Source organism: Somniosus microcephalus, chromosome 10 (genome assembly GCF_052327205.1).
Source record: "Somniosus microcephalus isolate GS21.2 chromosome 10, FLI_Smic_1.0, whole genome shotgun sequence".
NCBI classification, from domain to species: Eukaryota; Metazoa; Chordata; class Chondrichthyes; order Squaliformes; family Somniosidae; genus Somniosus; species Somniosus microcephalus.
This window is the reverse complement of record NC_140996.1, coordinates 109,315,140-109,603,497: the sequence shown is the minus strand read 5'-3', so window position 1 is coordinate 109,603,497 and position 288,358 is coordinate 109,315,140. Positions and strand designations below refer to the sequence as shown.

The 288,358-nt window shown below is 48.1% G+C and overlaps 1 protein-coding gene across 1 annotated transcript; it reads right to left on the bottom strand.

Moving 5' to 3' along the window:
• Positions 1-67,034: 67,034 nt before the first annotated feature.
• On the bottom strand, positions 67,035-253,285 carry LOC147111623 (collagenase 3-like). The gene is made up of 10 exons (XM_085998286.1): positions 253,280-253,285; positions 104,231-104,385; positions 102,488-102,633; positions 102,002-102,127; positions 80,270-80,431; positions 78,464-78,590; positions 75,445-75,572; positions 74,131-74,287; positions 73,918-74,021; positions 67,035-67,135 (listed from the first exon to the last, which is right to left on the bottom strand). The coding sequence occupies exons 1-10, from the start codon at positions 253,283-253,285 to the stop codon at positions 67,035-67,037; spliced, it is 1,212 nt and encodes a 403-aa protein (XP_085854412.1).
• Positions 253,286-288,358: the final 35,073 nt, after the last annotated feature.

Here is a 288,358-nt window from a genome sequence, read left to right as displayed (position 1 = left end):
CATCCTTCATCAGATAAGGTGACCAAAACTGCACATAATACGAAGGCCCTGTACAACTGCAGCAAGACATCCTTGTTCCTGTACTCAAAACCTCTCGCTACGAAGGCCAACATACCATTTGCCTTCTTAACCAGCTGCTGCACTTGCATGCTTACCTTCAGCGACTGGTGCACAAGGACGCCCAGGTCTCGTTGCACTTCCCCTTCTCCCAATCTATTGCCATTCCGATAATAATCTGCCTTCTTGTTTTTGACACCAATGTGGATAACCTTGCAATTATCCACGTTATATTGCATCTGCCATGCTTCTGCCCAATCACCCAACCTGTCCAAATCATACTGGAGTTTCTCGGCATCCTCCTCACAGCACACACGCCCACCCAGCTTTGTGTCATCTGCAAAGTTGGAGATATTACATCTAGTTCCCTTGTCCAGATCATTAATATATATTGTGAATAGCTGGGGTCCAAGGACCGATCCCTGCAGTACCCCACTAGTCATTGCCTGCCACTCGGAAAAAGACCCGTTTATTCCAAATCTTTGCTTTCTGTCTGCCAACCAGTTCTCTTTCCAAGTCAATACCTTGCCCCCAATCCCATGTGCCTTAACTTTACATGCTAATCTCTTATGCGGGACTTTATCAAAAGCCTTTTGAAAGTCAAAATACACCACATCCACTGATTCTCCCTTATCTATTTTACCAGTTGCATCCTCAAAAAATTCCAGTAGATTAGTCAAGCATGATTTACCTTTTGTAAATCCATGTTGACTTTGTCCGATCCGGTCACTGTTTTCCAAGTGCTCTGCTATTACATCTTTTATTATGGACTCTAGCATTTTCCCCACTATCAATGTCAGGCTTATCGGTCTGTAATTCCCCGTTTTCTCTCTACCAACTTTTTTGAACAGTGGGGTAACATTAGCTACCCGCCAATCCATGGGTACTGTTCCAGAGTCTATCGAATTTTGGAAGATGACCAGCAATGTGTCTATTATTTCTAGGGCCAATTCCTTGAGTTCCCTAGGATGTAGATTATCAGGCCCTGGGGATTTATCGGCCTTCAATCCCATCAATTTCTCTAACACCATTTCCCTACAAATACTGATTTCTATCAGTTCCTCCCTTTCATTAGACCCATGTTCCCCAACATCTCTGGGAGGTTATTTGTGTCCTCCTTTGTGAAGGCAGAACCAAACTATGTATTTAATTGGTCAGCCATTTCTTTGTTCCCCATTATAAATTCCCCTGATTCTGACAGCATGGGACCTACGCTTGACTTCACCAATCTTTTTCTCTTCACATATCTATAAAAGCTTTTACAGTCAGTTTTTATGTTCCCTGCAAGCTTACTCTCATACTCTATGTTGCTCCTCTTAATTAATCCCTTTGTCCTCCTTTGTTGAATCCTAAACTGTTCCCAATCCTCAGGTTTACTGCTTTTTCTGGCCAATTTATATGTCCTCTCCTTTGATCTTAAGCTATCTCTAGTTTCCCTTGTTAGCCACGGTTGAGTCATCTTTTTTGTTTTATTTTTATGCCAAACTGGGATGAACAAATTCTGTTGTTCATCCTTGCGATCTTTTAATATTTGCAATTGCCTATCCACCGTCAACCCATTGAGTGACATTCCCCAATCAATCCTACCCAACGCGCGCCTCATACCATCGTAGTTTCCTTTATTTAAATTCAGGACGCTAGTCTCTGAGTCAACTACTTCACTCTCCATCTTAATGAAGAATTCTATCATATTATGATCTCTCCGACCCAAGGGGCATCGCACAACAAGATTGCTAATTAATCCTTTCTCATTACATAATACCCAGTCTAAGATGCCCTGATCGCTAGTTGATTCCTTGACATATTGGTCCAGGAAACCATCCCGTACACACCAGGAATTCCTCCTCCACAGTATTGTTACTAATTTGGTTAGCCCAATCTATATGTAGATTGAAGTCACCCATGATAACTGCTGTGACCTTATTGCACGCTTCTCTAATTTCCCTTTTAATGCCATCCCCGACCTCCGCATTACTGTTTGGAGGTCTATATACCACTCCCACTAACGTTTTCTGCCTCTTGGTATTTTTCAGTTCTACCCATAAGATTCCACATCATCAGAGCTAATATCATTCCTTTCAATTGTGTTAATCCCCTCCTTAACCAGCAATGCTACCCCACCTCCTTTTCCTTTTTGCCTATCTTTCCTGAATATTGAATACCCCGGGATATTGAGTTCCCAGCCTTGGCCGCCCTGGAGCCATCGTTCCGTAATCCCAGTCATATCATATTCGTTTACCTCTATTTGCGTAGCTAATTGATCCACCTTATTACGAATGCTCCTTGCATTAAGACACAAAGCCTCCAGGCTTGTTTTTTTAATGCTCTTAGATCTTTTAGAATTATTACTTACTGTGGCCATGTTTGATTTAAACCCTTGATTTCTCTGTCTGCCACTTTTTTTTTCTCCTTCCTGTCTTTTGCTTTTATCCTTTTTTCCCTTTCCTCTGTCTCCCCACTCAGGTTCCCAACCCCCTGCCATTTTAGTTTAAACCCTCCCCCAGAGCACTAGCAAACACTCCCCCTAGGACATCGGTACCAGCCCTGCCCAGGTGCAAACCGTCCATTTTGTACTGGTCCCACCTCCCCCAGAACCGGTTCCAATGTCCCCGGAATTTGAATCCCTCCCCCTTGCACCATTCCTCTAGCCACATATTCATTTGAAATATCCTTCTATTTCTACTTTCTGTTTTCGGAGATCGGTTGTACACTATTTATGAAATGACACAAGCACGCCCCAATGCTGATGCATTGAACGGGAAAGATGAAGCGGCATTTAAGAAAATATATTTAAAGTATATTCAGACCTCACTGTGAGCAGCTTTAGGGCACATGGTCAGCCACAACTAGCAATGGACAGTCCTTTTAAGAGACGTTACTTCTGCATGGGCCTATGCTAAAACTCAGGTAGAGGCATCAACAACAGAAACGCCAGTAAGTGTAGTTGAGGGACCCCAGGCTTCTCTAGTATCAAACCCCCGTAGACAATCATTCATGTGTTACAACTGCGGCAAGATGGGACACATTGCGAAAGATTGCCGAAGTCCTAGATAAACAGGCTCAGGAGTTGGGAGGAATAACAATAATTACCCGAGATATGGTTTGTCCTGTTCACCTCATCCAGTGGATAGCAGGCTGGATGCCATGGACTCACGTATTGAAAGAATGTCATGTATGATGCAGACACTTACAGGAACCCAGATGTTGGGGAGTCCTGTGGCCCCAACTATGAGTTCAAATCCGACTCCCACTATGAGCTCATTATTTCCGCCCCCACCACTGCAACAACCCAATGGCCCACAATGGCGGGATCCGTCCCCACCGGCCTGGTCTGAAGTGGGGTTCAGATGAGATGGCCATGGTCGAAAAGTTGTTTCAGCTTTGCTGCCTGGGGGTCAACAGCAGACTATGCTAATGGACACTGGGTCATCTGTTACAATCCTGCATTTCCCAGACCCGGAACGCCAACTGGATATAGGCAAAATTAGCTTCGTCATAACAGGAGTCACCGGGGTGCAAGCATCTGTATATCCAGGGGAGGAACTTAATATTTCCCTCGAGGATTTCCCCGTAAAAATTACCGATCCATTGTACATGTGTATGACAAACAGAATGGAGATACTTGGGAATGATTCCCTAAGGGGAATGACAGCCATTATAGATAACAATTAGAATTGCTTATGGGTTGAGTCTAAACCAGGAGATATAGTTCAAATCTCAGATGCTCACTCGGTGTTCACTATAAAGAAGCCTGAGCAGATAGCACTGCCGACACATTCTCTGCCTGTTGTTAACTCCTTAGTGACTAAACATGCAGCAGCCTTTGCTAAATCTAAACACAACTGCGGGAGGATGGAAAGGGAGACGTGAATTAATGGGCCACCCCGTCGCGCATATAAACAATATCCGATTCCCCGAGAAAGTATTCCGTATTTGCGAACAGTCATTGCCTCGTTGGAAGAAGAGGGAGCACTGCGCAAAGGTTCATTTACGATCAATTCCCCTACATGGCCAGTTAGGAAGCCAGATGAATCTTGGAGGCTTACTATTGATTGCCGTGCCTTAAATAAAGCTTCCCCAGATCAAAGCCCAACTGTTAGTCAAGCCCCTTCGCTATTGACATCCATACCCCCCAAGGCCAGTGTCTTCTCCAACTTAGACATAGTGAATGGTTTTTGGAGTATTCCAGTTGCTCAGGAGGACCAGTACAAATTTGCTTTCACGTTTGAAGGGCAGGGCTACACATTTACGTGTCTACCGCAAGGGTTTCATAACTCGCCATCGATCTTTCATCAGTATATGGCACGAGCAGTTAAAGACATTTCTAAACTTCAGCCCTTCTACAGTATGTTGACGATCTACTTTTGGCTACCGAAACAATGGAAGAACACCTGGAACTCCTAGATGAGCTGATAGGACTAGTACAAAAGGCAGGGCTGAAAATAAATCCAAGAAAGGTTCAGCTGGCAAAAGATGAAGTTACCTTTCTGGGACTAAAAGTTGCAGAGACTGGCCTTAGTCGGGACCACAAGAAGATAGAGACTATTCAGCGACTCCCAGTACCAATTTCAAAGACAGCATTGCGATCCTTTTTAGGTTTGGTCGGATAACACCAAAATTTTATTCCGAACTTTGCAGACTTGGCTAAACCTTTGTATGATCTTTTAAAGGGAGATACGGAAGAGATACAACCCATATGGGGAGACCACCATACTGCTGCGGTTAGTGGTTTGAAACAAGTCACGATACAGGCAACTGCTCTCATCTCCCCGGATCACGGTCAGCCCTTTCACCTTGAAGTAGGCTCCACCCCTACCAGCCTAACTGCCGTTTTGAGTCAGAAACATAGAAACATAGAAGATAGGAGCAGGAGTATGCCATTCGGCCCCTCATGCCTGCTCTGCCATTTAATGAGATCATGGCTGATCTTCCAAATTCAGTACCCTGTCCCTGCTTTCTCCTCATATCCCTTGATCCCTTTAGCCTTAAGAAATATATCTAACTCCTTCTAGAATATATTTAATGAAATGGCCTCAGCTGCCTTGTGTGGTAGAGAATTCCACAGGTTCACCACTCTCTGGGTGAAGAAATTGCTCCTCATCTCTGTCCTAAATGGCTTAGCCCTTAACCTTAAACTGTGACCCCTGGTTCTGGACTCGCCCGCCATCGGGAACATCCTTCCTGCATCGAGTCTGTCTAGTCCTGTTAGAATATTATAAGTTTCAATGAGATCCCCTCTCATTCTTCTAAACTCCAGTGAATATAAGCCAAATCGACCCAATCTCTCCTCGTACATCATTTCTGCCATCCCAGGTATCAGTCTGGTGAATCTTCGCTGCACTCCCTCCATGGAAAGAACATCCTTCCTCAGATAAAGCGACCAAAACTGCAAACAATACTCAAGGTGTGGTATCACCAAAGCTCTGTACAACTGCAGCAAGACATCCTTGCTCCTGTACTCGAATCCTCTCGCTACAAAGCCCAACATACCATTTGCCTTCTTAACCGCCTGCTGCACCTGCGTGCTTACCTTCAGCGACTGGTGCACAAGGACACCCAGGTCTCGTTGCACTTCCCCTTCTCCAAATCTATTGCCATTCAGATAATAAGCTGCCTTCCTGTTTTTGCCACCAAAGTGGATAACCTCGCATTTATCCACGTTATATTGCATATGCCATGCATCTGCCCAATCACCCAACCTGTCCAAATCATGCTGGAGTTTCTCGGCATCCTTCTCACAGCACACACAACTTTGTGTCATCTGCAAACTTGGAGATATTACATCTAGTTCCCTCATCTAGATCATTAATATATATTGTGAATAGCTGGGGTCCTAGCACCGATCCCTGCGGTACCCCACTAGTCACTGCCTGCCACTCAGAAAAAGACCCGTTTATTCCAACTCTTTGCTTCCTGTCTGCCAACCAGTTCTCTATCCAAGTCAGTACCTTACCCCCAATCCCATGTGCTCTAACTTTACATGCTAATCTCTTATGCGGGACCTTATCGAAAGACTTCTGAAAGTCCAAATACACCACATCCACCGGTTCTCCCTTATTTATTCTAACAGTTACATCCTCAAAAAATTCCAGTAGATTAGTCAAGCATGATTTACCTTTTGTAAATCCATGTAGAATTATTCCGATCATGGCACTTTTTTCAAAGTGCTGTGCTATTACATCTTTTATAATGGACTCTAGCATTTTCCCCACTACCGATGTCAGGCTTTCAGTCTATAATTCCCCGTTTTCTCTCTACCACCTTTTTTGAATAGTGGGTTTACATTAGCTACCCTCCAACCCATGGGAACTGTTCCAGAATCTATAAAATTTTGGAAGATGACAAGCAATGCATCTAATATTTCTAGGGCCACTTCCATAAGTACACTAGGATGTAGATTATCAGGCCCAGGACATATTGGTCCAGGAAACCATTCCGTATACACTCCAGGAATTCCTCCTCCACAGTATTGTTACTAATTTGGTTAGCCCAATCTATATGTAAATTAAAGTCACCCATGATAACTGCTGTGCCCTTATTGCACGCATCTCTATTTTCCCATTTAATGCAATCCCCAACCTCAGCATTACTGTTTGGGGGTCTGTATACAACTCCCACTAATGTTTTCTGCCCCTTGGTATTTCTCAGCTATGCCCATACAGATTCCACATCATCAGGGCTAATATCCTTCCTTACTATTGTGTTAATCTCCTCATTAACCCGAAATGCTACCCCACCTCCTTTTCCTTTTTGCCTGTCTTTCCTGAATATTGAATACCCCTGGATGTTGAATTCCCAGCCTTGGTCACCCTGGAGCCATGTCTCCATAATCCTAATCACATCATATCCGTTTACATCTATTTGCGCAGCAAATTCATCCACCTTATTACAAATGCTCCTTGCATTCAGACACAAAGCCTTCAGGCTTGTTTTTATAACACTCTTAGACAGTTTAGGATTATTATTTACTGTAGCGCTGTTTGATTTAAATCCTTGATTTCTCTGACTGCCACTTCTGTTTTTTTCCCTCCTGTCTTTTGCTTCTATCCTTGCTTCCCTTTCCTCTGTCTCCCTGCACAGGTTCCCAACCCCCTGCCATTTTATTTTAAAACCTCCCCAACAGCACTAGCAAAAATCCCGCTAGGATATCGGTCCCAGTCCTGCCCAGGTGCAAACCATCCATTTTGTACTGGTCCCATCTCCCCCAGAACCGGTTCCAATGTCCCAGGAGTTTGAATCCCTCCCCCTTGCCCCATTCCTCTAGCCACGTGTTCATCTGAAATATCCTTCTATTTCTACTCCGACTAGCATGTGGCATTGTTAGCAATCCTGAGATTACTACTTTTGAGGTCCTATTTTTTAATTTACCTCCTAACTCCCTATATTCAGCTTTTAGTACCTCATCCCAGTTTTTACCTATATCGTTGGTACCTATATGCACCACAACTACTGGCTGTTCACCCTCTCCCTCCAGAATGTCCTGCAACCACTCCGTGACATCCTTGACCCTTGCACCAGAGAGGCAACATACCATCCTGGAGTCTCCTTTGTAGCTGCAGAAACACCTATCTATTCCCCTTACAATAGAATCCCCTATCACTATAGCTCTCCCGCTCTTTTTCCTCCCATCCTGTGCAGCAGAACTACCCACGGTGCCAGGAAGTTGGCTGCTGCTGCCTTCCTCCGATAAGCCATCTCCCTCAACAATATCCAAAGTGGTATATCTGTTTGAGAGGGGGATGACCACAGTGGACTCCTGCACTACCCACCTGTGCCCACTACTCTGCCTGGTGGTCACCCATTCCCTTCCTGCCTGTGCAGCCTTAACCTGCGGCGTGACCAACTCCCTAAATGTGCTATCCACGATATCCTCAGCATCATGAATGCTCCAGTATGTATCCATTCGCAGCTCCAGTGCCATAATGCAGTCTGTCAGTAGCTGCAGCTGGGTACACTTCCCGCACACATGGTCAGCAGGGACACAGGAAGTGTCCCTGATTTCCCACATCGCACAGAAGAAGCATGCCACGGGGCTGAGCTGTCCTGCCATGACTTACCCTTTAATTAATTTAAATTAAATTAAATCAAATCAATACCACTAATTACACTACAATTAAATGATATACTCAAGGGCCCTTGGTTACTAGCACTCCCCGATACACAACAGAGAGCTTAGAAACTATTACCCCAAAAATGAAGACCGTCTAAATTTTATAAACTATTAACCTTAACTGTCAAACTATAGGGTAGCATAAATACCCACCTGGCCGTACTCACCCAATCAGCTGCTTCCTCTTGCCCATGTCACTTTTTGAATCATGGCGTGGCTCTGGAACACCGCCACCGGCCTGCGAGATTGACCGGCCTTTGAGAAAAAGCCTGGGAAAGTGAGTTTAAATACTCACTACTCTCCTGCTGCTCCCGACACCGGTCTCTTCCTAAAGGGTGAAAAGTTAGGGGGAGAAAAAGGCGAAGCAAGGGAGCTCCTCTGACCACTCCTCACCTAACTCTGACTCACCCAACTCATAGCACTCTGTTGAAACCACACTCAGTGCAAAATCACACTTCAGCGCCTGTTTCATAGGCCCTGAAACAAGGGAGACTTGCGGAGCTCAGCCACAGGAATACCAGCTTAATCTAGTTCCCTACTTAACTGCCTTCAGCTGCTCTGACTTGTAGGCCTTGGAAATCCCTTTACAACCCTGCTTAAAGTTTAAAGAAACAGGCAATCAGTGAGACACTACGCCCTATCGCATATGCCTCACGTATACTACGAGGGGTGGAAAGTACATTTTCAGCGCGTGAACACCATCTGTTTGCCACATTTTGGGCAGTCAATCATTTCACCTACATTAACGGACTGCAGAAAGTCATTTTGCATTCACCACACACACCCCTTAATCTGCTGTTAAAACCAAGTGAGACCAAGGTATCCTCTCAGCAAATAAGTAAATGGACACTCGAATTGTTACAGTGTGACCTGGACATTATGCCTAAACGAATAACGCTGTTACCCCTTATGCTCGCCAATGAGGGAAGCCCACACCAGTGTCCATTACCAATGCTAGATATGGAACCAAATCCAGTAAAGGCTAACGCCATACCTGGAGCTCGAAATGGGTACGTTGATGGGTCATCATACTATGTAGACGGCCATCCTAGAACTGGATGTGCCCTTATTGACATCGACGCTCTTGATTGGTCAGAGGGATTTCAAGTTCCCGTCCACTCCTCACAACAGGCAGAACTGATTGCTGTAAATTTAGCCGTACATTACACGACTATGGATGAAACAAATATCTGGTCTGACAGCAGTTACGTTTGTAATGCAGTTATGGCTCTTTCCCTCTATAATACAAATGAGATTTGCTCATCAGATGGTAAATCTTTATTACATTCTGGTCTCCTCCGTAAGCTATGCAAAGTGCTCCAGGAATAAGTCGCCCCTTGTCACAAGGGTGAGGTAACAGCCCATCAGAAAGATTCATCCCTCCATTCCCGAGGTAACCAAATGGCCGATCGCTTTGCTAAGGAGGCGGCCGAGAATGGAAAGTTACTACCTTGGTGGGTGATGAATGATATTCAGACACCCGTAGTGGGGTTGGTGATAAGACTAAAACCTTTGATCTTTGGGCCCTACAGGATTCATATGCTCCTTATGCACAGGTAATAGCCTAGCATCAACAGGGATGCCCGCTATCAGCACCCACCCTATAGGCAGACTCCACTGTAATGCAACAAGATGTAGATAAAAACCCTCCCCTACTAATGATCAGGAATAAAGAGGGAGACCTAGTAGTTTATATTCCTCCGCAGTTAAAGGAAGAAATTCTAACTCTCTTTCATTTTCACCCAACGGCAGGACATTACTCTGTGGCCTCTACACTACAAAAGTTATTACCTGTTTGCTGGTGGCCTGGAATGGAACAGTATGTGGAACAATATGTTAATCGCTGCCTGCCATACCTACAGACAAACACCCCTTCAAGTTCAAATTGCGCTTTACTTAGGTCACAGCCCCCTCCCGAGGGACCATGGACACACTTACAAATTGACTTTATTGGTCCACTAACAAAATCCAAGGGAAACTATGAGTACGCACTTGTGATAATCGATCAGTTCACTAAATGGATAGAGGCTTTTCCCACGAGAAATAACACAGCACGCACCACAGCTCGAATTCTCCTGAGTGAGGTGTTCTGTAGCATCGAAGCTTTGACCACGCTCAATCAGCTCCGATGGATGGGTCACATTGTCCACATGCCCGATACGAGACTCCCAAAACAAGCGCTCTATTCGGAGCTCTGGCACGGCAAGAGAGCCCCAGATGGGCAGAGGAAATGCTTCAAGGATACCCTCAAAGCCTCCTTGAAAAAGTGAAACATCCCCACCAACACCTGGGAATCCCTGGCCCAAGACCGCACAACATGAAGGAGAAGCATCCGGGAAGGTGCCGAACACCTCGAGTCTCTTTGCCGGGAGTGCGGAAGCCAAGCACAGGCAGCGCAAGGAGCGCACGTCAACCCAAACACCCCACCCACCCGTCCCTTCAACCACCGTCTGCTCCACCTGTGACAGAGACTGTAGGTCCCGCATTGGACTCATCAGTCACCTGCAAACTCATTTTTAATGTGGAAGCAAGTCATCCTCGGTTCCAAGGGACTGCCAAAGAAGAAGAAGCAGGAGGTGGGGATTGCCATTACAAGTGGATAGTGATCAGGGTCCACACTTTATTGGGCAGTTTTCACAACTCTGCAAGAAATGTTACAGATAAAACACACATTGCATGTTGCACACCATCCACAATCATCAGGGATTGTGGAGAGAGGAAATGAAACTTTAAAGACAATGTTGCAGAAGTTGTGTATGGAACACCCCACGCAGTGGACTGTGTAGGGTTTCACAAGAATTTCAAAACTTTCTACAGCTCCAAAGATTATATTTTTCATTAAAGATAACCTGGGTAGAATATACCTTTAAAAATCCAGGTCTCAAAAATGGTCATCAGACCTCATGGCAGAAGAAAAGGCAGCCTGTGTGTATGTGAAAAAGGAAAATCAAAGATGCCTGTCTGACCTCGTGGCAAGAGACACAACATAGCCTGTGTGTGTGTGTGGTAGGAAAATCAAAGATGGCTGACAAAGGGTTTAAAAAAAAAAACAGCCTCTGAAGTAATGAGCTGTTCAAACTGTCAATCAAATGCGGTTTGGGAAACTGCTACAATGTTGACTCAAGAGGCTGAAGTACTTGAGACTGTCAACATGATCAAAGACCCTTGTTTACACAAACGCTCTACAATGTTGACTCAACAGATTAAGTACTTAAGACTGTCAATCAATTGCGGTTGCACTGACATAAGAACATAAGAACATAAGAAATAGGAGCGGTAGTAGGCCAATCGGCCCCTCGAGCCTGCTCCGCCATTCAATATGATCATGGCTGATCTGATCCTAACCGCCAATCCACTATCACAGAACCATCTCCTGAATCTAACAGAATTAGACACACGAAATAGGAGCAGGATCAGGCTACACGGCCCCTGGGCCCGCTCCGCTACCCACAGGGCCATGACCGATCCGAACCTAGACTCATGTCCAAATTCCTGCCCGCTCCCCGTAACCCTTAATTCCCTTTACTTCTAGGAAACTGTCTATTTCTGTTTTAAATTTATGTAATGATGTAGCTTCTACAGCTTTCTGGGGCAGCATATTCCATGGACCTACCACCCTCTGAGTGAAGTAGTTCCTCCTCATCTCAGTTTTGAAAGAGCAGCCCCTTATTCTAAGACGATGCCCCCTAGTTCTAGTTTCACCCATCATCGGGAACATCCTCCCCGCATCCACCCGATCCAACCCCTTCACAATCTTATATGTTTCAATAAGATTGCCTCTCATTCTTCTGAACTCCAATGAGTAGAGTCCCAATCTACTCAACCTCTCCTCATATGTCCATCCCCTCATCTCCGGGATTAACCGAGCGAACCTTCTTTGTACTGACTCGAGAGCAAGTATGTCCTTTCTTAAGTATGGACACCAAAACTGTACGCACTATTCCAGGTGCGGTCTCACCAATACCTTGTACAACTGAAGCAATACCTCCCTATTTTTATATTCTATCCCCCTAGCAATACTAACCTTTTGAGTTTCATGCACGAGGACCCCCAGATCCCTTTGTACTTCAGTACTTTACAGTTTCTCGCCATTAAGAGAATAACTTGCTCTACGATTTTTCCTGCCAAAGTGCATAACCTCACACTTTCCAGTATTGTATTCAACCTGCCAAATCTCTGCCCACTTAATTAGCCAGTCTATGTCCCCTTGCAGGTTTTTTATGTCCTCCTCACTCACTACTTTCCCTCCCATCTTAGTATCATCTGCAAACTTTGATATGTTACACTCGGTCCCCTCCTCCAAATCGTTAATATAGATTGTAAAGAGTTGGAGAGCCAGCACTGACCCCTGCGGAACACCACTAGTTACTGATTGCCAGTCTGAGAATGAACCATTAATCCCAACTCTCTGCCTTCTGTTAGATAGCCAATCCTCTATCCATGCCAGAATATTACCCCCAATCCTGTGATTTTTTATCTTAAGCAATAATCTTTTGTGTGGCACCTTGTCAAATGCCTTTTGGAAGTCTAAATACACTACATCCACTGCTTCCCCTTTATTCACCCTATATGTTACTTCCTCAAAGAACTCCAGCAAATTTGCCAAACATGACTTCCCCTTCATAAAACCATGCTGACTTTGTCCTATTAAATTATGATTATCCAAATGTCCTGTTACTGTCTCCTTAATAATGGACTCCAAAATTTTACCTACCACAGATGTTAGGCTAACCGGTCAAACTTTCCAGCCTTCTGTCTACTGCCCTTTTTAAATAAGGGTGTTACATTAGCAGTTTTCCAGTCTGCCGGGACCTTTGCCGAGTCCAGGGAGTTTTGGAAAATTATTACCAATGCATCCACAATCCCTACCGCCACTTCCCTCAAGACCCTAGGATGTAAGCCATCAGGTCCAGGTGATTTATCCACCTTGAGTCCCATTATTTTACCGAGTACAACTTCCTTAGTGATTTTGATCGTGTTAAGCTCCTCCCCCCCTTTAGCCCCCTGTTTGTCCAGTGTCGGGATATTCTTAGTGTCTTCTACTGTAAAGGCTGATATAAAATATTCATTCAGTGTTTTTGCCATCTCCATATTTCCCACTATTAATTTCCTGGTCTCATCCTCTAAGGGACCAACATTTACTTTAGCCACCCTTTTTCTTTTTATATAACTATAAAAACTCTTACTATCTGTTTTTATATTTTTTGCTAATTTACTTTCATAATCTATCTTCCCTTTCTTAATCAATCTGTTTGTTATTTTTGCTGTCTTTTAAAGTTTTCCCAATCCTCTATCCTCCCACTAGATTTGGATACCTTATATGCCCTTGTTTTTAGTCGAATGCTATCCTTAATTTCTTTACTTAGCCACGGATGGCTGTCTTTTCTTTTACACCCTTTTCTTTTCAGTGGATTATATTTTGTTTGGAAGTTGGAAAGTAACTCCTTAAATGTACACCACTGATCATGTATCGTCTTACCCTTTAATCCATTTTCCCAATCCACTCTACTCAATTCCACTCTCATACCTTCATAGTAACCTTTATTCAAGCTTAGCATGCTTGTTTGAGATCCAACCTTCTCACCCTCTAATTGAATTTGGAATTCAACCATGTTATGGTCACTCATTCCAAGGGGATCCTTGGACATTTTTAATTAATCATGTCTCGTTACACAGGACCAGATCTAAGTTTGCTTGCCCCCTGATCGGTTCAGTTACATACTGCTCAAGAAACCCATCCCTAATACACTCAATTAACTTATCCTCAAGTCAGCCCTGCCCAATTTGATTTGTCCAATTAATATGATAGTTAAAATCCCCCATAATTATAGATGTTCCCTTATTACAAGCCTCAACTATTTCCTCATTGATACTCCATCCAACAGAGTTGCCACTGTTCGGAGGCCTATAGACTATGCCCACTAGTGTTTTTTTCCCCTTATTATTCCTTACCTCCACCCAAACTGTTTCATTATTCTGATGTTTTGACCCAACATCATTTCTCTGTATTACAGTGATTCCTTCCTTCATTAACATAGCCACCCCACCTCCCCTTCCTTCCTGCCTGTCCTTCCTGATCGTTAAATAACCTGGTATGTTTAATTCCCAGGCATTGTCACCCTGCAGCCATGTTTCTGTAATGGCCACAAGATCATACCCATATGTAGTTATTTGTGCCACTAACTCCTCTATTTTGTTACGAATGCTACGTGCATTCAGATAGAGAACTTTCAAATATGTTTTGTGACACTTAGTTCCTGCTTTTGCCCTTTTTATTACTTTACCTTTTACTCCATACCTTCTGCCCCTTCCTGACACGCTCTGGTTTTTAATTTCCCCACTGCTACCTAAGTCTATGACCTTCTCTGTTGTCATTTTTATTATTTGCTCTCTAAGAACCTCCCCCCCCCCCACTAGTTAGTTTAAAGCCCTCTCTACAGCCCTAGTTATATGATCCGCCAGGACTCTAGTCCCAGCACTGGCCAAGTGAAGCCCATCCCAATGGAGCAGCTCCCTCCTGCCCCAGTACTGGTGCCAGTGTCCCAGGAAGCAAAACCCATTTCTCCCACACCAGCCTTTGAGCCACGCATTTAACTCCCTAATTTTATTTTTCCTAGCCAAATTCGCTCGTGGCTCAGGTAATAATCCAGAGATTATTATCCTTGTGGTTCTGCTTTTTAATTTGGCCCCTAGCTGCTCAAGCTCCCTCAGCAGAACCTCCATCCTTGTCCTATCTATGTCGTTGGTACCAACATGGACCACGACAACTGGACCCTCCCGCTCCCTCTCCAAGTTTCTCTCCAGTCCAGAGGAGATGTCCTTAACCCTGGCACCGGGCAGGCAACACAGCCTTCGGGATTCTCGCTCTCGGCTGCAAAGAACTCTATCTATCCCCCTAACGATACTATCCCCTACCACTACAACATGTCTTTTAACTCCCCCCAGTTGAATGGCCCCCCACTCCACAGTGCTGTGGCCAGGTTGCTCATCCTCCCGGCAGTCACTGTTCCCATCCTCACAGGGAGTAAGAGCCTCAAACCTGTTGGACAAGTGCAAGGGCTGCGGCTCCTCCAACACTACCTCCTGGATCCCCGTACCTGCCTCACTTCTAGTCACACCATCCTGACCCTGGCCACAGACTGCATCTGAATTAATTAATCTAATTGGTGTGAATACCTCGTGATACTAAGAGTCCAGGTAACTCTCCCCTTCCCTGATGTGTCTCAGTGTTTGAAGCTCGGACTCCAGCTCTTCAACACGGAGCCAGAATACCTCGAGCAGCCAGCACTTACTGCAAATGTGATCACCGTGAGCATCAATGGTGTCCACCAGCTCCCAAATATTGCAGCAGCAGCACATCACCTGATCTCCCATTCAATGTAATTAATTAAATTTAATAATATTATTCTTAAATACACTCTGCCCCGATTCTAGATGGTGAATATCACACCTTAGAATCTATAAACCAAAGAGATTTAAGCTTAAAAAGGGAGAAACACTTACCAACCAATCACTTACCACTGACCACAGGACAATCGGGTTTGTTTACAAACCATTTAGTGCTATTGACTAACCGTTTGTCCAGCACTTCAGATACATTTAAACTGAGCGAATACCAGTTTAAATAAATGGCTAATTCATCCAACCCCATCACAATGAATGGGGATACATTCAAAACCCATCACAATGAATGGGGATACATTCAAAACCCATCACAATGAATGGGGACATATTAATTCCCTTTTGTATAGCCCAGATCCATCCGGATTTAGGCGCGAAGATTTCGGCCCCAATGGGGTATAAAGATAGCTTCTCAGGAAGCCATTGCTCTCTCTCTGCTGCCTCGCCTCCGTGCTCTGCCTGCAAGGAAGAACAACTTGACAGCCTGCCTAAAGTAGTGGAATACCAGCAGTTACTTTTAAATAATGGGGTATCTCTACTTCTGGGTGGTGAAGAATCACAGACCGCAAGGGCACAGAGCAGGCATTCTCTGGTGAGCATAGGTTTTCTGGCCCATCACAAGGCAACCTAGATAGGTATTAGGGGTATGAATTAAGGGGGATTTTGTTAAAATAGTAATTGTAGTCAAATTTCCCTCGTTGTGTCCGTTTTCTCCTCCCCTATTAAGTATAAGAGTGTTCTACTAAGCTAAAGAGTGCTGTGGTGGAATAAAGGTACTGTATTTAAGTAAAAGAGTGTTGTACTAAGCAAAGGTGCTGTAGTAAGCAAAGTGTGCTGTATTAAAGGTGTGCCGCACTAGGTAAAAGTGCTGTATTTAAGTAGTTGAGTGTTGCACTAAGCAAAGAGTGCTGTAGTGGACACTAAGTGTGCTGTGTTAAGTAATAGTGCTGTAGTTCAGCATAGGTGTGCTGTATTGATTATTTTCAGTCTATTTCTTTTATTTCAATAAATACTGGTCTGTTTTGCACCCAACCATGAGTCTCGTTTTGTCTACATCTCTACTGAATCAGTCCGGCGGTCAGAACCAGGAAAGTGGAGCGATTCGAAACTGCACGGGGCTCTGGAGCAGCTCAGAGACTTCTGACTGGCCAGAGACAATAACCCCAGTATATATATGTACCCCCTAATAATTCCTACAAAATGGCGACCATGGCAGGACCGTCGGCAACGGTGTGTGATGTAGCAGACAGTGGTTTGAGTCTGGAGAAAGCAGCAGTTATTGGGTTTCTTTTTATCCCACTGATCTGTTTGTGGTTAGGTACCCGCAGGCTTGGGGAAGTTACCCGCAGGCTTAGGGAATCTAGAGCAGAGAGTTGGGATAGGGAAAGGGAGGTTGAAGAATACCAGGCCAAGATAGAGTGCCTGGTGGCCCAGTTTAGTGAGGGCAAAAGCCACACGAGGCACGAGTCAGAGTACCTGAAGTGCCTAGTTGCAGAGGCCAAGAGCAATGAGATGAGGTTGCGGGAGGAGAACGCCTGCCTCATACAAGAAATAAAAGAGCAGGAGGAAAAGGTTAGGGAGGTAAAGGCAGCATATAAGCTGGCCTGCGAGCAAGGGTTTGAAGAAGCAGATCATGGCCCCTATAGAGCAGAGATAGAAAGCTTGAATATGGCTTTAAAGAGGGCTAAGGGGATGATATGTCTGATGAGCCCGAAAGCAGGTCAGTCGGATTTTACCGGCAACCCAAATAAAACCATCCCACAGGCAACACCCAGGAACAGGCTGGTCAGGGAATCAGAGGTCCCACGACCGCCACCCACGGCTCCGAGCTTTCAGGAGCTCTGGCAGCAAAGGGGGGTGGAGGATGAGGTGGTAGAGGAAGCACAGCAGGCCCTGCTAGATAGGCCAGGACCAGGACCAGTGTACCCCCTCCGACAATGGAGGTACAGTCCGCCCGTTGATGACGAGGACCCAGGGGCCATCCAGAATCTGTTTGTGATGCTGTATGGCACCCACCAGCTCAGGGACATGGTTAGACACATCCCCAAGCTCACTAAAAAGGGAGACCCCTCTCTGCACTTCAGGGAGATAGAGCAGGCAGCTTGTGTAAATGACTGCGATGACGCAGAGCAAGCGAAAATGCTGCTGTTTTCCCTGGCAGGTGATCTCCTCCAGTCCCTATCTGGTGAGTGCAAAAGGGGGCAGAGGGATTATGAGGGTCTGAAGAATGAGGTATTGGAGGCCATGGGACTCAATGATGGTAGCCCGTTTGCCTGGGTAGAAAGAATGGTGCAGCTCCCAGGGGAGTCCCTGCAGGCGTTCGCAGACAAGCTGTGGCCAGTCTACCGGAGTGTGTGCCTGGGAATGCCAGGGTGGGCAGCACTGGACCCAGTCAAATTAACTCACTGGCTCTGTTGTCTTATGACAAACAGCCTACCCCAGATCCAAGCCCAGGTTGTGGCTTGGTTTGACCCCCGAAACCCCCAGATCACCGAAGAAGCGGTGATCCGCTGGCTCACAGTAGCCTTCAGGAACATGAGGGGTATCGAGGCTCCCCAACCCAAGGCAAAAGTCCATGAGGTTAAACCTGGGAGCCAGTGTAAGAGAGAGTGGCACCAGGAGGGTAACCGTCCCTCCCAGGCTAGGTTAAATTGCTATGGGTGCGGGAAAGACGGTCACTGGAGGAAAGACTTTAAGAATCCCTGGAAGGATAGCAAGGGAAAGGATCCCACAGCCCCAGCCCAAAAGGCTGGGCCAGATATCCCTCCCCTGCGATCGAGTCATTTTTACAGTCCCTACGGTCTCTTCTGACTGGCCAGGGGAGAGTAGCAGCCACCACCGGTGCTTTGACCCCAGCTGCCCCATCCCACTCCCAGCAATGACTAGAGCCAGCGCAACCTGTTGACCTGTGTCCCCGCGAAAATGCTGAGGGGAGCAGGCCCTATGTTGAGCTGGGGGTGAAGACGGGGCAGGGAAGATATTCGGTGGACACTGGAGCATCCAGCACGGTGGCCCACTCGGAAGACCTGACCAATTTGCCCTGGTCTAACAAAGTCCTATTTGGCTTAATGGAACCCACAGGGATAGAGGCAGCTGGGATTGTGCCCGAGATTAGAAATCCCCAGCCTGCAGCACATATGCACACACAGACTGCAGATGCAGGTGCAGTCATGTGTATGAGAGGAGAAGCTCCCCAGCACTTGGCCCGAGTGATTCCCTCTCTCTTGTGGGACTCCGGGGAGGAGCCTGAACCAGGTTTTAGACCTGAAGGGGAAGGCTCTCAGCCAGCGGCAGCTGGTGGCAAGGGAATGCCTGTCCCCAGCCCAGGTTTAGGAAGGGAGGGACCTGAAGGAGGAGGTCCCCAGCCAGCAGGGAGTGTGACCCGAGCTAAGGGTCTGCTCGCTGGGGCAGCCCCACCAGCGGCACTCCCTAGGAGGACTCTTCGGTTACCCCAGCCCAAGAAAGTATGGACACCCACTTTCCAGTGGAAGAGGGCGGTCTCCCAAGTCAGGGAGAAGCCAAAAGATAGAAGTCCCCAACCAGCAGCTATAAGCTGCAGGGAACTAGAAGTTGGAATCAGTCCAGCCACACCACAGGGTGCAGCCTTAGGCAGCCCAAACAGGGATTAGGCTGGCCGCCCGGAGATGGGCAGCGCTTGTACATAGCTTTGGTCTAGTAATGTGTATAGAGGGTTAAGTTAGAATGTGTTAATTTTCATTTAATATTGCCATTCGATAGTGTTAATTATTAGAATATAAGTTTTAAGCATAGTACCATCCCAGAAGTTGTATTATGTGAACCAAGGTTGCGGGACCTGATCACACTCCCCCGAGCCCGGGGACATGGCTAGATGATTTCTTTTAAAGTCTTTTTCAGAGTTCCGGAGGGTACAGAGGACCAGTGTGTCTCTCGATGCTCAAGGAAGGAGCACCCCTAGCCCACGATGGGAGGGGTCTGCAGGAGGCAAATGCCCACAGCATTTAAGCTGTTATTTGCAAATCCTGATTAAGATGGAGGATTTACAATAAACTTGTTAATTATTTCATATGTTGTATTATGTACTGGTCCCGACTCCAAAGGAAATAATGTGTGAATTTAGTTCCTAACCATAAGTTTGGACTACTTGTTTGGAGTTAACTGAACAAATTGCATATGCCTATGAATTGTTGTGTTTGCAGATTGTGAAAATTTAAATACATTTATGGCTGAAGGATAGTGCCATTTATTAAAGTGTCAGGCTATTGCATTATAAAAAAAACAGAAGGAAAAAAGAAAAGGAAGATCGTTTTTTCCATTTGTACTTTTAACAGATATGTTTTGGCTTGGTGGTAATCCCATTGAAGATGTTGTATCATGTTAAAACTGTGTCGCAAGTGGTGCAGGAGCATTGGACCCCTCCGTGTTTTGATTATTTAACTAATCTTGTTTTTCTGTCGATAGATGCCTACTGTATACAGCGATTCTCTCTGGGTAGGGGAGATGGAGGTGTCAGGGGATCAAAGATAGAACTAGATAAGTATATGGGAAGGTTGTTTGTGGGGGGTCAGAAATTATTGCTCACCTTTGGACAGGATACTACAAGCAAGTTTTAGTATCTGATTGGGGACTGTAGGGTTTTGCAAGAAATTTGAAATTCTCTACAGCTCCAAAGATTATATTTTTGATTAAAGAAAACCTGGGTAGAATATACCTTTAAAAATCCAGGGATCAAAAATAGCCATCAGACCTCGTGGCAGAAGAAAAGGCAGCCTGTGTGTATGTGAAAAAGGAAAATCAAAGATGGCTGTCCAACCTCATGGCAAGAGACACAACACAGCCTGTGTGTGTGTGTGGTAGGAAAATCAAAGATGGCTGACAAAGGATTAAAAAAAAAGCCTCTGAAGTAATGAGCTGTTCAAACTCTCAATCAAATACGGCTTGGGAAACTGCTACAATGTTGACTCAAGAGGCTGAAGTACTTAAGACTGTCAACATGAACAAAAACCCTTGTTTACACAAACGCTCTACAATGTTGACTCAACAGATTAAGTACTTAAGACTGTCAATCAATTGCGGTTGCACTGACCACAGGACAATCGGGTTTGTTTACAAACCATTTAGTGCTATTGACTATTTGTTTGTCCTGCACTTGAGATACATTTAAACTGAGCGAATACCAGTTTAAATGAATGGCTAATTCATCCAAACCCATCACAATGAATGGGGATACATTCAAAACCCATCACAATGAATGGGGACAGATCGATTCCCTTTTGTATAGCCCAGATCCATCCGGATTTAGGCGCGAAGATTTTGGCCCCAATGGGTTATAAAGATATCTTCTCAGGAAGCCATCGCTCTCTCTCTGCTGCCTCGCCTCCATGCTCTGCCTGCAAGGAAGAACAACTCAACAGCCCGCCTAAAGCAATGGAATACCAGCAGTTACTTTTAAATACTGGGGTACCTCTACTTCTGGGTGGTGAAGAATCAAAGACCGCAAGGGCACGGAGCAGGCATTCTCTGGTGAGCATAGGTTTTCTGGCCCATCACAAGGCAACCTAGATAGGTATTAGGGGTGGGAATAAAGGGGAATTTTGTTAAAATTGTAATTGTAGTCAATTTTCCCTCGTTGTGTCCGTTTTCTCCTCCCCTATTAAGTAAAAGAGTGTTCTACTAAGCAAAAGAGTGCTGTGGTGGAATAAAAGTGCTGTATTTAAGTAAAAGAGTGTTGTACTAAGCAAAGGTGCTGTAGTAAGCAAAGTGTACTGTATTAAAAGTGTGCCGCACTAGGTAAAAGTGCTGGATTTAAGTAATAGAGTGTTGCACTAAGCAAAGAGTGCTGTAGTGGACACTAAGGCCTAGAAATTCAGTTAGGGGTGCCCAACTTGCCTGGGCGCCGGAATTACCGCTGCGCGCAGAGCCACTTGCACCAACGGGAAATTCAGTTTCAGCGCCCCAAGTGGAAGCCGGCCGCTAAACAAGGGTTTCGGCGCCCCGCTTGGGGCGCTGAAACTGAATATCAGCGTGTAAAGTGCCGCAGTGCCACCCGCTGTGGCACGGCAGCCTGCAGTACTGCAGGCCTTCCTCTCATTCTTAAGGGGGAGGTGCCTGCAACAGCGCGATCCCCGCTCGCGAGTGCCGGCAAATGAGCCCGGCACCAAGGAGAAGTGCCGGGCTCTCTGGAAACAGCTGGCAATGCCGCGGGGGGGGGGGGTTGTAGGAGGCCGGGGAAGGAGGTGCGGGCAGGCGGCCGCCGAAAAAGCGGCCGGCCGCACCTCCACCTTAACTCGCCCCACTACCGGCACAGGTAGGCCCCGTGTACCGGTCGCTGTTTGCGGCCGGCGCGGGGGAGGCGGCAGCAACCAAATATGGCCAGCGGGGCGCTGCGCACACTGATGACGTCATCGGTGGCGGCGCAGCGCTAATGGCTAACGCCACCATTAGCGCCCCGCTAAATATCGCGGTAGGTTTGCACAGTGGTGCAAAAGCCCTCTTTGGGCGCAAACTGGCGGCGCAGGCCACTGAATTTCTAGGCCTAAGTGTACTGTGTTAAGTAGTAGTACTGTAGTTAGTATAGGTGTGCTGTATTGATTATTTTCAGTCTATTTCTTCTATTTCAATAAATACTGGTCTGTTTTGCACCCAACCACGAGTCTCGTTTTGTCTACATCGCTACTGAATAAGGCCGGCGGTCAGAACCAGGAAAGGGGAGTGATTCAAAACTGCACGGGGCTCTGGAGCAGCTCAGAGACTTCTGACTGGCCAGAGACAATAACCCCAGTATATATATTTATACCACCTAATAATTCCTACAACTGACATGTTGCCTTTATGTCTAATGGCAATATGCTCTACCCCACACGGGACTACGAGGGTAAGTCCATATGAGGGAATGACTGAGAGACAAATGCAAATACCAGGAGGTGTAACATTGGGAAATAAAACATCATTAAAATTACAACCATGTAGCCAAAAATGGTTACAAATCTTGATAGATCATATGGATGAGGTGAACAAGCTGGTGGCCATTAACATAGGCAAATCGTGTGAACAAATCAAGCAATATTATGATAAGAGTGTAAAACCATTTGAGTATGATGTTGGAGACCGAGTAATGTTACAAAATTTCTCTTCAAAAACACACTCATTCGAGATAAACTGGACGGGCGCTCATACCATCGTAGATAAATTAAGTCCAGCTGTGTATCTACTGAATGTCCCATATGGTCCGAAGGGAGAACCTAATCTGAAATGGTTCCATATCAATCAGATGAAAACTGTTAAGAATTAATATGTTATATTTTGCTTTACCCACAGGTTAAAGATGTCGCTATCTATGCTGATACTGATAATTGGATGTGCAGTGAGCTCTCCGGAGGTAACAAAAACTTTTGACATTACCATTAACATCTGTACACTGGATGAAGGAGGCGAATGCGCCCTACTCCCCATCTATGGAACGGAACCTCGAATTGTTGGCGGACATAAAGAATCAAAGAACTATAACGGATCATCCGAGACGTATGAGGGGGATGTTCCAGTTTGGATCAGAAATAGTACAAAAGATAATTTAACAACACCATACATAACGGGTTGTGGTACATTACAAGAAAAGGTGTATAATTGGGAAATAAAAGAAAGATATGGTGTGTGTATCAGGTGCAGGATAAGGAACAGGAAAGGCCCAAATGTGTGGAAATTCCTAAAGAAAAAGAATGGAATCTGGGAACAGGTACAAGAATCAAATCCGGGACCAGTACCTTCGGAAAGTAAGGGATATTCACAATTTTGCTGGCCTCGGTGGTGGAAGAAACATACCGGCCAGTATACTTGTATTGGGTCGAATATTATCATGGGCTTTAAAATCAGGATGATGATTGGCCTCCTATTCCTGAATATTATGTAAAGATTACCTCAGCAGGATATGAGATTCCCAGAGATGATATAGAGATCACCGCGGCAGAAAATAAACCCCTTATGATAACTTTTAAACAAGGGGGAAATTATAGGGATTTTGGGAATAAAGATAACAGCATAATGGAATTCAAAAATTGGATGTGTAAGGGACGATGGGTATGTCTATTGTGTTAAGCTCACACCCTATGAGAAAGCAAGTCATTCAGAACCACGAGAGGGTGTACCCGAGGAACAATGTCCCCAACTAACACCAGGACCTGGGAACGGTCTTTTAATTATACCCACCTATGAAGCAGTGTATCATCAAGAAATACCGGAAGTAGCCCCTGTTATCCTAAATTTAACAGAACTAATACTACCAAAGTGGTGCCCTGACAAAACAGCACAACTAACTCACAGAATGCTGCAGCAGGTTTTTAATCAGTACTGGGAAAAGGCGACCATATCTATAAGCATAGAGAAAACAGAAGGGACCTTTCATCATGAGTTTAGTACCACTAAAGAGAGCAGCCAGGGAAAGTGTAAACATAGAAACATAGAAGATAGGAGCAGGAGTAGGCCATTCGGCCCCTCGAGCCTGCTCCGCCATTCAATGTGATCATGGCTGATCATCCAAATTCAGTACCCTGTCCCTGCTTTCTCCACATACCGCTTGATCCCTTTAGCCTTAAGAAATATATCCAACTCCTTCTTGAATATATTTAATAAATTGGCCTCTGCTGCCTTCTGTGGTAGAGAATTCCACCGCTTCACCACTCTCTGGGTGAAGAAATTCCTCCTCATTTATGTCCTAAATGGCTTACCCCTTATCCTTAGACTGTGACCCCTGGTTCTGGACTCCCCGACCATCGGAAACATCCTCCTGCATCTAGTCTGTCTAGTCCTGTCAGAATTTTATAGGTTTCGATGAGATCCCCTCTCAATCTTCTAAACTCCAGTGAGTACAAGCCCAATCAACCCAATCTCTCCTCAAATGTCATTCCTGCCATCCCAGGTATCAGCCTACTGAATCTTCGCTGAACTCCTTCCATGGCAAGAACATCCTTCCTCAGATAAGGCGAACAAAACTGCACACAATACTCAAGATGTGGTCTCACCAAGGCCCAGTGCAACTGCAGCAAGACATCTTTGTTCCTGTACGCAAACCCTCTCGCCATGAAGGCCAACATACCATTTGCCTTCTTAACCGCCTGCTGCACCTGCATGCTTACCTTCAGCGAATGGTGCACAAGGAATCCCAGGTCTCGTTGCACTTCCCCTTCTCCCAATCTATTGCCATTCAGATAATAATCTGCCTTCCTGTTTTTGCCACCAAAGTGGATAACCTCGCATTTATCCACGTTATATTGCATCTGCCATGCTTCTGCCCAATCACCCAACCTGTCCAAATCATCTGGGAGTTTCTCGGCATCCTCCTCACAGCACACATGCCCACCCAGCTTTGTGTCATCTGCAAACTTGGAGATATTACATCTAGTTCCCTTGTCTAGATCATTAATATATATTGTGAATAGCTGGGGTCCAAGGACCGATACCTGCGGTGCCCCACTAGTCACTGCCTGACACTCAGAAAAAGACTCGTTTATTACAACTCTTTGCTTTCTGTCTGCCAACTAGTTCTCTATCCAAGTCAATACCTTGCCCCCAATCCCATGTGCCTTAACTTTACATGCTAATCTCTTATGCTGGACCTTAACGAAAGACTTCTGAAATTCCAAATACACCACATCCACTGGTTCTCCCTTATCTATTTTACCAGTTACATCCTCAAAAATTTCCAGTAAATTAGTCAAGCACGATTTACATTTTGTATATCCATGTTGACTTTGTCTGATCCTGTCACTATTTTTCAAGTGCTCTGCTATTACATATTTTATAATGGACTATAACATTTTCCCCACTACCGATGTTAGGCTTACCGGTCTGTAATTCCTTGTTTTCTCTCTACCATCTTTTTTGAATAATGGGATAACATTAGCTACCCTCCAATCATTGGTTCCTGTTCCAGATTCCATCGAATGTTGGAAGATGATCAGCAATGCATCTACCATTTCTAGGGCCACTTCCTTAAGTACCCTAGGATGTAGATTATCAGGCCCTGGGGATTTATCGGCCTTCAATCCTGTCAATTTCCCTAACACAATTTCGCTAAAAATACTGATTTCTTTCAGTTCCTCCCTTTCATCAGACCCTATGTTCCCCGACATCTCTGGGAGGTTATTTGTGTCCTCCTTTGTGAAGACAGAACCAAACTATGTATTTAATTGGTCAGCCATTTCTTTGTTCCCCATTATAAATTCCCCTGATTCTGACTGCAAGGGACCTATGCTTGACTTCACCAATCTTTTTCTCTTCACATATCTATAAAAGCTTTTACAGTCAGTTTTTACATTCCCTGAAAGCTTACTCTCATATTCTATTTTCCCCTTCTTAATTAATCCCTTTGTCCTCCTTTGTTGAATCCTAAACTGCTCCCAATCCTCAGGTTTACTGCTTTTTCTGGCCAATTTATATGACCTATCCTTGGATCTTATGCTATCCCTAATTTCCCTTGTTAGCCACGGTTGAGTCACCTTTTTTGTTTTATTTTTATGCCAAACTGGGATGAACAAATTCTGTAGTTCATCCATGCGGTCTTTGAGTGTTTGCCATTGCCTATCCACTGTCAACCCTTTGAGTGACATTCCCCAATCAATCCTACCCAACTCGCGCCTCCGACCATCGTAGTTTCCTTTATTTGAATTCAGGACCCTAGTCTCTGAGTCAACTACTTCATTCTCCATCCTAATGAAGATTTCTATCCTTTTATGATCACTCTGACCCAAGGGGCCTCGTACAACAAGATTGCTAATTAATCCTTTCTCATTACATAATACCCAGTCTAAGATGGCCTGATCCCTGGTTGGTTCCTAGACATATTGGTCCGGGAAACCATCCCGTAAACATTCCAGGAATTCCTCCTCCACAGTATTGTTACTAATTTGGTTAGCCCAATCTATATATAGATTAAAGTCACCCATGATGGCTGCTGTGCCCTTATTGCATGCTTCTCTAACTTCCATTTTAATGCCATCCCCAACCTTCGCATTAATGTTTGGATGTCAATATACTACTCCCACTAATATTTCCTGCCCCTTGGTATTTCTCAGTTCTACCCATATAGATTCCACATCATCAGAGCTAATATCCTTCCTTGCAATTGTGTTAGTAGACAGAAAAGCGGATTGATAAACGATGGACTCACAGGTTTCAACACAGTAACATCGGTAATTAGCTCAATGGGCTTTGCAGATTTACAAAAACAATTACAAACAGTAAGTGAAAAGTTGAAGGAAATACTTAGTAGGGAAAACAACATAGTAAGTGAGGAGCTAAGGGAGGATCAGGTAATGACCATACACCTGCGGGACATCATACATGAAATAGAGGATCATGCCATAAGAATTAATGATCTGATTAGAGAAAACAGAAATGCCTCTGATCAAGCAGCCCACAATGACGTATGCTTTATGTACGGGAATTGGCTGATTGAACAAACTAGGGAAAACCTTCAGACCATCAATCAGGGATATCCCCCCACTTGGGTTACTAATAAACACTTATCAGGGCTATCCAGTTACTACGATGATGCAGTACTATGTAAGATCAGGAGTTTGATTAGGACCCACCCTGTCAAATATGAATGCCACGAGGTAGGGAGTAAAAGATTGATGGGACTAATACTACAATTCCTAGTAAAATGAATTGAACTAGGCCCAACCCCTTATTTAGGATAGAAAATATAGGAGTAGTACAAGGGAATATTATTACCTGATTTCTCACGGCACCACAATGGTTAGTACAAATTGGAAAACTAACATGGATTGAACCAAACCTCCAGGGATGCAATACAAATGAGGATGCCTTTGTCTGTCCATACAGTTTATATGAACATTCAAAGGATACCTGTGGATATGGTTGGAATGAAGAAAGGTTAAACTGTGTAAGGGGTTTTAGATCACAGAGGTTTCTCTCCCTAGAGGCCTCTCTCTCTTGCACAGTAAAACCTTGAGTGGTTCGACCCACTCGCCCCTTAGATTCTGTACTCTGGACTTTGGGGCAGGAACTACAATGTAGAGAAAACTCTTATAGACCAAGTTTGATGAAACGAAATGAAATTTTATTGCATATGGAAAACACAAATCAAATGCAAGCAAATAAGAGAGTACATGGGAGGGAAAAACACAAACAAATCATAATGACACAATACTAACTAAGGCAAATACAGGCATATTATACTCTACAAAAATCATCATGAAATAGGGAAACACACAGAACATTGAGGGATAACAACTCATGTTAATTATACCCTTAAATATCCACCCCCTTAAACCTATCTAGATCTGATTATGGAGGGCCAGAAACATGCTCACCAATCCAACTTGGAAGTGCAAGGTTTTGAACTAGTCTGCGTTTGGTCCTTTCAGGCATCCCGTCTCCACGTGGATCGTGGAGCCCCAGCGAGCTGCGCCACACCTCTCTCCTGAGGTGGGGGTCGGGGGCAGCTGGACACCGGCTGGCCTGGATGTCGGCAGGTTCGGGGATCGTCGGCTCGACCCCGGTCAGAGGAGCCTTGGGCTGGCCCCCATTGCTTCTTCAGTTTTATTTTAGCTCTTCTCCCGAGCCGGAGCGGGTCGATGGCCTCTCGTTTCGTCAACGGGCTGGGGTTGGTCGACGATCTCCCGATGTTTTACCCCGGGGTGGGACACTGGCTCGAGCGGTCTTCTTGATGGCGGTTTGGTCTTCTTCTTCTTCCTCTCCGTCGATGGAGAGGAGTCCCACTGATCTTCTCCTGAAGCGACTCCTCTTTACCCAGCTCAAAAGCTGGACAGGCCTGCAAGCTGGAAAGCTGACGAGCGTGTCTCCTGTGTCTCCTTCTCTACCCCTACCCGTGTGTTCTCACAATTATACTTCTTTTCCAGAAGCCCTTATCTCACGCCAAATCAGGTTAGTCTTTGTTTAACTTTTGGCGGGCTTGTTGCACAACGGGGTCATTATTATATTTTAAACTGTTCTTGGATGGCCGGTAACGTCCCATCTCTGGTCTGGAATGACCTTCATTCTTTTAATGTCCTGGTGATGTCCTTAACGGGCCCTTGATGCTCTGCTCATCAATATGAAACTGTTCCCTTTTGTCTGGGTCAACATTTAGATGGCCTTTATCTAGAGGCCGATCTCGACTGGATCTGTATCCAATCTATATGTATATTTGGGTGTCTGGTTTCGTTCTCTCAGAAACGGCTTCCAGAACTTACTTTGGGCTGAATCCACAAAGCTGTCTGAGGATTTGCAGGAACCATTTTAAAGTGTCCCAATAAGCTGATCACGAGGTCTGGTGGCCATTTTGAATGCACTTTTTTTTCTGGGCTTCATTTAAAATAGTCTTTAATATCATGGCCTCTTCTGCCATTCGACCCTTTACAAAATAAAGTACAATTTTGCGAATCCTACACTCCCCCCTGATGATACTGTAACTTGCTTGAAGTATCATAATTCTGGGTGAGCCAAATTTTCTGACTTCCCATAATCTAACCATCCCCAGTATTTACCTATCTATGACCCCACGACACATGCATTTCCCATTTCAGAAAAACCTAGTGTACATTAAGCATCTATAGATGGCAATACCTTGGAGTTAAAATCTAACAACTTACTTCCAGGCGTGGAGGGGGGCCTTATACCCCTACATCACCTGGTGCATACACACTACCTTTTAATAATAACAACACGTCTAATAAACTTCAATAAGAAGAATAAAGTACACACACAAAAATTAAAATGCACATGAATACATGTCAAAAATAATAGAGGAGGGAGGGAAAATTTTAACTTTGCACACAGCAGCAAAAATCTAAATGGGTGTCTCTTCTTCTACCCGCACATAATGCTCCCTCCATTCCCCTCTATTCTCGTACTTTTGCGAATGTTTGACCTTTTTACAGTGTACAAACAGTAAATAAACTACAATGATAACCTGGCACACTACAAGAATGTGGGAGGCTATCCTAATCCAAGAAGGGACTTCTATACTAGTAAACAGGTCCCACCACGGTGGGGTCACTATATTCAATATGTTTGCCCCTATCTCTAAAGTCTTCTGCTCCAGTGTATAGAAATGTTTCTGTGAAACAACAACGGCTTTTCATATCTTGGTGAGGTGTTCAGGGAGAGGGGGAATGATATATCCAAAATGTGCAACGAATTGCTACAGATCGGTGAAATTCTCTTTAACAGTGATGTGAACAGTGGAAGGTTCAGGAATGGGGACAATTCACTCTTGGGCCACTTGAACTTCTGCCCTGGGCTTGAAACAGAAGCTGCTGTCACTAACCGGACACCAACCGTGCTGTCCATGTTGGTAGTGGGGTGCTGCAGTAGTGACACAGTATGTCCCACCTCCTATATATGCCACCTGCAGGGCCACATGGGCTTGTGCCATTGCCTCCATGGTGCAATTCATAGGCTTCGCACCAGCAGTTCTGAACCCGCACTGTGGTTTTGAATGGGCACTCAAGTGCTGGGGACACAGGATGATGTGTGCTCCCCGGCTCCGGCACCCCAAGAGGTCGGCACCCATCATTGCATGCTCCCATCGAATGACGTAAGGTGGGACCCCTGTGTAGCGAATGTGCGCACCCCCCTGAATGACTCCAATGTTCTCCACACTGTATACCAGGGCAGGTTTAGCTGTCTTTCCCATCACCAGCATTCTTACCACTATACCCATAATGGTGTGATTAGACCGTCCACAGTCCAGTGGGACTGGGTAGGCCTCTGAAGCTAGCCTGAGCTGGCACGGACTCAATGCATTCTCCAAAGGGTGGAGGGCTACGAGGTGCTTATTGCTGATCCAGGAGGGGACTAAACCTTGTTTCAAATCCTCCAGGTTACTGCGGCCTTCACCCAGTAAGCACGCCCCGTATAGCACACAAGCTTCGTTCTGCGCAGCCTGATCGGGCATGTTCCGATCCTCCCTGATGAGAGCATTTACCGTTTTGGCGTGTTTCTCCAGCTCAGCTATTATCTCTTTTAAGTGTAGTGTCATGGCCTGGTCCTCATGTAACTCAGAACCCACTACCTTATTCTCGTCAGTCAGTATCTTTCTTAACTGTGTTTTCAAACCATTGATTTGGGTTTGCAGCTCCACATCATCCAGTGTGCTGATGATGGAAGTTCCTGTATTAAAAGCTGTGAAAATATCATTTACTGCACCCCTTCTTTGCCTCCCTATCCTGTCCAAGACCTCATGTGGTGTGGTGTACAATTCAGCTCTGTCGGCATCGGCAAAGTCGAATACGTAAAACTGTTTAAACATGTTTGTTAACAGGACCTGGTATAATTGCTCCATTTCCCTGGGGCACCACTCTGGCAACCGCACCTCGGTGAGGTTTAAAATCACCGAAGCCACCGTGTAGTGCACCCCTTGGTACAGCACCTGACCTGTGGGTACCAATACCAATCCGTTCCCAGGTCCCTTTGTTGTGGTGGGGCACCCTTCCTTGAGGGCTTTAGCTACCGGAATTGTGGGCAGTGGCTTGCGGGGTTGGGTGATGAGCTCAGTGGCATTTACTGGGATCTGAGTGTATGGGACTCCACACGCCCGTGTGCTGATGTCCCACCTCATTCCTTGTCCAGCATCCTGCCACTGTCTTTGGAAAAAGATGGAGACGCCTGTGGGGCAAGCGCGTTCTGAACCCCACATACAGATGTAGATCCCCTCATCTGGTTCCCACCATTTGTCCCAACAGGCACTCAACCCCCCATGAGTTCCCGTAATAGTCCGACGGGTGTTGTTACCCAGTCTTTCCCACTCAATTGTGGAGTTCTTCATGGTGCTGCTCAAATTGCGCAGCCAACACCAGCGATTCAAAGGTGCCTGTCCATGGCAAACAAGGCAAATCTTCTTCCCGGCGGTGATGCTGATCCTGGGTGCGATGACCCTCACCCTGGGGCACATCAGAGACGTTTCTCTGTATGCAAACCCTGTCTGGCTGGAGTATTCAGTAGAGTCCGACCCCAGCCAGCCTGGCCATCTCCCTTCATGGAAGTATACGGCAGTCTCTTCAGCGTCCCGTGGGCCGGTTCCATCAGTCACAACGGGGCCTCTGCTGCCAGAGCACCCATAAATGGTGGAGTCCTTAGTGCGGCCCTGATAGGCCCAGCTCCATCCGATCATCATGAACGCGACGAGGATCCCTCTCATCTTTCTCCTGGTTCCTGCAACAAATTAAACAATGCCGCCAGGCTCCCGAGAGATTCTGGCTTCGGTGAAGGCATGATCGGGTCTTTCGACCTCGATGCAAAACAACACACATACTGAGCAGATTCCAAAACTACTTAACACTAATCACTTTAATATTTACACAACTTAAACTTAAAACTTAAACTTATGTACAGCGCCGCCTGTCCCCGGGCGGCTTGCCTAATCCCTGATTGGACTGCAGCTCGCCGCTCCCTGCGGTGGGGCTGCAGTGACCTGTGGCTTGGGTTCCCCGCAGCCTTTTGCTGTCGAATGGGGACTGCGTTTTGTCAGTGATTTCTCAAGTCGGCGGTTACTGAGAACGGGGTAATCGGGCCAAGGTTGTACCGGCTGAGGCGTTCGTGTCGACCTGCGAAGAGATACTTTCAGCGTGGCTCCCTTAGCGAACGGACCTTCGGGTGGGACTTTAGCTCTCACAGCCCGTGGCTCTTCCACGACTGTGGGCTTCGGCTCCCTTCCCTCAGGCTCTGCCCCTTTGGGATTTGGGTCGGCTCCCTTGGCGAGTGGACCTTCGGGTGGGACATTAGCTCTCACAGCCCGTGGCTCTTCCACGACTGTGGGCTTCGGCTCCCTCCCCTCAGGCTTCGCCCCTTTGGGATTTGCGTCTGTGGCATACGACTCCTCCTCACCTGTCCCTACAGGTGGAGAATCTCCGCCCCCAATTTCTACCTCCCCCACGCTTGAGTCGAGGGCGAGACCGCCGTCCTCCGACTCCACCTCCTCCAGAATCGTGTCGAGGGCGGGGCCTTGCTGTTCGGGCTCCTCCTCGTCTGAGTCCCAGGCCATAGGGGAAGCCTCCCCCCAGGTGGGCGGGACAGCTTCTCCTTCCAAGCAGGCTACAACGCCAGCTTGTGTGGTCTGTGGCTCATCGCACGCCTCAGGCTGAGGATCTTCACCCTCAGACCTTGCTTCAGTTGCTGGCTCTTTTGCACCTGGCTTAAACAGTTTGCACTGGTCATGAACCATTTTACAAACCCTTAGCTGGTCCTCTAAACTGCCAGCCCTCGCCATTAACCTAGCGTTCTCCTCCCTTAAAGCCTGCTCAAATAACTTAGCCTCCGCAACGTGGCACCGCAGGTATTCCTCCATTTTACAGGAGGTCTCTTCCTGTACATGTCTTTCTAGTGGACACAGGTCGACAGGCTCTAGTCATGTGGGCACAGCGGTCGGGCTTTCGGGAGCGACAAGACCAGTGGTGACAGCTATCTCCCCCTGCAAAATCATCAGAGACCGCATTGTCTCTATGATTGATCCAATCGCAGCGTGATCCATAACTGCACCAGCTCCTTGTGCTGGGGCAGGAACTACGGCTTGGGTTTGGGCTGGTGCTGGGGCGGCGGTCTGGGCTTGGGCTTGGGCTGCGGGAAATTTTCCCTTATTATCCTTCCACGGATTTCTACAGTCCTTGCGCCAATGTCCATCCTTCCCACACCCGTAGCAATTGAGCTTGGCTTGGGCAGGGCGGTTCCACTCCTGACGCCACTCCTTCTTGCTTGGGGCTGTGGGTTATGCCTCATGCACCTTTCCCTTCTTGGGAGGTGTTTCCTGACCTCTACAATTCTTATACACAACGTTGAGCTGGCGGAGCACCGTCTCCTCCGTGACACCGGGACCTTGGGGATCAAACCAAGATCTGGCTAGGGCCGTATCTGCGGCAAGCTGTTGGTAACCAAGCAACGGAGCCAATGAACCCGCTGTTCGTCATTCATTTCAACCCGGTCAGGCATGCCCGGACAGCTGCGTCGATACACTGGCCAAAGCCTTTCTGCAAAAACCCGTGGGGGTTCTCCAGATAGTTGCACGGCCCCTTCCACATGGTTGAACGGACTACCGTCATCCACTCCCAGTACTTCTATAACTTCCTCCCTGAGATCCGCATACCCTTTCCGTCCCCTCTTACTCTCATCTGGGAGGCACTGAAGGATTGTGCAATCCAGGGAGAAAAGCAAGTTTTACCTGTTCCTGTTCATCACAGTCATTAATGGCTTCTGTTTCCTCTATCTCCCTGAAATGAATCGAGGGATCTCCCTTTACTGTGAGTCGTGTGAGGTGGCTCACCATGGACCTTAATTGCGGGGCAGCGTATGGCACCACGAGCTGGTTCTGGTGGAGTCTGTCATCGCCATTGGCGGCGTTGGGACCGAACCTCTGGTGTCGAGCGGGACACATTGGTGCCGGTCCCGGCTTCGCTACCAGTGGCTGTTCTTCCTCACATTCCACCTCGGCTACCTCCTCTTTTATCACCCCCTGTTTTTCCGGCCAAGTCTCACTATAGCTCGGCGGTGCTGAGGGCTCGGTGGCTGGTACCACAACTACTTCAGCTGGAATCGGCTGTTTTGATTCCTTTAGAAAGTCCATGTGACTGGCTTTCGGGCTGACAAGACACACCACCCCTTTTGCCTTAACCAGGGCCGTTCTTAGGTCCTCTATGGTCTTTTGGCAGAGGCCGTGGCCTGTGCTCTCAAACCCGTGCTCAAGGGCTAGCTTGTAAGCTGCCTTAACCTCCACTACTCTCTCCTCCTGCGCTCTTAGCTGTTGTGCGAGGCGGGCGTTTTGCTCCCGTATCCTCGTTTTGTTGATCTTTGCCTCAGTAACCTGGCACTCCAGGTACTCTATCCTAGTCTGATATTGACTAGCTGCCACTTGGCGTTCCTGATTCAGTGCTTGAAGCGCTGTGATGAGTTTTTCCCCACCCATGGCCTTTTCCCCTATCTCTGCTGCCTGGGTTGTGATCTTGGCTGCCTGTGCTGCAACGACCCAGTCCAAGATCTGACCTGCTTCTTGTAACACATCAGCCACACTGCCTTCTCCACTGACTTCTTATGCTCTTTGCTCTCTGTCCACCTGATGGCTGCGTCCACCGGACGCCCATCCAGTAAGAGATCGGAAATCCACTGCTTAGTGAGATTTACCTTGCCAAAGACATAATCCGCTATCCTCTCATCCATTGCATTTCGACCATTCAAACTTGGATCTATTACATTGCAATCCTGCTGCCAGAGTCCTGTCGCGGTTGCCATTTTCTCTCAGGGGTTTTAGATCGCAGAGGTTTCTCTCTCTAGAGGCCTCTCTCTCTTGCACAGTAAAACCTTGAGTGGTTCGACCCACTCGCCCCTTAGATTCTGTACTCTGGACTTTGGGGCAGGAACTACAATGTAGAGAAAACTCTTATAGACCAAGTTTGATGAAACGAAATGAAATTATATTGCATATGGAAAACACAAATCAAATGCAAGCAAATAAGAGAGTACATGGGAGGGAAAAACACAAACAAATCATAACGACACAATGCTAACTAAGGCAAATACAGGCATCTTATACTCTACAAAAGTCATCATGAAATAGCGAAACACACGGAACATCGAGGGATAACAACTCATGTTAATTATACCCTTAAATATCCACCCCCTTAAACTGATATACCTATCAATTCATTTAATGAAAAGCGACGAGTTAAGAAAGTAACTATAGGTTTTTATTGGCTAAATAACAGAGCCCACCCTCGTGGGTGATCGGATCCAACAAGGAGGAATACCAGCCAGTCGACCACCTTTATACCTGGGCAAGCAGGCGGAGCCATGGGGCGGAGTCAGCAGTGGTCAGCCCAGGTATAACAGCGTGACAAGAGGCGACATTGTGTAGTGATACAACAGTGTAAACAGTGATAACCATAGTGTAACGATATAAACAGTGATAACCATAGTGTAACGATAGTGAACGATAAAAGTGGTTTACCACATTCACTCCTTGTTTAAATTTGAGTCCAGCGGGGTGAAGTGTACTATCAGTTCGGGTATGTCAGTCTGTCCGGAGGCCTCGTAAGCCTTCCTGATCATCGCAGCAGCGGCGGCGGTGATGCAGTATCCGATGTTAATGCTGGTGTCTGCGTGGTCGGCGAAGGCTCGTGGGGTTCCGGCATGCCGTCTACCTGGGCTGGATTTGGGGGGGTGGTGGGGGGTAATGGTGGTGTCTCAGGGATGCCCGAGGGTGCGAGGTCTCGTAAGGAGACTGTGTCCTCCCGCCCGTCTGGGTATGCCACATAGGCGTACTGGGGGTTGGCGTACAGGAGGTCCACCCTCTCGACCAGGGGGTCCATTTTATGGGCCCTCACGTGCTTTCGCAGCAAGACGGGCCCCGGAGAAGTCAGCCAAGTTGGTAGCGTGGTTCCCGTAGTCGACTTCCTGGGGAAAACAAACATTCGTTCATGGGGGGTGGCGTTAATGGCAGTGCAAAGCAGTGACCGGATGGAATGCAGCGCTGCCGGGAGGACTTCCTGCCAGCGAGAGGTTGGGAGGCCCTTAGACTTTAAGGCTAAGAGAACGGCCTTCCAGACAGTCGCGTTCTCTCTTTCCACCTGGCCGTTCCCTCGGGGGGTGTAGCTGGTGGTCCTGCTTGCAGCAATACCTCTCGCTAGTAGGAACTGGCGAAGTTCCTCGCTCATGAAGGATGAGCCCCGGTCGCTATGTATATAGTTCGGGAACCCGAACAAGGCGAAGAGGTCGTTCAGGCATTTGATGACCTTGGTACTGGTCATGTCTGGGCAGGGGAAGGCAAAGGGGAAATGGGAGTACTCATCAATAATGTTGAGGAAGTACACATTACGGTCAGAGGACGGGAGGGGCCCCTTAAAATCGATGCTCAAGCGCTCGAAGGGGCGGGTGGCCTTGATCAGGCTTGCTCTGTCCGGCCTAAAGAAATGCGGTTTGCATTCGGCACAGGTTTGGCAGTTCCTGGTCATGGTCCTGACCTCCTCGATGGAGTAGGGCAGGTTGCGGGCCTTAATGAAGTGGTAAAGTCTGGTGACCCCGGGGTGGCAGAGGTCGTTGTGGAGGGTCTGCAGTCTATCAATTTGCGCGTTGGCGCATGTACTTCGTGATAGAGCATGTGGGGGTTCGTTCAGTTTACCAGGCCGGTACAAGATATCATAATCATAGGTGGAGAGTTCGATTCTCCACCTCAAGATCTTGTCGTTCTTGATTTTGCCCCTCAGCTTGTTATTAAACATAAAAGCGACCGAACGCTGGTCGGTGAGGAGGGTAAATCGTTTGCCTGCCAGGTAATGCCTCCAGCGTCGTACAGCCTCCACGATCGCCTGGGCCTCCTTCTCGACCGAAGAGTGTCGGATCTCAGGGCCCTGGAGGGTCCTTGAGAAGAAGGCCACAGGTCTCCCTTCCTGGTTAAGGGTTGCGGCTAGGGCGAAGTCAGATGCATCGCTCTCCACTTGGAAAGGGATAGACTCATCCACCGCGTGCATTGTGGCCTTAGCAATGTCTCCCTTAATGAGGGAGAAGGCTGCGCACGCTTCTGCCGTCAGGGGGAAGGAGGTGAACTTCATGAGGGGTCTGGCTTTGTCCGCATAATTGGGCACCCGTTGGGCATAGTAGGCGAAGAGCCCCAGGGTTCTCTTCAGAGCCTTTGGACAGTGGGGGAGGGGAAGCTCCATGAGGGGGCGCATTCATTCGGGGTCGGGGCCGATGACTCCGTTCTCTACTACGCAGCCGAGGATGGCAAGGCGCGAGGTGTTAAACACACATTTCTCCTTATTGTAGGTGAGGTTCAGCCGTTGGGCCGTACGGAGGAATCTCTCCAGAATAACATCATGGTCCTGCCGGTCGCGGCCGCAGATGGTGACGTTATCTAGATAGGAGAACGTGGCGTGCAGCCCGTTCTGGTCAACCATCCGGTCCATCTCCCTTTGGAAGACCGAAACCCCGTTGGTGACGCTGAAGGGAACCCTAAGGAAGTGGTAGAGGTGGCCATTCGCCTCGAAGGCGGTATACTGGCGGTCCTCAGGGCGGATAGGGAGTTGGTGGTAGGCCGACTTAAGGTCGATGGTAGAGAATACTCGGTACTGTGCAATCTGATTTACCATATCAGATATGTGGGGAAGGGGGTATGCGTCCAGCTGGGTGTACCGGTTTATGGTTTGGCTGTAGTCGATGACTAGGCGGTTTTTATCGCCGGTCTTAACGACTACGACCTGGGCACGCCAGGGGCTGTTGCTCCTCTCGATGATGCCCTCCTTCAGGAGACGCTGCACCTCAGAGCTAATAAATGCTCTGTCCCCGGCGCTGTACCGCCTGCTCTTGGTAGCGACGGGTTTACAGTCGCGGGTGAGGTTGGCGAACAGGGAGGGGGGCGGGACCCTGAGGGTGGATAGGCCGCAGGTGGTACGCAGTGGGCGGTTTAAAGGCTGCTGGTTGTCGACTGTGAGTGGGGGGAGGGGTCCACCGTATGCCAAAGTGACACTTTGAAGGTGGGATTGGAAGTCCAGCCCTAGTAGGACGGCAGCGCAGAGTTGGGGCAGGACGAGAAGTTTAAAATTTTTATACTCCGTGCCCCTAACCGACAGGGTCACAACACAGTAGCCGCTGATGTCTGTAGAATGGGACCTCGACGCCATCGAGATCCGGTTGCGCGTTGGCCGGACAGTGAGGGAGTAGTGGCTCACCGTGTCTGGATGGATGAAACTCTCCGTGCTTCCGCTGTCAAACAGGCAGGTCGTGGCGTGGCCGTTTACTTTGATGTCCATCATGGACTTGGACAGGTGATGCGGGCGAGCTTGGTCAAGTGTGACGCAGGCTAGTGTATGGCTGAGCGAGCTGCTGTAGTCTGCGGGTGAGGCGGTGGTCGGGTCTGGAGACAAGGTGGCGGTCGAGTGTGGTGAACAAAATGGCGGTGCCCACGACGTTGAATAAAATGGCGGAGAAGATGGCCGCCCCCACAACTCACATGAGGGGATACTGGCATCTGTGGACTTGATGAAAGATGGCTGCCCCCACAACTCGCATGAGGCACTGCTGGCGTCTGTGGCTTTCCCCCTGCAGGCCTTCGCGAAGTGGCCGTTCTTGTGGCAGTCGGAGCAGGTCGCGTTTCTTGCAGGGCATCGCGCCCTCGGGTGTTTCGCCTGGCCACAGAAGAAGCAGCCGGCGGCCCGATCGCGGGGCTCCGATGTCGCAGCCGGTACCGGGGGTGGCGGTCCCGATCGGTTCCGGGACGCCGACGCTGAGGTAGGTCCCAGAGGTGGTGGTGCGAGGGGTATTGCGGCCGGGGTCGGGCCCGAGTCCCAGGGTCGCGCAGCACAGTACCTGGAGTACGCCTCGAGGTCCCGATGGGCCACTTCCAGAGAGCGAGCGAGGGCTGCAGTTGTGTTCAGGTCGAGGTCCTTTGATTCGAGCAGTCTTTGCCGTGAGTAGTCGGACCGAAGGCCTTTCACGAAGGCATCGCGGATATTCCCTTCAGTATTTTCTGCAGCCGTTACAGCTTTAAAGTCACAGTCCCTGCCGAGTGCTTGTAGCGCCCGTAAAAATTCATCTACAGACTCTCCTGGCTGTTGCGAGCGAGATCTTAGGAGATGTCTGGCATACATAGAATTTACAGGGCTCCGGTACTGCTCTTTCAGCAGTTTGAGGGCGTCCTCGTATGTAGCAAGGTCCCGGATGAATGCAAATACTTTAGGGCTCACCTGGGCGGTCAGAACTCTTAGTCTGGATCCCGGAGGCATGCCGGATTCTCCCAGGTAGGATTCGAAACAGCTCAGCCAGTGTTCGAAGTCGAGGGCTGAGTTCGCTGCCTGTGGGTTTAGATCCAGGTACGGCGGTCGGAGGGCTCGCAGCCAGGCCGGCTGCTGTGGCTGTTGTAGCTGGCCGTTTGGCTGGTCGTTTGGCTGCTCCGATCCACTCATTTCAAAATTTAGCCAATAAAATTGATATACCTATCAATTCATTCAATGAAAAGCGACGAGTTAAGAAAGTAACTATAGGTTTTTATTGGCTAAATAACAGAGCCCACCCTCGTGGGTGATCGGATCCAACAAGGAGGAATACCAGCCAGTCGACCACCTTTATACCTGGGCAAGCAGGCGGAGCCATGGGGCGGAATCAGCAGTGGTCAGCCCAGGTATAACAGCGTGACAAGAGGCGACCTTGTGTAGTGATACAACAGTGTAAACAATGATAACCATAGTGTAACGATATAAACAGTGATAACCATAGTGTAACGATAGTGAACGATAAAAGTGGTTTACCACATAAACCTATCTAGATCTGATTATGGAGGGCCAGAAACATGCTCACCAATCCAACTGGGAAGTGCAAGGTTTTGAATCAGTTTGCGTTTGGTCCGTTCAGGCGTCCCGTTTGCACGTGGACCGTGGAGCCCCAGTGAGCTGCGCCACACCTCTCTCCTGAGGTGGGGGTCGGGGGCAGCTGGACACCGGCGGGCCTGGATATCGGCGGGGTCGGGGATCATTGGCTCAACGCTGGTAAGAGAAGCCTTGGGCTGGCCCCCATCGTTTCTTCAGTTTTATTTTATCTCTTCTCCCGAGCCGGAGCGGGTTGATGGCCTCTCATTTCGTCAACGGCCCGGGGTTGGTCGATGATCTCCCGATGTTTTATCCCGGGGCAGGACGCCGGCTCGAGCGGTCTTCTTGATGGCGGTTTGGTCTTCTTCTTCTTCCTCTCCGTCGATGGAGAGGAGCCCCGCTGATCTTCTCCCGAAGTGACTCCTCTTTACCCAGCTCAAAAGCTGGACAGGCCTGCAAGCTGGAAAGCTGACGAGCGTGTCTCCTGTGTCTCCTTCTCTACCCCTACCCGTGTGTTCTCACAATTATACTTCTTTTCCAGAAGCCCTTATCTCGCGCCAAATCAGGTTAGTCTTTGTTTAACTTTTGGCGGGCTTGTTGCACAATGGGGTAATTATTATATTTCAAACTGTTCTTGGATGGCCGGTAAACGCTCATCTCTGCTCTGGAATGACCTTCATTGTTTTAAATGTCCTGGTGATGTCTTTAACGGGCCCTTGATGCTCTGCTCATCAACATGAAACTGTTCCCTTTTGTCTGGGTCAACATTTAGATGGCCTTTATCTACAGGCCGATCTCGACTGGATCTGTATCCAATATATATGTATATGTGGGTGTCTGGTTTCGTTCTCTCAGAAACGGCTTCCAGAACTTACTTTGGGCTGAACCCACAAAGCTGTCTGAGGATTTGCAGGAACCATTTTAAAGCGTCTTTGGAAAGAGAACATCTAAAGATAAAGGGCACTTTGATATGCACAAAGCGAGACCTAGTGGGATCAACAAGGTCAGAAAACATGTACCAGGTGTCAGATAGCTGATTGCAGTCATGTAGGCAAAGGAATGGAAAGTGTATAAAGATACAGATATTGAACACTGAAGGCAGCGGGAACCAAGAATCAGAGTTGGAGGAGCTTCAGTCAAGAGAAAACAGCAAGAGAATAAAGAGGCCGCGCCACAGTCACTCGGAAGGAATGCCGAGGCTAAACGAACAAGACTGTGACTATCTCCTTGTTAAGTATTACTTCTTTGTACTGGATGTTAATGCTTAATAAACCTGTTTTACTTCTACACAATATACCTGTACCCAGACTGGTTTGTGTAGTCATGGGCAAATTATTATAAGACCTTTTGGAAGCTACAAAGAAGGCGGCTCACCGCCACTTTCTCAAGAGCAACTAGGGATGGGCAATAAATGCTGGCATTGCCAGCGATGGCCTGATCCCACAAACAAATTAAAAAAAGATGCCTTCTCCAGGTTGCCACATGAGCACTTGTGTGTTGGGAGTGAAGGTGAGATTTTCACGGTAGGTGCAATTGACAAAGACTTTCCCGTGAATGCAACTGAGATTGCAGATGAGACGCAAAAGGACTCAATACTGAAAAGAGTGTATGAAAGCACCTTGACTGGATGGACTGATCAGTGTATGGACACAGAGTTGAAACCATTCCATAACCGTCGTACTGAGTTGCCTTGTGAGCAAGGTTATATCAAGTGCGGAAACAGAGTTGTGGTACCTACTACTTAGAGAGAGAAAATTCTGGCCGAACTTCATACTGAACATCCAGGGATCGTCAGTATGAAATCAATTGCAAGAAGCTTTGTTTACTGGCCTGAATTGGACAGTGATTTTGAATCACTTGTCAGCAAAGTGGATTGAAGTGAAATATAGGTTCAAACAAGTCTGACATAGAAACAGGATTGTCTTTAATTTCAGAACCAAAACAAAACAGCCGGAAAATTGGTTCAGCACCAAAACGTTCTGTAAGGAGATCAGGAAGGCTCCTCAAGCCTGTTATTGAACTGGATTTGCAGTTCATTTGTAGAATTTGTAGTTCATTTAAAAGACAAAAAAGCCAGGAGTTTTTGTTATGTGGTAAATGTAATGCTGGGACAGGTGGGACCATATTTTTGTTGTATTTGAGAGGGGAATACATACATTTTTTTTAAGGGGGAAAACAATGTAATATTTTATCACATGGATTGTCACATGGTTTGCTATGAGCATGCTCAGTTTGCTCTGGCCTAATAAATCAAGCACATGGACTAGCAACTCATCAGGGGAGAAATTCATTATATCCCCGTTTGGGGTGCTAACTTTTAAAAGTTGAGAAAATCAACACCAGGCGCTAATGTTTCTAAACTTAAAAAAAAGTTGGTTTTGCACTCCAGGATGGAAGTGGAGCACTAAATCCTTTCTGGAGCGCAACTGGCAGCAGGCGGGGCGGAGACTTTAGCAGCTTGGCACACTGGGCCGTGCCGCACCTCCACGTTCAAAGACTCCTTCCCTCCCTTACAGGGAAGGCCCATCGCTGCAGGCTCTACAATTTAAAAAGTACCTACCTGGACCACAAAGGCAGCTGCGATCCTGCGCAATCAGCCCAGCGCTCAAGCAGAGTGCTGGGCTGATCGATCGCGGGCAGGAACTCACGAAAACATCTAGAACAGGAAAAGAAAGGTTTTTTTTTAACTTACCTTGGCCACCTCACCTTTAATCATTGCCCCCTGATGTGGCCGGCCACCCAACGCGTTTCTCCTGCAGTGGTCAGTGTTTTCGCCTGGCGCAGCTGCAGAGGGCGGAAGTCAATTTCGGGTCCGGGATGATGCGCAATCTCCAGGCGAACGAGATCGGGGTGCAATGGCACAGCGCCACCGTAAAACTAGACAAGTTTAACATGACTTCTCTGCTTTTCAATCCTATCCCTCGAGAAATGAACCGCAGAGCTTTGTTTGCTCTGTTTTAATGGATATGTGCACGATCATTGGCATGTGCTGAAAGCTGAGAGGGGAAACTTGGGAAGTATTGAGGACGTTTCATGATGTCTGTATTATCCAGTGGCTGAGTAATGGGAAGTCAATCAATATAGTGGCACAAATGTTTATGCTGTGCTCATGTGCCCAGTCTTACATTGCCTATTTATCATAAAATTGTCTGTGGCAATGAACTGCTGACCAAGGAGTCATGCATGTGGCATTTAAAGCTATTTGACACTTCCTTCCATCAGGCTGCACCCTCCGATCCTTCCCTCCAAATGTGCCATCAAACTCCGGGAAGGAGTTTGAACACAGCCTCGTTGTTCTTCTTATTACTCTTCCTCTAACTGCAACCACAAACCATCAAACCTCTCTGTTGTGTATGTACCTTTAAGAGAATAACTGGTCTCAGACTGCAGTACCGGCAGTGACCACCCCTGTATAAAAGGCGCTAGAGAGCCTCTGTTTGTTAGTTTTCGCTATTGACTTCCACCAGTAAAGACTTGTTTGTTTTCACTCCTGCTGGTCCGTGTCTCAATCATTCACGGACTTAACACTGGCGATGAATAAGAAACGAACTTACCTGCAACTCGGCAGCACCTCAGACGATGTTGTTGAAGGTCGGAGCCAGAAGAAAGAAAAAATAATAGAGTCCAAAGAAACTCGGGAAACGGGCGTCGACCGTCAATCATCGGTTTGAAAACTTGCAGGAGAGACTTTCCAGAGCCAGGTTGGGTTCCTCGGTCTGTGGTTTCCCAGCTAATCGGGCTGGTGGCAGGTAGTGCTCTGATCCTTCCTGGGCTGCGGCGGGCTGAAGCTCGATCGGGTGGCTTTTCAACGGGGCCGGGCAGCGAGTCAGGAAGCAAAGAGAGAGAGAGAGGGTGGAGCACACAGGGCGCGGCCGGTGCTTCGAAGCCGGGCAGCGTTCAGACCTAAGAAGAGGGAGGGAAGTGTCCCAGAGGGTCCGCTCCACGACGGGAAAATAATAAAAGGAAAAGAATCAATATTTAACGCGCAAGAAACCGTGGAAAGCAGCGCTAACAACAGCGGGGAAGAAGGCAAAGCGCGGGAGGCGCCATTTTGTTTAATCGGGGAAGAAGGCAAAGCATGGGAGGCGCCATTTTAGATTTGCAAGATGCCGAAGACTGGCTGTATCACTGCTTTTGATAATACATTAGAGGACTGGACCATGTATGTGGAAAGAGTCGAGGTATATTTCGAGGCAAACGAAATAACGGAGGGGAAAAAGGCATCGATATTGCTAAACTTAATGGGCGCTAGAACGTACGGCCTATTGCGGGACCTGATTACTCCAGCCAAACCGAAGGCGAAGAGTTTTAATGAAATTGTTGCTGTTCCACAGGAGCACTTAAACCCTGCACCGCTGTTGATAGCAGAAAGATTTAAATTCCACAGGAGAACTCAGCACAAAGATGAGAGCAATGCTGAGTATCTTACGGAACTACGCAAGCTATCAAAGCACTGCCAGTTCAGAGCAGGACTGGCAGATACCCTACGGGAAAAATTTGCCTGTGGACTCCTGAGTGAAGGAACACAGAAGAAGTTACTCTCAGAAAAAGAGCTGATGCTAGATAAGGCTTTCAGCATGACAGTATCGTATGAAACAGCAGCCAGGGGAGCTGCAGAAATTCAACAAAAACCACAGGAATACGGCACCCACGTAATGACACGGGGATTTTTCAAAATGTTATCGCTGCGGCAGAACTAACCATGACCAGAAGGACTGCTGGTCCAAAGACAAAATATGCAGTCAATGCGGGAAGATGGGACACATTGCACGAGTTTGCAGGTCTGGGAAGAAGACCAGCGACAACAAAAAGGCTACTAAGGAACCATACATGAAAGTACAAAAGATGACGGACAGTAGTTCCTGTTGTGTATGTACCTTTAAGAGAATAACTGGTCTCAGACTGCCATACCAGCAGTGACCACCCCTGTATAAAAGGCGCTAGAGAGCCTCCGTTTTGTTAGATTTGTTTATGCCTTTCACCAGTAAAGTTCTGTTTGTTTCTCTCCTGCTAGTCCGTGTCTCAATCATTCACGGACTTAACACTGGCGACGAGGTAGAAAGAACTTACCTGCAACTCAGCAGCAGCTCCGACGACGTTGAAGGTCGGAAGAAGAAGAAAAAAAAAATAGAGTCCATTGAAACTCGAGGAACGGGCGTCGACCGTCAATCATGGGGTTCAAGGCTTTGCAGGAGCGACTTTCCAGAGCCAGGCTGGGTTCCCCGGTCCGTGGTTTCCCAGCTAATCGGGCTGGTGGCAGGTAGTGCTCTGATCCTTCCTGGGCTGCAACAGGGCCAGGCAGCGAGTTGGGAAGCAAGGAGAGAGAGAGAGGGTGGAGCATACAGGGCGCGGCCGGTGTTTCGAAGCTGGGCAGCGTTCGGACTTCAGAAGAGGGAGGGAAGTGTTCCAGAGGGTCCGCTCCACGATGGGAAGATAATCAAAGAAAACAAATTAATATTTAACGTGCAGGAAACCGTGAAAAGCAGCGCTAACAACAGCGGGGAAGAAGGAAAAGCGCGGGAGGCGCCATTTTGTTAAATCGGAGAAGAAGGCAAAGCGCGGGAGGCGCCATTATAGATTTGCAAGATGCCGAAGACTGGCTGTATCACTGCTTTTGATAATACATTAGAGGACTGGACCACGTATGTGGAAAGAGTAGAGGTATATTTCGAGGCAAACGACATAGCGGAGGGGAAAAAGGCATCGGTATTGTTAAACTTAATGGGCGCTAGAACATACGGCCTATTGCGGGACGTGATTACTCCAGCCAAACCGAAGGCGAAGAGTTTTAACGAAATTGTTGCTGTTCTACAGGAGCACTTAAACCCTGCACCGCTGTTGATAGCAGAAAGATTTAAATTCCACAGGAGAACTCAGCACAAAGATGAGAGCAATGCTGAGTATCTTACGGAACTACGCAAGCTATCAAAGCACTGCCAGTTCGGAGCAGGACTGGCAGATACCCTACGGGACAAATTTGTCTGTGGACTCCTGAGTGAAGGAACACAGAAGAAGTTACTCGCAGAAAAAGAGCTGACGCTAGATAAGGCTTTCAGCATGGCAGTATCGTATGAAGCAGCAGCCAGGGGAGCTGCAGAAATTCAACAAAAGCCACAGGAATACAGCATCCACGAAATGACACGGGGATTTGCAAAATGTTATCGCTGCGGCAGAACTAACCATGACCAGAAGGACTGCAGGTCCAAAGACAAAATATGCAGACAATGCGGGAAGATTGGGCACATTGCAGGAGTTTGTAGGTCTGGGAAGAAGACCAGCGACAACAAAAAGGCTACTAAGGAACCGTACAAGAAAGTACAAAAGTTGACGGACAGTAGTTCCGAAGACCAGATGAGCGATAGTGAATCCGAGAATAGGAGATTAAGCTGTCTCAAACTTCACAATGTAATCGCAAAAGAGGATCACCGAACCATTTGGGTCACCCTCACGATAGCAGGGTCCCAAGTTAAAATGGAATTGGATACAGGATCAGCGCTAACCGTCATGAATGGACGAGACTATGAGCGGCTATTTTCACACATACCCTTGAGAGAGACATCCATCATCTTGACGACGTATACGGGGCAAAAAGTATACCCCAGAGGAAAAATAAGGGTGCCTGTCGAATACAATGGCAAGAAAATACGGAAATTGTATCTCTACATACTGCCAAATGGTGGACCACCGTTATTGGGACGGGAATGGATCAGGAAGATAAACTTAGATTGGCATTCCATTCATGCAATGACGGTGGACGGTAAAAAAGATGACAACGTCACTCCTGGACGATTGTCAACAATCTTAGCTAACGCCAAAGAGGTATTTCAACAAGAACTGGGCACGCTTAAAGGCATAACCGCCTCGTTAAAAATAGAAGAGAATGCAGTTCCCAAGTTTTTCAAAGCGAGACCGGTACCATATGCAATTCGTCCAGCCGTCGAGGCAGAGCTGGAGAATCTGGAGAAGGCGGGCGTGTTGTCTAAGGTCGACTGGAGCGAGTGGGCGACACCCATCGTTCCTGTCATGAAAAAAACATTAAGCAATAAGGCTGGAGAGCCAAGGAAGATTCGCATCTGTGGGGATTTCAAGGTGACGGTGAACCCTGTCCTTCACACAGTACAATATCCTCTTCCAAGGATAGAAGACATCTTCGCCTCACTGTCTGGAGGGAAGCGTTTTACAAAAATTGACCTAGCACAAGCATATTTGCAGATGGAGGTTGAAGAGTCCTCTAGGAAGTATCTCACGATAAACACTCACAAAGGTCTTTACCAATATCATCGATTGATATTCGGAGTAGCATCGGCTCCGGCGATATGGCAAAGAGCGATGGAACAAGTCCTGCAAGGGATTCCGGGGACTCATTGTTACTTGGACGACATCCTTGTAACAGGTGAAGATGACAGTGAACACCTTAACAACCTAGAACAGGTGCTCACTAGACTACGGGAACATGGGCTGCGAGCCAACCGCCCCAAGTGCGAATTTTTTAAGAAACAGATATCGTATTGTGGCCACGTGATTGATGAAGAGGGGCTACATAAGTCCCCTGACAAAATTGAAGCAGTTGTTAAGGCCCCAGCGCCTGAAAATGTGTCGCAACTGAGGTCATTCCTTGGGTTGGTGAATTACTATCATAAGTTTTTGCCGAATTTGTCAACAATTCTGCATCCACTGAACGCCCTGCTATGAACGGGGGTAGCATGGAAATGGAGCGATGATTGTAAACGTGCTTTTCAGAAGGGTAAGGACTTAATCACTTCGAAGGAAGTATTGGCTCACTACAACCCAGCACTGCCAATCAGGCTGGCATGTGATGCGTCTCCCTACGGCATTGGGGCGGTACTGTCACATAAATTCCTTAATGGTTTGGAGAGGCCGATAGCTTTTGCGTCACGCTCGTTAACTTCTGCCGAGCGTAGATTGACAGAGAGGCCCTCAGCCTAGTGTGGGGGGTGAAGAAGTTCAACCACTATCTGCACGGTCAAAAATTTACTCTACTAACCGATCATCAACCTCTTGTCTCCATTTTCAACCCTCAGAAGGGCGTACCGATAATGACAGCACAACGGCTGCAGAGATGGTCCCTTTTCCTAGGGGCACACCAATATGACATCGAGTACAGGGGAACTAAACAGCATGGAAATGCTGATGGATTGTCACGTCCACCGTTGCCGACGGTGGAAGAAGAAGACCTTGCAGTGGATCCAATGGAGTTATTCCACTCGACCATAGTCGAATGTCTCCCTGTGATGAATGCAAACATCGAAAAGGAAACACGGAATGACCCGACACTATCATGGGTCTATGATATAACGGTGAAGGGATGGCCAGCACATGGCAAACCACTGCTGCCAGCATTTTCGTCAAGAAGAGAACAGCTGTCAGTGTGCAGAGGAACCTTGATGTGTGGATCCAGAGTAGTAATTCCACCTAAGTTGACGGGTAGAGTGCTCAATAAGCTTCATGAGGGTCATCTGGGTGGGGTAATAATGAAGAGCTTAGCCAGAGCGTTTGTGTGGTGGCTGGGAATCGATAGAGAAATTGAAGAGATGACCAAAAGCTGTGCAGGATGCCAGAAGGTCCAAAACGCCCCACCACAAGCTCCTCTGCATCCATGGGAGTGGCCCTCATCACCATGGCAACGGGTGCACATTCATTTTGCTGGTCCCTTCATGGACTCGATGTTTTTAATTGTGGTGGATGCACATTCAAAGAGGCCAGAGGTAATAAAAATGTCCTCAACCACCACGGAAAAAACTATCGCAGTTTTACGAACCATATTCGCTAGGAATGGGCTGCCTGAACAGATTTGCTCTGACAATGGACCACAGTTTGTGTCTGAAGAGTTCCAGAGGTTCTTAACGAACAATGGTGTTAAGCATTACACATCTGCCCCATATCATCCAGCCACTAATGGATTGGCCGAGAGGTTTGTCCAAACATTCAAGAAGGCTATCAAGGCAATGTGTAATGAAGATATACCCCTACAACACAAGGTGGACAACTTCTTGTTTGCCTACCGGAATGCGACACATGCGGTTACCAACCAAACTCCAGCCATGATGTTCTTCAATCGAAGACTACGATGCCGCTTGGATTTGGTTAAGCCAAACGTCTGAAGAGATGTGGAGAACAGGCAGTTTCAGAATATGAATGAAAGGCCGACCAGGAGTTTTAAGATAGGTCAACCAGTTTTGGCCGGGACTACCGCACTGAGAAATGGCAGCCAGGAATGATTTGTACACGACAAGGACCTCTCATGTATACCATGGACGTTGGGTAGAGCATTGTAAGATGCCATGCTGACCAGATTCTAGAGTCACTGGAAAACGTCAACTCCACACCACGATCTGATACACCTCGCAATGAAATCGACGTTCCAATTGCAGCTACCGCAGAACCGGTAATATTGGAAGCAGATGAACCAAACAACGACATTGATTTTGACTCAACATTGCCAGAAGAACCTGATACTCCAAAGAGGCGTTATCCAGACAGAATCAGGAAGCCTCCTCAAAGACTGAACTTATAATTGCTTAAACTTAACCAATGTATCTAGCAACAGTAATTGTGATTGTAATTCGTTATCATTCGTGTTAAATGAATGTTATGTACTGTTTATCTAAAAGGGGAGGAATTGTTGTGTATGTACCTTTAAGAGAATAACTGGTCTCAGACTGCAATACCGGCAGTGACCACCCCTGTATAAAAGGCGCTAGAGAGCCTCTGTTTTGTTAGATTCGTTTATGCCTTTCACCAGTAAAGTTCTGTTTGTTTCTCTCCTGCTAGTCCGTGTCTCAATCATTCACGGACTTAACAGTTCCGAAGACCAGATGAGCGATAGTGAATCCGAGAACAGGAGACTACGCTGTCTCAAACTTCACAATGTAATCGCAAAAGAGGATCACCGAACCATTTGGGTCACCCTCACGATAACAGGGTCCCAAGTTAAAATGGAATTGAATACAGGATCAGCGCTAACCGTCATGATTCGACGAGACTACGAGCGGCTATTTTCACACATACCCTTGAGAGAGACATCCATCTTCTTGACGACGTATACAGGGCAAAAAGTATACCCCAGAGGAAAAATAAGGGTGCCTGTCGAATACAATGGCAAGAAAATACGGAAATTGTATCTCTACATACTGCCAAATGGTGGACCACCATTATTGGGACGGGAATGGATCAGGAAGATAAACTTAGATTGGCATTCCATTCATGCAATGACGGTGGACGGTAAAAAAAATGACGACGTCACTGCTGGACGATTGTCAACAATCTTAGCTAATGCCAAAGAGGTATTTCAACAAGAACTGGGCACGCTTAAAGGTGTAACCGCCTCGATAATAATAGAAGAGAATGCAGTTCCCAAGTTTTTCAAAGCAAGACAGGTATCATATGCAATTCGCCCAGCCGTCGAGGCAGAGCTGGAGAATCTGGAGAAGGCGGGCGTGTTGTCTAAGGTCGGCTGGGGCGAGTGGGCGACACCCATCGTTCCTGTCCTGAAGAAAACGTTAAACAATAAGTCCGGAGAGCCAGGGAAGATTCGCACCTGTGGGGACTTCAAGGTGACGGTGAACCCTGTCCTTCACACAGTACAATATCCTCTTCCAAGGATAGAAGACATCTTCGCCTCACTGTCTGGAGGGAAGCGTTTTACAAAAATTGACCTAGCACAAGCATATTTGCAGATGGAAGTTGAAGAGTCCTCTAGGTGTTTATCGTGAGATACTTCCTAGAGGAGTCACCAGTATCATCGATTGGTATTCGGAGTAGCATCGGCTCCGGCGATATGGCAAAGAGCGATGGAACAAGTCCTGCAAGGGATTCCAGGGACTCAGTGTTACTTGGACGACATCCTTGTAACAGGTGAAGATGACAGTGAACTCCTTAACAACCTAGAACAGGTGCGCACTAGACTACGGGAACATGGGCTGCGAGCCAACCGCCCCAAGTGCGAATTTTTTAAGAAACAGATATCGTATTGTGGCCACGTGAATAATGAAGAGGGGTTACATAAGTCCCCTGACAAAATTGAAGCGGTTGTTAAGGCCCCAGCGCCTGAAAATGTGTCGCAACTGAGATCATTCCTCGGATTGGTGAATTACTATCATAAGTTTTTGCCGAATTTGTCGACAATTTTGCACCCACTGAACGCCCTGCTACGAACGGGGGTAGCATGCAAATGGAGCGATGATTGTAAGCGTGCTTTTCAGAAGAGTAAGGACTTAATCTGTAGTGTATGTAACCTGTACCACCTTAAGAGGATACCTTAAGGTGATGGACTACTTTTTGATGGCTCCTGTACATTGTAGTACCGGTGGTGACCACACCGGTATATAAACCCTGTGGAGCAAAGTGTATTCCAGTTCAGCCCTGACCTCAATTACTAAAGACCTGTTTAATTATTTCTGTAGTCTGTGTCCAGTTATTCAGCATAACTACATTTGGAAACACAGACTCAACAGTGGCGATGGGTCTGATCTTACCTCGCGGCAGTTGCATCAAAGGAAGCTTCGCCTCTGAAACGGGCGTCGATCAAGGACATCCACCCTCAACATCCTGCTGGGCACTGCATAGCACGGGAGGCAATCGGGAACCCGGGTTGGTTTCTGGCCACGAAGTCAAACATCAGTGAACATCCCTTCGACGACAGCGGCGGGTAAGCCCGATCGAGCGGCACGGGGGGAAAGTCGGCCGAGTTGTCAGTAAGCGAAGGGGAGGGAAACGACGAAAAGGGCGGAGAACACAACCGCAGCCGGTGTCAGGGGCCGGACTGCAATTGGAGCAGCCAGAAAAGCGTTTATGTCCACAAGGACCGCGGGAGCGGCGGGGAACAAGAGCAGCAGCGTAGGGGAAAATAAAGGACCGCTGGGAGGCAAGAACGGCAACAGCGCAGTAATCGCCATTTTGAGTCGGCGGGGGAAGAAGACAAGCGCGGGAAAAGCCGCCAAGCGCGGGAAGCCGCCATTTTGAAAAATAAATAAATAAATAATAATCATATCCGAAGGAAAGGAAACTCAACCAGGATGCCAAAAATGGGTAACATCACTGCTTTTGATAGCGATGTGGAAGATTGGGCCACTTATGTGGAACGCGTCGAAGTTTACTGTACAACGAATGAGGTACCGGAGGATAAGAAAGCACTAACCCTATTGAACTCGATGGGTGCGAAGACGTACGGGTTATTAAGGAACCTTGTAACACCAGATAAACCGGTAGGAAAGAGTTTCGCGGATATTGTTACTATCCTGCAAGAGCATTTAAACCCCACGCCGCTGCTGATAGCGGAACGATTTAAATTCTACAAAAGAATTCAACTTAAAGAGGAAAGCAATGCTGAATTCTTAATCGAACTGCGCAATTTATCAAAGTACTGTCAGTTCGGTACAGGACTAGCAGACGCACTGAGAGATAAGTTTGTTTGTGGGCTCCTAAGGGAAGGAACCCAGAAGCGACTGCTAGAGGAAAAGGATCTTACGCTGGACAAAGCTTTCAGCATTGCAGCATCGCACGAGGCAGCAGCACGAGGCGCTGCAGAGATACAGCAAAGGCCATTGGAATTCAGCACCAATGAAATGGCATTGGGCGCAGTAAAGTGCTATCATTGCGGAAGGACAACGCATGACCAGAACCAGTGCTGGTTCAAAGATAAAGAATGCAGGCAATGTGGCAAACTTGGTCACATAGCGAGAGTATGCCGGTCAGGAAAGAAGACCAGCAGCAAAAAGTCGCCGCAGGAGAAGTACAAAAAAGTACACAAGGTGACAGAGAACAGTTTGGATGAACAGAAGATGGATTCAGACTCCAGCAGTAAGGAACTGGGTTGTCTAAAAACACATAATGTGGGTAACACAGCAGACCACCAAACTATCTGGGTCATGCTTCGGATAGCAGGAGTCCAAGTGAAGATGGAATTGGACACTGGATCGGCATTGACGGTCATGAATAAGCAAGATTACAAAAGGTTATTCTTGCACATTCCCCTGAGGGATACGGAGATTGTATTGAAAACATACACGGGGCAAATAGTATACCCCATCGGAAAGATAAAAGTAAATGTGGTCTACAATGGTAAAGAAAGTCAGGAAATGGACTTGTATGTGTTACCTGATGGAGGTCCGCCACTACTGGGACAGGAATGGATCCGGAGAATAAATGTGGACTGGCATTCCATACAAGCACTGACTGTAGATTCCTGTAAAGAGGACGACGTCAAACCTAAACGACTGTCCAAAATATTGGACGATGCTAAGGAGGTGTTCCAACAGGGACTGGGAACACTGAAAGGATTTACGGCAAACATCAAGGTTGAAGAACATGCAAACCCAAAATTTTTCAAAGCCAGACCGGTACCTTATGCGATACGACCTGCTGTGGAAGCAGAGCTGGAAGGGCTAGAAAGTTCAGGAGTACTGTTGAAGGTGGACTGGAGCGAATGGGCCACACCCATTGTTCCTGTCATGAAGCGTTCGTTGAGCAACAAGCCGGGGGAACCTGGGAAGGTTCGCATCTGTGGCGATTTCAAGATCACTGTTAATCCGGTTCTTCACACGGTGCAATATCCGCTTCCGCAGATTGAAGATATCTTCGCTTCGCTGTCTGGTGGGAAACACTTCACCAAGATAGACCTGGTGCAGGCGTACCTACAGATGGAAGTTGATGAAGCGTCACGCCAGTATCTCACGATCAACACACATAAGGGCTTATATCGGTATAATAGGCTGGTTTTTGGAGTGGCATCGGCTCCAGCGATTTGGCAAAGGGCCATGGAGCAGGTATTGCAGGGAATTCCAGGCACACAATGCTACCTGGACGACATCCTGATTAAAAGAGATGATGATAAGGATCACCTCGCGAATTTGGAGCAGGTGCTCACCAGATTGAAAGAATATGGGCTCAGAGTTAATCGCCAGAAATGTGAGTTCTTTCAAAAGCGAATCTCGTACTGCGGCCACGTCATTGACCAGGAGGGGCTCCATAAGTCACCTGACAAGATCGAAGCTGTTGTGAAAGCTCCCGCTCCAGAAAATGTATCCCAGTTGAGGTCTTTCCTTGGGTTGGTTAACTATTACAACAAGTTTCTTCCAAATTTATCCACGGTGTTACACCCGCTGAACACTCTTTTGCAAATGGGAATACCATGGAAGTGGAGCGATGATTGTAAGCGGGCTTTTCAAAAAAGCAAGGCACTGGTCACCTCTAAGGAAGTGTTGGCTCACTTTAACCCAACGCTGCCTATTCACTTAGCTTGTGATGCTTCTCCATATGGTATCGGGGCAGTGCTCTCACATAAGTTTCCAAATGGCTTGGAAAGGCCAGTCGCGTTTGCATCCAGATCATTGACCTCCGCAGAGCACAACTATGCTCAGATAGATAGGGAGGCTCTCAGCCTAGTGTGGGGAGTTAAGAAATTTAACCATTACCTGCAAGGCCAAAAGTTTACGCTGCTGACAGATCACCAGCCGTTGGTTTCCATTTTTAACCCTAAGAAGGGTGTTCCGGTTATGACGGCGCAGAGGCTTCAGAGATGGTCCCTTTTCCTAGGGGCACATCAATATGATATCGAATTCAAAGGTACAAAGCAACATGGTAATGCTGATGGGCTGTCGCGCCTGCCACTACCTACAGCGGAAGAGGCACCGGCAGTTGACCCTGTCGAGATATTTCACTCGACCATCATCGAATGCTTACCAGTCACCAATGCGGGTATTGAGAGAGAGACCCGAAACGACCCGACACTGTCTCGGGTCTATGATTTGACAGTGAAGGGATGGCCAGCACATGGCGACCCATTGTTACCAGCATTCTCAGCCAGACGAGAACAGCTGTCCGTCTGTCAAGGAACATTGATGTATGGAACAAGGGTGATTATTCCTCCTAAATTAAGGGAGAGAGTTCTGAAGGAATTGCATGAAGGTCATCTGGGGGGAGTCAAGATGAAAAGCCTTGCTAGGGCTTATGTGTGGTGGCCAGGTATCGGCAAACAAATAGAGGATCTGACTAAAAGCTGCTCAGGGTGCCAAAAAGTTCAGAATGCACCTCCAATTGCACCGCTGCATCCGTGGGAATGGCCTTCAACCCCATGGCAACGTGTGCATATCGACTTTGCAGGTCCATTCATGGATTCCATGTTTTTGATAGCAGTAGACGCACATTCTAAATGGCCAGAAGTGATTAAGATGTCGACTACTACCTCTGAAAAGACGATCGCAGTTCTAAGAACCATATTTGCAAGGAATGGGTTGCCGGAACAAATATGTTCAGACAACGGACCACAGTTCGTGTCAGAAGAATTCCAGAAATTCATGAAAAAGAATGGGGTGAAACACTATACATCTGCCCCATATCATCCGGCTACAAATGGGTTGGCCGAGAGATTTGTACAAACGTTCAAAAAGGCGATAAAGGCCATGAGCGAAGACCATATTCCACTACAACACAAGGTGGACAATTTCCTGATGGCATATCGAAATGCCACGCATGCAGTGACAAATCAAAGCCCTGCCATAATGTTCTATAACAGGAGGTTGCGGTCCCGGTTGGATTTGTTAAAACCCAATGTGCGTAGGGAAGTCGAAAACAAGCAATTCCAGCACGTAAATAACAAGGCCACTCGGAGTTTCGAAATAGGACAACCAGTGTTGGCCAGGGACTATAGGAATGATAAATGGCAATCCGGTACAATTCGTGCCCGACAAGGACCCTTGATGTACATGGTAGACGTTGGAGAGAATGTAATACGACGTCATGCTGACCAACTTGTGGAATCGAGAACAAGGGTCGACCCCATGTCTACGGCAGAGACACCAGTTGAAGAAGTTATTGAGCCTGTAGCATCTACCTCAGACTCGAACGTACATGATGATGTTCAATCCATAGGAGATCAAATGGATGAGTCACCCCAGCAACGAGAACCAGAGACCCCAGAAAGGCGTTATCCAGCCCGGATCAGGAGGCCTCCTCAGAGACTGAATCTTTGAACAGTTTTGTGTGAAAGTTGTATATATGTTATCCATGTAATGTTTAAATTGGGGTGTGCACTGTTAAGCTAAAAGAGGAGGAATTGTAGTGTATGTAACCTGTACCACCTTAAGAGGATACCTTAAGGTGATGGACTACTTTTTGATGGCTCCTGTACATTGTAGTACCGGTGGTGACCACACCGGTATATAAACCCTGTGGAGCAAAGTGTATTCCAGTCCAGCCCTGACCCTCAATTACTAAAGATCTGTTTAATTATTTCTGTAGTCTGTGTCCAGTTATTCAGCATAACTACATTTGGAAACACAGACTCAACATAATCACTTCAAGGGAAGTATTGGCTCACTACAACCCAGCACTGCCGATCAGACTGGCGTGTGATGCGTCTCCCTACGGCATTGGGGCGGTACTGTCACATAAGTTCCTTGATGGGTTAGAGAGGCCGATAGCTTTTGCGTCACGCTCGTTAACTTCTGCCGAGCGTAACTGCGCTCAGGTTGACAGAGAGGCCCTCAGCCTAGTGTGGGGGGTGAAGAAATTCAATCACTACCTGCACGGTCAAAAATTTACTCTACTAACCGATCATCAACCTCTTGTCTCCATTTTCAACCCTCAGAAGGGCGTGCCGATAATGACGGCACAACGGCTGCAGAGATGGTCCCTTTTCCTAGGGGCACACCAATATGACATCGAGTAAAAAGGAACTAAACAGCATGGAAATGCTGATGGATTGTCACGCCTACCGTTGCCGACGGTGGAAGAAGAAGACCTTGCAGTGGATCCAATGGAGTTATTCCACTCGACCATAGTCGAATGTCTCCCTGTGACGAATGCAAACATAGAAAAGGAAACACGGAATGACCCGACACTATCACGGGTCTATGATTTAACGGTGAAGGGATGGCCAGCACATGGCGAACCACTGCTGCCAGCATTCTCGCTGAGAAGAGAACAGCTGTCAGTGTGCAGAGGGACCTTGATGTGTGGATTCAGAGTAGTAATTCCACCTAAGTTGACGGATAGAGTACTCAATGAGCTTCATGAGGGTCATCTGGGTGGGGTAAAAATGAAGAACTTAGCCAGAGCGTTTGTGTGGTGGCCGGGAATCGATAGAGAAATCGAAGAGATGACCAAGAGCTGTGCAGGATGCCAGAAGGTCCAAAACACCTCACCACAAGCTCCTCTGCATCCATGGGAGTGGCCCTCATCTCCATGGCAACGGGTGCACATTGATTTTGCTGGTCCCTTCATGGACTCGATGTTTTTAATTGCGGTTGATGCACATTCAAAGTGGCCAGAGGTAATAAAAATGTCCTCAACTACCACGGAAAAAACTATCACAGTTTTGCGAACCATATTCACCAGGAATGGGCTGCCTGAACAGATTTGCTCTGACGATGGACCACAGTTTGTGTCTGAAGAGTTCCGGAGGTTCTTAAAGAACAATGGCGTTAAGCATTACACATCTGCCCCATATCATCCAGCCACTAATGGATTGGCCAAGAGGTTTGTCCAAACATTCAAGAAGGCTATCAAGGCAATGTGTAATGAAGATATACCCCTACAACACAAGGTGGACAACTTCTTGTTTGCCTACCGGAATGCGACACATGCGGTTACCAACCAAACTCCAGCCATGATGTTCTTCAATCGAAGTCTACGATGCCGCTTGGATTTGGTTAAGCCAAACGTCCGAAGAGATGTGGAGAACAGGCAGTTTCAGAATATGAATGGAAGGCCGACCAGGAGTTTTAAGATAGGTCAACCAGTTTTGGCCCGGGACTACCGCACTGAGAAATGGCAGCCAGGAATGATTTGTACATGACAAGGACCTCTCATGTATACCGTGGACATTGGGAAGAGCATTGTAAGACGCCATGCTGACCAGATTCTATAGTCACTGGAAAACGTCAACTCCACACCACGATCTGATACACCTGGTAATGAACTTGATGTTCCAATTGCAGCTACCGCAGAAACGGTAATATTGGAAGCAGATGAACCAAACAAAGACATTGATCCCGACGCAACATCGCCAGAAGAACCTGATACCCCAAAGAGGCGTTATCCAGACAGAATCAGGAAACCTCCTCAAAGACTGAACTTATAATTGCTTAAACTTAACCAATGTATCTAGCAACAGTAATTGTGATTGTAATTCGTTATCATTTAGTTGTTAAATGAATGTTATGTACTGTTTATCTAAAAGGGGAGGAATTGTTGTGTATGTACCTTTAAGAGAATAACTGGTCTCAGACTGCAGTACCGGCAGTGACCACCCCTGTATAAAAGGCGCTAGCGAGCCTCTGTTTGTTAGTTTTCGCTATTGACTTCCACCAGTAAAGACTTGTTTGTTTTCACTCCTGCTGGTCCGTGTCTCAATCATTCACGGACTTAACACTCTCCATAGATGATCACAGTCCCAGTAGAAGCAGCCGACTTTAAATCAAACTGCACTACAATAAGTTCCACCTCCCCACACATCTGCACCCAATCAGGGGCAATCTTTATCGGGAGCGTGCCCTTACTCAATAAATTTAACTGATCCCAGAAATCACATTGCGGCTAGCGACGCGATGTGTTGCGAGCGGGATTGTTCTTATGCTGAAGTTCCACCAGCAAAATGGTCCAGCGGAAAGCCTAGACACTGGTCTCTGGATTATTGCCAGCCATTGCTGGGTTGTCAGAAAGAAACGGCAGGATCATTGGTTTTAATAACAGGTTGGCAACATTGAGTAAAAGAGAATGGCCCATAATTTGCAGTCGGCGGTGAAGCTGGCCTTGAAGAAAGCTGCCCACAGAGATCTCGTAATCTCTGTGGTGAGGAGTTTGCCTTTCTTGATGGGCAATTGATTGTAGCACTCTGCAATAGGAATTCCCAGTGAAGAGCTGTAGTGACGTCAACAAGCTGTCTAAGCAGCCAATCACATTTTGAATTCTCACAGACAACAAACCAGGAAATGAAAAGCAGTTTTATCCGGGCTTTTTAAAAATGTCACAGAGAGCCAAATAAAGGTTGGGACTTTCACATTGGGATAAAGCAGAAGCTGAAATATCATGAACTAAATTTAACATTTTTTTATAGTTTAAAAACATTGTAATTTTTATCTTAATCGTGAAATTTGACACTCCAAAAATATAAAAATTAGTTTTTCAGGCAGAGAACATTTGTTTAATAGTCAATATGCTGTTAAAAGCCCAGTTACATCTATTTCAACAAGACTCAACATTTAATGGGGTATTTAACAGTGATCTTAGCGCAGCAAAGCCCAAGTTTACTTCAGTTCCACTGATTTCACGGATTGCTGGTTATGACGGGGGGGTGGGGTGGGATGGGGGGGCGATGGGTGGGAGTCCACAGCGGAGCCAGTTTTGGAGCAGTGAATGACCGACTGCAACTACAGTATTTCCCTCTTTAGATGCGCATGTGCTAAATCCTGAAGTTGCGGTCAGTTTCAGAGTCAATGATGGCAAAATGCCAATGACTTATGCTTGTTGGTAATTGGAGGACATTTTCTGGGGAGGATAAATTTTTCACAAAGGATGGGGTTTATCTGAATAGTTTGAGGGCTACAAGGCTAGCTCGAAGTGCAGCAAATGCCAGTGAGAAATGTCTAAATTGGTTAGGACAGAAGATACCATAACTCAAAGTGTATGTAGTTTCATTAGGGCTGGGGAACCATGGGGCAGCTGATGGTAGTAGTCTCAATGCAATAAATAAAGTACGAGGATAGTTTACTTGAGATGAACCAGGTGATGTAGCTTTAGTTGTAAAAGAGGATATAACTGTGATAGAGAAGGAGGATATTGTTGAGCAGGAGGGAGTTGAACTGGTTTGAGTGCAGCTAGATCATGGAGCTGGTCCAAAGTTGATAGGCCTCTGGGATAACATGTTGAGCACAACTTGGAGATTGTGATCAAATTATAAAAATAGCAGAACAACATTGGCCGGGATTTTGCTCGCCTCAGTGGGTCCAGGGCGGGCAATGTTGGTGGTGGGTCCCGACACAGCTGCTGACTCCATCCTGCTCTGTGAAATGACATTCCGTTGATGGGGCTAGTGAAGCCCACCCAGTGCATTTCTCAGCCCAATTAGTGGAAGCGGGTTTGATGATGTCATTTGGTGACGCATCATCAGTCGGTTTCCTTAAACGGACCATGCCCAACTTTATTTTGACATTTGTGCTGTCAGTGTTCTACAGCATTGAAGTGCTGCAAACACTGACAAGCACAGCACAAAGGTGCACGGCTGCAACCTGGTTTTCCCATGACTCCATCCATATACTTATGGAGGGAATCACAGCATGCAGGAAGATTCTCTTCCCTTCCCATGGGTGGAAGACTCCTCCCCAGGACACCAACACAGCCTGGCTGCACATTGCACAGGAGGTCACAAGCAAGGATATTGTCAGCAGGACCTGGGTGCAGTGGTGCAAACCTTTCAATTATCTCATTAGATCATGAAACATTAGTATAAAGCCAGACTCACGTTCATCCTGCTTTGCCACTCATCACATCACCGTCACACCAACTTACCTCACACCTCGACCCATCCCTCTCTATCTACATTATCACATCCCCATCCCACTAGCCACCCCTCACATTCAGCCTCATCCTAGTGCATTCATATCAACTAACAACACACAAGGGTAGGCACTTGGGTATTTTATCCAATGTTCATGTAAAGTTTATGGTAATGTGCTGTCAAACATTGAAACTTTTATTTTTAACACTTTGTGTTCTTGGACAGATTTGTGTGCACCTTTGTAAGTGGCTTAGTGAGTTGCAGTGAATGGTAAGACATAATGGTACTCCCCACAATGGTGGTGAGTGTGAATGGAATGGTTTGGACATTTAAGTGGTGCTTTATGTTGTTGGTGTGGGGTGGTGCCAACCTGGCGCATCATGTGGCAGCCATATGTGTGTACAGCATCAAGTGAAGTAAATCTGGCGATGGTGAGGCCATCCCTGGCCTCTCGGGCAGCAATATGAACGGGTGCTGATGCACTCTTTCCTGCACAGCATCAGGTGACTGCAGAGATTTTTGGTGTTGTTGTTGGTGCTGCTGGTGTGCCTGGCACTGCTGGTGTTGGGGCTGATCATGGTTGGATTCTGAGAACCAAGATGAGACATTATAAAGGGCACCCATGTTGATGGAATACATGGTAGGTGAAGTAGAAATGACAGAAGCATTCTGTCAATGGTGAGAGAGTTCTTCCAAAGAGCTGATACTGGATTGAGAGTAGAAAGTGGAAAGCCTGCGAATCTGTGCTGGAAATGGACTGAGAAACAGGTTGTGCTTGAGGAAAGCGAAGATCTGTCAGGTGGGAGCTTTTACTGCACATTTGAAGCTGTCAAGGAATCAGCTCGAGCAATGGCCACAGAACTCCCACCTCAGGTTGACAGCCGTGGTCCACAAACAGCATGGTTCCCGCGGCCATGAACTTAAAGCTTAACGTGAAAAGGTAAGTTAAAAAAGCCTGTTAATTATCTGTCAACAAGACAATAATGAGATTAATTGTGTCACCCGCCACTGCCTGTTGGGTCTGCTCAGCGCTGATAGACCCGATATTGGGAAAGGCACATGGCGGAGGGTCACTTTCCCACCCGACCCAGCACCGAACACACCTGCTGGCTCCCCGCAAAATTCTGGCCATTTTGTTGCTATGGACAATTTAACTATCCAAGTTAACTTGGTTACCTGACAAGTTTGGAGAGGCAAGGCTGAGTTATTTGTTGATACCATTACCCGCCCACTGGCCCCTCTCAAAAAATATTCTAAAGCTCGTCTGTGAGACGAAGTCAAGCGAGCATTCACGGGACAGGCAGAAGATCCGCCCACGACAGATACTTCCAAAAGAGCCACTGGAGAAATTTCAGAGCTATATCCTGAAATATTTACCCAACTTACAGCCATGCTTCTATTACTGGTGCCACATAAAGCCAGCGAGCAGGATTCATACTTCTAGTTTCTCTATTTTATTTGCAATATTCGTAGCATTCTTTGGTTGATTGCTTTCCCCTCCTAGTTGTGCCAGTGATTGATCTTTTTGCCTCTAAGTTGTCACTCTGTTTAACTTCTGTAACACTTCCCAAATGTTTCTCACCCACATGCTATTTAAAAATGTGAACTATTCCTCTCCAGCATTATTAATTTAAATCCTCCTCCAGTGCTATAATTACCCTGTCTGAGAGGACATCAGGACCAGGAAGTGACGAGGATGAGGGTTTTGGAAGCCGAAGTGGAGATTTATAGACAAATGAAAGAAGTCACACAACACCAGGTTATAGTCCAACAGTTTTATTTGAAATCACAAGCTTTCGGAGCGCTGCTCCTTCATCAGGTGAAGTGGAGAGATGCATAAAGACACAGCTTATATAGTCAGAGAATAATGCCAGATGATCACAGGTAATCTTTCTAACTGCCATTTATCACACATCGGCAGAGAGATAATCACAGCAATCAAAGGTGTGAATGGTGTCCAAACAGGTTAGTCAGGAAAACATTACATCAAAGAACAATGAGGTGGGGTCACAAGGGGTCAAATGTTGCAGATGCTGGGGCCTGTATGAAAAACAAAAAACAGACAAAAAAACATTTTTTTTTGCTGGAAATCACAGCAGGTCCGGCCGCATCTGTGTAGAGAGAACAAGCCAACGATGACTCGAGTCTGGATGACCCTACGTCAGGTGGGGTTACATGTAGCATGACATGAACCCAAGATCCTGGTTGAGGCCGTCCTCATGAGTGCGGAACTTGGCTATCAGTTTCTGCTCTACGATTTTGCGTTGTCGTGTGTCTCGAAGGCCGCCTTGGAGAATGCTTACCCGAAGATCGGAGGCTGAATGTCCTTGACTGCTGAAGTGTTCCCCGACTGGGAGGGAACACTCCTGCCTGGCGATTGTTGCGCGGTGTCCGTTCATCCATTGTCGCAGTGTCTGCATGGTCTCGCCAATGTACCATGCTCCGGGGCATCCTTTCCTGCAACGTATGAGGTAGACAACGTTGGCCGAGTCACATGAGTGTGTACCATGTACCTGGTGTGTGGTGTCCTCATGTGTGATGATGGTATCTGTGTTGATGATCTGGCATGTCTTGCACAGGTTGCCGTGGCAGGGTTGTGTGGTGTTGTGGTCGCTGTTCTCCTGAAAACTGGGTAATTTGCTGCGAATGATGGTCTGTTTGAGGTTAAGCGGCTGTTTGAAGGCGAGTAGTGGAGGTGTGGGGATGGCCTTAGCGAGGTGTTTGTCATCATCGATGACATGTTGAAGGCTGTGAAGAACATGGCGTAGTTTCTCCGCTCCGGGGAAGTACTGGACGACGAAGGGTACTCTGTTGGTTGTGTCCTGTGTTTGTCTTCTGAGGAGGTCTATGCGATTTTTTGCTGTGGCCCGTCGGAACTGTCGATCAACAAGTCGAGCATCATATCCCGTTCTTACGAGGGCATCTTTCAGCGTCTGTTCTGTCCATCGCGTTCCTCCTCGTCTGAGCAGATCCTGTGTATTCGCAGGGCTTGGCCATAGGGGATGGCTTCTTTAACGTGGTTAGGGTGGAAGCTGGAGAAGTGGAGCATCCTGAGGTTGTCCGTGGGCTTGCGGTAGAGTGAAGTGCTGAGGTGTCCGTCTTTGATGGAGATTCATGTGTCCAAGAATGAAACCGATTCTGAGGAGTAGTCCATGGTGAGTTTGATGGTGGGATTGAACTTGTTGATGTTATCGTGTAGTCTTTTCAGTGATTCTTCGCCGTGGGTCCATAGGAAGAAAATGTCGTCAATGTATCTGGTGTATAGCGTTGGTTGGAGGTCCTGTGCAGCAAAGTCTTGCTCGAACTTGTGCATGAAGATGTTGGCGTATTGGGGTGCGAATTTGGTCCCCATGGCTGTTCCGTGTGTTTGGGTAATGAACTGGTTGTCGAAGGTGAAGACATTGTGGTCAAGGATGAAGCGGATGAGTTGTAGGATGACGTCTGGAGATTGGCTGTTGTTGGTGTTGAGTACTGAGGCTGTCGCAGCGATGCCGTCATCATGGGGGATACTGGTGTAGAGTGCTGAAACGTCCATCGTGGTGAGGAGTGTTCCTGGTTCAACTGGTCCGTGGGTGCTGAGTTTCTGTAAGAAGTCTGTAGTGTCGCGACAGAAGCTGGGGGTTCCCTGTACAATGGGTTTCAGGATGCCCTCGATGTATCCAGAGAGGTTCTCACACAGGGTTCCGTTGCCTGCTACGATAGGACGTCCGGGTGTGTTGGCTTTGTGTATCTTTGGGAGGCAGTAGAGGTCTCCCACACGGGGAGTACGTGGAATGAGAGCGCGTAGGATGCTTTGAAGGTCTGGATCGAAGGTCTTGATCAGTCTGTTGAGTTGGCGGGTGTGTTCTTTGGTTGGATCTGCGGGTAACTGTCTGTAGTGTTCTTTGGTCGGATCTGCGGTTAACTGTCTGTAGTGTTCTTTGGTCGGATCTGCGGGTAACTGTCTGTAGTGGTGTTCCCTCCCAGTCGGGGAACACTTCAGCAGTCAAGGACATTCAGCCTCCGATCTTCAGGTAAGCATTCTCCAAGGCGGCCTCCGAGACACACGACAACGCAAAATCGTAGAGCAGAAACTGATAGCCAAGTTCCGCACTCATGAGGACGGCCTCAACCAGGATCTTGGGTTCATGTCATGCTACATGTAACCCCACCTGACGTAGGGTCATCCAGACTCGAGTCATCGTTGGCTTGTTCTCTCTACACAGATGCGGCCGGACCTGCTGTGATTTCCAGCAAAAAAACAATGTTTTTTTGTCTGTTTTTTGTTTTTCATACAGACCCCAGCATCTGCATCATTTGACCCCTTGTGACCCCACCTCATTGTTCTTTGATGTAATGTTTTCCTGACTAACCTGTTTGGACACCATTCACACTTTTGATTGCTGTGATTATCTCTCTGCCGAGGTGTGATAAATGGCAGTTAGAAAGGTTACCTGTAATCATCTGGCATTATTCTTCTGACTATATAAGCTGTGTCTTTATGCATCTCTCCACTTCACCTGACGAAGGAGCAGCGCTCCGAAAGCTTGTGATTTCAAATAAAACTGTTGGACTATAACCTGGTGTTGTGTGACTTCTTTCATTTGTCCACCCCAGTCCAACACCGGCATCTCCACAGCGAGATTTGTAGAGAAGTTGGCTATGTTATGGAAATGGAAGGAAGTTATTTTGGTACTAGAGCGGATGAGGGGTCAGAAGCTGAGCCCAGGGTACCACATCTCGTGCCTCAGTAAAAGATGGCAGCTGCGAGGTTGGTGGAATCAATTTCAGAGTCTTGGCCGTGTTAACTCAATGCCTTCAGGCTCAGCCTTTCACACATAATCATCTTTTTAATAAGTTAGATTCTTCTCCCACTGTACCTCTCTTCCTGGATCCCCAAACCCAATCCCTTCCAACAAATTCTTGCTTTTCAACCCAACAAATTCTTTCTCATCAGCCCATGTTTAGTCCAGATTAGACTCATTTATATTAGGTAATCTTTATTAAGAATAAATAATATTTAAAATAATTAAATATAGGAACATATTAACAGTAGTAGGCCATCCAGGCCTTCAAGCCTTTACCACCATTCATTGAGATCATGGCTGATCTGTATCCTAACTCCATCCACCCGCCTTTGCTCTATATCCCTTAATACCCTTGGCTAGCAAGAAACTATTGGTTTGAAATGACTAATTGAGTTAGCATCTACTGCTTTTTGTGGGAGAGAGTTCCACACTTCTACTACCCTTTGTGTGACAAGGTGTTTCCTAACTTCTCTCCTGTGGTTATAGTGGTAAAGATCACTGTTAATTCATATTTAATTTAGCGCTGATACACAGTACAATGACGACCTCAGTTTCTATTGATGTTCTTTATTTATTTTAAATAGAACATATTGGAATCATGATTTATGACATGAATGCATTGAATTTATGGATTAGTAGAAAGAAACATTTTGCTTAAAATTCCATTAATATTGTTATCTGCTTTCAATGTAAATATGTAAGCAATGGCCTGCAAACATGTACTGCACAACTAAGTACATACATAGTCCAATAAATGCTAAAAGTTATTTTTAAAGCTTAAGGCCTAGAAATTCAGTATAACCACGTTTGGGGCGCTACAGCCGGGCGGCCGCTAAAGTTTGCGCCCGACGCAACTTCGCGCCACCTTCGCCGATATTCAGTGGCATCGCCCCAAGAGGTTGCTGCTGCGCTAAAACAGGCGATGCACGACTATCATTAGGCGCTAAGCCGGTGGCCCGGGGCGATACCCCCGAGGGCGGGCGCAGCGCAGGTGCGGCGAGTTGCTGATTGACGGCAGACACTCTGGCGCCGGTGAGCTCTTAAAGGGGGAGGGTGGATTTGTTTGACTGCCACTCTCTCACGGCGTCTCTGAGCCCTTTGAATGCAATGGAGAAGGCCAACGTTTGCACCCATTGCAGCCCCCATTATATGTTTCCAAACAATGATATGGCTCTGAAGTTAAAGACAAGTGCAAAGCTGTGGCCTGAAGCCACAAGTACCTGTGCGAGTGTTGAGCCAAACCAGAAAGCTCTCTACATTTGTCTCTCTGCAAAGATCCGTCTCTCACAAAGAAGGAGTTTTGCAAAACGGCTGCCTTTTCTACTGCAGGAGGAGTGCCCTTTAATTTGCGCCCCCCGCGCCCCGCAGTGACTGGGAACCGTTCCCCTTTACCAGTCGCTAGGGGCGCCAGGTGCACAATAGGCCGGCGCCACTGAATTTCCGGTTTGGGGCGCACAAAGGGCGTTGCACGATGAAATGACGTCAGGATCTGCGCGCGCAGCTGAGCGCGCGCAAAGGCTTTGCGCCGCTGCTAAATCTTTACTGATGTTGGGGAGAGGCGCAGATCGCGCTGCGCCCGGCCGCTAGCCGCCTAGCGCCCCACATCTCCTCCTCCTAAGGCGCTAGCGGCTGGCGCAAACAACTGAATTTCTAGGCCTAAATGTTTTAACATTGCCTTATTGCAAATTATGCAATAGATTGAGCGATTAAAGCAACTGATTGATCAATTTCATGTTAAAATGCAGCAACAGTGTTGTGAAAGAGTCAATAATTAAGCTTAAGTTGAATAGCCAATTTTGCCTTATACCTAAGATAACATTTCAATCTTCCCAAGAAATATTCTTCATAAAATGGAGTACACAGCAGTGTGCTAGCAAAGCATTTACTTAGGCACAGTTCATCCACTCCGCTGGATTTAAAGTTACTATCAAAGAAGGTTGACGGCTGTATTTGTACACCAAAGGTCCACTCGTGAGGTAAAAATGCCCTGTTCATAAAAAAAAAGTTTAGTTATTATTTGCTAAAATCATGGGACCCACATTTCCTTGTGCGTTCTACCAGATTCATGTTGTAACTCCAGCAGAACATTTTGGAACCAGGCATGGTGCCAGCTTGCCGCCGATTTTGGGAGTTTCCAGTTGGCCGTCTAATGGGCAGAACCTCTGGCTGCCTCTTAAAAGATCAATGATGCCAAAAGGGAGGAGCCGGAATAAGGGGAAGGGACTGTTTGAGTTCCGGCATTCCGAGCCCTGAAGGGCTTCGTGTAAGGCTTGAAGCTGGTTTGCTGAGAGAGATGATATGCATGTCCAACAAAATGACACAGGTGAGAGCCACCTGTATTGTCAGGCCAGGGAAGCAACGTAGCCCCCCAGAAGACAAAGTAAATTGTTTTTAAAGTTCTGGATTGGCTTCCTTCCACAGGAGGGCTAAGGGAGGGTGTGCATGTAGCCTCTGGGGGTTCCTGGGAATTCATCCCCACTCCCCCCAAAGGTGGCCAGGCATCAGGTGCCCTGACAGAATGGGGCAGGTGGGCACCAGAGATGTGCCTATAGTGGCATGGATGGCAGCGTGCCCCAAGTTAAATCGATAGCTTTTCCAGGAACCCTGCAAAATTCAGCAGGGTCATTGCTGGAGAGCACCCGTGAGCACAATTACAGATTAATCCTTGTGGATTTTTGGAGTCAGATTTTCTTGAATTGAAAAGTTGGACAGATAATTTTGTGGTCCTGGGTAACTATGTTACTGTTCTTAGCATTATATATAATCAGGGTCAGAAAGATAGACTTTTTGCTCTCCAAACAGATTACTCCTTTCTGATATAGTCATGTTGAAAGAAAATTAAAGAAATTGCACAAAAATTCCTAAAAAGTATCGATGTAAGCAAGTGTCAGTCTTGGCTCAGTGGTAGCTCTCCCACCTCACAATCAAATGGTTGGGTCCAAACTCCACTCAGGGACTTGAGCTTCAGAGCATCACTGAGGGAATTCTACACTGTCACAGTTGCCATTTTACAGATGTTATGATCAACTAATTCACTTGCTCCCAAAATAGTCAGCAAATTGGGAACAATGCAAATTGGGCACGGCAGGAATGAAGTCTCACAATTTTGGGGCTTACAGTATATATGAATACAGTCTGTTAATGCAGAGCATGCATAGATGTGCAGATAATTAAAAACAAATCGGGACAATTTACTTTCATTTTTAGCTTTAGCCGAAGGAACACTGCCAGGAAGAGACAAAACAAAATCAGTGAACGATGCTGTCACCATTTTGATGGTTATTTTTTCAAAGAGTTTCTCATCAGTATAAATTTAACATTGAGTCCAGATTATGCTTCCTCGACTCAACCAGCAACAGGACAAAAAATGTGATCAATATCAATCCCATGGCAAGATCTAATTAACAGTTATAGTTATACTTTTAGACCTGAATCTCTCTTCTTCATCAAACCTGCAGACTGATAGACAGAGTCCTGCAGGTTTTATTGTCTCCACTTGTTAACCACTCTTGTATGTGTTCAAATTACAGGAAATAAAATTCTACAGTTTACTGCTAAACAAAAACATTTAGTATAATAAATTCTTTGAAGCAGAATTGTTCAGACAATGTTATAATCTCTGACAGTGATGCCATTAACGGCTTGAGCTGCGATATACATTTATTTCTCTCTTTCTTTCAGTGGGGGGTATTTTAACTTATAAAAATGGGTGGGTTGGGGGCATGGGGGTAGTTAAAATGCTAAACATCAGAATCACGATCTGAACCCGCCTCCAACCCACCAACTTCCGGTTTTAACGTAGGAAGGCCGGGGAGGTGGGGTGGGGCAACCAGTCCGCTGCCAGGAGTCGGGCCGTCTATTTAAATATTATAATGAGGCTGGAAGCATCTTCTTTAACCTCCATTTTGTGTTTAACTGCAGCTGGTTGGGTTTTGCACACTTCGTACAACTCACCAGCTACAGCAAGGCGAGGTCTGTTGGATCCAGGATGTAAGTGTCTTTACAACGACCTCTTCGATCCAGAGTCCCTGCCTAACCCATCCCCCGCCATTGGAGACCCCCTACAAGGCCTCCGATTGCCCGCACCAGGCCTCCACCCCCCACGAGGCCTCCAATCCCCTCAAAAGGCCTCCGATACCTCCACACGAGGCCTCCGCCCCAGGCTTCCGATCCCCCCAAAAGGCCTCCCACCCCCATCTCCGGCCCTCCCTATGCTGCTCCTCTCGGCCACCCCCATCCTTTTCCGGCCCCTTGATCATCTCCTGGCCCCCGACCTTCGCCCGGCTCAACCCCTCGTTCTTCTCCCAGCTCGGATCCCGACCCCTCGAGCTTCTCACGGCCCGACACCTTCATCTTGTCCCGGTGCGGCTCACCCCACCCGATCTTCTCCTGGCCCCTCGTTCTTCTCCCGGCTCGACACGTTGATCTTCGCCAAGCCCACCCCACCCGACCTTCTCCCGGGCCAATCCCCAGAGGCTTCCCATTCAAATCAGGCCCTGCTATTTACATCGGCAGGTCCTGCGGGAAACCCGTTCTCCCATGTTTCCAGACCGCCTCGGAGACCCATCCCCTCTCCCCCCAACCCACCTTCCCCATTAAAATTCAGCCCATTGTGTCTGGTGCTTTATTTGTCTTTTTCACCCTTTTTGCAGCACATCGCTACCTCCCTTGCTTGAACACTAGTAATGTCACGGGCGTGCAACTTACCCTACTGTGTCTCTGACTATCTATCTCTCTCTGCAATCTCTCTTTCTTTGCCTCTCTTCCTCTCATAGTATCTCTCTCACTGCCCTTCATGTTTTATCTGTCTGTCTGTCCATTTGTTTTTCTCTGTAAAATGAGTTTGTGAAAATAGTTTTCCAGTACAAACTTACCCAAAAAGGATTCCAATGTTTAGTTTCTTGTTTGTTTTTCCTAAAGACTTCAAAACAAACTCTGTTACAGCCTGTCTGTCCATTCACTTTGATTACTGCTCACATTTCCCACAGAAAATCACACTTGTGTATGCTGGGAGTTTCTCCACTTAAGTTGCCTCGTACTTGGAATTATCGGCACAGCAGCTTGCTAAGAATTATTGTCGGTGTCAATTCAGCTGCCATTGGTCGCTCTGGGAAGATCGTGGTCAGAGAGGCACAGGCCTCAAATGAAAAATGTTACTAGGTTTTTTTTGAACACAAGAAAATGCTCGTGTATAGGTACATTTAATCATTTGTTCGTAAATGTTGTAATTTGTATGATATTGTTATTTTACAAGCCTTATTTGAAGAAACTGTTTCTCAGTGAGAATTCAAAATGGTGGCCAAAGGGATTCTCACAAATATTTTGAGCAATCCAGTTGCTTTATCTTCTTCCTCATTTTATTGATTGAGTTTTTTGACTGTGCTTAATTTGTTTCTTCATATAACATTTTATTCATAGTTTTTCTGTCCGATCTACTTTTTTTATTTATATGTTCCCTACCAGTTCAGTTGTTAATCACTGTTTTATGCAATGTAAGTTGATAAGCTCCAGAAAAATGTATACAACTGATTCTCTGAAGTACAACACAAGAAGTGTTGTAATAATGTGATGAATAAAATGTCTGCCAGATGCAAAACTTTTAATTATTATACTAGCAAATCTCCAAGGGTGCAGCTCACAGTAAATGAAAAATACAGTTTTATCAGGACAAGGACATTATACCAGGTGAAATTTAATGTATTATTATCCTTCTGCTAAAGTATGGATGTGTTTTTCTTAAGCCTGTAAAATGTAGTTGCTGTTAAGTCAACAGTGGGTGTTTTCATTTATTCAGAGACTCCAGACATTCTGGGACAATTTTAACCTGAGCTGCCTGGTGGGAAACTGGCGGGATCAGATCGGCCGTCGGAGCGAGTTGGGTAGGATTGATTGGGGAATGGCACTCAAAGGGTTGACGGTGGATAGGCAATGGCAAACATTCAAAGACCGAATGGATGAACTACAGAAGTTGTTCATCCCAGTTTGGCATAAAAATAAAACAAAAAAGGTGACTCAACTGTGGCCAACAAGGGAAATTAGGGACAGCATAAGATCCAAGGAGAGGACATACAAATTGGCCAGAAAAAGCAATAATCCTGAGGATTTGGAGCAGTTTAGGATTCAACAAAGGAGGACAAAGGGATTAATTAAGAAAGGGAAAATAGAATATGAGAGTAAGCTTGCAGGGAACATAAAAACTGACTGTAAAAGCTTTTATAGATATGCAAAGAGGAAAAGATTGGTGAAGTCAAGCGTAGGTCCCTTGCAGTCAGAATCGGGGGAATTTATAATGGGGAGCAAAGAAATGGCAGACCAACTAAATACATATTTTGGTTCTGTCTTCACAAAGGAGGACATAAATAACCTCCCAGAAATACCACGGAACATAGGGTCTGATGAAAGGGTGGAACTGAAAGATATCAGTATTTGTAGGGAAATGGTGTTAGGAAAATTGATGGGACTGAAGACCGATAAATCCCCAGGGCCTGATAATCTACATTCCAGGGTATTAAGGAAGTGGCCCGAGAAATAGTAGATGCATTGCTGGTCATCTTCCAGAACTCAATAGACTCTGGAACAGTACCCATGGATTGGGGGGTAGCTAATGTCACCCCACTATTCAAAAAAAGGTGGTAGAGAAAAAGCGGGGAATTATAGACTGGTAAGCCTGACATCGGTAGTGGGGAAAATGCTAGAGTCCATTATAAAAGATGTAATAGCAGAGCACTTGGAAAGCAGTGACAGGATCGGACAAAGTCAACATGGATTTACAAAAGGTAAATCATGCTTGACTAATCTGGAATTTTCTGAGGATGTAACTGGTAAAATAGATAAGGGAGAACCAGTGGATGTGGTGTATTTGGACTTTCAGAAGGCTTTCGATAAGGTCCCACATAAGAGATTAGTGTGCAAAATTAAGGCACATGGGATTGGGGGCAAGGTATTGACTTGGATAGAGAACTGGTTGGTGGACAGAAAGCAAAGAGTTGGAATAAACGGGTCGTTTTCCGAGTGGCAGGCAGTGACTAGTGGCGTAACACAAGGATCGGTCCTAGGACCCCAGCTGTTCACAATATATATTAATGATCTGGACGAGGGAATTGGATGTAATATCTCAAAATTTGCAGACGACACAAAGCTGGGTGGGAGGGTATGCTGAGAGGAGGATGTCATGAAACTCCAGTATGATTTGGGCAGGTTGGGTGATTGGGCAGAAACATGGCAAATGCACTATAATGTGGATAAATGTGAGGTTATCCACTTTGGTGGCAAAAACAGGAAGGCAGATTATTATTTGAATGGCAATAGATTGGGAGAAGGGGAAGTGCAAAGAGACTTGGGTGTTCTTGTGCACCAGTCGCTGAAGGTAAGCATGCAGGTGCAGCAGGCAGTTAAGAAGGCAAATGGTATGTTGGCCTTCGTAGCAAGAGGATTCGAGTACAAGAACAAGGATGACTTGCTGCAGTTGTACAGGGCCTTGGTGAGACCGCACCTTGAGTATTGTGTGCAGTTTTGGTCAACTTACCTGAGGAAGGACGTTCTTGCCATGGAGGGAGTGCAGCGAAGATTCACCAGGCTGATACCTGGGATGGCAGGAATGACGTACGAGGAGATTGTATCAATTGGGCTTATACTCACTGGAGTTTAGAAGATTGAGAGGGGATCTCATCGAAACCTATAAAATTCTGTCAGGTCTGGACAGACTAGATGAAGGAAGGATGTTTCTGATGGCCGGGGAGTCCAGAACCAGGGGTCATAGTCTAAGGATAAGGGGTAAGCCATTTAGGACTGAAATGAGGAGGAATTTCTTCACCCAGAGAGTGGTGAACCTGTGGAATTCTCTGCCACAGAGGGCGGTGGAGGCCAGTTTATTAAATATATTCAAGAAAGTGTTGGATATATTTCTTGAGGCTAAAGGGATCAAGGGATATGGGGAGAAGGCAGGGACAGGGTACTGAATTTGGATGATCAGCCATGATCTCATTGAATGGCGGAGCAGGCTCGAAGGGCCGAATGGCCTACTCCTGCTCCTATCTTCTATGTTTCTATGTTACACCCCGCCCGATTTTACCCACCACTAAAGTCAATGGAGAGTAAAATCGGACAGGAGGTGAAAGCGGTGTGGAACTCGCTCCTATCAGTTGCCCACCTGGCGGGTGAGTTTAAAATGATTCTCTCTGTCTCTAGTATTTTGTATTTTTGAAGATTTCCTTTGTTTCTTTGTACCTTTTTGAAGTGTTACACAAAAATTTGAGTGCGACACTTGAATTGTGACAGACAGGAAATCCATGCTAAATGCAACATTTTTATATTACAAATATGTACTACATAGTCCCCAGTATTCTAAAAAATATAAATTCTTAAAGACAAGAGAGAAAATGATGTCCTCATAAGGTGATTTGATGGGGCTGATGTTGTGAGGCTCAGCTGCTGGAATGGAGCCTTGCTTTATAGGAGCACAGATCAGAGAAATGGCGCTCGGATCCTCTGATTTGTGACACTCCTGATGTTCCAGTGATAAATATTCAATCTGACCTCTTCGCACGATTTTGTGACCCATGTTCCTATAGATAGAGTTTTGCGCAACAGAACTGTCCTTATATTCTTAATGTAAAAAAATCCATTCAATTTAAAACTACTGAAATAAAAAAAATCCTTTTAAATCTCCCAGCTGCATCTTACTTACATCTTCCACACTGATTTCATTATTTTAATTTTACCACTGTTATTAAACTATAAGTTACCTTTCTCTACCAAGTGCACACTTACTTCGATATGCAACAGCTGCTTCCACGCGATTAGAAATTTCTGGAAAGTACTCGCTTATTGATCTTGGGTATCCACGGAACATTCGATTTCTACGTTGATTATAACTAAATAAGAAAATACATGGTACAGTATGTTATGATCTCCGGCGAAAAAAAAAATAGCAAAAGCATCAGAAAATGGGTCAAAGATAGAAAAAGTTATGAAAGCACTTACAGCCAGAGTTGATCTCCCACAAAGAACACTATCCTTCTACGACCTACATGCATTGCGGCATCTATTTTATTAACATTGCTTGGAAAACCAAGGTCAGAGATGGGCTTTGGGTACCCTGATCTCAGAACAGTCCTTCTGAAATGCCAGTATTGAGATCCTGCAATGTGAAGAGCAATTTATTGTAAAAATAATCGCAAAATGATTGGCCAATCCTCTCACTCAGTTTTATATTAAACAGACCTTATCATGCTGTGTATAATTGTGATACAGATGCAGATTGATTGGCCTCCAGTGATGGCACACAAACAGAGACTTCCGTTGTGCTAACAATATTTGGAATAACCCATATTATTAACAACAATGAGGAGGAGCATCCTCTAATAATTTGAAAATCATTACTGGAAGGATGATCATGATAATGTTGCAAATACTAAGGTCTAAAGAGTATTTTCTGCAACAGTCTACTCAAAGTCATTTTGTGTGCTAAAAAAATAATTATCCAAAAATTTGAATTAATCAATGTGGATAGTACAGGAAAGTGGGAATCAGTGTTTAAAAATGTGAATTATCAGGTAATTTGAACTAAAGAAGTTTGAATTAGGAAGAGTAAACTCTTGGGCCGAATCTTTCTGGAAAAATAATGGCGAGTTCAAGATGCCGTCGTCATTAATGCACAAATCAGCCAGCAATTACAGGGGGTTAAGAGACACGCTGAGAGTTGTGAATCTCCAGAACTTGCTGGTCGATTCATGCCACTCCGCCGTTTCCTTCACACAAAAGGCATCTCGATCTCAGCTTCCCCATTATTTTTAAGAACTTGCTGGATTGCACATTATTTGCCCATTAAACTCACCACAGAAAGTTAGGGCTCACAAATAACAGCATAAGTACACTTTTAACAACGTGATCATTGTTAATGCAATGCCAATCAATCTCTCCAGCCCAGAAAGAGCACAATTTAAACTGTTGAGTCTCATTTCTGCATGCAGTAAATTCTTCTTACAGATTTTTAAAATTTAAAATTTCACTAAAGTTCCAGATGCTGTGTTGTCCTTGTCACGCTGTTATCAGCTCTCACTTCCAGCAAGTTACAGCGCAAATTATATTCAATTTAATGGTGAAGGAAAAAGTCTAAATAATGGTGCATACTCCAGCAGGATTTGGCCCAGGCATTATGCTTGATTTGAAAAAAATTAGGGAAAAATTCAAATCAACTATAATTGGTGTATGACTTTTATGCATCGTAGACAATAGACTATTACTAACATACTAATCAATTTATTACTAAAAGTAAATAAATAGGCAATGTCTAACCAGTAAAAAAATAAATATTTATCCTTCGGCGTGTCCCGATTGCATAGGCAGCATCGATATTTGATGGGAGACTTGGCCAAGTGTCTTCAACTGAGATTACCTTTGAAGACCGTGCATTCTTATAGAACCTATATAACAATGAACAAAATTGCATCACTGGTTATCCTGGTGCAGAACTTGACTACATATGTGTTCATGGCTGGAAACCACATCAGCTGTCAGTGTATACTCAGAAATAACCTCAATATTCTATAATTTGTCTTTATGGGGGAAGACTTGCTATGGTCTTGCTACTTGCTACAGGCACTTGGAGAGGTTTAAGCTAATTAAGGAGAGCCAACACGGATTTGTAAAAGGCAGATCGTGTTTGACAAATTTAATTGAATTTTTTGATGAAGTAACAGGGAGGATTGATGAAGGGAATGCAATGGATGTTGTCTACATGGATTTTCGGAAGGTGTTTGACAATGTACCACACAGAAGGCTGGTTAACAAAATTGAGGCTCATGGAATAGATGGGTCAGTGGCAGCTTGGATAAGGAATTGGCTTAAGGACAGAACACAGCGAGTTGTGGTAAATGGCTGTTTTTCAGACAGCAGGATGCCAGACAGTTGTGTTCCCCAAGGGTCAGTGCTGGGGCCACTGCATTTTTTGATATATATAAATGACTTGGATATTGGAATACAGAGTAGAATTTCTAAATTTGCCAATGACACCAAACTTGGGGGTGTGGCAAACAGTGAAGATGATATCAATCGACTGCAACTGGACATAGAAAGGCTAGCAGAATGGGTAGACAAGTGGCAGATGTAATTTAATACAGAGAAGTGTGAGGTGATATATTTTGGCAGAAGGAACAGAGAGAGGCAATACACACTTAATGGCACAGTTTAAAGAGTGTGCAAGGACAGAGGGACCTGGGAGTTAATGTGCATAGGTCCCTGAAGGTGGCAGAACATACAGCGGGGGAATGGGACTGACTGGATTGCTCTACAGAGAGCCGGCACAGACTCGATGGGCCAAATGACCTCCTTCTGTGCCGTTATGACTCTATGGGGGAGAAATTCGGTATCGCCCCGTTTGGGGCGCAATTATCGGCCGGGCGCAAAGTTTAGCGGCGATGCAAACTTGGTTTCTATCGCACCTGGAGGTGATTGGAGCGCTAAATCAGGTGCTACACACCTCTCTTAAAGCATTAACGTCGAGGAGCGAGGCGCTACCTCAGAGCGCTGGCAGAGCTCATGTGATGTCAGTCAGCAATGGAACACAGACACACTGGTGCCAGCCAGTTCTTAAAGGGGAGGGTCGATCTTGCTCTCCATCCACACCCTACTCATTGCAGCCTTGAATCTCGGCCTGGAGAGACCTGTACATCAATTCTGCTGGAAAGAACAATGGAGAGGCCCAGGGAAAGAGCTCAGAGTGCAGCCCCCATTGTCTCTTCTAAATCGATGCAAGGAAGGTCAAATCAAAATGGACTAGCAAAGTGCTGCTCAGTACCGTAAACTCCTTCACACAGCATTGAATCGCTCCAGAATTCTCTCTCTCTCTCTCAGAATGCGTGGTGCAAAAATGTCGCTGACAAAAAAAGGCAGGAAGCGGTCGCCTTTAAATAGCACTCTCGCAGTCCTTTCCCGACTGCAAAACGTTCCCCTCAACCTGTCATTGCTAGCGGCAGGCAGAAAGGCTGGGGGTGCCATTCAATATCCGGTCCGGCGCGCTATCGGAGCGTTGCACGCTCGACTGACGCCACGATCTGTGGGCGCAGGAGATCATGGCGGTAGTGTTTAGCGCCGCCGCAAAATGTCTGGTCAATTTTGTGAGAGGCGCAAACATCGCCGCGCCCGGGCGCCCTCTTAGGGCGCTAATGGGAGGCGCAAAGCAACCAAATGTTTCCCCCTATAACTCTGTGGTTGCTTTGTGTAGCAAAGTTGTAAACATCTTGGCATGGAGTTTCCGCTATGTTGCGCTGTTTTTTCAGTGCAATTCGCCTGAAATCAGCCAAACCTGTGCAAAACATCAAGGAATTTCAAGCACAAATTAGGTCCAGCGCAAATCGAGTTTCTGCGATCTTTTGCATTTGTTATTTGTGAGGCTGCTACACATACATATATCCCCCGTATAAATGGCCCTGTTGCAGATAAAAGAACTGATTAAATTATTAATAGCCTCATTTAAAGAAAGCAGTCGCAGAAGAGATATTATACATAAAAAGAAAACTTCAACTGCTAGCAATCTGAACTAAAAACAGCAAATTGTTGGAATTACACAGCAGATCCATCAGCATCTGAAATGGAGAAAAAACAGTTAACATTTTGGTTTTAATCCCCTCATCAGGTGTGGACGCTGCTGGCAAATATCCAGCTATTGTATTTCTAGCAATTTGTTTTTTTATAGCAAAGATATTGCACTTTTTTTAGCTTGCTACCAGTTGCTTACGGTCTTTTCCCTTTTACACAGCCTAAAATGAAGGTCAGACATGTTATTGGCGCTCTATGGCTGATATTAGGTTCACCGGGTGGAAAGGGGGAGGTAGCAGCCTTGAAATCAGAGCACTGCAATTCCCATCCCATTCCCGCTCCGATCCTGCCCACTGCCTGGTCCTTCACAAGGGCAGCCCAAGTGCCTCCTGACTCAGGTGGTGACTCATTAAATTATTCAAATCGGGATAGAATGATGTAGATAGGTCGCCAATTGCAATTTCCATACAAATGGGTGGAGCACACTCTGTCCATTGGTACCGGGCAGTGAGCGGTCTAACTAGCGGCCCTTAAAGGGACAGCTGGCGCCCGCTCACAAACTGGACCGGGAAATATCTAACTCTTTTTGGTGGAGCCAGGAGCAGCAGGAGCTTCCACTCTCCCTCCACCCCGCCCCCACTCCCCCACAGGGTCCGACGATTGACCATCTCAGCAAGTAGGTGACAACGTTCGCTGCCGGGAGTTAAAATCGGCGCATCTGAATTATTTTTTAGTTGAATTTAAAACTAACATGAGATTTAAAAAATACATTATTTACCCATTCTTAAAAATATAAATATTTCTTCGTATTCTTAAGGCAGCATCCGTGAACAGGTTTGGGTCACAGGTTGGAGGTTCCTCTGTTGGAGGCTGAGTTGGTGCTTGTGTTGGAGGCTGAGTTGGTGCTTGTGTTGGAGGTTGAGTTGGTGCTTGTGTTGGAGGTTGAGTTGGTGCTTGTGTTGGAGGTTGAGTTGGTGCTTGTGTTGGAGGCTGAGTTGGTGCTTGTGTTGGAGGCTGAGTTGGTGCTTGTGTTGGAGGTTGAGTTGATGCTTGTGTTGGAGGCTGAGTTGGTGCTTGTGTTGGAGGCTGAGTTGGTGCTTGTGTTGGAGGCTGAGTTGGTGCTTGTGTTGGAGGCTGAGTTGGTGCTTGTGTTGGAGGCTGAGTTGGTGCTTGTGTTGGAGGCTGAGTTGGTGCTTGTGTTGGAGGCTGAGTTGTTGCATGTGTTGGAGGCTGAGTTGGTGCTTGTGTTGGAGGCTGAGTTGGTGCTTGTGTTGGAGGCTGAGTTGGTGCTTGTGTTGGAGGCTGAGTTGTTACCTGTGTTGGAGGCTGAGTTGGTGCTTGTGTTGGAGGCTTGCTTGTTGCTTGTGTTGGAGGCTGGCTTGGTGTTTGCATTGGAGGCTTGCTTGTTGCTTGTGTTGGAGGCTGGCTTGGTGTTTGCATTGGAGGCTTGCTTGGTGTCTGTGTTGGAGGCTTGCTTGGTGTCTGTGTTCGAGGCTTGCTTTTTGTTTGTGTTGGAGGCTGGCTTTTTGTTTGTGTTGGAAGCTTGCTTTTTGTTTGTGTTGGAGGCTTGCTTGCTGCTTCTGTTGGAGGCTTACTTTTTGTTTGTGTTGGAGGCTTGCTTGTTTGTTTTGGAGCCTGGCTTGGTGTTTGTTTTGGAGCCTGGCTTGGTGTTTGTTTTGGAGCCTGTTTTGCTGCATGTGCTGGAGGCTGGCTTGGTGTTTGTTTTGGAGGCTGGCTTGGTGTTTGTATTGGAGGCTTGCTTGGTGTTTGTGTTGTCGCAACTGCGGGTCCTGAATTTAAAGAGATATGATTATAATATCATGGAATTAAAGGAAAAAGTTATTACAATGTAAATACAGTTATTTGGCACACAGAAGGAAAGGCCTATTGTCACTTTAAATTCATTTTCATCCTCATGATTAATAACTATTGGGCTATAAACATTGCTGGAATATTCTACCTTTGTTCAAGTCGCTTGATTTGAACATATTTTGCAAAATTGGTGTATTTTAAAATTTAATTTCGTATCATGAAACTTGAAGAAATAATTCACAAATTAATCTGTCATACAAGTACCTCAGTACATTTTCTATGTTAAAAGTTCTATATAAATGCAAGTTCTGCTCATGTTTTGGCAGTTTATTTCAGTCCATGCAAGACACTGAGGTACTTGTAAGAGCTGGAATTTCCGTGGGGGTTCTCCAGAACTCCTGCTTAACTTCAGTGGAAAATTGGCAGAAACCCCAGAAAAACGGCATAAAGAACTGTTTCCACTGTTACACTGAAGTTTCCACCGATCATCTGCTGAGGTTATGGCAAGAGATTGAGAGAACACCTGCAGGAATTTTACCTTAAAATTGATAAAAGGGAGAAGGAAACAAACACCAAACAAGGTGGAGGAATTAGGAGCGGTGACAAAAGCTTGGTTGACAATAGTTTTGAGGCAGTTTGAAAGATGGAGAGAAAAGTAGAAATGAGGAGGGTCTTGAGGAGGGATTTCCAGAGGATAAAGCAAGGCGGGTAAAAGGCTCTGCAACCAATGGTGGGACAAAGGGAGGTTGGGATGCACAAGTTTTGGGTGTACCGTATAAAGCCTGGATTCCTCGAACATCATCATTTGGAAGAGTATACCCAGCTGTGTTCACAAATTTATAGAAGGGAAACATCAAATTGTTTTCATCCTTAGAGTGATTGAGTCCCAGAGAATGTCCAAACGCATGGGCAGCAACAAGGAACAAGTTGATTCCTAGAAAAACAATGTTAAAGTATTGTGCTCAAACCTGTTTAAACTGAAGATTATGCAAAACTTTTCATTATTTATATGCATGATACCTTAGTTCTTTTGTCAATTATCTATGTTGCTATTGAAATTGATTCTAAAATTGCAGATCAACAAATTTACAGTGATGATACTGAGACTACTGCCTCTCATCAATATGTATCAGATAGGTTACATCACACACTTGTAGTGATCCAGGTTCAAATGGATCAGAAAGTGACCACAGGAATGAAAACAAGCCGATTACCAGTTGAACATACTTTACGCTGGCAATTCAATCTGTAAATAATAAGGTAAATTTTCAGATCCTAAACTTCTGACACCGAGATCAGAGCACTTGATTCATGGCACTCTTACTTTTCCAGTTGTTACCGGCAGAGGGAGTTGACAACGCCTCCAGAGTGGTCTCAGTGATTACTGAAATGAAGGTAAATGATGTAGTGGACATTATGCTGCATGTCAGGTTTGCAGTCTGACAGTAGGTAGAGTGCATAACCTGCATGAACCTCATTAAGTGATACATCAATGCCATTTGCCTCACCTCCCACTAGAAAAAAGCAGAATAATTCTTTGCAGTATGTCTGACCATCACTTTCAAATATGTACAGCTGAGGAAAGTTTTAACTTTGACCATCTATCAGCTGTGGTTCAGTGGTAGCACTCTGGCCTTTGAATCAGAAATGTGCGGGTTCAAGCCCCAGTACTGAGGGAAAGCTGCACTGTTGGAGGTGTAGGCATAGAAATTGGGTTTTGGCTTAGCCAGGGCTTTAGCGCCGGAAATTAGTGCCGGCGCTAAGTCCCCTGCGCGCGCCAAAAATTCAGTGGCGCCGCGCCCAAACGGCTGCCGGCGCTACTGAAGGGTCTTAGCGCCTGGAAAAGGGCGCTAACTGCCGTTTCGCGCCGCAATTCCGGCACTGCGGCACCCGATGCGGTGCGGCAGGCTGGGGAAGTGCAGGCCTCCTCCTTCCGTTAAGGAGGAGCTGCCTGCACCCGGCCGCGGCCCGCGCAAATCTGCTTAAAAATGAGCCCGGCACCTCGGACAAGTGCCGGGCTTGCATCTGTTCCGGGGGGGGGGGGAGAGAAGTCCGGGGAGGGAGCTGCGGGCAGGCGGCCGGCGGGAAAGCGGCCGGCCGCCGCGGGGCCTTTAATGCGCCGGCGCTAACTGCAGTAAGGCACCTCTGACAAAACGCTGGTTGCGGCTGCCACGGGCGAGGCGGCCGCAACTCAATTTCGGAGTTCGGGCGGGTTACCACGGCAACCGGGACGCTGCGCACACTGATGACGTCATCGGTGCCGGCGCAGCGCTACCGGAGCAACGCCGATTTAGGGCCCCAGGGAATTTCACTACTGGCCATAACTCCGGCGCAAGGCCCTCTAGCGCCTCAAATGAGGCGCTAAGGCTACTGAATTTTCAGCCGATTGTCTTTTGGATGAGACATTAAATTAAGGGCCCATTTGTACTCTCAGCTGGTCGAATAAGATTCCATTAGAAGAGCAGAAGTTCACCTGACCATCATTTATGGCTCAACCAACACCACCAGAATGGATGATCTGCTCATTTAACTCAATGCTGCTTGTGGGACCTTGTTGGCAAATTTTCCTAAATTACAACAGTAACTACACCTCAAAAAATTAATTAATTGCCTGTCAGGTTTTTAGATACGCGTGACCATTGCTCCAGCTGATCAGTTGACAGCATGAAATGTAAAAGCTCCCACCTGACAGCTGATCACATTCCTCAGGCAAAAGCTGTTGTTGACTGCATTCCCAGCACAGATTTAGCTTTCTACAGGCTGCAAGTGTTTCCAACAAAGTCGCCATCCAGTCTCATCTCATTGGTAGAATCTATCACGCTTTGTCAGATTGCTTCTCTCATCTCTACTTAACCTGCCATCTATTCCATCATCATGGGTCCCCTCAGTGCGGCATCAGCAGCGGGTGGAGGTGGAGCAGCGTGGCAGAGTGACTACAAGAGGCCCCAGAGGCTCAGGTAGGCCTCAGTGCGGCATCAGCAGCGGGTGGAGGCGGAGCAGCGCGGCAGAGCAACTACAAGAGGCCCCAGAGGCTCAGGTAGGCCTCAGTGCGGCATCGGCAGCGGGTGGAGGCGGAGCAGCGCGGCAGAGCGACTACAAGAGGCCCCAGACTCTCAGGTAGGCCTCATTGCGGCATCGGCAGCGGGTGGTGGCGGAGCAGCGCGGCAGAGCGACTACAAGAGGCCCCAGAGGCTCAGGTAGGTCTCAGTGCGGCATCGGCAGCGGGTGGAGGCGGAGCAGCACGGCAGAGCGACTACAAGAGGCCCCAGAGGCTCAGGTAGGTCTCAGTGCGGCATCGGCAGCGGGTGGAGGCGGAGCAGCACGGCAGAGCGACTACAAGAGGCCCCAGAGGCTCAGGTAGGCGTACCAATCTCCAAACTCAGGCAAGGAGAGAGGTAAAAAGTATTCAAGGTGTGACGTCACCACAAAACAGGTAGGTGATTGGTTGGAGTATTTCTCTAGTTTTAAAACTTTAAGTCTGTGGTTTATAGTTTTAAGGTTGCTGTGGTGTACCAAGGCCATTCTGGTGCAAAGTGACTGTTGGTAAACCATTTAACTGGTGTAACTAGAGGGATTGATTTAATTTAAATCCAATTAATTAAAGGGGATACTAGCATCTAAAATCGGGCAGAGGGTGTCCATAACTAACAATAAAAAATTTAATTAATTACATAGAATGGAGCAGGTGATGTGTTACTGTTGCGAGATGTGGGAGCCCATGAATCCCATTGAGGCTCATGGTGATTACGTCTGTGACAAATGTCTGTTGCTACAGGAACTCCGGCTCCGTGTTGATGAGCTGGAGTCTGAGCTTCAGACACTGCGACACATCAGGGAGGGGGAGAAGTACCTGGACTCTGTGTATCAGGAGGTGGTCACATCTATGAAGTTAAGTAATTCAGATGTGGCCCATGGTCAGGGACAGGACGGTGTGACTACGAGTGAGGCAGGTACGGGGATCCAGGAGGTAGAGCTGGAGGAGCCGCAGCCCTTGCCCTTGACCAACAGGTTCGAGGTTCTTACTCCCTGTGGGGACAGGAGCAGGGACTGCAGGGAGGATGAGCAACCTGGCCACAGCACCATGGAATGGGGGGCCATTCAAGAGGTGGGAGTAAATAGAAATGCTGTAGTACTAGGGGATAGTATTATTAGGGGGATAGATAGAGTTCTCTGCAGCCGAGAGCGAGAGTCCCGAAGGCTGTGTTGCCTACCCGGTGCCAGGGTTAAGGACATCTCCTCTGGGCGAAAGAAACTTGCAGTGGGAGGGGGTGGATCCAGTTGTCCTGGTCCATGTTGGTACAAACGACGTAGATAGGACTAGGAAGCCGGTTCTGTTAAAGGAGTATGAGCAGCTAGGGGTCAAATTAAAAAACAGAACCTCAAGGGTAATAATCTGGATTATTACCTGAGCCACGAGCGAATTTGGCTAGGACAAATAAAATTAGAGAGTTAAATGCGTGGCTCAAAGACTGGTGTGGGAGAAATGGGTTTTGCTTCCTGGGACACTGGCACCAGTACTGGGGCAGGAGGGAGCTGTTCCATTGGGACTGGCTTCACTTGGCCAGTGCTGGGACTAGAGTCCTGGTGGATCATATAACTAGGGCTGTAGAGAGGGCTTTAAACTAACTAGTGGGGGGGAGGTTCCTAGAGAGCAAATAATAAAAATGACAACAGAGAAGGTCATAGACTTAGGTAGCAGTGGGGAAGTTAAAAACCAGAGCGTGTCAGGAAGGGGCAGAAGGTATGGAGTAAAAGGTAAAGTAATAAAAAGGGCAAAAGCAGGAACTAAGTGTCACAAAACATCTTTGAAAGTTCTCTGTCTGAATGCACGTAGCATTCGTAACAAAATAGACGAGTTAATGGCACAAATAACTACATATGGGTATGATCTTGTGGCCATTACAGAAACATGGCTGCAGGGTGACAATGCCTGGGAATTAAACATACCAGGTTATTTAGCGATCAGGAAGGACAGGCAGGAAGGAAGGGGAGGTGGGGTGGCTATGTTAATAAAGGAAGGAATCACTGTAATACAGAGAAATGATATTGGGTCAAAAGATCAGGATAATGAAACAGTTTGGGTGGAGGTAAGGAATAATAAGGGGAAAAAAAACACTAGTGGGCGTAGTCTATAGGCCTCCGAACAGTTGCAACTCTGTTGGACGGAGTATCAATCAGGAAATAGTTGAGGCTTGCAATATGGGAGCATCTATAATTATGGGGGATTTTAACTATCATATTAATTGGACAAATCAAATTGGGCAGGGCTGCCTTGAGGATGAGTTCATTGAGTGTATTAGGGATGGGTTTCTTGAGCAGTATGTAACTGAACCGACCAGGGGGCAAGCAACCTTAGATCTGGTCCTGTGTAACGAGACAGGATAAATTAAAAATGTCCTAGTAAAGGATCCCCTTGGAATGAGTGACCATAACATGGTTGAATTCCATATTCAATTAGAGGGTGAGAAGGTTGGATCTCAAACAAGCATGCTACGCTTGAATAAAGGAGACTATGAAGGTATGAGAGCGGAATTGAGTAGAGTGGATTGGGAAAATAGATTAAAGCGTAAGATGATACATGATCAGTGGTGTACATTTAAGGAGTTATTTTACAACTTCCAAAAAAAAAATATTCCACTGAGAAGAAAAGGGTGTAAAAGAAAAGACAGCCATCCGTGGCTAAGTAAAGAAATTAAGGATAGTATTCGACTAAAAACAAGGGCATATAAGGTAGCCAAATCTAGTGGGAGGATAGAGGATTGGGAAAATTTTAAAAGACAACAAAAAATAACAAAAAGATTGATTAAGAAAGGGAAGATAGATTATGAAAGTAAATTAGCAAAAAATATAAAAACAGATAGTAAGAGTTTTTATAGTTATATAAAAAGAAAAAGGGTGGCTAAAGTAAATGTTGGTCCCTTAGAGGATGAGACCGGGAAATTAATGGTGGGAAATATGGAGATGGCAAAAACACTGAATGAATATTTTGTATCAGTCTTTACAGTAGAAGACATTAAGAATATCCCAACACTGGACAAACAGGGGGCTATAGGGGGGGGGTAGGAGCTAAACACGATCAAAATCACTAAGGAAGTGGTACTCGGTAAAATAATGGGACTCAAGGTTGATAAATCACCTGGACCTGATGGCTTACATCCTAGGGTCTTGAGGGAAGTGGCGGTTGGGATTGTGGATGCATTGGTAATAATTTTCCAAAACTCCCTGGACTCAGCAAAGGTCCCGGCAGACTGGAAAACTGCTAATGTATTTAAAAAGGACAGTAGACAGAAGGCTGGAAACTATAGACCGGTTAGCCTAACATCTGTGGTAGGTAAAATATTGGAGTCCATTATTAAGGAGACAGTAACAGGACATTTGGATAATCATAATTTAATAGGACAAAGTCAGCATGGTTTTATGAAGGGGAAGTCATGTTTGACAAATTTGCTGGAGTTCTTTGAGGAAGTAACATATAGGGTGGATAAAGGGGAACCAGTGGACGTAGTGTATTTAGACTTCCAAAAGGCATTTGACAAGGTGACACACAAAAGATTATTGCTTAAGGTAAAAAATCACGGGATTGGGGTAATATTCTGGTATGGATAGAGGATTGGCTATCTAACAGAAGGCAGAGAGTTGGGATAAATGGTTCATTCTCGGACTGGCAATCAGTAACTAGTGATGTTCCACAGGGGTCAGTGCTGGGTCCCCAACTCTTTACAATCTATATTAACGATTTGGAGGAGGGGACCGAGTGTAACATATCAAAGTTTGCAGATGATACTAAGATGGGAGGGAAAGTAGTGAGTGAGGAGGACATAAAAAACCTGCAAGGGGACATAGACAGGCTAAATAAGTGGGCAGAGATTTGTCAGATGGAATACAATACTGGAAAGTGTGAGGTTATGCACTTTGGCAGGAAAAATCGTAGAGCAAGTTATTATCTTAATGGCAAGAAACTGGAAAGTACTGAAGTACAAAGGGATCTGGGGATCCTGGTGCACGAAACTCAAAAGGTTAGTATGCAGGTGCAGCAAGTGATTCAGAAGGCCAATGGAATGTTGGCTTTCATTGCTAGGGGGATAGAATATAAAAATAGGGAGGTATTGCTTCAGTTGTACAAGGTATTGGTGAGACTGCACCTGGAATACTGCATACAGTTTTGGTGTCCATACTTAAGAAAAGACATACTTGCTCTCGAGTCAGTACAAAGAAGGTACATTCGGTTAATCTCGGGGATGAGGGGATGGACATATGAGGAGAGGTTGAGTAGATTGGGACTCTACTCATTGGAGTTCAGAAGAATGAGAGGCGATCTTATTGAAACATATAAGGTTGTGAAGGGGTTGGATCGGGTGGATGCGGGGAGGATGTTCCCGATGATAGGTGAAACTAGAACTAGGGGGCATAGTCTTAGAATAAGGGGCTGCTCTTTCAAAACTGAGATGAGGAGGAACTACTTCACTCAGAGGGTGGTAGGTCCATGGAATATGCTGCCCCAAAATGCTGTAGATGCTACATCATTACATAAGTTTAAAACAGAAATCGACAGTTTCCTAGAAGTAAAGGGAATAAAGGGTTATGGGGAGCGGGCAGGAATTTGGACATGAGTCCAGGTTTGGATCGGTCATGGCCCTGTGGGTAGCGGAGCGGGCCCAGGGGCCGTGTAACCTGATCCTGCTCCTATTTCATGTGTCTAATTCTGTAAGATTCAGGAGATGGTTCTGTGATAGTAGATTGGCAGTTAGGATCGGATCAGCCATGATCTTATTGAATGGCGGAGCAGGCTCGAGGGGCCGATTGGCCTACTCCTGCTCCTATTTCTTATGTTCTTATGCTCTTAAACTTTCTCACCTTGGTCCTCAGAATTGGACCACAATGAGCCCCAACACCAGCAGCACCAGACACTCCAGCAGCAACACCACCAAACTTCTCCTCAACCACCTGGTGCTGCACAGTACAGAGCGCATCAGCGCCAGGGTGCAGCAGTGCCAAAGGAGGCTCAGGCTATCATGCCAGGTCGTCGCAGATATTTGCACATTGCTGGAGCAAGAACTGAAGCCCAGAGGAGCAGGTGGACACTGGCGTTATAAAACTCACTACGCACTTGGTTTGAGTATAAATCAAGGCTTTAATCAACTTGTTTCAGAACATGGAGGTCTAGTTGTATTTCACTAGTTCCTGTCTTACAAAATGTCCCTGGGAAAGCTGAGCCCACGCCCGAGTATTTATACTCCTTGGACGGTGCCACCAGCTGGCCGTCCAGTGTTATTTCATGAGTAGTTTCTTTATGATGATGAGATTTATAACAGACACACCTTACTAGTGGCTGTCAAAGTCACTAGCGCCAATTATATCAACTTTGCCACTGATGAAGCTAGTGTTACTGAGCGGGCGCTGGGCTTTGCCACTCTGGCTGACTTCCCATGGGTGCAGGGCGTCATCGACTGTACACATGTGGCCATCAGGGCACCCCATCGTAACCCAGGAGTCTTTGTCAATGTCAAGGGCTTCCACTCCCTCAACATGCAGCTGGTCTGCAACCATAGGCAGATCATCATGCATGTGTGTGCCAAATTCCCTGGCAGCTGCCATGACTCTCTCGTCCTTCACCAGTTCACCCTCCCTCAGCTCTTCGCTCCTCCAAACAGACTTTCCGGCTGGCTGCTTGGAGACAAATGCTTTAGGAACATAGAAACATAGAAGATAGGAGCAGGAGTAGGCCATTCGGTCCCTCGAGCCTGCTCCGCCATTTAATGAGATCATGGCTGATCATCCAATTTCAGTACCCTGTCCCTGCTTTCTCCCCATATCCCTTGATCCCTTTAGCCTTAAGAAATATATCTAACTCCTTCTTGAATATATTTAATGAACTGGCCTCAACTGCCTTCTGTAGTAGAGAATTCCAGAGGTTCACTACTCTCTGGGTGAAGAAATTCCTCCTCATCTCAGTCCTAAATGGCTTACCCCTTATCCGTAGACTGTGACCCCTGGTTCTGGACTCCCCCGCCATCGAGAACATCTTTCCTGCATCCAATCTGTCTAGTCCTGTTAGAATTTTATACATTTCAATGAGATCCCTGACATGAATCAGTCATTCATGAAAGAAAGACTTATGAAATAATACTGAGCGGCATGTGGTTGGTGCTGTCCAGGGAGAGTATAGATACTCGGGCATGGGCCCAGCTTGCACAGGACATTCTTAACAGGAACTTGTGAAAGTCACAACTAGACCTCCATGTTGTAAAACAGTTGATTAAAGCTTTGTTTAATGTTCAGACCAAGTGCCCAGTGGTTTTCTTACGTCAATCCCCTCTCATTCTTCTAAATTCTAGCGAATATAACCCAATCTCTCTTCATACGTCATTCCTGCCTCCCCAGGTATCAGTCTGTTGAATCTTCGCTGCACTTCCTCCATGGCAATAACATCATTCCTCAGATAAGGCCACCAAAACTGCACACAATACTCAAGGTGTGGCCCTGTACAACTGCAGCAAGACATCCTTGCTCCTGTACTCGAATCCTCTCGCTATGAAAGCCAACATACCATTTGCCTTCTTAACCGCCTGCTGCACCTGCATGCTTACCTTCAGCGACTGGTGCACAAGGACACCCAGGTCTCGTTGCACTTCCCCTTTTCACAATCTATTGCCGTTCAGATAATAATCTGCCTTCCTGTTTTTGCCTCCAAAGTGGATAACCTCGCATTTATCCACATTATAATGCATCTGCCATGCATCTGCCCAATCACCCAACCTGTCCAAATCATACTGGAGTTTCTCTGCATCCTCCTCACAGCACACACACCCATCCAGCTTTGTGCCATCTGCAAACTTGCAGATATTACATCTAGTTCCCTCGTCTAGATCATTAATATATATTGTGAATAGCTGGGGTCCTAGGGTTGAATGAGAGTGATGGAATGAGTGTAAGGAATGGATGGGTTATAACTTTAGAGAAAGACTATGGTGGATTGCGGTGGCAATGCCAAGTGACCTCATTGTGTTGTTAGTTGGTATGATTGCAGTAGGATGAGGGTAAGTGTGGAGGGTGGCTAGTAAGACGGGGATGTGAAAATGTAGATAGAGAGAGGGATGTGTGGGCCTGCAAGGTATGTTGGTGTGAGTAAGGATGAGCAGGAGTAGGGTTGGGAAGACAGAGTGATGGGGATGTGATGAGTGGCACAGCAGGATGAAGTTGAGTGTGGTTTTGCAATCACCTTTCCTGATCTAATGAGATCATTAAAACGTTTCCAGCACTGCACCCAGGTTTCCAGTCCACATCCCTGCTGTTTACCTCCTCTGCTATTTGGAGCCAGGCTCTTTCTGTCTCCTGGGGAGGTTTCTTCCGTCCATCAGAAGGGAACAGGAGCTCCCTGCGTGCTCTGACTCCCTCCACAAGCATATGGAGGGAGTCATCGGTGATCCTGGGAGCAGCCCACTGCCTCTGTGCAGTCATGTTTCCAAGTGTTTCGAACACTCAAAACCACCAGTGCAGTGACTGCTCACTCCTAGATGAACCATCAAGTCAAATGTGGCCATGGCTTCTTTAAATATCCTGGCTAAAAACACGTCACGGATGATGTAATCAGGCCCGCACCATTTAATAGGGCTGGGTAACGTGCAGGGCGGGCTTAATAGGCCTGATTAGAGCAAAGTCCATTTCTGCAGCAGGATGGAAGCAAGAATGGGGTCGTGACCCACCACGGTGACCCCCGGCACAAGAACCCGCCCAGGTAAAAAAAATTCAAGCCATTGATTGTAAAGTTTACATTACACTTAACAAGTCCTGTAACCTTTAGCTGGTGTGGCAGTTTTTGACAGTGCTGTTGTAATAGCTATGTGCCGATCATTCTTCTTGAGCAGGTAGTGAATGAGGTTATATCTACTATTAATTAGGCTCCTTTACCAATAAATGGTATTAAGAACATAAGAACATAAGAAATAGGAGCAGGAGTAGGCCAATCGGCCCCTCGAGCCTGCTCCACCATTCAATAAGATCCTGGCTGATCTGATCCTAACCGCCAATCTACTATCACAGAACCATCTCCTGAATCTAAAAGAATTAGACACAGGAAGTAGGAGCAGGATCAGGCTACACGGCCCCTGGGCCCGCTCCGCTACCCACAGGGCCATGTCCGATCCGAACCTAGACTCATGTCCAAATTCCTGCCCGCTCCCCGTAACCCTTAATTCCCTTTACTTCTAGGAAACTGTCTATTTCTGTTTTAAATTTATGTAATGATGTAGCTTCTACAGCATTTTGGGGCAGCATATTCCATGGACCTACCACCCTCTGAGTGAAGTAGTTCCTCCTCATCTCAGTTTTGAAAGAGCAGCCCCTTATTCTAAGACTATGCCCCTTAGTTCTAGTTTCACCCATCATCGGGAACATCCTCCCCGCATCCACCCGATCCAACCCCTTCACAACCTTATATGTTTCAATAAGATCGCCTCTCATTCTTCTGAACTCCAATGAGTAGAGTCCCAATCTACTGAACCTCTCCTCATATGTCCATCCCCTCATCCCCGGGATTAACCGAGTGAACCTTCTTTGTACTGACTCGAGAGCAAGTATGTCTTTTCTTAAGTATGGACACCAAAACTGTATGCAATATTCCAGGTGCGGTCTCACCAATACCTTGTACAACTGAAGCAATACCTCCCTATTTTTATATTCTATCCCCCTAGCAATGAAAGCCAACATTCCATTGGCCTTCTTAATCACTTGCTGCACCTGCATACTAACCTTTTGAGTTTCGTGCACCAGGACCCCCAGATCCCTTTGTACTTCAGTACTTTCCAGTTTCTTGCCATTAAGATAATAACTTGCTCTACGATTTTTCCTGCCAAAGTGCATAACCTCTCACTTTCCAGTATTGTATTCCATCTGCCAAATCTCTGCCCACTTATTTAGCCTGTCTATGTCCCCTTGCAGGTTTTTTATGTCCTCCTCACTCACTACTTTCCCTCCCATCTTAGTATCATCTGCAAACTTTGATATGTTACAGTCGGTCCCCTCCTCCAAATCGTTAATATAGATTGTAAAGAGTTGGGGACCCAGCACTGACCCCTGCGGAACACCACTAGTTACTGATTGCCAGTCTGAGAATGAACTATTTATCCCAACTCTCTGCCTTCTGTTGGATAGCCAATCCTCTATCCATGCCAGAATATTACCCCCAATCCCGTGATTTTTTATCTTAAGCAATAATCTTTTGTGTGTCACCTTGTCAAATGCCTTTTGGAAGTCTAAATACACTACGTCCACTGGTTCCCCTTTATCCACCCTATATGTTACTTCCTCAAAGAACTCCAGCAAATTTGTCAAACATGACTTCCCCTTCATAAAACCATGCTGACTTTGTCCTATTAAATTATGATTATCCAAATGTCCTGTTAATGTCTCCTTAATAATGGACTCCAATATTTTACCTACCACAGATGTTAGGCTAACCAGTCTATAGTTTCCAGCCTTCTGTCTACTGCCCTTTTTAAATAAGGGTGGTACATTAGCAGTTTTCCAGTCTGCCGGGACCTTTGCTGAGTCCAGGGAGTTTTGGAAAATTATTACCAATGCATCCACAATCCCTACCGCCACTTCCCTCAAGACCCTAGGATGTAAGCCATCAGGTCCAGGTGATTTATCCGCCTTGAGTCCCATTATTTTACCGAGTACCACTTCCTTAGTGATTTTGATTGTGTTTAGCTCCTCCCCCCCTATAGCCCCCTGCTTGTCCAATGTTGGGATATTCTTAGTGTCCACTAATGTAAAGACTGATACAAAATATTCATTCAGTGTTTTTGCCATCTCCATATTTCCCACCATTAATTTCCCGGTCTCATCCTCTAAGGGACCAACATTTACTTTAGCCACCCTTTTACTTTTTATATAACTATAAAAACTCTTACTATCTGTTTTTATATTTTTTGCTAATTTACTTTCATAATCTATCTTCCCTTTCTTAATCAATCTTTTTTTATTTTTTGCTGTCTTTTAAAGTTTTCCCAATCCTCTGTCCTCCCACTAGATTTGGCTACCTTATATGCCCTTGTTTTTAGTCGAATACTATCCTCAATTTCTTTACTTAGCCATGGATGGCTGTCTTTTCTTTTACACCCTTTTCTTCTCAGTGGAATATATATTTTTTGGAAGTTGTAAAATAACTCCTTAAATGTACACCACTGATCATGTATCATCTTACCCATTAATCTATTTTCCCAATCCACTCTACTCAATTCTGCTCTCATACCTTCATAGTCTCCTTTATTCAAGCTTAGCACGCTTGTTTGAGATCCAACCTTCTCATCCTCTAATTGACTATGGAATTCAACCATGTTATGGTCACTCATTCCAAGTGGATACTTTACTAGGACATTTTTAATTAATCCTGTCTCGTTACACAGGACCAGATCTAAGGTTGCTTGCCCCCTGGTTGGTTCAGTTACATACTGCTCAAGAAACCCATCCCTAATACACTCAATGAACTCATCCTCAAGGCAGCCCTGCCCAATTTGATTTGTCCAATTAATATGATAGTTAAAATCCCCCATAATTATAGATGTTCCCTTATTACAAGCCTCAACTATTTCCTGATTGATACTCCGTCCAACAAAGTTGCAACTGTTCGGAGGCCTATAGACTACGCCCACTAGTGTTTTTTTCCCTTATTATTCCTTACCTCCACCCAAACTGTTTCATTATCCTGATCTTTTGACCCAATATCATTTCTCTGTATTACAGTGATTCCTTCCTTTATTAACATAGCCACCCCACCTCCCCTTCCTTCCTGCCTGTCCTTCCTGATCATTAAATAACCTGGTATGTTTAATTCCCAGGCATTGTCAACCTGCAGCCATGTTTCTGTAATAGCCAGAAGATCATACCCATATGTAGTTATTTGTGCCATTAACTCATCTATTTTGTTATGAATGCTACGTGCATTCAGATAGAGAACTTTCAGATATGTTTTGTGACACTTAGTTGCTGCTTTTGCCCTTTTTATTACTTTACCTTTTACTCCATACCTTCTGCCCCTTCCTGACACGCTCTGGTTTTTAATTTCCCTACTGCTACCTAAGTCTATGACCTTCTCTGTTGTCATTTTTATTATTTGCTCTCTAGGAACCTCCCCCCACTAGTTCGTTTAAAGCCCTCTCTACAGCCCTAGTTATATGATCCATCAGGACTCTAGTCCCAGCACTGGCCAAGTGAAGCCCGTCCCAACGGAACAGCTCCCTCCTGCCCCAGTACTGGTGCCAGTGTCCCAGGAAGCAAAACCCATTTCTCCCACACCAGTCTTTGAGCCACGCATTTAACTCTCTAATTTTATTTGTCCTAGCCAAATTCACTCGTGGCTCAGGTAATAATCCAGAGATTATTACCCTTGAGGTTCTGTTTTTTAATTTGACACTAGCTGCTCATACTCCTTTAACAGAACCGGCTTCCTAGTCCTATCTACATCGTTTGTACCAACATGGACCATGACAGCTGGATCCACCCCCTCCCATTGCAAGTTTCTTTCCAGCCCAGAGGAGATGTCCTTAACCCTGGCACCGGGTAGGCAACACAGCCTTCGGGACTCTCGCTCTCGGCTGCAGAGAACTCTATCTATCCCCCTAATAATACTATCCCCTACCACTACAACATTTCTATTTACTCCCCCCTCTTGAATGGCCCCCTGTTCCATGGTGCTGTGGCCAGGTTGCTCATCCTCCCTGCAGTCCCTGCTCCTGTCCCCACAAGGAGTAAGAACCTCGAATCTGTTGGACAAGAGCAAGGGCTGCGGCTCCTCCAGCTCTACCTCCTGGATCCCCGTACCTGCCTCACTCGTAGTCACACCGTCCTGTCCCTGACCATGGGCTACATCTGAATTAATTAACTTCATAGGTGTGACCACCTCCTGATACACAGAGTCCAGGTACTTCTCCCCCTCCCTGATGTGTCGCAGTGTCTGAAGCTCAGACTCCAGCTCATCAACACGGAGCTGGAGTTCCTGTAGCAGCAGAAGTTTGTCACAGACTTAATCACCGTGAGCCTCAATGGGGTTCACCTCACGTTGAGGTTGCCTCACGTTCTAATCATGGATTGGCAACTTCCTGCAGTAAGGACAGTCTGGGAAAGGGGAGGAATTTGGGGCATAACTCTCATGCCCGGTATCCATTCTTTTCTGCCAAGGTAGAAAAATTCTGATGGCAGGGCTGACACTCTGTTGTGACATCACAGTGTGAGGTGGGACTGGCAGGGTGACACCAGCTCCACCACAGATGTGACATCACAGTGTGAGGTGGGGCTGGCAGGGTGGCACCAGCTCCACCACAGATGTGACATCACAGTGTGAGGTGGGACTGGCAGGGTGACACTAGCTCCACCACAGATGTGACATCACAGTGTGAGGTTGGACTGGCAGGGTGACACTAGCTCCAGCTCTGCTGTGACATCACAGTGTGAGGTGGGACTGGCAGGGTGACACTAGCTCCAGCTCTGCTGTGACATCACAGTGTGAGGTGGGACTGGCAGGGTGACATTAGCTCCAGCTCTGCTGTGACATCACAGTGTGAGGTGGGACTGGCAGGGTGACACTAGCTCCACCTCTGCTGTGTCATCACAGTGTGAGGTGGGACTGGCAGGGTGAAACTAGCTCCACCTCTGCTGTGACATCGCAGTGTGAGGTGGGACTGGCAGGGTTACAGTCCTCACCATTTCCGCCTAAACGTCAAGTTTGTCTGAATAAAGCAGGTGGTCTTTGCTGTACAACAGCCATAAGTGGGACTCACAATGCCACAAAAAAAGTGACAAATTATCAAAGGAGCACATCTGGCGTTGATTTTCATTTTCAGCTACTTCAGCCACCCCAGCCCAGAATGTGTCTAGTATAAAGTTATTACTGTAACAGTCAACATTTTTATTCCGCACACCCGGCCCGCACTCCACCACCTCATGTTCACCTACCCCCGTCCCCCAGGATTTACATCTGGGACACAGCTGGCCTCACGGCCTGCGTAAATCGCTCCAGAGGAAACTGGTGAGCTGCCTCAGGAGGCCCAAAAGATGTTGCAGCTCGCCGAACTTATTCAGATGAGGCCCGAGGCCCAAAAAAATTTAAACGAATGGTTCCAGGGATGAGGGACTTCAGTTACGTGGACAGAGTGGAGAAGCTGGGCTTGTTCTCCTAAGAGCAGAGAACGTTGAGAGGAGATTTGATAGAGATGTTCAAAATCATGAGGGGACTAGACAGAGTAGATAGAGAGAAAGTGTTCCCGTTGGCAGAAAAGTCGAGAACCATTCTATGATTCAATTTCGGACATAACTCGGGTCTCCACGTTCTGGTGCATGCTAGGAGCGCAACAACCATTTTGGGTTAAAATCAGGCCTGAACGCATTTATCCCAAATCTCAATTTCATTAATGACATGTGCAGGTACCTCAGTTCCCTACACCATGCAGACAATATACATGAAACCTAACACACGATGATGCATTTTAGCTAAGAATTAAATGTATCAAGAAAGAGCAGAGATTTTATTTAACTTTAATCTCATGAATTTAAATATCATCATCTGCACCATTATTTTTCAGTCTAAGTGGTGCGGTGAGAAAAATTGTGTAAATCCAGGAAATTGATGATTGCCATTGTCTTGTTGGGGAGGAGGGACGATGATAATCAACTTTTCACAGTTTTGGCGAGAGTATTGACAGAGCGATGCAAAAGTCCCAGGAAATTGTGGCGAGGCATGAATATTGGCCTAACTCACTTACACCATAATTTCCTGGGACTTTTGCATTGGGAAACAAACCCAACACCGCAGATGCTCAAATTACACTGGCGCAAGTCTCCTGGAAATTGAGGGCCTCTATGTTGATAAACCCAGTAAAACTGTTTTTATATGCTGCAGTACATTTAGATATTGTGTTGCCAGTTCAGATTCTTAAGGGACAAATTCAAAGTCCCAAAATTGCCTGAGCAAACTTCCAGCACAGAGTCTTGCCCAGATAGGTCAGTGCCAAATTCACCACTTTGGCCAGGAATTCAGCAGTGGTGCAATCCAAGCATGCTGAGCTCCATGCCCAGTTCTCTGATCTGTGCTCCTGCCAAGTTAGACTCTGCAGGCTCATCTGTTACACATTTTCTGTTAAATACACTGGCCTGGTAATTGTGCTGTGCAAAATCGGGGTAAATTTCCGAAATGTGCACTCCCACTGCAGAGCCTGGCCAATGGGAGCACAGATTGTGAAATCTGACCAAGTGAAACTTCAAGGGCTGCACATGTGATTTCCTGATACACACTCCTGGGTTATGGCTCTGTGCCAGGAACAGGTTATCACAATATGTTCCATTTATTGTCCAAATACTTAATATTGGCCTGGAATTTGCCCGTAGTTGCTTAAAAATTGTAGTTCTTATCATAATGGAGAAATTTGACAAAATTAAAATGAGCTTTTTAGGGCCATATCATTTGTTTAGCAGTCAATATGCTGTTAAAACTCCAGTTACACCTAACACAACAAGGTCTAACATTTAACGTGGTATTTAACAATGATATTACCGCAGAAAAGCCCAAGTGTTTGTCAGTTTCACTGATTACACTGATGGCTATGGGGGGATGGGGGGCCCACAGCGCAGCCAGTATCAGAGCAGTTAATGACTGATTGCAACTTCAGGATTCCCGTGCTAAGATGCGCATGCGCTACATCCTAAAGTTGTGGTCAGTTTCAAAGTAGCAGGAGTGGAGAATGCTGTTAATGTGCCGTTATTACCCACTGCAAATTGTGGTCCATTATGTTTGGGTCAAATTGCTCTGTGCTATTTTAAAGAAGACTGTATTTTAAACAGGCTAATGCCTGTGTTAGAAGAGAGAACATAGGAATTTGATGCAAATGTATTAAGCACTAATATGAAATAAGAACACAGTGTGGCGACACACCACCACTGGACATAATCCGCTCACGGCGGCACAGACAGTCTAAGCAGAAGCCCCCAGCCGGGGGCCCTTTCCTCCAGCAACTTGTTTCCCGCAGGGACAGGCTGCCGGGAGCACTTCCTGTCTGGGAAGTATTTAAGTGGATGCGCGGGCTTTTCTAGTTGCTGTTTGTCATGTGGTTGGAATAAAGCAGTTGTGTTTTCAATAGCTCTGGTCTCGACTCCCACGTTTGCCGCGGTATCTCAACACTGGTGACCCCGACGCTCAGGACGAATCCTAAGCTAGCATGGCGGATACAAACGCAGTCACGGTTAAATTACCAGACTTTTGGGAGAACCTCGCCGAAGCCTGGTTCGTTCAAGCTGAGTCCAGATTCCGGCTGAAAGGCATTACAGTCGACACCACGAAGTACGACTACCTCGTCGCCTCGCTCACCTACGCTACAGTCCCCAAGGTTTGGGCAGCGCTGCAGAATCCACCAACGGAGGGCAAGTACGAACATCTGAAGGCTGCGCTACTTAAAAAATTTCAAACGTCCTCTTACCAGCGCCACTGCCAACTCCTGGACCTCCCCGGCCTTGGTGACGCTTCACCATCAGACCTGCTTTCCCACATGCTGTCCCTCTCAGACAACAAAAATCCCGGCGCCCTTTTTCGCACGCTTTTCATTCGGCAGCTCCCCGCCAGCATCCGCCTGCTCATTGTGGAGTCTGACTCCACGGACCTGAATGATATAGCCAAAAAGGCCGACCGGCTGCTCTCTGCACAGGCCGCTCGCGACGTCGCGCCCGACCTCACGGCAACGACCACGCGGTCTTCCCGGGCCGCTAGGCCCGACCGCCCTACCACTCCGGGTCACTGCTACTACCACACCCATTTTGGCGCTAGGGCTCAACGCTGCACGCCACCGTGTACCTTCAAAACCCCCCCGCACCGGCCCCCGCGATGGCCGCGGGGCAGAAGGAGCCCCTACTGTACGTCACTGACGACAGAACCAACCGCCGATTTCTCTGCGACACAGGGGCCCAGCACAGCATCACCCCCGCCTCCGCCCTCGAGATCCAATGCGGCACACGGGGTATCACACTGGCTGCAGCACATATGGCACCCGCATGGTCACGCTCGACCTCGCGGGCCGCCGCTACCGCTGGGAGTTCCTCACAGCCAAGGTCCTCTGCCCACTCATCGGCGCCGACTTCCTACGCGCCCACGGCCTCCTTGTCGACATTCCGAGGCACCGCCTCGTCGACATCAACACTATGGCCCCCATCCCCGGCGCCTTTACCCCGGCCCGTTCGGCCGGCCTGACGACCTACTGCCTCGCCAGAGCCACGGACGACTACTCGGCACTCCTAGCTGAGTTTCCCGCCCTCACTAACCCGACATTTTTGGCCAAAGCCGCCAAGCACGGTGTGGAACACTATATCCCCACCACCGGCCCCCCAGTTTCTGTCCACGCCCGCAGACTCAACCCGGCCAAGCTGGAAATCGCGCGGGCCGAGTTCACCAACATGGAACAACTCGGCATCATCCGCCGCTCCAGCAGCCCTTGGGCCTCGCCCCTCCACATCGCCCCAAGCCCGGCGGAGGCTGGCGCCCTTGCGGGGACTACCGCCGCCTCAACGACGCCACCACCCCCGATCGATACCCGGTGCCACACATCCAGGACTTCTCGGCCCGACTGGCCGGACGAACCGTCTTTTCCAAAGTCGACCTGGTGCGCGGTTACCACCAAGTCCCCGTACACCCCGCGGACATCCCCAAAACGGCCGTCATCACCCCATTCGGCCTGTTCGAGTTCCTGAGGTTGCCCTTCGGCCTCAAGAATGCAGCACAGGCTTTCCAGCGCCTTATGGACTCAGTCCTCCGGGGCCTGAACTTCCTATTCGTCTATCTAGACGACATTCTCGTGGCCAGCTTCTCCAAACAGGAACACCTCGAACACCTTCGCATCCTGTTCGGGCACCTAGCCCAACACGGGCTCATCCTCAGCCCGGCGAAGTGCCAATTCGGCCTAACCGAGATCGATTTTCTCGGTCACCACATCACCCCTGCTGGGGCCGTCCCCCTGCCCAACAAGGTGCAGGCCGTCCAGCAATTCCCCCGCCCCACAACCATCAAGGGCCTCCAGGAGTTCCTCGGGATGGTGAACTTCTACAACAGGTTCATCCCCAGAGCCGCAGCCCTCATGAAGCCCCTATACGACTCCCTCCGAGGAAAATCTGGCAAGATGGACGTAGCCTGGACCACTGACACGGCAGCCGCCTTCGACGCCACCAAAAACGCGCTCGCCGACGCCACTCTGCTCGCGCACCCGAGGGCCGATGCCCGGGTCGCGCTCACCACCGACGCCTCCGACCACGCGGTCGGGGCTGTGTTCGAGCAGTGGGCCAATGGCGCGTGGCAGCCACTTGCCTTCTACAGCCGCCAACTGCGCCCCCCGGAGGTCAAATACTCCACTTTCGACCGCGAGCTTCTCGCACTCCACCTGTCGGTCCGCCATTTCAGGTTCCTCCTGGATGGCCACCCCTTCACCGCGTATGTGGACCACAAGCCACTCACATATGCGATGGCCAAGCACACCGAACCCTGGTCCGCTAGGCAGCAACGCCAGCTCGCGGCCGTCTCCGAGTTTACTACGGACATTCAGCACGTCTCCGGTAGAGACAACGTGGTCGCCGACTGCCTTTCCCGTCCCGCCGTCTGTGCGAATCACCTCGCGGTCGACTACGCACAACTAGCAGCGGCCCAGCTCACGGACCCAGACCTCCTCTCGGCGGCTACCAGCCTGCCAGGGCTACGCCTAGCCAAGGTCGCGCACGGGCCCAAAGCCACGGCAGTCACGTGCGACGTCTCACTCGGCCAACCCAGGCCGGTCGTCCCTGAGACCTGGCGCCGCCGCGTCTTCGACGCGCTCCACGGGCTCTCTCAGCCGGGTTCCCGCGCATCCGTCAAACTCCTCTCCAAGCGCTTCGTCTGGCGTGGCCTCAGCAGAGATGTTCGGACTTGGGCCACCTCCTGCCTCGCCTGCCAATGGGCTAAGGTACAGCTGCACACCAAAGCACCCCTGGGAGACTTCGAGGTACCCAGCCGCCGCTTCGACCACGTACACGTCGACATCGTCGGTCCCCTGCCGCCATCGCAAGGCCAAACTTATCTCCTCACGATGGTCGACCGCTACACACGCTGGCCTGAGGCAGTGCCGCTGACCTCCACCTCCACAGCCGACATCGCCAGGGCGTTCGTTAACACCTGGGTTGCGAGGTTCGGCGTACCGGCCGACATAACCTCCAACAGAGGCGCCCAGTTCACCTCCGAACTCTGGACGGCCACAGCACGCAACCTCGGGGTGACACTCCACCGCACCACAGCATACCACCCGCAGGCCAACGGACTTTGTGAACGCTTCCACAGGTCACTCAAGGCCTCACTCCGCGCCGGCCTGCAGGACAGTACCTGGACTGACCGCCTACCGTGGGTGCTACTCGGCCTACGCACCGCGGTCAAGGAAGACCTCCAGTCCTCGGCAGCGGAGTTAGTCTACGGACAACCGCTGCGCGTCCCAGGTGAATTCCTTCCGGAGCCTACCAAGCCTTGGTCAGCCGAACAGCAGCGGCTCGACTCTTTCTCTTCCGCTCAGCAGTTCGCCCCACTTCCGGTCAACCGACACGGCGAACTCGCACCTCACGTCCCGCCAAATTTACGGCAGGCGCGCTTCGTCTTCGTGCGACACAACGCGCACCGCGGGCCCCTGCGACCCCCGTACGACGGTCCGTACGAGGTACTACAAACCGGGGACAAGGTCTTCAAGTTGCGACTCGACGACAGGGTCGAGACAGTCTCCATCGACCGGCTCAAACCAGCACACACAGAACCAGCGGAACAGGTCCCCGTGGCCCAGCCTCCAACTAGAGGCCGTCCCCCCAGCAAGCCAGCACAGCCGGCGGCGAACCGCCCGACCCAACCAACCAGACCGGCGACCACTCAGAGCCGCTGCGGCAGAACCATTAGACCACCGTCACGACTCGTCCACTCCTCCTAAGCGGATTCTGGGGGGAGCTCTGTGGCGACACGCCACCACTGGACATAATCCGCTCACGGCGGCACAGACAGTCTAAGCAGAAGCCCCCAGCCGGGGGCCCTTTCCTCCAGCAACTTGTTTCCCGCAGGGACAGGCTGCCGGGAGCACTTCCTGTCTGGGAAGTATTTAAGTGGATGCGCGGGCTTTTCTAGTTGCTGTTTGTCATGTGGCTGGAATAAAGCAGTTGTGTTTTCAATAGCTCTGGTCTCGACTCCCACGTTTGCCGCGGTATCTCAACAACAGTGTAATTTCAAGGTTATACAAACTTAGATTTCTTTGCATTCCAGGGTGGTTCTTGCCACGGAATAATTGCAAGGTAGAGAGCAATACATGACCTTTCAATATGCTTATCCATTCATCTAAATTTTCAAATCCACGCTGGTGGCAAGCAACCTGCCCATGAATTTCAAAGATGCACTGGTGGCAACAGAGGGTGCTTTCCATCAGCAAGGACTTGAGAAATGTAGCTTATTGAGCTTTAATTAATAGTGAAAAACATTTACCATTAGATCCTGTTGTCCAAGTTTCAGCCTCATTGAAATGAGCATCACCTCCAAGGTCTGGTCCAGGAGCAAAGGCATGGGCCAGAGTTCCAGAGGGTCCATCAAATGGAAAACCATCGCCATGCGCTGGCAAGAAGTATTGAACAAATATGTCAGTAAAGAATAATTGGCAGCTAAAAATGGAAACATCGTAAACGTTTGTTTGAACATTGGAAACAAAAAAAAGATGCTGGAAATACACAGTCGACCAATTAGCAGCTGTAAAAAGACAGTGTTCGTGTTTCAGGTTAACCCTTCATCAGACTGAAGGCCTGTTTTATCTCTTAGCCTTCAGACTGATGATGGGTATGCACCTGAAGCATCACAACCTGTCTTTTCTATTTACAGATGCTGACTGGTCTGCAGTGTATTTCCAGCATTTTCTGTTTTTATTTTGGTTTGCCAGCATTTGCAGATTTTACTGATAATTTTCTTGTTTGAACATACCTCCAGCAGCAAAGGTAATTTCAATGTCTGCCGCGGATGTTGATTTTGTAAATGTCAATGGAGTAACATCACTCCAAATTTTGAAAGCCTGCTTCAAAGCATCGTCCACAACATTCTGCGGTAAGTCACCTGTATATTTATTTATTCTGTGCAGAGACAAAGTCAAACACATCACTGTTCTAAAACCATAAGAGATAATTATGCTGATCGTACGCAGTTGTGTCTGAGATCAATGTCTGTCCTTCAGAAAACACCTCACAGCACCTGCGCCAGTCACAGCTACAGAATCATATAATCATACAATCGTCGAATGGTTACAGCACAGAAGGAGGCCATTCGGCCCATCGAGCCTGTGCCAGCTCTCTGCAAGAGCACTTCAGCTAGTCCCACTCCACCGCCCTTTCCCCATAGCCCTGCAACTTTTTTTCCTTCAGGTACTTATCCAATTCCATTTTGGAAGCCGTGATTGAATCTGCCTCCACCACCCTTTCAGGCAGTGCATTCCAGATCATAACCACTCACTGCGTAAAATGGTCTTTCCTCATGTCGCCTTTGGTTCATCTGCCAATCGCCTTAAGTCTGTGTCCTCTGGTTCTCGTCCCTTCCGCCAATGGGAACAGTTTGTCTCTATCTACTCTGTCTAGGCCCCTCATGATTTTGAACACCTCTATCAAATCTCCTCTCAACCTTGTCTGCTGTAAGGAGAACAAGCCCAACTTCTCCAGTCTATCCATGTAACCGAAGTCCCTCACCCCTGGAACCATACTTAAAAATCTTTTCTGTATCCTCTCCAAGGTCTTCACATCCTTTCTAAAGTGCAGTGCCCAGAATTGGACACAATACTCCTGTTGAGGCCGAACTAGTGTTTTAAAACTGTTCAACATAACTTGCTTGCTTTTGTACTCTATGGGCTGGATTTTGATACTGGGGGCGTGTAGGAGGCGGGACTACAACTTTTGGTTTTGTAGTCCCGCCTCCATCGAGTTGTGGCCAACCCACTCGATTTTCACTTGATTGACATTGTTGAGCCTGCCCAGCGGGCTCAGCAGGCCAATTAAGGGATACCCGGCAACAGGTGATGTCACAGATTGACATTTCATCTGACAAGAGCTTTTGACAGATGAAATATCAGCGTTTGGCAACTTTTTGAAGCTGTCAAACACTGACAATCTGTAAACTAAGTAAATTCCATCCTCTCAAGCTGAGTTAGAGATCTCTCCAGAACAGAAAGCTGAATGCTGCAACTTTTGACAGCTCGCGGCCATTCTGCTTTCTGTGCCGATGAGATGAGGGTCTCCCGAGACCTGAAGGAAGGAAGGCTGTAAAAGTAAGTAAAGGTAAGTAAAACTACTTTAAACACTTTACACACACCAAACACACTTACCTCTGCACTCATGCACCCATCACTCGCCTGAACACTGGACATCTCGAACCTTCCAAGCCCTTCAGCCCCTTTCTCAACTTGCCCTGCCACCTTCAACGATTGAAGCCATCAGTTATTTTACATAATTTTCTGGGTCTTAACGAGCCTGCCCATGCCATGTGTGCAGGCACTCAGTGCCACATGTTCTACCCAGCTGCTGAAGAGTGCGCTAAGTGGAACGGACACAGAGTAAGCCTAGTGCCTAAGTGATGGATAGGCTGCGTCATTTGTGCCTCATGTACTTGCTACTGAGACCAATCCTCGCAAAATTGACCAGTGTTACTGAATGAACAGGGCATGTCACATAACAAGAACCATACCTGTAGGTGAGATCATTCTTTCCAAACTTAGGTCGATCTGGAAAGAAATTGAAGTCTTTGGGATCAACTACTCCACATCGAGGAGGATTAGCAATTTCCACTGTTCCGTTGACCAGGCTTGCAGTTATTTTCATATTATAGACATTCTGTGTTCCCTAGATGCAAGAAAAGGGTTTATATTCCAGAGTGATTATTTGCACTGCGTTTTCTGCCTCCCTCTTCACATGCTGGCCTGTTTGTACCCCGCATGCACACTCGGATAGAGGAGGAAGCCAGAAGTGGGGCCGACCTGAGCCTGAGGCCTTTGGGTCACCTTTCAAAAATCAGTGACTATACCAAAGGAGCCTTCAAGGACTTTTGTCTAGAGTGTCGCTCTGATTATCAACATGAACATTTTTGCAGCCTTCAGAGAGAGAGAGAGAGAGACTGGGGGAGAGAGAGAGACTGGGGGAGGGAGAGAGACTGGGGGAGAGAGAGAGAGACTGGGGGGGAGAGAGAGAGACTGGGGAGAGAGAGAGACTGGGGGAGAGAGGGAGAGAGAGAGACTGGGGGTGGGGGGAGAGAGAGAGAGAGATTGGGAGCAAAGAGAGAGACAGGGTGAGAGAGAGTGAGGGAGAGATGGGGAGAGAGAGAGATGGGGAAAGAGAGAAACTGGGTGGGAGAGAGAGACAAGGGAAGAAAGAGAGAGAGAGAGAGAGATGGGGTGAGAGAGAGACAGGGGAGAGAGAGAGAGACTGGGTGGGAGAGAGAGAAGGGGAAGAGAGAGAGAGAGGGAGAGATGGGGAGAGAGAGAGACGGGGAGAGAGAGAGAAGGGGAAGAGAGAGAGAGAGGGAGAGATGGGGAGAGAGAGAGACGGGGAGAGAGAGAGAGACTGGGAAGAGAGAGAGAGACTGGGTGGGAGAGAGAGGCTGGGGAAGAAAGAGAGACTCACAATAAAGAAGGTGTAAACCAGGCAGTGAATAACCTAAATAATATTTTTGATAATTTGGCAACAATGTCGAACTTGATATCTCGCAAGAGTAAACCCAAAACACAAAACCATGAAAAATGGTTTGATTCAGACTGTCATAACATGAGGAAAAAACTCAGAAAAATATCAAACCAAAAACACAGACAACCAGAAAATGAGGAACTACGCCTTGCTTATTGTCAGGCACTAACACAATATAAAAACACACTCAGAACCAAGAAAGAACAGTATATTAAGAATAAACTCAGCTCCATTGGGGAATCTATCGATTCTAATTGTTTCTGGGACAACTGGAATACATTACACAAAAAGCAACGCGACGAATTGCCCATTCAAAATGGAGACATATGGGAAAACCATTTTGAAAAATAATACCAGAAAAACACACCAAGATCTAATATGCAAAGAATTGGAAAAGCTCGAACTGGCCATAAAAGACAACCAAAACCCATTAGACCACCCAATAACTGAAAAAGAGCTATTTGAAAAATTCAAGGACCTGCGACCAAGAAAAGCTTGCGGTGCAGATGGCATCCTAAACGAGATGATTGAACACACTGATGATAAAATGAAATTGGCTATCCTAAAACTCTTCAACTTGGCTCTGAGTGTCAGTTACTTCCCTGATATCTGGAACAAAGGACTCATAACACCCATGTACAAAAGTGGAGACAAAGTTGACCCAAATAACTATCGAGGCATCTGTGTGAACAGTAACCTGGGGAAGATATTCTGTAGTATCATAAACCAAAGACTTTTAAACTTGCTTGAGGAGCACGATGTCTTGAGTAAAAGCCAAATTGGATTCTTACCAAATTATTGAACATCAGATCATATTTTCATGCTACACACCCTAATTGACAAACATGTTCACCAAAACAAAAGCAAAATTTTTGCCTGCTTTATAGATTTCCAGAGGGCCTTCGATTCTATTTGGCACGACGGTCTATTCTTGAAACGTATTGAAAGTGGGGTAGCGGGAAAAACATATGATGTAATTAAATCAATGTATACAAACAATAAATGTGCAGTTAAAATTGGAGACAAACAAACAAAATATTTCTCACAGGGGCATGGAGTGGCGCAGGGCTCGCCTATCTCACTGACACTCTTTAATATTTACATAAATGAATTGGCAAAACTACTTGAACAATCTACAGCACCTGGCCTCGCCCTATATGACTCCAAGGTTAAATTCCTCCTCTATGCAGATGACCTGGTTCTGCTCTCACAAACTGAGGAGGGTCTACAGTGGAACCTGGATCTACTGGAGTCGTTCTGTCAGACCTGGGCCCTCACAATAAACCCCCAAAAAACCAAAGTTCTCGTGTTCCAGCAAAGATCCAGACATCAGGGACCCAGAATAAACTTCACACTAGGAGCAACTAAAATCGAACAAACTACAAATTACACATACCTAGACCTAAAAATCAGTTCTACAGGAATCTTTCATTTGGCTGTGAATGAACTGAAAGAGAAAGCAAGAAGGGCTTTCTATGCCATTAAGAAGTCAATCCAAATTGAAATTTCAATTGTCATTTGGCTCAAAATTTTAAAATCAGTAATTGAACCAATTGCACACTATGGCAGTGAGGTGTGGGGTCCGCTAACACAACAAGAATTTGCAAAATGGGACAAACACCCAATTGAGATCCTGCATGCAGAATTCTGTGAAAATATTCTCCGGACTCAGAGGAAAACCACAAACAATGCATGCAGGGCAGAACTAGGCCAATATCCACTACTAATTAATATCCAAAAACGAGCCATCAAATTTTGGAAACACATATAAATGAGCAACCCCCACTGCTATCATTACGAAGCCTTGAAATGCCAAGAGATGATCATAGAGAAGAGTCCCCTCAGTCAACTAGTCCTGGGACTCAGTGAAGTAACTTCCAACACTACTAATAATAACCAGCCGCAGGACAGTGACATCCTAGCACAGAGAATTCGACCCAACACAATTATCACTAAACAAAAGGAAAAATATTTGATCTATTAGACAGAAACGACAAAAACCCAAAACAAACTCGATTGCTATTTGGCCCTAAACAGACAATACACCATGGCTGAATACCTGACCATGGTAAAAGATAGCAAACTGAGAAAAGCCTTGACAATGTACAGACTTAGTGAACATAGCCTGGCCATCGAAAAAGGCAGACACAGGCAGACCTGGCTGCCAAGAGAGGACAGGGTATGCTCTCACTGCAGTCAGGGAGTGGTGGAGACAGAAATGCACTTCCTCACAACTTGCGGAAACTATCAGGACATAAGGGAGAATTTCTACCCAAAATTCACAAAAATATGCCCTGAATTCAAAAATCTGAATGACCACTAGAAACTCCCATATCTATTGGGGGAACAGGGAAATTCTGTAACTATAGCGGCAAACTATGTTACTGCTTGCCACAAGCAGAGGGACAACCAGTGACAGATTAAATCTAAGAAAAGATTATATGCATATTATATGTGTGTATATCTATGTATACATGGGTATACTTGTCTATACACTGTATGTCTAGGTCGGGATTTATGTGGTCAAACATAAATGTATTTCTGTGCTTTGGCAACATAAGATGTATCTTGTCATGCCAATAAAGCAATTTGAATTGAATTGAATTGAATTGAATTGAAGAGACGGGGGAGAGAGAGAGAGAGGGGGAGAGAGAGAGAGACTGGGGAGAGAGAGAGAGAGAGATTGGTGGAGAGGGAGAGAGACTGGGGAGAGAGAGAGAGAGTGACTGGGGGAGGGAGACTGGGGAGAGAGAGAGAGAGATGCTGGGGGAGAGAGAGAGAGAGAGACTGGGGGAGAGAGACTGGGGAGAGAGAGAGAGCGAAGGACTGAGGAAGAGAGCGAGAGAGTCTGAGGAAGAGAGCGATAGAGTCTGAGGAAGAGAGCGAGAGAGTCTGAGGAAGAGAGCGAGAGAGTCTGAGGAAGAGAGCAAGAGAGAAACAGAGAGAGAGAGAGACTGGAGGAGAGAGAGAGACTGGAGAGAGAGCGAGAGACTGGGGGAGAGAGAGACTGGGGGAGAGAGAGGGAGACTGGGGAGAGAGAGTGGGGGGAGAGAGTGAGAGTGCGGAGAGAGAGAGAGTGTGGGAGTGAGAGAGATTGAGAGTGTGTGGGAAGGCAGAGAGAGCTGGAACACAGAGAGAGTGGGGGAGACAAAATGGGGGGAGAGCGAGAGAGGGTGGAGGGGGGAGAGAGAGAGCGAGAGAGGGACTGGGGAAGAGAGAGAGTGTGGGAGAGAGAGAGTGGAGAGAGGGAAAGTGGGGGTGAGAGAGAGAGTGGTGAGAGAGAGTGAGGAGAGAGACAGAGAGAGTGGGGGAGAGAGAGAGAGTGGGGGAGAGAGAGTGGGGAGAGAGAGAAAGTGGGGGAGAGAGATTGGGGAGAGAGAGACACAAAGGGGAGAGTGCCACAGAGAGACTTGGGAAGAGAGAGAGTGGGGAAGAGAGAGAGAGAGACAGCGGGGGGAGGGAGAGTGCAAGAGAGAGAGAGTGGGGGAGAGAGAGAGAGTGGGGAAGTGAGACTGGTGGAGAGATAGAGAGACGGGGAGAGAGAGAGAAGGGGAAGAGAGAGAGAGAGGGAGAGATGGGGAGAGAGAAAGACAGGGGAGAGAGAGAGAGAGACTGGGAAGAGAGAGAGAGACTGGATGGGAGAGAGAGTCTGGGGAAGAAAGAGAGACTCACAAAAAAGAAGGTGTAAACCAGGCAGTGAATAACCTAAATAATATTTTTGATAATTTGGCAACAATGTCGAACTTGATATCTCGCAAGAGTAAACCCAAAACACAAAACCATGAAAAATGGTTTGATTCAGACTGTCATAACATGAGGAAAAAACTCAGAAAAATATCAAACCAAAAACACAGACAACCAGAAAATGAGGAACTACGCCTTGCTTATTGTCAGGCACTAACACAATATAAAAACACACTCAGAACCAAGAAAGAACAGTATATTAAGAATAAACTCAGCTCCATTGAGGAATCTATCGATTCTAATTGTTTCTGGGACAACTGGAATACATTACACAAAAAGCAACGTGACGAATTGCCCATTCAAAATGGAGACATATGGGAAAACCATTTTGAAAAATAATACCAGAAAAACACACCAAGATCTAATATGCAAAGAATTGGAAAAGCTCGAACTGGCCATAAAAGACAACCAAAACCCATTAGACCACCCAATAACTGAAAAAGAGCTATTTGAAAAATTCAAGGACCTGCGACCAAGAAAAGCTTGCGGTGCAGATGGCATCCTAAACGAGATGATTAAACACACTGATGATAAAATGAAATTGGCTATCCTAAAACTCTTCAACTTGGCTCTGAGTGTCGTTTACTTCCCTGATATCTGAACAAAGGACTCATAACACCCATGTACAAAAGTGGAGACAAAGTTGACCCAAATAACTATCGAGGCATCTGTGTGAACAGTAACCTGGGGAAGATATTCTGTAGTATCATAAACCAAAGACTTTTAAACTTCCTTCAGGAGCCCGATGTCTTGAGTAAAAGCCAAATTGGATTCTCACCAAATTATAGAACATCAGACCATATTTTCTCGCTACAAACCCTAATTGACAAACATGTTCACCAAAACAAAAGCAACATTTTTGCCTGCTTTATAGATTTCCAGAAGGCCTTCGATTCTATTTGGCACGATGGTCTATTCTTAAAATGATTGAAAGTGGGGTAGGGGGAAAAACATATGATGTAATTAAATCAATGTATACAAACAATAAATGTGTAGTTAAAATTGGAGACAAACAAACAAAATATTTCTCACAGGGGCATGGAGTGGCGCAGGGCTCGCCTATCTCACCGACACTCTTTAATCTTTACATAAATGAATTGGCAAAACTACTTGAACAATCAACAGCACCTGGCCTCGCCCTATATGACTCCAAGGTTAAATTCCTCCTCTATGCAGAAGACCTGGTTCTGCTCTCACAAACTGAGGAGGGTCTACAGCGGAACCTGGATCTACTAGAGTCATTCTGTCAGACCTGGGCCCTGACAATAAACCCCCAAAAAACCAAAGTTCTTGTGTTCCAGCAAAGATCCAGACATCAGGGACCCAGAATAAACTTCACACTAGGAGCAACTAAAATCAAACAAACTACAAATTACACATACCTAGACCTAAAAATCAGTTCTACGGGAATCTTTCATTTGGCTGTGAATGAACTGAAAGAGAAAGCAAGAAGGGCTTTCTATGCCATTAAGAAGTCAATCCAAATTGAAATTTCAATTGTCATTTGGCTCAAAATTTTTAGATCAGTAATTGAACCAATTGTACTCTATGGCAGTGAGGTGTGGGGTCCGCTAACACAACAAGAATTCGCAAAATGTGACAAACACCCAATTGAGATCCTGCATGCAGAATTCTGTAAAAGTATTCTCCGGACTCAGAGGAAAACCACAAACAATGCATGCAGGGCAGAACTAGGCCAATATCCACTACTAATTAATATCCAAAAATGAGCCATCAAATTTTGGAAACACATAAAAATGAGCAACCCCCACTGCTATCATTACGAAGCCTTGAAATGCCAAGAGATGATCATAGAGAAGAGTCCCCTCAGTCAACTAGTCCTGGGACTCAGTGAAGTAACTTCCAACACTACTAATAATAACTAGCCGCAGGACAGTGACACCCTAGCACACAGAATTCGAACCAACACAATTATCACTAAACAAAAGGAAAAATATTTGATCTATTAGACAGAAACGTCAAAAACCCAAAACAAACTCGATTGCTATTTGGCCCTAAACAGGCAATACACCATGGCTGAATACCTGACCATGGTAAAAGATAGCAAACTGAGAAAAGCCTTGACAATGTACAGACTTAGTGAACATAGCCTGGCCATCGAAAAAGGCAGACACAGGCAGACCTGGCTGCCAAGAGAGGACAGGATATGCTCTCACTGCAGTCAGGGAGTGGTGGAGACAGAGATGCACTTCCTCACAACTTGCGGAAACTATCAGGACATAAGGGGGAATTTCTACCCAAAATTCACAAAAATATGCCCTGAATTCAAAAATCTGAATGACCACCAGAAACTCCCATATCTATTGGGGGAACAGAGAAATTCTGTAACTATAGCGGAAAACTATGTTACTGCTTGCCACAAGCAGAAGGACAACCAGTGACACATTAAATCTAAGAAAAGATTATATGCATATTATATGTGTGTATATCTATGTATACATGGGTATACTTGTCTACACACTATGTCTAGATCGGGGTTTATGTGGTCAAACGTACATGTATTTCTGTGCTTTGGCAGCATAAGATGTATCTTGTCATGCCAATAAAGCAATTCAAATTGAATTGAATTGAATTGAATTGAAGAGACGGGGGGAGAGAGAGAGAGGAGGAGAGAGAGAGAGACTGGGGAGAGAGAGAGAGAGAGAGAGAGATTGGTGGAGAGGGAGAGAGACTGGGGAGAGAGAGAGAGAGTGGCTGGGGGAGAGAGACTGGGGAGAGAGAGACAGAGATGCTGGGGTAGAGAGAGAGAGAGACTGGGGGAGAGAGACTGGGGAGAGAGAGAGAGCGAAGGACTGAGGAAGAGAGCGAGAGAGTCTGAGGAAGAGAGCGATAGATTCTGAGGAAGAGAGTGACAGCAGCTGAGAGCGAAGCCAGAAACTCTTTTTGCTGACTTGTACAAAAAGGGGAACATGAGTAATCTCAATTTTTACTCAGGTCAGCCCGCGGCTTGGTTCAAAGCAATCACCATACACTATCCCAGTGCTAAGCAAGAAAAAAACGCTAATGGGTCCAAAATGAAAATAAGGAAATCAGGGGATCCCGATAGTGAAACGACGACTGTCAACATGTACAGAAAAGGGACAATAATTGTGCAAGGCAACCTCAAAGACTTTGAAACGGCCTTCCAGACACTGAGAGGAATAGCTGAGAGGGGAAAGACCAGCCCCAGGGTAGCTACCAGGGAAAAAAAGCCACACACACTCCCCCCACCACTTACAGCTCACCAGGAGTAAATCAGCCTAACCAGGAGGAGAGCGAGCCCCACAGTTCTGACCAGGCACACACCCTGGGGCCCCACAGCCCCATGGTACAATTGACCAGCCCCAGAGCAAATACCAGGGGGAAAGCCACACACACTCCCCCTACCACTTCCAGCTCACTAGGAGTAAAGCAGCCTAGCCAGGAAATGAGTGAGCACTCCAGCTCTGACCAGGTACACACCCTGGGGTCCCACAGCCTGGTACAACTGAAGGAGAAGTTTAACCAGCTGGAGAAAGAGCTGGTTAAACTTATAGAGGAGGTCATTCAACTGAAAACCGACCAAGAAAGCAGCATTTCAGCAATGAAGCAAGAACAAAAGCAAGAGAGGGAGAGATACAGGAGAGAGCTGAATTTACTAGGGAAGCAGGTGAAAGAGCTGCAGAAAGACAGGGAGAACCACAGGGGAGTGATAGCGGCATTAACCCAGCAACCAGTGGCCAGAGATAAGACAGTACAGAGCCCGACTGAGCAGATGCACTCTCCCACTGAACAACAGCAGCAGACCCACAATACAGGGGGTGCCACACTGGCCGACCAGCACACTGAAACCCAGTCTGCCCCCACCACTTTGGAACCACAGCCGAGCTGCTCACAAGAGGAGTGCACACACCAGACACAGCCCCCCCCCAGTCCAACATGCAACCTGTGAGTCCAGGCGAAAGCCACCAGCCAGTAAGGCTGACATTGCAATACTCATAGACTCAAATGGGAAACACCTCCGGGTGCAAAAGCTATTCCCTAAACATAATGTAGCCAAGCACTAGTGCCCAAATTCAGACAAAGCCCTGGAATTGCTGACCACAACTCAATTAGGCTCCCCTCAACACATCATCATACACACCGGCACAAATGATCTAGGGGCCCAGCAGGAGAGGGTGGAAACGTCGCTTCAAACAGTGATTGAGAAGGCAAGCACCACCTTCCCAAATGCCAGAATCACTATTTCCACACTGTTGCCGAGAAAAGACTTTCACCACAGAACAATCCACAAGATAAATGCCAGCATAGCACGATACTGTGAAGTAAAACAAAATGTGCACCTGGCCCAACACCCCACCCTAGATGTGAAATGTCTTGAAAACCACGTCCATCTCTACAAGGAGCTAGTACCGGTCTTTGCTAAGGCCCTGAAGGATGTCGCTCTTGACCGGGTTCACACCCAGAATGCAAGAGGAACAGGACACCCCCCCAGCCATCAGAGACCAGCGAGGTACAGCCCAGGACCAATACAGAGACCACTACCACACCAACCAGGACCAGAGAGGATCCCCACGTACACGTCATATGAGCACAGCACCAATGCCCGACCTGCACCACTCCTGCCCCTCAGGAGAGCAGGACCACCACAGCAGCAAGAACCCCAGCCCGACAGAGTGAGATGGGCACAGGACGTAAGCAATAAAACAGGCAGAGACAATCCATTGAGAGACATAAAGCAGATGCTCAGCATAATCTGCTCCCGCCTTATGGATCAGGAAGCATAATGACTAGCCCTTTTCACTTTTTCACACCTGAAAAAAAAAAATGGGTATGACTGTTGGAAAGAGTTACAGATATGTACTGTCAGTATTTATAGACACTTGAGGTGTTCTTTTTTCCCCCATTTAATATGACAAAGACACGCTCACCTATCACAGTAAAAGACCAAGCTAAACATGAAATCCTTGTGCATCTCAACCTGGAATATCCAAGGCCTACACTCTTCTGTGCTTGGCCTAAAGTGCAGTTCCCCAGAGTTCCGAGATAAAATCAAAGATCTGAACATTATCATTTTGCAAGAGACATGGTGTAGAGGAGAAGGGCCCACTGGTTGTCCCCCTGGGTACACAGAGCTAGTGGTCCCCTCCAATAAATTACCAGGAGTAACCCAGGGCAGAGACTCTGGAGGCATACTGATTTGGTTTAAAGCAGAGCTTAGGAATTACATCGAATTTATAAATAAGGGCGAAAACCACTTATGGTTCAAGATTAAGAAAGACATGGGCCTAGAAATTCAGTATAGCCACTTTTGGGGCGGAAAAGTCGGGCGGCCGCTAAAGTTTGCGCCCGGCGCAAAGTCGAGGCCACTTCGCCGATATTCAGTAGCTTCACCCTAAGAGTTTGTGTGGTGTATGTGCCTTTAAGAGCAATTGTGGTGTATGTGCCTTTAAGAGCCCCAGGTGTGCGTAATGCCAGTAATTGCCACTTGGGCTATATAAGCCTGTGTATTGTGTATATCCTTTAGAATCCCCCCCAGACTTGCTTAGTAAATACCTATGAACCAACTCCTGTCTTCAGTGTCTTTATCTACACACGGACACTACAGTGGGAACGAGGATGGGATACGGACTTACCTGCAATTCGGCAGCACCTCAAGGACATCGATTCCTCCAGCGTCCAGAAGACTCAAGGAAGTAATAGAAACTGTGGTTTCACCAGCTGGCCAAGCTGGTGGCAGGTACTGCGCTAATCCTTCCTGGGTGTCAGGCTGGGGCTCCAGCGGCGGGCTCTACAGCTGAGACAGGCAGCGAAATCGGAGGCAAGCAATAACGGACTGGGAGGGTGCACTCGGGAGACGGCCGGCGCGGCAAGCAGGTCAGCGTTTAGACCTCCGTCGGGAACGAGTCTCCAACAGTGAATAAACGGAAACCACAGTAAAACAGCGTTGTTATCGGTAGCAGCGGCGGGAAAGCGCAGGAAGCGCCATATCGTTGCTACAGAGAAAAAAAAAGCACGGGAAGCGCCATATCTTTTTTGAAATGCCTAAGTCTGGCAATATTGATGCTTTTGATAACGAAACAGAGCCTAACTTTGGCAATATTGATGTTTTTGATAACAAGATAGAGGATTGGACCACATATGTAGAAAGAGTGGAGGTGTTTTGCACCGCAAATGGAATAGAAGATGAAAAAAAAGCTTCAGTGCTTCTGGATCTAATGGGCGCAGAAACATACAAGCTGTTACGCAACTTAATCACTCCAGCCGAACCGATGGACATGAATTTTGAGGAGATTGTTGATACCCTACACTGCCAATTCGAGGCAGGACTGGCAGATTCTCTGCAAGACAAATTCATCTGCGATCCCCTAAGTGTAGAAACACAAAAAAAGGTATCTTCTGGAAAAGATTTAACACTGGACAAGGCTTTCAGTGCAATAGGAGCGGCAAAGATACAGCAAAGGCCACAGGACTTCGGCACCCATGAAATGACACGGGGTTTCGAGAGATGTTATCGCTGCGGCAGATCCAACCATGACCAGAGGGATTGCTGGTTCAAAGAAAAAGCATGCAGGCGATGCGGAAAGATGGGACACATTCCACGTGTATGCCGACCTGAAAATAAAAAATCCACTAACGGGAAAAGAATCAATAAGGAAAAGCACAGAAAGGTACAAATGATGACGGACAGTAGCTCCAAAGACCAGGAGAGCGATAGCGACTCTGGGAACAAGAGACTAAGCTCTCTCAAATTACATAATGTAATTGCCAATGAAGATTACCAGACCATTTGGGTTACCCTCATAATAGCAGGGTCCCCAGTTAAAATGGAGCTAGATACAGGATCAGCTCTAACCGTAATAAATCGACGAGATTACGAGAGGCTATTTTCGCATATACCTCTAAAAGACACATCCATTATCTTAGAAACATATACGGGGCAGAAAGTATACCCCAAAGGAAAAATAAAGGTGCCTGTGGTATACAACGGCAAAGAAATACAAAAGTTGTATTTATACATTCTACAAGATGGTGGTCCACCGTTGTTGGGACGTGAATGGATAAGGAAGATACGTTTAGACTGGCACTCCATTCAGGCACTGACGGTGACCAGTAAGGAAAAAAACAATGATGACATCATACCGGAACGATTAAAAGACATCTTGGCCAACGCCAAAGAAGTGTTTCAAGAGAAACTAGGAACCTTGAAAGGCATCACCGCCTCAATAAAAGTGGAAGATGCAGCAATTCCAAAATTTTTTAAGGCAAGACCGGTGCCATACGCAATACGTCCGGCAGTCGAAGCAGAGCTGGAGAATTTGGAAAAGGCAGGCGTATTATCCAAAATAGATTGGAGCGAATGGGCAACACCCATCGTTCCAGTCATGAAAAAAGCATTGAAAAATAACTCTGAGGAACAGAGAAAAATTTGCATCTGTGGGGACTTTAAGGTGACTGTAAACCCGGTCCTTCACACGGTACAGTATCCTCTTCCGAGGATAGAAGATATTTTCGCCTCACTATCCGGAGGAAAACGTTTCACAAAAATTGACTTGGCACAGGCATATGTACAGATGGAGCTTGAGGAGACCTCTAAAAAGTATCTCACAATAAACACACACAAAGGCCTGTACCAGTACAATTGACTGGTTTTTGGAGTAGCATCAGCTCCAGCTATCTGGCAAAGAGCTATGGAGCAAGTCCTGCAAGGGATTCCGGGGACTCAGTGTTACCTAGACGACATCCTTATAACAGGAGAAAACGACAACGAGCACCTTGCCAATTTGGAGCAGGTGCTCACTAGGCTGAAAGAACGGGGCCTACGAGCAAATCGCCCCAAGTGCGAATTTTTCCAAAATCAGATATCATATTGTGGCCACATAAGTAATACGGAAGGGTTGCATAAGTCACCTGAAAAAATTGAAGCAGTTATAAAAGCCCCAGCACCTGAAAATGTTTCACAATTGAGGTCATTCCTGGGATTAATAAATTACTATCATAAATTTTTACCGAACTTATCAACTATTCTACACCATCTTAATGATCTTCTACACACAGACTACAGAGGTGGTCCCTTTTTCTAGGGGCACACCAATACAACATTGAATACAAAGGGTCAAAACAGCATGGGAATGCTGACGGTTTATCGCGCCTGCCGTTGCCAACGATAGAAGAGGCACCTACAGTAGACCCAGTAGAGATATTCCACTCTACCATAGTGGAATGTCTACCGGTGACAAATTCTACCATTGAAAGGGAGACCAGAAATGACCCTACTCTCTCACGGGTCTACGATTTAACAATGAAGGGATGGCCAGCACATGGCGAACCACTGTTGCCAGCATTCTCGCAAAGAAGAGAACAGCTGTCAGTGTGCCGAGGAACCTTGATGTGTGGATCCAGAGTGGTGATTCCACCCAAACTCCAGGATAAAGTGCTAAAGGAGCTTCACGAGGGGCATCTGGGTGGAGTGAAAATGAAGAACCTAGCTAGGGCATTTGTATGGTGGCCAGGTATCGATGGAGACATCGAAGACATGACCAAGAGCTGCCTAGGATGCAAGAAGGTCCAAAATGCTCCGCCACAGGCCCCTCTACATCCATGGGAGTGGCCCTCATCTCCCTGGCAAAGGGTGCACATCGACTTTGCTGGTCCAGTTATGGACTCAATGTTCTTAATCGCAGTTGATGCACACTCCAAGTGGCCGGAGGTAATAAAGATGTCCTCCACCACCACGGAAAAAACCATCACAGTATTAAGAACCATATTTGCCAGGAATGGGCTGCCGGAACAGATATGTTCTGATAATGGACCGCAATTTGTGTCCGAAGAATTCAGAAAGTTCTTAAAGAACAATGGGGTAAAGCACTACACGTCCGCCCCATACCATCCCGCCACCAATGGATTGGCTGAAAGGTTTGTCCAGACCTTTAAGAAGGCTATAAAGGCCATGGGTAATGAAGACATAAAACTTCAGCACAAGGTGGATAACTTCTTATTTGCATATAGGAATGCAACACATATGGTTACAAACCAAACTCCCGCCATGATGTTCTACAATAGAAACCTAAGATGCCGGCTGGATTTGGTCAAGCCCAACATCCGAAGGGACGTGGAGAACCGGCAGTTTCAGGGCATGAATGAAAGGCCAACTAGGGCCTTCCAGATAGGCCAACCGGTTTTGGCCCGGGACTACCGTACCGAGAAATGGCAGCCTGGAACTATCTGCACACGACTAGGACCACTGATGTATACCGTGGACATCGGAGAAAGCACAATAAGGCGCCATGCTGACCAAATCATCAAGTCATCCGAAAAGGGACAACCTACACCACCACGCTATACATCTAACGATGAAGTAGAGATACCCATATCTACCTCCGATCCGGTGATACTGGAACCCGATGAACCCGACACTGGCCTTCAAGCCGAATCAGCCTTGCCAGAAGAACCTACTACACCACCAGAAACTACTACACCCCCGAGGCGTTATCCGGACCGAGTCAGGAAGCCTCCTGAGAGACTAACTTATAATTAATTAATACAGCAATGTATATTATTTTGCATATAACATGTAATTAATAATTACTTAAAATATGATGTACTAGTTAGCTAGAAGGGGAGGAATTGTGGTGTATGTGCCTTTAAGAGCCCCAGGTGTGCGTAATGCCGGTAATTGCCACTTGGGCTATATAAGCCTGTGTATTGTGTATATCCTTTAGAATCCCCCCCAGACTTGCTTAGTAAATACCTATGAACCAACTCCTGTCTTCAGTGTCTTTATCTACACACGGACACTACAGTTTGCTCGAGCGCTAAAACTGGCGTTCCGCAACTATCTTTAGGCGCAAAGCCGGCGGTGCTGAGCTAAACCGCCGAGGCCGGGCGCAGCGCAGGTGCGGTCATTTCTTGATTGACAGCAGACACCCTGGCGCCGGCCAGCTCTTAAAGGGGGAAGGGTCGAGCTCGTCTGCTGCCACGCCCTGGACACTGCAGCCCTCCAGCTAGGCCTAAACACTGCTGCTGAACAGAAATAGCGCTGGGAAAGATGCAGAAGGCCCGTGAATGAGCACAGCGTTTCTCTGGCAATGATTTGAAGCTGCTGGTTGGGGCTTTGGAGAGGAGACGCAAAGTCCTGTTCCCAGACAGTGGGAAGAAGCCTGCGACCAGCGTCTACAGGAAAGCCTGGAAGGAGGTCACCATCAGGGTGACAGCCAACAGCGAGGTCCCCAGGAACTCTGTCCAATGCAGAAAAAAGTTCAATGACCTCACCAGGATTGTCAGGGTGAGTACCCTTTCCAGTGTCCTCCTCATCCTTGCATGTGCACCTCACATTATGGGCAAAGGGACCTGAAAGCCCTAATGGCCAGCCCTCATCCAGCAGCTATGGGACTGGCATGAACACCAATTGCACATTCTGCACTTTCCACACTGGCCAAGCTATTCGACCATGGGAGGCAGTGCACACCAGATCAGGGCTACACACTGGCCAAGCTAATCGACCATGGGAGGCAGTGCACACCAGATCAGGGCTACACACTGGCCAATCTATTCGACCATGGGAGGCAGTGCACACCAGATCAGGGCTACACACTGTACTTAGAGGCCGTCCTTTCTCTTGCAGGCCAAGCTGGCCCACAATCAGGAGAGCCGGACTGAGACCAGGGGAGGCGGTCCGCAGATCCAGCAGCTCACTGACATGGAAGAGCTCGTGGGTCGCCTCATGGGAGCCCGGGTGATTGGGCCCGTTGCCAGTGGAGATGCCGACCCTGTTCTGGGCACCAATGGTAAGGACATCACCTTTTGGACCTCTCTCGTCCCACTTGCGCATCAGATCTACATCCTTTGCCACTGTCCGACCAATGCGCTGAATGCCACCACTCATGCCTCCCTCGCTGACGCCCTCTCCTCAATCTAAAGCTACTCTTGTCCCTTCCTGCTTTCAGATGGTGAGGAGGAGGTCCCTGAAGCTGCCAGTGACAGCCCCTCGGAAGAGGAGGGGGAGGAGGAGGAAGAGGAAGAGGAAGGCGGCCCATCAGGGGAACCCTCACCCGCGCCAGGGGATGCCAATGTAGGGGACACGTCTTCCCTGGAGGAGAGCCTGGGGGAAGTGTCGGAGGGGAGTGTCGCTCCTGGGAGCAGTGGCGTGCAGCAACGCAGGGGGTGTGCGGTTGCTCAGTGGCCTTCTTCCCAGAGGGGTGTAGTTGCTGGGCCCAGTGGCATCCAGCAATGCGGGAAGGGTCGGCCAGCTCGGCGGCCTTCTCCCCAGAGGGAGAGTCCGGCCTCCAGTCCGGCGACGGTCAACTCCGAGGAGCTGCGCCTCCTCGATCAAATGTCCGTGGACTCGGAGCGCCAGCACACCGAGCTCATGGGGGTTGTGGCACGGATGCCTGAGGCCATCGAGTCCCTGGCTCATAGTGTGGCCGAGTTCGGGGCCTCACAGGCCAGGAGTTTGGAGCAATTCGGGGCAGCACAGGCCGCGAGTCGTGCCGAATTCAGGGCAGCACAGGCAGCGAGTTGGGTGGAATTCGGGGCAGCTCACGCAGCGAGTGGGCAGGTGATCAGTGGTGCTGTGCAGTCACTGGCTGGTCTGATGCGGTCACAGACCAGGGCAGCATGGGCACTCACTGCTGCCACACTCGCTGCGTCAGCCAGGCATCGCCAGGACACCCGCCGCGCTGTAGCAGCACAGCGGTCTGTCGTTCGGCACATTGCAGCGCATGCTGCAGTGCGGGCCCGGGCGAGTGCCAGTGTGTCACTTGACCAGCGGCCTCCTGCCATATGCCAGCTTGCCCCCATACCTCCAGCCGCCACTGTCACTCCCCCAGTGGAGCTGCCACGAGATGCTGGTCCGACTGATGCTGGCCAGCCACAGCTGCAGCATTCACCAGCCGGCCCCTCGAGGTCCAGACCTCGTCTAGGCCGACCCCCAAGGGCATCTGCCATGACGACATGTGCCCCTCAGGAGCCTTCCCCCAGCCTTGCAGCAGCCACTGGGCACGGTTTGAGGAGGAGCAGCAGGGCGGCCAGGGGCCGCCAAAGGCTGGACAAGGAATCGCCCTCGCGGGCCACAAAGTAGAGGGTGTGGACAAATGTTTGTTTATATTGGGATGGTTGTTTTGTTTCTGGGGATGGTTGTTTTGTTAAGGCTGAGGATGAAGGCCATTTTTGTTTAAATGTTTTGTTATTCCTCCCCAGGTTGTGGGAGTGAGTCATGTGTGTGACTGTTTTTTGGGGGGTGTTGTCTGTTTTTGGGTTTCATGTGGGAAGGGCCCTGAGTTTGTTCAATAAAGCATTTTATTTATTCATATTGTCCATGTTTGATCTTTGAAGTGTTTGTTGCCTTAAGCGGCTGAGGGCTTGCGGAGCGGCTGCATTCATGTTCTTTCATTGGCACAAGCCATTCCCTGACAGGGGGCCTAGAAGTGACGTTCAATAAGTCGCCGACGGGCGGCCCTTGGACCTTGTGCCTCCCTCCTGGCCTGGTACTCCTCCTCCTCCTCCTCCTCCTCCTCCTCATGCTCCTCCTGCTCCTCCTCCTGAGGTGGTGCTCCAGCGTGAGGTGGCAGTGCCTGATTCCTGCGGATAGCCAGGTTGTGCAGCATGCAGCAAACGACCACGAACTGGGAGACTCGCTCCGGCGAATACTGCAGAGATCCGCCGGAACGATCCAGGCAGCAGAACCGTTGCTTGAGGATGCCAATTGTTTGTTCTATGATGTTCCTAGTCGCTTGATGGCTCTCGTTGTATGCCTCTTCAGCAGGGGTCCTGGGCGCGCGGAGCGGGGTCATGAGCCAGGTACACAAAGGCTAGCCTTTGTCCCCGATAAGCCATCCTCTTGGGTGAGGCTGTGCCTGGAAGATGTCAGCCACAGTAGTCTGTCGCAGGATAAAGGCATCGTGGCTGCTGCCTGGAAAGCGGGCATTGACAGCTAGGATGCACTGCCTGTGGTCACACACCAGCTGTACATTGAGGGAATGGTAGCCCTTCCGGTTGTGGTAATCCTCGGGATGGTCCAGAGGTGCCCGCAAAGCCACATGCGTGCAGTCAATGGCGCCCTGCACAATGGGGAAGTCCGCGATTCTTGCAAATCCCACTGCACGCTGCTGCTGCCTCTCCAGGGTCATGGGGAAGGAGATGAATTGGCGTCTCCTTCTGAAAAGGGCATTGGTGACCTGGTGGATGCAGCAATGCACGGCAAACTGGGATATGTTAGCAATGTCCCCAGCAGCTGATTGGAAGGATCCGGTGGCATAGAAGTTCAGAGCCACCGTCACCTTCACTTCCACCGACAGAGACGTCCTGCAACTCAGCTGTGGACGCAGATCTCTGTGAAGCAGATGGCAGATCTCTGCAACCACCTCCCTTCTGAATCGCAGCCTCCTAACACATTGCGCGCCAGTCATGTTGAGATACGAGACCTGCTGGCGGTATTGCCTGAGTGGGTAAGGCCCACGTTGCCGACGCCTGTTGCCCCCTCTGCGTCTAGCCAGGGCTGCCCCTCTCACACAGCGTCTGCGAGCCCTTCCGACATAATCCTGAAACTCAGCATTGGCACCCCATGCAGCCCCCATAATATGCTGGCAAACAATGAGATATCAGTGAAGGCGAATTGCAAAGCTCTGGCCTGAAGCCAAAAATACCTGTCCTAGTGTTGGCCCAAAGCAGTAAGCTCCCTTCCTTGTCTTTTTTCAAAAAATCCGTTGCACAAGAGTGATTGCTGCAAAATGGCTGCCCTTTATAGTGCAGGGTAAGTGCCCTTTAATTTGCGCTCCCCGTGGCCCGCCTCGGCTGTGCACCGTTCCACTCCACAGTCGTTAGGGCCACCCGGCGCACAATGGGCCGGCGCGACTGAAGTTCCGGTTTGGGGCGCACAAAGGGCGTTGCACGAGGAAATTACGTCATAATCTGCGTGCGCAGCAGGGCGCGCGCAAAGACTTTGCACCGGCGCTAAATGTCTACTGAAGTTGGGGCGAGGCGCAGATCGCGCTGCGCCCGGGCGCTAAGCGCCTAGCGCTCAAGATCTACTCCTCCTAAGGCGCTAACGGCTGGCGCACGCAACTGAATTTCTAGGCCATAATTTCTACCATGCAAAATGTTTTCATTTGCGCAATCTACATCCCCCCTATAGAATCCCTGTACATGAAAGAGGACACCTTCTCCAACATTGAGAGGGAGATTAACCATTAACAGGCCCATGGGAACATGTTGATCTGTGGTGACCTCAACTCAAGAACTGGTGAAGAACCAGAGTTTATCAGTACTCAGGGAAATAATTGCATCTTTGGAAATAACCGGTTTGATCTCCCTTTGCATTCACACAGGTGTAACTATGACAAACAGATAAATGCAAACGGAAAGCAGCTCCTGCAGCTCTGTCGAAGTCTGGGTCTGTATATCGTCAATGGTAGGTTCATAGGACACTCCCTAGGAAAACCGACCTATTCTTCACCTCTTGGCATCAGCACCATAGGCTATATGATTACAGATCTGGACCCATCCTCTTTCAGAGCATTCACAGTCAAACCACTAACACCACTGTCAGATCACAGGCAAATTACTGCGTATCTTAAAAGGACAGAAACAACCAACACAGAAACACAGCCCAGTAAGCTGTACAACATTAAAAGACCCTACAGATGGGCCCAAAACAGTACGGAAAATACCAGAAAGCAATTAGCAGCCAATCAACTCAATCCCTCTTGGACAACTGCCTGGAAAACACATACACTCACAAAAAAGAAGGCGTAAACCAGGCAGTGAATAACCTAAATAATATTTTTGATAATTTGGCAACAATGTCGAACTTGATATCTCGCAAGAGTAAACCCAAAACACAAAACCACGAAAAATGGTTTGATTCAGACTGTCATAACATGAGGAAAAAACTCAGAAAAATATCAAACCAAGAACACAGACAACCAGAATACGAGAAACTACGCCTTGCTTATTGTCAGGCACTAACACAATATAAAAACACACTCAGAGCCAAGAAAGAACAGTATATTAAGAATAAACTGAGCTCCATTGAGGAATCTATCGATTCTAATTGTTTCTGGGACAACTGGAATACATTACACAAAAAGCAACGTGAATAATTGCCCATTCAAAATGGAGACATATGGGAAAACAATTTTGAAAAATTATACCAGAAAAGCACACTAAGCCCAGAGCAAGATCTAATATGCAAGGAATTGGAAAAACTTGAACTGGCCATAAAAGACCAACAAAACCCATTAGACAACCCAATAACTGAAAAAGAGCTACTTGAAAAATTCAAGGACCTGCGACCAAGAAAAGCTTACGGTGCAGATGGTATCCTAAACGAGATGATTAAACACACTGACGATAAAATGAAATTGGCTATCCTAAAACTCTTCAACTTGGCTCTGAGTGTCGGTTACTTCCCTGATATCTGGAACAAAGGACTCATAACGCCCATATACAAAAGTGGAGACAAATTTGACCCAAATAACTATCGAGGCATCTGTGTGAACAGAAACCTGGGGAAGATATTCTGTAGTATCATAAACCAAAGACTTATAACTTTCCTTGAGGAGCACAATGTCTTGAGTAAAAGCCAAATAGGATTCTTACCAAATTATAGAACATCAGACCATATTTTCACCCTACACACCCTAATTGACAAACATGTTCACCAAAACAAAAGCAAAATTTTTGCCTGCTTTTTAGATTTCCAGAAGGCTTTCGATTCTATTTGGCACGACGGTCTATTCTTGAAACTTATTGAAAGTGGGGTAGGGGGAAAAACAAAAGATGTAATTAAATCAATGTATACAAACAATAAATGTGCAGTTAAAATTGGAGATAAACAAAATATTTCTCACAGGGGCATGGAGTGGTGCAGGGCTCGCCTATCTCACCGACACTCTTTAATATTTACATAAGTGAATTGGCAAAACTACTTGAACAATCTACAGCACCTGGCCTTGCCCTATATGACTCCAAGGTTAAATTCCTGCTCTATGCAGATGACCTGGTTCTGCTCTCACCAACTGAGGAGGGTATACAGCGGAACCTGGATCTGCTAGAGTCATTCTGCCAGACGTGGGCCCTGACAATAAACCCAAAAAAAAACAAAGTTCTGGTGTTCCAGCAAAGATCCAGACATCAGGGACCCAGAATAAACTTCACACTGGGAGCAACTAAAATAGAACAAACTACAAATTACACATACCTAGGCCTAAAATTCAGTTCTACGGGAAACTTTCATTTGGCTGTGAATGAACTGAAAGAGAAAGCAAGAAGGGCTTTCTATGCCATTAAGAAGTCAAGCCAAATAGAAATTCCAATTGTCATTTGGCTCAACATTTTTAAATCAGTAATTGAACCAATTGCACTCAATGGCAGTGAAGTGTGGGGTCCGCTAACACAACAAGAATTCGCAAAATGGGACAAACACCCAATTGAAATCCTGCATGCAGAATTCTGTAAAAGTATCCTCCGGACACAGAGGAAAACCACAAACAATGCATGCAGGGCAGAACTAGGCCAATATCCACTACTAATTAATATCCAAAAATGAGCCATCAAATTTTGGAAACACCTAAAAATGAGCAACCCCCACTGCTATCATTACGATGCCTTGAAATGCCAAGAGATGATCATAGAGAAGAGTCCCCTCAGTCAACTAGTCCTGGGACTTAGTGAAGTAACTACCAACACTAATAATAATAACCAGCCCCAGGAAAGTGACACCCTAGCACAGAGAATTCAACCCAACACAATTATCACTAAACAAAAGGAAAAATACTTGACCTATTGGACAGAAACGACAAAAACCCAAAACAAACTCGATTGCTATTTGGCCCTAAACAGACAATACACCATGGCTGAATACCTGACCATGGTAAAGGATAGCAAACTGAGAAAAACCTTGACAATGTACAGAATTAGTGAACATAGCTTGGCCATCGAAAAAGGCAGACACAGGCAGACCCGGCTGCCAAGAGAGGACAGGATATGCTCTCACTGCAGTCAAGGAGTGGTGGAGACAGAGATGCACTTCCTCACAACTTACGGAAACTATCAGGACATGAGGGAGAATTTCGACCCAAAATTTACAAAAATATGCCCTGAATTCAAAAATTTGAATGACCTCCACAAACTCCCATATCTATTGGGGGAACAGAGATAATGTGTAACTATAGCGGCAAACTATGTTACAGCTTGCTACAAGCAGAGGGACAACCAGTGACACATTAAATCGAAGAAAAGATTATATGCATATTATATGTGCATATATCTATGTATACATGTGTATACTTGTCTATACACTGTATGTCTAGATCGGTGTTTTTGTGGTCAATCATACACGTATTTCTGTGCTTTGGCAACATAAGATGTATCTTGTCATGCCAATAAAGCAATTTGAATTGAATTGAATTGAATTGAGTCTGAGGAAGAGAGCGAGAGAGAAACTGAGTGAGAGACTGGAGGAGAGAGAGAGAGACTGGAGAGAGAGCAAGAAACTGGGGGAGGGAGAGAGAGAGACTGGGGAGAGAGGGGGAGAGAGAGTGGGGGGAGTGAGAGAGAGTGGGGAGAGAGAGAGTGGGGGAGTGAGAGTGGGGGAGTGAGAGAGATTCAGTGTGTGGGGGAAGAGAGAGTGAGTTGAGACAGAGAGAGAGTGGGGGAGACAAAAAGGGGGGAGAGGGAGAGAGGGTGGCGGGGAGAGAGAGAGAGGGACTGGGGAAGAGAGAGAGAGTGTGGGAGAGAGAGAGTGGGGAGAGAGAAAGTGGGGGGAGAGAGAGTGGGGAGAGAGAGTGAGGAGAGAGAGAGAGAGAGAGAGAGTGGGGGAGAGAGAGAGAGTGGGGAGAGAGAGAGAGAGTGGGGGAGGCAGAGTGGGGCAGAGAGAGAGAGACAAAGGGGGAGAATGAGAAAGAGAGACTGGGGAAGAGAGAGAGTGGGGAAAAGAGAGAGAGAGAGTGGGGAGAGGGGGATTGTGGGAGAGAGAGAGAGAGTGGGGGAGAGAAAGAGTGGGGGGAGAGAGAGATTGGGGGGAGAGAGAGAGAGAGTGGAGAGAGACAGAGAGAGTGGGGGGAGAGAGAGAGAGTGGGGAGAGAGAGAGTGGGGGACAAAGAGAGAGACAGTGGGGGAGGGAGAGAGAGTGGGGGAGGGAGAGAGTGGGGGTTAGAGAGAGAGTGGGGGAGAGAGATACCACAGCCTAAACTACCATCGCCACCCGAGTATCATTTTAAATGGTACAGCCCCAGGAGAACCCTTATCAGTAAGGGAAAAACCAAGGCTCCTAGGGACCAGTCAAGGACACAGATCCACTACCTGCCACCTCCAAAGGTGAGGGACTCACAGGAGAGGTAGCATTGGGCAGAGAAAGAGACAAGGGTCCCCAGCCTGCGGCATCAGGCTGCGCGGAACCCACAGGACAGGACAGGGACTTGGCAGCCACACAGAAAGTGGTAGTGTGCTGCAGCACAGGAGGGCACACTCCCCCGATTAACCGGGATTCAGGGAAACTCCCAGGTCTTTTAAGGAGGACTCTCTGAGTCCGGTGGCACAGGTCACCTTACGCCCAACCATACAAGCTGCCCAGATTCCACAAAAGGCAGTGGCCTAACAGGAATTAGCTTGGCCGTCCGGAGATGGGTGGCGGATGTATATAGCTTTCAGTTTAAGTGTTTTTTTACAGTTTGGAAGTTTGGAATTTTAGTAGTTTAATTTTGGTTTAGTATAAGTTTAAGTTGAATTTTGATAACTGTGTCAGGCCAGAGAACCTTCTCGGGACATGGTTATTTTGTTTGTGTGTCCCTACAGAAAGGAAATCGGGATGAGAAAGGTTCTGCTCTTGCTCACCCTGGTAGGGTTGAGCATCGGTGACCGAGGAGACGTGGAGAACTCCCACATCTAAGGGTGCTCGGGAGAGAGAGCACCAATCGGTACCGCAGTCGGGGACGAATGGGGTGTGGAGGAGCTCGCCATTTACCTCCATGAGGGAAGGTGGCCAGGGTGGTTGGTGTCTAACACGACTCAGTACTCCAGCCAGACCTGGTTCACGTACGGGGAGGCCTCCATCCTGTGCCCCAGGGTACAGGTCGTTGCCACAAGGGTCAGCGTCACCGAGGGGAAAAGTGTGTGTTTGACATGTAAGGGACACATTCCCTTGGATAGGTGGTGGTGGCTCAGAAAGCTGAGCAATGATATAGGGGACCGTACAGTCAACTGGAAACTATTGGGGAACAATACCCATCGGACAATTACAGGGACCTGAGGGGGATTGAGTGTGTGCTGGGACAAGTGGTGGGAACCGGATCAGGGAGTTTATGTTTGTATGTGGGGGTCAGAGAAAGTCTGCCCCACAGGCGTATCCATCATTTTCCACCGGCAATGGCAAGATGCTGGGGAGGGGATGGGGTGGGATTCCAGCATGCATGCGTGCATGGTCGCACACTCCCTAATCCCAGTCAACGCCACCGAACTCGTAACCCACCCCTGGAAGCCCCTGCCCACGACCACGACATCATGACTATAGTACAGAGGTGTCCTAACACCACCAAGGGACCAGGGAATGGTTTAGTCCTCATGCCAACCAACAAGTTGCTGTACCAGGGGATACACTATGCAGTGGTCTCAGTGATCCTGAACCTAACCGAGGTACACTTACCTGAATGGTGTCCTAAAGAGACAGAACAGTTGTACCAAGCCCTGCTGAATGAAATGTTTAAGAAATTTTATGAATTCGACTTTGTCAGTGTAGACAAAATGAAACTGTGCAGTGTACATCCTGAACATACTATGGGTGCGGGGAGACAAAGAAGGGGGACCTGGAATGATAGGCCCCTGCTTATAGTACAGTGTCCTCAGTGATAAACAGCCTAGATGATATAGAGTTACAAACTCAGATAAATGGTTTAAAGACCCAGTTAAGAAAACTCCTAACAGATGAGAACACAGTGGTGGGCTCAGAGCTACATGAGGACCAAGCTATGATGGTCCATTTAAAATAAATTATTGCTGAGCTGGAAAGACATGCCAAAACAGTAAATGCACTCATACGGGAGGACAGAAATGCTTCGGATCAAGCTGCACAGAATGAGGTGTGCGTGCTATACGGGGCATGGTTTTTGGGCGAGGGTCGCAGCAACCTGGAGCATTTAAAACAAGGTTTAGTCCCCTCCTGGATTAGCAACAAGCACCTCACAGCCCTCCACACATTTAGTAATTTGCTGAGCCCGTGTCAGCTCCGTCTAGCCTCTGAAGCCTACCCTGTCCCAGTGGATTGTGGATGTTCCAATCACACTATCATGGGGATAGTAGTGAGGATGCCAATCATGGGTGGGACAGCCCGACCCACACCGGTATACAGGGTGGAGAACATTGGGATCATTCAAGGAGGTGCACACATCCATTTTGCAGAGATCCCACCTTAAGTCATAAAGTGGGAGCACGCTATGACAGGTACAGACCTCTCTGGGTGCCGCAGCCGGGGAGCACACATAATACTGTGTCCCCAGCACTTGAATGCCTATTCGAGACCACAGTGCGGTTTTAAAGCTGCTGGCGCACAACCTGTGAACTGTACCATGGAGGTAATGGCACAAGGCCATGTTTCCCCACAGGTAGCAATCATAGGGGGTGGGACATATTGTGTCACCACAAGTGCGCCCCACTACTGGCATAGACAGCACATCTGGTGTCCGGTGAGTGACAGCAGTTTCTGTTTTAAACCCAAGGCAGAAGTTCAAGTGGCCCAGGAACGGATTGTACCCATCTCTGAACCCTCAACTGTTCACCTCACTGTCAGGGAAAACATTACAAACCTGCAAAATTACGTAACACATTTTGGCTATGAAATTCCCCCTCTACCAGAACATCTTACTGCCCTATTAAAAGCAGTGGTCATCTCACAGAAACATTTCTATACATTAGAGCAGAAGACAGTCGAGATAGGGGCCAAGATCTTGGATATTGTAGTTCCACCCTGGTGGGACATTTTTGAAAATATAGAGTTCCCTTCTTGGATTTGACTGGCTTCACATCTTTTAATAGTTTGCCAGCTTGGCATAGTTTTCTACTTGTTATGCACAAAGTGCAAGGGAAGGGACCGAATGCTCCGCTCTCAACATGAGGGAGCATGGGACAAAAATAAACTTTACATCCAGGTATAAAGCAAACCTTGACCGTTATTAAGAATAAAGTTTGATGAGTGTGTGTTTCGTTATTTTTCCTATGTGTGTATTTTATCCAAGTGGTGCAGGGGTGTTGGACCCCCTCCGTGCTTGGATGTGAATGTAATTGAATTTTTTGTACCTTGTATGTATCTGTGTAAACACTACACTTAAAGGGGAATGGGAGAGTGTTTTGTTTTTGAATTTTAGTTTAGGTAATACAGGGGAAGGTTGGCTCCTGAGGATCAGAAAACTTTGCTCACTCAGCATGATGCTACAGTAATAAAGTATCACAGGGGGGTGTGTAAGGCTTGTAAAATTACCCAGACTCCCCCAAACCAAGAAAAGGAGAGATATAATACTGTTTGAAATAATATTGGTCCAAAAGGGACCTAAAATCAAAACCCCAGGAAGATTTGGCTAGTTTAAAAGGCATGTTCAGGCCTGTGGAAAAGGCTGCAGCAAAAAGAATGGGTTGTACACTGTGGGACAGGCAGTTTGAGTATTGGAAAGGCCAGATTTTCTGAGAATGTTCTGGGCCATCCCAGTCATTCTACATAAAGACAATAAGCCCATGGAGAACAACTGTTGCCGCCAAAACCTATAGGGCCATCAAGAACATGAATAATACAATACATACCACTAGTCAACAAAAGAGACCCTGGCCCCAGCAGGAGAAAACAATCAAACAACTGTTCAAAACCACTCAGAAAGATTTCCAAAATGACTTTGCACATTGAAACTGATTTTGAAGCAATCCCGAAACCAGTTAAAGGCCAATTAAAAAATAGATGGGACCAGCCCCGACACTCAATGAGAACATAAATCTATTAAAATTAATGAGCCCGCCAAGATTAACAATGGACCGGAGGAGATTTGGTGGTCAGATAAGCCAGGCCTCAAAACCGTATAATTAAGGCCTGCTTTGACACAAAGAAAGGGCAGTTGAGTGAGAAGACAGTTCAACGGAGAGTCAGTTGAGGACACATATCAAGAAGGTTCAAGTTCAGTACAGGAGAGAGAAAGTACGGTTCAGGAAGAGGTATTACTCATTGTCATCAGCACCATACTTAGTCGGAGGATCGGAGACTTGAGGAAAGAAGAACGAAACAGAACGAAATGGAAATCATGGCAACCAAAGGCCTCAAGAAACCAACAACTAACAATATTACCACCAATTAGGTAATATTGGGCCACCGCGACCAACAAGAAACTAACCAACAAGAAGTCGAAAATTTGCAAGTTTGTTTCCACTCTACAAGCTCGCCTGACTTACCCCTGGGTAAGATTTGACACAAAAGACTCTAAGAACTATACCTAACCAAAGGAAATTAGGTACTTACCCGGTAAATCCAACTGTGCATCCAACCTCATCAACGGACAGGCGAAGACTGAAAACCCAACGCAGGTGCAGTCTTCCACCATGTCCGGGGTACGGCAGGCCCCAACCACCACAACTAAAGAGAACCCCGAAATCGCGAACCTCTACAATCTGTCAAGAAAGTCATTTGGTGAGCATTTCCTGGTCTTCTGGATTTCAACCTAGTTAGTGTAGTGGGATTGGAAGGGTAAGGTATTTTTGTCTATTATCATTCTCCCTCGCATATGCCGAAGTGTTCCCCCTTTTAGAGTATAAGATTTTTTGTATTATATATTTTCCTGTCTCAAAATAAAATCTCAATTCTTTTGACCAACTCAGGTGTCTGTTGCATTTTCATTACAACCCCCAAATAAGTCCAAAGTCTAGAACCAAGGGAGTGGGAGTGGTTCAAACCGATCAGGGAGTCAGAGGCAAAGCTGACCACACACGGCACTGCTTACAGGGAGGGGGGGAGAGAGTGGGGAGAGAGAGAGAGAGAGTGGGGGAGAGAGAGAGTGGGGGAAGAGAGAGAGAGAGTGGGGAAAGAGAGAGAGAGAGGGGAGAGAGAGAGTGGGGCAGTGAGAGAGAGTCAGAGGGGGAGAGACAGAAAGAGAAACTGGGGAAGATAGAGAGTGGGGGAGAGAGATAGAGTGGGGGAGAGAGAGAGAGTGGGGAGAGAGGGAGAGAGAGTGGGGTAGATACAGAGAGAGTGGGGGAGAGAGAGAGTGGGGGAGAGAGAGAGTGGGGGAGAGAAAGTGGGGGAGAGAGAGAGTGTGGGAGAGAGAGAGTGGGGGGGAGAGAGAGAGAGATTGATGGGAGTGAGAGGGGGAGAGGGAGAGTGGGGGTGAGAATGAGTGGGAGAGAGAGAGTGGGGGGAGTGAGAGAGAGAGAGTGGGGGAGAGAGAGAGAGTGGGGGAGAGAAAGAGACAGTGGGGAGAGAGAGAGTGGATGTGTGAGATTGAGAATGTGGTGGACAAGAAAGAGAGTGAGACAGAGAGGGAGTGGGGGAGACAGAGGTGGCAGAGAGAGAGAGGGTGCAGAGAGGGTGAGAGAGGGAGAGGAACTGGGGAAGAGAGAGAGAGAGCATGGGAGAGATAGAGAGTTGGTGAGAGAGAGTGGGGGAGAGAGAGAGTGGGGAGAGAGAGAGAGTGTTTAAACACACGGACGATAAAATGAAATTGGCTATCCTAAAACTCTTCAACTCGGTTCTGAGTGTCGGTTACTTCCCTGATATCTGGAACAAAGGACTCATAACACCCATATACAAAAGTGGAGACAAAGATGACCCAAATAACTATCGAGGCATCTGTGTAAACAGTAACCTGGGGAACGTATTCTGTAGTATCATAAACAAAAGACTTATAAACTTCCTTGAGGAGCACAATGTCTTGAGTAAAAGCCAAATTGGATTCCTACCAAACTATAGAACATCGGATCATATCTTCACCCTACACAACCTAATTGACAAACATGTTCATCAAAACAAAAGCAAAATTTTTGCCTGCTTTATAGATTTCCAGAAGGCTTTCGATTCCATCTGGCACGACGGTCTATTCTTGAAACATATTGAAAGTGGTGTGGGGGGAAAAGCATATGATGTAATTAAATCAATGTACACAAACAATAAATGTGCAGTTAAAATTGGAGACAAACAAACAAAATACTTCCCACAGGGGTGTGGTGTGACACAGGGTTCGCCCATCTCACTGACACACTTTAATATTTACATAAATGAATTGGCAAAACTACTTTAACAATCTACAGCATCCGGCCTCACCCTATATGAATCCAAGGTTAAATTCCTCCTCTATGCAGATGACCTGGTTCTGCTGTCACCAACTAGGGGGGGTCTACATCAGAACCTGGATCTGCTAGAGTCGTTCTGTCAGACCTGGGCCCTGACAATAAACCCCCAGAAAACCAAAGTTCTTGTGTTCAAGCAAAGATCCAGACATCAGGGACCCAGAATAAATTTCACACTAGGAACAAACAAAATTGAACAAACCACTAACTACACATACTTGGGCTTAAACATCAGTTCTGCAGGAAATTTTCATCTGGCTGTGAATGAACTGAAAGAGAAAGCAAGAAGGGCTTTCTATGCCATTAAAAAATCAATCCAAATAGAAATCCCAATTGGCATTTGGCTCAACATTTTTTAATCAGTAATTGAACCAATTGCACTCTATGGCAGTGAGGTGTGGGGACCGCAAACACAACAAGAATTTGCAAAATGGGACAAATATCCAATTGAGATCTTACATGCAGAATTCTGTAAAAGTATCCTCCGGACTCAGAGGAAAACCGCAAGCAATGCATGCAGAGCAGAACTAGGCCAATATCCACTTTTAATTACTATCCAAAAAATAGCCACCAAATTTTGGACAAACCTAAAAATGAGCAACCCCACTGCTATCATTACAAAGCCCTGAAATGCCAAGAGAGGATCATAAAGAAGAATACCCTCAGTCAACTAGTCCTGGGACTCAGTGGAGTAAATATTAACACTACTAACAATAACCAGCCCCAGGACAGTGACATTGTAGCACAGAGAATTCGACACAACTCAATTGTCACTAAGCAAAAGGAAATATATCTGTCATATTGGGCAGAAACAACAAAAACCCAAAACAAACTCAATTGCTACTTGGCCCTAAACAGACAATACAACATGGCTGAATACCTGACCACAATAAAAGATAGCAAATTGAGAAAAACCTTGACTATGTACAGATTTAGTGAGCATAGCCTGGCTATCGAAAAAGGCAGACGCAGACAGACCTGGCTGACAAGAGAGGACAGGATATGTTCTCACTGCAGTCAGGGAGTGGTGGAGACAGAGATGCACTTCCTCACAGCTTTTGGAAAATATCAGGGCATAAGGGGGAATTTCTACCCAAAATTCACAAAAATATGCCCTGAATTCAAAAATTTGAAGGACGACCAAAAACTCCCATACCTATTAGGGGAACAGAGTAATTGTGTAACCTTAGCGGCAAACTATGTTACAGCTTACCATAAGCAGAGGGACAACCATTAAATCTAAGAATAGAGTATATACAAATTATATGAATGTATGTTTATACACTCAGGGATATATCTGTTTATACACAGTATGGATAGATCTGTGTTTATGTGTTCAACCATAAATGTTTTTTTGATGCTTTGGCAACATAAGATGTACCTTGTCATGCCAAAAAAGCGATTTGAATTGAATTGAATTGAACTGAGAGAGAGTGGGGAGAGAGAGAGTGTGGGGGAGAGAGAGAGAGTGGGGAGAGAGAGTGGGCGAGAGAGAGAGAGTGGGGGAGAGAAAGAAAGTGGGGCAGAGAGATAGAGAGTGAGTGTGAGAGCGAGTGAGGGGAGAGAGAGTGGGGGCGAGAGAGAGAGAGAGTGAGGAGAGAGAGAGTGGGGGAGAGACAGAGAGAGTGGGGGAGAGAGAGAGTGGGGGAGAAAGAGTCAGGGAGAGAGAGAGTGTGGGAGAGAGAGAGTGGGGGGAGAGAGAGAGATTGTGGGGAGAAAGAGTGGGGGTAGAGAGAGAGTGTGGGTGAGAAAGAGTGGGGGAGAAAGAGAGTGGGGGGGAGTGAGAGAGTGGGGGAGAGAGAGAGTGACTGGGGAAGAGAGAGTAAGAGAGAGAGAGGGTGGGGGAGAGAGAGAGAGAGTGGGGAGAGAGAGAGTGGGGGAGAGAAAGAGAAAGTGGGGAGAGAGAGAGTGACTGGGGAAGAGAGAGTGAGAGAGAGAGAGGGTGGGGAGGGAGAGAGAGATAGTGGGTAGAGAGAGAGAGTGGGGGAGAGAAAGAGAGAGTGGGGAGAGAGTGAGAGTGGGTGTGTAAGAGAGATTGAGAATGTGGTGGACAAGAAAGAGTGAGACAGAGAGGGAGTGGGGGAGACAGAGGTGTGGGAGAGAGAGAGGATGCAGAGGGTGTGAGAGAGGGAGAGGAACTGGGGAAGAGAGAGCGAGAGCATGGGAGAGAGAGAGAGTGTGGGGGAGAGAGAGAGAGAGAGTGGGGGAGAGAGAGTGAGAGTGTGGGAGAGAGAGAGTGTGGGAGAGAAAGAGTGGGGAGAGAGACAGAGTGGGAGAGAGAGAGAGAGAGAGTGGGGAGAGAGAGAGTGGGGTAGAGAAATAGAGAGTGGAGGAGAGAGAGAGTGGGGGAGAAAGAGAGTGGGGGAGAGAGAGAGTGGGGTGAGAGAGAGAGATTGTGGGGAGAAAGAGTGGGGGGCTTGAGAGAGTGGGGGAGAGAGAGAGTGACTGGGGAAGAGTGAGTGAGAGAGAGGGTGGGGGAGAGAGAGAGAGAGAGAGTGGGGGAGAGAGAGAGTGTCAAAATACTTCTCACAGGGGCGTGGTGTGGCACAGGGCTCGCGCATCTCACCGACACTCTTCAATATTTACATAAATGAATTGGCAAAACTACTTGAACAATCTACAGCACCCGGCCTCACCCTATATGAATCCAAGGTTAAATTCCTGCTCTATGCAGATGACCTGGTTCTGCTCTCAGCAAATGAGGAGGGTCTACAGCAGAACCTGGATCTACTAGAGTCGTTCTGTCAGACCTGGGCCCTGACAATAAACCCCTAAAAAACCAAAGTTCTTGTGTTCCAGCAAAGATCCAGACATCAGGGACCCAGAATAAATTTCACACTAGGAACAACCAAAATTGAACAAACCACAAACTACACATACTTAGGCTTAAAAATCAGTTCTACGGGAAATTTTCATCTGGCTGTGAATAAACTGAAAGAGAAAGCAAGATGGGCTTTCTATGCCATTAAAAAATCAATCCAAATAGAAATCCCAATTGGCATTTGTCTCAAAATTTTTAAATTAGTAATTGAACCAATTGCACTCTATGGCAGTGAGGTGTGGGGACCGCTAACACAACAAGAATTTGCAAAATGGGACAAACACCCAATTGAGATCTTACATGCAGAATTCTGTTAAAGTATCCTCCGGACTCAGAGTAAAACCGCAAACAATGCATGCAGGGCAGAACTATCCCAATATCCACTATTAATTACTGTCCAAAAAAGAGCCACCAAATTTTGGAAACATCTAAAAATGAGCAACCCCCACTGCTATCATTACGAAGCCCTGAAATGCCAAGAGAGGATCATAAAGAAGAGTCCCCTCAGTCAACTAGTCCTGGGACTCAGTGAAGTGACCACTAACACTACTAATAATAACCAGCCCCAGGACAGTGACATCGTAGCACAGAAAATTCGACCCAACACAATTGTCACTGAGCAAAAGGAAAAATATCTGACATATTGGGCAGAAACAACAAAAACCCAAAACAAACTTAATTGCTACTTGGCCCTAAACAGACAATACAACATGGCTGAATACCTGATCACGGTAAAAGATAGCAAATTGAGAAAAACCTTGACTATGTACAGACTTAATGAGCATAGCCTGGCCATCGAAAAAGGCAGACACAGACAGACCTGGCTGCCAAGAGAGGACAGGATATGCTCTCACTGCAGTCAGGGAGTGGTGGAGACAGAGATGCAGTTCCGAACAGCTTGTGGAAAATATCAGGGCATAAGGGGGAATTTCTACCCAAAATTCATAAAAATATGCCCTGAATTCAAAAATTTGAATGAAGACTAAAAACTCCCATACCTATTAGGGGAACAGAGAAATTGCGTAACCTTAGCGGCAAACTATGTTACAGCTTGTCATAAGCAGAGGGACAACCATTAAATCTAGGAAAAGAGTATATGCATATTATATGAGTGTATATTTATACACACAGGGATATATCTGTTTATACACTTCATGGATAGATCTGCGTTTATGTGTTCAACCATAAATGTCTTTTTTGGTGCTTTGGCATCCTAAGATGTACCTTGTCATGCCAATAAAGAATTTGAATTGAATTGAATTGAGTGGGGGGAGGGAGAGAGAGATTGAGGAGAGAAAGCGTGGGGGGAGAGAGAGAGTGGGGGTGAGAAAGAGTGGAGGAGAGAGCGTTTGGGGGGGAGTGAGGGAGTGGGGGAGAGAGAGAGTGACTGGGGAAGAGTGAGTGAGAGAGAGGGCGCGGGAGAGAGAGAGAGAGAGTGGGGGAGATTGAGAGAGATTGTGGGGAGAAAGAGTGGGGGAGAGAGAGTGGGGTGAGAAAGAGTGGGGGAGAGAGAGAGTGGGGGGGAGTGAGCGAGTGGGGGAGAGAGAGAGATTGAGAATGTGGCGGACGAGAAAGAGAGTGAGACAGAGAGGGAGTGGGGGAGACAGGTGGGGGAGAGAGAAAGGGTGCAGAGGGGGTGAGAGAGGGAGAGGGACTGGGGAAGAGAGAGAGAGAGCATCGGAGAGAGAGTGTGTGGGGGAGAGAGAGTGGTGAGAGGGAGAATGTGTAGTGTCCGTGTGTAGATAAAGACACTGAAGACAGGAGTTGGTTCATAGGTATTTACTAAGCAAGTCTGGGGGGGGGTTCTAAAGGATATACACAATACACAGGCTTATATAGCCCAAGTGGCAATTACCGGCATTACTCACACCTGGGGCTCTTAAAGGCACATACACCACAATTCCTCCCCTTTTAGTTAACCAGTACATCATATTTATAAGTAATTATTAATTACATGTTATATGCAAAATAATATACATTGCTGTATTAATTAATTATAAGTTAGTCTCTCAGGAGGCTTCCTGACTCGGTCCGGATAACGCCTCGGGGGTGTAGTAGTTTCTGGTGGTGTAGTAGGTTCTTCTTGCAAAGCTGATTCGGCTTGAAGGCCAGTGTCGGGTTCATCGGGTTCCAGTTTCACCGGATCGGAGGTAGATATGGGTATCTCTACTTCATCGTTAGATGTATAGAGTGGTGGTGTAGGTTGTCCCTTTTCAGATGATTTGATGATTTGGTCAGCATGGCGCCTTATTATGCTTTCTCCGATGTCCACGGTATACATCAGTGGTCCTAGTCGTGTGCAGATAGTTCCAGGCTGCCATTTCTCGGTACGGTAGTCCCGGGCCAAAACCGGTTGGCCTATCTGGAAGGCCCTAGTTGGCCTTTCATTCATGCCCTGAAACTGCCGGTTCTCCACGTCCCTTCGGATGTTGGGCTTGACCAAATCCAGCCGGCATCTTAGGTTCCTAATGTAGAACATCATGGCGGGAGTTTGGTTGGTAACCATGTGTGTTGCATTCCTATATGCAAATAAGAAGTTATCCACCTTGTACTGAAGTTTTATGTCTTCATTACCCATGGCCTTGATGGCCTTCTTGAAGGTTTGGACAAACCTTTCAGCCAATCCATTGGTGGCGGGATGATATGGGGCGGACGTGTAGTGCTTTACCCCATTGTTCTTTAAGAACTTTCTGAATTCTTCGGACACAAATTGCGGTCCATTATCAGAACATATCTGTTCCGGCAGCCCATTCCTGGCAAATATGGTCCTTAATACTGTGATGGTTTTTTCTGTGGTGGTGGAGGACATCTTTATTACCTCCGGCCACTTGGAGTGTGCATCAACTGCGATTAAGAACATTGGCCTATAAATTCGGTGACGCCCCGCCAGCACGTTTGCGCCGGAAATTTAGCGCCTGCCGCCGAGCCAGTTGTGCCCGCCCCAAATTCACTTTCAGCGCCCCAAAGCGGAAGCGGGCGCTGGTACAGGGTGTGCCCGCCCCGCTTGGGGCGCTGAAAGTGAATTTCAGCGCTGCCGGTCCCGCTGCGCCACCCGATGCGGAGCGGCAGGCTGCTGTACTGCAGGCCTCCCCCTTCTCTTAAGGGGGAGGTGCCTGCAACGGCCGGAGCCCCGTTGAAAGTGCCGGCAAAAGAGCCCGGCACAACGGCGAAGTGCCGGGCTCCACGGAAACCAGCCGGCAATGCCGTGGGGGGGGGTGGAGGAGGCTGGGGAAGGAGGTGCGGGCAGGCGGCCGCCGAAAAAGCGGCCGGCCGCACCTCCGCTTTAAATAGCGCCTCTAAGGCTGCAGCACGGCCAGGTTTTCAAAACGTTGTTAGCGGCCACCAGGGAAGAGGCGGCCGCTACTGAAGATGGGGATCGGCGTGGTTTCGGGCGGTTCCGGGGCGCTGCGCACACCGATGATGTCATCGGTGCCGGCACAGCGCTACCGGCTTACGCCGATTTAAAGGCCCACCTAATTTCAGTGGCGACGCAACTTCCGGCGCAACCCACTCTTGCGCCCCTAAATGGGCGCAAACCCAAGGGAATTTCTAGGCCATTGAGTCCATAAATGGACCAGCAAAGTCGATGTGCACCCTTTGCCAGGGAGATGAGGGCCACTTCCATGGATGTAGAGGGGCCTGTGGCGGAGCATTTTGGACCTTCTGGCATCCTAGGCAGCTCATGCTTTGCTCTTGAACCAGCAGTCCCTCTGGTTATGGGTGGATCTGCCGCAGCGATAACATCTTCCGAACTCCTGTGTCATTTCATGGGTGTCGAAGTCCTGTGTCTTTTGTTGTATCTCTGCAGCTCCTTTTGCTGCTTCTTTGTATGATACAGCCATACTGAAAGCTTTGTCCAATGTTAAATCTTTTTCAGAAAGCAGTCTTTTTTGTGTTCCTTCACTTAAGAGACCGCAAATGAATTTGTCTCGAAGATAATCCGATAGTCCTGCTCCGAATTGGCAATACTTTGATAGCTTTCTTAATTCGGTTAAGGAATCAGCGTTACTTTCATTCTTGTGTTGATTTCTCTTGAAGAACTTGAATCGTTCCGCTATCAGCAGCGGTGTTGGGTTTAAATGCTCCTGCAGGGTATCCACAATTTCTTTAAAATTCTTGTCCTTTGGTTTGGCTGGAGTGATTAAGTTTCGTAACAGCCCATATGTCTTCGCGCCCATTAAGTTCAGAAGTACTGAAGCTTTTTTTTTCATCTGCTATTCCATTTGCAGTGCAATAAACCTCTACTCTTTCCACGTATGTGGTCCAATCTTCTATTTCGCCATCAAAAGCATCAATATTACCAGATTTAGGCATTTCAGAAAAGATATGGTGCTTCCCGCGTTTTTTTTTCTGTGTAGCAACGATATGGCGCTTCCCGCGCTTTCCCGCCGCTGCTACCGATAACAACGCTGTTTTACTGTGGTTTCCATTTATTCACTGTTGGAGACTCGTTCCCAACGGAGGTCTAAACGCTGACCTGCTTGCCGCGCCGGCCGTCTCCCGAGTGCACCCTCCTAGTCCGTTATTGCTTGCCTCCGATTTCGCTGCCTGTCTCAGCTGTAGAGCCCGCCGCTGGAGCCCCAGCCTGACGCCCAGGAAGGATTAGCGCAGTACCTGCCACCAGCTTGGCCAGCTGGTGAAACCACAGTTTCTCTTACTTCCTTGAGTCTTCTGGACGCTGGAGGAATCGATGTCCTTGAGGTGCTGCCGAATTGCAGGTAAGTCCGTATCCCATCCTCGTCGCCACTGTAGTGTCCGTGTGTAGATAAAGACACTGAAGACAGGAGTTGGTTCATAGGTATTTACTAAGCAAGTCTGGGGGGGGGGTTCTAAAGGATATACACAATACACAGGCTTATATAGCCCAAGTGGCAATTACCGGCATTACGCACACCTGGGGCTCTTAAAGGCACATACACCACAGAATGGGGGAGAGAGAATGGGGGAGAGAGAGTGGGGAGAGAGAGAGGCAGTGGGGGACAGAGAGTGAGAGTGGGGGAGAGAGAGAGTGTGGGAGAGAGAGAGAGTGGGGGAGAGAGCGAGAGAGAGTAGGGAGAGTGAGTGGGTGAGAGAGAGAGAGTGGGGAGAGAGAGAAAGTGGAGCAGAGAGATAGAGTGGGTGAGAGAGAGAGAGTGAGGGGGAGAGAGAGTTGGGGGAGAGAGAGAGAGAGTGGGGGGAGAGAGAGTGGGGAAGAGAGAAAGAGTGGGGGAGAGAGAGTGGGGAAGAGAGAGTGAGAGAGTGGGGAGAGAAAGAGAGAGCGACTGCGGCACAGAGAGGGAGTGACTGGAGAAGAGGGAGAGAGACTGGGAAGAGAGAGAGAGAGAGTGGGGAGTGTTTTGTTTTCTTTTTGGATTCAATAAAGACTCATTTCTGAAAGAGAATGTTGTTTAATCTAAAGTCTTGTTCAAGACTTTCTACAGCTTTTTACAGAACACACTATGCTGTGATGCATCTAGAATGAAACTGAAAGTAAAACTCCTCTGGACTGCTTGTCTCTCACATGACCTCTGCTGGTCAGGCACAAGTAATCAAAAACACAGACAAATATGCTGTAAGGCATAAATAATCAAACACAGACAAATATCATCACTATTTGCTGATATCATTACAGGGAGGACGTTGAAGGAGAGTGGGGAAGAGAGAGAAAGCGGGGAAGAGAGCGAGTGGGGAGAGATGGAGTGGGGAGAGAGAGTGTGGGAGAGAGAGAGTGAGACTGGGGGAGAGCGAGAGAGCGACTGGGGAGAGAGAGAGTGACTGGGGAGAGAGAGAGAGACTGGGGAGAGAGAGTGAGAGACTGGGGAGGGAGCGAGAGCTTGGGGAGAGAGAGACGGGGAGAAAGAGAGAGAGAGAGAAGACTGGAGGGCAGAGAGAGAGAGTGGGGGAGAGAGTGAGAGATGGGCGAGAGTGAGAGAGAGAGGGAGAGAGGGGTAGAGAGAGTGGGAGAGAATGGGCAGAGAGCGAGTGGGGAGAGAGAGAGATTGGGGGAGAGAGAGAGAGGGGGAGAGAGAGAGTGGGGGAGAGAGAGTTGGGGATAGACAGGGAGAGTGGATGAAAGAGAGAGAGAGGGGAGAGAGGAGAGTGGGGTGGAGAGAGAGAGAGTGGGGGAGAGAGAGAGAGAGTGGGAGAGAGAGTGACTGGGGAAGAAAGAGAGAGTGGGGGAAGTGAGAGAGTGGGGGAGAGAGAGTGAGAGACTGGGGAATATAGAGAAAGTGAGACTGTGGAAGGGAGAGAGAGAGGCTGAGGAAGAGAGAGAGAAAGAGAGCGTGGGGGAAGAGAGAGAGTGGGGGAGAGAACGAGGGAGAAACTGTGGAAGAGAGAGGGAGAGACTGGGGAAGAGAGAGAGTGGGGAAAAGAGAGAGAGACTGGGGAAGAGAGAGAGAGAGAGTGAGACTGGGGAGAGAGAGCGTGGGGGAGAGGGAGAATGAGTGAGCGGAAGATATAGAGAGAGGGAGAGAGGGAAAGAGAGAGTGGGGGAGAGACGGTGATACTGGGGGAGAGAGAGACTGGGGGAGAGAGAGAGACTGGGGTGAGAGAGAGACTAGGGGAGAGAGAGAGACAGAGGGGGAGAGAGGGAAAGAGTGACTGAGGAAGAGAGAGGATGGGGGAGAGCGATAGAGTGGGGGAGAGAGAGAGATTGGGAGAGAGTGAGACAATACAGCATGGCTGATTACCTGACCATGGTAAAGGATAGCAAACTGAGAAAAACCTTGACAATGTACAGACTTCGTGAACATAGCCTGGCGATCGAAAAAGGTAGACACAGGCAGACCCGACTACCAAGAAAGGACAGGATATGCTCTCACTGCAGTCAGGGAATTGAAATGTTCTTTTTTCCCCATTTAGACATGACAAACACATTTTACTATTTATCATATTCTAACCCATCACAGTAAAAGATCATTTTTAGCATGAAATCCTTATATATCTCAACCTGGAATATCCAAGGTCTACGCTCTTCTATGCTTGGCATGAAGAGTGGGACCCCAGAGTTCCTAGATGAAATTAAAGATCTAGATATTATCTTTTTACAGGAAACCTGGTGTAGAGGAGAAGGGCACACTGGCTGTCCCATTGGGTACACAGAGCTGGTGGTCCCCTCCAATAAATTGCCAGGAGTAACCCAGGGCAGAGAATCTGGAGGCATACTGATTTGGATTAAAGCAGAGCTTAGGAGTTGCATTGAATTTGTGGAAAAGGGCAATAACCACTTATGGCTCAAAATTAAGAGGGGCATCATCTCTAGCATGAAAGATGTCTTCATTTGCACACTCTATATCCCCCCGACAGAATCCCCGTACTTCAAAGAGGACACTTTCTCCAACATAGAGAGGGAGATTATCCAATTCCAGGCCAAGGGAAATGTGTTGATATGTGGGGACCTCAACTCAAGAATGGGCGAAGAAGCAGACTTCACCGATAATCATGGGAATAATTACATATTTGGGAATAACCACTTTGATCTCCCTTCCCATCCACACAGGCATAACTGCGACAAACAGACAAATGCTAACGGAAAACAACTCCTGCAGCTCTGTCGAAGCCTGGATCTGTACATTGTCAATGGTAGGTTATTGGGAGACTTCCTAGGAAGATCCACCTATTGCTCACCTCTTGGCTTCAGCACCGTAGACTGTATGATTACAGGTCTAGACCCATCCTCTTTCAGAACATTCACAGTCAAACCACAAACAACACTGTCAGACCACAGTCAAATTACTGCATATCTTGAAAGGACAGAAACAACCAACACAGAAACACAACCCAGTAAACTGTACAACATTAAAAAATCTTACATATGGGCCAAAAACAGCACGGAAAAATACCAGAAAGCAATTAGCAACCAAACAACTCAAGCTCTCTTGGACACCTTTCTGGAAAATACATACACACACAATAAAGAAGGTGTAAACCGGGCAGTGAATAACCTAAATAATATTTTTGATAATTTGGCATCGATGTCAAACTTGAAAGTTCGCAAGAACAAACCCAAAACACAAAACTACGAAAAATGGTTTGACTCCGATTGCCAGAACATGAGGAAAAAACTCAGAAAAATATCAAACCAAAAACACAGACAACCAGAAAATGAGGAATTATGCCTTACTTATTGTCAGGCACTAACACAATACAAAAACAGACTCAGAACCAAGAAAGAGCAGTATATTAAAAATACACTCATCTCCATTGAGGAATCCATTGATTCCAATTGTTTCTGGGACAACTGGAATACATTACACAAAAAACAACACGACGAATTGGCCATTCAAAATGGAGACACATGGGAAAACTATTTTGAAAAATTATACCAGAAAAACACACTAAGCCCAGAGCTATACCAAATATGCGAAAAACTGGCAAAGCTAGAATTTGCCATAAAAGATAACCAAAACCCGATAGACCCCATAATATCTGAAAAAGAGCTAATTGAAAAACTCAAGGACCTGCGACCAGGAAAAGCTTGCGGTGCAGACGGCATCCTAAGCAAGATGATTAAACACATGGACGATAAAATGAAATTGGCTATACTGAAACTCTTCAACTTGGTTCTGAGTGTCGGTTACTTCCCTGATATCTGGAACAAAGGACTCATAACGCCCATATACAAAAGTGGGGATAAAGTTGACCCAAATAACTATCGAGGCATCTGTGTAAACAGTAACCTGGGGAAGGTTTTCTGTAGTGTCATAAACAAAAGACTTATAAACTTCCTTGAGGAGCACAATGTCTTGAGTAAAAGCCAAATTGGATTCCTGCCAAACTATAGAACATCAGATCATATCTTCACCCTACACACACTAATTGAAAAACACGTTCATCAAAACAAAAGCAAAATCTATGCATGCTTTATAGATTTCCAGAAGGCTTTCGATTCCATCTGGCACGACGGTCTATTCCTGAAACTTATCGAAAGTGGGGTAGGGGGAAAAACATATGATGTAATTAAATCAAAGTTTACAAACAATAAATGTGCAGTTAAAATTGGAGACAAACAAACAAAATACTTCCCACAGGGGCGGGGGGTGACGCAGGGCTCGCCAATCTCACCGACGCTCTTTAATATTTACATAAATGAACTGGCAAAACTACTTGAACAATCTACAGCACCCGGCCTCACCCTATATGAATCCAAGGTTAAATTCCTCCTCTATGCAGACGACCTGGTTCTGCTGTCACTAACTAAGGAGGGTCTACAGCAGAACCTGGATCTGCTGGAGTCGTTCTGTCAGACCTGGGCCCTGACAATAAACCCCCAAAAAACCAAAGTCCTTGCGTTCCAGCAAAGATCCAGGCACCAGGGACCCAAAATAAATCTCACACTAGGAACAACTGAAATCGAACAAACCACTAACCACACATACTTGGGCATAAAAATCAGCTCTACGGGAAATTTCAAAATGGCTGTGAATGAACTGAAAGAGAAAGCTAGAAGGGCTTTCTATGCCATTAAAAGATCAATCCAAATAGAAATCCCTATTAGCATTTGGCTCAAAATTTTCAAATCAGTAATTGAACCAATTGCACTCTATGGCAGTGAGGTGTGGGGACCGCTAACACAACAAGAATTTGCAAAATGGGACAAACACCCAATTGAGATCCTACATGCAGAATTCTGTAAAAGTATCCTCCGGACTCAAAGGAAAACCATAAACACTGCATGCAGGGCAGAACTAGGCCAATATCCACTAATAATTACGATCCAAAAAAGAGCCACCAAATTTTGGAAACACCTAAAAATGAGCAACCCCCACTGCTATCATTACGAAGCCTTGAAATGCCAAGAGAGGACCATAAAGAAGAACACCCTCAGTCAACTAGTCCTGGGACTCAGTGAAGCAACCACTAACACTACTAACAATAACCAGCCCCAGGACAGTGACATCGTAGCACAGAGAATTCGACCCAACACAATTGTCACTAAGCAAAAGGAAAAACACCTGTCATATTGGGCAGAAACAACAAAAACCCAAAGCAAACTCAATTGCTACTTGGCCCTAAACAGACAATACAATATGGCTGATTACCTGACCATGGTAAAGGATAGCAAACTGAGAAAAACCTTGACAAGGTACAGACTTAGTGAACATTGCCTGGCGATTGAAAAAGGCAGACACAGGCAGAGCAGGCTGCCAAGAGAGGACAGGATATGCTCTCACTGCAGTCAGGGAGTGCTGGAGACAGAGATGCACTTCCTCACAGATTGTGGAAAATATCAGGGCATCAGGGAGAATTTCTACCAAAAATTCTCACAAATATGCCCTGAATTCAGAACTTTGAATGATGACCAAAAACTCCCATACCTACTAGGGGAAGAGAGAAACTGTAGCACTAGCGGCACACTATGTTACAGCTTGCCATAAACAGAGGGACAACCAGTAAACCTAAGAAAAGAGTATTTACAAATTATACGAATGTATATTTATACACTCAGGGATATATCTGTTTACACACTGTATGAATAGATCTGCGTTTATGTGTTCAACCATAAATGTATTTTGATGCTTTGGCAACATAAGACGTACCTTATCATGCCAATAAAGCGATTTAAATTGAATTGAATTGAATTGAATTAAGTGGTGGAGACACAGATGCACTTCCTCACAGCTTGTAGAAAATATCAGGGCATAAGGGAGAATTTCTACCCAAAATTCACAAAAATATGCCCGGAATTCAGAAATTTGAATGACGACCAAAAACTCCCATACCTACTAGGGGAAGAGAGAAATTGTGTAACCTTAGCGGCACACTATGTTACAGCTTGCCATAAACAGAGGGACAACCACTAAATATAAGAAAAGAGTATATACAAATTATATGAATGCATATTTATACACTCAGGGATATATCTGTTTATACACTGTATGGATAGATCTCTATTTTTTGTGTTCAACCATGAATGTTTTTCGATGCTTTGGCAACATAAGATGTACCTTGTCATGCCAATAAAGCGATTTGAATTGAATTGAGAGAGTGGGGGATAGAGAGAGGGGGGGAGAGAGAGACTGGGGACGAGAGGGAGAGAGTGGGGGGAGAGAGAGTGTGGGAGAGAGAGAGTGAGAGACTGGGAAAGATAGAGAAAGTGAGACTGGAGAAGAGAGAGAGAGAGGCTGGGGGAGAGAGAGAGAAAGAGAGAGTGAGAGTGGGGGTGAGAGAGAGATTGAGTGGGGAGAGAGAGAGATTGTGGGAGAGAGAGTGTGGGAGAGAGAGAGTGGGGAGAGAGAGAGAGCTGGAGAGAGAGAGAGAGTGGGGGGAGAGAGTGTGGGATTGGAGAGAGTGGGGGAGAGAGAGTGTGGGGGGAGAAAGAGAGACTGTGGGAGAGAGAGTGACGGGAAGAGAGAGAGAGACTGGGGGGAGAGAGAGAGTAGTGGGGGAGAGAGATAGAGAAACTCAGAGAGAGAGAGAGACTGGGGAGAGAGAGAAACTGGGGGAGAGAGAGAGACTGGGGAAGAGAGGGAGACTGGGGGAGAGAGAGGCAGACTGGGGGAGAGAGAGAGAGTGGGGAGAGAGAGTGGGATAGAGAGAGAGTGGGGGGAGAGAGAGAGTGGTGACACTGGAGAGAGAGAGTGGGGAGGGAGAGAGAGTGGGGGAGTGGGCAGGTGTGTGATAGTGAGTGGGGGAGAGAGTGAGTGGGGGAGTGAGAGAGATTGAGATTGAAGAGGATGTGAGAGAGAGTGGGGTGAGAGAGTGGGGGAGAGAGTGTGGGTGAGGGAGTAGGGGAGAGAGAGTGGGGGAGAGAGAGTGAGACTGGGGAGAGAGAGACTGGGGAGAGAGAGTGAGACTGTGGGAGAGAGAGTGACGGGGGAGAGAGAGAAAGATACTGGGGGAGAGAGAGAGTAGTGGGGGAGAGAGAGAGAGAAACTCGGAGAGAGAGAGGGAGACTGTGGAGAGAGAGACTGGGGGAGAGAGAGAGACTGGGGGAGAGAGAGACAGACTGGGGGAGAGAGAGAGAGTGGGGAGAGAGAGTGGGAGTGGGGGGAGAGAGAGAGTGGGTGAGACAGGAGAGAGAGAGTGGGGCGAGAGAGAGAGTGGGGGAGTGGGCAGGAGTGTGGGAGAGAGTGGGGGAGAGAGTGAGTGGGGGAGTGAGAGAGATTGAGAGTGAAGGGGATGCAAGAGAGTGTGGGGGAGAGGGAGTGTGGGGGAGAGAGAGAGTGGGGGAGAGAGAGAGTGAGGGGGTGAGTGAGAGTGGGGGAGAGAGAGAGTGGGAGAGAGAGAGAGAGTGGGAGAGAGATAGATTGAGGGGAGAAAGTGTGGGGGAGAGAGAGAGTAGGGGTGAGAAAGAGTTGGGAAGAGAGCGAGTGACTGGGAAGAGTGAGTGAGAGAGAGAGAGGTTGCGGGAGAGAGAGAGAGAGAGTGTGGGAGTGAGACAGTGTGGGGAGAGAGAGAGATTGTGGGAGAAAGAGTGGGGGAGAGAGAGTGGGATGAGAAAGAGTGGGGGAGAGAGAGAGTGGGGGGAGTGAGAGATTGGGGAGAGAGAGAGTGACTGGGGAAGAGAGAGTGAGAGAGAGAGGGTGCAGGAGAGAGAGAGAGAGAGTGGGGGAGAGAGAGAGAGTGGGGGAGAGAAAGAGCGAGTGTGGAGAGAGAAGGAGTGGGTGGGTGTGAGAGAGAGATTGAGAATGTGGTGGACAAGAAAGAGAGTTGGACAGAGAGGGAGTGGAGGAGAAAGGTGGGGGAGAGAGAAAGGGTGCAGAGGGAGTGAGAGAGGGAGAGCGACTGGGGAAGAGAGAGAGAGAGCATGGGAGAGAGAGTGTGTGGGGGAGAGTGGTGAGAGAGAGAGTGGGGGAGAGAGAGTGGGGGAGAGAGAGTCGGGGAGCGAGATAGTGGGGAGAGAGAGAGACAGTGGGGGAGAGAGAGTGAGAGTGGGGGAGAGAGAGAGTGTGGGAGAGAGAGAGTGGGGAGAGAGATAGAGTGGGGGATAGAGAGAGAGAGAGGGGAGAGAGAGAGTGTGGGGTAGACAGAGAGAGTGGGGGAGAGAGTGAGAGAGTGTGGGAGAGAGAGAGTGGGGAGAGAGATAGAGTGGGGGAGAGAGAGAGTGGGGGAGAGAGTGAAAGTGGGGCAGAGAGACAGAGAGTGGGTGAGAGAGAGAGAGTGAGGGGGAGAGAGAGTGGGGGGAAGAGAGAGAGAGTGGGGAGAGAGAGAGTGGGGGAGAGAGAGAGGGTGTGGGTGGAGAGAGAGAGTGGGGGGAGAGAGAGTGTGGGGAGAGAAAGATTGGGGGTGACAGAGTGGGGAAGAGAGAGTGAGAGAGTGGGGAGAGAAAGAGAGAGTGACTGTAGAAGAGAGAGGGAGTGAGTGGGGAAGAGGGAGAGAGACTGGGAAGAGAGAGAGAGAGGGGGAGGAGGTAGAGGGAGTGTGGGGAAGAGTGAGAGAGTGGGGAATTGAGTGAGTGGGGAGAGATGGAGTGGGGAGAGAGAGTGTGGGAGAGAGAGAGTGAGACTGGGGGAGAGCGAGAGAGCGACTGGGGAGAGAGAGATACTGGGGAGAGAGAGTGACTGGGGAGAGAGAGAGAGACTGGGGAGAGAGAGTGAGAGACTGGGGAGAGAGCGAGAGCTTTGGGAGAGAGAGACGGGGAGAGAGAGAGAGAGAGAAGACTGGAGGACAGAGAGAGAGAGTGGGGGAGAGAGCGAGAGATGGGCGAGAGTGAGAGAGAGGGGAGAGAGGGGGAGAGAGAGTGGGGAGAGAGTGGGGAGAGAGAGAATGGGGAGAGAGTGGGGAGAGAGAATGGGGAGAGAGTGAGTGGGGAGAGAGAGAGATTGGGGAGAGAGAGAGGGGGAGAGAGAGAGTGGGGGAGAGAGAGACGGGGAGAGAGAGCGAGAGAGTGGATGACAGATGGAGAGAGGGGAGAGAGGAGAGTGGGGTGGAGAGAGAGAGATTGGGGGAGAGAGAGAGAGAGTGGGAGAGAGAGAGAGACTGGGGAAATGAGCAACCCCCACTGCTGTCATTACGAAGCCCTGAAATGCCAAGAGAGGATCATAAAGAAGAATACACTCAGTCAACTAGTCCTGGGGCTCAGTGAAGTAAATACTAACACTACTAATAGTAACCAGCCCCAGGACAGTGACATCGTAGCACAGAAAATTCGACACAACACAATTGTCACTAAGCAAAAGGAAAAATATCTGTCATATTGGCAGAAACAACAAAAACCCAAAACAAACTCAATTGCTACTTGGCCCTAAACAGACAATACAACATGGCTGAATACCTGACCACGGTAAAAGATAGCAAATTGAGAAAAAACCTTGACTGTGTACAGACTTAGTGTGCATAGCCGGGCTATCGAAAAAGGCAGGACACAGACAGACCTGGCTGACAAGAGAGAACAGGATATGCTCTCACTGCAGTTAGAGGGTGTTGGAGACAGAGATGCACTTCCTCACAGCTTGTGGAAAATATCAGGGCATCAGGGAGAATTTCTACCCAAAATTCACAAAAGTATGCCCTGAATTCAGAAATTTGAGTGACGACCAAAAACTCCCATACCTACTAGGGGAACAGAGAAATTGTGTAACCTTAGCGGAACACTATGTTACAGCTTGCCATAAACAGAAGGACAACCATTAAATCTAAGAAAAGAGTATATACAAATTATATGAATGTATATTTATACACTCAGGGAAATATCTGTTTATACACTGTATGGATCGATCTGCGTTTATGTGTTCAACCATAAATGTTTTTCGATGCTTTGGCAACATAAGATGTACCTTGGCATGCCAATAAAGTGATTTGAATTGAATTGAATTGAATTGAGTGGGGGAAGAGAGAGAGTGGGGAGAGAGAGTGAGAGACTGGGAAATATAGAGAAAGTGAGACTGGGAAGGGAGAGAGAGAGACTGGGGAGAGAGAGAGAAAGAGAGAGAGTGGGGGTAGAGAGAGAGTGGGGGAGAGAGAGAGGGAGAGACTGCGGAAGAGAGAGGGAGAGACTGGAAAGAGAGAGAGGACTGGGGAAGAGAGAGAGAGGCTGGGGAAGAGAGAGAGAGACTGGGGAAAATAGAGAGAGACTGGGAAGAGAGAGAGAGGCTGGGGAAGAGAGAGAGAGACTGGGGAAAATAGAGAGAGACTGGGGAAGAGAGAGAGAGAGTGAGACTGGGGAGAGAGTGAGTGGGGAGAGAGAGAGAGAGTGAGGGGAAGATAGAGAGAGTGGGAGAGAGGGGAATGAGAGAGAGTGGAGGAGAGAGGGCGAGACTGGGGGAGAGAGAGACTGGGGGAGAGAGAAAGACTGGGGGGAGAGAGAGAGAGACTGTGGAAGAGAGAGTGACGGGGGAGAGAGAGAGAGAGACTGGTGGGAGAGAGAGAGTAGTCGGGGAGAGAGAGAGAAACTCAGAGAGAGAGAGAGAGACTGGGGAGAGAGAGAATCTAGGGGAGAGAGAGAGACTGGGGAAGAGAAAGAGACTGGGGAGAGAGAGACAGACTAGGGGAGAGAGGGAGAGTGGGGAGAGAGAGTGGGATAGAGAGAGAGTGCGGGGAGAGAGAGAGTGGGTGAGACAGGAGATAGAGAGTGGGGAGATAGAGAGAGTGGGGGAGTGGGCAGGAGTGTGGGAGAGAGTAGGGGAGAGAGTGAGTGGGGGAGTGAGAGAGATTGAGAGTGAAGGGATGCGAGAGAGAGTGGGGGAGAGAGTGTGGGTGTGGGAGTAGGGGAGAGAGAGTGGGGAGAGAGACATTTGGGGAGAGAGATTGGGGGTGAGAGAGAGTGGGGGGAGAGAGAGAGTGGGGGAGAGAGAGAGTGGGTGAGAGAGGAGAGGGAGAGTGGGGAGAGGAAGAGAGTGGGGTATGAGAGAGATTGAGTGTGTCGGGGATGAGAGAGGGTTTTAAGGAGAGAGAGTGTTGGGGAGAGTGAAAGTGGGGGAGAGAGAGAGAGAGGTGGAGAGAGAGAGAGATTGAGGGGAGAAGGAGTGGGGGGAGAGAGAGAGTGGGGGGAGTGAGAGAGTGGGGGAGAGAGAGAGTGATTGGGGAAGACTGAGTAAGAGAGAGAGAGGTGCGGGAGAGAGAGAGAGAGAGTGTGGGAGTGAGAGAGTGTGGGGAGAGAGAGAGAGATTGTGGGGGAGAAAGAGTGGGAGAGAGAGAGTGGGGTGAGAAAGAGTGGGGGAGAGAGAGGGTGGGGGAGAGAGAGAGAGTGGGGGAGAGAGAGAGTGGGGGGGAGAGAGAGAGTGGGGGAGAGAGAGAGAGTGGGGGAGAGAGAGAGAGTGGGGGAGAGAGAGAGTGGGGGGGCGAGAGAGAGAGTGGGGGAGAGAGAGAGAGGTGGGGGAGAGAGAGAGAGTGGGGGAGAGAAAGAGCGAGTGGGGAGAGAGAGAGAGAGGGTGTCGTGAGAGAGATTGAGAATGTGGTGGACATGAAAGAGAGTGAGACAGAGAGGCAGTGGAGGAGACAGGTGGTGGAGAGAGGAAGGGTGCAGAGGGGGTGAGAGAGGCAGAGGGACTGGGGGAAGAGAGAGGGAGAGCATGGGAGAGAGAGTGTGTGGGTGAGATAGAGTGGGGGAGTGAGAGAGTGGGGAGAGAGAGAGACAGTGGGGGAGAGAGAGTGAGAGTGGGGGGAGAGAGGGTGTGGGAGAGAGAGAGTGGGTTGTAAGATAGAGTGGGGGAGAGAGAGGGAGAGTGGGGGCGAGGGAGAGTGTGGGGGAGAGAAAGAGTGGGGGAGAGAGAGTGGGAAGAGTGAGTGAGACAGTGGGGAGAGAAAGAGAGAGTAACTGCGGAAGAGAGAGGGAGTGACTGGGGAAGAGGGAGAGAAACTGGGAAGTGAGAGAGAGAGAGTGGGGAGGAGGTAGAAGGAGAGTGGGGAAGGGAGAGAAAGTGGGGAAGAGAGCGAGTGGGGAGAGATGGAGTGGGGAGAGAGTGTGGGGAGAGAGAGAGTGAGACTGGGGGTGAGCGAGAGAGCGACTGGGGGAGAGAGAGAGACTGGTGAGAGAGAGTAAACTTTCATGCCAATAAAGCATTTTTTTGTAAATTGGAATTGGAATTGGAGTGACTGGGGAGAGAGAGAGAGACTGGGGAGAGAGAGAGAGACTGTGGAGGGAGCGAGACCTTGGGGAGAGAGAGACAGGGAGAGAGAGAGAGAGAGAGAAGACTGGAGGACAGAGAGAGAGAGTGGGGGAGAGAGCGAGAGATGGGTGAGAGTTAGAGAGAGGGGAGAGAGGGGGAGAGAGAGTGGGAGAGAGTGGGGAGAGAGAGAATGGGGAGAGAGAGTGGGGAGAGAGAATGGGGAGTGAGCGAGTGGGGGGAAGAGAGAGATTGGGGAGAGAGAGAGACGGGGAGAGAGAGAGTGGGGGAGAGAGAGATGGGGAGAGAGAGGGGGAGAGTCGATGATAGAGAGAGAGAGGGGAGAGAGGAGAGTGGGGTGGAGAGAGAGAGATTGGGGGAGAGAGAGAGAGTGGGGAGAGAGAGAGAGACTGGGTAAGAAAGAGAGAGAGTGGGGGGAAGAGAGAGAGTGAGGGAGAGAGAGAGGGAGAGACTGGGGAATATAGAGAAAGTGAGACTGGGGAAGGGAAGAGAGAGAGACTGGGGAAGAGAGAGAGACTGGGGAAGAGAGAGAGAGGCTGGGGAAGAGAGAGAGAGACTGGGGAAAAGAGAGAGAGACTGGGGAAGAGAGAGAAAGGCTGGGGAAGAGAGAGAGAGACTGGGGAAAAGAGAGAGAGACTGGGGAAGAGAGAGAAAGGCTGGGGAAGAGAGAGAGAGACTGGGGAAAAATGAGAGAGTGGGGGAAGGAGAGAGAGGGGGAGAGAGAGAGGGAGAGACTGCAGAAGAGAGAGGGAGAGACTGGGGAAGAGAGAGAGACTGGGGAAGAGAGAGAGAGGCTGGGGAAGAGAGAGAGAGACTGGGGAAAAAGAGAGAGAGACTGGGGAAGAGAGAGAGAAAGTGAGACTGGGGCGAGGGTGAGTGGGGGAGAGAGAGAGAGTAGTGAGGGGAAGATAGAGAGAGAGGGAGAGAGGGAAAGAGAGAGTGGGGGAGAGAGGGCGAGACTGGGGGAGAGAGAGACTGGGGGAGAGAGAGACTAGGGGAGAGAGAGAGACAGAGGGGGAGAGAGAGAAAGAGTGACTGAGGAAGAGAGAGAGTGGGGGAGAGTGATAGAGTGGGGGAGAGAGATAGAGTGAGAGAGAGAGAGGGAGTGGGGGATAGAAAGAGAGGGGGAGAGAGAGACTGGGGAAGAGAGAGAGAGTGGGGGGAGAGAGAGTGTGGGAGAGAGAGAGTGAGAGACTGGGGAACAAAAAGAAAGTGAGACTGGGGAAGAGAGAGAGAGGCTGGGGGTGAGAGAGAGAAAGAGAGAGTGAGAGTGGGGGAGAGAGATAGAGTGGGGAGAGAGAGAGAGTGAGTGGGGAGAGAGAGAGAATGTGGGAGAGAGAGAGAGTGGGGGAGAGAGAGTGGGGAGAGAGAGAGAGCTGGAGAGAGAGAGAGAGTGTGGGCAGAGAGTGTGGGACTGGAGAGAGTGGGGGGGAGAGAGTGGGGAGACAGAGAGAGAGGTTGGGGGGAGAGAGAGAGTGAGGGGAGAGAGAGAGTGGGGTGTTGAGAGAGAGTGGGGGAGAGAGAGAGTGGGGGAGAGAGAGAGAGCTGGAGAGAGAGAGAGAGAGTGGGGGGAGAGAGCGAGAGAGTGGGGGAGAGAGAGAGTGGGGGAGAGAGAGAGAGCTGGAGAGAGAGAGAGAGTGGGGGGAGAGAGTGTGGGATTGGAGAGATTGGGGGAGAGAGAGTGGAGGGAGAGAGAGAGATTGGGGGGAGAGAGAGAGTGGGGGGAGAGAGAGAGTGGGGTGTTGAGAGAGAGTGGGGGTATGCAGAGAGAGTGGGGGAGAGAGAGAGTGGGGGAGGGAGAGAGAGTGGGGGAGAGAAAGATAGAGTGGGGATAGAGAAAGAGTGGGGGTGTGAGAGTGATTGAGAATGGGGGGGCCAAGAGAGAGAGACTGAGACAGAGAGAGAGTGGGGATGCAGAGTGGGTGTGAGAGGGAGAGGGACTGGGGAAGAGAAAGAGAGAGTGTGTGAAAGAGAGAGTGGGGGGATAAAGAGAGAGTGGGGGGAGAGAGAGAGAGTGGGGGAGAGCGAGTGTGGGGGAAAGAGAGAGAGACAGAGGGGGAGAGAGAGAGAGAGACTGGGGGAGATAGATAATCACCTACAAATGAGCAACCCCCAATGCTATCACTACGACGCCCTGAAATGCCAAGAGCTGACCATAAAGAAGAATACCCTCAGTCAACTAGTCCTGGGACTCAGTGAAGTAACTACTAACAATACTAACAATAACCAGCCCCAGGACAGTGACAGGGTAACACAAAGAATTCGACCCAACACAATCGTCGCTAAGCAAAAGGAAAAATATCTGACATATTGGGCAGAAACAACAAAAACCCAAAGCAAACTCAATTGCTACTTGGCCCTAAACAGACAATACAACATAGCTGATTACCTGACCATGGTAAAGGATAACAAACTGAGAAGAACCTTGGCAAGGTACAGACTTAGCGAACATAGCCTAGCGATCGAAAAAGGCAGACACAGGCAGACCAGGCTGCCAAGAGAAGACAGGATATGCTCTCACTGCAGTCAGGGAGTAGTGGAGACAGAGATGCACTTCCTCACAACCTGTGGGAAATATCAGGGCATCAGGGAGAATTTCTACCAAAAATTCTCACAAATATGCCCTGAATTCAGAAATCTGAATGACAACCAAAAACTCCCATACCTACTGGGGGAGGAGAGAAGCTGTGTAACACTGGCGGCACACTATGTTACAGCTTGCCATGAACAGAGGGACAACCAGTAAACTAAGAAAAGAGTATATATAAATAATGCGATTGTATATTTATACACTCAGGGATATACCTGTTTATACACTGTATGAATAGAACTGCATTTATGTGTTCAACCATAAATGTATTATGATGCTTTGGCAACATAAGATGTACCTTATCATGCCAATAAAGCGATTTGAATTTGAATTTGAATTTGACTGGGGGGAGAGAGAGAGGGAGCGACTGGGTAAGAAAGAGAGCGAGAGAGATGGGGAAGAGAGAGAGATGGGAGCGAGTAACTGGGGAAGAGAGAGAGAGACTAGGTGAGAGAGAGAGAGCAAGAGTGGGGGCTGAGAGAGAGAGACTGGGGAGAGAGAGAGGGAGAGACTGGGGAAGAGAGAGAGACTGTGGAAGTGAGAAAGACAGAAGAGAGAGAGACTGAGGGAAGAGAGAGTCTGAGGGGGAGAGAGAGGGAATCTGAGGGGGGAGAGAGAGGCTGGGGAGAGAGAGAGGCTGGGGAGAGAGAGAGAGATGGGGAGAGAGAGAGGGAGAGACTGGGAAACAGAAAGAGACAGGAGAGAGTAACTGGGGGAGAGAGAGAGAGAGGGACTGGGGAGAGAGAAATTGAGAGAGCGAGAGACTGGGCGAGAGAGAGAGAGAAGGGGGGAGAGAGAGAGATAATCAGTGGGAGAGAGCGAGAGAGACTGGTGGGAGGGATAGACTCGGGGACCGAAAGCGAGATGGACTGGGGGGGGTGCGGAGAGAGAGACTACGGAGAGAGAGAGAGAGAGCGATTGGGGGGAGGGTGGGTTTGAGAGAGAGAGAGAGTGGGGGAGAGAGAGAGAGTGGGGTAGAGAGAGAATGGGGAGAGCGAGCGAGAGAGAGAGTGGGGAGAGGCAGAGTGAAAGAATGGGGGAGAGGAAGCGTGAGAGAGAGTGGAGGAAAGAGAGAGGTAGACTGGGGGGAGAGAATGTGGGAGAGAGGGGGTGAGAGGGAGTGGGAGAGAGTGAGACTGGGGAGAGAGAGAGAGAGTGGGGGAGAGAGAAAGAAAGAGTGGGGGAGAGAGAAAGGGAGACTGAGGGGAGAGAGAAAGAGACGGGATAGAGTGAGAGAGAGTGGGGGTAAGAGAGAGTGTGGGAGGAGCGAGAGAGAGTGGGGGAGGGAGACAGGGAGAAAGTGAGAGAGACTGGGGAGAGAGGGAGAGGCAGGGAAGAGAGAGAGAGGGAGAGACTGGGGAAGAGAGAGAGAGAGAAACTGGGGGGGAGAGAGAGAGAGAGAGAGAAGGGGAGAGAGAGAGACTGGGGAAGAGAGAGAGGGAGAGACTGGGGCAGAGAGAGAGAGAGACTGGGGAAGAGAGAGAGGGAGAGACTGAGGAAGAGAGAGAGAGTGAGAGAGAGACTGGGGAAGAGAGAGAGAGAGAGACGGGGAAGAGAGAGAGTGGCTGGGGGAGAGAGGGAGGGAGAGATTGGGGAAGAGAGGGAGATAAATTGAGTGGGGGGAGAGAGAGAGACTGTGGGGGAGAGGAGAGAGACAGGGGGAGAGAGAGAGGCTGGGGGAGAGAGAGAGTGAAATGGGAAAAGAAAGAGACACTGGGGAGAGAGAGAGAGACGAGGGAAGAGAGAGAGAGACTGGGGAAGAAGGGGACCAGAGAGAGTAACTGTGGTAGAGAGTGAATGGGGGGCATAGAGAGAGATTGGGGGAGAGGGAGAGAGATAGAGAGAGGGACTGGGGAGAGGGAGAGGTAGAGACCTGGGAGAGAGCAAGAGGATCTATGGGAGAGAGAGAGAGAGTGAGTGGGTAGAGAGAGAGAGTGGGGGAGAGAAAGTGGGGGAGAGAGAGAGAGAGAGAGAGGGTGAGAGAGAGAGTGGGGTGAGAGAGAGTGGGGGGGAGAGACCCTAATGGGGAGAGAGGGAGAGCGAGAGAGACTTGGGAGAGAGACTGGGGAAGAGAGGGAGAGAGACTGGGGAAGAGAGAGAGAGTCTGGGGAAGAAAGAGAGAGAGAGAGACTAGGGAAGAGAGAGAGACTGGCGAAGAGAGAGAGAGAGAAAGACTGGAGAAGAGTGAGAGAGAGAGACTGGGGAATAGAGAGAGACTGGAGAGAGTGAGAGAATGAGAGAGACTGAGGGGAGGTGTTAGGTCCGTGATTCTGAGAGTATGATGTTTTTCAATAACCACACGGATGCTGTAACTTAACAATCAACAGGTATTTACTGGAGTAGGGTAGTCTCAAGACTGGGGTACAGAGGCATGCTCAAGGCTTATATACAGGTGTGGTCACTGCCGGTACTACAGTATACAGGAGCTGTAAAAGTAGTTCTCTCTTAAAGGTACATACAGTACAATTCCTCCCCTTTTAGATTAGTAGTACCATAATATTCAAATAACAATTAACACTTTAACATGTACATTAAACAACAATAGACCATTTATAGATTCAGTCTTTAGGGCGGCTTCCTGATCCTTTCGGGATAGCGCCTTTCCTGAGGTTCTTGTTCTTGGTGCGGAGGCGATTCTGGCCCCTTTTCGTCGGTTATTTCATCCGTTTCCACTGCTACTGTTTCTGAGGTAGATACTACCGGTATGTCGGGTTCATCCCCAGGGACGCGAGACATGGGGTTGACTCGTTCCTGTGACGCTAAGATCTGATCGACGTGGCATCTCACAATGTTCTCCCCGGCATCCACTGTGTACATTAATGGCCCCTGCCTTGTGCATATCGTTCCGGGTTGCCATTTCTCTGTTCGGTAGTCACGGGCCAAGACTGGTTGTCCTACGTTGAAGCTCCTTGTCGGCTTCTCATTGATGTGCTGGAATTGTTTATCTTCAACATTTCTTCGCACATTTGGTCTGAGCAAGTCCAGACGAGACCTCAACCTTCGGTTAAAGAACATCATGGCCGGGGTCTGGTTGGTAACTGCATGTGTCGCGTTTCGGTAGGCTAATAAGAAATTGTCCACCTTATGCTGTAGTGGAATTTCATCATCGCACATGGCCTTTATCGGCTTCTTAAAGGTTTGTACGAACCTCTCAGCCAATCCATTGGTGGCTGGATGATACGGGGCAGATGTGTAATGCCTTACCCCATTCCTTCTCATAAATTTTCAAAACTCTTTGGACACAAAGGCCTAGAAATTCAGTTGCTTGCGCCACCAGTTTGCGCCCAAAGAGGCCACTCAGAGGCTTTAGCGCCTCAGGCCACAACCACCGCGATATTTAGCGGGGCGCTAATGGCGGCATTAGCCTGTAGTGCTGCGCCGCCACCGATGACATCATCGGTGTGCGCAACGCCCCGCTACCGCCCCGAACGCCATATTAGGTCGCCGCCGCCTCTTCCGCACCGGCCGCAAATAGCGACCGGTACACAGGGGCCTACCTGTGGCGGTAGTGGCGCGAGTTAAGGTGGAGGTGCGGCCGGCCGCTTTTTCGGCGGCCGCCTGCCCGCACCTCCGTCCCCGGCCTCCTACACCACCCCCCCCGCGGCATTGCCAGCGGTTTCCCGAGAGCCCGGCACTTCTCCTTGGTGCCGGGCTCATTTGCCGGCACTCGCGAGCGGGGATCGCGCTGTTGCAGGCACCTCCCCCTTAACAGTGGGAGGAAGGCCTGCAGTACCGCAGCCTGCCGTGCCGCAGCGGGTGGCGCTGCGGCACTTTGCGCGCCGATATTCAGTTTCAGCGCCCCAAGCGGGGCGCCGAAAGCCTTGTTAAGCAGCCGGCTTCCACTTGGGGCGCTGAAACTGAATATCCCGATGGCGCAAGTGGCTCCGCGCGCAGCGGTAATTCCTGCGCCCAGGCGAGCTTGGCGCCCCAAACTGAATTTTTAGCCCAAACTGTGGTCCATTATCAGAGCAAATCTGCTCTGGCAAGCCGTTCCTGGCAAATGTGGTCCGTAGGACTGCAATCATCTTCTCTGTAGTGGTTGAGGACATTTTTATCACCTCAGGCCATTTCGAATGAGCATCCACTGCTATTAAGAACATTGAGTCCATGAATGGACCAGCGAAATCAATATGCACCCATTGCCATGGAGAGGAGGGCCACTCCCATGGGTGTAGAGGGGCATGTGGTGGTGCATTTTGGACCTTCTGGCATCCTGAGCAGCTCTTGGTTAGGTCTTCGATTTGTTGATCGATTCCCAGCCACCACACATAAGCCCTAGCAAGGCTTTTCATTTTCACTCCCCACAGATGACCTTCATGAAGCTCATTTAGCATTCTCTCCCTTAACTTATGTGGAATCACCACTCTGGATCCACACATCACTGTCCCCGAGCATACTGACAGCTGTTCTCTTCTGGATGAGAATGCTGGCAACAGTGAGTCGCCATCTGTTGGCCATCCCCTCACCATCAAATCATACACCCGAGACAGCGTCGGATCATGGCGGGTCTCCTTCTCTATACCCGCGTTCGTTACTGGCAATCGTTCAATTATTGACGAATAAAATATCTCGATAGGATCCACTGCTGGTGCTTCCTCCATAGTAGGCAGTGGCAGGCGCGATAGCCCATCAGCATTTCCATGCTGTTTCGTGCCTTTATATTCTATTTCATATTGATTCACCCCTAGAAACAGGGACCATCTTTGTTACCGTTGTGCAGTCATCACTGGAACGCCCTTCTTAGGATTAAAGATGGAGACAAGTGGTTGGTGGTCAGTCAGCAAGGTGAACTTCTGCCCATGCAGATAGTGGTTGAATTTTTTTACTCCCCATACTAGGCTGAGGGCCTCCCTGTCAATCTGGGTGTAGTTGCGCTCGGCTGAGGTTAGTGACCGAGACGCAAAGGCTACTGGCCTCTCCAACCCGTCTGGGAATTTGTGCGACAGCACCGCTCCAATACCATAAGGTGATGCATCACATGCCAAACAAATTGGTAGTGCTGGGTTGAAATGGGCCAACACCTCTTTTGATGTGATCAATTCTTTACACTTCTGGAAAGCTCGTCTACGTTCGTCATTCCACTTCCATGGTACCCCTGTTTGCAGTAGGGTGTTCAGTGGGTGTATTACCGTGGACAAATTTTGTAACAACTTATGGTAGTCATTTACCAGCCTGAGGAACGACCTCAGTTGTGACACATTTTCCGGTGCTGGAGCCTTGACTACTGCCTCAATCTTTTCAGGGGACTTATGTAACCCCTCTTCATCGATGACGTGGCCACAATACGAGATCTGCTTCTGGAAAAACTCGCACTTGTGGCGATTAGCTCGTAGCCCATATTCCTTTAATCTGGTGAGCACCTTCTCCAAGTTGGCGAGTTGATCACTGTCATTTTCGCCCGTGACCAGGATGTCGTCCAAATAACACTGGGTCCCTGGAATCCCTTGCAGGACTTGATTCATCGCCCTTTGCCAAATAGCCGGAGCCGATGCTACCCCAAACACCAGCCGGTTGTATTGATAGAGACCTTTATGAGTGTTAATCGTAAGGTATTGTTTCGAGGCTTCTTCTACCTTCATTTGCAAGTATGCCTGGGCTAGATCAATTTTGGTGAAGCATTTACCTCCAGATAGCAAGGCGAAAATATTCTCAATTCGTGGAAGCGGATATTGTACCGTGTGAAGGACTGGGTTCACTGTCACCTTAAAATCCCCACAGATGCGGACCTTCTTTGGTTCCCCAGGCGAATTACTCAATGTCCTCTTCATTACAGGAACGATGGGTGTAGCCCACTCGCTCCAGTCTACTTTGGACAGTACTCCTGAATGTTCCAATCCTTCCAGCTCTGCTTCGACAGCTGGTCTGATCGCATAAGGCACTGGTCTGGCCTTAAGAAACTTTGGGCTTGCATTTTCCTCTATTTTAATCATTGCTGTTATGCCTTTTAGTGTTCCGAATCCCTCCTGGAACACTTCTTTTGCATCAGTTAGCATTTTTGACAGTCGTCCAGGTGTGACGTCGTCATCCGTTTTGGCCTCAACCTTCAGGGCCTGTATGGAATGCCAATCAAATTGTATCTTCTGGATCCGTTCACGTCCTAGTAGTGGTGGTCCTCCATCTGGCAATACATATATGTCCATTTTAGGTATTTCCTGGCCTTTATATATCACCTTCACCCTTATTTTTCCTTTGGGGTCAACTTTTTGCCCCGTGTATGTCTTCAAGACAATCTCTGTAGCTTTCAAGGGTATATGTGAAAATAGCTGCTTGTAGTCCCTTTGGTTTAAGACTGTTAGGGCTGATCCTGTGTCCAATTCCATTTTCACTTGGACTCCGTCTATCTTGAGTGTAACCCAGATAGTCTGGTGATCCTCCATTTTGGTTACCTTATGTAGTTTCAGACAACCCAGCTCCTTGCTTCCGGAGCCTGTGTCACTTTTCTGTTCGTCTGAACTACTGTCCATCACCTTGTGTACCTTTTTGTACTTCTCCTGTGGAGATTTCTTACTGTTGGTTTTCTTCCCAGACCTGCAGACTCTTGCTATGTGTCCTGCTTTTCCACACTGTCTGCACACTTGGTCCTTGAACCAACAATCCTTCTGGTCGTGTGTTGTTCTGCCGCAGCGATAGCACTTCCCTGTCCCAGAGGACATTTCATTGGTGCCATATTCTTGCGGTCTCCGTTGTATCTCTGCAGCGCCCCTTGCGGCTGCTCCATGTGATATTGCCATACTGAAAGCCTTGTCCAGCGTAAGATCCTTTTCTGATAGAAGCCATTTCTGGGTTCCTTCACTTTGCAGCCCACACACAAACTTGTCCCCTAACGTATCTGCTAGTCCCGCTCCAAACTGGCAGTGTTTCGATAGCTTGCGCTGTTCCGTTAGGTACTCAGCATTGCTTTCGTCTTTGTGTTGGTTCCTTTTATGGAACTTAAATCGTTCTGCTATCAGCAGCGGTGTGGGGTTTAAGTGGTCCTGTAGGATTTCTACTATGCTTTCGAAATTCAGGCTTCTCTGGGTTTCGCAGTAACCCATAAGTTTTTGCACCCATGGAATTTAACAGAACCAGTGCTTTTCTAGCATCTGGCACTTCATTCGCCCTGCAGTGCACCTCAATATGTTCCACATATGTCACCCAATCTTCGACTTCATTGTCGAACGTAGAGATACTGCCACTCTTCGGCATCCCTGGGTGTGATTTAACTGTCAAAAACGGCGTCTCCCACGATTCCCCTTCTTCTCCGCTGGCACAAAATGGCATCTCCTGTGCTTTCCTTCCTTCCCGCGCTCGCCCTTCTTCTCCGCTGTGGCTTCTAAAAATGGTGTCTCCCACGCTCTTCCTTCTTCTCCGCGGCTCAATGGCGTCTCCCGCGCTCTCCCCTCTTCTCCCCGCGGACACTGCTCAGCCCTTGAGCCCTGGCTGTGCTCTGCGCGTTCTTTATATTTTTTTTGTGCGCCTTTCCTGTTTCCGCTGCTCAGTCCTGAACCTGGCTGCTGCTTTACCCTCTCTCTCTCCATTTTGTTTTTCCTCGATGCCGCTCAGTTTTCAACCCCCTGCTACGCCCTGTGTCCTTCACCCTCTGTCTTACCCCGTCGACTCTGCTCGGCTTTCTCTCCGCCGTCAGTCGGCTCCAACCGCCGCTGTCTTGGAAGGGTCTGTGCTGTACCTGTTGTCAGTCTATTGCTGATCGTCGTGGCTGGGGAAGCAAGCCCGGCTCTCCACAGCCTCCCCTGCGATGTTCACTCTCTGCTGGACGACTGGGCGGTTGCTCGTGGTCGACGCCCGAGCTTCTGGCCTCGACTTTCTTCCACCGCCCTCCCGGAGCGAATCCTCGAAGGGAAATGCAGAGTTGCAGGTAGATTCGAATCGCCACTCATCGCCACTGTTAGATCCATGATTCTGAGAGTATGATGTTTTTCAATAACCACACGGATGCTGTAACTTAACAATCAACAGGTATTTGCTGGAGTAGGGTAGTCTCAAGACTGGGGTACAGAGGCATGCTCAAGGCTTATATATAGGTGTGGTCACTGCCGGTACTACAGTATACAGGAGCTGTAAAAGAAGTTCTCTCTTAAAGGTACATACACTACAGGAGGGAGTGAGATAGTCTGAGGGTTGAAAGAGAGACTGAGGAGGAGAGAGAGAGAGAGAGTCTGAGGGGGGGAGAGAGAGACTGGGGAGTGAGAGAGAGAGTCTGGGGGGAGGCTGGGGAGAGAGAGAGAGAGTCTGGGGAGAGGGAGACTGGGGGAGAGAGAGCGTCAAGGGGAGAGAAGGAGACATAGACTTGGTAAGTGAGAGAGGGAGAGACTGGGGAAGAGAGACAGGGACAGACTGGGGAAGAGAGAGAGGGAGAGACTGGGGAAGTGAGAGAGGAAGAGACGGGGGGTGAGAGAGAGAGTGGGGTGAGAGAGAGAGAGTGGGAAGAGAGAGAGTGGGGGAGAGAGAGAGTGGGGGAGAGAGAGAGTGGGGAGTGAGAGAGAGAGTGGGGGTGAGAGAGAGAGAGTGGGGAGTGAGAGAGAGAGTGGGGGGGAGAGAGACTGGGGGAGCGAGTGAGACTCAGGGACAGAGAAAGAGAAAAAGCAGGAGAGAGAAAGAGAGAAAGTGGGGAGAGAGGGAGAGAGTGGGGAGAGAGAGAGGGGGAGTGGAGGAGAGAGAGAGTGGTGAGAGACAGAGAGAGTGGGGGAGAGAGGCGGAAGAAACAGAGAAAGACTGAGGAGGGAGAGAGAGACTGAGGGGGTGAGAGAAAGACTGAGAGGGAGGGAGAGAGAGACAGACTGATAGGGAGAGATAGAGAGACTGAGGGGGAGAGCGAGAGAGACTGAGGGGGGAGAGAGAGAGAGACTGGGAGAGAGAGGGAGAGAGAATGGGAAAAAGAGAGAGAGGGCCTGGGGTAGAGAGAGAGAGACATGGGGGTGAGAGAGAGAGTGGGGAGAGAGAGAGACTGAGGAGAGAGAGAGACTGGGGAGTGGGAGATTGGGGAGAGAGAGTGTGGAGGGAGAAAGAGCATGAGGAAATGGGGGTGAGAGAGACTGAGTGGGAGAGAGAGAGACGGGGAGAGAGAGAGAGAGAAACGGGGAGAGAGAGTGGGGAGAGAGAAAGAGAGAGAGGGAATGGGGTGAGAGATACTGAGGGGGAGAGAGAGAGTCAGAGACTGAGGAGGAGAGAGAGAGTGGGGAGAGAGTGGGGAGAGAGAGAGAGTGGGGAGGGAGAGAGAGACTGGGGGAGAGAGAGGGAGTGGGGAGAGAGAGACTGGGGAGAGAGAAAGAGATACTGGGGGAGAGAGAGAGAGACAGGAGAGAGTAACTGGGGGGGAGAGAGAGGGAGGGACTGGAGGAGAGAGAGACTGGGGGAGAGAGAGACTGGGGTAGAGAGAGTGAGAGACTCGGGGAGAGAGAGTTGGGGAGAGAGAGAGAATGGATGAGAGAGAGTGTTGGGAGAGGGAGAGAGAGACTGGAGAAGAGAGAGAGAGACGGGGAAGAGAGAGAGAGAGAGACTGGGGAAGAGAGAGAGACGTGGGGGTGAGAGAGAGAGTGGGGTTGAGAGAGAGTGGGGGGTAAGGAGTTAGATATATTTCTTAAAGCTAATGGGATCAAGGGATATGGGGAGAAAGCAGGGACAGGGTATTGAATTTGGATGATCAGCCATGATCTCATTAAATGGTGGAGCAGGCTCGAGGGGCAGAATGGCCTACTCCTGGTCCTATCTTCTATGTTTCTATATTTCTATGAGAGAGAGAGTGGGGGGAGAGAGAGAGAGTGGGGGAGGAGAGAGAGAGCCGAACAGGGAGAGAGACTGGAGAGAGTAACTGGGGGATAGAGGGAGAGAGACTGGGGTAGAGAGAGAGGGAAAGACTGGGGAAGAGAGTGAGAGACTGGGGAAGAGAGTGCGGAGAGAGAGTGGGGAGAGAGAAAGAGAGAGAGAGAATGGGGGTGAGAGTACCTGAGGGGGAGAGAGAGAGTGAGAGAGACTGAGGGGGAGGGAGAGAGAGAGAGACTGAGGGGGGGAGAGAGAGACTGAGGGGGAGAGAGAGAGAGACTGGGGAGAGGGAGACTGGGGGAGAGAGAGACTGGGGAGAGAGCGAAGGAGAGACTGGGGGGTGAGAGCATGGGGGTGAGAGAGTGAGAGTGGAGAGAGAGAGAGAGAGTGTGGAGAGAGAGAGTGGGAGAAAGAGAGAGAGTGGGGAGAGAGAGGGAGTGGGGAGAGAGAGAGGGAGTGGGGAGAGAGAGAGAGAGAGGGAGTGGGGGAGAGAGAGAATGGGGGGAGAGAGAGAGTGGGAAGAGAGAGAAACTGGGTGGGAGAGAGAGAGAGAAAGCAGGGAGAGAAAGAGAGAAAGCGTGGGGAGGGAGAGAGAGAGTGGGGGATAGAGAGAGAGAGAGTGCGGGACAGAGAGAGTGGGGGTGAGTGAGAGTGTGGAGAGAGAGATTGGGGAGTGGGAGAAACTGGGTGAGAGAGAGAGAGAGAAATCGGGGGAGAGAGAGAGGGGAGAGAAAGTAGGAGAGAGAGAAACAGTGGGGGAGGGAGATCGAGAGAGAGGGGGAGAGAGAGAGTGGAGGAGAGAGTGGGAAAAAAGAGATAAAGACTAGGGGAGGGAGAGAGAGACTTAGGGGAGAGAGGGAGAGAGACTGGGAAGACAGAGAGAGACTGGGAAGAGAGAGAGGGAGAGATTGGGAAGAGAGAGAGGGAGAGACTCGGGAGGAGAGAGAGGGAGAGACTGGGGAAGAGAGAAAGAGACAGGAAAGAGCGAGTGAGAGAGACTGGGGAAGTGAGAGAGAGAGACTTTGGGGTGGGGGTGAGAGAGAGAGAGTGGTGAGTGAGGGAGTGGGTGTGAGAGAGAGTGGGTGAGAGAGAGAGAGTGGGGGTGCGAGAGAGAGAGAGTGGGGGTGAGAGAGAGAGTGGGGGTGAGTGAGAGAGTGTGGCTGAGAGAGTGTGTGGGGGTGAGAGAGAGAGTGGGGTGGGGGAGAGAGAGCCGAACGGGGAGAGAGACTGGGGAGAGAGACTGGGGGAGAGAGGGAGAGAAACTGGGGAAGAGAGAGAGGGAAAAACTGGGGAAGAGAGAGATGGAAAGACTGGGGAAGAGAGAGAGAGACTGGTGAAGAGAGAGAGAGGGGAGAGAGTAACTGGGGGGAGAGAGAGAGAGACTGGGGGAGAGAGACTGGGGAGAGAGAGAGAGAGACTGGGGGAGAGAGAGAGAGAGAGACTGGGGAAGAGATTGGGGTGAGAGTGTGGGGAGAGAGACAGAGAATGGGGGTGAGAGAGCCTGAGGGGGAGAGAGAGAGAGTGAGAGAGATTGAGAGGGATGGAGAGAGAGAGACTGAGGGGGAGAGAGAGAGACTGAGGGGGAAAGAGAGAGAGACTGAGGGGAAGAGAGAGACTGGGAAGAGAGAGAGGGAGACTGGGGGAGAGAGAAAGACTGGGGAGAGGGCGAGAGAGAGACAGGGAAAGGGAGACTGGGGGTGAGAGAGAATCTGGGGGAGAGAGGGAGAGATAGACTGGGGTAGAGAGAGGGAGAGAGTGGGGAAGAGAGAGAGGGAAAGACTGGAAATGAGAGAGAGGGAGAGACTAGGGGATGAGGGAGAGAAAATGGGGGTGAGAGAGAGAGATTGGGAGTGAGAGAGAGAGAGAGAGGGCCCGGGGTGGGGGCTGGTGGGTGGAGAGGGAGGGAGAGGCCCTGGGGGAGTAAGAGCTAGACTGGGGGTGAGAGAGAGCAGGGTGGGGGCCGAGAGTGGTGGAGAAGCAGAGAGAGGGCTGTTGAGGGGGAGGGCGAGGGGGGAGAGAAAGAGGGGGGAAGAGAGTATCAGAGGGGGGAGAGGAAATGGTAGGAGTTAGAGAGAGGGAGGGGATCAGAGCAGGGAGAGAGGAGATCGGTAGAGGGAGAGAGGGGATAGGAGGAGGGAGAGAGAGAGAGGGAATGAGAGCACGAGGGAGGGTAGAGAGGTGATCTGAGGGGGAGAGGTGATGGACAGAAGTGGGAGAGAGAAGGGGGGATGGGAGAGGTCAGGAACTCGGGGTGGAGGGATGAGCGATGGGTAAAGAGCACGGAGGGCACAATAGGGATGGTGGATGAATGTGATCCAGGGCTAAAGGGGGGCAGAATGAGAGCAAGAACGTGATCCAAATGGTAAGACATAGCACGTTCTTCCAACCTCATCCCCTTTACACCCCCACCACATCCTCCCTCTCCTCCCCCTAGAACTGGTTGATTTCTCGGAAACTGTCACTATTCACTTCATACGCAAGTTAACAATCCGTGGCCCGCACACAATGCCCCATCTATGGGGGGATGGTGGGGGAATGTCAGGAAGTTGTGGGGTGAAAAGGTCGGGAACCCAGGGGGGTGAGGAACTTGGGCTGGGGGAGGTCAGGAATCTGTGGGGTGGTGCCGTGGAGGAACTTGGGTAGGGGGAGAAGGTCAGGTACTTGGGTGGAGGGAGTGGGGAGGGAGTCAGAAATTGGGCCAGGGGGAGGTCAGGGACTCGGTGGGGTTGGGCAGGAAGCTCAGGCACTTGGACAGCGGGAGAATGTCAGAAGCTTGGGGGGGGGTGGGAGAAGGTCTTAACCCACGAGGCTGAGCCCTGTCCTATGTGAGCTCTGTTTTGATTATTTCACTCAGAATGGCTCGAATTACACTTTGCAAGGTAATTGATTGTGTAGGCGGGAGGATCTAATTACACATTCCAGAGAAACTGCTGGGTGTGTCTTGCCCTCCAAAGGGACCAATCAGCAATCAGCTCTTGTCATCCAAGGGGACCAATCAGAACGTTGGTATTGTGAATAAACACGTCATTTATTTTCATGTGAAACTATTTCATTCTTTTGTTTTTTTTGTCATTAGGGGTTGAAATTCCATTTTAATGAAAAGCAAATGATGCCTGTTTTATCTGTAATTAGCAACCCACAAAATCACAAAAACACACAACTTTGAAAAGTGGGATTTTTGAGATTGCAATTTTGTTCATGGATTGTTATTCATGGGAAAACAGGCATTGTCCCACTTTTCATTAAAGGAGGAACTTCTTCCCAATCTTTCGGTTATCTAAATCAATATTTTCGCTAGTTTGAGGTGGTTTTTGAAAAGTTAAACATTTAAGAATCTTCTTAGTAGCAATTCAATTGCAAGCCCTTTTATACAGGGACACTAAATAACTCAATGAAAGACTTACAGTGTAACTGTCTATTGCTTTATATCACTGCAAGTGGCTCTTTTGCTGCAATTGATGATTTATTCTCTGACCCTTTTTCAATGAATTCCAAGGCTTGCCAGAGCTCTTCCATTCTGTTTTCTCATCATATCATTGTTGTCTTCTACTCATCCTCTATGCACTGTTCTTTAGATAATTTCATTCCACATTCATCAGCTTCCTTTAGATTGCACACCCTTAGAGCTCACAACCTCTGGACCTTTCACAGCGCAGTGGCTAAATCATTACTTCTTCATCTACTCCAAGCCCTTAAATGAGGCAACAAAAATCTTAAGGCCAATGCTGCTTCTCCCCCTTTGCCTGGGCACTGTTTTAGGGTCACTCCTGATATGACCTGAATCCGCCTATATTTCTGGGTTCAAGACAGTAGCCTGGACCAGACATTCCCCTGGCGCAGGCCTGCTCCACTCACCCATACAGATTAGGAGTGCCCTGGAAATGAATACATATCCCTCGCCAATTCCTCCGGGCTCTTGCCCAGCCCACCACTTTTGAAATGGAAGACCAAAATTGATCCCATTGGTAAGAACTCTTCTGGTTGCTATGTTTAGGAAAACTATAGACCCAATTTTAACTCGGGGCATAATTACGGCTTGCAGAGGCCGACGCTGGTGACAAACCGTCCAGCCCCGCAGCCTGAGGGCTGGGAGATTGTAACTTTCAGGCCTGATTTAAATGATGGAACTCAGAATCCTGCCCAAACCCGGCAGGAATCCCTACCTGACAGTGGCAGAATTTTAGTTGGTCTCTGGGGGCCTGAGGGAACGGTCGCTCGTGTAAGGTAAGTAGTCAAGGGGCAGTCCTGAGGCAATCGCGGTTGGGGGAGAGGAAGCAAACCCGGCCCAGAAAGATACGTTAAAAAAAATTAATAATTACTTTTGTTGGCCTCTTCTGGCTCCACTCCAGCTTGATGCAAGCTTTCACTGGGCATCACTGCCGCGATCGGCGGTTAAGATTATGTTGGGGTCCGAATGACGTCATCGGACCCTGATATTTAAACATTAATGGGGCCCTTGCCTGCCTGCAGTGGGCTGCTCCAACGCTGCTGAAAACCCAGCAGTTAAAATGGCGGATGGCACAAATGCATTGGCAATGCAGTGGGGAGTGTCTGACTGCCATTTTTATTATCCATCCACTCCAATCCCACGGGAAGGGCAGGGTAAAAATCTGGACTTACAAGTATGTTCTTTTGGAATGTATTTATAATTCACTACACGCAGCAATCAGAGCAATTCGTCCCCTGAGTCTATTCAATTTACCATGCATCTGTACTTTGTAGATCAAAAGCTAAATTAATATTAATCTCATACAATGTATAGTTTCTAAATGTATTTAAATTATGTTTTGTATCTGCATTTAAACGATTGAACATTTTTAATGAATGAGGAATTTCAAATGCACTGCCAGTAATATCAAAGACTAGAAATTACTTTTGGTGACAATATGAACAAAGAATTCTGACGAAGGGTCATTGACCTGAAACATTAACTCTGTTTCTCTCTCCACAGATGCTGCCTGACCTGCTGAGTATTTCCAGCATTTTCTGTTTTTATTTCAGATTTCCAGCATCCGCAGTATTTTGCTTTTGAACAAAGAATTATTGCTTTCAGGTGATATTCCCCTCTCCACAATTTAAATGGAAGAGCTTACCCACTTAAAATAAACTGGCTAATGCCTCCATTGAAATAGCAGACACTGTTATCACCAGCAGTAATTTCTAGCTTTACAATATTAAGACAAAGGAGCCAAACTTTCTCTTTTCACAAAAATAAAGTGAAAGATTTGCTTTTCTTCTTTAATGGTGACCACTCTCATGGAAGATGGGAAACTACAATATTTAGCTGTGTGATTCCAGCAAAAAGTTTCAATTAATGGGAACAGTCATCAGCCAATCATATAGCATCTGCAGTAATAAGAACATAACACTTTTCAAGCAGCTCACAAGCACTTAATGGTATAAGTGTCCCGTAGGTTATAACATGGGCACAGCATGTGCAATGGGCAAGAGCCAAGACTGAGAGGCAAAGCTGCCAAACTAGACTTTCTGAGGAGGCACAGGGAGGGTTGGTTCCCATTATGAAGCAATCCTATAGTCCTATAGTGTAGCACAGCAGCAGCTTGGCTTATTGACTGACTTAACTCTAGCTTTATCAGTCTCAGTACTTCAAATTCTTTTATTTTATTATCAGCAATGTTTAATCAAAAACATAAAAAGGAAACAAATAGAACAAAACATACATGTGTTCAGCTTAATCATAATCCTTTGTTACTCTTACAAATCTAAAAGAAAGGACATTAGTAGAGATTCCTTCTTTAATATTAAATTACTTAGTTTGAGTTCTTCACATACCTCAGCGTGTCTTGTAACTGTCTCCTCTGATTGTGATAGAGTTGCGACTGAAGAAAAGGCTAGAAAGCCTAGTTCGAGTGCAACGGTAAAATAAAAGTGCATTGTCTTCATTTTGGAGTTTGCTGTTTGGTAAACAGCCTTAGATAAAAGACAGTGTCCGATGCCTATCTTTATATAGAGCTGAAGTATTAATCAACCCAATGACTCAGACAAGAAATTCATGCACCAGAGCAATTATTGCTGAGACATTGGAAGAGTATTTTCTTACGTGGTGATTGCATAGTTGCTCAACATAATTTCAGTAAATCGTTTTTTGTTTACTCGGAAATCATGGAAGCAGAAAAGTCTAAAAATGTGAGAAAGTAAGTGATATTTTATATCACAAAGCATTAGAGAAACAATAGGCTAATTTAGGGAATAGTTGTGTATGGATAGATATTTTACCTGGAATGTTCTACAAACCCACACAGTGATGGCATTTTCCAGCCCTGTACTCTTACACTTGATATAGTACAAGCACATATTTTCAAGTAAATTGGATGAGGATTGCCAGAGTTCACCCTTTCTGACATCAAGAGGTACATACCCAACAATAGACTGCCAGGGACTCCGTTAAATACCCACCAATAAATCACCAGGGACAACAACAAAACTTGCATTATTATCGCACCTTTAACACAGTAACGCGTCCCAAGGTGTTTCATAGGAGCATTATCAAACAAAATTTGACACCGAGCCACATAAGGAAATATTAGGACACTGTAGGGGGTGGCATGTGTGCAGTCAGCTTTGCCCCTGACTGGTTTTGAGCGGTTCGAATCGCTCCCACACCCCTGAGTTCTAGACAGCGGACTTAGGTACAGGCAGCGATACAGAATTTGAGTAGACAACTGGTTTGGTGCAAGATAACTGTATTTTTATTAAAGGCACAATAAAATTACAACACTGAAAATTACTGGAATATTTACAGGCATATAAACGTACACTTAATTAAGAATGGGGAACACACGGCACAATGAGGGAAAAATCACATTAATAATCCCCCTACCCTCGTCCCACCCCCAATATCTAACTAAATTGTGCTGTAAGGGGCCAGGGATTATGCTGACCAATAAGGGTTTCTTGACAGTTCGAATGCTGTCAATTAAGCCAGTTGCGGTTTTGGGGTTCGCTCTTTGTGTCCTTTGGGGCCTGCCGTCGTCACGTGGTCCCAGGGCGCGGTGGTGGATTTGTCTCAGTAAAGTACCCTCTTTTCTCTGTTAGAGATGGGGAGTAAAGTCTTTGTTGGGTACTTTATCTTGTAGAGTGGAAAACTTTGGGTTTTGTTCTTCTGGTGGTGATCTGGTCGTCGAAGTTTTGTTGTGGTTGTGGTTTGGTTGGCGGTCTTCGGTGTTAGCTCGGTCACGGTGGCCTAGATCACTACCTGTGCAGTGGTAATGATCTGAAGATATGGTTTACCCGGCCTTTTGTTACCGCGGTGCTTGTGGTCGTTCCTCATGTAAGGCTGCGGTTGCGGCCTATTCGTCTTCAGTCGAGCCTGCCCCACCGTGCCTCTCTGCTTCTTTGAGTTTTGAGTAACCCTGGACCTGAGCATGTGCCTGCTCATCCCCAACGCTTCTTTGTGTTTCGAGTAACTCTGCACCCATGCGTGTGCCTGCTCATCCCCAACGCTTCACCACACTGCCCTTCTCTGCTTGCTCATCGGCCCGCCTTCGGCTGCTCCAGCCCGCTTGATTTTTCTGGTTACCGGTGGGCCTACAATTATACTCTTTTGGATTTCGTTATCTGCGCGCCAAATCAGGGCTAGTTCTTTGTCTAATTTTGGCGGGCTCGTCTAAGGTGATTATAGTCGTTCACCTTAACTGCTTTTGGGGCAGTTGTCTCGTTGCTAAATGGCTTTAATATCTTGAGTGTTTGTTATTCATAATGTTTAATCGGTGTCTTCCTGGCTTGGTAGCTACTTTGAACTGTAACCGATTATTTATGCAAAGGTTTGATGAGTTCAAGATTAAGTCTTTCCTGAGTTGATTTGTTTCAAAATGAAGAATGCATATTCTGTATTATCTAGTTGTTTGGCTTCAGAAATAACAAGTCTCCCACAGGCCCAGGCATGTCAGGTTTTTCAAAGCCCTTTTGAATTTGACCTGCCATTTTTGCAGGGTCTTGCTTTCCAATCTTGCAGGTTTCTGCCACAAGGCCCAGAAGCCATTTCCTTTAAGGTACCCTTATTAATAACTTGTCCTTCAGGGTCCCATTATTAATAACTTTGGGGAATTTGGGAATTTTGAGAACCCTACAACACGTGATCAAAAGCTTGGTCAAAGATGTAGGTTTTAAGGAGCATCTTAAAGGAGAATGGAGAGGTAGAAAGGCAGAGAGGATTAGGGAAGAAATTCCAGAGATTAGGGCTGAGGCAGCTGAGGGCACGGCAGCCAAGTATGGAGCACTGATATTCGAGAATGTACAAGAGGCCAGAATTGGAAGAGCGCAGAGACCTTGGAGGGTTGAAGTGGTGGAGGAGATTACAGAGATAGGGAGGGATGAAGCCATGGAGGGATTTGAATACAAGGACGTGAATTTTAAAATCGAGACCTTGCCAGACCAGGAGCCAATGTAGGTCAACGATCATAGGGATGATGGGTGAACAGGACTTGATGTGAGTTAGGATGCAGGCAGCAGAGTTTTGGATGAGCTCAAGTTTATGGAAGGTGCAAGGTGAGAGGCTGGCCAGGAGAATATTGGAATAGTCGAGTCTAGATGTAACAAAGGCATGAATGAGGGTTTCAGCAGCAGATGAGCTGAGGCAGGGGCAGAGACAAACAATACTACGAAACTGGAAGTAGGCGGTCATGGTAATGGAGAGGATTTAAGGTCCACAGCTCAGCTCAGCATCAAGTAGGACGCCAAGTTTGCGATCAGTCTAGTTTAACCTCAGACAGTGGCCAAGGAGATGGATAGAGACTCGGATACAAACCCAAATAAGGGACTTAGATTAATAGGGCTGGATTTTATGGAGGAAGCTGGGTTTCCCGCAGGTACTGCTGACTTTAGCGGCAGGGCGTGATTTGCATGCAAGGCCTCGGTTTCCTGTCTGCAGCCAGCCAGATTGATCGGATAGGCCTGTGGCATTAGGCTGTACAGAGGAGGGAGGAAGGGTTTGCGGGAGGGGGGGTGCGGGGGACTGGAGGAGCAGGGGTGGGCCAGGATCAGCATTGGGGGGGTTTGTGGGTGTTGCTACAAAAATCGGGTGGTGACCCGCAAAGGATCGAGGTGGTGGGGGGGGCGGGGGAGGGTGGGTGTGAGGACAATCGGGGGTCTGGATCAGCCAGGACAGCAAGAGGGGGTGCGAAGATGATTGTGGGCCGGGACGCGGCTGCAGCAACAGGGGCTGGTGGTGGAGGTCCAAGGATGATCGCAGGCCTGGAGGAGCGGGGGGGTGGTCAGGGAATGGTGGAGACAGAGATGCACTTCCTCACAGCTTGTAGAAAATATCAGGGCATAAGGGAGAATTTCTACCCAAAATTTACAAAAATATGCCCGGAATTCAGAAAATTGAATGACGACCAAAAACTCCCATACCTACTAGGGGAAGAGAGAAGTTGCATAACACTAGTGGCAAACTATGTTACAGCTTGCCATAAACAGAGGGACAACCACTAAAGATAAGATAAGAGTATATATAAATTATATGAAAGTATATTTATACACTCAGGGATATATCTGTTTATACACTGTATGGATAGATCTGTATTTTTGTGAACAAACATGAATGTTTTCCGACGCTTTGGCAACATAAGATGTAACTTGTCATGCCAATAAAGCGATTTGAATTTGAATTTGATCTTCAGAAGTTCACGGGCTGGCAGGTGCATGGGTTGGGAGGGGGCGGTGGGGGCTGGGGTTCTTCAGAGGATCATGGGCTGGTAGGAGCTGGAGGGAGTGGGGGGGGCGATCTTCAGATAAATGCAGGCCCGGAGGTGCATGGGACAAGGGATCTTCAGATGAATGCAAGCTGGGAGGAGCTGGGGGTGGGGATCCACAGACAGATGATCGTGGGCTGGGAGTAGCTCGGAGAAGGCAGGAGGAGCAGTGGGGGAGGCTTCAATCTTGGAGGCATCGGAGGCCTGTGCGGAGGGGTGGTAATTGGAGGCCTCGTGGAGTGATTTGGGGCCTGGGGCAGTTCTCCATTCGTGGATTGTGGGTTAGGCAGGGACCCTGGATCCAGGAGGTAGGTATAAAGGCACTTCCCTCCTGGATCCAGCAGTCCCCACCTTGCTGTAACTGCTGGGTTTCACGAATTGTGCAATACCCGTCCACATGCAGTGAAAAAAAAAGGCCCCGATTTTCCCGGAGTCGTCGGGTGGGGTTTCAGGCGGGCGGGGGCTGAACATCACAGAAATAGGGGGTCATAACCCCCCACCCGATTCCCCGCCCCGCCCGACTTTCGCCACTGTGTTTCAGCGCGACCCGAATCAGTCCCGCCCGCAGCAGGCGGGAATGGCCGGTGGGAGCCTAATGATCAATAATCCTATTTTCAGGGTCCCTTGGAATTTCAGCCTTTCCCCACGTAAAACACGCCTGGTGGGTACACCGCTGATGAAACCTGGCGTGAACAAAGTTGGCTTGCTTGCTTTCATCTGCAGGTCCATCAGGACTGAAGAGATTTAATCAGCCAGCATTTGTAGGCTGCAGGACCTTGTTGCTGAAGGCTTGGGGCAACTTGTTGAAGGCTTAGGCACAGCTGTGGATAGTTGGAGCCTCACACAATTCTCCAGTGTGAGCTCCTGGGAAGCCCCTCTCAGCATCCTAACTCAGCTCCTCCTCAACGGAAGCATCTACCAGAAGCATGGGAGGCCTTTTGTTCCTTCCCTTCCTGGCATTAGAGGATCTCCAACAGCAGAGGAGGCTTGTAGAAAAGGGGGTTTTAGTTTACTGGGGTTTATGTCTGGCCAGTCAGGTGTTTCTCAGCTGCTCCAGGCCCCGTGCGGTTTCGAATCGCTTCCCTTTCTGGTTCTGATCGCCGGACTTATTTCAGTAGCGATATAGACAAAACTAGACTCGTGGTTGGGTGCAAAGAAGACCAAAGTTTATTGAAAATAAAGAATAAATTGCTATACAGTGAAAATAATTATGAATACAGCACACTTTTACTTAACGGGGAGGAGAAACGGACACATCGAGGGAAAATTAACTAAAATTACAATTTAACAAAATTCCCCTTTAATTCCCACCCCTTATACCTATCTAGGTTGCCTTGTTTGGGCCAGAAAATCTATGCTCACCAGTAAACGCCTGCTCCGTGCCCCTGCGGTCTGTCTTTTTATTCTTCACCGCCCCGAAGTAGAGATACCCCAGTAATTCAAAAGTAACTGCTGGTATTCCACTTCTTTGGGGGGGCTGCTGAGCTGTTCCTCTTGTAGGCAGGGCATCGGAGGCAAGGCAGTAGAGAGAGAGAATGGCTTCCTGAGGGGCTATCTTTATACCACATTGGGAGCCGTTATCTTCGCGCCCAAATCTGGATGTATTTGAGTTACACAAAAGGGAACAATCTGTCCCCATTGACTGTACTGGGTTTGAATGTGTTTCCCATTCATTTGACTGGTTTGTGAATAGAGCTGTTCAGTTTGAAATGTCCCACTGATTTCTCAAGTGCTGGACAAACAAATCCTTAAGTGTTCAGTCAACAGTACTCAAGTGTTTTGTAAACAATCCATTGTCCTGTGGTCACCGCCCAACCACAACTGGTTGACAGCTTCAAGTGCTTAAGCCCTTGGGTCAACTTTGTAGAGAGCTCGTGTAAACAAACAATCCTTTGTTCCATGTTGAAACTTCCTGAACCGCAGTTGATTGACAGTTTAAGTACTTCAAGTACTTCAGCCAGTGATGGGAGATGTTCAGACAGGCTGTTTTTCTCCCTTGCCACGAGGCCTGACAGCCATCTTTGATGCCCTGGGTTTTTAAGGTATATTCCAACCAGGTTTTATTTAATCAAATAACCTTCGGGGGCTGTCAAAATTTTCTGAAATTTTTTGCGTACCTTACAGACTGCAGCAACTCCAGCAACAGCAGCACCAGCAACAGCAGCAGCACCAGCAACAGCAGCACCAGCAACAGCAGCGCCAGCAACAGCAGCACCAGCAACAGCAGCACCAGCAGGAGCGACATGCTGCGGCTCAGCCATCTGAGGCAGCACAGGGCCATAAGGGGCCAACGCATGGAAGGCCGTCGGTGCAGGAGATACCCCCCAAACAGGGTCTACAGACACAGGGTGAGCTACCTCAACATGACTGAGCAGCAGTGCCAGAGGCGGCTCTGACTTTCGCGAGAGGTAGTGACTGACATCTGCGCAATGCTCCAGCAAGACCTGGAGCCCAGACCACTAGGCCGACACTCCTTACCAGTGGCCATCAAAGTCACTACCACACTCAACTTTTATGCCTCAGGCTCCTTCCAGGGATCAGCAGCAGACATCAGCGGCATCTCCCAGGCGGCCGCACACACTTGCATCAAACAGGTCACCGATGCCCTCTTTGCCCTCGCGCACAATCACATCCATTTCACCAGGGATCACGCAAGTGCACCATCGAGAGTATCCTGTCCGGCTGCATCACTACCTGGTATGGCAACTGCACCGACACAGGCCGCAAGGCTCTACAGATGGTGGTGAAAGCTGCACAACATAGTATAGGAATTAAACTACCTGCTGTGCAGGATATCTACCCCAAGAGGTGCCAGAGGAAGGCCCTGAGAATCATTAACTATGCGAGCCACCCCAGCCACAACCTCGCCGCCCTGCTCCTGTCCGGTAAGAGATACCGAAGCATATGGTCTTGTACCAGCAGGTTCCGAAACAGCTTCTACCCCCAGGCCATAAGACTCATGAACGAATAATTTATTATTATTTATTACTGTTGTTTTATTTATTATTACTGTATTTCTATTAGTATTTTTATCATTATTATGCCATATTTATTCCAATGTTGGGAGGACTCATAAAAATCAACATTTCATTGAGCAGTACACACGCCTGCTGCATATATGACAAATAAAATTGAATTGAATTGAATTGAATTGAAGTGTGAGGGCGTGAGCGCTTGTATTAGCTCAGCTGGCAGACTTTCCAAGGGTGCAGGGCATCATTGACTGCACACATGTGGCCCTTAGGGCACCCCACTGCAATCCAGGAATTTTGACAACTGCAAGGGCTTCCACTCCCTTAACGTTCAGCTGGTGTGTGGCCACAAGAAGGTGATTTTGCATGTTTGTGCCAAGTACCCTGGCAGCTGCCGTGACTCCTTCATACTGCGCCAGTCTACTGTGCCTCCGCTATTCAGTCCGTCAAACGAACTTCAAGGATGGCTACTTGGAGACAAGGGATATCCCCTGTGTTCTTGGCTAATGACGCCATTGAGGAGACCAGCCAACGAAGCTGAGGAGCGCTAGAACTCCAGCCACATTTCCACCAGATGCATTATTGAGCAAGCCATTGGATTGCTGAAGATGCGCTTCAGATGCCTTGATAGATCAGGTGGAGCACTACAGTACTCATCAGCCAGGGTCTCCAAAATCGTTGTGGTATGCTGTGTGCTTCACAACATGGCACAGCGTCGTGGCATGCCGATTCCGCAGGTCCAAGAGGCTCCTCACACAGCCGCCTCAGATGAGGATGATGCTGAGAATGCTGCTGAGGAGGAGGAGGAGGAGGAGGAGGAGGACGGAAATGAGCATCCTGCAGTGGCCCGCCAGCCAGCGGGACCAGTGCGCGAGAACATTGCTGGACAGAATGCAAGGAACGTACTCATCCTGGGCAGATTTGCGTAGCTTGGTATATCAAACACTGCAGCCTCACTGCTTCTTAACTGGCCATGGACAGTGCCCCATGCCTGCGCATTTCTACCTATTTGACCAGCTTGCTGACATCTTCAAGTTATCCTAAGGCCTCTATGTGATATCCCCATTTGCCAAATGACAGACGCCATAAACGCAGCAGTTGCCACCAGATTTTTAATGTACAGGAAACTGATGGCATTAAAACTATTTACAAGACTTTTCACCCAAGTGACTACCCTTGTGATTAGTGCTGCTTTATTTATTCTCTTACGCATGCTCCTACGTAGTGGTGCCCCTGTAGTTTCAGCAGATGTGGAGGCCCCTTGCTCACTTTCCTGCTGCGCCTGTCTTGACACCTTTGGCGGGCGTCCTCTGGGGTGGCGAGCCTGTGAGGGCTCGCCAGCAGTCTGCTGCTCCCACGGCTGTGCAGGGCTTGAGACTCCTATCTCACTGGGGTGTGGACTCCGGCGGGGCTCTGTCCGAGGGCTCTGAAGTGGTATGGAAGTGTGAGCGCATGGAGAGGATCCCCCACTTCCTTGAGGTGTGCCAACAACCTCCGTCTCATGGGTCAGCTCCCCCTCAGCACCTGCAAGTGGCTGGAGAGCACCTTGCTGCACTTCAGGGGGGCCATGGGGACCCGTCTCTGCACTGGAAGTCCTGCTCAGAGGGACTTCCATGAAGGTCTGGTTTCGGTGCTCAATAGATGCCCATCGCTGCTCAAGAGATGTCATTCTATTCAGAGCAATCACCATGTTTTCGATACCCTGGCGACTAAGCTCCTCCAGGGCCGCAGCCCTCCTCTCCTCAGCTGCAGCCCCCCTCTCCTCAGCCACAGCCCTCCTCTCCTCGGCTGCAGCCCTCCTCTCCTCAGCCACAGCCCACCTCTCCTCAGCTGCAGCCCTCCTCTCCTCGGCGGTAGCCAGCCTTACCACGGAGGTAGCCATCCTTTCTGTGGTGATGCTTTCATGCGCCAATGACTCCAATAAGGCTGTGCTCATGCTCACCATGGACTCCTCCATTCACTCCACACTCGCAGCGACCCTGGAGACAAAACCTGCCAGAGACTCTTGCATCTGTGCATGGAGATCCATCACCTCCTCTCTTGCAGATGGACCCAGAGGCATAGGGTCGACATGCAGCTGAGCTGAGCTGGCAGAGGCCTGCGCCCTCTGACGAGGGCTCTCCACTGCAGTCCCTGTCTCCACAATCTGCTGATGCTCACTTGTGAGCTGTGAAACACCAGATGACAACATTACTCTACGTCCTGAAGGCCCCCATGAGGTGTGAGTGTCTGCGCTGGTGCTGGGTGCGCTTACTTCTGCTGATGCTGCACCCTCAGAGGCTGGAGCTTCCTCTGAGGATTCTGGCTGCAAAGCCTCTTCCTCCTCAGCAGTGTCGACGAGGGCTCCGGATGATCCTGTGGGGGGAGTAAAGAAAAGAGTTAGAGATGCGATGCCAAGGCTACTTGCACATTGGATTTGGCAGATGCTCATAAGTCCAAATTATTTGGCTTCAGAATCATATCAGCAACTCATGCTATGTCAATGAGAGAGATGGGAAACTATTCTGTCACCAGCTTGCGGGCTTGCTCCTGTCTCTCCTGCCCCAGCTTCCACAGGCACGTCAGCCCCAGCAATCTCCATCACAGCTTCCTCCCAGGGGCTCAGGTGGGCGATTGAGGGTGGTCCTCCTCCAGTCCTCGCACGCTCTCTGCTATTGTGAGCTCTCTTTTCCTGCAAGAAGGGAGACAAGTGGAGTTTGAGTGAGAGTGCAGGAGTGAGTGTAGAGATTGCATCGCATAGATACTTAGAAGGAGACAAAGATGGTGTGAGGCTGCAAGACCAAGGGCCCTCCCTGTGTGTTGTCAGTTGTGTTCCAAGCTTCAGAGTGAGACGCAGTGTGAGGGCTGCATGGTTGAATAGTTATGTGAATGTGTGCATAGAGAGATAGGGAATGGGTAAGGGTGCATGGATGTAACTGTGAAGTGGGATGTGGAGAAAGAGATTGCTGAAGCTGAGTGCTGTTGTGGAAAGGCAATGGGGATCAGGTTGAGGGTGATGGAAACTTCATACTTACTTTTCCTGTACGGTGAAGGTCATGGAAGCACTTCCTGCACTGTATCCAGGTCCGTCGGGTGACTCCCTGAGAGTTGACCTCTGCAGCCACCTCAATCCAGGCAGCCCTGGTCTCTTTGGGAGGCCTCTTCCTCCATGAGCTAGGGAAGAGGACCTCCCTGTGGGCCCTTATCCCATCCACCAATGTCTGGAGTGACGTCTCGTCAAATTTGGCGGCAGCTCGGCCTCTGCCGCTGGCAGCAGCTGGTGCAGGATCCTCTGTCATTCTGCAAGACTGCTTGGGAAGCCTGCAGAGGTGAAAAGCTTGCTGGACACTTTAAAAGCACCACGAATGATGACATCATAATGTGGGGCTTTCTGACTGGAAATGGACAATTAGCAAGGGGGCCCACACGCTGGAAATTAATTGGCCAATTGAGGGAAAATTGCGTACAGCTGGCTGACCCATTTAGATTCGGGTCGGAACCCGACATTCGGGGAACCCGACAATTCCCCGCACCTTCGGGAAACTCAGGGCCAAAATGTATGTTAAAAAAGAAGCTTCCAGCCTCATCAGAATATTTAAATTAAAATCCCGCCCCCTGGGAGCGGGTTGGTCGCCTCCGTTAAAACCAGAAGTGGGCGGTTTGGAGGTTGGATCAGGGCGAGAATCCCAATTTTTACATTTTAACTGCCACCACCCTCCAAACCCACCCATGCTTTTTAGGTTAAAAATCCCCCCATAACCACCAATATACCACCAGAATACATCCCCAGCAATAAACCACCAGGGACTGAGTTCTGACAAAATGTCCACCCTGGATGTATCAACTCCTCTGTTCTCTCTACAGTTGCAGCTGGACCTGCTGTGTGTTTCCAGCAGTTTCTGACTTTGTTCCACAGTAAGACCACTAGATACTGAGACATAAACATCTCTGGAATCAACACGCTAACAATTGGAAAGTACTAGTAAGAAAAGAAATGTGAGCAATTGGCCCTTTCTCACCTGCAACACTTGATATGATAAAGATATAAATATATGATTACTCTGTCTGCTACAGCTGCACTGACCCTAGTGGTAGGATTTTCATTGGGGCTTGGAGTCAGGATTGGAGGCGTGTGGGGGGTTAAAATCTCGAAATCAGGGGTCCCAACCCCATCCTGCACCCAAACCCTCCTCCATGCCAGTTTCAAAGGAGGCGGGTACCCGCCCCGCACTGGGACCCGCCTACCTGAGGCGGGAAGGGATTAGTGCCAGTTAACTGCCTGTTAACAGGTAACTAACAGGCAGTTTTTAGCCTAATCTTTATTTTTAAGGTTGAAGTGTGGGATTCCTGATGCCTCCAAACCACGGCAAGTTAGAGGAGCGGGCCATCGGGTTGAAGGACTTGGAGGGGTCAAGATGTCAGTATTCAGGTGAGTGATATGTGTAGGGGGGGCTTCTTTTAACTGGTTTAAAGTAATTCTCCTGGTCATGCAGCCTTTGCCTGCATTCTGAACAATTCCAATAAACCAATTTTAAAACAGCGGTTTCGAATCGCTACCCCACCTTCCAGCTCTGACTGCAGGATTTATAATTAATGATATTACAACGGACAGGTGGTTTGGATGAGAGAAAAAAATCAAGTTTTATCAACTAAAAGAAACTATAATGAAATATCAAACTATGCCACACGAACACAGTAATTACAGTAAAATTGCTTAAATGGGGGAATGCAGACGGTAAAAACAAGGGGTAGGTGACTACAATGTTAATTAAACAATCTTAGCAATATCCCCTTAATTACCATCTGCCAAAATCCTTACTAGGTTGCTTTGCTGAGGAATCAGAAACTCTGCTCATATGTGGTCCAGCGAAGTGAGAAAGAGAGAGAGAGAGAGAGGATCACCTGTGGTCCCAGGAAGTAAAGAGAGAGCGATAGCTTCTCAGGAGCTATCATATATACCTTGGGAGCGCCCCCCTCCCCCCTGCTGTTTGCCTGTCTGGAAAATTCACACCCAAAATGTTCCAATTCACAAGATAAAAGCTGTGATTGGCTAACTCAAAGTGGTTGGACTGGGTTAGTCTGTCTGCACTGTGGGGCCGAAATGTTCCCGCCAACATCCAGAGTTTACCTGGGCTGAAACAAAAGAGAATGCAACAGCCCTATTGTCCAGAATAATAGGTGATTTAAACCCATTCAGTTCTTAAACGGTTGCAGATCAAAAGTCCATTTCAGGGTTTCAATGTCTTATTGACTGTGAATGCTTTGAATGGCTATGTAAACAGCAGCAGTTTCAAATCGATTGTCCTGCGGTTTTCTCAAGTGGGCTAAACTCTTAAGTAAATAAACAACTTCAAGTGCTTCTGAAGGGAACCTCCCTTTGATTGGCAGGTCTGACTCAGCCATTGCAACCTCCCACTTTTTTTCACACATGCAACTCGAGCTGCTTCTTTGTCCTTTTAGCCAAGCTTTCTGTGGCCATTTTAAAACCTTTTCTGATTGCCTAAACTCCAGGGAGCGACTTTATGAATAAAGTACTGTCTTAAGGTGTGTGAATATTTTCCACAGAGCTCTACGACTCCGGTGTTGTCCACGTTCTGTCCATCTCAGAGCAGCCTTTTGCAATTCTCAGCATATTTTTAAAACACTGCAGACCAGTCACATCACCCAATTCTTCGTCCACGATGTGGACCAATATTTTGAATCTTCAGGGAAATAGGGGAAATTTTGCAACCCCTACATTCCCTCCTTTTGATACTCACAACTTTCTTGTAGTATCAACTCAAAGGAGTGAGCAACATTTTCAGTCACCCTCACAAAAAACCATCCCCTGTATTTACCTAACAACTATCTGCCACTGATCCCCCGAACTGTCCTTTCCCCTAAAATTCAAGAAAAACTGTGGTATGGTAGGCATCTTACAGATACATCAGTTTACAATAAGGGGTCTCATACCCCTACACGCTTGTAAAATTATACTGCAATCAAAACTTACAATAAGGGGTTTCATACCCCTACACGCTTGTAAAATTATACTGCAATCAAAATTTACAATCACTTTTTACATTATAACTTATTACAAATTGTTGCAATCTTAGTTACACAATGTAATCAAAATGATCCCAAGCACGTAAGGGGCCTACGCCTCTGTTCAACTTGGAGTTGTCAGAAAATGACCCAAGCATGGAGAGGATCCTACGCCTCTGCTCAACTTGGGGCTGCAACACAAAATACAAAAAAAAATTAAACATTTGAAACAACATGCTTAAATAAACCCTGACCATCATGTGCCAATGATGGGTCACAAAATTCGAGTGGGTATTGCTCCTCCCACCCGGGCAGTAAATGTACCTTCCACCCCCCTTTGATCATCTTAAACTTTAAAACAGACAGAATGGATTTACAGACCAGCCTGATCCGCCAGCCCCAATCCGTTCCCTTGTCCCTTTGTTGAGGCGGGGTACCCCTCATGTTTAAAATTCCCTCGCACAGACTGAGACCGGGGAGTATGGGATCACGACTCCCAGTCCCTCCCCCTCCCGTCTTCCCTCGACTGCCTGCACAAAATGATGGGTGCCTGTGTAGCAGCTCTCCCTGGCCCCACACAAACTTGGATCCCAGATCTGGCCACCCACTCATCCTTCCCAGCCACACTTACCCTCTTTGCCCGTGGGCCCCTGGGTGAGTGCCTCCCTCCCCCGACTGCACCCACGTGACTCTTGGGTCTCCCCCTCCTCTATACAATCTTTCCTGGGCCATCACCACCCACCCCCGGGGTACGCGTCCCTATCTGACAAGGCGCCCACGCTTCCCCATCATGACTCCTCAACAGCGAGGTCTCCCACAAGTGAACTTTGGTCAGGATAGTGCTGGGTTGGGAGCCGTGCCCCACCCAGCTGGGGCCATCTCTTCCGCGTAGGAGGAGTAGGCAAGTTCCTCCGGACCCTGTCCGGTTTTTCCCGAAGGTCGCTGCGGGGTTTCCCTCTGGATTCGTCCGGTGGCGAGGTGATCCCCAACATTCCGTATCCATATCTACATTCGATGCCCAGCTCGGGCTGGGCGAACATGGCTGCTTCATGGTCCAATCTCCTGCAAAACTTAAAAGGACATGCAGCCAGGTCTCACTGAGCTGCTGCCTTAGGTGGAGACATGGTCGGGTCCCTTGACCTCGGACCAAAATACAAACATTTGGCACTCGTGTAAACTTAAACTCTTTAAACTTAAACTTAAAAACTAGTTATGTCAACAAAATTAAAATACAACTTAAAAGCATGCTATATTCACACCAAGCTATAATACAAATGTCGCCCGTCTCCGGACGGCCAGGCTAATCTCTGGCACTGTCGCAGATTGCTGCTGGCTGCAGCGAAGCTGGACTGCCTTCTGTCTCTGGTCCCCCGCAGCTTATGGCTGTTGAGTGGGGACCCCTGTTCTTTGGCTTCTCCCTGGCTCGGGAGCCCACCTTACTCCACTGTAAAGTGGGTGACCATCTTGTCTCGGGCTTGCGGACCTGCTGAGACCTTCTGAGGGACGTCTCTGTGTGAGAAACTTTGGCTGGCGGACCCTGAGCCAGGGCCGCAGCCCTAGCTGGCTGGGAGCCTTCTCCCCCATGTCCAAAACCCGTTACCATCTCCCCTGCAAGAGGAATTGCTATCCCTGCCCCCCCAGGGTCCCACAACATGGGGGGAACCATTCTAGAGGCTGGCTGGGAAGCTGGTCCTTTAAACAGGCGAGTGCGCCTGCGCAAACCATCTCCCCTGAGTCCCGTGGCAGAGGCTGTGAAGCCTCTGTATTCACACAGGCGGCTGCGCCTGCGCAAACCTCCTCCTTAGAGTCCCGCGGCAGAGGCTGTGAAGCCTCTGGCTTCAAACAGGCGTCTGCGCCTGTGTGGGAAAACAGAAGAGGGGCCGCTAGGGTCCCGCAGGCAGCCGCGCCTGCGTGAACAATTTGTTTGAAAAGGGTTGGAAGAACCGCTGAGTCTTGCAAGCAGGCCTGTGCGCCTGCTCATAAAAACTGAGAAGCGGGGATCTTTAAATGGCCGACTGCGCTTGCGCGCTTGCCCTCGCAGAGGAAAGGAGTCACTGGGTGTTCCGGGTTCGCAACTGCGCCTGCGCAAACCCGGTGTTGAGAAACCTCTTCCCTCAGCCGCGTGGCTGCGCCTGCGCGGCCCTCCTTTTGGCAAAGCTCTCCCCTCAGGCGCGCGACCGCGCCTGTGCCGGAAAACTGAGTAAGGGCCTCTCGGGGTATGGGCTGGGGAACCACGCCTGCGCGAGCAGTTTCAGTGAATGCATGGGCAGCAGCCTGCTGATTTCTAATCCCAGGCTGCTGTTTCTCCATTTCTGAGCCACCTAACTTGCTCAAATTCAAACTTTGGGCAAAACTTACACTTTGGCCAACATTTAGGTCCCACTGGGGTAGGGAGGTGTCCCAATTTGTAGGCTGGACAACTTTTCCCAGGGAACAAGCCAAAGTGCCTGTTTTTACAGGCTGTGAACTTGAACTTGTCTGGTGGGCAAACTCATGTTCCCTTACCTGGGTGGCTTTAAATGGGGAATTTTGGACTTGGACCTGCCTTTGGTCTGGGGCCAAAACTATCCCCTTTGTGCCTCCCTTGTCCCAGATTTCTGCTACTGGACCTGCTCTACAGGGGTCCCAGTACTCTCCATCCCTGTTCCCTGGCTTAAGCAGCTTACTCTGTTCATGAATTGCTCCTCCCCCCACACAAGCCACAGCACTTGCCTGTGAACTTGAACCTACTGTGGGCTGAGGATTCCTATTCTCAGGCTCACTCCTCACGGGTGGACCGTACCTCCGTTGTCGGAGGGGGTACACTGGTCCTGGTCCCCGCCTGCCTAGCGGGACCTGCTGGCATTCTCCTACCACCCCATTGACCACCCCTCCTTGCTGCCAGAGCTCCTCAAGACTCGGAGCTATGGGCTGCATTCTTGGGGTCTCCAATTCCCTAGCCAGCCTTTCCCTGGGTGTTGCCTCTGGGGCAGTTTGATTTGGGCTGCCAGTAAAATCCAGCTGACCTGCCTTCGGGCTGATCATGCACATCATTCCCCTTGCTCCTTTTAAAGCCATGTTAAGGCTTTCTATCTCTGCCCTACAGGGGCCATGATCTGCTTCACTAAACCTTTGGCCGCAGGCCAGCTTATAGGCTGCCTTTACTTCCCTAAACCTTTCCTCCTGCTCTTTTCTTCTGAGATGAGGGGGACATTCTCTTCCCGCAGTCTCATCTCACTTTCCCTGGTCTCAGTGACTTCCTGCACCAGGCGCTCTATAAATGTCTGGCATTTTTCAAACTGGGACTCCCGATTATTAACCTCTTGAACCTCCTCCTGCTCCCTCATCTCACCCTTCTTAATCCAGCCACCTATACCATGATAGGTCAGCCTACACGCTGCTGCTAAAATTCGCAGGGCTACCCACATACTGAAAACGAGAGAAACAAAAGCTGGTACTTTCTCCAGATCCAGACCACTTATATCAAAAACGGCCTGCAGTCCTGCCGTGGTCGCCATTTTGTAGGTGGGGGGTCCTTTTAACTGGTTTAAGGTAATTCACCTGGTCTGCAGCCTTTGCCTGCAATCTGACCAACTCCAAATAAACCAATTTTAAAACAGTGGTTTCGAATCGCTACCCCACCTTCCAGTTCTGACTGCAGGACTTATAATTAATGATATTAAAATGGACACGTGGTTTGGATGAGAGAATAAAATCAAGTTTTATTAACTAAAAGAAACTATCATCAAATATCAAACTATACCACACGAACACGGTATATACAGTAAAATTGCTTAAATGGGGGAATGCAGACGGTAAAAACGAGGGGTAAGTGACTACAATGTTAATTAAACAATCTTAGCAATATCCCCTTAATTACCATCCCCCAAACTCCTTACTAGGTTGCTTTGCTGAGGAGTCAGAAACTCTGCTCACATGTGGTGAGAGAGAGAGAGAGAGAGAGAGAGGCTCACCTGTGGTCCCAGGAAGTAAAGAGAGGGCGATAGCTTCTCAGGAGCTATCATATATACCTTGTGAGCACCCCCATCCCCCCTGCTGTTTGCCTGTCTGGAAAATTAACGCCCAAAAAGTTCCAATTCACAAGAGAAAAGCTGTGATTGGCTAACTCAAAGTGGTTGGACTGGGTGAGTGTGTCTGCACTGTGGGGCCGAAATGTTCCCACCCACATCCGGAGTTTACCTGGGCTGAAACAAAAAAGAATGCAATAGCCCTATTGTCCAGAATAATAGGTGATTTAAACCCATTCAGTTCTTAAACATTTGCAGATCAAAATTCCATTTCAGGGTTTCAATGTCTCATTGACTGTGAATGCTTTGAATGGCGATGTAAACAGAAGCAGTTTCAAATCGATTGTCCTGCAGTTTTCTCAAGTGGGCTAATCTCTTAAGTAAATAAACAACTTCAAGTGCTTCTGAAGGGAACCTCCCTTTGATTGGCAGGTCTGACTCAGCCATTGCATCCTCCCACTTTTTTTCACACAGACAACTCGAGCTGCTTCTTTGTCCTTTTGGCCAAGCTTTCTGTGGCCATTTTAAAACCTTTTGTGTTTGCCCAAACTCAAGGGAATGACTTTATTAATAAAGTACTGTCTTAAGATGTGTGAATATTTTCCACAGAGCTCTATGACTCCGGTGTTGTCCACATTCTGTCCATCTCAGAGCAGTCTTTTGTGGTTCTTGGCACATTTTTAAAACACTGCAGACCAGTCACACCACCCAATTCGTCATCCACAATGTGGACCAATATTTTCAATCTTCAGGGAAATAGGGGAAATTTTGCAACCCTACAATGTGTGCATGAGTGCAACGGTATGCGTGTTTGGTGTGTCTAAAGTGATTAAAAAAGTTTAAATGACCTTTTCTTACCTTTTCAGCCTTCCTTCCTTTAGGTCCTGGGAGTCCCTCATCTCACCGGCACATAAGAACATAAGAACATAAGAACATAAGAAATAGGAGCAGGAGTAGGCCAATCGGCCCCTCGAGCCTGCTCCGCCATTCAATAAGATCATGGCTGATCTGATCCTAACCACCAATCCACTATCACAGAACCATCTCGTGAATCTAACAGAATTAGACACATGAAATAGGAGCAGGATCAGGCTACATGGCCCCTGGGCCCGCTCCGCAACCCACAGGGCCATGACCGATCCAAACCTAGACTCATGTCCAAATTCCTGCCCGCTCCCCGTAACCCTTAATTCCCTTTACTTCTAGGAAACTGTCTATTTCTGTTTTAAATTTATGTAACGATGTAGCTTCTACAGCTTTTTGGGGCAGCATATTCCATGGACCTACCACCCTCTGAGTGAAGTAGTTCCTCCTCATCTCAGTTTTGAAAGAGCAGCTCCTTATTCTAAGTCTATGCCCCCTAGTTCTAGTTTCACCCATCATCGGGAACATCTTCCCCGCATCCACCCGATCCAACCCCTTCACAATCTTATATGTTTCAATAAGATCGCCTCTCATTCTTCTGAACTCCAATGAGTAGAGTCCCAATCTACTCAACCTCTCCTCATATGTCCACCCCCTCATCCCCGGGATTAACCGAGTGAACCTTCTTTGTACTGACTCGAGAGCAAGTATGTCCTTTCTTAAGTATGGACACCAAAACTGTACGCAGTATTCCAGGTGCGGTCTCACCAATACCTTGTACAACTGAAGCAATACCTCCCTATTTTTATATTCTATCCCCCTAGCAATGAAAGCCAAGATTCCATTGGCCTTCTTAATCACTTGCTGCACCTGCATACTAACCTTTTGAGTTTCGTGCACCAGGACCCCCAGATCCCTTTGTACTTCAGTACTTTCAAGTTTCTTGCCATTAAGATAATAACTTGCTCTACGATTTTTCCTGCCAAAGTGAATAACCTCACACTTTCCAGTATTGTATTCCATCTGCCAAATCTCTGCCCACTTAATTAGCCTGTCGATGTCCCCTTGCAGGTTTTTTATGTCCTCCTCACTCAGTACATTCCCTCCTATCTTAGTATCATCTGCAAACTTTGATATGTTACACTCGGTCCCCTCCTCCAAATCGTTAATATAGATTGTAAAGAGTTGGGGACCCAGCACTGACCCCTGCGGAACACCACTAGTTACTGATTGCCAGTCTGAGAATGAACCATTTATCCCAACTCTCTGCCTTCTGTTAGATAGCCAATCCTCTATCCATGCCAGAATATTACCCCCAATCCTGTGATTTTTTATCTTAAGCAATAATCTTTTGTGTGGCACCTTGTCAAATGCCTTTTGGAAGTCTAAATACACTATGTCCACTGGTTCCTCTTTATCCACCCTATACGTTACTTCCTCAAAGAACTCCAGCAAATTTGTCAAACATGACTTCCCCTTCATAAAACCATGCTGACTTTGTCCTATTAAATTATGATTATCCAAATGTCCTGTTACTGTCTCCTTAATAATGGACTCCAATATTTTACCTACCACAGATGTTAGGCTAACCGGTCTATAGTTTCCAGCCTTCTGTCTACTGCCCTTTTTAAATAAGGGTGTTACATTAGCAGTTTTCCAGTCTGCCGGGACCTTTGCCGAGTCCAGGGAGTTTTGGAAAATTATTACCAATGCCTCCACAATCCCTACCGCCACTTCCCTCAAGACCCTAGGATGTAAGCGATCAGGCCCAGGTGATTTATCCGCCTTGAGTCCCATTATTTTACCGAGTACCATTTCCTTAGTGATTCTGATCGTGTTTAGTTCCTCCCCCACTTTAGCCCCCTGTTTGTCTAGTGTTGGGATATTCTTAGTGTCTTCTACTGTAAAGACTGATGTAAAATATTCATTCAGTGTTTTTGGCATCTCCATATTTCCCACCATTAATTTCCCGGTCTCATCCTCTAAGGGACCAACATTTACCTTAGCCACCCTTTTTCTTTTTATATAACTATAAAAACTCTTACTATCTGCTTTTATATCTTTTGCTAATTTACTTTCATAATCTATCTTCCCTTTCTTAATCAATCTTTTTGTTATTTTTTGCTGTCTTTTAAAGTTTTCCCAATCCTCTATCCTCCCACTAGATTTGGCTACCTTATATGCCCTTGTTTTTAGTCAAATACTATCCTTAATTTCTTTACTTAGCCACGGATGGCTGTCTTTTCTTTTACACCCTTTTCTTCTCAGTGGAATATATATTTTTTGGAAGTTGTAAAATAACTCCTTAAATGTACACCACTGATCATGTATCGTCTTACCCTTTAATCTATTTTCTCAATCCACTCTACTCAATTCCGCTCTCATACCTTCATAGTCTCCTTTATTCAATCTTAGCACACTTGTTTGAGATCCAACCTTCTCACCCTCTAATTGAATATGGAATTCAACCATGTTATGGTCACTCATTCCAAGGGGATCCTTTACTAGGACATTTTAATTAATCCCGTCTCGTTACACAGGACCAGATCTAAGGTTGCTTGCCCCCTGGTCGGTTCAGTTACATACTGCTCAAGAAACCCATCCCTAATACACTCAATGAACTCATCCTCAAGGCTGCCCTGCCCAATTTGATTTGTCCAATTAATATGATAGTTAAAATCCCCCATAATTATAGATGTTCCCTTATTACAAGCCTCAACTATTTCCTGATTGATACTCCGTTCAACAGAGTTGCCACTGTTCGGAGGCCTATAGACTATGCCCACTAGTGTTTTTTTCCCCTTATTATTCCTTACCTCCACCCAAACTGTTTCATTATCCTGATCTTTAAACCCAATATCATTTCTCTGTATTACAGTGATTCCTTCCTTTATTAACATAGCCACCCCACCTCCCCTTCCTTCCTGCCTGTCCTTCCTGATCGTTAAATAACCTGGTATGTTTAATTCCCAGGCATTGTCACCCTGCAGCCATGTTTCTGTAATGGCCACAAGATCATACCCATATGTCATTATTTGTGCCATCAACTCGTCTATTTTGTTACGAATGCTATGTGCATTCAGATAGAGAACTTTCAAAGATGTTTTGTGACACTTTGTTCCTGCTTTTGCCCTTTTTATTACTTTACCTTTTACTCCATACCTTCTGCCCCTTCCTGACATGCTCTGGTTTTTAATTTCCCCACTGCTACCTAAGTCTATGACCTTCTCTGTTGTCATTTTTATTATTTGCTCTCTAGGAACCTCCCCCCCACTAGTTAGTTTAAAGCCCTCTCTACAGCCCTAGTTATATGTTCCGCCAGGACTCTAGTCCCAGCACTGGCCAAGTGAAGCCCGTCCCAACGGTACAGCTCCCTCAAAAGTGACAGCCTTCAGCTTACTGTGCAGGAGAGATTTCTAACTGAGTCTCTGGAGAAGGACTCAGGTTAGAAGTAAGGTTGTCAGGGGTCGATTTTAACTCAGGTGCGGGGAATTGTCGGGTTCCCCGAATTTGGTGTTTCCCACACAAATCTAAATGGGTCTGTGAGATTGATGCAATTTTAACTCATTTGGCCAATTGATTTCCAATGTGTGGGAAGCCTTGTCAATTGAATATTTCCAGTCAGAAAGTCGCAGAATATGACGTCATCATTGCTGCTGCTTTTAAGGTCCTCAGCAAGCCTTGCTTCTTCTGCAGGCTTCCAAACTTCACCATTGAGGTTTCACAGGAGCCTGCAGGAGCAACGGTCAGCCGGAGGGCCAATGGCCAGTGGGAGGGCAAGAGCTGCCCCAAATTTGATGAGGCTTCACTTCAGGCATTGCTGGGTGGTGCTAGGGCCCAAAGGGAGGTCCTGTTCCCTTGTTCATGGAGGAAGAGGCCTCCCAGTCAGACCAAGGCTGTGTGGCTACAGGTGGCTGGTGAAGTCAACTCCTTGGGGCTCACATGGCGCACCTGGATGCCGTGCAGGAAAAGATTCCATGACCTTCATCGCACTGGAAAAGTAAGTACTGTATGAAGTTTCCATCACCCTCAATCTGATCCCCATTGCCTTTCCTCACCAGCACTCAGCTTTAGCAATCTCTTCCTCCACATCCCACTAGACACTCACATCCATGCACCCTTACCCATTCCCTCTCTCTCTATGCTCACATTCACATAACTATTCCACCATGCAGCCTTCACTCTCCCTCTCCCTCTGATGCTTTGAACACAATTGACAACCCTTGGTCATGCAACCTCACTCCATATTTGTCTCCTTCAAAGTATCTATGCTATGCAATCTCTGCACTCACACCTTCATTCTCACTCAACCTCCACTTGTCTCCCTCATTGCAGGAAAAGAGAGCTCACAACAGGAGAGAGCGAGCCAGGACAGTAGGAGGTCCGCCCTCATTAGCCCAGCTCACCCTCTGGGAGGAAGGCGTCCTGGAGAATGCCGGGGCTGACATAGATGCGGAAGTTGGGGAAGGAGAGACAGGTACATCCCCGCAAGCTGGTGATAGAACAGTTTTCCATCTCTCTCATTGGCATTGCATGAGTCGCTGATAATGATTCTGAAGCTACATCATATGGACGTTTAATCATCTGCAAAATGCAATGTGCATGTAACCTTGCCATCACATCTCTAACTTTTTCCTTGACTCCCCCACAGGACCATCAAGAGCCCCCATCCCCAGGGTGCAGGAGGAAGAGCCTGAGATGCCAGATTCCGCAGAGGAATCTGCACCATCTGAGTGTGCAGCGTCAGCAGAAATAAGTGCACCCAGCACTAGCGCAGACACTCACACCTCGGTGTGACCTTCGGGACATAGAGTAGAGTTGTCCCCTGGTGTATCACAGCTCACAAGTGAGCATCAGCAGATTGTGGAGACAGGGACAGCAGTGGAGAGTCCTCATCAGAGGGCGCAGGACTCTGCCAGCTCGGCGCAGCTGCATGTCGACCCTCTGCCTCTGGGTCCATTCGTAAGATCACAGGTGATGGAACTCCGTGCACAGATGCAGGAGTCTCTGGCAGGTTATGTCTCTAGGGTTACTGCGAGTGTGGAGCGAATGGAGGAGTCCATAGCGTACATGAGCAGAGACTTTGTGCAGTCATTGGCACATGAACGCATCAACACGGAAAGAATGGCTACCTACGTGAAAATGATTGCTGCCTCCATGGTAAGGCTGGCTACGGTAGAGGAGAGGAGGGCTACGGCCATGGAGGAGGTTAGTCACCAGGGTATGGAAAACATGGTGAGTGTTCAGAATAGAATGACATCTCTTGAGGAGCGATGGGCATCTGTTGAACAGAAACAGCAGACCTTCATGGAAGTCCTTCTGAGTAGGACTGCCATTGCAGATATGGGTCCCCATGGCACCCCTGATGTGCAGCAAGATGCTCTCAAGCCACTTGCAGGCACTGAGGGGGACCTGACCCATGAGAGGGAGGTTGGTGTCAGACATCAAGGAAGTGGGGGCTCCTCTCCAAGCGCTCACACTTCCGTGCCACTGCAGAGCCCTTGGTCAGAGCCCTGCCGGAGTCCACACCCAAAGGAGATAGACATCTCTTGGACTTTACCAGCAACCCAATTGGAACCGTCCCACAGGCAACACCCAGAACAAAGTTGGTTAGGGAATCAGAGGTCCCACGACCGCCACCCACAGCTCTGAGCTTTCACGAGCTCTGGCAGTGAGGGGGGCTGGAGGATGAGGTGGTAGAGGAAGCACAGCAGGCCCCGCTAGATAGGCCGCGACCAGGACCAGTGTACCCCCTCCGACAACGGAGGTACGGTCCGCCTGTTGATGAACATGACCCAGGGGCCATCCAGAATCAGGTTGTGGTGCCGTATGGCACCCACCAGCTCAGGGACATGGTTAGCCACATCCCCAAGCTCACTAAAAATGGAGACCCCTCACTGCACTTCAGGGAGATAGAACAAGCAGCTTGTGTTAATGACTGTGATGACGTAGAGCAAGCAAAAATGCTGCTGTTTTCCCTGGGAGGTTATCTCCTCCAGGCCCTATCTGGCGAGTGCAAAAGGGGGCAGAAGGATTATGAGGATGTGAGGAATGAGATATTGGAGGCCATGGGACTCAATGATGGTAGTCCGTTTGCCCAGGTAGAAAGAATGGTGCAGCTCCCAGGGGAGTCCCCGCATGTGTTCGCAGACAGGCTGTGGCCAGTCTACCGGAGCGCATGCCCGGGAATGCCAGGGAGGGCAGCACTGAACCCAGTCCAATTGATTCACTGGTTCCATTGTCTTATGACAAACAGCCTACCCCAGATCCAAGCCCAGGTCGCGGCTTGGTTTGACCCCCAAAACCCCCAGACCACTGAAGAAGCGGTGATCCACCGGCTCACCATAGCATTTAGAAACATGAGGTATATCGAGACGCCCCAACCCAAGGGAAAATCCATGAGGTTAAACCTGGGGGCCCGAATAAGCAAGTGTGGCACCAGGAGGGGAACGGTCCCTCCCAAGCCAAGTTAAATTGTTATGGGTGCAGGAAAGACGGTCACTGGAGAAAAGACTGTAAGAATCCCTGGAAAGATAACATGGGAAAGGATCCCACAGCCCCAGCCCAAAAGGCAGGGTCTGATATCCCTCCTGCTGTGATCGAGTCATTTTTACAGTCCCTACAGCCTCTTCTGACTGGCCAGGGGAGAGAAGCAGCCACCACCAGTGCTTTGACCCCGTCTGCCTCATTCTACTCCCAGCAATGACTAGAGCCAGCACAGCCTGTCGACCTGTGTCCCCGCAAAAATGCTGAGGGGAGCAGGCCCTATGTTAAGATGGGGGTGGAGACGGTGCAGGGGAGATATGCGGTGGACACTGGAGCTCCCAGCATGGTGGTCCATTCGGAAGACCTGACCAACTCACGCCGGTCTATCAAGGTCCCATTTAGATTATTGGGATCCATAGGGAATGAGCAGGCTGGGGAAAGGTCAAAACCTTTGGCCATAGGTTTAGGATCCCTCCATATCATGTGGGAGGGTAACCATAAGACCAATGAGGTTGCCAAGCAGGGGGACAGGGAAGGAGAGTTCTGGGACCCCTGTAGAGCGGGTCCGGTAGCAGCAATCCAGGACAAGGGAGGCACACAGGGGATAGTTTTGGCCCCGGACCAAAAGCAGGTCCATCCCAAGATTCGGCCTTTAAGGCCACCCTGGTGAGGAGAAAGAATTTAGAACAGGGTTACTGGCAGGCTGCTAGTTATTTTAATCAATGCAAATTGTTTAAGCCGGAGGCAGGGAAACAGGCAGCTGGGATTGAACCTGAGATTAGAAATCCTCAGCCTGCAGCGCGTACACTCACACAGACTGCACACACAGGCGCAGTCGCGTGCGTGAAGGCAGAAGTTCCCCAGCACTTGGCCCGAGTGATTCCCCCTCTCTTATGGGACTCCAGGGAGGAGCCTGAACCAGGTTTTAGACCTGAAGGGGAAGACTCTCAGCCACCAGCAGCCGGTGGTGAGGGATTGCCCGTCCCCAGCCCAGGTTTGGGGAGGGACCCGAGGGAGAATGTCCCCAGCCTGCAAGGACTGTGACCCAAGCTAAGGGTCCGCTCGCCAGGGTAGCCCCACCAGCGACACTCCCTAGGAGGTCTCTTCGGGTACCCCCAGCCCAAGAAAGTATGGTCACCCACTTTCCAGTGGAATAGGGCGGACTCCCGAGTCAGGGAGAAGACAAAAGACAGAAGCCCCCAACCAGCAGCCATAAGCTGCAAGGGACCGGAAGTTAGGACCAGTCCAGCTTCGCTGCAGGCAGTAGCCTGCAACAGTCCAAACAGGGATAAGGCTTGCCGCCTGGAGACGGGCAGCGCTTGTATATAGCTTTGTTCAAGTAATGTGTATAGGGGATTAAGTTAGAATATGTTAATTTTAATTTTATATTGCAATTCGGTTGTGTTAAGTATTAAAGTATAAGTTTTAAGTATGGAACCGTTCCAGAGTGTTGGCTATGTGAGCTGAGGTCGCGGGACCCGATCCCATTCCCCCGAGCCAGGGAACCTGGCTAGATGTTTTTTTTTAAAGTCCTTTTCAGAGTTTCGGAAGGTGCAGAGGACCATCGTGTTTTTGGATGCTCGGGGATGGGAGCACTCCTAGCCCACGAAAGGAGGGGTCTGCAGGAAGCAGATGCCCATGAGGGGAGCTGGCCAGGATGACTGGGATCCAAGGCAACCCAGTATTCTAGTGAGACCGGCTTCATGTATGGGGAGGCCTCCCTCCAGTGCCCGAGGATATGAACCGTCACCCCAAGAAAAGATGTTTCTGAAATTCTGTAAATTTGACTTTTCGGCGGTCAATAAGACCGAACTGTAACTAATCATGGGTGATGGCAGACGCTATCCGTGAGAAGTAATTTAAATTTTCTATTCAGTTTCACACACTTGAACACATTTATTGACGTGTAGAATGTGCAACAATACTTGGCACATTATTGTTCACAGCAATTAAACTGTTATTGGAAATCCAGATTGAGATTAAGAGTTTACAAAAGGCTTGTTAATTATTTTATATTTTGTATTATGTACTGGTCCCAACTCCAAAGGAAATAATGTGTGAAGTTAGTTCCTAACTGTGAGATTGTACTACTTGTTTAGAGTCAATTGAACAAGTTGCATATGCCTGTGAATTGTTGTGTTTGCAGATTGTGGAAGTTTGAAATATATTTATGGCTGAAGAAAGGTGCCATTTATTAAAGTGTCAGGCAATTGCATTATAAAAGAAAAGGGAAGATCGTTTTCTTCCATTTGTATTTTTAACAGATATGTTTTGGCTTTGTGTTAATCTCATTAAAGATGTTGTATCGTGTTAAAACTATATCACAAGTGGTGCAGGGGCATTGGACCCCTCCATGCTTGAATTATTGTAAATAATCGGTGGTGCAGGGACATTGGACCCCTCCGTGCTTGAATGATTGTAACTAATCATGTTTTTCTATCGATAGATGCCTACCGTGCACTGCGATGCTCTCTGAGGAAGGGGGATGGAGGTGTTAAGGGATCAGAGATAGATATAGATAAGTATAAGGGAAGGTTGTTTGTGGGGGGTCAGAAATTCTTGCTCACCTTTAAACAGGATACTGCAAGCAAGTTTTAGTATCCAAGGGAGGACTGTAAGGTTTGCAAAATTTCGGCAGCCCCCGAAGATTATTTGATTAAAGAAAACCTGGTTGCAATGTACCTTAAAAACCCAGAGCATCTAAGATGTCTGTCAGGCCTCGTGGCAAAGGAGAAAGACAGCCTGTCTGAACATCTCCCATCACTGGCTGACAATAGGATTGAAAAAAAACCCCACAGCTTCTGAAGTACTTGAGGTACTTAAACTGTCAATCAACTGTGGTTTAGGAAGTTTCAACATGGAACAAAGGATTGTTTGTCTACAAGCTCTCAACAGTGTTGACTCAAGGGCTTAAGCACTTGAAGCTGTCAATCAATTGCGTTTGGAATGTAACCGTAGGACAGAGGACTGTTTACTGAACACTTAAGAATTTGTTTGTCCAGCACTTGAGAAATCAGTGGGACATTTAAAACTGAGCACAAACCAGTTAAACGAATGGGAAACACATTCAAACCCATTACGGTCAATGGCGACAGATCGGTCCCTTTTGTGTAGCCCAGATACATCCAAATTTGGGCGCGAAGATAAGAGTTCCAAATGGGGTATAAAAATAGCCCCTCAGGAAGCCATTCTCTCTCTCTCTACCGCCTCAACTCCAGTGCCCTGCTTACAAGAGGAATAGCTCAGCAGCCCGCCCAAAGAAGTGGAATACCAGCAGTTACTTTTGAATTACTGGGGTATCTCTACTTATGGGCGGTGAAGAATACAAGGCAGGCCGCAGGGGCACAGAGCAGGCGTTTACTGGTGAGAATAGACTTTCTGGCCCATTACAAGGCAACCTAGATAGGTATAAGGGGTGGGAATTAAAGGGGAATTTTGTTAAATTGTCATTTTTAGTCAATTTTCCCTCGATGTGTCCGTTTTCTCTCCTCCCCGTTAAGTAAAAGTGTGCAAGTGTGCTGTATTCATAATTATTTTCACTGTATAGCAATTTATTCTTTATTTTCAATAAACGTTGGTCTTCTTTGCACCCAACCATGAGTCTCGTTTTGTCTATATCGCTACTGAAATAAGTCCGGTGGTCAGAATCAGAAAGGGAAGCGATTCGAAACCGCATGGGGCCTGGAGCAGCTCAGATACGTCTGACTGGCCAGACATAAACCCCAGGGGCAACCAAAAAAAAAGAACCACAATCCCCTCTCCCCCCTTTCTAAACCCGGCCTCCCAGGTTTCCCACCCGCCTCAGAGGCTCCACACCCCCCCCACCTGCCTCCCTTGAGAAAATTCTGGCGATATGACTCTAGCAGACCTTAATGTCATTCTGGCAGTTCGAAAGCATAGCAACAGCCTTGGAAATAAATGTGGACTAAATTAGATAAAGTTCAGTCCTTTTCAGCATGTACATCTGAAATCTGACCCCATACTTACAGATGCTATCACTGAATTGTAACATTTAATTGATGAAGAAGCAGGAATCAAGGATAGAGGTTTGGGGTTCATCAGAGATGAACATTCTGGATTCTCCACCAGAGCAAATAGTTTCTCTGTATCTAATCTAGCGAATCCTTTAACCATTTTAAACACCTCAATTAGATCACCCCTAAATCTTGTAAACTCAAGGGAATACAAGCTAGGTTTATGCAAACTCTCCTCATAATTTAACCCTTCAACCCCAAGTATCATTCTGGGTGGAACAGAAGCAAGACTGGAGGACCTTGGACAGTGAATGATGGGAATGATGGAACTGGTGGGAGAGAGGCGAGACTGCAGCTCTGGTCCACTTATAATTTTTATTCGCTTATGGGGTCTGGGCATCGCTGGCAAGGCCAGCATTTATTGCCCATCCCTAATTGCTCTTGAGAAGGAGGTGGTGAGCCACCTTCTTAAACCGCTGCAGTCTGTGTGGTGAAGGTACTCCCACAGTGCTGTTAGGTAGGGAGTTCCAGGATTTTGACCCAGCAACGATGAAGGAATGGTGATATACTTCTAAGTCAGAATGGTGTGTGACTTGGAGGGGAACTTGGAGGTGTTGGTATTCCGATGCGTCTGCTGCCCTTGTCCTTCTAGGTGGAAGAGGGTTTTGGAGGTGCTGCCGAAGAAGCCTTGGCAGTGCATCTTATAGATGGTACACCCTGCAGCCACGGTACGCCGGTGGTGGAGGGATGATTAAGGCGATATTTGGGGTGTTTTGTCCTGGTTGGTGTCGAGCTTCTTGAGTGTTGTTGGAGCTGCACCCATCCAGGCAAGTGCAGAGTATTCCATCACACTCCTTACTTGTTGCTTGTAGATGTTGGAAAGGCTTTGCGGAGTCAGGAGGTGAGACACTTGCCACAGAATACCTAGCCTCTGACTTGCTCTTGTTGCCACAATATTTATGGATGTAGACCTGTTGCAAATGGAATCTAATGAGGACACAAAAGCAAACTGCGAATAGCATTTTTTAATTGTTTTTCCTTTAACGGTACTCTATTAAGTCACTTAAATTTATGAAACAAACATTAACATTTTCATTATAAGAATGAAGCATCATATTTCAGAATTGATATATATCCAACATCTCTAAATTATTGTGAAAATTGCTTAACTGCTATTCAATCCTGCTAGACCACACCCTGAGATTTGGTGTAGTGTGAAAATAGGATTAGGACACTTGAATGTAGTGTTGCATCATAACTTCTGCAATGTTACGATCTGACGAAGCTCTTAAGAAGTCCTCTTTATTCCTTGGTCTTAGTTTTTTATGCTTCTTGTTCAAATTTATGCTATTATTATACTATGATATACATATTAGGAGAGTACTTGGGGGAGTGTGCACTGTGCATATTCCACAGTTCACCTTGAGGTCCAGTCAAGGAGGAGTCCACAGGCAAGTTTTAATTTATTTTGCAGGGTAAGCCTTTGGCCCCATGATAACAAGGCCAAGCCTTCAAAATGGACTTGGCCTCCCATCAGGACTGCCGAGCTCGGGGAGAAATTGACCCCAGCATTAGTTACCTGAAGAAAAATGTTTTACTGCAGAAAACATTGACCCAGAAATTCTGTTCGCAGCCCTCCCGCAGGTGGAGGGCTGCGATCCGGAAAAATCTGCGCCTGAACCGGAGGGCTCTGGGTCGCACAGAATTCCGTTGCTGTGCCTCTTCAATCTGCCGGTGTGCAGGGCACGCGTATCCCAGGGGCGCAGGTAATTCGCAGCGTCCCTGGGATCATGTGGGCCATGGGGATCCAATCAGAGCAGGGAATCTCCATTCATAGTTTTGACAGGAAGACCTGTCAAATCTATGAATAGAGATCAGCCCCAAAACATAAGTAAAACGTCAAATATTTTTTTTTTTTAAATCACATTTTTAAAATGATTATAAATTACATAAATTAAGTATTTTAAACAAAAATTTAAATTTTTGAAAAAAATAATTAAAGTTTTTAACAGGGCTAAAAATAAACTTACCTTTCTTTAAACTATTTAAAATGATAAATCAGTGGAAAAAAATGTTCTTTTACTTTCTTCACCTCTTACCTTGTTAAAAGCAAGCCTTGTGCCTGCTTTTCCAGGCACAGTTGTTTCAGACTTACCTGGACTGAAGCAACTGCTGAAAAAAACAGAAGTTCTAGCCGTACGTGCTGACTATCCGGTGCAGGCGTTTGACCAGTGAAGCCCTTTCTTCAAAGAACGGAAGTTCCGGTTTCCAGCGCATGCGCAGTGCATGCGTAAAACCTGCACTTCTGTTGGCCCTACGGGTGAGTACACACTGCGTACACACCCATAGGGAACGGAATTTATGGGCCATTGTTTTATTATGATATAGCTACAGAAAATGCATCATGGTCAGTCAACCAATAAACAATCAGAAAGATAATGGCAGAAAAGCCCCAGTAGTTATTTTTATTTGTTCCTGGGATGTGGACGATGCTGGTAAAGCCAGCATTTATTGCCCATCCCTAAGTTCCTTTGAGAAGCTGGTGGTGAGCTGACTTCTTGAACTACTGCAGTCTGTGAGGTGAAGGTACTCCCATAATGCTGCTAGGGAGAGAGTTCCAGGATTTTGATCCAGTGACGATGAAGGAACGGCAATATATTTCCAAGTCAGGATGGTATGTGATTTGGAGGGGAGCTTGGAGGTGATGGTGTACCCATGCACCTACTGCCCTTGTCCTTCTAGGTGGTGGTGGTTGTGGGTTTGGGAGGTGCTATCAAAGAAGCCTTGGCGAGTTGCCGCAGTGCATCTTGTAGATGGTACACATTGCAGCCACGGTACACCGGTGGTGGAGGGAGTGAATGTTTAAGGTGGTGATGGGGTGCCAATCAAGCGGGCTGCTTTGTCCTGGATGGTATCGAGCTTCTTGAGTGTTGCTGGAGCAGCACTCATCCAGGCAAGTGGAGACTATTCCATCACATTTCTGACTTGTGCCTTGTAGATGGTGGAAAATCTTTGGGGAGTCAGGAGGTGAGACACTTGCCGCAGAATACCCAGCTTCTGACCTGCTCTTGTAGCCACAGTATTTATGTGGCTGGTCCAGTTAATTTTCTGGTCAATGGTAACCCCAGGATGTTGATCATGGGGGATATGGCGATGGTAATGCCGTTGAAAGTCAACGGGTGATGGTTAGACTCTCTCTTGTTGGAGATGGTCATTGCCTGGCACTCACATGACACGAATGTTACCTGCCACTTATCAGCCCATGTCTGAAGTCGCCCAGGTCATGCTGCATGTGAGCATGATCTGCTTCATTATCTGAGGAGTTGCGAATGGAACTGAACACTGTGCAACCATCAGCAAACATCCCCACTTCTGACCTTATGAATGAGAGAAGGTCATTGATGAAGCAGCTGAAGATGATTGGGCATAGGACACTGCCCTAAGGAACTCCTTCAGCGATATCTTGAGGCTAAGGTGATTAGCCTGCAATAACCACAACCATCTTCATTTGTGTTAGGTATGACTCTACCCAGTGGAGAGTTTTCTCCCTGATTCCCATTGAGTTCAATTTTACTAGGGCTCCTTGATGCCACACTCGGTTAAATGCTGCCTTGATGGTAAGGGCTGTCACTCTCCCCTCATCTCTGGAATTCAGTTCTTTTGTCCTTGTTTGGACCAAGGCTATAAAGGGCTCATGGGATTGAGGGTAATATACTAGCATGAATTGAGGATTGGTTAACGGACAGCAAACAGAGAGTAGGGCCCGATTTTGTGGCTTGTGTGGGAAATGGTCGGATTCCCCCGAATGTGGGGGTTTCTGACACACAAAAAAATGTGTCAGCCAGCTCCATGCAATTTTCCTTCAAGTGGCCAAATAATTTCCAGCATGTCCATTTCTAGTCCGAAAGCCCCACAGTATGATGTCATCATTTGTGGCGCTTTCAAGGCCCACAGCAAGCATTGGCCCCAAGCTGCCTCCAAATTTGACGAGGCTTCACTGCAGGCATTATTGGATGGGGTTAGGGCCCACAGGGAGTTCCTCTTCCCTAGGTCAGGGAGGAAGAGGCCTCTCACTGAGACCAATGCTGCATGGATGCAGGTGTCAGCAGATGCCAGCTCGCTGGGAGTCACCAGAAGAACCTTGGCATTACATCTCTAACTCCTTCCTTTACTCCCCCACAGTACCATCCATAGCCCCCGTCCTCACTGGAAGAGGAAGAGGCTGTGCAGCCAGACTCCTCAGAGGAAGCTCCAACCTCTGAGGGCGCAGCGTCAGCAGAAGTAAGCGCACCCAGCACCAGCGCAGACACTCACACCTCGGGGGGACCTTCGGGACATAGAGTAGTGTTGTCACCTGCTGTTTCACAGCTCACAAGTGAGCCTCAGCAGATTCTGGAGACAGGGACAGCAGTGGAGAGTCCTCATCGGAGGGCGCGGGACTCTGTCAGCTCAGCTCAGCTGCGCTGCATGTCGACCCTCTGCCTCTGGGTCCATCCGCAAGAGAAGAGGTGATGGATCTCCATGCACAGATGCAGGAGTCTCTGGCAGGTTTTATCTCCAGGGTCGCTGCGAGTGTGGAGCGAATGGAGGAGTCCATAGCAACCATGAGCAGAGCCTTTGTGGAGTCATTGGCGCATGAACGCATCACCATGGAAAGGTTGGCAACCTCCATGGAGGAGATAGCTCGCCAGGGTATGGAAAACATGGTGAGTGCTCATAAGAGAATGACATCTCTTGAGGAGCATTGGCCATCTATTGAACAGAGAAACCAGATCTTCATGGAAGTCCTTCTGAGTAGGACTGCCAGTGCAGAAACAGGTCCCCATGGCCCCCTAAAGCGCAGCAAGGTGCTCTCAAGCCACTTCCAAGCGCTGGCCCCTTCTGGCCTGTGCAGATTCAGGTGAGTGAGCAGCAGCCTGGTGCTCCTGGTGCTCATCCTGCTGTTCCTGGTTCTGCTGCTGCCGCCTCTGCTGCTGGAGATCCTCTAATGGCAAGAAGGGAAGGAAAAAAAGGCGCCCCATGCTTCTCGTAAATGCCTCCGCTGAGGAAGCGCTGAGTGAGGGTGGCGAGAGGGGCTTCCCAGGAGATCACATTGGAGAAGTGTGTGAGGCTCCAACCTTCCACAGCTGTGCCTAAGCCTTGAAGAAGTAGCCCCAAGCCTGCAGCAACAAGGCCCTTCAACATACAAGTGCTGGCCCTTTAAATCGCAGCTTTTCCGAATGACCTGCAGCTGACAGCAAGCAAGCCGGCAAGCTTCACGCCAGGTTTCATCAACGGGATTCCCCGCAGGCGTGTTTGATGTGGGGAAAGCCCCAAAATCGCAACGGCCCCTGAAAATTGACTTAAACAAGGTAATAATTGCTCATTAGTGTTCTAATGGCCAGTCCCGCAAGCGGCGGGCGGGACTGAAGCGGGTCGCGGAGAAATGACGGTCCAAAAGTCGGACGGGGCGGGGAATCAGGCGTGTGGGGTCGCGACCAGCTTTTTCGGCGACTTCCGGCCCCCGGCCACCTGAAAAGCCGCCCGACGGCTGGCAGAAAATCGGGGCCTAGGAATAAACGGATCACTTTCGGGTTGGCAGGCTGTAACTAATGGGGTACCACAAGGATCAGTGCTTGGGCCTCAGCTATTCACAATCTACATCAATGATTTGGATGAGCGGATCAAATGTAATATATCTAAGTTTGCTGATGATACAAAGCTGGGTGGGAATGTAAGTTGTGAGGAGGATGCAAGGAAGCTTCAAGGGGATATAGACAGGCTAAGTGAGTGGACAAGATCATGGCAAATGGAATATAATGTGGAGAAATGTGAAGTTATCCATCTTGGTAGGAAAAATAGAAAAGCAGAGTATTTTTTAAATGGTGATAGATTGGAAAATGTTGGTGTTCAGAGGGACCTGGGTGTCCTCGTACATGAATTACTGAAAGTTAACATGCAGGCACAGCAAGCATTTAGGAAAGCAATTGGTATGTTGGCCTTTATTACAAGAGGATTTGAGTATAGGGGTAAAGACGTCTTGCTGCAATTATATAGGGCCCTGGTGAGACCACACCTGGAGTATTGTGTAAGTTTTGGCCTCCTTACCTAAGGAAGTATATACTTGCCATAGAGGGAGTGCAACAAATGTTTGCCAGACTGGTTCCTGGGATGGGGGGATTGTCCTATGAGGACAGATTGAGTAGACTATGCCTATATTCTCTAGAGTTTAGAAGAATGAGAGGTGATCTCATTGAAACATACAAAATTCTTACAGGACTTGATGGGATAGATGCAGGGAGGATGTTTCTCCTGGCTGGGAGGTCTAGAACCAAGGGTCACAGTCTCAGAATAAGGGGTTGGCCATTTAGGACTGAGATGAGGAGAGATTTTTTCACTCAGAGGGTGGTGAATCTTTGGAATTCTCTATCCCAGAGGGCTGTTGGAGGCTTAGTCGTTGAGTATATTCAAGACAGAGATCGATAGATTTTTGAATAGTAAGGGAATCAAGGTATATGAGGATAGTGCAGGAAAGTGGCGATGAGGTAGAATGTCAGCCATAATCTTATTGAATGGCAGAGCAGGCTCGAAGGGCCAAATGGCCTACTCCTGCAGCTATTTCTTATGTTCTTATGTTCTTATAACGAGATTTGGAGCTGACTGGTCCTGGTGGAACCCAAACTGGGCATCAGTGAGCAGGTTATTGGTGAGTAAGTACCGCTTGATAGCACTGTCGACGAGACCTTCCATCACTTTGCTGATGGTTGACTGTAGACTGATGGGGCGGTAATTGGCCGGATTGGATTTGTCCTGCTTTTTGTGGACAGAACATACCTGGGCAGTTTTCCACATTGTTAATTCGATGCCAGTATTGTACCAGTAATGGAATAGCTTGGCTGGAGGCGCAGCTAGTTCTGGAGCACAACTATTCAGCACGACAGCCGGGATGTTGTCGGGGCCCACAACCTTTGCTGTATCCACTGCGTTCAGCTGATATCAGGTGGAATTAATTTAATTGGCTGAAGACTGGCTTCTGTGATGGTGGAGATCACAGGAGGAGGCCGAGATGGATCATCCACTCGGCACGTCTGGCTGAAGATGGTTGCAAACGCTTCAGCCTTGTCTTTTGCACTCGCAAGCTGGGCTCCGCCATCATTGAGGAAAATTATATTGTAAATTACAAGTAGCTTTTAATTTTCTGATACTGGCACTGAAGCTGTTCAGTATATTTTGTTGTTAGCTTTGAAAGAGAAATAGCAAACCGTGCTAAATCTTCCAAAATTCGCCCTCCAAGATCCTGCCCAGTTGGACCTTCTTCGAGGAGTTTACTGGCGGGTGCAGGGAGGTGTGGGTGGGTGTTGGGGGTTCATATATTTGACTGCTGCAGCTCATAAAGGGTTGCTTCTACCAGTTACAGGGTAAACCATTTTTTAAATTATTTATTTTCTGACAGGTTTCCGGACACCAAGAAAGCCTGCCATCGACTGTCATAAAATCCTAGTGATGCAGTGGGCCTGTCATTATAGCACCAGAAAAACAGGATGCACCATTAAAGCGGCAGATGTGCCTGAAGATCAGACCTGCTCTTAAAACCGGGGTCTTCAGCAGGTAAATGCTTAGTGCTGAATGGAGTGAGAAGAAGCCAATACATGTTCCTCTCCCTGCACACAGGTAATTCAGGAACATTACCACCACCTACTGTCACCTTCCACAGGGTAGCCCCAGGAAGCTGTGGCACAAAAAGGAAATCCTCCCAAAATGGTGGCAGTTGGGGAAAGAGAGGCCAGTGGTAGTCCTGGTTGGGGAGGCGATAGTCATTACCCAAATTATCCCTCATTCTCTGCTGTGATTTCACCCCACACCCCCGCTCCTTTAACTAACCACACCACAAAGTGTACAAATCCCAGTTGTCCTATTTGAATCTGTCGGCTCGTTGTTAGTGGAGACAATGTTTGAGTTATGCCAGCTGCTTGCCCTGGACCAGCAACCTCCTTCAAGAGGAACCACACTGTCAGTGGCAGTAAAAGTAATCACAGCACTAAACTTCTATTAGCCATATTAACCAATCACAAAAATCAGAGTGAACACCTGGCAAGCATTCTGCTACTGTATCTCCCAAATATTCCTCTACGTTGACAAAATTCAAGCTACACATATCATACTGAATACTGGTGAGGGCAATGGTTCCTCTGGGGAGTACAGCCAGAGCCAGGTTCACGGCGCCACGGGTGGCTCAGCTGTACAGAGGGGGGAGGAGAAAGATCGGGAAGGCAATAGTGGTAGAGGATTCGATAGTTAGGGGAACAGACAGCCGTTTCTGCGGCCACAGACATGATTATAGGATGGTATATTGCCTCTCTGGTGCTAGGGTCAAAGATGTCACTGAGCGGCTACAGAACATTCTGAGGGGGGAGGGTGAACAGTCAGTGGGCGTGGTCCATGTCGGTACAAACAAAATAGGTAGAAAAAGGGATGAGGTCCTGCAGGCAGATTTTAGCAAACTAGGAAAGAGATTAAAAAGTAGGACCACAAAGGTAGTAATTTCTGGATTACACCCTGTGCCACGAGCTGATGAGTATAGAAATAGGAGGATAGAGCAGATGAATGCGTGGCTGGAGAGATGGTGCAGGAGCTTCAGATTTCTGGGACATTGGGAGCGATTCTGGAGGAGGTGGGACATAGAAATATAGAAATATTTGGCCCGTCAAGCCCGCTCCGCCATTTAATTTGATCATGGCTGATCATCCAAATTCAGTACCCTGTCCCTGCTTTCTCCACATATCGCTTGATCCCTTTAGCCTCAAGAAATGTATCCAACTCCTTCTTGAATATATTTAATGAATTGGCCGCAACTGCCCTGTGTGGCAGAGAATTCCACTCTCTGGGTGAAGAACTTCCTCCTCATCTCAGTCATAATTGGCTTACCACTTATCCTTAGACTGACACCTGGTTCTGGACTCCCCCACCATCGGGAACATCCTTCCTGCATCTAGTCTGTCTAGTCCTGTTAGAATTTTATAAGTTTCAATGAGATCCACGCTAGCGAATATAAGCCTAATCGACCCAATCTCTTCTCATACTTCATTCCTGCCATCCCAGGTATCAGTCTACTGATTCTTCGCTGCACTCTCTCCATGGCAAGAACATCCTTCCTCAGATAAGGGGACCAAAACTGCACACAATACTCAAGGTGTGGTCTCACCAAGGCCCGGTAGAACTGCAGCAAGACTTCCTTGCTCCTGTACTCAAATCCTCTCGCTATGAAGGCCAACATACCATTTGCCTTCTTAACCGCCTGCTGCACCTGCATGCTTACCTTCAGCGACTGGTGCACATGGACACCCAAGTCTCATTGCACGTCCCCTTTTCCCAATCTATTGCCATTCAGATAATTATCTGTCTTCCTGTTTTTGCCACCAAAGTGGGTAACCTCGCATTTATCCACATTATACTGCATTTGCCATTCATCTGCCCAATCACCCAAATCGTACTGGAGTTTATCTGCATCCTCCTCACAGCACACACGTCCACCCAGCTTTGTGTCATCTGCAAACTTGGAGATATTACATCTAGCTCCCTCATCTAGATCATTTATATATATTGTGAATAGCTAGGGTCCTAGCACTGATCCCTGCAGTACCCCACTAGTCACTGCCTGCCACTCGGAAAAAGAGCCGGTTATTCCAACTTTATGCTTCCTGTCTGCCAACCAGTTCTCTATCCATGACAATAACTTACCCCCAATCCCATGTGCTTTAACTTTACACGCCAATCTCTTATGCAGGACCTTATCAAAAGCCTTCTGAAAGTCCAAATACACCACATCCACTGGTTCTTCCTTATCTATTCTACCAGTTACATCCTCAAAAAATTCCAGTAGATTAGTCAAGCATGATTTACCTTTTGTAAATCCATGTTGACTTTGTCCGATCCTGTCACTGTTTTCCAAGTGCGCTGCTATTACATCTTTTATAATGCACTCTAGCATTTTCCCCACTACCGATGTTAAGCTTACCAGTCTATAATTTCCTGTTTTCTCTTTATCACCTTTTTTAAATAGCGGGGTTACATTAGCTATCCTCCAATCCATGGGAACTGTTCCAGAGTCCACAGAATTTTGGAAGATGACCAGCAATGCATCTACTATTTCCAGGGCCACTTCCTTAAGTACCCTAGGATGTAGATTATCAGGCCCTGGGGATTTATTGGCCTTCAATCCCATCAATTTCCCTAACACCATTTCCCTACAAATACTGATTTCATTCAATTCCTCCCTTTCATTAGACCTTATGTTCCCCGACATCTCTGGGAGGTTATTTGTGTCCTCCTTTGTGAAGACAGAACCAAAGTATGTATTTAATTGGTCTGCCATTTCTTTGTTCTCCATTATAAATTCCCATGATTCTGACTGCAAGGGACCTACGCTTGACTTCACCAATCTTTTTCTCTTCACATATCTATAGAAGCTTTTACAGTCGGTTGTTATGTTCCCTGCAAGCTTACTCTCATAATCTATTTTCCCCCTCTTAATTAATCCTTTTGTCCTCCTTTGCTGAATCCTAAACTGCTCCCAATCCTCAGGTTTGCTGCTTTTTCTGGCCAAATTATATGTCCTTTCCTTGGATCTTATGCTATCCCTAATTTCCCTTGTTAGCCACGGTTAAGTCACCTTTTTTGTTTTATTTTTATGCCAAACAGGGATGAACAAATTCTGTAGTTCATCCATGTGATCTTTAAATGTTTGCCATTGCCTAGCCACCGTCAACCCTGTAACGTTCCCCAATTCATGCTAGCCAACTCGTGCCTCATACCATAGTAGTTTCCTTTATTTAAATTCAGAACCCTAATCTCTGAGTCAACTACTTCACTCTCCATTTTAATGAAGAATTCTATCATATTATGATCGATCCTCCCCAAGGGGCCTCGCACAACAAGATTGCTAATTAATCCTTTCTCATTACATAATACCCAGTCTAAGATGGCCTGATCCCTGATTGGTTCCTCGACGTATTGGTCCAGGAAACCATCCCGTATACACTCTAGGAATTCCTCCTCCACACTATTGTTACTGATTTGGTTAGTCCAATCTATATGTAGATTAAAGTCACCCATGATAACTGCTGTGCCCTTATTGCACGCGTCTCTAATTTCCCATTTAATACCATCCCCAACCTCAGCATTACTCTTTGGGGGTCTGCTGCACCTCAACAGGGTGGGAACCAATGCTCAACAGGGTGGGAACCAATGTGGGGGGGTTTGCTAGGGCTGTTGGGGAGGGTTTAAAGTAATTTGGTAGGCTGATTGGCACCAGGATGTAGAATTAGAAAGGAGAAACAGGGTGCACAAAGGATGAAGAGAGACAGATAGCACTAGAGTAAGAAATAGTAAGGTATTTGGTGGGGTCAGAATAAGAGAGAATACAAAAAGGTCAAAGAGAGGTTTATAGTGCATGTGTGTAAACGCATGAAGCTTGGTAAATAAGGTTGGTGAGCTGCAGCTGCAAATAGCCACATGGGGGATATGATTTTGTGGTGATAACGGAGACCTGGCTCAAAAAAGGTCAGGATTGGGTTTTAAATATTTCTGGATATAAGGTGTTCAGGAAAGATAGTGAAGGAAAGAAAAGAGGTGGGGTGGCAGTATTGGTTATGGAGAATGTTACAGTGCTGGAGAGGATGTCCTGGAGAGAGAGGATGTCCTGGAGGGGTCACGGACAGAATCTATTTGGTTAGAGTTAAGAAATAATAGGGGTGCCATTACACTACTAGGTGTATTCTACTGGCCAGCAACTAGTGGGAAAGATATAGAGGAGCAAATTTGCAGAGAAATTACAGAGAGGTGCAAGAACTATTGAGTAGAAATAATGGGGGTCTTCAATTATCCTAATATAGACTGGGATAGTAATAGTGTAAAGGGCAGAGATGGGGAAGGGTTTCTGAAGTGTGTTCAGGAGAACTTTCTTGATCAGTATGTTTCCAGCCCAATGCGAAAGGAGGCATTGCTGGATCTGGTTCTGGGGAATGAGGTGGGTCAATTAGAGCAACTGTCAGTAGGGGAACATTTAGGGAACAGTGATCACAGTATCATAAGGTTTAAATTAGCTATGGAGAAGGACAGGGAGCAAGCTAGAGTAATAATACAATTGTAGGAGGGCAAATTTCAGTGGGTTGAGAACTGATCTGGCCTGGGTAAATTGGAATCAAAGATTGGCAGGCAAAACTGTAATTGAATAATGGGCTGCCTTTAAAAAGGAGATGGTTTAGGTACAGTCGAGGTACATTCCCACAAGGGGGAAAGATAGGGCAACTAAAACCAGAGCTCCCTGGATGATGAAAGAGATAGAGAGTATCCTCAACAGGAATGGGACCAATATCCTCATGGGAGGGTTTGCTAGTGCTGTTGGGGAGGGTTTAAACTAGCTTTGCAGGGGGATGGGAACCTAAGAATAGAGTCAGTAGGGAGGGAAGAAAAATTGGAATTGGAAAACAAAAATGTAGAAAGTAAATTGGAAGGACAAAGTATCAAGGGTTAGATAGTAGTCAACAAGGCCTGTACTAAATGGTATATACTTCAATGTAAGATGTATAGCAAACAAGGCAGATGATGTGACTGAAAGTGGGGCAGGTATGGCAGCTCAATATTCCTGGTTACAGGATTTTCAGGCGGGATAGAGAGGGAGGTAAGAAGAGAGGGGGGGTTGCGGTATTGATTAAAGAAACTATTACACCTGTGAGGAGGGATGATATGTTGGAGGGATCACCAAACGAGGCCATATGGGTTGAATTGAAAAACAAAAAGGGGCAATCACACTGCTGGGAGTGTACAACAAGCCCCCAAACAGTGAGAGGGAGATAGAAGAGCAAATATGTAGACAGATTTCTGCAAAGTGCAAAAACTATAGGGCAGTAATAGTAGGGGATTTCAACTACCCCAATATTAACTGGGCTAAAATTAGTGTGAAGTATATAGAGGGCGCAGAATTCCTAAAATGCATCCAGGAGAACTTTTTTAGCCAGTATGTAGCAAGCCCAACAAGGGAGGGGGCAGTTCTGGTCTTAGTTTTATGGAATGAAGCTGGACAGGTAGAAGGCGTATCAGTGGGGGAGCATTTTGGTTCTCGTGACCATAATTCAGTTAGATTTAAGGTGGTTATGGAAAAGGACAAGGATAGACCAGGAATAAAAACTCTAAATTGGGATAAAGCAAATTTAGCTAAGCTCAGAGGGGATTTAGCCATAGTGGACTGGAAACAGCTACTTGAAGGTAAATCAGTGTAAGAGCAGTGGGAGGCATTCAAGGAGGAGATCTGGAGGGATTAGACCAAACATGTGCCCTTAAAGAAAAAAGGTAGGACTAACAAAAGTAGAGTCCCCTGGATGTCTAGGGACATACAGGGTAGGATAAAGAAAAAAAGGGAGGCGTATGACAGATACCGAGGGCTAAATACTCCAGAATCTTTAGAGGAGTACAGAAAGTGCAGGGGTGAAATTAAAAAGGATATTAGGAAAGCAAAGAGAGAGCATGAAAAATTCTTGGCAAGTGAACTCCAGGAAAACACAATGATGTTTTATAAATATATTAAGAGTAAGAGGATGACCAAAGAAAGGGTAGGGCCTATTAGAGATCATGAGGGTAATCTGTGTGTGGAGGCAGGAGATGTCAGTAGGGTTCTTAATGAATACTTTACATTTGTTTTCACAAAGGAGAGGGGTGAAGCAGACATTGCTATCAGGGAGGAGGAGTGTGAAACATTAGATGTAATAAAAATAGTGAGAAAGGAAGTATTAAGGGGTTTAGCAGCTTTAAAAGTGGATAGATCCCCAGGCCCGGATATAATGTATCCCAGGCTGTTAAGCGAAGCAAAAGAGGAAATCGCAGAGGCCCTGAGCATCATTTGTCAATCCTCTCTGGCTTCAGGTGTGGTGCCGGAGGACTGGGGGACTGCTAATGTGGTACCCTTGTTTAAAAGGGGGAAAAGGATAGACCGAGTAATTACAGGCCAGTCAGCCTAATCTCGGTGGTGGGAAAATGATTGGAAAGAATTCTGAAGGACAGGATAAATCTTCATTTAGAAAGACATGGATTAATCAAGGATAGTCAGTGCAGATTTGTTAAGGGAAGGTCGTGTCTGACAAACTTGACTGAATTTTTTGAGGAGGTCACAAGGAGGGTAGATGAGGGTAGTGCATTTGATATAGTGTATTTGGACTTTAGCAAGGCTTTTGATAAGGTTCCACATGGCAGACTGGTCACGAAGTTAAAAGCCCTTGGGATCCAGGGCAAAGTGTCAAGTTGGATTCAAAACTGGCTCGGAAGCAGGAAGCAGAGGGTAATGGTTAATAGGTGTTTTTGTGGCTGGAAGGCTGTTGCCAGTGGGGTTCCGCAGGGCTCAGTACTAGGTCCCTTGCTTTTTGTGGTATATATCAATGATCTAGACTTGAATATAGAGGGTATGACTAATACGTTTGCAGATGACACTAAAATTGGCTATGTGGCTGATACTGAAGAAGGAAGCTGTAAACTGCAGGAAGATATCAATAAATTGGTCAGGTGGGCAGAACATTGGCAAATTGAATTAAATCCAGAGAAGTGTGAGGTAATGCATTTGAGGAGGGCTAACAAGGAAAGGGAATACACATTAAATGGTAGGACACTGAGTAGTATAGAGGAACAAAGGGACCTTGGAGTGCATGTCCACAGATCCCTGAAGGTAGCAGGTCAGGTAGATAAGGTGGTTAAGATGGCATATGGAATGCTTGCCTTTATTAGCCGTAGCATAGAATACAAGCATAGGGGGATTATTCTTCAACTGTATGAAACACTAATTAGGCCTCATCTAGAGTACTGCTTGGAGTTCTGGTCACCATATTACAGGAAAGGTGCGATTGCACTAGAGAGGGTACAGAGGAGATTTACAAGGATGTTGCTGGGAGTAGAGATTCTTAGCTATGAGGAAAGACTGGATAGGCTGGGTTTGTTTGCCTTGGAACAGAGGAGGCTGAGGGGAGACCTTATTGTGGTGTATAAAATTATGAGGTGACTAGATAAAGTGAATAGAAATTACCTATTTCCCTTAGCAGAGGGGTCAAAATCCAGGGGGCACAGATTTAAAGTAATTGGTGGAAGGTTTAGAGGGGATTTGAGGGGAAATTTCTACTCCCAGAGGGTTGTGGGGATTTGGAACTCAGTGCCTGAAAGGGTGCTGGAGGCAGAAACCCGAACCACATTTAAAAAGTACTTGGATGTTCACTTGGGATGCTGTAACCTGCAGGGCTACGGACCAAGAGCTGGGAAGTGGGATTAGGCTGGATAGCTCTTTGTTGGCCAGCGCCGACATGATGGGCGTAAAATGGCCTCCTTCCGTGCTGTAACTTTCTATGATTTTATGATTCTATGAAGCAGAAAATGAGCTTGTATGACAGATGTCAGGTTGAGAATACAAGTGAGAATCAGGCTGAATATAGAACGTTCAGAGGGGAAGTGTAAAAGAAAATAAGTGGGGCAAAGAGAGGGTATGTGAATAGATTGGCAGCTAACATAAAAGGGAATTAAAAAGTCTTCAATAGGCATATAAATAATAAATGGATAGTAAGCGGAGGGGTGGGGCTGATTTGGGAGAGAAAAGGAGACCTACGCATCGAGGCAGAGGGTATGACTGAGGTGCTAAATGAGTAATTTGCATCTGCCTTCACCAAGGAAGTAGTTGCTGTCAAGGTCATAGTGAAAGAGGAGGTAGTGGAGTTACTGGAGGAGGTACTAGAAAGGCTGTCTGAACTTAAAGTTGATAAGTCGCCAGGACCGGATTGGATGCATCTGGAGGTTAAGGAGGAAATCGCAGAGGTACTCGCCATAATCTTCCAATCCTCCTGTAAGATTCGCAAAATTTCTGCATCTCCCCGAAGGTTATTATCAATAAAAGGGACCCTGCATGGACATTTTAAAATTAAAAAGGGTACCCAAGATGGCGTCCGTGCCTCTTGGCAGAAAGCCTGTGAGATACCAAAATGGATTCTGCAGCACAGAAAACTTGGGAGATATCGAAACTAAGGCTGCAGGTTTTCTGTGACGAGAAACTTTGCATTTTGGAACGAGACAGGGCTCTGAATTATGCATTAGACTGAATTGGAGACGAATCTAATTGCAGTATAGGCCTAGTTAAGGCCATCAAACAGTCTGCATATATTATTGGAAACAGATTAACACAGCCATCGAAGCTGGACAAGCCCACCAGAGAACTTTCAGGACAATGCAAGTCAATTATCGGGCCAGTAGATGCGATTACCGGCCATCTAAAAACCGTCAGTATAGATTGCTACCATTGTTTAAACTAACCCGCCAAGTTTAAGACAAAGAACTAACTTGATTTGGCGTGAAGATAAGGGTTTTCGACTAAGGCCCCGGGTAGCTTTGGGTGAGGTCAGCTAGTTTGTTCGTTCGGAGGAGGTTCGTAGAGTTTGTTGGTTGGTGTGCTGGTGCTGCTCCTCGGGCTCCTCGCCCTTGTGGCTGCCGCTCTTTCCCCATCCCGCGCTTACCCCCTGGCCTTTGCCCATGCCCTTTTTCCACTCCATCTGGAGCTGCCCCGGCACCGGGTCGTGCAGACACAGACAGATTCAGGCCAGGCAAGGCGGGACGCGACGAGGGGAGAAGGGAAAACCACCGAGGGGCAGACCAGCTGGAGGAGACCAAACGAGGGGAGGCTTCGAATCATCAGGCCTTCAGCCTCGGCCGACCTTCGAATGTCTGCACACCAACTCAAACTGGCAGCTGTCGATGAAGAATCATCCCTGCAAAGTAAAGTACCCAAACAGAGACTTTAACTTTTGGGTACTCGAACCTGGACAACGCCCTTGCAGCACCCGGAGACCACGTGATGACGGCAGGCTTCAGAGAGCACTAAGAGTGAACCCCGAACCCCACTGCTGTTTTGAATTGAGCAAACCCTGTTTTTGATTGGTGAGCATAGATTCTGACCCCTCATAGCTTAATCTAGTTAGGTATAGGGGGTGGGATAAGGATAAGGGGCTTGTTAAGATAATTGTTTTCCCTCGATGTGCTGTGTGTTTCCCCATTCCCTGTATAAGCATATTTGCCTGTAATGTTATAGTGGTAACTTCTTTTAAGAGTGTATTAAGTTTTCCTGTTCATTAAAATCTTGGTTTTTGCTTGCATCTGAACCACCTGTCTACTCGAGTTTTCTGTATCGCTGCCTGTACCTAAGTCTGGTACAGTCTAGAACCCAGGGGTGTGGGAGCAATTCGAACCGCTCACAAACAGTCAGGGGAATAACTGACTGGGCGCACGCGCCACACCCGCCACCCCCTACAGAAATGGCGACCGCAGCAGGACACCGGCATCAGGGTTGAGATATGGTAGACAATGGTTCGGGTGAGCGAACCGTTATGGAGGAAAGGATTTCTGATTAAATGTTTAGCAAGGTGAAAATCACTAAGAAGTGGATCACCACTCTGTTAAAGGCTGGGCGTCCGGCAGTTGCAGCAGCCAAGTGGACAGAGGGAAAGAAACACAAGAAGTCCTTAGAGAAGGCAGTTTGGCTGATGTGCTTTAAAAAGCAGATCCAGCGTCTGGACAGGCTCGTTGCTGCACAGGCAATCGAGTTAAGGGAGTCAGCCCTGGAGATCCAGGATAAGGCTCTCACAGGTGAAAAGTTGTTAGTAGCTTTGCAGGCTTTGAACCAAGAAAGAGTGCATCTAGTGAGAGAACACAAGGCCCATTTGGAATACCTATGGTGCCAAGACACCGAGGCCAAGGGAAATGAGTCAGGGTTGCGGGAGAAAAATGCTCGCATGGCAAGGCAGATTAGGGAACAGGAAGAGAAAGTGCAGGAGGTAAAAGCCGCTTACAAGCTAACGAATGAACAGGGGTTTGAGGAGGCAGACCACGGCCCCTGCAAAGAGAGGATAGAAAATCTGAGCCTGGCCCTCCGGAAGGCAAAAGGCATGGTATGCCTCATAAGCCCAAAGGCAGGTCAGGCAGATTTTATGGGGAATGAGTGGAGAACAGTTCCTATGTCACTGGTAGTGCCTAGGGACGACCCGATTGAGAGAGAGGAGACCTCACGACCACCACCCATAGCGCCATGTTTCAGCGAGGTTTGGCAGCAAGGGGTTGGAACCCAGAGTGGAGCCAGAGGTGGAGGTGGAGGTAGAGCAACCCCCACCCGAAAAGTCAGAACCGGAACCGATGTGCCCAGCATGGCATCGGAGGTTCAGCCCACCCGCCAATGGCGAAGATGAGGGACCCCTCCAAAACCAGTTCGTATTATCCTTTAACACCCAACAGCTTAGGGTTATGGTCAACCATATCACGAAGCTTTCCGCCAAGGGAGACCCCTCGATCTACTTCAGGGAAATAGAGCAGACCGCCAGCATCAATGACTGCGATGATTCTGAGAAGGCCAAGATGCTGCTATTCTACCTGGAGAGTAATCTCCTCCAATCCCTCTCTGAAGAGTTTAAGAGTGGACAGAGCATGTACGAGGAGCTTAGAGACGCGGTTCTGGAGGCCATGGGGATGGATTAGGGAACTCCTTTCTCCCGCATGGAGAAGACGGTACAGCTCTCAGGGGAGACCCCGCAGGCTTTTGCGGATCGGTTGTGGCCGGTGTACCAGAAAGCCTGCCCGGGGACGCGGGACCGGGGATTCCTGAATGGGGATTCTTTGACGCATTGGCTCCGTTGTCTAGTGGCGAGCAACTTGCCACAGATCCGGGCCAAGACAGAAGCCTGGTTCGATCCTAAAGATTCCCCAGATCACACAGATCACGGTGATTAGGCAGCTCACTCTGGCCTATATAAACGGTAGGGGAGCCGATGCACACCCACCCAAGGGTAAGCAGCATGAGGTAAAACCCGGACCGGGTAGGAAAGAGTGGCACCAGGAAGGGAGTAACCCCCCAGCACAAAGACCAATTGTTACGGGTGTGGGAAGGATGGACACTGGCGGAAGGAGTGTAAGAACCCTTGGAAGGATAACAAGGGATAGCATCCCACAGCCCCAGCCCAAAAGGCGGGGGTAGGGACCCCTTCCGCAGAGGTCGAGTCGCTTTTGGATGCCATGAGGTCCTTACTGGCAGGCCAGGGGAGAGTAACAACTGCCACCGGTGCTCTCACCCCGTCAGCCCCAACCAACCCACAGCCGTGACTAGAGCCGGCGCAGCCTGGGTATCTGTGTTCGCTATGATATGATGAGTGGAGGAGACCCATGTTGGAGATGGAGGTGGAAAAGGTAGCGGGGACCTATCTGTTGGACACGGGGGCATTGCGCACCGTGATCTACTCAGCTAACCTCACCACCTCATCTCTCTCCAGTGGGGTCCCATACAGTCTATCGGGGTTCATGGGTAAGGAACAGGCTGGCTCGGTCTCTATCCCGCTCGCCATTCGGATAGGACCACTCCGCTCCAAGTGGACGGGTGTCCTGATGAATTGGGAAGTGGAAGGTGGAAGAGGGGTCCTGGGGGCCGACTTTGTCGTAGGTCATGGGATCCTGGTGGATTTGAGGAATCACTGCCTCTGGGGGGAAGGAAACTAAAGAACGGTGAGATCGTAGTTATCCTGGGTAAGGAAGGGAAGGGGACCCTCTGCACCATGAAGCCCAAAGAGAATTATAACCTTGGGCTCATGGTCAGCAACACCCCACCAGAGTGCCAGGCATTTGTGCAGGCCCACCTGGCCACATTTGCCACTCACAAACACGACTGCGGGAGGGTCACAGGTTTTGAGGTCAGAGTAGACGGGGACCCCATGGCCCGACCACAGAAACAGTATAACTTCCCCAGGAAGCAGAGCCGGACATGGAAGCAGCCATGTCCTTGTTAGTACAGCAGGGAGTTCTGAGGCCAATAGCCACCCATGTAAACTCTCCATTGTGGCCGGTTAGAAAACCGGACAATCCCTGGAGGGCCACGGTGGACTATCGGGTGCTCAATAGTAACATCCCAGCCTGTGCACCTACAGTTGCAGCATTTGCCGACCTGATAGGGAGTATTCCAGCATCCGCGACCACTTTCACGGTGCAGGATATTTCCAATGGGTTTTGGTCCATCCCTGTATGGAGGGAGGATCAGTACAAGTTTGCCTTTACATTTACAGTACACATGGAACTGCTTGCCTCAGGGCTTCCATAACAGCCCCAGCATCTTCCATCAGTGCATGGCAGACAGTTTGAAGGACTTTAGTCAGCCCGGACAGTTGGTACGATATGTCGATGACCTGCTCCTGTTCACTGATTCTAAAGAGGAGCATGGGCCACTATTGGCCGAACTACTGGAGCTGTTAGGACAGAGGGTTTTCAAAGTGAATCCCAAGAAGGCGCAGATCGGCCAGCAGGAGGTGAAATTCCTCAGTCTGACCGTGCGCGCCGGAGAAAGGGCCATAGATAAGGCTAGGAGGGAGGCGGTACAAGAACTACCGGTCCCTAACACAGTAACGGGTGTGAGGTCATTCCTAGGGCTAACCGGGTACTGTAGAGACTTCATTGAGGACTATGCGGCCACCGCAGCCCCTCTGCTCCAACTCCTACACAAGGGAGTGGAGTGGCTTTGGGATGAGGGTTGCCAGGCAGCATTTGTCAGGCTCAAGGAAGACTTACAGACCGCGCCAGCTTTGTGGGCCATAGATGGGGGGAAAGACTTTTTCCTGGAGGTAGCAGCCAGTGGGGACAGCCTGAGTGCTGTGCTGCTCCAAGCGCAGCACGGCCGGTCGCGGCCGGTGGTCTACTCCTCCAGGATACTCACAGATGTGGAGAGAAGCTATTCCAATTGTGAATGGCATCTTTTGGCCACACATTGGGCTGTGAAAAGATCTTTGATCTTCACAGGCACCTCTCCCATCACCCTCCTCACCCATCACACACCCACCCAGATGCTTCTGGATGGGAGGATCAAGGATGGGACAGTGAGCAGTGCCCGCATTGCCCGCTGGGCCTTGCTCCTCCCACAGATGGATCTTAAGGTGAAGGGTCTCTGCGAGCCCATGGTATATCCTGGAACAGCCCATCGCTGTTCCATAGAAGGGGTTTGGGAAGTAAACATAGGTTAACGGGCCGGGATACATCCCACAGGCTGCGAAATCTATGTAGATGGTTCTAGCACGGTATCTGCTGGCGGGCGTCTCACGGCGTGTGGAGTTTATGACCCAGCAGCAAACATTGCCCTGGCGATCAAGCTCCCCAGCACCATGAGCGCCCAGCAGGCTGAACTGTCCGTGGTGGTGTACGTTGTTACAAACCCTGAGATTTTCCCCACCCCCTACATAATTTGCTCGGACAGTATCTTTACGTGCAATTCGTGTATGGTGTACCTGGCCATCTGGTCCCGCTGCGGATATACCTCCGCTGACGGGAGACCACTCACAGTAAAGCCCCTGCTGGAAAAGATCCTGGCAGCCGTGGGGGAGAAAAGGAAGGTTTTCATCCACAAGGTGAAGGCCCATTCCTCCACAGAACCCCGCGCCCAGGGCAACCAGCAGGCTGGCTTGCTCGCCAAGGAGGGTTCCCGCACAGGCATTTTCTGGGACCCATTTGGGTCCAGAACAATGGTGGCGGTCAGAGGTAGGGATGGGACCCAAGGGAGTGTAGGAGTAGCATTAGCCCCGGACCTTATGACGGTCCAAGCCCAAGACCCCGCCCTCAAAACAGTCTTCAGCGCCATAACTGAGGGAAAGGAGATAGAAGGTCCGTACGGCACAGCGACTCTCTCCGTTAAAGAGGGTATGCTGTTCCGGGGGGAACAGTGGGTTGTACCGCAGCAGCACCGGAGGGAATTCCTTCAACTGGCCCATGGGGGTCCAGGAGCGGGACACCCCGGGCCTGAAACTATATGGCAATGGGTGGAACAGGCGGGATGGTGGCCTGGACTCAGGGACGATGTCCACAAGTTCTGTGCAGGCTGTCTTGTGTGCGCTGCAAACAACCCTGACCCCCACAGAAGGAAGGTCGCCATGGGACACATCAGGAGGGTAGATAGAAGTTGACTACATCGGGCCCCTGCCCACCGCCCAGGGAGGCTATAAGTAGTGCTTAGTCCTGGGGGACGTGTTTACAAAGTGGGTAGAGGCCTTTCCCTGCAGAACTGCCACAGCTCTGGGTACTGCCAGGATCCAAGTCCGGGAAGTGTTCTCGAGGTGGGGACTACCACATTTTGTGAAGTCCGACCAAGGGAGCCACTTCACCGGGCAGGTGATGCAGAACACCCTGATGCTGCTAGGCATCGAGGGGAAATGGCATGTAGCCCAAAACCCCCAGTCAGCAGGGATCATAGAACACATGAATCGGACCATGAAAGAAAGTTTAAGAAAGGAAACGGTGGACTCGCCCCGTAAATGGGCAGAAGTCCTACCGTTGGTTTTGATGGGGATCCGGGCCAGCCAGTCTAAAAGCACGGGGTATTCCCCGTACGAGCTAATGACTGGCAGGGTTATGCGGGCCCCCACCCATGTACTAGCCCTGGTGCTCACGGAGGGTCAGCTCAGGGAGGTAAACCGGGACAGTTTCGCCCGAAACCTTGTTGAGCACCTGAAGCAGGTCCATGAGCAGACGGCTGGGAACATGGGAAAGCAGCATCGGAGTAACCGATTGCTGCTCGAACCCAGAAAGCACCATGAGTGGGAGGTAGGAGATCAGGTTATGGTCAGAAATTATGCCCGAGTAGGTAGTTTGGAACCATTGTACATGGGGCCCTACAGCATTGTAGATAAAGTCAGCCCCATGGTGTACGCCGTGAAGATGCCCCGGCGTATGAAATAGTTTCATATCAACCAGTGCAAGCTGTTTCAGCCTGAAAGGGGAAAACAGCCTGTTGGGGAAAGGCCTGAGGATAAAGATCCTCAGCCCGCAACATGAGCGAGTTCACAGACTACACAAGCAGGCGCTGTGGCTTTCTTGGAGGGAGGGGCCATCCAGCCCATCGATTGGGGCTCACCTCCCACTCTTCTGGGATCCAGACGAGGGAGAGGGACTTGAGGGCAAAACCCCGCCCCTAACCCAGGTGTAGAGAGGGAGGGACCTGAGGTCGAAAACTCCGTCCCGGACCCAGCCATGGGACCCGGGGGCGGAGACTCTCAGCTCGCAGCAGCAGGCTGTGAAAAGTTACCTGCCCCCAGCCTAGGTTCGGGAGGAGTCAAGCCCAGGGGAGCAGTGGCTCGGGTAAAAGGCCCAGCGGCCAAGACAGCCCCACCCGCCAAAGCCCCCAGAAGGTCCCCGCGGACGCCCCAGTCGAGAAAGCCATGGTCACCAGCCCTCCAGTTCCCAAGGGCTGCCCCTCAAGCCAGGGAGAGGTCCAAGGATAGAGATCCTCAGCCAGCAGCCTTGGGCTGCGAGGGACCAACAGAGCAGGACGGTGCGGTCACGCCGGGGGTGGCGGCGAGCCGCAGTCTGACCAGGAATTTGCCTGGCCGCCCAGAGACGGGCGGCAGTTGTATATAGTTCTAGTCTAGTTTTAGTTTTAAGTAGGTGTAATTATTTAGCTGAAGTCTGGGTGTTTAGCTTAGGCTAATTAAGGTGATGGGTAGTTTGAGTAAGAAATCTGCCGAGAGTGTGTATATTGGGGTCGGGGTCACGGAGCCCGACCATGCCTCACCAAGCTAGAGAATCGCTTGGGGACCTGGCTGCATGTTTTTACATCTCTTTGCAGGAAGACATTTCGGGATGGAATGCATCGTGATCCTATTCGCCCTGATCGGGACGAGTGCGGAGAGGAGGGGCGACGTCCAGGACTCCCACATCTATGGGTGTTCGAGAGACACGGCGCCCCTGGCGATCGACGGGAGTGGCGAATGGGATGCGGAGGAGGCCACCGTCTACTTCCATGAGGGAAGGTGGCCAGGATGGTTGGGGTCCAATTCGTCTCAGTACTCCAGTCAAACCGGATTCACGTACGGGGAAGCCTCCCTCCTGTGCCCCAGGGCGCAAGTCATTACCATGAGGGTCAGCGTCGCTGTTGGAAAGCGAATATGTTTAACGTGCAAAGGACACATTCCACTGGTTAGGTGGTGGTGGCTCAGGAAGTTGAGCAAGGACATGAGGAACCCCGAAGTTGAGTGGGAACGGTTGGGAAACAACACCCATCGGACAAATGGTGGGAACCGGACCAAGGGTTAGATATCTGTATTGGGAGTCAGAGATGGTCTGCCCCGCAGGCATATCCATTATGTTCCACCGGCAGTGGCACGACACCGGGAAGGGGATAAGGTGGGATGTCAGCCGAAAGGTGTGTGCGGCCCATACTCCCAGATCCCGGTCAATGCCACTGAGCTGGTAACCCGCCCCCGTAAGCCCCCGCCCACGGCGCAGGCGGCGAGGTTATCCAGGGAAGGTTGTCCCGCCGTCACCAAGGGACCAGGGAATGGGTTGGTGTTAGTACCCACCGATCAGGTGCTGTACCAGGGGAACATTGCGCGGTAGCCTCCGTGATTTTAAATCTCACGGAGGTACATTTACCGGAGTGGTGCCACAAAGAAACAGAGCAGTTATACCAGACCCTATTAAAGGACATGTTCAAGAACTTTTACGAGTTCGATTTTGCCCACGTGGACAAGACCGAACTCTACACCACACACCGAGAATTTTTGGGTAACCCAGGGAGACAAAGAAGGGGTGTATGGAATGATGTTTTTACTGCGTTTAATACTGGGTACTCTGTCATCAACAGCTAGGATAACATAGAGCTGCAGATCCAGATAAACGGTTTAAAAACACAATTAAAAAGGATATTGCTGGATGAGAATAAGGTAGTGGGCTCGGAGTTGCATGAGGACCAGGCCATGATGGTCCATTTAAAGGAGATCCTAGCTGAGTTGGAAAAGCACGCAAAGATGGTAAATGCTCTCATAAGGGAGGACAGAAATGCTTCTGACCAGGCTGCGCAGAATGAGGTGTGCGTGTTATATGGGGCATGGTTACTGGGCGAGGGCCGCAGTAACCTGGAGGATTTAAAACAAGGTTTGGTCCCCTCCTGGATTAGCAACAAGCACCTCGCAGCCCTCCACCCTTTTGAGAACGCATTGAGCCCGTGCCAACTCCGGCTAGCCTCCGAAGCCTATCCAGTCCCCATGGATTGTGGGCGGTCCAACCACACAATCATGGGAGTAGTAGTTAGGATGCCGGTCATGGTTAGGACAGCCTGACCCACGCCGGTATACAGGGTTGAGAACATTGGAGTCATTCAAGGGGGTGCACACATTCGTTTCACAGCGGTCCCACCTTACGTCAATAAGTGGGAGCATGCTATGACAGGTAATGACCTCTCAGGGTGCCGGAGCTGGGGAGCACACATAATCCTGTGTCCCCAGCACTTTAATGCCTTTTCAAAACCACAGTGTGGGTTCAGAGCTGCTCACACGAAGCCTATAAATTGCGCCATGGAGGCAATGGCACAAGGCCATGTTCCCCCGCAGGTAGCATATATAGGAGGTGGGTCTTATTGTGTCACCACCGGCACGTCCCACTACCAGCACGGACAGCATAGCTGGTGTCCGGTTAGTGACAGCAGTTTCTGTTTTAAACCCGAGGCAGAAGTTCAAGTGGCCCAGGAATGAATTGTCCCCATTCCTGAACACTGCACTGTTCACGTCACTCTGAAGGAGAATTTTACGAATTTGCAGAAGTACGTAGCGCACTTTGGCTACGAAATTCCCCCTTTCCTGAACATTTGGCCAAAATTCTAATAGCCGTTATAGATTTGTAGAAACATTTTTACACTCTCGAGCTGAAAAAAATAGAGATAGGGACTAAGATATTGGATATTGTGACTCCACCCTGGTGGAACCTTTTCAATAATATAGAGGTCCCTTCGTGGATCAGACTGGCTTCCCACATTCTCATAGTTTCCCAGTTAGGGATAGTGCTGTATTTAGTTTGCATTCAGTGTAAGGGAACAGGTTGGTGGTCAGAATTCCGAAACCAGAGCTTTTGGAAAGAACATTATGTAAAGGTGGAGGAAGGTACGCCGGTTTAAGTCTTTTTCCCCTGTATTTCGATTAAAGAATTGTTGTTTCCTTGTGTTTTTTTTTTTTTTAATTAAAGGTTTTCTTTTGTTGTTTGTGTTGCAACGTGGTTTAATAAAGACATGTATACCAAGTGGTGCAGAGGTGTTAGACCCCCTCCATGCTTTGATGTGTGTGTAAAGTCTGTAATTTTACTCTCTGTATGCTGATGTACTCTACATTTTCACGGAATGGGAAGTGCATGTGTCGTGGGTATATTAGATAGATAATTACAGGGGAAGGGTGACTATGGAGGGTCAGAAAAATTTTGCTCACTTTTAAAAGTGTGATAAATCAAGCAAGTTTTAGTATCACAGGGAAGACTGTAAGATTTGCAAAATTTCTGCATTTCCCCGAAGGCTGTTATTATCAATAAAAGGGACCCTGCATGGACATTTTAAAATAAAAAAGGGTACCCAAGATGGCATCTGTGCCTCGTGGCAGAAAGCCTGTGGGATTCCAAAATGGTTTCTGCAGCGCAGATAGCTTGGGAGAAATCGAAACTAAGGCTGCAGGTTTTCTGTGAAGAGAAACTGTGGCCTAGAAATTCAGTTGGCTGCGCCAGGCGTTAGCGCCTTAGGAGGAGCAGATCTCGAGCGCTAAGCGCTTAGCGCCCGGGCGCAGCGCAATCTGCGCCTCGCACCAACTTCAGTAGACATTTAGCGCCGGCGCAAAGTCTTTGCGCACGCTCAGCTGCGCGCGCAGATCATGACGTCATTTCGTCGTGCAACGCCCTTTGTGCGCCCGGAACCGGAACTTCACTCGCGCCGCCCCATTGTGCGCCGGGCGGCCCTAACGACTGTGAAGTGGAATGGTACACAGCCGAGGCGGGCCGCGGGGAGCGCAAATTAAAGGGCACTTACCCTGCACTATAAAGGGCAGCCATTTTGCAGCATTCACTCTTGTGCAACGGATTTTTGGAGAGAGACCAAGGAAGAGAGCTTACTGCTTTGGCCCAACACTAGGACAGGTCTTTTTGGCTTCAGGCCAGAGCTGTGCAATTCTCTTTGCCTTCATTGAGATCTCAGTGTTTGCCAGCATATTATGGGGGCTGCATTGGGTGCCAACGCTGAGTTTCAGCCTTATGTCGGAAGGGCTTACAGACGCCGTGAGAGAGTGGCAGCCCTGGCTAGACGCAGAGGGGGCAACAGGCATCGCCAAGTGAGGCCTTACCCACCCAGGGTATACCGCCAGCAGTTCTCCTATCTCAACATGTCTGCCGTGCAGTGTGTTAGGAGGCTGCGATTCAGAAGGGAGGTGGTTGCAGACATCTGCCAGCTGCTTCACAGAGATCTGCGTCCACAGTTGATGCGCAGGACGTCTCTGTCGGTGGCAGTGAAGGTGACGGTGGCTCTCAACTTCTATGCCACCGGCTCCTTCCAATTCGCTGCTGGGGACATCGCTAACATCTCCCAGTTCGCCATGCATTGCTGCATCTGCCAGGTGACCAATGCCCTTTTCAGAAGGAGACGTCAATTCATCTCCTTCCCCATGACCCTGGAGAAGCAGCAGCAGCGTGCAGTGGGATTTGCAAGAATAGTGGGCTTCCCCATGGTGCAGGGCGCCATTGACTGCACGCATGTGGCTTTGCGGGCACCTCTGGAGCATGCCGAGGATTACCGCAACCGGAAGGGCTACCATTCCCTCAACGTACAGCTGGTGTGTGACCACAGGCAGCACATCCTAGCTGTCAATGCCCGCTTTCCAGGCAGCAGCCATGATGCCTTTATCCTGCGACAGACAACTGTGGCTGACATGTTCCAGGCACAGCCTCACCCAAGAGGATGGCTTATCGGGGACAAAGGCTATCCTTTGTGTACCTGGCTCATGACCCCACTCCATGCGCCCACGACCCCTGCTGAAGAAGCATACAACGAGAGCCATCAAGCGACCAGGAACCTCATCGAACAAACAATCGGCGTCCTGAAGCAACGGTTCCGCTGTCTGGATCGCTCCGGGGGAGCCCGCCAGTATTCGCAGGAGTGAGTCTCCCAATTCGTCGTCGTTTGCTGCATGCTGCACAACCTGGCTATCCGCAGGACTCAGGCACTGCCACCTCACGTTGGACCACCACCTCAGGAGGAGGAGCAGGAGGAGCATGAGGAGGAGGACGAGGAGTACCAGCCCAGGAGGGAGGCACAAGGTCCAAGGGCCGCCCGTCGGCGGCTTTTGAACGTCACTTCTAGGCCCCCTGTCAGGGAATGGCTTGTGCCAATGAAAGAACATGATTGCAGCCGCTGCGCAAGCCCTCAGCCGGTTAAGGCAACAAATACTTCAAAGATCAAACATGGACAATGTGAATAAATAAAATGGTTTATTGTACAAACTCAGTGCCCTTCCCACATGAAAACCAAGAACACACAAAACCCCCAAAAAACACTCACACACACGAGTCACTCCCACAACCTGGGGAGGATTAACCAAAAATGACCTCATCCTCGGCCTTCAAAAAACAACCATTCCACAAAACACAACATTTGGACACACCCTCTACTTTGTGTCCCGCGAGGGCGATGCCCTGTGCAAACTTTGCCGGCCCCTGGACGCCCTGCTGCTCCTCCTCAAAGTGAGGCCAGTGGCTGCTGCAAGGCTAGGGGAAGGCTCCTGAGGGGCACATGTCGTGACAGCAGATGCCCTTGGGGGTCGGCCTAGACGAGGTCTGGCCCTCGAGGGGCCGGCTGGTGAATGCTGCAGCTGTCGCTGGCCAGCATCAGTCGCTGCAGCAGCTCGTGGCAGCTCCACTGGGGGAGTGGCAGTGGCGGCTGGAGGAATGGGGGCAAGCTGGCGGATGGCAGGCGCTCGCTGGTCGCCTGAGACACTGGCACTCGCCCGGGCCAGCACTGCAGCATGCGCAGCAATCTGCCGAGGGACAGACCGCTGTGCTGCTGCAGTGCGCCGGGTGCCCTGGCGATGCCGGGCTGACACAGCTATTGTGGCAGCAGTGAGTGCCCGTGTTGCCCTGTTCTGAGACTGCATCAGACCAGCCAGTGACTGCACGGCACCACTGATCACCTGGCCAGTCGCTGCCAGAGAGGCCCCGAATTCGGTGACACTCCGAGACAGGGACTGGATGGCCTCAGGCATCCGTCCCACTACCCCCATGAGCTCCGTGTGCCGGTGCTCCGAGTCCACGGACATGTCCTCGAGGCGGCGCATCTCCTCGGCGTTGACCGTCTCCGGACTGGAGGCCGGACTCTCCCTCTGGGGAGAAGGCTGCCGAACTGGCCGACCCTTCCTGCGTTGCTGGACACCGCTAGGCCCAGCAATTGGACTCCCCTCCGACCCTTCCCCCCTCTGGGGAGAAGGCCGCTGAGCATCCACCCCCCTCCCGCGTTTCTGCAGGCCGCTGGTCCCAGGAGCTACATTCCCCTCCGACACTTCCGCCACGCTCCCCTCCAGGGAAGACGTCTCCCCTACAGTGACATGGCTTGCCGCGGCTGAGGGTTCCCCTGATGGGCCGCCTTCCTCTTGCTCCTCCTCCTCCTCCTCTTCTGAGAGGCTGTCACTGGCAACTTCAGGGACCTCCTCCTCACCATCTGAAAGCAGGAAGGCACAAGAGTAGCTTTAGAGTGAGGAGAGGGTGTCAGCGAGGGATGCATGAGTGGTGGCATTCAGCGCATTGGTCGGACAGTGGCAAAGGATGTAGATCTGATGCACAAGTGGGACGAGAGAGGTCCAAAAAATGATGTCCTTACCATTGGTGCCCAGAACAGGGTCGGCATCTCCAGATGCAACGGCGCCAATCACCCGGGCACCCAAGATGCGCTCCACGCGCTGTTGCAGCTCGGTGAGCGGCTGGATCTGGGGTCCGCCTCCCCCGGTCACAGTCCGGCTCCTCTTATTATTGGCCAGCTTGGCCTGCAAGAGAAAGGACGGCCTCTAAGTACAGTGTGTAGCCCTGATCTTGTGTGCACTGCCTCCCATGGTTGAATAGCCTGGCCAGTCTGTAGCCCTGATCTTGTGTGCACTGCTTCCCATGGTCGAATAGCCTGGCCAGTGTGTAGCCCTGATCTTGTGTGCACTGCCTCCCATGGTCGAATAGCCTGGCCAGTGTGTTGCCCTGATCTTGTGTGCACTGCCTCCCATGGTCGAATAGCCTGGCCAGTGTGTTAAGTGTACAATGTGCAATTGATGTTCATGACTGACCCATAGCTGCTGCATGAGGGCTGGCCATTAGGGCTTTCAGGTCCCTTTGCCCATAATGTGAGGTGCACATGCAAGGATGAGGAGGACACTGGAAAGGGTACTCACCCTGACAATCCTGGCAAGGTCATTTAGTTTCTTGCGGCATTGTACCGCGCTCCTGGGGACCTCACTGTTCGATGTCACCCTGGTGGCGACATGCCTCCAGGCTCTCCGGTAGACGCGGGCCGGCAGCTTCCTCCCATTGTCTGGGAACAAAATATGGCGTCTCTTCTCCACAGCGCTAACCAGCACCCTCAGATCAAGCTCTGAGAAGCGCTGCGCTCGTTCACGGGCCTTCTCCATACTTTGAGGCGCTATATGGGTCCAGCAGCAGTGTTCAGGCCTAGCTGGAGGGCTCCAGTGTGCAGGGCGTGGCAGCAGACCAAGTCGACCCTTCCCCCTTAAGGGCTGGCCGGCGCCAGGGTGTCTGCTGTCAATCAAGAAATGGCCGCACCTGCGCTGCACCCGGCCTCGGCGGTATCGCTCAGCACCACCGGCTTAGCGCCTAAAGAGAGCCGTGCATCGCCAGTTTTAGCGCTCGAGCAAACTCTTAAGGCGAAGCTAATGAATATCGGCGAAGTGGCCTCGAATTTGCGCCGGGCGCAAACTTTAGCGGCCGCCTGACTTTACCGCCCCAAAAGTGGCTATAATGAATTTCTAGGCCTTTGTGTTTTGGAACGAGACAGGACTCTGAATTATGCATTAGACTGAATTGGAGATGAATCTAATTGCAGTTTAGGCCTATAGTTAAGGCCATCAAACAGTCTGCATATATTATCGGAAACAGATTAACACAGCCATCAAGGCTGGACAAGCCCATCAAGGAACTTTCAGGACAATACAAGTCAATTATCGGGCCGGTAGATGCAATTACCGGCCATCTAAAAACCATCAGTATAGATTGCTACCATTGTTTAAACTAGCCCGCCAAGTTTAAGACATAGAACTAACCTGATTTGGTGCGAAGATAAGGGTTTTTGACAAAGGTATAATTGAAGGCCCCGGGTAGCATTGGGTGAGGTCAGCTAGTTCGTTCGTTCGGAGGAGGTTTGTAGAGTTTATTGGTTGGTGTGCTGGTGCTGCTCCTCGAGCTCCTCACCCTCGTGGCTGCTGCTCTTTCCCCGTCCCGCACTTACTTCCTGGCCTTTGCCCCTGCCCTTTTCCTACTCCATCTGGAACTGCCCCGACACCGGGTCGGGCAGGCACGGACAGATTCAGGCCAGGCAAGGAGGGACGCGACGAGGGGAGAAGGGAAAACCACCGAGGGGCAGACCGACTGGAGGAGACTAAACGAGGGGAGGCTTCGATCATCGGGCATTCAGTCTTGGCCGACCTTTGAATATCTGCACACCAACTCAAACTGGCAGCTGTCGATGAAGAATCATCCCTGCAAGGTAAAGTACCCAAACAGAGACTTTAACTTTGGGGTACTCGAACCTGGACAACGCCCTTGCAGCACCCGGAGACCACGTGACGATGGCAGGCTTCAGAGAGCACTAAGAGTGAACCCCGAACTCCACCGCTGTTTTGAATTGAGTAAACCCCGTTTTTGATTGGTGAGCATAGATTCTGACCCCTCATAGCTTAATCTAGTTAGGTATAGGAGGTGGGATAAAGATAAGGGGATTGTTAAGATAGTTGTTTTCCCTCGGTGTGCTGTGTGTTTCCCCATTCCCTGTATAAGCGTATTTGCCTGTAATGTTATAGTGGTAACTTCTTTTAAGACTGTATTAATTTTCCCTGTTCAATAAAATCTTGGTTTTTGCTTGCATCCAAATCACCTGTCTACTCGAGTTTTCTGTATCGCTGCCTGTACCTAAGTCCGGTGTCTAGGACCCAAGGGCGTGGGAGCAATTCGAACTGTCAGGGGCATAACTAACTGGGTGCTCGCGCCACACCCGCCACCCCCTACACTCCTTAGATATGGAAGTGGTGCCAGAGGACTAGAGAATTGCAAATGTTACACCCTTGATCTAAAAATGTTGTAAAGATAAACCCAGCAACTACAGGCCAGTCAGTTTAACCTTGGTAGTGGGTAAGCTTTTGGACATGATAATCCGGGACAAAATTAACAGTTACTTATACAAGTGTGGATTAATTAAGGAAAGCCAGCATGGATTTGTTAAAGGCAAATCGTGTTTAACTAACTTGATCGAATTTTTTGGTGAGGTAACAGAGAGGTTTGATGAGGGCAATGTGGTTGATGTGGTATATATGGACTACAAAAGGCGTTTGATAAAGTGCCACATAATAGGCTTACCAGCAAAGGTGAAGCCCATGGAATAAAAGGGACAATGGCAGTTAAGTGACAGGAAACAGAGTATAATAATAGTAATAATAATCAACTTTATTGTCATTGTTAGTGCACAAGTGCAGTACAATGAAATGTAAGCTTGCGGCTCCCGAGAGTGTACATTTTGATTAAGACATTTAACATACATTTGGCTTGTAACATAAACATTAACATAATAAAGTGCATTGACAGATGTGCAGGCATTAGAGTTTATTGGCAGAGTTCAGTAGGATGACAGCCCTGGGAAAGAAGTTGTTCCTAAATCTGGTCATGCGGGTGCGAATGCATCTGTAGCGTCTCCCAGATGGCAGGGGGGCGAACAAACTGTGGCTGGGGTGGGTAGGGTCTTTGATGATGGTCAGTGACCTCCGTAGACAGCGTTTCTGGTAGATGTTCTCAATGGTCGGTAGCCGGGTGCCGGTAATGCGTTGGGCAGTTTTGACTACCCGCTGCAGGGCTTTCCGGTCATAGGAGGTACAGCTGCTATCACACTGTGATACAGTGCGTCAGGATGCTCTCTATTGTGCAGCGGTAAAAGTTAGAGAGGATCCGGCATGACAGGTTGCATCCCTTCAGCCACCTTAGGAAATATAGGCGCTGCTGGGCCTTCTTCACCAAAGAGGAGGTGTTGAGGGACCAGGAGAGGTCTTCCGTGATGTGGACTCCGAGGAACTTAAAGCTGCCCACCCTTTCCACCTCAGCCCCTTGGATGTGGATGGGAGTGTGTCTTCCGCCTTTAGACTTCCTGAAGTCCACAATGATTTCTTTGGTTTTCTTGATGTTAAGGGCCAGGTTGTTGTCAGCCCACCACTTCACGAGGTATTGGACCTCCTCCCTGTAGGCTGACTCATCGTTGTTGGTGATCTGGTGAACGGTTGTTTTTCGGACTGGAGGAAGGTACACAGTGGTGTTCCTCAGGGGTCAGTGCTAGGAACCAATGCTTTTCTTGATATATATTAATGACTTTGACTTTTTTTTAAATTGAATTTGTTTATGGGATCTGGGCGTCGCTGGCAATGCCAGCATTTATTGTCCATCCCTAGTTGCCTTTGCGAAGGTGGTGGGTGAGCCACCTTCTGGAACCGCTGCAGTCCGTGTGGTGATGGTACTCCCACAATGCTGTTAGGTAGGGAGTTCCAGGATTTTGACCCAGCGATGATGAAGGATTGGTGATATATTTCTAAGTCAGGATGGTGTGTGACCTGGAGGGGAATTGGAGGTGGTGGCATTCCCATGCGCCTGCTGCCCTTGTCCTTCTAGGTGGAAGAGGTCGCGGGTTTGGGAGGTGCTGCCGAAGAAGCCTTGGCGAGTTGCTGCAGTGCATCTTGTAGATGGTACACACTGCAGCCACAGTATGCCGGTGTTGGAGGGAGTGAATGTTTAAGGTGGGGGATGGGCTGCCAATCAAGCGGGCTGCTTTTTCCTGGATGGTGTCGAGCTTCTTGAGTGTTGTTGGAGCTGCTCTCATCCAGGCAAGTGGAGAGTATTCCATCACACGTTCTTACTTGTGCCTTGTAGATGGTAGAAAGGCTTTGGGGAGTCAGAAGGTGAGACTCTCGCCGCAGAATACCTAGCCTCTGACCTGCTCTTGTTGCCACAGTATTTGTGTGGCTGGTACAGTTAAGCTTCTGGCTAATGGTGACCCCCAGGATGTTGATAGTGGGGGATTCAGCGATGGTAATGCCATTGAATGTCAAGGGGAGGTAGTTAGACTTTTGCTTGTTGGAGATAGTCATTGCCTGGCACTTCTGTGGTGTGAATGTTACCTGCCACTTATCAACCCAAGCCTGAACGTCGTCCGGGTCTTGTTGCATGCGGGCATGGACTGCTTCATTATCTGAGGAGTTGTGAATGGCACTGAACACTGTGTAGTCATCAGCGAACATCTCCATTTCTGACCTTATGTTGGAGGGAAGTTCATTCATGAAGCAGCTGAAGATGGTTGGGCCTAGAACACTGCCCTGAGAAACTCCTGCAGCAATATCCTGGGGCTGTGATGATTGACCTTCAACCACCACAACCATCTTCCTTTGTGCTAGGTATGACTCCAGCCAGTGGAGCGATTTCCCCCTGATTCCCATTGACTTCAGTTATACTAGGGCTCCTTGATGCCAGACTCGGTCAAATGCTGCCTTGATGTCAAGAGCAGTCACTCTCACCTCTACCTCTGGAATTCAGCTCCTTTGTCCATGTTTGGACCAAGTCTGTAATGAGGTCAGGAGCCGAGTGTTCTTTGCGGAACACAAACTGGGCATCAGAGAGCAGGTTATTGGTGAGTAAGTGTCGCTTGGTAGCACTGTCGATGACGCCTTCCATCACTTTGCTGATGATTGAGTGTAGACTGATGGGGCGGTAATTGGCCGGGTTAGATATGTCCTGCTTTTTGTGGACAGGACATACCTGGGCAGTTTTCCACATGGTTGGATAGATGCCAGTGCTGTAGCTGTTCTAGAACAGCTTGGCTAGGGGCGCGGCTAGTTCTGGAGCACAAGACTTCAGCACGATAGCCGGGATGTTGGCAGGGCCCATAGCCTTTGCTGTATCCAGTGCGCTCAGCCATTTCTTGATATCATGTGGAGTGAATCGAATTGGCTGAAGACTGACATTTGTGATTGTGGGGACCTCGGGAGTAGGCCGATATGGATCATCCACTTGGCACTTCTGGCTGAAGTTGGTTGCAAACGCTTCAGCCTTATCTTTTGCACTCGTATGCTCGCTCCACCATCATTGAGGATGGGGATATTCTTGGCGCCTCCTCCTCCCGTTAGTTGTTTAATGGTCCACCACCATTCACGACTGAATGTGGCAGGACTGCAGAGCTTTGATCTGACCTGTTGTTCATGGGATTGCTAAGCTCTGTCTATAGCATGCTGCTTCCACTATTTAGCATGCATGGAGTCCTGTGTAGCAGCTTCCCCAGGTTGGCACCTCATTTTTAGGTACGCCTGGTGCTGCTCCTGGCATGCTCTTCTACACTCGTTGTTGAACCAGGGTTGGTCCCCTGGCTTGTTGGTAATGGTAGAATGAGGGATATGCTGGGCCATGAGGTTACAGATTGTGGTGGAATACAATTCTGCTGCAGCTGATGGCCCGCAGCGCCTCATGGATGCCCAGTTTTGAGCTGCTTGATCTGTTCTGAATCTATCCCATTTAGCACGGTGGTAGTGCCACACAACACGATGGAGGCTGTCCTCAGTGTGAAGACGGGACTTCGTCGCCACAATGACTGTGCGTTGATCCCTGCTGCCAATGCTGTAATGGACAGATGCATCTGTGACAGGTAGATTGGTGCGGATGAGTTCAAGTAGGTTTTTCCCTCACGTTGCTTCACTCACCAACTGTCACAGGCCCAGACTTGCAGTGATGTTTTCAGGACTCCTCCTCCTCCTCCTACTCATCTGAGGAGGATATGTGATGATCCATTTGGTCCTCAGGAATCTGCAAGCCACGACGCTGTGCCATGTTGTGAAGTGCACAGCAAACCACGACGATTCTGGAGACCCTGGCTGCTGAGTACTGCAGGGCTCCACCTGATCTATCCAGGCATCTGAAGAGCATCTTCAGCAAACCGATGGTTTGCTTGATTATGGCTCTGGTGGACATGTGGCTGGAGTTGTAGCTCTCCTCAGCTTCGTTGGATGGTTTCCTCAACGGCATCATTAGCCACGTCTTCAGGGGATAGCCCTTGTCTCCAAGTAGCCATCCGTTAAGTTGATCTGGTGGACTGAATAGCGGAAGCGCACTAGTCTGGTGCAGTATGAAGGAGTCATGGCAACTTTCAGGGTACTTGGCACAAATATGCAAAATTTCCTTCTTGTTGTCACAAACCAGCTCAACGTTAAGGGATTGGAAGCCCTTGCGGTTGACAAAAATACCTGGATTGCGATGGGGTGCCTTAAGGGCCACATTTGTGCAGTCAATGACACCCTGCACCATTGTAAAGCTGCCAGATTAGCTAATCCAACTGCATGCGCCGTGACACTTGCTTGATCCTTGGTGAAATGGATGTGATTGTGCACGATGGCAAAGAGGGCATCGGTTATCTGCGTGATGCAAGTGTGTGCGGCCGCCTGGGAGATGCCACTGATGTCTGCTGCTGGTCCCTGGAATGAGCCTGAGGCAACAAAATTAAGTGCAGCCACTGGTAAGGGTTGTCCACCTGGTCCTCTGGGCTGCAGGTCTTGTTGTAGCATTGCGCGAATGTCACCCACTACCTACCCCGAAAGTACCTTTGGCACTGCTGCTCAGGCATGTTGAGGTAGCTGACCCTGTGTCTGTAAACCCTGTTTGGGGGGTCTCTCCTGTGCTGACGGGCTTCCATGCACTGGCCCCTTCTGGCCTGTGCAGCTTCAGGTGGGCGAGCAGCAGCTTGGTGCTCCTGCTTTTGCTGCTGCTGTTGGTGCTGCTGCTGTTGGTGCTGCTGTTGCTGCTGGTTCTGCTGGTGCCACGGCTGGTCTTCGTCCTCATCTAATGTCCAGAAGGGAAGGAAATAAATGGCCCCCATGCTTCTGGTATATGCCTCAGTTGAGGAAGCGCTCAGTGAAGGTGGCGATGGGGTTTCCCAGGAGGTCACACTGGAGATGGGAGTCAGGCTCCAAACTTCCACAGCTGTGGTTATGCCTTCTAAAAGTTCCCCCAGACCTGAGACTACAAAGTCCTGCCACCTGCAAATGATGGCTGATCAAATCTCCTCTATAATGGTTGAGCTGCAGCTGATAGTCAGCAATCCAATTGTGCTCCCGCCAGGTTTAAATCACAAAGGCCTTTCAAAATGGCATTATAGAGGCAATTTAGTGCTTGTGAAGGGCCTTAACGGCCTATCCCGCCTCTTGGAGGTGGGACGGAGACGGGACCGTTAGACACAAATTAATGAAAATTGCCTGGAGGCAGGATGGAGGTGGGGTTGGGCCCGCCCACCAGTTTTTTCAATTTTAACCCCCCACACGCCTCCAATCCTGCCTCCACGGCCCAATGAAAATCCTGCCCATAGAGTGCAAAAACAAGGAAGTTATGATGAACTTTTATAAAACACTGGTTCGGCCTCAACTGGAGAGTCATGTCCAATTCTGGGCACCGCACTTTAGAAAGGATGTGAAGGCCTTAGAGAGGGTGCAGAAAAGTTTTACGAGAATGATTCCAGGGATGAGGGACTTCAGTTCCGTGAATAGACTGGAGAGGTTGGGCTTGTTCTCCTTAGAGCGGAGAAGTTTGTGAGGAGATTTGATAGAGGTATTCAAAATCGTGAGGGGCCTAGTCAGAGTAGATAGAGAGAAACTTTTCCCATTGGAAATGGGTCGAGAACCAGAGGATACAGATTCAAAGTGATTGACAAAAGAACCAAAGGTGACATGAGGAAAAACTTTTTTACACAGCAAATATTTAGGATCTGGAATGCACTTCCTGAAAGGGTGGTGGAGGCAGACTCAATCATTGCTTTCAAAAGTGAATTGGATAAGTATCTGAGGGGAAAAATTTGCAGGGCTACGGGGAAAGGGTGGGGTTGTGGGATTAGCTGAAGTGCTCTTGCAGAGAGCCGGCACGGGCTCGATAGGCCAAATGGCCTCCTTCTGTGCTGTAACCATTCTCTGATTCTATGATTTCACTGCAAAATCCGTGCCAATGCCTTATCCTTGTTGGTAATTGGAGGACATTTTCTAGGGAGGATCATTTTTCATGAAGGATGGGGTTCATCTGAATAGTCTGAGGGCTACAAGGCTAGCTCAAATTGTAGAAAATGCCAGTGAGAAACATCTAAATTGGTTAGGACAGAAGATACCACAACTCAAAGTGTATGTAGTTTCACTAGGGCTGGGGACCCATGGGGCAGCTGATGGTAGTAGTATTAATATAATACATTTGAATTACAGTACTAGGATAGTTTACAGGGATGAACCATGTGAAGCATACACAGAATTCCTTGAAATGTTTTTATCTTAAATCTACATGTTTTCAAAATAAAATATTAGAATTACAGGCATATGCTTCCAATAACAATTGTTACAACAGTCATCTCTGAAATATTTGGTGGATAAAAATGATGGATCTGAAGTGCAGTTAAAAGGGTTCAAGGGATTCTGAAAAAATAGGTTGACTCACAGAGGAGATGCTGTAGCTTTAGTTGTAGAAGAGGATATAACTGTGATAGAGAAGGAGGATATTAGTCAGCAGGAGGGAGTTGAACTGGTTTGAGTGCAGCTAGATCATGGAGCTGGTCCAAAGTTGATCCTTGACACATATTTTAGGCCTCTGGGATAACATGTTGAGCAAAACTAGAAAATTTGTGATCAAAATTATAAAAATAGCAGAACATTGTGTTGCTATTGTAAGATTCTCAAAATTCAGCAGATCCCCCAAAACCAAGAAGATTACCCAAAAGAAGGGATTTTTGGACTGTTAATAAACCATGTCAGAATGGTATAAGAATATTGGGCCTAAGGGAGATTTAAAATCAAAGACCCCAGGATTTTGGTTTTATTTTTAAAAGCATGCTTGAGCCTGTGGAAGGAAAAAGGCTGCAACAAAAGAATTGGGATTGGCCTCTGTAAATGGACAGTTTTGGGTATTGGCATTAACCAAACTGTTTGGGGACTATCTAAACTGTCTCAGTCATTTTACATACTGACAATAGACCAACAGAAAAGCAGTTCCCGCCAAAATTACAGAACCATCCAAAATCTTGCATAATGCAAAACATGCCACAAACCAACAAAAGAACCTTGGCCCCCACAGGAAAAGACAACTTTACTGCAATTAAACAAGAGGTTAAACAATCGATGGGACCATCCCAAAACCACTTCACATGTTCTTAAAACAACTTAAGATCGATGAGACCATACCGAAACCACTTAAACAATACAAACCAATCAAAATTAACAAGCCCGCCAAAACTAACAATAAGCCAGAACTGATTAGGCACGCAGATTAGCAGGCCTCAATCACTATAATTAAAGGCCTGTTTCTCACAGAAAAAAGTTCAAGATAGCAGTCCAAGAGGAAGTTAGTTCGAGTTCAAGTTCCAGTAAGAAGATTCATCGACCCAGAGGAGATTCACCAACATCGGGATCAAGAAGTCCATCTCGAAGCAGTTCTCCCTCTCAAAGAAGTAACACACCATCGTGGCAGACCAGGACCCCACGAAGCAAACAACCAAAAATATTACCAGCAACCAGGTAATATTGGGCCACCGCGACCAACAAGAAACCAACTTGGAAGAAACCGAAGATCCACAAGTTTTTTCCACTCTACAAACTATCCTGACTTACCCCTGGGTAAGATTTTACTGAAAAGACTCTAAACCCTACTTCTAACCAAAATAAATTGGGTACTCACCTGATAGATCCAATACGCACCTGACCGCATCAGCAGGCACGCAAAGACTGACCAGCAATGCAAGATCTAGAGAACACTGAAATCGCGAACCTCTACAACTGTCAAAAGAAGTCGTTTTGGTGAGCATTATCCCTGGTCCTCTGGAGCCCAACTTAGCAAGTGAAGTGGGATTGGGAGGGGTGAAGTATTCTGTCTATTGTTATTTTCCCTCGTATATTCCGAAGTGTTCCTCCAATTTAGAGCGTTAAGATTATTGTGTTGTGTATTTTCTTTCTCAAATAAAGATCAAAGTTCTTTCACCAAAATTCAGTTGCCTGCTGCAATTTCATTACAACCCCCAAATAAGTCCAAGGTCTAGAACCAAGGGAGTGGGAGACTCGAACCGCTCATAAGCCAGAGGCGAAGCTGACCCCAAACACCACCCCTACAGAAATGGAGACCACGGCAGGACCATGGCAAAATGGATGTGATGCAGTGGACACTGTATTTGAGGAAAGAAATAAGATGGAAGAGAGGATTTCCTCTTATGTGTTTGAGAAGGTGAATATCACCAAGAAATGGGTGACCAGTCTGTTGTGCGCTGAGTGTCCCATGGACGCTGCAGCCAAATGGACTGAGAGCAAGGATCATAAAAGGTCTGTGGAAAAGGCCATCTGTTTTGTCTGCTCCCAGCGACAGATCCAGCTTTTAGATAAGAGAATTGAGGCACTGACAGAACAGCTGTGGGAATCAGCTCAACTGTCTCAAGCAAGGGCTCTAGCAGGGGAATGTTTATTGCAGGAATTTAAGGCCCAAAGTCAGGAGAAATTAAAGATAGCTGAAAAGCACAGGAACAGACATGAATATTTTCGGTGTCAAGTCACCGAGGAAAAAAGTAATGAGTTAATGTTATGAGAGGAGAACGCCCGCCTTACCAGGCAAATAAAAGAACAGGAAGAGAGGTTAAGAGACGTACAGGCAGCTTATAAGGTAGCAAGCGCTAGGGGTTTTGAAGCGGGAGATCACGGCCCCTGCCAAAAGCAGATCGATAGTTTAAACCTTGCTCTGTCCAGGGCAAAAGGCATGGTGTGCCTAGTGAGCCCAGGTGGGGTGCAGGTGGGTCTGGAAGTAGAAGGGGAAACTGTTCAGACGCCACCTGTGGCGCCAGGGAATGACTCGGTTGGGCAGCAGGAAGGACAGGCAATCTGTAAGGAAGGCAGGGAAGAGAGCACACCACCACCACCTGTGGCGCCGGGTTTTAACTCGGTTTGGCAGCAGGGAGAAGGGGGCAAGCCAATGCAGGAAAGGTCGGAGCCGGGGCCGATGTGTCCGGCTCAGCAGCAAAAGTTTGGCCCGCCCGGCGGTGGTGGGGGTCAGGGACCCCTTGAAATCCAATTAGTGATTCCACATGATACCCAACAGCTTAGGGCTATGGTAAGTCACCTGAACAAACTCACCCAAAAGGGAGACCCCTCAGTCCGCTTCATGGAAGTGGAACAGGCAGTAGGCATCAACGAGTGCGATGACTCTCAGATGGCCAAAATGCTCCTGCTCATTCTGGATGGCAAGTTGAACCAGTCCCTCTCTGCAGAGAGCAAGAAAGGGCAGGGCAGGTATGCTGCCATCCGGGAGGAAGTTCTGGAGGCCATGGGTATGAATGATGGTAGTGCTTCCTCCCAGGTGGAGAAGACTACACAGTTAGCAGGGGAGACCCCACAGGCCTTCGCAGACAGGCTGTGGCCTGTGTACAAGAGTGCCTACAATGGGGATCTCAACCGGACTCACATGAACCAGGACGGGCTGGCCCACTGGCTCCAAAGTCTAGTGACAAGCAGCTTGCCATGGATCAGGGCCAAGACTGAGCCTTGGATTGACCCGAAAGGCCCCCAGGTCACCGAGGAGACAGTGGTCAGACAACTGACCCTGGCTTACTGCAATGGTAGAGGGGAAGAAGAACACCAAACAAAAGGAAAGGTTCACAAAATAAAACTTACTAGCAAGAAAGAATGGCACCTGGAAGGGGGTAACCCTTCTAATACAAGGCGTAACTGCTTCGGGTGCGGAAAATGTGGGCATGGGAGAAGGGACTGTAGAAATCCCTGGAAGGATAATGTAGGGAATAACTCCTCCACTCCTGCCCCAAAACCAGAAACACCGACCTCTCCCCCCACGCTTGATTCAATAGTAGCTGCGCTCCGAGTTTTATTAGTTGGCCCAGGGAAGGTAGCAACAGCGACGGGTGCTTTAACTCCATCTGCCCCACCCAACACAAACCTATGACTAGAGCCAGCGCAGCCTGTCTACCTGTGTCCCTTTGAGTATGATGCATGGAAAAGACCGCTTGTTAAAATGGAGGTGGAAAGGGTGAAATGGACCTATCTGTTGGACACGGGAGCATCAAACACCATCGTCTATTCAGATAACCCCGCTGCCTCACCTCTGTCTAACGGGGTCCCGTACAGCTTAGTGGGGTTTACAGGTAACGAGCAGGCTGGCTCATTCTCCATCCCGCTGTCCATTCATTTAGGAGCACTCCACATGAAGTGGACCTGTGTTTTAATGAAATGGGAGCAGGAAGGAAAAGGGATCCCGGGGGCTGATTTTATCATAGGCCACAGGATTCTAGTGGATCTTAGGAACCACTGTCTGTGGGGATCATGCACCGACAAAGAAAGTGAAGTGGCAGTTATCCCAGAGAAACAGGGCAAGGGGACCTTGTGCACCGTAAAACCAAAGGAGGGTTACGACCTCAAACTAATGGTCAGTAACACTCCACTGGAGTACCAGGCATTTGTGCGAGCACACCTTGGTGCATTTGCCACTCATAAACACGATTGTAGGAAGGTGAACGGGGTCGAAGTTAGTGTAAATGGGGACCCCATGACCCGACCCCAAAAGCAGTACAATTTCCCCAAGGAAGCGGAGGCAGACATGGAAACAGCCATGATCTCTCTGGTCAAACAGGGGGCATTGAGACTGATAGCCACCCAAGTAAACTCTCCACTGTGGCCAGTTAGAAAACTGGACAACTCCCGGAGCACCACAGTGGACTATCGGGTACTCAATCTAAACATCCCCGCCTGTGCACCCACGGTCGCAGCTGTCGCCGACCTCATTGGAAGCATTCCAGCCTCCGCAACCACCTTCAGGGTGCTGGATATTTCCAACAGGTTTTGGCAGATCCCTCTATGGAGAGAGGACCAGTACAAGTTCGCCTTCACTTTTAAAGGCCAACAATACACCTGGAACTGCCTACCTCAGGGTTTCCACAACAGCCCTAGCATTTTTCACCACTCTATGGCAAATTGTTTAAAGGGCTTCAGCCAGCCTCGACAGTTAGTTCAGTATGTGGATGACCTGCTCCTGTACACCGATGAAGGAGAGGAACACAGTCCACTACTGGCTGAACTGCTGGAGTTGCTCAGGCAAGAAGGCTTTAAAGTAAACCCTAAGAAAGTACAGATCGGCCAACAGGAAGTAAATTTCCTAGGACTCGCTGTGCGCGCAGGGGAAAGGGCCATCGATAAAGCCAGAAGGGAAGCAGTGCAGGAGTTACCAGCCCCCAATACAGTAACAGGAGTGAGATCTTTTCTACGGCTAACCGGGTACTGCAGAGAGTTTATTGAGGATTACGCAGCCACAGCAGCCCCTCTGCTCCGACTCCTACATAAGGGAATGGAGTAGGTTTGGGATGAGGGTTGCGAGGCAGCATTTGTAAAACTCAAACAAGATCTGCAGACCTCGCCGGCTCTAGGGGCTATTGATGGGTGAAAAGAGTTTTTCCTGGAGGTAGCAGCGAGCGGGGACAGTCTGAGTGCAGTGCTGCTCCAGTCAGCTGAGACCGGTGGTTTACTCCACCAGGATACTCACAGATGTGGAGAAGGGCTACTCCAACTGTGAGAGGCACCTCCTCGCCACTCACTGGGCTGTGAAAAGATCATTGATCTTCACAGGCATCTCACGCATCACCCTCCTTACCCAACACGCGCCCACCCAAATGCTCCTAGAAGAGAGAATTAAAGATGGGACGGTGAGCAGTGCCCACATTGCTCGCTGGACCATGCTTCTCTCCCAGTTGGACCTAAGGGTGAAAAGCCTCTGCTAGCCAAAGCTCGCAGCCAACATGATTTATCCAGGGACAGCCCAGCGGTGTTCCATTGAAGGGGCATGGGAAGTGAACAAAGGTTTTTGGGCCGGGATACACCCCACAGGCCGCGAAGTCTATGTAGACAGTTCGAGCACAGTACAGTATCTGCTGCGGAACGACTTACAGGGTCTGGCATTTAAACTCCCCAGCACCATGAGCACCCAGCAGGCAGAACAGTCCACGGTAGTGTATGTGGTTACACACTCTGAGAAATTCCTTACCCCGCACACGATTTGCTCGGACAGCATTTTCACATGCAATTCGTGTACGGAATACCTGGCCATCTGGTCCCATCGCGGATACACCTCCACTGACAGGAGATCCCCGGCAATCAAGCCTCTGCTGGAGAAAATCATGACAGCCATGGGGGAGGAAGGGAAGGTCTATATCCATAAAGTTAATGCCCAGTCAAAGACAGAACCCATGCGGGAGGGCAGCCAAAAGGCAGATGAATTGGCAAAACAGGGGGCTAGGGAATGAGAGTTGTGGGATCCCTACTGAACAGGTTTGGTAGCCACAAGCTGGGACAAGGAAGGCACACAGGGGATAGCTTTGGTTCCGGACCTAAAGCAGGCCCAGGTATGGGATCCCATCCTCAGAACCATCCTGAATGCGCTCACGAAAGTGAGTGCGAGTAGCAGAGAGTGCCATTGAGAGTTTGGGTGAGTGAGAGAGTTAGGGTGAGTGGGGTGTTAGGTGCTGTTTCTGTTTTGTTTCTGCCTTGTTTTACCTGCCAGCCTCAGGATTAGCAGACAACACGGAGGCGGAGCAGTGAGGTGAAGCCCAGTCGAGGCAGCCGGGAGCAGCAGCGGGTGTCGAGTCGAGCCGCAGCAGCAAGGCGAGGCAGCCTAAATAGGCTCCACAGGCAGCATTCCAAGGGGAGGTCAGAATTCAAAAGTGACATCACAGCCAAGCTGGTAGGTGATTGGCTGCTTGGTGAGTACTTTTCCTTCCCTTTTAAGCCTTTATTAGTTGGTAAGTTCAATTAAATAGAGGTGTGATATTCATCATCTAGAATCGGGGCAGAGGGTATTTAAGAATAATATTAATAAATTTAATTAATTACATAGAATGGGAGAGCAGGTGATGTGTTACTGCTGCAATATGTGGGAGCTGGTGGACACCATTGATGTTCACAGTGATCGCATGTGCAGTAAGTGCTGGATGCTCGAGGAACTCCGGCTCCGTTTTGATGAGCTGGAATCCGAGCTTCAGACACTGCGACACATCAGGGAGGGGGAGAGTTACCTGGACTCTGTGTTCCAGGAAGTAGTCACACCAATTAGATTAACTAATTCAGATGTAGTCCGTGGTCAGGGACAGGAGGGTGTGACTATGACTGAGGCAGGTACGGGGATCCAGGAGGTAGTGTTGGAGGAGCTGCAGCCCTTGCTCTTGTCCAACAGGTTCGAGGCTCTTACTCCCTGTGAGGACGGGAACGGGGACTGCAGGGAGGATGAGCAACCTGGCCACACCACCGTGGAACGAGGGGCCATTCAAGTGGGGGGAGTAAAAAGAAATGTTGTAGTGGTAGGGGATAGTATCATTAGGGGGATAGATAGGGTTCTTTGCAGCCGAGAGCGAGATTCCCGAAGGTTGTGTTGCCTGCCCGGTGCCAGGGTTAAGGACATCTCCTCTGGGCTGGAGAGAAACTTGGAGTGGGAGGGAGAGGATCCAGTTGTCATGGTCCATGTTGGTACCAACGACATAGATAGGACAAGGAAAGAGGTTCTGCTGAGGGAGTATGAGCAGCTAGGGGCCAAATTAAAAAGCAGAACCACAAGGGTAATAATCTCTGGATTACTACCTGAGCCACGAGCAAATTTGGCTGAGGTAAATAAAATCAGAGAGTTAAATGCGTGGCTCAAAGCCTGGTGTGGGAGAAATGGGTTTGGCTTCTTGGGACACTGGCACCAGTACTGGGGCAGGAGAGAGCTGTTCCGTTGGGACGGACTTCACTTGGACAGTGCTGGGACTAGAATCCTGGCGAATTGAATAACTAGGGCTGTAGAGAGGGCTTTAAACTAATTAGTGGGAGGGAGGTTTCAAGAGGGCGAAAAATAAAAATGTCAGCAGAGAAGGCAATAGAGCAAGGTAGCAGTGGGGGAATTAAAAACCAGAGTGTGTCAGGAAGGGACAGAGTATATAAAGATAAAGGTAAAGTAGTAAAGGGGGCAAAAGCAGGAATAAATTGTCACAAAACATATTTAAAAGTTCTTTATCTGAATGCACGTAGCTTTTGTAACAAAATAGACGAGTTGACGATACAAATAACTACACATGGTTATGATCTGGTGGCCTTTACGGAAACATGGCTGCCAGATGATCATGACTGGGAACTAAACATAAAAGGAAATCTAAAAAGGTGACTCAACCGTGGATAACAGGGGAAATTAGAGACAGCATAAAATCCAAAGATAGGGCGTATAAAATAGCCAAAAAAAGCGCCAGAGCGGAAGATTGGGAACAGTTTAAGATAGAGCAAAGGAGGGCAAAGGGCATGATCAAGAGGGGCAAAATAGCTTACGAAAACAAGCTGGCGGAAAATATAAAAACTAACTCCAAAAGCTTTTATAAATATATCAAAAGGAAAAGACTGGTGAAAACCAAAGTTGGTCCATTGCAGTCAGATACGGGGGAATATATAATGGGAAATAAGGAAATGGCAGATCAACTAAATGCATACTTTGGGTCAGTCTTTACGAAGGAAGACACAAAAAACCTCCCTGGGATATCGGGAAAAATAGGGACATTGGCAAAGGAGGAACTGACGCAAATCAATATCTCTAAGGATATGGTGTTAAGGAAGCTAAAGGGATTGAAGGTGGACAAATCCCCAGGGCCTGATAACATGCATCCTAGGGTACTGAAGGAGGTGGCCCTAGAGATAGCGGATGCACTAAGGATGATTTTTCAGAATTCATTAGACTCGGGAACAGTGCCGATGGATTGGAGGGTAGCTAACGTTACCCCACTATTCAAAAAGGGGGGTAGGGAAAAAGCAGGTAATTACAGACCTGTAAGCCTTACATCAGTTGTGGGCAAAATGCTGGAGTCCATCATTAAGGATGAAATAGCGGAGCACTTAGCAAATGGGGACAGGATAGGACAGAGTCAACATGGATTTACAAAGGGTAAATCGTGCTTGACTAATCTATTGGAATTTTTTGAGGGAGTAACTGGTAGAATAGATGGGGGAGAGCCAGTAGATGTGGTGTACCTGGACTTCCAAAAGGCCTTCGATAAGGTCCCACATAAAAGATTAGCATGGAAAATTGAGGCTCATGGGATAAAGGGGAAAGTTTTGGCGTGGATAGGGAACTGGCTGTCAGATAGAAAACAGAGAGTTGGAATAAACGGCTCATTTTCTGAATGGCAGGCAGTAACAAGTGGGGTACCACAGGGATCTGTCCTGGGCCCCCAGCTGTTCACAATTTACATTAATGACCTGGATCAGGGAGTCGGATGCAGCATTTCCAAATTTGCAGATGACACTAAACTAGGAGGTGGGGTGGGCTCAGAGGAAGAGACCAGGAAGCTCCAGAGCGATTTGGACAGACTGGGCGATTGGGCGGATAAATGGCAGATGCACTATAATGTGGACAAGTGCGAAGTTATCCACCTTGGGTGCAGGAACGGGAGGGCAAATTATTATTTAAATGGCAATAGATTGGGAGAGGGGGAAGTACAGAGAGACCTGGGTGTTCTTGTACACCAGTCACTGAAGGCGAGCATGCAGGTGCAACAGGCGGTCAAGAAGGCAAACGGTATGCTGGCCTTCATAGCAAAAGGGTTAGAATACAGGAACAGGGATACCTTGCTGCAGCTGTACAGGGCACTGGTGAGACCACACCTCGAGTACTGTGTACAGTTTTGGTCGCCTCATCTGAGGAAGGATGTTCTTGCCATGGAGGGGGTGCAGCGGCGATTCACCAGGCTGATACCAGGAATGGCGGGAATGACCTATGAGGAGAGACTATGTAGTTTAGGGATGTACACACTGGAGTTTAGAAGATTGAGAGGGGACATCATAGAAGTGTATAAAATTCTGACAGGTCTAGACAGACTGGATGCAGAAGGAATGTTTCCCTTGGCGGGTGAGAACAGAACTAGAGGACATAATTTAAGGATAAGGGCTAAACCATTTAGGACAGAGATGAGGGGGAATTTCTTCACTCAGAGAGTGGTGAACCTGTGGAACTCATTGCCACAGAGGGCAGTGTACGCCAGCTCATTAAATATATTTAAGAGGGAATTAGATATATTTCTACGGGCAAAAGGGGTTAAGGGTTACGGAGAGAAGGCGGGGACGGGATACTGAATTAAAGGATCAGCCATGATCTCATTAAATGGCGGAGCAGGCACGAAGGGCCGAATGGCCTACTCCTGCTCCTATCTTCTATGTATCTATGTATCTATGTATCCAGGGGTATTTGACTATTAGGAAGGACAGACAGGAAGGTAAGGGAGGTGGAATGGCTGTGTTAATAAAGGATGGAATCACTGCAATAGTCAGAAATGATATTGGGTCAAAGGATCAGGATAGTGAAACGGTTTGGGTGGAGGTAAGGAATAATAAGGGGAAAAATTCACTAGTGGGCGTAGTCTATAGGCCTCCTAACAGTTGTAACTCTATTGGTCGGAGTTTAAATCAGGAAATAGTTGGGGCTTGTAATAAGGGAACAGCTATACTCATGGGAGATTTTAACTTTCATATTGACTGGACAAAGCAAATTGGGCAAGGTAGCCTTGAGGAAGAGTTCATAGAGTGCATTAGGGACAGGATCCTTGAGCAGTATGTTACTGAACCAACCAGGGGGTAGGCAATCTTAGATCTGGTCCTGTGTAATGAGACAGGATTAATAAAAAATGTCCTAGTAAAGGATCCCCTTGGAATGAGTGACTATAACATGGTTGAATTCCATATTCAGTTGGAGGGTGAGAGAGTTGGATCTCAAACCAGCATACTAAGCTTAAATGAAGGAGACTATGAAGGTATGAGAGCAGAGTTGACTAAAGTGGACTGGGAAAATAGATTAAAGTGTAAGATGGTACATGAGCAGTGGTGTACATTCAAGGAGATATTTCACAACTTTCAAGTAAAATATATTCCACTGAGGAATAAAGGGACATAAAAGAAAAGACAGCCATCCGTGGCTAAGTAAAGTAATAAAGGATAGTATCCGGCTGAAAACAAGGGCATATAAAGTAGCCAAATCTAGTGGGAGGATAGAAGATTGGGAAGCATTTAAAAGCCAGCAAAGAATAACTAAAAGATTAATTAAGAAAGGGAAGATAGATTATGAAAGTAAACTAGCAAAAAATATAAAAACAGACAGCAAAAGTTTCTACAGTTATATAAAAAGAAAAAGGGTGGCTAAAGTGAATGTTGGTCCCTTAGAGGACGAGACCGGGAAATTAGTGGTGGGGAACATGGAGTTGGCAGAAACGCTGAACAAATATTTTGTATCAGTCTTTACAGTAGAGGACACTAAAAATATCCCAACACTGGACAAACAGGGGGCTATAGGGGGGGAGGAGCTAAACGTGATTAAAATCACTAAGGAGATGGTACTCGGTAAGATAATGGGACTTAAGGTGGATAAATCCCCTGGACCTGATGGCTTACATCCTAGGGTCTTGAGAGAAGTAGCGGTAGGGATTGCGGATGCATTGGTGATAATTTTCCAAAACTCCCTGGATTCAGGAATGGTCCCAGCAGATTGGAAAACTGCTAATGTAATGCCCTTATTTAAAAAGGGAGGTAGACAAAATGCTGGAAACTATAGACAATTTAGCCTAACATCTGTGGTTGGTAAAATGTTAAAGTCCATTATTAAGGAAGCAGTAACAGGACATTTGGATAAGCATAATTTAATCGGACAGAGTCAGCATGGTTTTATGAAGGGGAAGTCATGTTTGACAAATTTGCTCGAATTCTTTGAGGATGTAACAAACAGGGTGGATAAAAGGGAACCAGTGGATGTGGTGTATTTGGACTTCCAAAAGGCATTTGACAAGGTGCCACACAAAAGATTACTGCACAAGATAAAAAATAACAGGATTGGGGGTAATATACTGGCATGGGTGGAAGATTGGCTATCTAACGGAAAACAGAGAGTTGGGATAAATGGTTCATTCTCGGGTTGGCAATCAGTGACTAGTGGTGTTCAGCAGGGGTCAGTGCTGGGACCCCAACTCTTTACAATCTATATTAACGATTTGGAGGAGGGGACCAAGTGCAACGTATCCAAGTTTGCCCACGATACAAAGATGGGAGGGAAAGCAGTGAGTGAGGAGGACATAAAAAACCTGCAAAAGGACATAAACAGGCTAAGTGAGTGGGCAGAAATTTGGCAGTGGAATATAATGTTGGAAAGAGTGAGGTTATGCACATCGGCAGAAAAAATCAAAGAGCAAGTTATTATCTAAATGGAGAGAAACTGCAAAGTGCTCCAGTACAAAGGGATCTGGGGGTCCTGGTGCATGAAACACAGAAGGTTAGTATGCAGGTACAGCAGGTGATCAGGAAGGCCAATGGAATCTTGGCTTTTATTGCAGAGGGGATGGAGTATAAAAGCAGGGAAGTCTTGCTTCAGTTATACAGGGTACTGGTGAGGCCACACCTGGAATATTGCATACAGTTTTGGTTTCCATATTTAAGAAAAGATATACTTGCTCTCGAGGCAGTTCAGAGAAGGTTCACTCGGTTGATTCCAGAGATGAGGGGGTTGACGTATGAGGAAAGGTTGAGTAGGTTGGGCATCTACTCATTGGAATTCAGAAGAATGAGAGGCGATCTTATTGAAATCGGGTGGATGCAGGGAGGATGTTTCCACTGATGGGTGAGACTAGAACTAGGGGGCATAATCTTAGAATAAGGGGCTGCCGTTTCAAAACTGAGATGAGGAGAAACTTCTTCACTCAGAGGGTAGTAAATCTATGGAATTTGCTACCTCAGAGAGCTGTGGAAGCTGCGACATTAAATACATTTAAAACAGAGATAGAGAGTTTCCTAGCTGATAAGGGAATTAGGGGTTACGGGGAGCAGGCAGGGAAGTGGACATGAGTCTAGGTTCGGATCAGCCATGATCCTATTGAATGGCGGAGCAGGCCCGAGGGGCCCTATGGCCTACTCCTGCTCCTACTTCTTATGTTCTTATGTTCTTATGAAAGGGGAGAAAGTAGAGGGCCCATACGGTACAGCAGCCATCACCGTCAAGGAAGGTATGCTGTTCAGGGGGGAGCAATGGGTAGTGCCGTAGCAGCACCAAAGGGAATTCCTCCAATTGGCCCATGAGAGTCCAGGAGCGGGGCATCCCGGGCCTGAGACCACCTGGCAGCGGGTGGAACAGGCATGATGGTGGCCAGGAACATGTCCGTGAGTTCTGTGCCGGCTGTCTAGTTTGTGCTGCCAATAACCCTGACCCCAGAAAAGGAAGGTATCTTTGGGATACATCAGGAGGGTAGAGGGACCATGGCAGTCATTCCAGATCAATTACATCGGGCCCCTACCCACTGCCCAGTGAGGCTACAAGTAGTGCCCAGTCCTGGTGGATGTGTTTTCAAAGTGGGTGATAGCTTTTCCCTGCCGAACAACTAACGCATTGGGTACAGCTAAGATCTTGGTCAGGGAAGTGTTCTCATGATGGGGACTGCCACAGTACGTGGAGTCCGACCAAGGGAGTCACTTTACCGGACAGGTCATGCAAGAGACCCTCCTGGTACTCGGCATCGAGGGGAAATGGCATGTCGCCTACAACCAGCAATTATTGGGTCCTGTGGAGCGTTTAAACCGTACCATCAAAGAAAGTCTGCGTAAGGAGATGGGAGATTCACCCAAGAAGTGGGTAGAAGTCTTACCGTTGGTCCTAATGGTGATCCAAGCCAGCCAGTCAAAAAGCACGTGGTATTGCCCACACGAACTCATGACTGGTAGGGTTTTGCGGACCCTCACCCATGTGCTAGCCTCGATGCTCACAGAAGGTCAGCTCAGAGAGGTGAACTGGGACAGCTTCATCAGGAATCTGTTTAAACACCTTAAGCAGATTCACTGGCAGGCTGCTAGCAACATGGGAAAACAGCACCGGAGTAACCAATTGCTGCTAGAGCCCAAAAGGCACCATGAGTGGGTGATAGGGGATCAGGTCATGGTGAGGGACTTTGCCCAGTTAGTGAGTTTTGAACCATTGTACATGGGGCCGTACAGCATTGTGGACAAGGCAAGCCCCATGGTCTATGCCATAAAGATGCCTCGCCGCACAAAGTGAATCCACATTAATCAATGTATACTGTTTAAACCCGAGAAAGGGGAACGGCCAGAAAGGATGAACCGTTTTAAAAATAGAGATCATCAGCCTGCAGCTGTGGCAGACTCACAGACTGCACTGGAGGGGGCAGTGGCTTGTGTTACTGGAGGGGCCCTCCCACCAATTATTTGGGACACACCCCCAGTAACCGGAGCCTTAAGGAGGTCTCCTCACATATCACAGCCGAAACTACCGTGGTCACCTGTGTACCAGTTTAAATGGTCTAGCCCCGGGAGGGCCACAACCCAAAAGGGAATGCCCAAGGTCAGGGATCAGCATAAAAATAGCGATCCCCAGCCTGCCACCTCCAACGGTGAGGGACTCACAGGAGAGGTAGCATTGGGCAGAGAGAGAGACAATGGTCCCCAGCCTGCGGCATCAGGCTGTGCGGAACCCACAGGACAGGGCAGGGAGCCAGCAGCCACACCGAAGGGGGTAGTCTGCTGCAGTACAGGAGGGCACACTCCCCCTATCATCTGGGATTCAGAGAAACTCCCAGTTCCTTTAAGGAGGACTCTCCGGGTCCGGTGGCACAGGCCACCTTACGCCCAGGCGTACAAGCTGCCCAGAAGCCACAAAGACGGAGACCAAACAGGAATTAGCCTGACCGTCCGGAGACGGGTGGCGGATGTACATAGCTTTCTGGTAAATTTTTAAGTGTGTTTTACAGTTGGTAGATTTAGGATTATTATTATTTAATTTAGTTTATGATAAGTTTAAGTTTTTGAAACTCAGCAACTGTGTCAAGCCAGAGAACCTTCTCGGGACAAGGCTATCTGTTTTGTGTGTCCCTACAGAGAGGAAATCGGCATGAGGAGGGTTCTGCTCCTGCTCGCCCTGGTGGGGGTGAGCATCGGTGGAGGACTCCCATATCTGTGGGTGCTCGGGAGAGAGAGCACCAATCGTTACCGCTGGGGGTGGCGAGCTGGGTGTGGAGGAGCTCGCCATCTACTTCCATGAGGGAAGGTGGCCAGGGTGGCTGGGGTCTAACTCCACACAATACTCCATCCAGACCAGGTTCACACACGGGGAGGACTCCATCCCGTGCCCCAGGGTACAGGTCGTTGCTACAAGGGTCAGCATCACCAAGGGGAAATGTGTGTGTCTTACATGCAGGGGATGGATTCCCCTGGATAGGTGGTGGTGGCTCAGAAAGCTGAACAGGGACATAGGGGACTGTACAGTCGACTGGGAACGATTGTGGAACGACACCCACCATACGATCACAGGGGCCCGAGGGGGAGTGAGTGTGTGTTGGGATAAGTGGTGGGAGTCAGAACAGGGAATCTATGTCTGTATGTGGGGGTCAGAGAGAGTCTGCCCAACAGGCATATCCATCATCTTCTCCAGACAATGGCAAGATGCCGGGGAGGGGATGGGGTGGGATTCTAGCCCGCATGCGGCCACGGTCCCACACTCCCCGATCCCAGTCAATGCCATTAAACTCATGGCACGCACCCGAAAGCCCCTACACATGACCTCTACATCACGGACCATGTAGAAAGGTGTCCTACCACAACCAAGGGACCAGGGAATGGGTTTGTATTAGTGCCGACCGATAAGGTACTATAACATGGGGTACACTACGTGGTAGCTTCAGTGATCCTAAACCTTACCGAGGTAAACTTACCTGCATGGTGTCCTAAGGAGGCAGAACAGTTGTACCAGGCCCTGCTAACGGAAATGTTTAGGAAATTTTATGAATTTGACTTTGCCAACATAGACAAAGCAGAACTGTACAACTTACGTGCTGAGCATATTATGGGCGTGGGGAGACAAAGAAGGGGAAGCTAGAACGATATTTTCACCACTTATACTACAGGATGCTCTGTAATAAACAGCCTGGACGACATAGAGCTGCAAACACAGATAAATAGTTTAAAAACCAAGTTATGAAAAATCCTAAGAGGAGAACACAGTGGTAGGCTCAAAGCTACACAAGGACCAAGCTATGATGGTCCATTTAAAAGAAATAATTGCTGAGCTGGAGAGACACACTAAAACAGTAAATGCACTCATACGGGAGGAGAGGAATGCTTCGGATCAGGCTGCACAGATTGAGGTGTGTATGCTATATGGGGCATGGTTGCTGGGCGAGGTCCGCAGCAACCTGGAGGATTTAAAACAGGGTTTAGTCCCCTCCTGGATTAGCAACAAGCACCTCACAGGCCTCCACAGATTTAGTAATTCGCTGAGCCCGTGTCAGCTCCGCCTAGCCTCTGAAGCCTACCCTGTCCCAGTAGATTGTGGATGTTCCAATCACACTATCATGGGGATAGTAGTGAGGATGCCGGTCATAGGTGGGACAGCCTGACCCGAACTGGTATCCAGGGTGGAGAACATTGGAATCATTCAAGGGGGTGCACACGTCCGTTTTGCAGTCATCAAACATTATGTCATAAAGTGGGAGCACGCTATGACAGGTACAGACCTCTCCGGGTGCCGGAGCTGGGATGCACACATAATACTGTGTCCCCAGCACTTGAACACCTATTCTAGACCACACTGCGGGTTTAAAGCTGCTGGCGCACAAGCTGTGAACTGTACCATAGAGGTAATGGCACAAGGCCATGTTCCCCCACAGGTAGCATTCATAGAGGGTGAGACATATTGAGTCACCACAAGTGCGCCCCACTACCAGCATGGACAGCACATCTGGTGTCCGGTAAGTGACAGCAGTTTCTGCTTTAAACCTGAGGCACAAGTTCAAGTGGCCCAGGAACAGATTGTCCCCAATCCTGAACCCTCCACTCTTCACCACACTGTAACTGAAAACATCACTGGGTAACCTGCAAAATTATATAACAAAAACATTTCTACACGTCAGAACAGAAGACAATCGAGATAGGGGCCAAGATCTTGGACATTGTAGTTCCACCCTGGTGGGATATTTTGGAAAATATAGAGGTCCCTTCTTGGATCAGAATGGCTTCCCACATTTTAGTTGTCTGCCAGCTCGGTATACTTTTCTACTTACTGTGCACAAAGTGCAAGGGGAGGAACAGAATGCTCCGATCTCAACATGAGAGAGCATGGGACCAGCATCAAAATAAAGTCTATGACCAAGTATAAAACAAACGTTAACCATTATTAAAAAATAAAGTTTTTGTGACTAAGTGTTGTTATTTTTTTTCTATGTGTGTGCTATATTTTTCCAAGTGGTGCAGGGGTGTTGGGCCCCCTCCGTGCTTGGATGTGAATGTAACCGAATTTTTGTACCTTGTATATATTTTGGACACTACACCTAGAAGGGGAATGTAAGTGTTTTGGGGTTTTAGATAGGTAATATGCAGGGGAAGGTTGGCTTTCGGGGGTCAGAAATTTTGCTCACCCAGTATGATACTCCAGCAAATAGAGTATCACAGGGCGGAATGTAAGATTCTCAAAATTCAGCAGATCCCCCAAAACCAAGAAGATTACCCTAAAAAAGGGATTTTTGGACTGTTAAGAAACCATGTCAGAATGGTATAAGAATATTGGGCCTACGGGAGATTTAAAATCAAAGACCCCAGGATTTTGGATTTATTTTTAAAAGCATGCTTGAGCCTGTGGAAGGAAAAAAGCTGCAACAAAAGAATTGGGATTGGCCTCTGTAAATGGACAGTTTTGGGCATTGGCATTAACCAAGCTGTCTGGGGACTATCTAGTCTATTGCAGTCATTTTACATACTGACAATAGACCAACGGAAAAGTAGTTCCCGCCAAAATTACAGAACCATTCAAAACCTTGCATAATGCAAAACATGCCACCAACCAACAAAAGAACCTTGGACCCCACAGGAAAAGACAACTTTACTGCAATTAAACAAGAGGTTAAACAATCGATGGGACCATCCCAAAATCATTTTACACATTCTTAAAACAACTTAAGATCGATGTGACCATCCCAAAACTAATTAAACAATTCAAACCAATCAAAATTAACAAGCCCGCCAAAACTAATAATAAGCCAGAACTGATTAGGCACGCAGATTAGCAGGCCTCAATCAGTATAATTGAAGGCCTGTTTCTCACAGAAAAAAGTTCAAGAAAGCAGTCCGAGAGGAAGTTAGCTCGAGTTCAAGTTCGAGTAAGAAGATTCGTCGACCCAGAAGAGATCCACCAACATTGGGATCAAGAAATCCATCTCAAAGCATTTCCCCCTCTCGAAGAAGTAACACACCATCGTGGCAGACCAGAGCCCCATGAAACAAACAACCAAAAATATTACCAGCAACCGGGTAATATTGGACCACCACAACCAACAAGAAACCAACTTGGAAGAAACTGAAGATCCGCAAGTTTTTTTCCACTCTACAAACTATCCTGACTTACCCCTGGGTAAGATTTTACTGAAAAGACTCTAAACACTACTTCTAACCAAAAGATATTGGGTACTCACCTGATAGATCCAATACGCACCCGACCGCATCAGCGGACACGCGAAGACTGACCAGCAACGCAGGTGAAGTCCTCTACCACGTCAGGGGTATGGCAGGCCCCAACTGCCACATCTAGAGAACCCCAAAATCACGAACCTCTACAACTGTCAGAAGAAGTCGTTTTGGTGTGCATTATCTCTGGTCCTCTGGAGCCCAAATTAGCTAGTGAAGTGGGATTGGGAGGGGTGAAGTATTCTGTCTATTGTTATTTTCCCTCAGTTTAGAGTGTTACGATTATTGTGTTTTGTATTTTCTTTCTCAAATAAAGTTCAAAGTTCTTTCACCAAAATTCAGTTGTCTGCTGCAATTTCATTACAACCCCCAAATAAGTCCAAGGTGTAGAACCAAGGGAGTGGGAGTGCTTCGAAACGCTCATAAGTCAGAGGCGAAGCTGACCCCAAACACCACCCCCTACACTATGGAGAATATAACTATCCATCCATTAGGTGACCTGTCAAGTACAGGGAGGCAAGACTGATTTATTTGTTGATACTGTTATCCGCCTGCTGGCCCTTGTCCAAAAATATGCTAATGCACGTCCCTGAGATGAAGTCAAGCAAGCATTTATGGGGCAGGCAGAAGATCAGCTATTGATTTGAAATTATTAATTGAGTTAGCATCTATTGCTTTTTGTGAGAGAGAGTTCCACACTTCTGCTACCCTTTGTTTGATGAGGTGTTTCCTAACTTATCTGCTGTGGTTATAGTGGTAAAGATCACTGTCAATTCATAATTAATTTAGTGCTGATACACAGCGCAATGACGACCTCAGTTTCTATTGATGTTCTTTATTTATTTTCAATAGTATGTACTGGAATCATGATTAATGACATGAATGCATTGAATTTATGCATTAGTAGAAAGAAACATTTTGCTTAAAATACCATTAATGTTCTTATAAGCTTTCAATGTAAATATGTAAGCAATGGCCTGCAAACATTTACTGCACAATGAAGTACATACATAGTCCAATAAACACAAAAAGTTATTTTTAAATCTTAAATGTTCTATTAACATTACCTTTGTAGGGTTCTCAAAATTCCCACATTCCCCGAAATTATGGATCAAGGGACTCTGTTTGGACAAGTTATTATAAACAGGGTACCCAAAATGGCTCTGTAACCTCGTGACCAAAACCAACAGGATTTTTAAAGCAGGGCTCTGCAGACAGGCAGGCCCGGAGATGAAACTTAAAATGCAGAAATCTGTGGAAAGGACTCTGTGGAGACAGACAGCCAAAGTAACCGCAGAATATGCATTCATTTGACTTGAAACAAATCAAGCTAGAATGGGCCTAAAATCGAGGCCATTAGGTTTCTGCATATTTAATCGGTAACAGCTCACAGTAGCCATCAAGTCAGGATGGAGACAATTAAGTTGCATCCATGACAAACAACCAGGACATCGGGGCCATTAGACCCGGAGACAACCACTCCACAAGTCGTTAAAACAAATGGCTGTAATCAGTTTAAACGAGCCTGCCAAAAGTTAGACAAAGGACTGCCCTGATTTGGCGCGCAGATAAGGAATGAAGAATCGGGTATAATTGTAGGCCCATCAGTGGCAATCGCTCTGCTTGACTCTTGCTCTGGCCTCTTCTCATGTGGCTTTGGCCTGCTGCCACTTGTTCTAGTACCCTGGCCTCGTGGCAGGCTCTCTTCTCACTCCCCGCGCCGCTCAACAACCAAGGACGCCCATTACACCGGGCCAAACGCGGGAGAAGAACGAGACCTGAGTTCAAAACCACACAGAACACACAGGCCACAAACGGGCAGACGAGACGAGATGAGATGAAGAATTACGGTAAACCAATACGAGCAGAGACGGGCAGCGAAAGACACATTGGGGAAAAACCAAATGCCTAGTTATAAGCTGGCGTTTGGTGAATAAGTTGGCGTTGCATGCATGGACACATTTAGACGGTAAAGACCGCCAACCGACCCCCAACCATAACATTACCGCCGGCGACCGCCCGAGGGAAAAGAAGAAGACGAAGACGTGATTCGATGACGACATTAGCTGAGGAAAAGGAGGGTGCCCTTGCACAAACAACTTCAGCACCACCCCTGAGACCATGTGGTGACGGGATACCCCAAAGGACAGCAAGAGCGGAGCTCAAAACCAACCCAAATAAAGCAACAGGTTTTGGATTGGTGAGCATGAATTCCTGGCCTCTCATAGCTTAATTTAGTTAGGTTTAGGGGGTGGGATAAGGAAAAGGGGATTGTTAATGTAGTTGTTTTCCCTTGCTGTGCCATGTGTTTCCCATTCCCATATAAGTGTAACAGTTTTATGCCTGTAACTATACCAGTAATTCTCAGTAGTATTGTGTTTTATTCAGCCTTTTAATAAAATCTTGGTTTTCTTGCATCAAACCACTTGTCTACTCGATTTTCTGTATCGCCGCCAGTACCTAAGTCCGGTGTCTAGAACCCAGGGGGTGTGGAGCGATTCGAAGGGCTCAGAGACAGTCAAGGGCAGAGCTGACTGGGCACACACACCAAAAAAAAACCTACAGAAATGGCAACCGCGGCAGGACTCCGGCAACAGCGGTGTGATACATTAGACAATGGTTCGGATGAGCAAACCATGATGGAGGAAAGGATTTCGGATTATGTGTTTAGCAAGGTGAATATCCCAAGAAGTGGATCACCACTCTGTTAAAGGCTGGGCGTCCGGTACATGCAGCAGCTAAGTGGACAGAGTGGAGGTATCACAAGAAGTCCTTAGACAAGGCAGTCTGGCTGATGTGTTTCAAAAAGCAGGTCCAGCTTTTGGACAGGCTCGTTGCAGCACAGGCAGCCGAGTTAAAGGAGTCAGCCCTGGAAATCCAGGACAAGGCTCTAGCAGGGGAGCAGTTACTGGTAGCATTGCAGGCCCTGAATCAGGAGAGGTTGCATTTAATGGGAGAACATAAGGCCAAGTTGGAATACCTACAGTGCCAAGTCACCGAAGCCAAGGGTAATGAGTTAAGGTTGTGGGAAAAGAACGCCCGCCTAGCAGGGCAAGTGAGAGAACAGGAGGAGAAAGTCAAAGATGTAAAGGCAGCTTACAATTTAACGAGCGAACAGGGGCTTGAAGGTGCAGATCATGGCCACTGTAAGGAGCAGATAGAAAATCTGAGCCTGGCCTTGAGGAAGGCAAAAGGCATGGTGTGCCTCATAAGCCCGAAGGCAGGCCAGGCGGTTTTTATGGGAAACGAAGGGAGGACAGTTCAAACATCACTGGTAGTGCCCAGGGACGACCCGGTTGAGGAACAGGAGGTCTCATGACCACCACCCGTAGCGCCAGTTTTCAGCGAGGTCTGGCAGCAAGGGGGCGTGGAGTCAGAGGTGGGAGCGGAGGTGGAGCAACCCCTGCCAGAGAGGCCAGAGCCGGGTCCGATGTGCCCAGCCTGGCATTGGAGGTTCAGCCCACCCGTCAATGGCGATGATGAGGGACCCCTCCAAAACCAGTTTATATTACCCTACAGTACCCAACACCTTAGGGCTACAGTGAGCCATATCCCAAAGCTCTCCGAAAAAGGGGAACCCTCGACCCACTTCAGGGAAGTAGAGCAGGCAGCCAGTGTCAACGACTGCAATGGCGCTGAGCAGGCCAAAATGCTGCTATTCTCCCTGGAGAGCAGGCTCCTCCAATCCCTCTCTGACAAGTGTAAGAAGGGGCAGTGCAGGTATGAGGAGCTCAGGGATGAAGTTCTGGAGGCCATGGGGATGAATGAGGGAAGTCCTTTCTCCCGTTTGGAGAAGACGGTGCAGCTCGCAGGGGAGAACCCCCGAGCCTTCGTGAACAGTTATGGCCAGTGTACCGGAGTGCCTGTCCAGGGGCACCTAACCTGGTGTAACATTTGCATATTGAATTATCATTTGCCCGCAGGCATCTGTAAGGAATACCTATTATATTCACATGTGATCACATGCTGAGTTGTAATTGGCCTGCAGGCATCTGTAAGGACTACTACTGTTTTGAAGACCCAGGCTAGGAGTCCTAATGACAGGCTTTTCCCCACAGTGCTGATATGAGTAAGATCAGACCTAATGCTTAATAAAAGAGTTAAACTGTTGTAGGGGTCTCAAAATCCCCTCAGCCACCGAAGATCGGGAAATATTAATCCACATCGTGGAGGAAGACCTGTGTGATTTAAATTGTCTCCGGGTTGGACAATGTTTTAAAACATACCCAGAACCGCAAAAGGCTGCGTTAAAAAGCTCGTAAGCTGGGCAGCACTCGGACACTGGAATCAAAGTACTTTGTGAAAATCGCACACTTTAAGATTGTACATTTTATTAAAAGATGTACTCTTGAGTTTTGGACTGTTAAAAATGGCTGAACAGAACTCATGGAAACATAATTTAAAAGGACAGACAGGCTGTTAGCATATGAAACAGACAGGCTGTTAGCATATGAAAAAGCTCAGCGCTGCCCTGTAGTGGGTTTGAATGGAGCCTGAGCTGTCAGTCACCCTGTGGTATTGGGTGGGTCCGGTAACCTAAAAGCTGTTTGTTTACACTGGGGAGTAGCCTGTTTGAATCAGCCAATCATCGGACAGCAAGCACACTGGGTTGTTTACACACATCGATTCACTGAAATTGACTCTAAGATCAAGTGCTTGAAACTGCCAGCATGAACAAAGGGACTTTGTTTGCTAAATACTCAAGACTGTCAAGCAATTGCGGTTCCAGATGACCACAGGTCAATGCTTTGTTTACAAAGCAATTGAATGTTAGTAGCATTTGTTTGTACATCAAGTGGACAGTTTGGATCTCTTTTTTTTAGCCCAGAAACATCAGATCTGGGCGGGCCCCCCAAAAAGGGGTATAAAAGATAGCTCCCCAGAAGCATCTCTCTTCTCTTTTACTCTTTGGACTGCAGGTCAGCAAGGCTTCTGACCCACTAGCAAGACAATCTAGTGAGAAGTAAAGGGATGGTAATTTAAGGGAAATGTTGCTAAGATTGTAAGATTAACATTGTAGCCATTTATCCCTCATTGTTGCCGTCTGCCTTCCCCTGTTAAGCAATTTTACCGTGATTACTTTTATCGTGTGGTGTAGTTTCTTTAGTTTTAATAAAATTTGACTTCCTTGCATCCAGACCATTTGTCCGTTTTAATATATCATTAATTATAAGTTCCTCCAGTCAGAACTGGAATGAGGGTTTAGCGATTCAAAACCACTGATTGGAATTGGTCACAGTGCAGTGACAAAAGGCTGCCTGACCAGGTAAATTACCGTAAACCAGGTAAAGGATGCCCCCCTACACTGCAATACTCCATTGTCCTGCAAGTTATTATTTTTGTACAAAGTGTGCAAAACAAGACATGGTGTCAGAACAGGGATTTGAAATGGACATCGTTGGAGCTCCCTTGCCTCGAATGGATTGGGAATCTTTGAACTTACATAGAGAAAGGCGCAAGTTCAAGCAACACGTGGAGTTGATGTTCTCGGGCCCATTGAAAAGCAAAGGGGAGGAAGAAAGATGCAGCTACCTACTCCTGTGGATCGGAGAAAATGTGAGAGACATTTTTAACACATGGCCTCTCACCGCGGATGTAGCAAAGGCAATGAAAAGTTATTTTGACCATTTTGAATCATATGTGATGCCCAAGACAAATACAACATTCGCTAGGTACAAGTTTCAGGGGAAAGTACAAGGAGCTAGTGAGTCATTTGAACAGTTCGTGACTGAGTTAAAACTGCTGGTAAAAGACTGTGAATATGCAGATGAAGATGAGATGGTCAGAGACCGCATCATGTTTGGAATACATTCAGCTAAAGTGAGAGAGAAACTTTTGAATGTTGGGTCCGGGCTAACGCTGGACAAAGCTATGGACATAGCAAGATTGCATGAGATAGCCCAAGCACAGTTGAAAACCATAACCGGCACCACGAGCAGCTCGAGTGAACAGACAGTGCACGCAGTTAATAGACACACACCAAAGAACACCACCCAGAGAGCGTGTTTCAGAACAGAAAGAACAGAGAGAGTTCTAAAAATGAGCAACACAGACATAAAACACTTCAAAAACTGTGGATATTGTGGAAACAAGATGCATGGGAAAAAGGAGCAATGCCCTGCCAAAGGAAGGCAATGTGCTAAATGTGGTAAATAGAACCACTTTGCTAAAGTTTGGAGGACTGTTTTGGAAAAGCAGTACAAACAGTGAGTGACAGCCAAATGCCAGATAGAGAGCCAAATGCAGAGGAACTGTTTATTGATTCTGTGTCACAGAAAAAAAGAGATTTCAGAGACAGAGCAAGCCTTTGCCGATATTGAGATAGGAAAACAGGGCACAGAGCTTAGGTTTAAACTAGACACTAGAGATCAGGTTAATGTAATTCTGCTGAGTGAGTATCACAGCTTGAAGGATGAGTGTGAGCTACAGCCCACCTCATGCAGACTGACCAGCTATGGGGATGAGCAGCTCATTGTAAAAGGCACATGCGTGATGAAATGCAATTACAAAGAAAGCGACATGATGTTGGACTTTTACATTGTTGACACTCAAGCACCTCTAGTGCTAGGTCTAAAGGCATGTTTAGCCATGGACCTCGTCAAGCTAGTGCTATCATTGACAGCACCAGTTGAGAAGCAGACAGTCATGGAGGAGTTTGCTGACGTTTTCAAAGGAATCAAACTATTCTCAGGTGAATGCACTATTCACCTTGATCCAGCAGCAACCCCTGTGGTTTGCCCATCGAGAAGGATATCCCTTACTCTACGTAGTCACCTGAAGGAGGAGTTGTAGAGCATGGAGAATACAGAAATCATTGTCCGGGACACAGAACCGACAGAGTGGGTCAACGCGTTCGTAGTGGTTGAGAAACCACGTACAGGCAAGCTCAGAGTCTGTCTCAACCCCAGAGATTTGAACAAGGCTATCAAACGCCCTCACTACCCTCTACCAACGTTAGATGACACCACACCCAAGCTAGTGGGAGCAGGTTACTTCAGTGTAATGGACGCATGATCAGGATGCTGGCCTATCAAGCTCACAGAAGAGTCATCTAAGCTAACAACATTCAACACACCATTTGGACGCTACAGATTTCTGCGTTTACCATTTGGTCTTATCTCAGCTCAGGATGAATTCCAGCGGAAGATCGACGAAACCTATGAAGGCCTCGATGGAGTAGTCGCAATCGTAGATGACATCCTCATCTATGGCAGGAATAGAGAGGAACATGACAGGAACCTCCGTGCGATGCTACAAAGATCACGGGAGAAAGGTATCCGGCTCAACCCCGAGAAAATCATAATCTGATCCACCGAGATCAGTTATTTCGGGCCTCGCCTCTCAACTGATGGCATTAAGCCGGATCCAGAGAAAATCTCCACCATCAAGAAAAGGGAGCCGCCGAAGAACCACGCAGAGCTAGAGACAGTACTAGGCATGGTTAACTACATAGCCAAGTTTGCCCCGAGCCTCTCCAAAATCAACGCACCCATGCTTCAGTTGCTCAAACAATCCAATGAGTTCCTGTGGGACAAACGACATGACACAGCATTTCAGAAAATGAAAGACCTAATCACCAGAGAACCAGGACCAGTTCTTGCCTATTTTGACCCCAACAAAGAGCTCAGACTATAAGTGGACGCGTCAAAGTACGGACTAGGTGCAGTATTACTGCAAGAAGGAAAGCCCATCGGCTACACTTCCAGATCTCTCACAGACAGTGAAATCAACTATGCTCAAATCGAGAAAGAGCTATATTCAATTCTGTTTGGATGTAAGCGTTTCCACCAGTACGCTTATGTCCGACAAGTCATTGTGGAATCCGACCACAAGCCTCTCAAGTCAATCATGAGGGCCCCACTAGCCGCAGCCCCACCAAGGCTACAGAGAATGAACCTTCCGCTTCAGCTACATTCACCGTCCAGGCAAAGACATTCCTGTCGCAGACACACTCTCCAGAAAGTCTCTTAGCTACCAGGACAGCAGCCTTAGTGAAGGCATGGATGTGCAGGTGCACATGGTGTACAACAGCTTACCTGTGAGTGACTCAAAACTGAAGGAGGTCCGAGCAGGAACAGAGAAAAATGCACAATTCACACTGCTGAGCAAAGTCATACATGACGGATGGCCGAGGAAAGGAGGAAATGCCCTCAGAGCATATCTGAATTCCGGAACCACAGAGATGAACTGTCACAAATCAACAGAATCATCTTCAAAGGGGAGAAAATCATCATTCCTACCAGTCTCAGAGAAGAGATGTTGACAAAAATTCATGCTGGACATATGGGCATGGAGAAATGCAAACAAAGAGCACGTGACATTATGTTTTGGCCCGGAATGTGCAAACACATTGAGGACATTGTCGGAAAATGTTCCATTTGTCTAGAATGGCGCTCAGAAAATGTCAAAGAGCCCATGATACCTCATCGTATCCCAGACAGGCACTGGCAGGTCGCGGCAACGGATCTGTTCACATGGAACAACGAGGACTACATAGTGACTGTTGATTACAACAGCAGTTTTTTGAACTGGACAAGCTTCACAGCACCACATCTGCAGCTGTGATCCACAAGCTAAAGGCAGTCTTTGCCAGGCGTGGCATTGTAGAGACTTTAGTCTCAGACCATGGCCCCCAATACAAATCAAAAGAGTTCGAGTCGTTTGCCAAGGCATGGGATTTCACACATGTCACATCAGACCCACATTACCCTCAAAGTAATGGCCTTGCTGAAAAAACTGTCCAGATTGCAAAAGCACTCATGGACAAAGACAAAGCGGACAAAAGAGACCCCTACATCAGTCTCCTTGAGTACCGCAACACTCCGGTTGACAACTTCAAGTCACCAGCACAGCTGTTGATGAGCCGTAGACTTCGCTCAATCCTTCCAAGCACCAACCAGCAGCTGCAGCCAGAGGTCGTCAGCTGCAAGCAAGTGCATGCAAAACGTGTACAGAGACAGCAACACCAAAAGAGATACTATGACAGGTCAGCTAGACTACTGCTGCCGCTGCACAATGCAGAACCTGTCAGAATCCAGGAGCAAGACTACTGGAAGCCAGCAGTCATAATCCAGTCAGCTGACACTGAGCGATCGTATCACATCCGCACCCCAGAAGGACAGGTGTACCGCCGCAATCGCAGGCACCTCCTGAACACCAAGGAACAACACCGTCATCCCGACGAGAGGATCAGTTCAACAGAGTGTGATAAACAGAGCAATACACAAAACACATCATACTTACCTGAACCTAAACCAGAACCTGAATTGTTGACTGATTCAGGAGCATGCTCAGTTCCATACCACACAAGTTCGGGACGAGAGGTCAAGCCTAGAGTAATCCTTGACTTGTGAACTGTCAAAGGGTGTAGGCGGATCGCTGCCCTAAAAAAAAACTGTACATTGTTATTGAAATGTTGAGATGTTTTCAGTGCTAGTTAAATGCTGCGTTTACTTATATGTTTATGCTACAGAGAACATTATGTAGAAGAAAGGTTTAAAAGCAATGCATAACATTTTTCTTTTAAAAGAAAGGGGATGTAACATTTCCATATTGAATTATCATTGGCCCGCAGGCATCTGTAAGGAATACCTATTATATTCACATGTGATCACATGCTGAGTTGTCATTGGCCTGCAGGCATCTGTAAGGACTACTATTGTTTTGAAGACCCAGGCTAGGGGTTCTAATGCCAGGCTTTTCCCCATGGTGCTGATATGAGTAAAATCAGACCTAATGCTTAATAAAAGAGTTAAACTGTAATACTCCATTGCCCTGCAAGTTATTATTTTTGTACAAAGTGTGCAAAACAAGACACTGGGCGTTCCTGAACGGGGATCCACTGGCCCACTGGCTCCGTTGCCTGGTGGCAAACAGCTTGCCACAGGTCTGGGCCAAGGCGGAAGTCTGGTTTGACCCCAAGAATCCCCTGACCACCGAACTTACGGTGATCAGACAGTTGACCCTAGCCTATAAGAACGGTAGGGGAAGCGATGCACACCCACCCAAGGTGAAGGTGCATGAGGTAAAACCCAGACCGGGTTGGAAAGAGTGGCATCAGGAAGGGAATAACTCCACCAACACAAAGATGAATTGTTACGGGTGTGGGAAGAATTGTCACTGGCGGAAGGAGTGCAAAAACCCTTGGAAAGACAACAAGGGAAAGAATTCCACAGCCCCAGCCCAAAAGGCGGAGGCAGGAATCCCTCCCGCAGTGGTCGAGTCATTTTTGGACACCATGAGGTCCTTATTGACTGGCCACGGGAGAGTAGCAGCCACTACCGGTGCTCTGACCCCATCAGCCCCATCCAAACCACAGCCCTGACTAGAGCCAGCGCAGCCTGTTTACCTGTGTTCCCTTCGGTACGATGAATGGAATAGACCCCTCGTGGAGATGGAGGTAGAAAAGTTGAAGGGGACCTATCTGTTGGACATGGGGGCATCATGCACTGTGGTCCATTCAGCTAACCCCACCACCTCACCTCTATCTAACGGGGTCCCATACAGTCTGTCGGGGTTCACAGGCAGAGAACAGAACAGGCCGGCTCGTTTTCCATCCTGCTCGCCATTTGATTAGGACCACTCCGCTCCAAGTGGACCTGTGTCCTGATGAAATGGGAAGTGGAGCGTGGAAGAGGGGTCCTGGGAGTCGACTTTATTGTAGGCCACGGGATCCTGGTCGATTTAAGAAATCATTGCCTATGGGCGGCAATACGGGAAAGGACGGCGAGGTAGTAGTCATCCCAGGGAAAGAAGGGAAGGGGACCCTATGCACCATGAAGCACAAAGAGGGTTATAACCTCAAGCTAATGGTCAGTAACACCCCAAAGGAGTTCCAGGCAGTTGTGCAAGCCCACCTAGCCACATTTGCCACACACAAACACGACTGCGGGAGGGTCAGCGGGTTTGAGGTCAGCGTAGAAGGGGACCCCATGGCCCGACCACAGAAACAGTATAAATTCCCCAGGGAAGTGGAGACAGACATGGAAGCAACCATGTCCTCCTCAGTACAGCAGGGGGTTCTGAGACCGATAGCCGCCAACGTAAACTCTCCACTGTGGCCAGTTAAAAAGCCGGACAATTCCTGGAGGGCCACGGTGAACTATCGAGTGCTCAACAGTAACATCCCAGCCTGTGCACCCACGGTAGCAGCAGTTGCCGACCTGATAGGAAGTATTCCAGCATCCGCGACCACTTTCATGGTGCTGGATATTTCCAATGGGTTTTGGTCCATCCCTTTAAGGAGGGAGGATCAGTACAAGTTTGCCTTTACATTTAAAGGGCAACAGTACATGTGGAGCTGCTTGCCTCAGGGATTCCATAACAGCCCCAGCATTTTCCATCAGTGCATGGCAAACAGTTGAAAGGATTTCAGTCAGCCCAGACAGTTGGTACAATATGTGGATGACCTGCTTCACTTCACCAATTCGGGAGAGGAGCATGGCCCACTACTGGCCAAACTGCTGGAGCTGCTCGGGCAAAAGGGTTTTAAAGTAAACCCCAAGAAAGCGCAGATCGGTCAGCAGGAGGTGAAATTCCTAGGCCTGACCATACGCGCTGGAGAAAGGGCCATAGATAAGGCCAGGAGGGAGGTGGTACAGGAGTTACCCATCCTCAACACAGTCACGGGTGTGAGGTCATTTTTAGGGCTAACCGTGTACTGCAGAGACTTCATTGAAGACTATGCGGCCACAGCAGCCCCTCTGCTCCGACTCCCACACAAGGGAGTGGAGTGGGTTTGGGATGAGAGTTGCCAGGCGGCATTTGTCAGGCTCAAGGAGGATCTGCAGACCGCACCAGCTCGAGGGGCCATAGATGGGGGGAAAGAGTTTTTCCTGGCGGTAGCAGCCAGCAGGGATAGCCTGAGTGCTGTGCTGCTCCAAGAGCGGCAAGGCAGGCTAAGGCCGGTGGTCTACTCCTCCAGGATACTCACGGATGTGGAGATGAGCTACTCCAACTGTGAGCGGCACCTCTTGGCCACACATTGTGCTGTAAAGAGATCACTTATCTTCACAGGCACCTCTCCCATCACCCTCCTCACCCATCACACACCCACCCAGATGCTCCTGGATGGGATGATCAAGGATAGATCGGTGAGCAGTGCCCGCATTGCTCGCTGGATCCTGCTCCTCTCACAGATGGACCTCCAGGTGAAGGGTATCTGCGAGCCAAAGATCGCAGCCAACCTGGTATATCCTGGAGCAGCCCACCGGTGTTCCACAGAAGGGGATGGGGAAGTGAACATAGGTTTACGGGCCAGGATACATCCCACAGGCCGCGAGATCTATGTAGATGGTTCCAGCACGGTATCTGCTGGTGAGCGCCTCATGGGGTGTGGAGTTTATGACCCAGCAGCAAACATTGCCCTGCAATTAAGCTCCCCAGCACCATGAGCGGCCAGCAGGCTGAACTCTCCGTGGTAGTGTACGTTGTTACACCCCCCCGAAATCTTCCCTACCCCATACACGATTTGCTCGGACAGCATGTTTACGTGCAATTCATGTGCGGAGTACCTGGCCATCTGGTCCCGCCGCGGATACACCTCCGCCGACGGGAGACCCCTCACAGTGAAACCCCTGCTGGAAATGCGAGGTTATCCACTTTGGTGTCAAAAACAGAAAGGCAGACTGTTATCTGAATGGCAATTGATTGGGAGAAGGGGAAGTGCAACGAGACCTGGGTGTCCTTGTGCACCAGTCGCTGAAGGTAAGCATGCAGGTGCAGCAGGCGGTGAAGAAGGCAAATGGTACGTTGGCCTTCATAGCGAAAGGGTTTGAGTACAGGAGCAAGGATGTCCTGCTGCAGTTGTACAGGGCCTTGGTGAAACCACACCTTGAGTACTGTGTGCAGTTTTGGTCGCCTTATCTGAGGAAGGATGTTCTTGCCATGGAAGGAGTTCAGCGAAGATTCACAAGGCTGATCCCTGGGATGGCAGGAATGACGTATGAGGAGAGATTGGGTCGATTGGGCTTATACTCGCTGGAGTTTAGAAGAATGAGAGGGGAACTCATCGAAACTTATAAAATTCTTACAGGTCTGGACAAACTAGATGCAGGTGGAATGTTCCCGATGGTCGGACAGTCCAGAACCAGGGGTCATAGTCTAAGGATAAGGGGTAAGCCATTTAGGACAGAAATGAGGAAGAATTTCTTCACCCAGAGAGTGGTGAACCTGTGAAATTCTCTACCACAGAAGGCGGTTGAGGCCAAGTCTTTAAATATATTCAAGAAGGAGTTAGATATATTTCTTAGAGCTAAAGGTATCAAGGGATATGGGGAGAAGGCAGGTACGGGGTACTTAGTTTGGATGATCAGCCATGATCTCATCGAATGGCGGAGCAGGCTCGAGGGGTCGAATGGCCTACTCCTGCTCCTATCTTCTATGTTTCTATGTTTCTATGAAATGATCCTAGCAGCAGTGGGGGAGGAAGGGGATGTTTTCAATCACATGGTGAAGGCCCATTCCTCCACAGATCCCCGCAGCCAAAGCAACCAGCAGGCTGAAATGCTCGCCAAGGAGGGTGTCCACATCGGCACTTTCTGGGACCCATATGGGTCCAGACCCATGGCAGCAGTCAGAGGTAGGGACAGGACCCAAGGGATTGCAGGGGTAGATTTAGCCGCAGACCTTAAGACGGTCCAAGCCCAAGACCCCGTCCTCAAAGCAGTCCTCAGTGCAGTGACTGAGGGAAAAAGGGTAGAGGGTCCTTACGGCACAGCAACCCTCTCCGTCAAAGAAGGCATGCTATTCCGGGGGGAGCAGTGGGTTGTGCCGCAGCAACACCGGAGGGAATTCCTTCAACTGGCCCATGAGGGTCCAGGAGCGGGGCATCCCGGGCCTGAGACCCCCTGGCAACGGGTGGAACAGGCGGAATGGTGGCCAGGACTCAGGGAAGATGTCCGCAAGTTCTGCGCTGGCTGTCTGGTGTGCGCTGCTAATAACCCTGACTCCCACAAAAGTAAGGTACCTATGGGACACATCAGGAGGGTAGAGGGAACATGGCAGTCAATACAGGTTGACTACATCGGGCCCCTGCCCACCGCCCAGGAACGCTACAAGTACTGCCTAGTCCTGTTAGATGTGTTCACGAAATGGGTAGAGGCGTTCCCCTGCAGAACAGCCACAGTTCTGGGTGCTGCCAGGATCCTGGTCCGGGAGGTGTTCTCGCGGTGGGGGCTACCACAGTATATGGAGTCCGACCAAGGGAGTCACTTCACCGGATAGGTGATGCAGAATACCATTATGATGCTAGGCATCGAGGGGAAGTGGCACGTGGCCCACAACCCACAGTCATCAGGGATTGTGGAGAGGATGAATAGGACACTAAAAGAAAGGTTGAGGAAGTAGACGGTGGACTCGCCCCATAAATGGGCGGAGGTCCTACCGTTGGTTCTGATGGGGATCCGGGCCAGCCAGTCAAAAAGCACGGGGTACTCCCCATACGAGCTGATGACTGGCAGGGTTATGCAGACCCCCACCCATGTATTAGCCCCAGTGCTCACAGAAGGTCAGCTCAGAGAGGTAAACCGGGACAGGTTCACCCGAAACCTTTTCGAGCACCTTAAACAGGCCCACGAACAGACGGCTGGAACATGGGAATGCAGCTTCGGAGTAACCGATTGCTGTTGAACCTCAAAAGCACCACGAGTGGGAGGTAGGGGATCAGGTCATGGTGAGGAACTATGCCCAAGCAGGGAGTCTGGAACTATTATACATGGGGCCCTACAGCATTGTAGACAAAGCCAGCCCCATGGTGTACGCCATTAAGGGGCCTCGGCGCACCAAATGGTTTCACATTAATCAGTGTAAACTGTTTAAACCCGAAAAGAGAAAACAGCCAGTTGGGGTAGGGTCTGAGGATAGAGATCCTCAGCCTGCAGTGGGAACAAGTTCATAGACTGTGCAGGCAGGCACTGTGGCTTGTTTAAGGGGAGGGGCCATCCCGCCCATCGATTGGGACATTCCCCCACTCTTCTGGGATCCAGATGAGGAGGGACCCGAGGGCGAAGACCCCGCACCTGACCCAGGTTTAGAGGAGGAGGGACCCGAGGGCGAAGATCCCGCCCTGGACCCAGGTTTGGGACCTGGGGGCAGAGACTCCCAGCCTGCAGCAACAGGCTGCAAATAGTTACCTGCCCCTAGCCCAGGTTCGGGAGAGGTAAAGCCTGAGGAAGAAGATTCCTGGCCAGCGGCAGTGGTAAGCCCACAGATCGCACAAGAGGGGACGATGGTTCGGGTTAAAGGCCCACCAGTCAGAAAACCCCCACCCGCCAAAGTCCCCAGAAGGTCCCCACGGACGCCCCAGCCAAGGAAACCCTGGTCACTGGCTCCCCATTTTAAAGGGGCAGCCTCCCGAGTCAGGCGTAAGTCAAAAGACAGAGGTCCCCAGCCAGCAGCCGCAGGCTGCGAGGGACCGGAATTGCAGGACAGTGCAGCCACACCAAAGGGAGCGGTGTGCCGCAGCCCTAACATGGATTAGGCTGACCGCCTGGAGATGGGCGGCGGATGTACATAGTCTATGTAATTTAAGTTTAGGTATTTTTTTTAAAGTTTGGGTGTTTAGCTTAAGTTAAATAAGGTGATGGGTAGTTTTAAATAAGTAATAATCTGCTAAGAGTGTGTGTGATGTAATAAAACCCACTACGCACTTGGTTTGAGCATAAAGCAAGGCTTTAATCAACTTGTTTCAGAACATGGAGGTCTAGTTGCATCCACTAGCTCCTTGTCTTTACAAAATGTCCCTGGATAGCTGGGGACAACCCCAAGTATTTATACTCCTTGGACGGTGCCACCAGCTGGCCGCCCAGTGTTATTTCATAGGTAGTTACTCGATGATGAGATTTGTGACAGTGTGTATTTGAGTCGAGGTCGCGAGACCCGACTATGCTTCACCCAAGCCAGAGAATCTCCTGGAGACCTGGCTATATGTTCTTGTATCTTTTGCAGAAAGATTTTCAGGATGAAGGCGGGCGTAATCCTATTCACCCTGATAGGACTGAGCATTGGAAAGTGAGGTGATGTGGAGGAATCCCACATGTATGGGTGCTCAGGAGAGAGAGCACCTATAGTAACCGACGGAAGTGGCGAATGGGATGTGGAGGAGACCGCCATCTATGTCCACGAGGGAAGGTGGCCAGGGTGGCTGGGGTCCAATTCATCTCAGTACTCCAGCCAGACCGGGTTCACGTGTCGGGAGGCCTCACTCCTGTGCCCCAGGGTACAGGTCGTTACCACAAGGGTCAGCGTCACCATAGGGAAATGTGTATGCTTAACATGCAAGGGACACATTCCTTTGGATGGTGGTGGCTCAAAAAGCTGAGCAAAGAATGAGAAACCCCGCAGTCGAGTGGGAACGGTTGGGGAACAATACACATCGGATGATTACAGGGACTCACGGGGGATTAAGTGTATGCTGGGACAAGTGGTGGGAACCGGATCAAGGGATTTATATCTGTATGTGGGGGTCAGAGAGGGTCTGCCCTGCAGGCATATCCATCATTTTCCACCGGCAGTGGCAAGACGCTGGGGAGGGGATGAAGTGGGATACCAGCCTGAAGGCGTGCGCGGTCCCATACTCCCCGATCCCAGTCAATGCCACTGAGCTTGTGACCTGTTCCCGTAAGCCCCTGTCCATGACCCAGGCAGTGAGGACACACAGGGAATGGTGCCCCACCACCACCAAGGGACCAGGGAATGGGCTGGTACTAGTGCCTACGGATCAGGTGCTGTACCAAGGGGTACGCTACGCGGTAGCCTCCGTGATTTTAAATCTCACTGAGGTACACTTACCGGAGTGGTGCCCCAAGGAAACAGAGCAGCTATACCAGGCCCTATTAAAGGAGATGTTCAGAAAATGTTATGATTTCGATTTCACCAATATCGACAAAACCGAACTGTACACCACACCCCATGAGTTTTTGGGTAATGCAGGGAGACAAAGAAGGGGAGCATGGAATGATGTTTTTACTGCATTTAACACTGGGCCCTCTGTCATCAACAGTTTGGAGGACATAGAATTACAGACCCAGATAAACAGTTTGAAAACACAGTTAAAGAAAATCCTAATGGATGAGAACAAAGTAGTAGGCTCGGAGTTACATGAGGGCCAGGCCATGATGGTCTACTTAAAGGAGATTATAGCGGAGCTGGAGAAGCATGCAAAGACCGTGAATGCCCACATAAGAAAGGACAGAAATGCTTTGGATCAGGCTGCGCAGAACGAGGTGTGCGTGCTGTATGGGGCGTGTTTGCTGGGCGAGGGCCGCAGTAACCTGAACAGGGTTTAGTCCCCTCCTGGATCACCAACAAGCACCTCGCAGCCCTCCATCCATTTGAGAATGCATTAATCCCATGCCAACACCGGCTAGCTTCTGAAGCCTACCCGGTCCCAGAGGATTGTGGACGGTCCAACCACACCATCATGGGTATAGTACTTAGGATGCCGGTCATGGGTAGGACAGCCCGAACTGCATCGGTATACAGGGTAGAGAACATTGGAGTCATTCAAGGGGGTGCACACATTCGTTTCACAGCGGTCCCACCTTATGTCTTAAAGTGGGAGCACGCTATGACAGGTACTGACCTCTCGGGGTGCCGGAGCCGGGGAGCACACATAATCCTGTGTCCCAAGCACTTGAATACCTATTCAAAACCACAGTGTGGGTTCAGAGCTGCTGGCATGAAACCTATAAATTGTACCATGGAGCCAATGGCACGAGGCCATGTTACCCCGCAGGTAGCATATATAGGAGGTGGGACATACTGTGTCACCACAGGAGCGCCTCACTACCAGCATGAACAGCATAGCTGGTTTCCGGTTAGTGACAGCAGCTTCTGCGTTAAACCCGAGGCAGAAGTTCAAGTGGCCCAGGAACGAATTGTCCCCATTCCTGAACCCTCCACTGTTCACCTCACTGTAAAGGAGAATTTTACCAACCTGCAAAAGTATGTAGCTCATTTCGGCTACAAAATTCCCCCTCTCCCAGAACATCTTGCCAAAATACTCAAAGCAGTTATAGTTTCACAAAAACAATTTTACACTCTGGAGCAGAAAACAGTAGAGATAGGGGCTAAGATATTGGACATTGTAGTTCCACCCTGGTGGGGCAATTTCAATAATATAGAGATCCCTTCGTGGATCAGACTGGCTTCCCACATTCTCGTGGTTTGCCAGTTGGGGATAGTATTAGTACTAGTATTGTACCTAGTATGCACTCAGTGCAAGGGAAAAGGTCAAATACTAGAATTCTGAAACCAAGGGATCTGGAAGGAACATTATGTTAAGGTGGAGGGAGACACATCTGTTTGAGTGTGTTGTTTGTATCGTTGATTAAAGATTGTTTTTTTATGTTCTTTTATGGTTTTTAATAAAGATGTTCAGTGTGTTGATTGTAATAAAGATGTATGTGTACCAAGTGGTGCAGGGGTGTTGGACCCCCTCCATGCTTGGATGCGTGTAAACGACTGTAATTACTCTATGTATGCTTATGTACACTACATTTTTACAGAATGGGAAATGCATGTGTCGTGGGTATCTTGGATAGGTAATTACAGAGGAAGGTTGACTATGGAGGGTCGTAAATTTTGCTCACCTTATCAGGATGATACTTAAAGCAAGTTTAGTATCAACAGGGGGTGTGTAGGGTTCTCAAAATTCCCACATTCCCCAAAATTATGGATCAAGGGACCCTGTTTGGACAAGTTATTAAAAACAGGGTACCCAAAATGGCTTCTCTAACATTGTGACCCAAACCGACAGGATTTTTAAAGCAGGACTTTGCAGACAGACAGGCCCGGAGAAGAAACTTAAAATGCAGGAATCTGTGAAAAGGACTCCATGGAGGCAGACAGCCAAAGTAAACGCAGAATATGCATTCACTTGACTTGAAACAAATCAAGCTAGAATGGGCCTAAAATTGAGGCCATTAAGTTTCTGCATATTTAATCGGTACCAGCTCACAGTAGCCATCAAGTCAGGATGGGGACAATTAAGTTTCATCCATGACAAACGTCCAGGACATCGGGGCCATAAGACCCGGAGACAACCACTCCACAAATCGTTAAAATAAATGGCTGTAATCAGTTTAAACGAGCCCGCCGAAAGCTAGACAAAGGACTGACCTGATTTGGCGCGCAGATAAGGAATGAAGAATTAGGTATAATTGTAGTCGCTTCAGTGGCAATCGCTCTGCTTGACTCTTGCTCTGGCCTCTTATCATGTGGCTTTGGCCTGCTGCCACTCGTTCTCGTGCCCTGGCCTCGTGGCAGGCTCTCTTCTCGCTCCCCGCGCCGCTCAACAACCAAAGACATCCATTACACCGGGGCCAAACGCGGGAGGAGAACAAGACCTGAGTTCAAAACCACACAGAACACACAAGCCACAAATGGGCAGACGAAACGAGACGAGACGAAAAACTACGGTAAACCGATAAGAGCAGAGAAGGGCAGTGAAAGACGCATTGGGGAAAAACCAAAAGCCTAGTTATAAGCTGGCGTTTGGTGAATAAGTTGGCATTGCATGCATGGACAGTAAAACCTCATTTTGAAGAATAAGCTGGCATTCAAAGAATGGGTAGCAGCGCCCGTGACGAATAAACTGGTGTTCAAAGCATGGGTAGTAAAATCATTTAGACGATAAAGACTGCCAACCGACCCCCAACCGTAACATTACCGCTGACGACCGCCCGAAGAAGAAGAAGAAGACTGTTGTGTATGTACCTTTAAGGAAGAACTGGTTTTAGACTGCAGTACCGGCAGTGACCACCCCTGTATAAAAGGCCCTAGCAGGCTTCTGTATTTCAGTCTGACGTTGCCCTCCTGTTCAGTAAAGTACCTGTTAAACTGTTCTCCCAAAGTCCGTGTATTATTGAGGCACGGACTTTACAGTGGCGACGAGTAAGTTCGAACTCACCTGCAGTGTGGCATCATCTCACGGGGATCTCGCCCTGAGAGGAGGTTTCTTGGAGGTCGTAGTCTGAGCAATGGGCGTTGACCGTGGGCAACCGCCCAAAGAATTCATCGGTGTTCGGAGAATTGCGGGAGAGACTGTGGAGAGCTGTGCTTGGCTCCCCAGTCCTTAAAGGACACGTCCATTGTATTGAAGACATACACGGGGCAAAAGGTCTACCCCAGAGGAAAAATAAGGGTGCCAGTTAAATATAACGGCAAGGAAACACAGAAACTATATATGTATATACTACGAGATGGAGGACCACCATTATTAGGACGTGAATGGATCCGAAAAATACAATTGGATTGGCATTCCATTCTGGCGCTAACTGTGACTGACAAAAAGGATGATGACGTCGCACCTGGACGTCTTTCACAAATTCTATCTGACGCGGAAGAGGTGTTCCAACAAGGACTTGGGACTCTAAAAGGAGTAAAGGCAACCATAAAGATTGAGGATAACGCAAACCCAAAATTTTTCAAGGCCAGACCGATGCTATACGCGATCCGCCCAGCCGTTGAAGCTGAACTGGAGAGTCTGGAGCATTCGGGTGTGCTGTCCAAGGTGGACTGGAGCGAGTGGGCCACACTCATCGTTCCTGTAATGAAGAAAGCATTGAGCAGCACGCCTGGGGAGCCAAAGAAGATTCACATCTGTGGGGACTTCAAGGTGACTGTGAACCCAGTCCTGCACACAGTACAGTATCCACTTCCGCGGATAGAAGATATTTTCGCCTCACTATCTGGAGGGAAACGTTTTACAAAGATTGATCTGGCCCAAGCGTATCTACAAATGGAGGTGGAAGAAGCATCTCGAAAATATCTCACGATAAACACTCACAAAGGCCTTTACCAGTACAATCGACTGGTATTCGGGGTAGCATCGGCCCCGGCTATTTGGCAGAGGGCAACGGAACAAGTCCTGCAAGGGATCCCAGGGACCCAGTGTTATTTGGACGACATCCTGGTTACGGGCGAAAATGACAATGAACACCTTGCCAACCTGGAGCAGGTGCTCACGAGATTACATGACTATGGGCTACGAGCCAACCATCCCAAATGCGAGTTCTTCAGGAGACAAATCTCATATTGTGGCCACATGATTGATGAGGAAGGGTTGCACAAGTCACCGGACAAGATTGAGGCTGTAGTCAAGGCTCCAGCACCGGAAAATGTGTCGCAACTGAAGTCGTTCCTCGGGTTGGTGAACTACTACCATAAGTTCTTGCCGAATTTATCTACAATTCTGCACCCACTGAACACCCTGCTGCAAACTGGAGTGACATGGAAATGGAGTGATGAGTGTAAGCGTGCCTTTCAGGAATGTAAATGCCTAATCACTTCAAAAGAAGTATTGGCCCACTACAACCCAACACTACCGATTCAGTTGGCATGTGATGCGTCACCCTACGGCATTGGAGCGGTACTGTCACACAAATTCCATGACGGTTGAGAGAGGCCAATAGCCTTTGCGTCGCGCTCGCTAACCTCAGCCGAGCATAACTACGCCCAGATTGACAGGGAGGCCCTCAGCCTGGTGTGGGGGGTGAAGAAGTTCAATCACTATCTGCACGGGCAGAAATTCACCCTACTGACTGATCATCAGCCCCTGGTCTCCATTTTTAACCCAAAGAAGGGCATTCCGGTGATGACGGCGCAACGGCTGCAAAGATGGTCACTTTTTCTAGGGGCACATCAGTACGACATAGAGTACAAGGGTACGAAACAGCATGGAAACGCTGATGGGCTGTCGCGCCTACCGTTGCCTACGGTAGAAGAAACACCGGCAGTGGACCCTTTTGAGATATTCCATGTGACCATAGTCGAATGTTTGCCTGTTACAAACTCGAGTATAGAGAAGGAAACCCAAAATGACCCGACACTCTCTCGGGTCTACGAATTGACGGTGAAGGGATAGCCAGCATATGGCGACTCACTGTTGCCAGCATTCTTGCCAAGGAGAGAACAGCTGTCAGTGTGCTGGGGAACCTTGATGTGTGGATCCCGAGTGGTAATTCCACCCAAGTTGAGAGATAGAGTGCTCAATGAGCTTCATGAGGGTCATCTGGGAGGGGTAAAAATGAAGAGCCTAGCCAGGGCGTTTGTGTGGTGGCCGGGAATCGATAAAGAAATCGAGGATATGACCAAGAGATGCACAGGATGCCAGAAGGTCCAAAATGCTCCACCACAGGCCCCGCTACATCCATGGGAGTGGCCCTCATCTCCATGGCAACGGGTACACATTGATTTTGCTGGTCCATTTATGGACTCAATGTTTCTAATCGCTGTGGACGCCCATTCGAAGTGGCCAGAGGTCATTAAAATGTCCTCCACCACCACGGAGAAAACTATTGCAGTCCTAAGGACCATCTTCGCCAGGAATGGGTTGCCAGAACAGATTTGCTCTGACAATGGGCCACAGTTTGTGTCTGAGGATTTCCGGAGGTTCCTGAAGAATAATGGGGTGAAACATTACACATCTGCCCCATATCATCCAGCCACAAATGGATTGGCTGAGAGGTTTGTTCAGACCTTTAAAAAGGCCATAAAGGCAATGTATAATGACGACATACCACTACAACACAAGATAGATAGTTTCTTGTTTGCTTACCGGAATGCGACACAGGCAGTAACCAACCAAGCTCCAGCCGTACTGTTCTTCAACCGAAGGCTAAGATGTCGCCTGGATTTGCTCAAACCAAACATAAGACGAGATGTTGAGGATAAGCAATTCCAGCACATTAATGAGAAGCCAACCCGAAGCTTCAAGGTAGGGCAACCAGTCTTAGCCCGCGACTACCGAACAGAAAAATGGCAGCCAGGAACGATATGCACACAGCAGGGACCACTAATGTACACAGTGGACGTTGGAGAGAGCATTGTGAGGCGCCATGCTGACCAGATTCTAGAGTCACAGGAACAAGCCAAACCCATGCCACGAGAAGGTGCACCTGGTAATCAACCTGAAGTACAGATTGCGTCTACCTCAGAAGCAGTGGCATTGGAAGCTGACGAACCAACCAGTGACCATGAACCAGAATCAGCTTCGCCGCAAGAACAGGATACTCGAGAAAGGTGCTATCCAGTCAGGATCAGGAAGCCTCCTCAAAGACTGAACTTATAAATGATTATTTCAGTTGATGTATATAATATCCAGAAAGTTGTAATTAGTTATTATTTAGTTGTTAAATGAATGCTATGTACTGTTTATCTAAAAGGGGAGGAATTGTTGTGTATGAACCTTTAAGGGAAGAACTGGTTTTAGACTGCAGTACCAGCAGTGACCACCCCTGTATAAAAGGCCCTATCAGGCTTCTGTATTTCAGTCTGACGTTGCCCTCCTGTTCAGAAAAGTACCTGTTAAACTGTTCTCCCGAAGTCCGTGTATTATTGAGGCGCGGACTTTACAAAGATGAAGACGTGATTTGACGACGACATTACCTGAGGAAAAGGAGGGTGCCCTTGCACAAACAACTTCAGCACTGCGCCCTGAGACCACGTGGCAACGGGATACCCCAAAGGACAGCAAGCGCGGACCTCAAAACCAACCCAATTAAAGCAACAGGTTTTGGATTGGTGAGCATGAATTCCTGGCCCCTCATAGCTTAATCTAGTTAGATATAGGGGGTGGGATAAGGATAAGGGGATTGTTAATGTAGTTGTTTTCCCTCGATGTGCTGTGTGTTCCCCATTCCCATATAAGTGTAACTGTTTTATGCCTGTAACTATACCCGTAATTCACAGTAGTATTGTGTTTTATTCAGCCTTTTAATAAAATCTTGGTTTTCTTGCATCAAACCACTTGTCTACTCTATTTTCTCTATCGCCGCCAGTACCTAAGTCTGGTGTCTAGAACCCAGGGGGTGTGGAGCGATTCGAACTGCTCAGAGACAGTCAGGGGCAGAGTTGACTAGGCACACATGCCAAAAAATCCCCGACATCTTATTACAAATTATGCAATAGATTGAGTGATTAAAGCATCTTGATTGATCCATTTCATATTAAAATGCAGCAACAGTATTGTGAAAGAGTCAATAATTAAGCTTGAGTTGAATAGCCAATTTTGCCTTATACCTAAGAAAACATTTGCATCTTCCCCAGCAATATTCTACACAAAATGGAGTACACAGCGGTGTATAGCAAAGCACTTATTTAGGCACAATTCATCCACCCCTCTGGTTCGAAAATTGCTCTGAAAGAAAGTCGATGGCTGTATTTGTACACCAAAGGGAGAATTTCCATTGGGCTGTGGAGGTGGGATTGGAGGCGTGTGGGGGGTTAAAATTGCAAAAACTGCCGGGCAGGCCCAACCCCACCTCCATTCTGCCTCCAAGCAATTTTCAATAATTCGTGTCTAATGGTCCCATCTCCGTCCTGCCTCCAAGAGGCGGGATAGGCCATTAAGGCCCTTAACAACACTAAATTGCCTCTATAATGCCATTTTGAAAGGCCTTTGCTAAGTTAGCCCTTTTCCCACGTGAAACACGCCTGTTCTGAAACACGATGGTGGAACCTGGCAGGAGCACAATTGGATTGCTGACTATCACAGAATCACAGAATCACAGAAACCCCACAGTGCAGATAGAGGCCATTTCAGCCCATCGAGCCTGCACCGACACATATCCCACCCGATCCCTGTAACCCCTACACCAACACATATCCCACCCTATCCCCGTAACCCCACGTATTTAATCCCCCTAACACTAAGGGTCAATTTATCATAGCCAATTAACCTAACTCGCACATCTTTGGACTGTGGGAGGAAACCGGAGCACCCGGAGGAAACCCACGCAAACACGGGGAGAATGTGCAAACTCCACACAGACAGTCGCCCGAGGCCGGATTCGAACCCGGGTCCCTGGCGCTGTGAGGCAATAGTGCTAAAGGTCAACCATTAAATAAAAGATTTGAGCAGCCATCATTTGCAGGTGGCAGGATTTTGTTGTCTCAGGTCTGGGGGAACTTTTGGAAGGCATAACCACAGCTGTGGAAGTTTGGAGCCTGACACCCAGTGTGACCTCCTGGGAAACCCCTCTCGCCACCTTCACTCAGCGCTTCCTCAACTGAGGCATATACCAGAAGCATGGGAGCCATTTATTTCCTTCCCTTCTGGACATTAGATGAGGACGAAGACCAGCCATGGCACCAGCAGAATCGTGAACAACAGCAGCACCAACAACAGCAGCACCAACAGCAGTAGCACCAGCAGGAGCACCAATCTGCTGTTCACCCACCTGAAGCTGCACAGGCCAGAAGGGGCCAGCGCATGGAAGCCCGTCGGCGCAGGAGATACCCCCCAAACAGGGTTTACAGACACAGGGTCAGCTACCTCAACATGTCTAAGCAGCAGTGCCTAAGGTGGCTCCGACTTTTGCCAGAGATACTGGGTGACATCTGCGCAATGCTGCAACAATACCTGCAGCCCAGAGGACCAGGTGGACAACCCTTACCAGTGGCTGTCAAAGTCACCACCGCACCCAACTTTTTTGCCTCAGGCTCATTCCAGGAATCAGCAGCAGACATCAGCGGCATCTCCCAGGCAGCCGCACACAATTGCATCACGCAGGTAACCGATGCCCTCTTTGCCATCGCGCACAATCACATCCATTTCACCAAGGCTCAAGCAAGTGTCACGGCACGTGCGTTTGGATTAGCTAATCTGGCAGGCTTTCCAAGGGTGCAGGGTGTCGTTCACTGCACACATGTGGCCCTTAAGGCACACCATCGCAAACCAGTTATTTTTGTCAACCGCAAGGGCTTCCACTCCCTTAACGTTCAGCTGGTGTGTGAGCAAAAGAAGCAAATTTTGCATGTTTGTGGCAAGTACCCTGAAAGTTGCCATGACTCCTTCATACTATGCCAGTCTAGTGTTCCTCCACTCTTCAGTCTGCCAGACCAACTTAATGGATAGCTACTTGGAGACAAGGGCTATCCCCTGAAGACGTGGCTAATGACACCGTTGAGGAGATCATCCAACGAAGCTGAGGAGAGCTACAACTCCAGCCACATGTCCACCAGAGCCATAATCGAGCAAACCATCAGTTTGCTGAAGATGCGCTTCAGATGCCTGGATAGAGCAGGTGGAGCCCTGCAGTACTCAGCAGCCAGGGTCTCCAGAATCGTCGCGGTTTGCTATGCACTTCACAACATGGCACAGCGTTGTGGCTTGCAGATTCCTGAGGACCAAGTGGCTCCTCACATATCCTCCTCAGATGAGGAGGAGGAGGAGCAGGAGCAGTAGGAGAGTGAAAACTAACATCCTGCAGAGGCCCATCAACCAGCGGCAGCATTATGTGAGAACATTGCTGCCCGGTATGCAAGGAACACACTCATGTTGGCCACATTTGCTTAGCATTGCTGAGCAAAAAATTTTGCCTCGCAGCTTCTTACCTGAGCATCGACAATGGCCAAGAACCAGTGGATTCCTAGCAATTTAACCACCATACTGACTATTGCAAGTAATCCTAAGCCCTCCATGTGAAAGTCCCATTTGCAAAATGACACACGCCACAATTGCAGCAGTAGACATCAGATTTTTTATTTACATTATTCATCTGATGGCTTTTTCACATAAAACATCAAATTTCACCCAAGTGACTAACCTTGTGACTATTTGTGCAGTATCTTTCTCTTACGCATGCTCCTACGTGGTACTTCCCCTGTGGCATCAGCAGATGTGGAGTCCCCTTGCTCACTTTCCTGCTGCTCCTGTCTCGACACCTTTGGCAGGCGTCCTCTGGGGTTGTGAACCTGTGAGGGCTCATCAACAGTCTGCTGCTCCTGGGGCTGTGCAGGGGTTGAGACACCCATCTCAGGTGGGTGTGGACTCTGGTGGGGCTCTGACCAAGAGCTCTGCAGTGGCATGAAAGTGTGAGCGCTTGGAGAGGAGCCCCCACTTCCTTGACATCTGCCACCAACTTCCCTCTCATGGGTCAGGTCCCCCTCAGCGCTTGCAAGTGGCTTGAAAGCACCTTGCTGCACATCAGGGGGGCCATGGGGACCTGTATCTACACTGGCAGTCCTACTCAGAAGGACTTCCATGAAGGTCTGGTTTCTCTGTTCAATAGATGTCCATCGCTCCTCCAGAGATGTCATTCTATTCAGAACACTCACCATGTTTCCTGCACTCTGGCGACTTATCACCTCCATAGAGGTTGCCATCCTTTCCATGGTGATGCGTTCATGCGCCAATGACTCCAAAAAGGCTCTGCTCATGTTAGCAATGGACTCCTCCACTCGCTCCACACTCACAGCGACCCTGGAGACAAAACCTGCCGGAGACTCCTGCATCTGTTCCTGGAGTTCCAGCACCGCTGATCTTATGGATGGACCCAGAGCAGAGGGTCGACATGCAGCTGAGCTGAGCTGACAGAGTCCTGTGCCCTCCGACTAGGACTTTTCACTGCGGTCCCTGTCTCCACAATCTGCTGATGCTCACTTGTGAGCTGTGATGCACCAGATGACAACACTACTCTATGTCCCGAAGGTCCCACCGAGGTATGAGCGTCTGCGCTGCTGCTGGGTGCGCTGAATTCTGCTGACGCTACGCTTCCTCTGAGGAGTCTGGATGCTCAGGCTCTTCCTCCTGGCTAGTTGGGACGGGTGCTTGCGATGGTCCTGTGGGGGAGTAAAGGAAAGAGTCAGAGATGTGAGGCCAAGGTTACATGCACATTGCATATTGCAGATGATCATAAGTCCATCTGTTAGAGCTTCAGAATCATTATCAGTGACTCATGCAATGTCAATGAGAGAGATGGAAATCTATTCTGTCACCAGCTTGCTGTGATGCACCTGTCTGTCCGTCCCCCACTTGCGCAGCTTCCTCCACTCCTACGATCTCCAGAACTGCCTCGTCCCAGGGGGTGAAGTGGGCTACTGAGTGTGGCCCTCCTCCTGTCCTCGCTCTTTCTTGCTTATTGTGAGCTCACTTTTCCTGCAATGAGGGAGACAAGTGGAGTTTGAGTGAGAATGAAGGTGTGAGTTTAGAGATTCCATAGTATAGATGCTTAGAAGGAGACAAAGATGGAGTGAGGTGGCAAGACCAAGGGCCCTCCCTGTGTGTTGTCAGTTGTTTTCATAGCATCGCAGTGATAGGGAATGTGAGGCCTGCACAGTCGAAAGGTTAGGTGAATGTGACCATAGAGAGAAAGGAAATGGGTAAGGGTGCATGGATGTCAGTGTCAAGTGGGATGTGGAGGAACAGATTGCTAAAGCTGAGTGCTGGTGAGGAGAGGCAATGGGGATCAGATTGAGGGTGATGGGAAATTCATACTCACTTTTCCAGTGCGCAGAAGGTCATGAAATCTCTTCCTGCACTGAATCCAGGTTCTGCGGGTTACTGATAAGGAGTTGACCTCCTCTGCCACCTGGGTCCACACAGCCTTGGTCTGCTGGGGAGGCTTCTTCCTCCCTGAAGAAGGGAAGAGCACCTCTTTATGAGCTCTTGCTCCCTCAACTAAAGCCTGCAGGGCAACGTCATCAAACCTGGGAGCAGACCTAGGTCTATGGCTGGCCATTCTGCCTCCAGGTCCCTGTAACATTAAAGGCCAAAAGCTTGGCAGTCTGCAGAAGAAGCAAGGCTTGTTGCAGACCTTAAATGCAGCAGCAATGATGATGTCATCGGAGGCGACTTTCAGACTGGAAAAACTCATTTGCCATGGGTTCCCACACATTGGAACTCAATTGGCCAATTAAGTTAAAATTGCATCAATCTCCCACATCGATTTCGATTCAGGTGGATAACACGAAATGTGGATTACACAACCTCAGCTCGCCCCTGAATCAAAATCCTGCCCCAAAGGTCTACTTGTGAGGTAACAGTGCCCTGTTCATAAAAAAAAGTGTCGTTATTATTTGCTAGAAACATGGGGCCCATATATCCTTTTGCGTTCCACCAGATTCATGTTGTGTCTCTGGCAGAACAAACAGGTACCAGGTTCCCTCCGATTTTGGGAATTTCCAGTTGGCCGTATAATGGGCAGAACCTCTGGCTGCCTCTTAAAAGATCAATGATGCCAAGAGGGTGGAGCCAGAAGAGAGGGAAGGGACTTTGGGGGAAAAAATCGGTTGCTTTGCGCCTCCCAAAGCAACGAGCGCCTGGGCGCGGCGCCACCAACGCATCCCACAAAATTCAGCAGGAGGTTAGCGGTAAATGGTCATTGCCCTGCGCAGTGCCCCGCTCGTGTCCCAGCCGCGATCTTCAGGAGCGTCCCTACTTACTGCCGGACGCTATGTCCGAAGGGGTCAGGGGGGCCTACATGCGGCCAGGGAGGCACTATTTAAAGACGAGGTGCAGGGAGGCCATTTTTGTTTCTGGCCGCCTGCCAGCACCTGCCTTCGCTCCCGTCCCCGGCTTCCTTACCCGCCCCCCAGCGGAGAGCTGGCTGTGCTCCATGAGCCCGGCACTTCTCTTGAGTAACAAGCTCTTTTGCCGGCACTTCCGATCCCCGAGGGCCTAGTTGGGCCCCGGGTCGTAATGCGCAAGGCCCATCCCCTTTAAGAAGGGGAGGAAGGACTGTAATACCATGGCACGTAGTGCCACAATATTCCATCGCAGTGCCCCAAGAGGGAGGCGGGGCACTTCCAGTAGTGCCTCACTTCCCTTTTGGGGCGCTACCACTCAATCTCCGCCGCAGTGGAGCTAATTGTTCCGGGGCGCTAAAAGTAGTGCCCCGGTGAAGATAGCGCACCAAAGGGGGTGCTACTCAATTTTTAGCCATTTATGTTTGAGTTCCTGCATTTCTAGCCCAGAAGGGTTTCATGTAAGACTTGAAGCTGAGAGAGATGATATGCATGTTCAACAGAATGACTCAAGTGAGAGCCGCCTGTATTGTTAGGCCAGGGAAGCAACGTAGACCCCAGAAGACAAAGTAAATTGTTTTGAAAGTTCTGGATTGGCTTCCTTACACAGGAGGACTGAGGGAGGGAGTCCATTGAGCTTCTGGGAGTTCCTGGGAATTCACCCCCACTGCCCCCCAAAAGGTGACCAGACATCAGATGTCCCGACAGAATGGGGCAGGTGGGCACCAGAGATGTGCCTATAGTGGCATGGATGGCAACGTGCCCCAAGTTAAATCAGTAGCTTTTCCAGGAACACTGCAAAATTCAGCAGGGACATTGCTGGAGAGCACCCGTGAGGACAATCACAGATTAATTGGCCAATTGACCCTTGTGGATTTTTGGAGTCACAGGGCTAGATTTTCAGTTGCTTGCGCCAGCAGTTAGCGCCTTAAGAGAAGTGATTTTCGGGCGCTATGCGTGTAGCGCCCGGGCGCAGCGCAGTTTGCGCCCCGCCCCAAATTAAGTTGCCCGTTAGCGCCGGTGCAAAGTTTAGCGGCCGGCCGGATGCGCGCGCAGAAAACGACGTCACATCCTCGTGCAACGCCCTTTGGCCGCCCCGAATCCAAACTTCAGTCAGACCGCCCCATTGTGCGGCTGGCGTCCAGAGCGTTTGTAAAATGGAACGCAACACACCCTGGGGAGCGCAAATTAAAGGGCACTCCTCCTGCACTATAAAAGGCAGTCTGCATGTGTTGTGTGGAAGGATCCAGTGTGTTGTTGTGAACGGTGTATTTATGTTTCCGGCCACCACCACCACCACCACCACCACCACCACCACCACCACCACCTCCTCCTCCTCCTCCTCCTCCTCCTGTTTCCCCCCCCAGACTCTGACACATGCACCCTTCCCCTTTAAGAGCTCACTGGCACCAGAGTGTCTGCCGTGCGCTGCGCCCGAGCTCGGGTGTTGCGCTCTGCACCGCCGGCTTAGCGCCTAAAGATAGTAGTGGAACGCCTCTTTTAGCGCTCCACCAACCTCTTAGGGCGAAGCCACTGAATTTCCGGCAACGGGGCGCTACTTTGGGGCGGGCGCTAACTTCGGGCGGGCGCTAAGGTTAGCGCCCGAAAACTGTCTATACTGAAAATCTAGCCCACATTTTCTTGAATTGAAAAGTTGGACAAATAATTTTGTGCTCCTGGGTAACTGTGTTACTGTTCTTAGCATTATGTGTAATCAGGATTATAGGGATAGAAACTTTTTTCTCTCCAAACAGATTACCGTACTCCTTTCTCATATAGTCATGTTGAAAGAAAACTAAAGAAATTGGACAAAAATCTTAAAAAGTATCTATGTAAGCAAGTGTCAGTCTTGGCTCAGTGGTAGCACCCCCAGCTCACAATCAAATGGTTGGGCCCAAACTCCACTCAGGGACTTGAGCTTCAGAGCATCACTGAGGGAATTCTACACTGTCACAGTTGCCATTTTACAGATGTTATGATCAAATAATTCACTTGCTCCCAAATTAGTCAGCAATTGGGAACAATGCAAATTGGGCACGGCAGGAGTGGAGTCTCACAATTTTGGGGCTTATATATGAATACAGTCTGTTAATGCAGAGCATGCATAGATGTGCAGATAATTAAGAACAAAACAGTAAAATGTACTTTAGTTTTTAGTTTTAGCTGAAGAAACAGTGCCAGGAAGAGACAAAACAAAATCAGTGAATGATGCTGTCACCATTTTGATGGTTATTTTATTAAGACGTTTCCGTACAATATAAATTTAACATTGAGTCCAGATTATTGCTCCTGGACTCAACCAGAAACAGGACAAAAAATGTGATCAAGATCAATCCCATGGCAAGACCTAATTAACAGTTATAGTTATACTTTTAGACCAGAATCTCTCTTCTTCATCAAACCTGCAGACTGATAGACAGAGTCCTGCAGGTTTTATTGTCTCCACTTGTTAACCATTCTTGTATGTATTCAAATTACAGACAATTAAATTCTACATTTTACTGCTAAACAAAATCATTTGGTATAATAGATACATTGAAGCAGAAGTGTTCAGACAATGTTATAATCTCTGACAGTGATGCCATTAATGGCTTGAGCTGCGATATACATTTATTTCTCTCTTTCTATCAGTGGGGGGTTATTTTAACCTATTAAAATGGGTGGGTTGGTGGCATGGGGGTAGTTAAAGTGCTAAACATCAGAATCACGACCTGAACCTGCCTCCAACCCACCCACTTCCGGTTTTAGCGTAGGAAGGCCGGGGAGGTGGGGTAGGGCAGCCCGTCCACCGCCAGGAGTTGGGCCGTCTATTTAAATATTATAATGAGGCTGGAAGCATCTTCTTTAAACTTCACTTTGTGTTTAACTGTCGCTGGTCGGGTTTTTCACACTTCGCAAAACCCACCAGCTACAGCAAGGCGAGGTCTGCTGGATCCAGGAGGTAAGTGTCTTTACAACGACCTCTTCGATCCAGGGTCCATGTTTAGGGTTTTCGCAAAATCCCCTATTTCCCTGAAGATTGAAAAACATTGGTCCACATCACGGACGAAGAATTGCGTGACCTGAATTGTCTCAACATCAGGACTTTA

Coding starts and splice junctions, on each gene's coding strand:
- LOC147111623 (XM_085998286.1), bottom strand. Junction 80,432..102,001: donor TTGGACAACAGGATCTAATG/GTAAATGTTTTT, acceptor TTGTTTTTCTAG/GAATCAACTTGTTCCTTGTT. Junction 78,591..80,269: donor AGGAATCCAGGCTTTATACG/GTACACCCAAAA, acceptor CTCCAACACAAG/CACCAACTCAGCCTCCAACA.